Source organism: Cherax quadricarinatus, chromosome 79 (assembly GCF_038502225.1).
Source record: "Cherax quadricarinatus isolate ZL_2023a chromosome 79, ASM3850222v1, whole genome shotgun sequence".
Classification (NCBI taxonomy): domain Eukaryota; kingdom Metazoa; phylum Arthropoda; class Malacostraca; order Decapoda; family Parastacidae; genus Cherax; species Cherax quadricarinatus.
Window position 1 is genome coordinate 742,706 of NC_091370.1, and position 220,000 is coordinate 962,705.

The 220,000-nt window shown below is 40.5% G+C and overlaps 3 protein-coding genes across 9 annotated transcripts in view; 2 read left to right on the plus strand and 1 right to left on the minus strand.

Moving 5' to 3' along the window:
• Positions 1–9,682: 9,682 nt before the first annotated feature.
• On the plus strand, positions 9,683–22,163 carry LOC128702728 (decapping and exoribonuclease protein; the record flags this gene model as incomplete). The annotated part of the gene is given in 2 exon segments (XM_053797155.2): positions 9,683–9,809; positions 18,580–22,163. Coding segments are annotated over 2 exon segments (361 nt in total), but the record flags the coding sequence as incomplete, so codon positions are not given.
• A 38,547-nt stretch (positions 22,164–60,710) lies between these two features.
• Positions 60,711–187,911, plus strand: LOC128702733 (ras-related protein Rab-27A-like). 5 transcript variants are annotated; one of them, XM_070101820.1, is made up of 7 exons: positions 60,714–60,941; positions 80,187–80,342; positions 90,623–90,696; positions 116,359–116,473; positions 159,107–159,219; positions 182,839–183,598; positions 183,779–187,911. In XM_070101820.1, the coding sequence occupies exons 2-6, from the start codon at positions 80,187–80,189 to the stop codon at positions 183,035–183,037; spliced, it is 657 nt and encodes a 218-aa protein (XP_069957921.1). In that variant the 5' UTR covers positions 60,714–60,941; the 3' UTR covers positions 183,038–183,598; positions 183,779–187,911. The 5 variants fall into 5 exon arrangements, with proteins under 5 accessions (XP_069957925.1, XP_069957921.1, XP_069957922.1 ...); XM_070101823.1 differs by lacking the exon at positions 60,714–60,941 and adding an exon at positions 61,007–61,200; XM_070101822.1 differs by lacking the exon at positions 60,714–60,941 and adding an exon at positions 61,128–61,225.
• A 7,574-nt stretch (positions 187,912–195,485) lies between these two features.
• Positions 195,486–220,000, minus strand: part of Usp30 (ubiquitin specific protease 30) — a 301,098-nt gene continuing 276,583 nt past the window's right edge. For all 3 annotated transcript variants that reach the window (XM_070101827.1, XM_070101828.1, XM_070101825.1), the window contains one exon: positions 195,486–197,047. In XM_070101827.1, the coding sequence (XP_069957928.1) occupies positions 196,951–197,047 (97 nt within the window). In that variant the 3' untranslated portion in view covers positions 195,486–196,950. The remainder of the gene's footprint in view (positions 197,048–220,000) is intronic.

Consider the following 220,000-nt stretch of genomic DNA (forward strand, 5'->3'; position numbering starts at 1 on the left):
ATATCTTAGGTGACACAAAATTGATGAGCAGACTTAGTTTATCTAGATCTTCTTTAGGAAGGGCTCCCAAGAAGTTTTCGAAAGTCTTAAACCAGTGCTTCCATTCCTGAGCAGCCGTTGATAAGCTGGGGTCACAGTCTAGCCTCTCAGGTTTCAGTAAACGCTCCATGTTGTGATGTAGTCTAGCGCAGGATCACCACCAGGTAGCCCAGGATTCTATGTTCAATAAATTGTTGTGATAGAAACACAGGCCTTATCTCTAGGCTTTATTGAACATAGAATCTTCATAGTACTTCTGCAACAACAAAATATAATGACTAGTACATCTAATAATGGCTTCTACAGGGATGGTGATGTCTTGCATATGTCAAGAGAAAAGTTATAACTACAGGCCACATATTTAAACTCACCATGTAATCTGCATCGCTGATAAATGGATAAAGTAGGAGAGAATCACACACCATGTGTTGGTGCCCATGACACACACCAAACTGTTGTTGTTGTTAAGGGCCCCTAGAGGTGGTGCAGTATTATCCTGCTGCTGCTCCCCACAGGACCAGTATCACTACAATTCCCTAGAACGCAGGAGGGAGAGATACATGATTATATACACCTGGAAAATCCTAGAGGGACTAGTACCGAACTTGCACACGAAAATCACTCACTACGAAAGCAAAAGACTTGGCAGACGATGCACCATCCCCCCAATGAAAAGCAGGGGTGTCACTAGCAGGTTAAGAGATCATACAATAAGTGTCAGGGGCCCGAGACTGTTCAACTGCCTCCCAGCACACATAAGGGGGATTACCAACAGACCCCTGGCAGTCTTCAAGCTGGCACTGGACAAGCACCTAAAGTCAGTTCCTGATCAGCCGGGCTGTGGCTCGTACGTTGGTTTGCGTGCAGCCAGCAGCAACAGCCTGGTTGATCAGGCTCTGATCCACCAGGAGGCCTGGTCACAGACCGGGCCGCGGGGGCGTTGACCCCCGGAACTCTCTCCAGGTAAACTCCAGGTAAACACAGTCTTTAAACCACAATTTGTACCAATCAAATCTACTCTCTAAAGCATCTAAATATAACTTTAATTCATTAGGGTTCACGGTTCTTTGATTTATTAAATCAAATGCCTTCGTTACATGGCCTTTAATAGCCTGTAATTAACTCCATCAGATCCAGTCATGGTTAGAGAATTATTAATCACTGATTATACAACTTAAGTAGGCGCCTTATAAGAGTAATTCTTGCACTTTACTCTTGTATAAATCCTATCCACACATGTGCTAGCAATTAATTGGGCTAATTATCATCCACCACACGATCGATTAAATTTGTGTACTCTATACCCACTTTCTTCAATCAGTCACTTAATTATTAAGAAATTAATTCAATTAATTTTTTCACTGTTTGTATCCGGTTCAGGAAGGACCAGCGGGCAGATATGGAAAATTTTGTAGGGGTGATTACCTGTACGTACCTCAACATTACATGCATACAAGTAATCTCATTGGGAGACAACCATCTTGTTTACCGTAGTCACCCCGTGTAGACATGTGAGAAAACTTAACCACCCCTGGTCACGGCTGGTGGCCCCCTCACAATCTTATCCATATCTATCCGAGACCAGTATAAAGTGATGTCCTGGTAGTCAGTAAATGTAGGGCTGATAGTGCTGTCCTGGGAGACAGTAATGGTGAAGCTGGAGGTGCTGTCCTGGGAGACAGTAATGGTGAAGCTGGAGATACTGTCCTGGGAGACAGTAATGGTGAAGCTGGAGGTGCTGTCCTGGGAGACAGAAATGGTGAAGCTGGAGATACTGTCCTGGTAGACAGTAATGGTGAAGCTAGAGATTTTGTCCAGGTAGTCGGGAATTATACGCAGGAAGGAATACATATAAATGACCTCATAGAGGACAGGAGCCATAGTAGGGAAACAAGTGTAGTCAAAGATAAGATAAAACCAATATTGCAAACCAGAAATACCGCAGGAAATAGCAAACAAGAGGACTCCAATAGCAATAGTGAGGATAAATTACCAAAAACAACTGGTGGGAGCTCCATTGTTGGTGCTAAGGAGGATAGGAATAAGACAGGGAAACATGCACCAACAGGGAATACAGTCACAGAAACCCAAGGCAAACGGAAACCAAGCCTGTGCACATACTATGCACTTGGTATCTGCTGGCATGGGAAATCTGGAAAAACAGATGGGACATGCAACTATGACCACCCTAGAAAATGTCATGCCCATATGACAACAGGAAAATGCAAACTCCCTTCCTGTAAGCTTTTTCACCCTGAAATGTTTACCTCTTCAGTACAGGAAAGACTGTGCTATAACTTAAATTGCCAGGCATACCATCTAAAGGGGACAAAAAGATACAAAACATCCAGGCCATGGGAAAACCTGGGTAGCCACAGCCACTCAAGAGGGAGAGGTTTTTTAGTGCCAGGAAGGAAAAAAAACTGGCAGGAAATGGCAGAAATCGTACACCAAATCCAGTCATTCCTGGAGTGGAACCACAGTCGATGGCCTCCACTCCAAACCAACAGATACAGATACTAATGCCGGAAAAAAAATCCCCCCCCAGTACCAACAATACCACCAGTCCGATAACATTCTTCTTTGCAAATATACAGGGTCTAAAGCCAGCAATAAACAACAAAATACCTTTCATCCGTGGACTGCTTGCAGAGGCAAAGGCAATGTTCGCGGCTTTCACTGAGACCCACATAAAGGATCACTTGGACAACGAAATATGGATCCCAGGTTACAACCTATACAGATGTGACAGAGTGAACAGGCAAAAGGGGGGGGTTGGCCTGTACATTGCAGAGTCACTTGTTTGCACAGAACTGCTTAATGCCTCAAATGACGTAGTGGAAGTTTTAGCAGTAAAGGTCGAGAACCAAAACCTAGTCATTGTGGTAGTCTACAAGCCTCCGGATGCAACATCCCAGCAATTCCAGGAACAGCTGTTAAAAATTGACCACTGTCTGGAAAATCTTCCAGCTCCTGCACCCAACATCTTGCTCCTGGGGGATTTCAACTTAAGGCACCTAAAATGGAGGAATATAGCAAATAATATTGTTGCAGTAATAACACCAGGAGGCAGCTCTGATGAAAACTCACACTCACACGAGCTTTTAAATCTCTGCACAAAATTCAATTTAAACCAGCAAATAATAGAGCCTACTAGACTGGAGAATACACTAGACCTCATCTTCACTAACAATGATGATCTGATAAGAAATGTCACCATATCAAAAACAATATACTCAGATCACAACATAATTGAGGTTCAGACATGTATGCGTGGAGCCTCAGACCGACAAAATGAGACTAGTCACGAGGGAGCATTCACCAAATACAACTTCAATAACAAAAACATAAAGTGGGACCAAGTAAACCAAGTCCTAACCGATATAAGCTGGGAAGATATACTAAGCAACACAGACCCAAACTTATGCCTAGAACAGATTAACTCGGTGGCACTCGATGTATGCACAAGGCTTATTCCTCTAAGAAAAAGGAGGAGTAGATGTAAAATAGAAAGAGACAGGCGCTCCCTTTACAGGCGACGGAAAAGAATAACAGAGCGGCTAAAAGAGGTCAATATATCAGAAATGCGCAGGGAGACACTGGTCAGAGAAATAGCAAGCATCGAACTTAAGCTAAAAGAATCCTTTAGGAGTCAGGAATCGCGGGAAGAACTAAAAGCCATAAATGAAATCGAAAGAAACCCAAAGTATTTCTTCTCCTATGCCAAATCAAAATCGAGAACAACGTCCAGTATTGGGCCCCTACTTAAACAAGATGGGTCCTACACAGATGACAGCAAGGAAATGAGTGAGCTACTCAAGTCCCAATATGACTCAGTTTTTAGCAAGCCGCTAACCAGACTGAGAGTCGAAGATCAAAATGAATTTTTTATGAGAGAGCCACAAAATTTGATTAACACAAGCCTATCCGATGTTATCCTGACGCCAAATGACTTCGAACAGGCGATAAATGACATGCCCATGCACTCTGCCCCAGGGCCAGACTCATGGAACTCTGTGTTCATCAAGAACTGCAAGAAGCCCCTATCACGAGCCTTTTCCATCCTATGGAGAGGGAGCATGGACACGGGGGTCGTCCCTCAGTTACTAAAAACAACAGACATAGCCCCACTCCACAAAGGGGGCAGTAAAGCAACAGCAAAGAACTACAGACCAATAGCACTAACATCCCATATCATAAAAATCTTTGAAAGGGTCCTAAGAAGCAAGATCACCACCCATCTAGAAACCCATCAGTTACACAACCCAGGGCAACATGGGTTTAGAACAGGTCGCTCCTGTCTGTCTCAACTACTGGATCACTACGACAAGGTCCTAAATGCACTAGAAGACAAAAAGAATGCAGATGTAATATATACAGACTTTGCAAAAGCCTTCGACAAGTGTGACCATGGCGTAATGGCGCACAAAATGCGCGCTAAAGGAATAACAGGAAAAGTTGGTCGATGGATCTATAATTTCCTCACTAACAGAACACAGAGAGTAGTCGTCAACAGAGTAAAGTCCGAGGCAGCTACGGTGAAAAGCTCTGTTCCACAAGGCACAGTACTAGCTCCCATCTTGTTCCTCATCCTCATATCCGACATAGACAAGGATGTCAGCCACAGCACCGTGTCTTCCTTTGCAGATGACACCCGAATCTGCATGACAGTGTCTTCCATTGCAGACACTGCAAGGCTCCAGGCGGACATCAACCAAATCTTTCAGTGGGCTGCAGAAAACAATATGAAGTTCAACGATGAGAAATTTCAATTACTCAGATATGGTAAACATGAGGAAATTAAATCTTCATCAGAGTACAAAACAAATTCTGGCCACAAAATAGAGCGAAACACCAACGTCAAAGACCTGGGAGTGATTATGTCGGAGGATCTCACCTTCAAGGACCATAACATTGTATCAATCGCATCTGCTAGAAAAATGACAGGATGGATAATGAGAACCTTCAAAACTAGGGAGGCCAAGCCCATGATGACACTCTTCAGGTCACTTGTTCTATCTAGGCTGGAATATTGCTGCACTCTAACAGCACCTTTCAAGGCAGGTGAAATTGCCGACCTAGAAAATGTACAGAGAACTTTCACGGCGCGCATAACGGAGATAAAACACCTCAATTACTGGGAGCGCTTGAGGTTTCTAAACCTGTATTCCCTGGAACGCAGGAGGGAGAGATACATGATTATATACACCTGGAAAATCCTAGAGGGACTAGTACCGAACTTGCACACGAAAATCACTCACTACGAAAGCAAAAGACTTGGCAGACGATGCACCATCCCCCCAATGAAAAGCAGGGGTGTCACTAGCACGTTAAGAGACCATACAATAAGTGTCAGGGGACCGAGACTGTTCAACTGCCTCCCAGCACACATAAGGGGGATTACCAACAGACCCCTGGCAGTCTTCAAGCTGGCACTGGACAAGCACCTAAAGGCAGTTCCTGATCAGCCGGGCTGTGGCTCGTACGTTGGTTTGCGTGCAGCCAGCAGCAACAGCCTGGTTGATCAGGCGCTGATCCACCAGGAGGCCTGGTCACAGACCGGGCCGCGGGGGCGTTGACCCCCGAAACTCTCTCCAGGTAAACTCCAGGTAAACCCACAAGTACGGCGCTACTAATTAATTGTGGACTGTATAGATTATATTAGTTTAACTGAATGATGGGGGGGGGTAGGTTACACTTGGATATATCCATCAAGGAAAAACACTTGTACATAATCCCACCACTTACCAGATATTCTCTGGTGGTCACTTGATGTAGCTGGATCACCCATAACCTATCCAATTACAACATACCTAACTGGCCAGTATCAGTCTGCTATAACTAGAAAGGTTACTTAGCTGTGGGTGATTGATGCTCCTTATTTCCTCCATTCACCATCTCATTTCGATGTCCTGCTACACCGCCACGGTTCTTATTCCAGCAGGACAAGGTATCCGTTGGTTTGTCTCGGTTTAGAAGTCATGACTCCATAAAAACCTCACTATCCTCGAGACAGGAACAACGAGGTAAACATGTGCACACACACTCTGGGAATGGCAGCTCATATCGCTTCAACGATTCCTTTACTTTCTGTTATTATCACTGATTACATTACGATTCACAAGACGATTTAATGTCTCATAATTATTATACACATTAGAGGTCACTCCATTAAGATCTGAGACCGATGAGTGAGGATTAACTCACGGGTATTTCCCCTGGACACACACAATGGCCGCACACCAGTCAACCCCGGTCGAACCATTATTCACTAATTTTACCATCCTTTTACGGTGGTCCCGTAAATCACATTTACGTTCCCTCACTCTTCACCAGGAACAGTTACGACACTTCCTATTATGAAGTGAGGCCTATATTAATCCTTAGGCTGCTGTGAATGCCAATTTCCTGGTCCCATGTTTTCACAGCCTCCTCACTCCATTCAAAACACTCCCGCCTCTCTCATGCCCTACCTCGACCTCTCCCCCCACACATCCGCGCAGGTGCAGGGTGAACCCGGTTGGTTCTATTTAAAATACAATTTAGAACAACAGTAATGCATTAATCATGTATATTTACATTATAAAAATATATACAGTATAATTATGGGAATTTATTTTCCACAATACTTAACCCCTGACAATTTCGATTTAGGCAGAAAAAGACCCCCACTAATGATGCATTAATACAAATGCAAGCACTCGAAAAAAAATGAATAGCTACTAATGCTCTTCATTGACCTACGGAAACTATTTGATGCAGTGGAACACAATCTCTTGCACCTAAAACGTGGGTCAGAGGACATTCCCTCGATTACCTAAAATCCTATCTTGATATTAGACACCAGTATGTACACATAAATGGAGTTCAACAGGGTAGTGTCCTTGGCCCACTACTATTTCTCATTTACATCAGTGACCTTCGCAACGCATCTAAACTCCTTAAACCAGTTATATTCGCAAATGACACTACTTATGTCTTCTCGTACTCAACCCAGCTATGCTTGGAGACACTTGGATGACGACTAACAAACTCACTCTCAATATAGACAAAGCCTACTTCATGCTGCTTGAAAAACAGAGCTTCAAATATTCGGCTAAACATATCAATAAATGGCTCCCCCATTACAAGACATACTGAGGGCAAAGCTCTAAGTCTTCATCTTGACTGCAATCTTAAATTTCATGCTCACATCCAGCATATATCCAAGAAAGTCTCCAAAACAGTAGGCATCCTTTCCAAGATACGGTACTATGTACCCCAAATAACACTCCTTGCACTATACCACGTTCTAATCTACCCTTACTTCACCTATGGTATTTGTACTTGGAGTTCAACCATGGCCAATCATCTTAAACCTTTAATAACCTAACAAAAAGCTGCTGTGCGGATGATCAAACTCAGGCGCCAGACAGCACACCCCACTACTCTTCAAAAGGTTGAACTTACTTATTATACAAAATATCACTCATATTATTGTGCCTACTACATATACAGAACATTATACTCCAACATAAACCTTTCTCTCAAACTCCTTGACAAGTACAACAGAACGCACAGGCATCCCACAAGACACAAAACACTCTTCGACATCCCTCGTGTCTGTCTCATCCTATGCAAAAATGTAATGCAGATAAAGGGCCTGAGGATTTGGAATTATTTACCTGAACCAGCAAAAGGTCCTCTGCCTGCAAATCTATTTAGGGCCATACTTAAAAATCATATCATCTTTCAATATTAACCATACCAGCACCATGCTAAATGATATAGCCAGTCTGAAGCAACTCAAGAAAAAAAAAATTACGATCACTTGATTAACCAAACATTAATACATACTTACTATTGTAAGTACTACTATTGTTGTGGAAATTATTTAATTTCCGAAGCTATAGTGCCTAATAAGTGTTTAATGTGTTGATTTGGGTCAAAATGTATTTGTATTTTCAATAGAACCAACCGGGTTCGCCCTGTGCCTGCGTGGATGTGCGGGGGGGACAGGTCGACTCAGGGCAGGGGCTGGCGGCAGTGTTTTGAATGTAGTGAGGAGGCTGTGAAAACATGGGATCGGGAAATTGGTGTTCACGGCGGCCTAAGGATTAATATAGGCCTCACTTCCTAATAGGAAGTGTCGTAACTGTTCCTGGTGAAAAGTGAGGGAACGTGATTTACGTGACCACCGTAATAAAGTGGTAAAATGAGTGGATAATAGTTTGACCGGGGGTGACTGGTGCGCGGCCATGATGTGTGTCCAGGGGAAATACCCGTGAGTTAATCCTCACTCATCAGTCTCAGATCTTAATGGAGTGACCTCTAATGTGTATAATAATTATGAGACATTAAATCGTCTTGTGGATTGTAATGTAATCAGTGATAATAACACTAAGTTAAGAGAATATGTGAAGTGAAATGAGTCGCCGTTCTCAGAGTGAGCATCGGTTTATCTCGTGTTCCTTGTCTCGAGGATAGTGAAGGTTTTATGGAGTTACGACTTCTAAACCGGGATAAACCAACGAATACCTCGTCCTGTTGGAATAAGAACTGTGTCGGTGTAGCAGGACATCGAAATGAGATGGTGAATGGAGGAAATAGGAGTATCAATCGCCCACAGTTAAGTAACCCTTCTAGTTATAGCAGACTGATACTGGCCAGTTAGGTATGTTGTAATTGGATAGGTTATGGGTGATCCAGCTACATCAAGTGACCACCAGAGAATATCTGGTAAGTGGTGGGATTATGTACAAGTGTTTTTCCTTGATGGATATATCCATGTGTAACCTACCCCCCCCCCCTTCATTCAGTTACACTAATATAATCTATACAGTCCACAATTAATTAGTAGCGCCGTAGTTGAGGGTGCTATCCAATTTATACTGGTCTCGGAGAGATATGGATAAGATTGTGAGGGTCGAGGGGGCCACCTGCAGTGACCAGAGGTGGTTAAGTTTTCTCACATGTCTACTCGGGGTGACTGCGGTAAACAATATAGTTGTTGTCTCCCAATGAGATTACTCGTTTGTATGTAATGTTGAGGTACGTACAGGTAATCACCCCTATAAAATTTTCCATAATTGTAATTGTAATACTATAATTGTATAATAGTAATTGTAATACTGTTTTTAATGCTACTTCTCAAATATAAATTTTATTACTGAAAAACATTATCCACCTCACTGTTGTAATAAAGAAAACAATGTATAATTAAAATTTACTACTCTTTACTTGTCTAGTCTTAAGGGGCACGTCAGTTCCCCTGTCTTCTAATATGTTATTTTTTCCCTGTAATCTACCTTATCCATAATTACTGTTGCATTTGCTCAGTCCTCTGCAACACAATTGTCATCAAAAATTTGTTAAGTTATACCAAGAATTAAGTAAAGATCCTGGACTTCACCTTACGAAGCAGACAAAGCAAATGCTATAGTAATTATGGACAAGGTAGATTATAGTGGAAAAATAAACATGATATTAGGAGACAGGGAAACTCAAGCGCCTCTTAAGCAGCCAGTAAACATTAGTATTAGTCTGCCCGAAATGCCCCGGCATGTTAGTGGTTTTCTTTGTACCAAACAACACCTATAACATGTAAACACACACTGTAACCTTTGCAAAGAAATAAATTTTGTCTTTTGTTTATATTCCATAGAGACAACCTTCGTCAGTGGTGGATAGAAAACACCTTGAATGGAATTCCTCGAACTATTATTGGCTTGAGGACTAATGATGGAATAGTGCACACATTGAAATATTATGAAGCTCGTGAACTATTGGAGGTATGTTGCTTAAAATATTGAAATGTTTATATCCTTATCCTGAGTTCCATTTTATTTCTCATCTCGTTGCTTGTTCAGAACATATTTTATTGTTCGTTTTATGTTTCTTTGTTCGTTTCTCACTCGTATGTCATTTCTTGTTTGCCTCACTCTTTTTTATTTCTCAGCTAGATCAGCATATGTAAATCTTTCGATGTTTGAAATACACATTCAGGTTGTGTATGGCATGTGAAAAGTTGTGTAGAGCATGTGAAAAGCTGTGTAAGCATATGAAAAGTTGTGTACAGCATGTGAAAAGCTGTGTAAGCATGTGAAAAGTTGTGTACAGCATGTGAAAAGTTGTGTACAGCATGTGGAAAGTTGTGTACAGCATGTGAAATGTTGTGTACAGTATGTGAAAAGTTGTGTATGGCATGTGAAAAGTTGTGTACGGCATGTGAAAAGTTGTGTACAGCATGTGAAAAGTGTATGGCATGTGAAAAGTTGTGTAGAGCATGTGAAAAGTTGTGTACAGCATGTGAAAAGTTGTGTACAGCATGTGAAAAGTTGTGTATGGCATGTGAAAAGTTGTGTACAGCATGTGAAAAGTTGTGTACGGCATGTGAAAAGTTGTGTACGGCATGTAAAAAGTTGTGTACGGCATGTGAAAAGTTGTGTACAGCATGTGAAAAGTTGTGTACGGCATGTAAAAAGTTGTGTACAGCATGTGAAAAGTTGTGTACAGCATGTGAAAAGTTGTGTACGGCATGTAAAAAGTTGTGTACGGCATGTGAAAAGTTGTGTACGGCATGTGAAAAGTTGTGTACGGCATGTGAAAAGTTGTGTACGGCATGTAAAAAGTTGTGTACAGCATGTGAAAAGTTGTGTACAGCATGTGAAAAGTTGTGTACGGCATGTAAAAAGTTGTGTAGAACATGTGAAAATTTGTGTACAGCATGTGAAAAGTTGTGTACAGCATGTGAGAAGTTGTGTATGGCATGTGAAAATTTGTGTACAGCATGTGAAAAGTGTACAGCATGTGAAAAGTTGTGTACAGCATGTGAAAAGTTGTGTACAGCATGTGAAAAGTTGTGTACAGCATGTGAAAAGTTGTGTAGAGCATGTGAAAACTTGTGTATAGCATGTGAAAAGTGTACAGCATGTGAAAACTTGTGTACAGCATGTGAGAAGTTGTGTATGGCATGTGAAAAGTTGTGTAGAGCATGTGAAAAGTTGTGTACAGCATGTGAAAAGTGTACAGCATGTGAAAAGTTGTGTACAGCATATGAAAAGTTGTGTAGAGCATGTGAAAAGTTGTGTACAGCATGTGAAAAGTGTACAGCATGTGAAAAGTTGTGTAGATCATGTGAAAATTTGTGTAGAGCATGTGAAAAGTTGTGTACAGCATGTGAAAAGTTGTGTACAGCATGTGAAAAGTTGTGTACAGCATGTGAAAAGTTGTGTACGGCATGTGAAAAGTTGTGTACGGCATGTGAAAAGTTGTGTACGGCATGTGAAAAGTTGTGTACAGCATGTGAAAAGTTGTGTAGAGCATGTGAAAAGTTGTGTAGAGCATGTGAAAAGTTGTGTAGAGCATGTGAAAAGTTGTGTACAGCATGTGAAAAGTTGTGTACGGCATGTGAAAAGTTGTGTACGGCATGTGAAAAGTTGTGTACGGCATGTGAAAAGTTGTGTAGAGCATGTGAAAAGTTCAAGATGTCTGAGGAAGAATGTACGTTCCTTAAAAGAGCGAAACATGTTGCTGGTCAGTGATCAAAACATTTGCCTTATAAATTAAAGGTCCTGGTCAGAATCCTAGGTAGAGCGAAACTTAGTCTCATTATACCCGATGTTTTTATTTCACAATGTTACATGAATGAACTTCAGGTTAATGATCCCCTGGGACTGATTATAATTTATCTTGTAGATTACCATCAAAATGGAAGGATTTAATACCCAAAGTGGCAAAACGAATTAATTCACTTGCAAAAGAAAGATTTATACACTCGTTGTTTCTACCCATACACCGTCCGGTGTATGTTTGAAATAAACAAACTTTGGCATACATATAAATGAATATAAATAATGTATATTTCTGGGATTTCTCCACTGCAGGAAAACTAATTTGAAAAAAATAAAAGATAACTAGATGTACGTATTTAGATCACCGTGTGATCCAGGGAAGGTATCCCAGCATACATAAGGGGGATTACCAATAGACCCCTGGCTGTCTTCAATCAGGCACTGGACAGGCACCTAAAGTTAGTACATGACCAGCTGGGATGTGGTTTGTACGTTGGACTACGTTCGGCCAGCAATAACAGCCTGGTTGATCAGGCCCTGATTCCACCATGAGGCCTGGTCACAGACCGGGCCGTGGGGGCGTTGGCCCCCGGAACTCTCTCCAGGTATACTCCAGGTATTACTTAACCCCAGCTCCCTCTACCTCAGTGCACGTGACTAGAATAATGCAGTGCTCTATATAAGTCTGTTATGCAGTTAAATATTAGTTTTGAAGATTTGAAAGAAATCAGAGAAGGCATTCACACGTCTGTCACGTGGAAATTAACATCCAAATATTTTCAGTAAAAAAATATGTGAAATTAAGATATACACAGCCCAATTCTAATTCAAAACTTCCAATAGGAGACACCAATACTGAGGTCAGTATAAAATACAATAGTACATTAAATGCCTAAGCTGAAAGGGGCCAGTATATCTGAAATATGAAGGGAGGCAGTGGTCAGAGATATAGCAAATATCGAACTTAAGCTTAAGGAATCATACAGGAAACAAGAAACTCAGGAAGAACTAAAAACCATAAATGAAATTGAAAGAAACCTAAAATATTTCTTTTCTTATGCCAAATCTATGGCATAAACAACATCCAGCATTGGAGCCCTGCTTAGACGAGATGGGTCTTACATTGATGACACCAAGGAAACGAGTAAGATACTAAAGGCCCAGTATGACTCGGTGCTTAGTGAGCCGCTAACCAGCCTGAGTCAACAACCTAAATCAATTTTTTATGACCGATACTCAGAATTTGGCCAATTCAGATATCTCTGATATTATCCTAACACCACATGACTTCGAGAAGCAATAAACGACATGCCCATGCACCCTGCCCCAGGCCAAGACTCGTGGAACTCTGTGTTCATCAAAAACTGCAAGAAGCCCCTGTCACGTGCCTTTAGCAATCTGTGGAGAGAGAGCGTGGACACAGGGGTCATCCCACAGTCACTTAAAACGACAGACATAACCCCACTACACAAAGGTGACAGTAAAGCAACAGCAATTACAGACCAATAATATTAACGTCCCATATCATAAAAATCTTTGAAAGGGTTCTAAGAAGCAAGATCACCACCCATCTAGATACCCATCAGTTATACAACCCAGGGCAACACGGGTTTAGAGCAGCTTGTCCCGACTACTGGATCACTATGACAAGCTCTTGTTTGCTCTAGAGGGCAAACAAAATGCAGATGTAGTATACACAGACTTTGCGAAAGCTTCGACAAGTGTGACCACGGTGTAATAGCGCACAAAGTGCATGAAAGAGGAATAACAGGAAAAGTTACATAGATCTATAGCTTCCTAACAACTAGAACACAAAATGTAATAATAAACAGAGTAAAGTCTGAGACAGCCAGAGTGAAAAGTTTTGTTCCACAAGGCACAGTACTTGTTCCCATTCTGTTCCTTATCCTCATATCTGACATAAACAGAGATGTAAGCCATAGCTACGTGTCTTCCTTTGCGGATGACACCCGGGTTTGCAAGACAATCTCCTCCATTGCAAGACTCCAAGCGGACATCAACCAAATCTTTAACTGGGCCACAGAGCACGCTAACACAATTAGTGTTAAGGGCCTAAGACTGTTCAACTGCTTCTCAGCATACATAAGGGGGATTACCAATAGACCCCTGGCTGTATTCAAGGAGGCGCTGGACATGCACCTGAAATCAGAACCTGACCAGCAGGGCTGTGGTTTGTATGTCAGTCCAAGTGCGGCCAGCAGTAACAGCCTGGTTGATCAGGCCCTGTTCACTGACCGGGCAGCATGGATGTTGACCCCCGAAACCGTCTTCAAGTATACTCCAGGTTATTCTGGGTTAATCAGCAAAATACGCTCTTAGTGTCTATAACATTTGTGTACCCCAAATACCATTGTCAAAAATTTGTATGCACACAAACCATAAGTAAAACTTAATTATTTACCTTGAGTATACCTGAGTCAACGCTCCCACGGCTTCGTGACCAGGCCTCATGATGGATCAGGGCCTGATCAACCAGGCTGTTCCTGCTGGCCATACGCAATCCAATGTATGAACCACAGCCCAGCTAGTCAGGTACTGATTTTAGGTGTCTGTCCAGCTACCTCTTGAAGAGAACTAGAGGTCTATTGGTAATCCCCCTTATGTATGCTGGGAGGCAGTTGAACAATTTTGTGCCCCTGACACTTACTGTGTTAACTCTCAGTACACTCATGGCGCCCCTGCTTTTCACTGGGGGATGTTGCACCGCCTGCTGAATCTTTTGCTTCCGCAGGGAGTGATTTATTTATGTGTTCAGATTTGGGACTAGTCCTTCTATGATTTTCCAGGTGTAAATTTTGATGTATTTTTTTTTTTTTTTGCTAGCATTCCAAGGAATACAGATCAAGGGAATTCAACCTTTTCCAGTAACTGAGATGCTTTATTGTACTTATATACCTGCAGTGAAAGTTCTCTGTATATTCTCGATATCTGCAGTTTCACTAGTGTACAGCAATACTCCAGCCTAGAGAGAACAAGTGATTTGAAAAAACTAATCAATGGTTTGGCATCACTAATTTTGAAGGTTCTCATTATCCATCCTATAATTTTCCTAACAGATGTGGTAGAAACATTTTCGTGGTCTTTGAAAGTGAAATTCTCTGACAGTGTCACTCCCAGGTCTTTCACAAGAGTTTTTCGCTGCATTGTGTAGTTAGAATTTGCTTTATACTCCGATCCAGTTTTCATTTCCTCGAGTTTTCCATAGTCGAGTAATTGAAATTTCTCTTCATTGAACTCCATATTGTTTTCTGCGGCCCATTTGAAGGCTTGGCTAATGTGCACTTGGAGATTTGCAGTGTTCTCAGTGGATGAATAACACTCATGGTACTGTCTGCAAAGGACATGTTGCTGTGGCTTACATCTCTGTCTGTCAGATATGAGGATGAGAAACAGGATGGGGGAGAGTACTGTGCCTTGTGGAACAGTTTCTCACTGTAGCCGCCTCAGACTTTACTCTGAGGCGTTCTATTAGGAAATTCAGGATCCATCTACCTACTTTTTCTCTTATTCCTTTACCACACATTTTGTGTGCTATTACACCATGATCTTACTTGTTGAAGGCTTCAGCAAAGTTTGTATATACATGTACTACATTCTGTCTGTGTAGGTCACAGTTTGCTTCCATGAAAGAAATTGGGTAACTTGAAATACTGCTTATCATGCAATAATTTCCTAGTGTTGCATCTACTTAATTTCACCCCTTCCATGCTGATAACCTCATGATATAATTTTTTAGCAACGTCAGCCTTAAGCATACCTCAAGTGCCACAGAGATTCAGATCCATGTTGTTTAGGATATTTTCCCAGCTTGTTTAATTTAGGACATGGTTAACTTGATTCCACTATATGCTTTTGTTATTGAAGTTGAATTTAGTGACGGCACCCTCATAACCGATCACATTTTGTTGGTCAGGAGCCTTGCGCCTACATGTCTGTACCTCTATTATGTTGTGATCTGAGTGTATTGTCTTTGATATGGTTATATTTCGTATCATATCATCATTGTTAGTGAAGTGAGGTCCAGTGTATTCTCTAGTCTTGTTGGCTCTGTTATTTGCTGGTTTAAGGTGAATTTGGTGCAGAGATTTAATAGCTCATGTGTGCATGAATTTTCATCTGAGCTGCCTCCTGGGGTTATCTCTGCTAAAACATTATTTGCTACGTTCTTCCATTTTAGGTGTCTTAAGTTGGGGCAGGAGTTAGAAGATTTTCCAGACAGTGGTCATTTTTCAAAAGTCGTTCCTGAAATTGTTGATATGTTGCATCCGGAGGTTTGTATACAACGACAATGACAAGGTTTTCATTTGCGATCTTTACTGCCAAAACTTCAACTCATCATTTGAGGTGCTTAGTAGTTCTGAGCATATGAGTGATTCTGTGCCATACAGTCCAACCCTCCCTTATAGCTTTAACCTGGGATCCATATTTGGTTGTCAAAGTGATCCTTTATGTGGGTCTCTGTGAAAGCCGCAAACATTGCGTTCAACTCTGTGAGGAGTCCACTGATGAAGGGTATTTTTTTGTTCATTGCTGGCTTTACACCCTGTATATTTGTAAGGATAAATGTCGTCGTGTTGATGGTATGTGGGGGGGGGGTAGCTTTGTTTGCTGGCACTAATATTGTATTGGAGTGGAGGCCACTTACTGTGATTCTGCTCCTGAAATGATATGAGTTGGTGTACGATTTCTGTCATTTCTTGCCAGCTTTTTTTTTTCTTAGCACTAAAAAACCTCTGTCTCTGGAGCGGTTGTGGCTACCCTGTTTTGTTGCCCATGGTCTGAGTGATTTGTATCTTCTTGTCCCCTTTAGGTAGTGTGCCTAGCAATTTATGTTGTGTCATCGTCTTTCCTGGACTGAAGAGTGACACATTTCAGGGTGGGAAAAAATTGCAGGAAACAGAGTTACATTCTCCTGGTGTCATGTGGGCACATAATTTTCTGGGATGATCAGAACTGCACGTACCACAAGTTTTTCCAGATATTTCATGCCTGCAGGTATCCAAGGCATAGAATTTGCATGGGTTTGATTTCTGTTTGCTATGGTTTTCCGTGACTGCATTCTCTACTGGTGTGTTTGTTTCAGACTCCCCACTATCAACAGTATCTGTGACCAATTACTATTATTATAATCAAGGGGAAGCGCTAAACCCGTAGGATTATACAGCACCTGTGACCAAGCCTGGTCACAGACTGGGTCACGGGGACGTTGATCACCGAAACCCTCTCCAGGTATTCCTCGCATCAGCCCCTTGCTTGCCATCTCCAGTGGTACTGCTATTTTGTAACTCGAGTTCACATATCTTTGTCTATACCTGTTTCCTTAGCACCAGGACCCCTGTCCCTCTCTGGTGCAATGGTTTTCATTTCTTTATTCTTACAGGTACTGTCCTCCAAGACAGCATCAGCACCAGGGGTGACAGTACCATCTGGTCCACCCTTATTTTCTCAGCTGTTAAACAAGACTGTCAAGTTTTTTAAGAAAACTTGTTTCAATGTTTCTGTCTTTTATTACAGATGTAATTTTTTCCAACATGTGCCTATTGTTAGGGCAGACCCAAAAACATTTTCTTGATTTAATGTCCTTGAACGATTGTTGAATATCTACACACAATGCATGAGACCATTTTCCACAGAAGTTGCATGCAATCCAGGCAGAAGATCACTTGCTGCTGAGTGTGCAGACTACACAGTGTTTCATGAATTAGTTTTGTGTTGGCTATACTGTAGTTCTGTCTATTATTCCAGTGTTTGGTACATATACTTTTATTGCTTATTTATATACTAGTTTTATTGCTTTTTTATATACTAGTTTTATTGCTTATTTATATACTAGTTTTATTGCTTATTTATATACTAGTTTTATTGCTTATTTATATACTAATTTAATTATTTATAGTTTCAGTGTCTCATACATCAAACTTTACTCGTACACTTGACTGATCTCCTAGGCAAGCTAGTATATATATACATATATATCTATATATATAATTTTTTGATTTATGTAGTTTCAGTGCCCCCCCCCCCTCACTAAACTGATAAACGTGACCGATCTCCTGGTAGGCTTGTCAAACACTGCGACTGTTTCTGACCAAAAGAGACATTCTCTAATTATTTCACAGAAACCATTCTTCTCTGTATTGGACTGAAGAAGTCACTGACTGATGAAATGTTTCTGTAATAAACATTTTTAAATGTTGCCCAAGTGTCTCATTCTTCACATTACTGTACATTACCTGGAGTTTACCTGGAGAGAGTTCCGGGGGTCAACGCCCCCGCGGCCCGGTCTGTGACCAGGCCTCCTGGTGGATCAGAGCCTGATCAACCAGGCTGTTGCTGCTGGCTGCACGCAAACCAACGTACGAGCCACAGCCCGGCTGATCAGGAACTGACTTTAGGTGCTTGTCCAGTGCCAGCTTGAAGACTGCCAGGGGTCTGTTGGTAATCCCCCTTATGTATGCTGGGAGGCAGTTGAACAGTCTCGGGCCCCTGACACTTACTGTATGGTCTCTTAACGTGCTAGTGACATCCCTGCTTTTCATTGGGGGGATGGTGCATCGTCTGCCAAGTCTTTTGCTTTCGTAGTGAGTGATTTTCGTGTGCAAGTTCGGTACTAGTCCCTCTAGGATTTTCCAGGTGTATATAATCATGTATCTCTCCCTCCTGCGTTCCAGGGAATACAGGTTCAGGAACTTCAAGCGCTCCCAGTAATTGAGGTGTTTTATCTCCGTTATGCGCGCCATGAAAGTTCTCTGTACATTTTCTAGACAATCATTGTGTTTTCTTGAATTTTACGTCAAAGACTGAATTAAAACTTAACAAATATATTACAAATTTCCACTGAAATTTGCTAACTTTTGTTAAATGTTGTATATTTCACTTAGATCGGATATTTACAATGTTAAATTTAAATCTCCAGTTTGCTCCAACAATATAGTGAAATACTAATTAATTCATTTTGTCCTGGCAGGATGAAAGTGAAGCTGACGTGTGTGTTAACTTCTTGGTCCAATTTTTGACTTTTGTGAAAACCAAGATGGCTGCCGATACCAAAGCCGAGTACAGATTCGTCTGTGAGAGAAATGGAAACATTTACTGTACTAAGTTGCCAGATTCTGCTCGTGCAAGCCTCCTGCCAAGCTGGTACACGGAGAAAATATTCTCCAAAGATACAGGAAGTAAATGTGAAAGCAAGAGAAAATAAGAGTGAAATTAAAGTTCGCAAAAGGGTGACAGAGGTTGGATATGAATAGAACTACTCAAAGAATTAGCTGTCTAAGGAAGTTCTTTGGGTAGCCATGATACTAGGTTGGACACTACTTCTGTTTGAGAGGTTCAAGTTAAGAAAAACTTGCATAGTATAGGCCGGTAGGCCTGCTGCAATGTTTCTCCATTCTTATGTTATTATAATACATTAGATGCTTGGTAAATGTGGGTGCTCCATTATTCATCTAAATGAGGCCGGGGAGGGGAGGGTGTGTTTACATAAAAGAAAAATGCTAATTTGATGTTTTTTGTATAAATAGTTTTTAATTTGTAATGGTAATAATAATAATAATAGTAATAATAATAATAATAATAATAATAATAATAATAATAATAATAATAATCGTAATCTTTATTTCTACAAGTACATGATACAACTTACACAGAACTTGCTGGTGGACGGCCCTTGATTATGCAGAACATTTCGGGCAACTTGGGTTAATTTTGTCCCCAGGATGCGACCCACACCATTCGACTAACACCCAGGTACCTACTTACTGCTAGGTGAACAGGGACAACAGGTGTAAGGTGATTAACAACTAGGTACCTACTTACTACTAGGTGAACAGGGACAGCAAGTGTCTTTAAAGGAAACACGCCCAATAAAGGACCCCAATGGAAATAGGTCACTCTGACGTTTTGGGTTATCCTAGATACTTTACACATATGCTGCTATATATGATACTCTATGTAGCTGTATTTGTGTATATCTGAATAAACTTACGACTTCCGCGTGTACCGGGGATCGAAACACGGACCTCAGTGTGTAAGCTACGGGCACCAAGAGTCACAATACACATAATTATGCTTTTTTATACCATATCTGCCATGTTAAACAAAGATCATATGAGAATAATGAAAATCAATATGGTGCACTCGGACGAAAACTAAAACTTGTAAATATTGATTAATTTTATAAAAATGGTTAGAACATATGTGGACCCCCGGTTAACGATATTTTTTCACTCCAGAAGTATGTTCAGGTGCCAGTACTGACCGAATTTGTTCCCATAAGGAATATTGTGAAGTAGATTAGTCCATTTCAGACCCCCAAACATACACGTACAAACGCACTTACATAAATACACTTACATAATTGGTCGCATTCGGAGGTAATCGTTATGCGGGGGTCCACTGTACTTTTATTATTATTAAAGATTCGCCGGTATTCTTCCGGCCCGGGCTTTTTCCAAGTGGTGGCCCGGCCTTGGCTCCCTCTCTTGGGAGTGTCTGAGACCTAAGTCTCCCATGGGAGGAAGCACAAGTACCTCCTCATCTTTGGGACCAACTGTCCCCAGGCCTAGCCACAAGCTAGGCCTCTCTGGGCATGGTGTCGATGAGAGAACATATACATACACCAAGCAGTCTTATACAAAGACGAACAATACTAGCGATTACAAATAAAATAAAATATACCATTTTAATTTTCAGCTCCTAAAATGAATAAGCAAGTAAGTTTATTTAGGCACAGGTATACATAACCACAATTATCATACATGGTGTAAGTTACCAAGAATATCTCGAAAAAGTCAAAGTAATTTATTTCTAGGTTAGGTTAGGTAAAGATTAGCCGGTATTCTCCCGGCCCGGGCCTTTTCCAAGTGGTGGCCCGGCCTTGACTCCCTCTTTAGGGAGTGTCTGAGACCGAAGTCTCCCATGGGAGGAGGCACAAGTACCTCCTCATCTTTGGGACCAACTGTCCCCAGGCCTAGCCACAAGCTAGGCCTCTCTGGTCTGCCATCCCCGCCCCAAAGGAGCAAATGGGAATGACAGTCTTATGAGCTAAAAGCTCGGACTCAGGCACCTACCCTACCCTAGAAGGGTTAGGCATGGTGTCGATGATTTATTTCTAGAAGGATCCTTGTAATATCTTACTTAAACTTTAAAAGTTAAAACAGTTAAGTAACTCTATGTGAATATCAGTTACAATTAAAAAAATATAATAGGAATAAGGTAAACTGAGTTATTTATATTAAAGAGGGGATCAGCTTACAATAATTGATACATAAATGTTAGCAATACAGGAATGTATTAAATATTTCTTAATTGGTATTTAGCCTATTAGGTGTCGTAGAGCTCGATTGGTAGCGCACTCAACTTACACGCTGAGGTCCGGGGATCGAATCCCCAGTACGGCCGGAAAACATTAAGACGTGTTTCCTTAAGACACCTGCTGTCCCTGTTCACCCATTATTACATGTACTTGTAGTAAATAAGGATTATTATTATTATTATTATTATTATTATTATATTATGAGAATTCTGTACATGTGCATAATGACCGTATATAAAAATTCAGTTAATTTATAATAATAATAATAATAATAATAATAATAATAATAATAATAATAATAATAGTAATAATAATAATAATAATAATAAAAGTCTCATAACCAGGTTAGGTCGGGAAACAGGACAAGTGTTTCCTGACGCAGGTCTTAGTCATATGATGACCCGCCACTGGAGCTTTTGGTCATCTGACCGAGGCCTTCCGCTGGCTTACCCTTCCACCTTTAAAAATTATGGTCATAGTTACAAACATTCAGACCAACTTCTAGAAAAACTTACTGATATTTATCAAAAACCTATATATAAAAAAAAATTGCACATTAGATAAGTTGAGAAAAAAAATCATTCCCAGAATAAAAATTAACATACACCTTTCTTGACAGATTATTTTTAATATAAAAACATCAAATACCATACTAATAAAAAAAAAATTGATCGACACCATGCCTAACCCTTCTAGGGTAGGGTAGGTGCATGACCCCGAGCCTTTAGCTCATAAGACTGTCATTCCCATTTGCCCCCTTGGGGTGAGGATGGCAGACCAGAGAGGCCTAGCTTGTGGCTAGGCCTGGGGAGTTGGTCCCAAAGATGAGGAGGTACTTGTGCCTCCTCCCATGGGAGACTTAGGTCTCAGACACTCCCTAAAGAGGGAGCCAAGGCCGGGCCACCACTTGGAAAAGGCCCGGACCGGGAGAATACCGGCGAATCTTTAATAATAATAATAATAAAATCAAATTTAAACAAGAAATAATACATATACTGATTTTTCTATATCACTCCAGGTATACTCCAGGTATACTCAAGTATACTCAAGTATACTCATCGGCGGATAATTCAAGGATTATTATACAAATATGTAATTCAAATTGGAATATAGACATAAGCTGATAAAGACAGTCTTCTCTGACAATATTGTTGTCCCACACGTTGACACTGACAGCATTGTTGTCCCACACGTTGACACTGAGAGCATTGTTGTCCCACACGTTGACACTGACAGCATTGTTGTCCCACACGTTGACACTGACAGCATTGTTGTCCCACACGTTGACACTGACAGCATTGTTGTCCCACACGTTGACACTGACAGCATTGTTGTCCCACTCGTTGACACTGACAGCATTGTTGTCCCACACGTTGACACTGACAGCATTGTTGTCCCACACGTTGACACTGACAGCATTGTTGTCCCACACGTTGACACTGACAGCATTGTTATCCCACACGTTGACACTGACAGCATTGTTGTCCCACACGTTACACTGACAGCGTTGTTGTCCCGCTCGTTGACACTGACAGCATTGTTGTCCCACACGTTGGCACTGACAGCATTGTTGTCCCACACGTTGACACTGACAGCATTGTTGTCCCACACGTTGACACTGACAGCATTGTTGTCCCACACGTTGACACTGACAGCATTATTGTCACACACGTTGACACTGACAGCATTGTTGTCCCACACGTTGACACTGACAGCATTGTTATCCCACACGTTGACACTGACAGCATTGTTGTCCCACACGTTGACACTGACAGCGTTGTTGTCCCGCTCGTTGACACTGACAGCATTGTTGTCCCACACGTTGGCACTGACATCATTGTTGTCCCACACGTTGACGCTGACAGCATTGTTGTCCCACACGTTGACGCTGACAGCATTGTTGTCCCGCTCGTTGACATTGACAGCATTGTTATCCCACACGTTGGCACTGACAGCATTGTTGTCCCACACGTTGACACTGGCAGCATTGTTGTCCCTCACGTTGACACTGACAGCATTGTTGTCCCACACGTTGACACTGGCAGCATTGTTGTCCCTCACGTTGACACTGACAGCATTGCTGTCCCACACGTTGACACTGACAGCATTGCTGTCCCACACGTTGACACTGACAGCATTGTTGTCCCACTCGTTGACACTGACAGCATTGTTGTCCCACACGTTGACACTGACAGCATTGTTGTCCCACACGTTGACACTGACAGCATTGTTGTCCCACACGTTGACACTGACAGCATTGTTGTCCCACACGTTGACACTGACAGCATTGTTGTCCCACTCGTTGACACTGACAGCATTGTTGTCCCACACGTTGACACTGACAGCATTGTTGTCCCACACGTTGACACTGACAGCATTGTTGTCCCACACGTTGACACTGACAGCATTGTTGTCCCACACATTGACACTGACAGCATTGTTGTCCCACACGTTGACACTGACAGCATTGTTGTCCCACTCGTCGACACTGACAGCATTGTTGTCCCACACGTTGACACTGACAGCATTGTTGTCCCACACGTTGACACTGACAGCATTGTTGTCCCACTCGTTGACACTGACAGCATTGTTGTCCCACACGTTGACACGGACAGCATTGTTGTCCCACTCGTTGACACTGACAGCATTGTTGTCCCACACGTTGACACTGACAGCATTGTTGTCCCACACGTTGACACTGACAGCATTGTTGTCCCACACGTTGACACTGACAGCATTGTTGTCCCACTCGTTCACACTGACAGCATTGTTGTCCCACACGTTGACACTGACAGCATTGTTGTCCCACACGTTGACACTGACAGCATTGTTGTCCCACACGTTGGCACTGACAGCATTGTTGTCCCACACGTTGACACTGGCAGCATTGTTGTCCCTCACGTTGACACTGACAGCATTGTTGTCCCACACGTTGACACTGGCAGCATTGTTGTCCCTCACGTTGACACTGACAGCATTGCTGTCCCACACGTTGACACTGACAGCATTGTTGTCCCACTCGTTGACACTGACAGCATTGTTGTCCCACACGTTGACACTGACAGCATTGTTGTCCCACACGTTGACACTGACAGCATTGTTGTCCCACACGTTGACACTGACAGCATTGTTGTCCCACACGTTGACACTGACAGCATTGTTGTCCCACTCGTTGACACTGACAGCATTGTTGTCCCACACGTTGACACTGACAGCATTGTTGTCCCACACGTTGACACTGACAGCATTGTTGTCCCACACGTTGACACTGACAGCATTGTTGTCCCACACATTGACACTGACAGCATTGTTGTCCCACACGTTGACACTGACAGCATTGTTGTCACACTCGTCGACACTGACGGCATTGTTGTCCCACACGTTGACACTGACAGCATTGTTGTCCCACACGTTGACACTGACAGCATTGTTGTCCCACTCGTTGACACTGACAGCATTGTTGTCCCACACGTTGACACGGACAGCATTGTTGTCCCACTCGTTGACACTGACAGCATTGTTGTCCCACACGTTGACACTGACAGCATTGTTGTCCCACACGTTGACACTGACAGCATTGTTGTCCCACACGTTGACACTGACAGCATTGTTGTCCCACTCGTTCACACTGACAGCATTGTTGTCCCACACGTTGACACTGACAGCATTGTTGTCCCACACGTTGACACTGACAGCATTGTTGTCCCACACGTTGGCACTGACAGCATTGTTGTCCCACACGTTGACACTGACAGCATTGTTGTCACACACGTTGACACTGACAGCATTGTTGTCCCACACGTTGACACTGACAGCATTGTTGTCCCACTCGTTGACACTGACAGCATTGTTGTCCCACACGTTCACACTGACAGCATTGTTGTCACACACGTTGACACTGACAGCATTGTTGTCCCACACGTTGACACTGGCAGCATTGTTGTCCCACACGTTGACACTGACAGCACTGTTGTCCCACACGTTGACACTGACAGCACTGTTGTCCCTCACGTTGACACTGACAGCATTGTTGTCCCACACGTTGACACTGACAGCACTGTTGTCCCACACGTTGACACTGACAGCGCTGTTGTCCCACACGTTGACACTGACAGCACTGTTGTCCCACACGTTGACACTGACAGCATTGTTGTCCCACTCGTTGACACTGACAGCATTGTTGTCCCACTCGTTGACACTGACTGCATTGTTGTCCCACTCGTTGACACTGACAGCATTGTTGTCCCACACATTGACACTGACAGCATTGTTGTCCCACACGTTGACACTGACAGCATTGTTGTCCCACACGTTGACACTGACAGCATTGTTGTCCCACACGTTGACACTGACAGCATTGTTGTCCCACTCGTTCACACTGACAGCATTGTTGTCCCACACGTTGACACTGACAGCATTGTTGTCCCACACGTTGACACTGACAGCATTGTTGTCCCACACGTTGACACTGACAGCATTGTTGTCCCACACGTTGGCACTGACAGCATTGTTGTCCCACACGTTGACACTGACAGCATTGTTGTCACACACGTTGACACTGACAGCATTGTTGTCCCACACGTTGACACTGACAGCATTGTTGTCCCACTCGTTGACACTGACAGCATTGTTGTCCCACACGTTCACACTGACAGCATTGTTGTCACACACGTTGACACTGACAGCATTGTTGTCCCACACGTTGACACTGGCAGCATTGTTGTCCCACACGTTGACACTGACAGCATTGTTGTCCCACACGTTGACACTGACAGCATTGTTGTCCCACACGTTGACACTGACAGCATTGTTGTCCCACACGTTGACACTGACAGCATTGTTGTCCCACTCGTTGACACTGACAGCATTGTTGTCCCACACGTTGACACTGACAGCATTGTTGTCACACACGTTGACACTGACAGCACTGTTGTCCCACACGTTGACACTGACAGCATTGTTGTCCCACACGTTGACACTGACAGCACTGTTGTCCCACACGTTGACACTGACAGCACTGTTGTCCCTCACGTTGACACTGACAGCATTGTTGTCCCACACGTTGACACTGACAGCACTGTTGTCCCACACGTTGACACTGACAGCACTGTTGTCCCACACGTTGACACTGACAGCACTGTTGTCCCACACGTTGACACTGACAGCATTGTTGTCCCACTCGTTGACACTGACAGCATTGTTGTCCCACTCGTTGACACTGACTGCATTGTTGTCCCACTCGTTGACACTGACAGCATTGTTGTCCCACACGTTGACACTGACAGCATTGTTGTCCCACTCGTGACACTGACAGCATTGTTGTCCCACTCGTTGACACTGACAGCATTGTTGTCCCACTCGTTGACACTCTCTAATAAGCAACGAACATTATTTTCAACATTGTCATTATTATTTTATTATTATTATTATTATTATTATTATTATTATTATTATTATTATTGTTGTTATTATTATTATTATTATTATTATTATTATTATTATTATTATTATTATTATTATTATTATTACTACTATTATTATTATTGTTGTTATTATTATTATTATTATTATTATTATTATTATTATTATTATTATTATTATTATTATTATTATTATTATTATTATTATTATTATTCGCTTTAATGTGTTATCAAGTTTATTATATCATATTTAGCATGAGTTTTGTAGTTAATTCGTATTACTAATAACTTTATGTACCTTTGTTCCTTGCCTTTTAAAAGGAGCACAGTAACCTTGACTTTTAAAAGGAGCACAGTAACCTTGCCTTTTAAAAGGAGCACAGTAACCTTGACTTTTAAAAGGAGCACAGTAACCTTGACTTTTAAAAGGAGCACAGTAACCTTGACTTTTAAAAGGAGCACAGTAACCTTGCCTTTTAAAAGGAGCACAGTAACCTTGACTTTTAAAAGGAGCACAGTAACCTTGCCTTTTAAAAGGAGCACAGTAACCTTGACTTTTAAAAGGAGCACAGTAACCTTGCCTTTTAAAAGGAGCACAGTAACCTTGACTTTTAAAAGGAGCACAGTAACCTTGCCTTTTAAAAGGAGCACAGTAACCTTGACTTTTAAAAGGAGCACAGTAACCTTGACTTTTAAAAGGAGCACAGTAACCTTGACTTTTAAAAGGAGCACAGTAACCTTGCCTTTTAAAAGGAGCACAGTAACCTTGACTTTTAAAAGGAGCACAGTAACCTTGACTTTTAAAAGGAGCACAGTAACCTTGCCTTTTAAAAGGAGCACAGTAACCTTGACTTTTAAAAGGAGCACAGTAACCTTGCCTTTTAAAAGGAGCACAGTAACCTTGACTTTTAAAAGGAGCACAGTAACCTTGACTTTTAAAAGGAGCACAGTAACCTTGCCTTTTAAAAGGAGCACAGTAACCTTGTCTTTTAAAAGGAGCACAGTAACCTTGCCTTTTAAAAGGAGCACAGTAACCTTGACTTTTAAAAGGAGCACAGTAACCTTGCCTTTTAAAAGGAGCACAGTAACCTTGACTTTTAAAAGGAGCACAGTAACCTTGACTTTTAAAAGGAGCACAGTAACCTTGCCTTTTAAAAGGAGCACAGTAACCTTGACTTTTAAAAGGAGCACAGTAACCTTGACTTTTAAAAGGAGCACAGTAACCTTGCCTTTTAAAAGGAGCACAGTAACCTTGTCTTTTAAAAGGAGCACAGTAACCTTGCCTTTTAAAAGGAGCACAGTAACCTTGACTTTTAAAAGGAGCACAGTAACCTTGACTTTTAAAAGGAGCACAGTAACCTTGCCTTTTAAAAGGAGCACAGTAACCTTGACTTTTAAAAGGAGCACAGTAACCTTGCCTTTTAAAAGGAGCACAGTAACCTTGACTTTTAAAAGGAGCACAGTAACCTTGCCTTTTAAAAGGAGCACAGTAACCTTGCCTTTTAAAAGGAGCACAGTAACCTTGCCTTTTAAAAGGAGCACAGTAACCTTGACTTTTAAAAGGAGCACAGTAACCTTGACTTTTAAAAGGAGCACAGTAACCTTGCCTTTTAAAAGGAGCACAGTAACCTTGTCTTTTAAAAGGAGCACAGTAACCTTGTCTTTTAAAAGGAGCACAGTAACCTTGACTTTTAAAAGGAGCACAGTAACCTTGCCTTTTAAAAGGAGCACAGTAACCTTGCCTTTTAAAAGGAGCACAGTAACCTTGCCTTTTAAAAGGAGCACAGTAACCTTGCCTTTTAAAAGGAGCACAGTAACCTTGCCTTTTAAAAGGAGCACAGTAACCTTGCCTTTTAAGAAGAATACTATGTTAATTTTTCATTTGTTACCAGCACAAAAATTACTTGCTTGTCAATAATGAAAGTCTATTGTTTATGCAAATATTAGATATCACTATTACTGGCATGTATTATTGGTAGGTAATAACAATCACTGAGGCACACAGTACATACTAAACTAAAAAAAAAAGCATAGAGGGCCCCAACACTTTGATTCCGAATGAAGTTACAGTAGTGATACACTAGTGAAAATTGCTGATAGGTATTAATAGCAATGTTAGTTATATAGTTCATATAATCAGTCACATAAAAATAACATTGAGGTATCTTCAGTGATACAGAGACACTAGTCTAAGCATACGGAAAATGTTCTTTGTTGATTAAACAAGTTACAAAGGCTGTGGGTTGTTTATGTTAGGCAAACAATGAATTATTTATGAGGTGTTTTAATATTCTAGGATTTTTTCACATTAAAGTTTACATCCAGTTAGGGCTAAAATAGTTGGTGGATATTTCCAAGGTATCTGTAATGTAGCCGAAGTTCAGCAGTAGTAGCATCGAAGAGTCTACTGATTTTACTGGATGTGTCTTAGATGGACTGACTAGTGTCAATAACACTGTCTCAAGTCTATGAGCAACACTGTATGACCCTTGTAGGTTTAGCACTTAGTTAGGATTTTAATAACAGTAATAAAGTCTATAAAGGTTATTTGGACAGTCCAGTCTGAAGTCCTTCCTTGAGGGTGTACATCAATGCCAGCTTCCGAGATCTATCATACGTTTGAAAACCGTTGTGTGAGGGATCCCACAGAACATAAAGTTTACCTGGAGATTGTTCTGGGTCAGCAGCCTCATTCACAGCCGGGTCCCAGACCAGGCAACACAGGCTGACTGGTCGGGAACTGACTTGAGGACCTTATCAGATTCACTTCTGATGACAACTTGGAGTCTCTTGTTAATCCCCTTATACTATAAGAAGGGTGTTGGATAGACTTGGCCCCCTTACACTAAAGAGTTTTCTCTTTGTAAATTCAGTGCTCCCTTGCTTTTCAGTAGAGGTATTTTCAACCATCTGCTAGACTTCTTACTTTAGCTGAGTTGGATTTCGGTTCGCAGCTGTGGGAACACTCTCTCTAGAACTTTCCAGGTGTAAATTAGGCTGTATATTTCTTATGTACGTTTCAAGGAGCACAGTTCAAGGGACCTCAAACATGCCCATTAATTTAGGTTCTTGACAAAGTTTATACAGGTATTAATAATTCTCTGTACATTCTTAAGGTTTGCAATTTTCCCTGCCTTAAAAGGGGCTGTTAGTATACAGCAATATTCCTACCTAGAGAGAGCAAGTGACTTGAAAATAATCAACATTGGCTTGACGTTTCATATTTTGATGATTCTAGTTATCCACCCTTTCATTTTCCTTGCATCTGTGATAATAACACTGTCGTGATTCTTATATCTGAGATCGTTTGACATCATCACTCCTAAATCTCTCACATTAAACATCCACTCTTATTAATAATTCGAGTTTTTGTGTTCTCCTCTCCTATTTTTATTTCATCAAATTATCCTTAGTTTAGTAACTGAAAATTGTTTTCATTGAATTTCATATTGTTATCAGTGGCCCACTGGAAGATTTCGCTTCTGTCAGCTTGAAGGGTTGCTGTATACTCTGTGAATGTCACTAGTATCATCTGCAAAGGACGATGCATTTCTATGCTTTATGTCTCTGTCTATGTCAAACAACAGAACAAGAAAGAGAATTGGGGCAAGTACAGTGCCTTGGGGGACAGCTTTCATCTTGCGCACTTGTTACATTTGCATTCTATTTGTTACCACTTTTGCACTCGTCAGTCCATGAAAGAAAATGCTACAACGTATACTGTCAGGCACATCATCTAAAGGGGACAAGAAGAGACAGATCACCTACACCATGGGAAACAAAAGACGGGAGCCAAAACCTCTCAGAGAAGGAGATCTTTTAGCACTTGGAAGGAAAAAGGACTGACAAGAAATGACATAAATCCTACACCTGTGGTTCGTACGTCGGTTTACGTGCGGCCAGCAGTAACAGCTTGGTTGATCAGATCCTGATCCATCACGAGCCCTGGTCTCAGACCGAGCCGCGGGGGCGTTGACCCCCGAACCCCCCTCCAAGTATACACACAGTTATTCTTTTTCCACACATTTTGTTCGTTATTGCCCCACGGTCATACTGAAGGTTTTACCAAGTCATTGTACACTACATCATTTTGCTCGTCTTCCAGTACATCCAAACCCAAATCTCAGCGGTTCAGCAATTGCGAGAGACAGGAGCAACCAGCTCTAAACCCAGGTCTCCCTGAGACAGGAGCAACCAGCTCTAAACCCAGGTCTCCCTGAGACAGGAGCAACCAGCTCTAAACCCAGGTCTCCCTGAGACAGGAGCAACCAGCTCTAAACCCAGGTCTCCCTGAGACAGGAGCAACCAGCTCTAAACCCAGGTCTCCCTGAGACAGGAGCAACCAGCTCTAAACCCAGGTCTCCCTGAGACAGGAGCAACCAGCTCTAAACCCAGGTCTCCCTGAGACAGGAGCAACCAGCTCTAAACCCAGGTCTCCCTGAGACAGGAGCAACCAGCTCTAAACCCAGGTCTCCCTGAGACAGGAGCAACCAGCTCTAAACCCAGGTCTTCCTGAGACAGGAGCAACCAGCTCTAAACCCAGGTCTCCCTGAGACAGGAGCAACCAGCTCTAAACCCAGGTCTCCCTGAGACAGGAGCAACCAGCTCTAAACCCAAGTCTCCCTGAGACAGGAGCAACCAGCTCTAAACCCAGGTCTCCCTGAGACAGGAGCAACCAGCTCTAAACCCAGGTCTCCCTGAGACAGGAGCAACCAGCTCTAAACCCAGGTCACCCTGAGACAGGAACAACCAGCTCTAAACCCAGGTCTCCCTGAGACAGGAGCAACCAGCTCTAAACCCAGGTCTCCCTGAGACAGGAGCAACCAGCTCTAAACCCAGGTCTCCCTGAGACAGGAGCAACCAGCTCTAAACCCAGGTCTCCCTGAGACAGGAGCAACCAGCTCTAAACCCAGGTCTCCCTGAGACAGGAGCAACCAGCTCTAAACCCAGGTCTCCCTGAGACAGGAGCAACCAGCTCTAAACCCAGGTCTCCCTGAGACAGGAGCAACCAGCTCAAAACCCAAGTCTCCCTGAGACAGGAGCAACCAGCTCTAAACCCAGGTCTCCCTGAGACAGGAGCAACCAGCTCTAAACCCAGGTCTCCCTGAGACAGGAGCAACCAGCTCTAAACCCAGGTATCCCTGAGACAGGAGCAACCAGCTCTAAACCCAGGTCTCCCTGAGACAGGAGCAACCAGCTCTAAACCCAGGTCTCCCTGAGACAGGAACAACCAGCTCTAAACCCAGGTCTCCCTGAGACAGGAGCAACCAGCTCTAAACCCAGGTCTCCCTGAGACAGGAGCAACCAGCTCTAAACCCAGGTCTCCCTGAGACAGGAGCAACCAGCTCTAAACCCAGGTCTCCCTGAGACAGGAGCAACCAGCTCTAAACCCAGGTCTCCCTGAGACAGGAGCAACCAGCTCTAAACCCAGGTCTCCCTGAGACAGGAACAACCAGCTCTAAACCCAGGTCTTCCTGAGACAGGAGCAACCAGCTCTAAACCCAGGTCTCCCTGAGACAGGAACAACCATCTCTAAACCCAGGTCTCCCTGAGACAGGAGCAACCAGCTCTAAACCCAGGTCTCCCTGAGACAGGAGCAACCAGCTCTAAACCCAGGTCTCCCTGAGACAGGAGCAACCAGCTCTAAACCCAGGTCTCCCTGAGACAGGAGCAACCAGCTCTAAACCCAGGTCTCCCTGAGACAGGAGCAACCAGCTCTAAACCCAGGTCTCCCTGAGACAGGAGCAACCAGCTCTAAACCCAGGTCTCCCTGAGACAGGAGCAACCAGCTCTAAACCCAGGTCTCCCTGAGACAGGAGCAACCAGCTCTAAACCCAGGTCTCCCTGAGACAGGAGCAACCAGCTCTAAACCCAGGTCTCCCTGAGACAGGAGCAACCAGCTCTAAACCCAGGTCTCCCTGAGACAGGAGCAACCAGCTCTAAACCCAGGTCTCCCTGAGACAGGAACAACCAGCTCTAAACCCAGGTCTCCCTGAGACAGGAGCAACCAGCTCTAAACCCAGGTCTCCCTGAGACAGGAGCAACCAGCTCTAAACCCAGGTCTCCCTGAGACAGGAGCAACCAGCTCTAAATCCAGGTCTCCCTGGATTGAGTAACATTTGTGAAACCATATGATTAGCAATCTCGCTCTTTACTAGTCTTTGATATTACACCGATTTTAGGGTAATTTGTGGTGCTGATTCCGAATATGTCACTGGTTTTGCTTGATTGGCTCTAGTTTTTGATAAATTTGGGATCCAAATGAAAAATACAAAAGATGTGAAAAATACATATATTGATCAGTTAGTTAGTTTAGTTTAATATGTTTATTATGCACCCCATACCCATCCTGTGGGCGGTAGTCAAAAGATTACAGAGGTACATAATTGGTCCAGGGACTGGACTCCAAAGTTTTGATAGCTGAGCAAGTTACAGAGGTAATGAACTCACAATTTACAAAGGTAATGAACTCACAATTTACAAAGGTAATGAACTCACAATTTACAAAGGTAATGAACTCACAATTTACAAAGGTAATGAACTCCAGGTAAGTCTGGTCACAATCATGACAAGTTACAAAGGTATTTACAGATTACAGAGGTACGTAATGGGTCCTGATCAGGCGGGGCTAACTTGCAAATCGCATTGAAATTCGTTTTAGATCATGTAAAAGTTAAATCATGTTATATATACTAGCAGTTAATTCTATAAAATAACAGATTAACATAGTAAGATAATTCAGATACCAATAATTACTGTATATGAAAACGTTTGTACGATTTTCTTGTACGGTAGTCTTGAACACAGTCCCATTGGAGGCTCCAGCATATTGGTTACCATACCCCCGGCCGGGATTGAACCCGCGGTCATAGAGTCTCAAAACTCCAGCCCGTCGCGCTAGCCACTAGACCAGCTAGCCACAATAAGATTCATCCAACTAGGTATATTTCTACACCATAGGAAAATATACCTAGTTGGATGAATCTTATTGTGGCTAGCTGGTCTAGTGGCTAGCGCGACGGGCTGGAGTTTTGAGACTCTATGACCGCGGGTTCAATCCCGGCCGGGGGTATGGTTTATTTGCAATCGTGTCATTACGATTTCTTAAGTCATATTGGTTACCATTGTGCAATAAGACACATTTGAAGCTTCTAATGGAGTTGTCTGTAAACAGTCGCCAGTCTCCTGGTAGATATTCAGGTACCATTTGAAGAAGTCTAGTGATGTTATTGCAGTATACAAGTTCTTCATCTTGGCTGAAGGAAGGAGTTCAACCTCTCTTGTCCGATAAGCTGTTATTTTAACTTCTTGTTGTAGACAGTTCTTTTCTTTTAGTCTGGATGTAGTTGCTGTGACAGACTGAGGTCACGTATCAGATCACTGAGTTCTTGGAGAACTACTGGGCTGTTGAAATGTTTACTTCATAGTCACTTCCACTGCTATCACCTGTGTTATATCTTTAACCCTGAGTTTCTTCATCTAACAGTGGAAGGTCAGGCAGTTGTAAACACTGGTATGGGAACGTCTTCACTGTGTGGCACAGGTCTCCATGCTGACTCCAAATCAGGATATTCCCACTTGACTTTCTTGTATTGACTGAAACCTTTCACATTCACAATAAAGAAATAATAATCGCCCTGGTGGTTGTTCGGCTCCACACCATAAGCACACTGAATGCCTTGGTCAGGTCAGATGACCAAAAGCTCCAGTTTTGGGTCATAATCTGACTAAGACCCAAGTCAGGAAACACTTATCCTGTTTCCTGACGAACCTACCTAACCTAGCAGTTGCCCTGCAAGAATTGTAACTTGCACAATAAAAACTGGGTATATAAAGAGATCACATTGACAGAAAAGTATTGTGATAACACCTAATACTCACAAATTCTCAGTTACTTTTATATTTGGATAAAGTGCTGGTGAAGCCTTTCAATTTATCCATATATTCACAGCAAACGTAGTCTAGATATGGTAATGGCTTCTCTTTTGATTTAGCTTTTGGAAAATGATATAAAAAGATGCAAAATAAACTTGGATCTAATTCAAACAGACTGAGAAGTAAGCAAATGAACTGATTCAGAAGCCAACACAGTTGCTTCATACTCATTCTGTTTGATCAGTTCCTGATTAGCCCGGCTGTGGCTCGTATGTTGGTTTGCGTGCAGCCAGCAGCAACAGCCTGGTTGATCAGGCTCTGATCCACCAGGAGGCCTGGTCACAGACCGGGCCGCGGGGGCGTTGACCCCCGGAACTCTCTCCAGGTAAACTCCAGGTAATATAATAAGCGGCACCAAATACGTATACGTAAAAGATTATGTGAGAAAATTGCAGGGATGAAGGAATATTTGATGCCTGGAAGAAATTAATTGTTGATCCTTCTTTGTGTCCTTAGATTCTCTTATAAATAGTACAAGTAAAAGACTGGAACATTTTAGAAATGTAGCTTCCAGATTTAGTGGTCTAGATCCGAAGAATTTTGCCAGTTCATATTAGAATTTTAGGCAGACATGTATTCAGACCAAAATCATGCATGAGTTTTTTAGTTGTCATTTTAAGACATGTATAACCAGATAAAGACATGTGCAACCAGATAAAGACAAGTACAACCAGACAAAGACATGTACAACCAGATAAAGACAAGTACAACTAGACAAAGACATGTACAACCAGATAAAGTCAAGTACAACCAGACAAAGACATGTACAACCAGATAAAGACAAGTACAACCAGACAAAGACATGTACAACCAGATAAAGTCAAGTACAACCAGACAAAGACATGTACAACCAGATAAAGTCAAGTACAACCAGACAAAGACATGTACAACCAGATAAAGACAAGTACAACCAGATAAAGACATGTACAACCAGATAAAGACAAGTACAACCAGACAAAGACATGTACAACCAGATAAAGACAAGTACAACCAGACAAAGACATGTACAACCAGATAAAGACAAGTACAACCAGACAAAGACATGTACAACCAGATAAAGACAAGTACAACTAGACAAAGACATGTACAACCAGATAAAGACAAGTACAACCAGATAAAGAACATAAACAGTAAGAGAAATTTAAGTCTCGAGAAACCGGTCATCAACAATGTACTAAAATCTACGTTTATCCTAACCTGACAACACTGTACAACATTTATACTAACCTGACAACACTGTACAACATTTATACTAACCTGACAACACTGTACAACATTTATACTAACCTGACAACACTGTACAACATTTATACTAACCTGACAACACTGTACAACATTTATACTAACCTGACAACACTGTACAACATTTATACTAACCTGACAACACTGTACAACATTTATACTAACCTGACAACACTGTACAACATTTATACTAACCTGACAACACTGTACAACATTTATACTAACCTGACAACACTGTACAACATTTATACTAACCTGACAACACTGTACAACATTTATACTAACCTGACAACACTGTACAACATTTATACTAACCTGACAACACTGTACAACATTTATACTAACCTGACAACACTGTACAACATTTATACTAACCTGACAACACTGTACAACATTTATACTAACCTGACAACACTGTACAACATTTATACTAACCTGACAACACTGTACAACATTTATACTAACCTGACAACACTGTACAACATTTATACTAACCTGACAACACTGTACAACATTTATACTAACCTGACAACACTGTACAACATTTATACTAACCTGACAACACTGTACAACATTTATACTAACCTGACAACACTGTACAACATTTATACTAACCTGACAACACTGTACAACATTTATACTAACCTGACAACACTGTACAACATTTATACTAACCTGACAACACTGTACAGCAACACTGTACAACATTTATACTAACCTGACAACACTGTACAACATTTATACTAACCTGACAACACTGTACAGCATTTATACTAACCTGACAACACTGTACAACATTTATACTAACCTGACAACACTGTACAGCATTTATACTAACCTGACAACACTGTACAACATTTATACTAACCTGACAACACTGTACAACATTTATACTAACCTGACAACACTGTACAACATTTATACTAACCTGACAACACTGTACAACATTTATACTAACCTGACAACACTGTACAACATTGGGACGATCTCTTAGTTTAGTCAACCTCAGTTAGTTTAATATGTTTATTATGCACCACATACCCATCCTCCGGGCGGTAGTCAAAAGATTACAGAGGTACATAATTGGTCCAGGGACTGGACTCCAAAGTTTTGATAGCTGAGCAAGTTACAGAGGTAATGAACTCACAATTTACAAAGGTAATGAACTCACAATTTACAAAGGTAATGAACTCCAGGTAGGTCTGGTCACAATCATGACAAGTTACAAAGGTATTTACAGATTACAGAGGTACGTAATGGGTCCAGGGACTGGGCCCCAAAGTTTTGATAGCTGAACTAGGTACAAAGGTAATGAACTCACAAGTTACAAAGGTAATGAATCCTGTAAGAATGGTTACTTACGTTTATACATGGCTACAATCATGAACAAATTCCAGAGTAATGAGCAATTCACACTTCCACACCCGGTCACAACTGTAATGAGTTATTGGTGCAAATATTGATTGTTGAGTCACAAACACACACACACACACACACACACACACACACACACACACACACACACACACACACACACACACACACACACACACATGCACACATGTGGTAATGCTTTATTTACAGCTAGCAAAGTCAGGGTATTTCTCCAGAATGGTCTGTAATATACCACTGTGGATAAAATACTTTGCCATTTCTTGAACACTTCTGAGTGAGTTGTTTCTAAATTCATTAATTTTATCGCAAAAGGTGAATTTGGATTCTACAGTAGATAAGAACAGATTTTTGAGGCATAACTTTGCTCTCCACTGAAAGACAATTGGTTGCTGAAGCAGATTAAGATGAAGCAATAAATAACTTTATTAGAGTCAAGCCTTGACGAAACTTTGTCCTTCTGGCAACCTCAACCAGTGTATCATGCTCTTGTCTTGGCCTCCTGCTATTCAGTGGTGGGTTGTACGTCACTGCAATCACCACCTTGGGATCACCAGTCTGAAGTATTCTTGTTGTAGTTGCTTTACACAATATTCACATTGTTTGATTTTTAGTTTTGTATTATACACATGATGTATAATGCTTTGCTTTTATATAATTAGTACCAAACTTACACACGAAAATCACTCCCTATGAAAACAAAAGACTGGGCAGTCGATGCAACATCCCCCCAATGAAAACCAGGGGTGTCACTAGCACGTTAAGAGACAACACAGTAAGTGTCAGGGGTCCAAGACTGTTCAACTGCCTCCCAGCATACATAAGGGGGATTACCAAATAGACCCCTGACTGTCTCCAGCCAGGCACTGGACAGGCACCTAAAGTCAGTACCTGACCAGCCGGGCTGTGGTTCGTACGTTGGATTGCATGCGGCCAGCAGTAACAGCCTGGTTGATCAGGCCCTGATCTACCATAAGGCCTGGTCACAGACCGGATCACGGGGGCGTTGACCCCCGGAAGTCTCTCCAGGTAAGCTCCAGCTATATAAAATAACATGTGTACTAATTCTACAACAATGTTTTCATTACATTTTAATATCAATTACAATGTAACCTTTGTACTTAATATAAAAAATGTATATTTTGTGTGTTTTAATATTAAATATAAAATAACAGTTATAATGAATCTAAATTTATTTTATTTGGTATGCTGTACCACAATCACCTAAATTACTGGAAACGGTTTAAGTCCCTTGATTTGTATTCCCTGGAACACAGGCGAGAGAGATACATGATAATATACACTTGGAAAATCTTAGAGGGATTAGTACCAAACTTGCACACGAAAATCACTCCCTATGAAAGCAAAAGACTCGACAGGAGATGCAACATTCCCTCAATGAAAAGCAGTGGTGCCACGAGTACACTGAGAGACAACGCAAGTGTCAGGGCCCAAGACTGTTCAGCTGCCTTCCAGCATACGTAAGGGGCATTACAAATAGACCCCTGACTGTCTTCAAAAAGGCACTGGACACGCACCTAAAGTCAGTACCTGATCAGCCGGGCTGTGGTTCGTATGTCAGTTTGTGTGAGGCCAGCAATAATAGCCTGGTTGATCAGACTCTGATCCACCACGAGGCCTGGTCTCAGACCAAGCCGCGGGGGCGTTGACCCCTGTTACAAAAAACGCGATTCTAAAAGCTTAGAGATCTCCAGTGAATACTAGAAAGGACTGCCCTTCTAGCATCCAGCCTGTTACTGGGTTTTCGTAACAATTAGTCAGTATCCTTGTCCAATTATCCATTAGAATTCAGTATGATTCAATAGTGCTTCAGGATTACAACTGGTAGGCTACTAACTAGAGAAATTAAAATTTAATAAATTTATTAAGTCTAGAGGTCTAGAGTCCAGGTAAACTCCAGAGGTATATTATCAAATTCAATTAATCAATTCAAACAAATTAATAATAATAATAATAATCACTTCTCTCGAGTACAATATTATTGTGCTAAAAGCACATATCACATTTATAATTCTTAAGTACCGCCTGGTACTTTAACATTTAATAAGATATTACAAATATGTACAAGTAAGTTTGTGTGTATGTGTGTAAGTGCTCTAAGTAGTTCGCTATGTCTCAAGACTCGACTAGACTTAAACAAGTGACTGACAAAGTCCTCAAATAAACTAAGTTCTTGACCAACTGGCAATTAGAACAGTCTGTTTGAACAATAAAAAGAATGCTAAGCCCAATAGCAATATAACAAGCAACTGCAACAGAGAATCAGGAACAAGGAGATAATATAACAACACTAAGTAGGGACCATCTGCAGATCCTCCACAAGTCACAAAACTCCCATACTACTGAATCTAAGTTCAGCATAAGAAAATCCCCGACTGTGATAATACACAGATACCAGTACAAGTTAGGTCAGAAGCTACAGCTCAGGACCTGAGTTGCTCAGAGTGTCTATGCGACACACAACCTCAGTACAACGTCGAAAATCACTAAGTCTGTACAATGTTCTGTGAACAGAGTTCTACAGAACTAACAAGAATAATGAGAGAGACAATCTGTCCAACCACCAAGAGAGTCTAGACCAGACTGAATACTTCAGGCGAGGTGAGGACACCCCCCTCGATCACGTGATAGCTTCGTGGACAGTTACTGCCTAGCAACAACGAGAAGCCAGCAGGGAAACGAGCCACAAGCGATAATTACAGTAGTTAGACAATCAAGACTTGAACTGAGCACATATGTTACATCCTACCTAACAAAAGGAAGCTAAGTCAAATAATAATATAAAGCAATACACTTACGATTTAGCTATTATCGCAAATATAAGAAATATAAAATTATATGAAAAGGTAATAATTATATATATACATATTAATCATTGCAACCCATTCAGGGGTTGCAACAACCCCCGAAACCCTCTCCAGGTATACCCCTTCAGGGAATCGAACCTGGACCCCTCAGCGTGTGAAGCGAGAACTTGCCAGCCATGCCAGGAATTTAATGTTATCTCTCTCTCTCTCTCTCTCTCTCTCTCTCTCTCTCTATCTCTCTCTCTCTCTCTCTCTCTCTCTCTCTATCTCTTTCTCTCTCTCTCTCTCTCTCTCTCTCTATATATATATATATATATATATATATATATATATATATATATATATATATATATATATATATATATATATATATATATATATATATATAGGGAAGTACCACCTCTATAACTGGACTGGATACCCTCATCCTCAGAGAAGACAATAAATGTACCTCAGGAAAAACTCAAGGTTCTCCCCGGAGCTGTTTGAATATTTTCTTCTCCCACCCCCTATATTTTATATTCTATAGGAAAATTTATTAATAGACAGAATACATTTACAGAAAACACAAACATGAATACAATGGTACAATATGTTAAAGATTATGGATTTCCTCCAGCTCCTCCGAAGCCTGACGCAAACCAAGTATACAGCAAGCATTTCCCCTCTGGATGGCCATGCTGAGGCACTGGAACATGAAAGTGGCTGCCCTTGGGTCACTGGTGGTGTCGATGAGTCTGGAACCCAATTCTTTAAGGAAACGTGTGGCATTTTTTCCCCATGATCCCAAGGTCTCTGATCCCACTGGGACAAATTGATACTGTTGGCTTATGTCCCTGTACTTGCTGATCTTTTACTCCTCCCTGTGGTCGGCAGCTCCTCCCTGTCACCCGACACTGTGGCGGATATAGGTGTCAGCCAGTGTGGACACACACGTATAGTCCCATGCTAAGAGCTTGCCATTCTTCCATGGATAGATGGTGATCCCATCGGGGCGGTTTGCTGGGTTGTGGGTATTGTTGGCTGCTAGTGATCGGGGCTCCCTCTCGGCTGGGCATCCAGCTGTAGCAAGAGTTCTCTTTATGATGTCATTGACCTCATTGTGTCTTGCATGCCAGCCCTTAGTTTTGGAACAGTTAAGACCATGTAGACCATATTGGTTGGCTTGCGCTTCACCGCAAATACACGTATATTCTGTGTGAATTGGGGCAGCAAGGCACAGAGCCACTGCAATATGGAGGGTCTTAGGGTCGAGGCGTGTTCCCATTGCCGATATGGGAACTGTTTGGAGGAAGTCCTCGGAGTGAGGTGCGCTCACAGCCTGGAGACGAGCAGTCTCCCTGTCTGATGTTATAGCCCTGAGCATGTTGGCAAGCACCTTTTCAGTGATCGGGCCATCCCAGCTTGACTGTTGGCAGTGGCATAGGGTCCTGTATTCCTGCTGAGTCACTGGGGTTATAAGGAAGAATTTGTCTTATTAACTCGTTTGATGCTATGAAAGAGGATAGGAAAGCTGGTAGAGCAATCTGGGAGGATCTGCGTACTCCCAGCCCCCCAAGCCTGACCGGAAGTGAGGCTTGCAACCACTGTCCATCTTGAGAGTAAGACACATGTGCAACATCTGGGTATCTTTATTGTAGACGTTTCGCCATCCAGTGGCTTTATCAATACAAATTCCAGGACATAACTTGAAGACAGTAGAACTATGTACAGAAGATGAGGTAATCAGTCCCTCAACCTAGGAGTAGGTGCGAACAGCACCATAGTCGTGGAGATTCTGAAGCAGAAGAAAGAATCCTGGCGCTTATATAGTAACGTCAGATGTTGCACATGTGTCTTACTCTCATCTTGTCGGTATTATATACCATTCGTACACAACTTGTCAGACACTGCAACATCATGGAATCTTAATTCTGAGGACATGTACATAACCTTCACAACTGCGACAACTACTACTACAACTAACCCATCTCTTTGGGAAGGACCTACTTCCACTGGGGAATCCCGCCCACCAGTGAATTTGCCCTCGTCTGCTTCACCTGACGTTACTATATAAGCGCCAGGATTCTTTCTTCTGCTTCAGAATCTCCACGACTATGGTGCTGTTCGCACCTACTCCTAGGTTGAGGGACTGATTACCTCATCTTCTGTACATAGTTCTACTGTCTTCAAGTTATGTCCTGGAATTTGTATTGATAAAGCCACTGGATGGCGAAACGTCTACAATAAAGATACCCAGATGTTGCACATGTGTCTTACTCTCATCTTGTCGGTATTATATACCATTCGTACACAACTGTCCATCTTCCTGGGAAAGATTCAATATACTCTCTAGCATGGTTTCAAGAAGAGAGTCATGTTCCTTGAGTTTTGGACTGCTGAAGGCTGGGGAACATCTCAGAAAGTAGGTAAGTTTTGGGATTGACAGGCACCTGTTGAGTAGAAGGCATCATGTGTATAAGTGTCTTTCATCCTGCCTTCCATCGTCCGGAGGTCTGAGATTTTTTTTCTAGGATCAGATCGGTTGCATTGGACCCAAGAGGAGCACCAAGGAGAGTGCTATTGGCTGGATCAATGGCTCGTGCTCCTGGTAAAACAGCACTAATATTCTGTATCATCTATCGATTTGTAGAAACTATTTCACATTTGGTGGGGTTTAAAGATTGGCCCAGGCTTTCCCCAATGTCTTTAATTTTTCTGATGTCCTCTAAGGAGAGATTCTGTTGTACCAGCTAGGGTACGATCATCCAAGAACCAGATAATGAGTTCACTGGAGAGTGCTTCTGTGACTTCCTTGATGACTCACACGAGTCAATTTCATGGTCCCCAAACAATAGTTTAGAAGTCACACTATAACACGATTCTATGAAGGGATAGAGGGAAGGGAAGTTTCTATAAACTGCTTGGACTGAGTTGAAACGTTGGCAAAGTCCAATTTGATCAAGGCTTTTTCATTGGACATGTTGTTGATATGTACTCGTGCTGCATGGGCAGCTGCTTCACGGCCCTGTTGAACGCCAAAACCGAGCTGAGTTGGTTTCAACATTGCAGCAGCCTCTTGACTCACCCTTCTTACTGCAGCCTTGGCGACTAGGCGCCGAAGGGTGTTACCCACTGCAATGGGCCTGATTCCTCCATCCTTTTTCCGGAGGGCACACAATGAGGCACCAAAGAAAAGGGGTCTAATGGCCTCTGGGATGCTGCCAGCCAGGCACAGGTTGGAAAATTTGGTGAGTTCAGACAGCAGCCTCTCTGAAACATCACCAAGTGCTGGATTGAATATTTGTTTTAAGTGATGAGGCCTTAAACCGGTGAAACCTCCTGCTGAGCCCTGTGGAAATGACATAGCAGCTTTATACACATCAGCATCCTGTAAAGTTAGATGTTCTTCGCCTGCTGCAATGTCAGGGAGGTCAATGTTGGTACTGGGAGCCATACTGACGTCCTTAGGAGCGATGGTATCCTCGCTGGTTATAAGCCTCAGTGCTCCAGTAGTATTACCCTCTTCTATTTTTTTGCTAATTTGGGCTCTGATTTTTGAGGCGTCGGGTGTTATGTTGTCGGCATTTGCCCGGCGGGTGTTTGTCGCCCTAGGGGGGAGATGGACGAAGTTGTCATCCCTCGGGAATGCATTTATTGCTCTAATAACATGTGTTGCTAGTGACTTGCCCCTCCTTGTTGGGACAGCTAAACAGACATTGTCAAAAAGCAGCAGGTTGTGCCAGGATCTGTTGTTTGAAGGAGCAGTTTAGTTTAATATCTTTATTATGCACCCCATACCCATCCTGTGGGCGGTAGTCAAAAGATTACAGAGGTACATAATGGGTCCAGGGACTGGACCCCAAAGTTATGATAGCTGAACTAGTTACAAAGGTAATGAACTCCAGGTAGATCTGGTCACAATCATGGCAAGTTACAAAGGAGCATCGTTGACTTTCTACAGAAGGTCAGTGAATTTGCTAGCGGCTTGAGAGCGAGCTGCTTTGGGGATGTGTGTCAGCGTCTTGGTGGATGTTAATTTGATTGCAGATTTGAGGTCCCCTGTAGAGGTGAAGTCACGGTAGCTGTCAATGCTGACTGCTGGGAGGGGCTGTTGGGTGTTCTCATTTGGAGCTCTCCTGGAGCCTAGACATCCATTGTGAGCACGAATGTTGCCAGATAAGGGATTGAGTGCACATTCCCTGTAGTGCACCCGGTAGATGCCTCGTGAACGACGGCTTTGGCTCTGTCGTGAAGATTCTTGGGAACCCAGGACTTCTTGTGACATTGCTGACATCGTGGGGGTGGGAGGGCGCCAACTGTGGGGTAACGGGTGAAAGACAGCATGGATGCATGGAGGATGAGGGTGGGGAAGTAGCAAGCGGCAGAGCTAGTAATTGGTGGGCACTAAGTCCCTGGAGCCATTACGTACCTCTGTAATCTGTAAATACCTCTGTAACTTGTCATGATTGTGACCAGACGTACCTGGAGTTCATTACCTTTGTAAATTGTGAGTTCATTACCTTTGTAAATTGTGAGTTCATTACATTTGTAAATTGTGAGTTCATTACCTTTGTGAGTTCATTACCTCTGTAACTTGCTCAGCTATCAAAACTTTGGAGTCCAGTCCCTAGACCAATTATGTACCTCTGTAAACTTTTGACTACCGCCCACAGGATGGGTGTGGGGTGCATAATAAACATATTAAACTAACTAACTAAACTAAACTGCAACACCCTTGGTCAGGAAGTCAGTGGTCCTAGGCTGGGATGAGGGGAGGGGACCTGTGATAGGGGGGGGCGGTGGGGGGCCCTGTGTATTCGCTCGAGATGCACATCACTGATTAACTTTTCCTAATTGTTATACACTTATTGTTCCATTTAGTAGAGTATCCTCTGTCCTTTACCAAGGCTTCAGAAGTGATTCTAAAGAAATGTCTTTAGGTACACCGCAGGGAGGAGTTCTTAGTCCCATGCTATTTAATATTCTGATTAATGCTCTCCTAAATGCTCTACCTGCCTCACCTAAACATATAGCTATAAGCTATGCTGATGATATGATCCATACAACAGGGCATAAGAAGATGAATACCATTCTTAATGAAGTTCAAGCAATTTGTAATCGACTAGGCCTCATAATATCTTCCTCTAAAACAAAGATATTAACAAGCAAACGACATCCCCCACCCATCTATTTGCAGGGTGAAATCATTAGCTACGTTAAAACTTACAGATATCTTGGTGTAGATGTACCCTTTAACAAATCCACTATACCACAACTAAACAAGAAATGCAAAGCTAGGCTAAATGCTCTCAAAGCTGTTGCTGGCTACAATCCCAACTATGGTGCTAATGTGAGAATCGTGAGAATGATGTACATAGCCTATGTTAGGTCCTTAATTGATTATGCTGCTCCCATGTTGATATTAGCTAGAGAAAGTTCTCTCCGACCCTTGGAGTTAATGCAAAATGAAGCTCTCAGGATTATTCTTGGCTGTCCCAGATCTACAAAAGTTCTTAACATGAGGAAGGAGCTTGGTATTTCTAGTATCAGTGATAGGATTGTTGAAATTAACACTGTACTCGGTATTAGAATGTTGAGAAACGAACCAGACACTGTCACAGTGAATCTTACCAAGTGTCTAGAGGTAAATACACACAGATCTAAATGGATTGTGAAAACGTGCAATTGCATTAAGTTTTATAACCTGCATGAACTGTATCACTGTAGGCAACAAGAGCATTTCACCCCTCCATGGAAGATGTGTTCATTCAATATCACATACCTACAAGTCCCTCCCAAGAAGCTCATTGCTAGTAATCCCTTCCTTAAATCTCTTGTTAGAGCAACTGCTCAAGAAGAAATTTCTCACCTAGCTGGTAGTAATAAGTTATCACAAGTTATATACACTGATGGATCTAAACAGGAGTCTTCTGGCAGGGCTGCATCTGCTCTTGTTGCCACCTCCCTAGTTAAGAACAATAATAAATTTGTTGAGTTAGGCATAAGAATTAACAACTGGGCGTCTACACTGCAAACTGAATTGTTTGCAATCCTAATGGCGCTAAAGCTAACCTATGACACTGAGCTTGACTCTATCATCATTACTGATTCTATGTCATCATTGAAGGCTCTTGACTCATATAATGACTCCAACAACATGCTCATTGGAGAAGCCAGGTATAGATACTCAAAAATTAGGGACAAAGGAATTAATGTACAATTGCTATGGATCCCATCACACATTGGATTACTCCTTCATGATAAAGTTGATATGTTAGCCAAGAAGAGTACCCAGACCTGGAGTATACCTGGAGAGAGTTCCGGGGGTCAACGCCCCCGCCGCCCGGTCTGTGACCAGGCCTCCTGGTGGATCAGAGCCTGATCAACCAGGCTGTTGCTGCTGGCTGCACGCAAACCAACGTACGAGCCACAGCCCGGCTGATCAGGAACTGACTTTAGGTGCTTGTCCAGTGCCAGCTTGAAGACTGCCAGGGGTCTGTTGGTAATCCCCCTTATGTGTGCTGGGAGGCAGTTGAACAGTCTCGGGCCCCTGACACTTATTGTATGGTCTCTTAACGTGCTAGTGACACCCCTGCTTTTCATTGGGGGGATGGTGCATCGTCTGCCAAGTCTTTTGCTTTCGTAGTGAGTGATTTTCGTGTGCAAGTTCGGTACTAGTCCCTGTAGAATTTTCCAGGTGTATATAATCATGTATCTCTCCCTCCTGCATTCCAGGGAATACAGGTTTAGGAACCTCAAGCGCTCCTAGTAATTGAGGTGTTTTATCTCCGTTATGCGCGCCGTGAAAGTTCTCTGTACATTCTCTAGGTCGGCAATTTCACCTGCCTTGAAAGGTGCCGTTAGTGTGCAGCAATATTCCAGCCTAGATAGAACAAGTGACCTGAAGAGTGTCATCATGGGCTTGGCCTCCCTAGTTTTGAAGGTTCTCATTATCCATCCTGTCATTTTTCTAGCAGATGCGATTGATACAATGTTATGGTCCTTGAAGGTGAGATCCTCCGACATGATCACTCCCAGGTCTTTGACGTTGGTGTTTCGCTCTATTTTGTGGCCAGAATTTGTTTTGTACTCTGATGAAGATATAATTTCCTCATGTTTACCATATCTGAGTAATTGAAATTTCTCATCGTTGAACTTCATATTGTTTTCTGCAGCCCACTAAAAGATTTGGTTGATGTCCGCTTGGAGCCTTGCAGTGTCTGCAATGGAAGACACTGTCATGCAGATTCGGGTGTCATCTGCAAAGGAAGACACGGTGCTGTGGCTGACATCCTTGTCTATGTCGGATATGAGGATGAGGAACAAGATGGGAGCGTGTACTGTGCCTTGTGGAACAGAGCTTTTCACCGTAGTTGCCTCGGACTTTACTCTGTTGACGACTACTCTCTGTGTTCTGTTAGTGAGGAAATTATAGATCCATCGACCGACTTTTCCTGTTATTCCTTTAGCACGCATTTTGTGCGCTATTACGCCATGGTCACACTTGTCGAAGGCTTTTGCAAAGTCTGTATATATTACATCTGCATTCTTTTTGTCTTCTAGTGCATTTAGGACCTTGTCGTAGTGATCCAATAGTTGAGACAGACAGGAGCGACCTGTTCTAAACCCATGTTGCCCTGGGTTGTGTAACTGATGGGTTTCTAGATGGGTGGTGATCTTGCTTCTTAGGACCCTTTCAAAGATTTTTATGATATGGGATGTTAGTGCTATTGGTCTGTAGTTCTTTGCTGTTGCTTTACTGCCCCCTTTGTGGAGTGGGGCTATGTCTGTTGTTTTTAGTAACTGAGGGACGACCCCCGTGTCCATGCTCCCTCTCCATAGGATGGAAAAGGCTCGTGATAGGGGCTTCTTGCAGTTCTTGATGAACACAGAGTTCCATGAGTCTGGCCCTGGGGCAGAGTGCATGGGCATGTCATTTATCGCCTGTTCGAAGTCATTTGGCGTCAGGATAACATCGGATAGGCTTGTGTTAATCAAATTTTGTGGCTCTCTCATAAAAAAATAATTTTGATCTTCGACTCTCAGTCTGGTTAGCGGCTTGCTAAAAACTGAGTCATATTGGGACTTGAGTAGCTCACTCATTTCCTTGCTGTCATCTGTGTAGGACCCATCTTGTTTAAGTAGGGGCCCAATACTGGACGTTGTTCTCGATTTTGATTTGGCATAGGAGAAGAAATACTTTGGGTTTCTTTCGATTTCATTTATGGCTTTTAGTCCCGCGATTCCTGACTCCTAAAGGATTCTTTTAGCTTAAGTTCGATGCTTGCTATTTCTCTGACCAGTGTCTCCCTACGCATTTCAGATATATTGACCTCTTTTAGCCGCTCTGTTATTCTTTTCCGTCGCCTGTAAAGGGAGCGCCTGTCTCTTTCTATTTTACATCTACTCCTTTTTCTTAGAGGAATAAGCCTTGTGCATACATCGAGTGCCACCGAGTTAATCTGTTCTAGGGAGGCCAAGCCCATGATGACACTCTTCAGGTCACTTGTTCTATCTAGGCTGGAATATTGCTGCACTCTAACAGCACCTTTCAAGGCAGGTGAAATTGCCGACCTAGAAAATGTACAGAGAACTTTCACGGCGCGCATAACGGAGATAAAACACCTCAATTACTGGGAGCGCTTGAGGTTTCTAAACCTGTATTCCCTGGAACGCAGGAGGGAGAGATACATGATTATATACACCTGGAAAATCCTAGAGGGACTAGTACCGAACTTGCACACGAAAATCACTCACTACGAAAGCAAAAGACTTGGCAGACGATGCACCATCCCCCCAATGAAAAGCAGGGGTGTCACTAGCACGTTAAGAGACCATACAATAAGTGTCAGGGGACCGAGACTGTTCAACTGCCTCCCAGCACACATAAGGGGGATTACCAACAGACCCCTGGCAGTCTTCAAGCTGGCACTGGACAAGCACCTAAAGGCAGTTCCTGATCAGCCGGGCTGTGGCTCGTACGTTGGTTTGCGTGCAGCCAGCAGCAACAGCCTGGTTGATCAGGCGCTGATCCACCAGGAGGCCTGGTCACAGACCGGGCCGCGGGGGCGTTGACCCCCGAAACTCTCTCCAGGTAAACTCCAGGTCTCCAGGTATAAGTTGGGGTCTGTGTTGCTTAGTATATCTTCCCAGCTTATATCGGTTAGGACTTGGTTTACTTGGTCCCACTTTATGTTTTTGTTATTGAAGTTGAATTTGGTGAATGCTCCCTCGTGACTAGTCTCATTATGTCGGTCTGGGGCTCCATGCATACATGTCTGAACCTCAATTATGTTGTGATCTGAGTATATTGTTTTTGATATGGTGACATTTCTTATCAGATCATCATTGTTAGTGAAGATGAGGTCTAGTGTATTCTCCAGTCTAGTAGGCTCTATTATTTGCTGGTTTAAATCGAATTTTGTGCAGAGATTTAAAAGCTCGTGTGAGTGTGAGTTTTCATCAGAGCTGCCTCCTGGTGTTATTACTGCAGCAATATTATTTGCTATATTCCTCCATTTTAGGTGCCTTAAGTTGAAATCCCCCAGGAGCAAGATGTTGGGTGCAGGAGCTGGAAGATTTTCCAGACAGTGGTCAATTTTTAACAGCTGTTCCTGGAATTGCTGGGATGCTGCATCCGGAGGCTTGTAGACTACCACAATGACTAGGTTTTGGTTCTCGACCTTTACTGCTAAAACTTCCACTACATCATTTGAGGCATTAAGCAGTTCTGTGCAAACAAGTGACTCTGCAATGTACAGGCCAACCCCCCCCTTTTGCCTGTTCACTCTGTCACATCTGTATAGGTTGAAGGAGAATGTAGAATATAACTTTGGTATAACTGTGTCTAGCATTAGGAATAATATTAGGAGAGAAGTAAATAATGAAAATGATTGTTATAGGAATGCAGTTAGAAGCCTGAGTAGATCTATAACCCACTATGATAGCATGAACGTAGATAAGTATGTTTATGGAGCAACTTGCAATGTGAACAGACTGACTGATGTTGTAGTGGCCAGGCTTAGGCTTGGTTACAAGTACTTCTGGTAGTTTGGGAGACACACAGATGATAAGATAAGATTTCGTTCGGATTTTTAACCCCAGAGGATTAGCCACCCAGGATAACCCAAGAAAGTCAGTGCGTCATCGAGGACTGTCTAACTTATTTCCATTGGGGTCCTTAATCTTGTTCCCCAGGATGCGACCCACACCAGTCGACTAACACCCAGGTACCTATTTGCTGCTAGGCGAACAGGACAACAGGTGTAAGGAAACGTGTCGAAATGTTTCCACCCGTCGGGAATCGAACCCGGGCCCTCCGTGTGTGAAGCGGGAGCTTTAGCCACCAGGCCACCGGGCCATACAAACTAAATGTAAATTATATGATCAGGCATATGGTCACTCACTTGAACACTATGTGCTTAATTGTCCACTTATTGAGGAATACAGAGACAGACAGTATAATAACCTATGTGACATGTCAAGATATCTTATTAATGAAAATAAGATACCAGATATACTAAGCAAATTTCCTAAATTTGCTTGTAACAGATAAGCGAACTATAGATATGTAGATATAAATCCATATGTATTCCTGTTAACCCTTTGGGGCCTAGTTCCTAGGCCTTTTGTGTATCCATATGCTCTCGCGCTACCGTCCACAGGATGGATATGGGGAGCACAATAAACTAGCCACTTCGGTGGCAAAATCTCTAAAAATCTAAATCTCTTATTGTTCCATTTAGAAAAAACCCTCGCCATTAATATATATATATATATATATATATATATATATATATATATATATATATATATATATATATATATATATATATATATATATATATATAGTAATAGCAGCAGAGCTAGTGGAGGAGGGGACCACGGGGGCGTTGACCCCCGGTATGGAAAATTTTCTAGGGTGCTTACCTGTATGTACCTCAACATTATATACATACCAGTAAACTCATTGGGAGACAACCATATTGTTTACCGTAGTCACCCCGTGTAGACATGTGAGAAAACTTAACCACCCCTGGTCGCGGCAAGTGGTTCCTTCGACCTCGCAATCTTATCCATATCTATCCGAGACCAGTATGGATTGGATAGCACCCACAAGTACGGTGCTACTAATTAATTGTGGACTGTATAGATTATATTAGTGTAACTGAATGAAGAGGGGGGGGGGTAGGTTACACATGGATATATCCATCAAGGAAAACCACTTGTACATAATCTCTCCACTTACCAGATATTCTCTGGTGGTCACTTGATGTAGCTGGATCACTCATAACCTATCTAATCACAACATACCTAACTGGCCAGCATCAGTCTGCTATAACTAGAAAGGTTACTTAACTGTGGGTGATTGATACTCCTTATTTCCTCCATTCCCCATCTCATTTCGAAGTCCTGCTACACTGACACGGTTCTTATTCCGGCAGGACGAGGTATCTGTCGGTTTATCCCGGTTTAGAAGTCATGATTCCATAAATCTTCATTATCCCCGGTACGAGAGTCACACGTTCACTCGGAGCAGGGCGCTCTATTTCACATCCCGCATTCTCTTAACTCAATGTTATTATCACTGATTACATTACCATTCACAAGACGATTTAACGTCTCATAACTATTATACAAATTAGAGGTCACTCCATTAAGATCTGAGGCCGATGAGCGAGGATTAACACACGGGTATTTCCCCTGGACACACACCATGGCCGTGCACCTGCCACCCGGTCAAACATTATTCACTAATTTTACCACCCCTTTACGGTGGTCCCGTAAATCACGTTCCCTCACTCTTCACTAGGGACAGTCACGACACTTCCTATTATGAATTGAGGCCTATATTGATCCTTAGGCCACCGTGAACGCCAGTTTCCTCATTCCCGGTTTTCTCAGCCTCCTCACCCATTCAAAACACTCCCGCCACCTGCCCCCCCAGCTCGACCCCCCACCCCCCTGCACATCTGCGCAGGCGCAGCGGGAACCCAGCTGATTTCATTAAAAATGCAAATACATTTTGACCCAAATCAGCACATTAAACACTTATTAGACACTATAGCTTCGGAAATTAAATAATTTCCACACTGCGGCCGGGCGGAAGTCGTTGTTAGACGACTTAAATTGCGTCTTCCTCCAGGAGACGATTCCAGCCCTCTCTAGATTGCGCTGCTGTTTTCCTAGTGGGTCTTACTACAGTTTCTTCTTGCATTACCCGGTCAGTGTCTTCAATATCACTCGTGTCACTTTCCCTTAGATTTCCATCTGCACTGGATTGAACACCATTTAATTCTAAGGGAATTAATTTATTAATGGTACGCAAACTTTCCTGACCACGACACAACACTTTGACGTTTCTGACAACACCTTGTGCATCTGGGTATAATGTAACTACCTTGCCCAGAGGCCACAATGTTCGATGTTGTTCAGTATCAATTAACACAATGTCACCTGGTTGAATGTTCTGTCGGTTTACTGCCTCTGGCGCACCATAAAAGTGTTCACGTAGTGTAAGAAGATATTCTTTACGCCACACATCAGACCAATGAATAATTACCTTATTTAACATCTTGAACTTGTCACTCAACACAGTCACGTTATTGTAATCCTCATCACTTCCCTCGGGATTATCTCTATAGATAGGTGCAGCTTCTAACCTTTGTCCACATATTAGGTGAGAGGGAGTCAGTATCTCCGCGTCAGGAGTGTCGCTCATGTATGACAGAGGGCGATTGTTCACCCGATTCTCTGCCTCCACCAACACTGCCCGGAATTCCTCCAAATCAATTCTCTTCCTGTGTAGCACCTTACGAAGACATCTTTTCACTGTACCTATCATTCTTTCGTACAGTCCTCCCTGCCAAGGGGCTCTGGGAGTAATAAATTTCCAGACACACCCTCGCTGGGTCAACAAAGACTGTACATCATCACTCTTATTTAATTTCATCAAGTGTTGAGCACCCGCTACAAAATTGGTGGCATTATCTGAGATCATCAATCTTGGACAGGATCGTCTAGCTGCAAATTTCCGGAACAGCTGTATGAACTGTTCTGCAGACAAGTCCTGAGCCACTTCTAGATGAACAGCCCTAGTAGCTGTACAAGTAAATAGACATACATACACCTTCAAGGGGACACCATCTGAAGTACCTGTTAAAATGATTGGCCCACTATAGTCCACTCCGGTCACATCAAATGGTTTTACCAACTGCACGCGTTCCTTGGGCAATGGTGGAGGACCTGGGTACATGTAGGTTCTGGCATCCACCCGGCGACATATTACACACGACTTGATAACCCTTTTTACACTTTGCCGTCCTTGTGGAATCCAGAAGGTTTCCCGAATACAGTTTAAGGTATCCTGTACCCCACCGTGCATCACGTTATTATGGGCATTAAAGACAATCAAGGTTGTCAGGTGATGAGTTTTGGGCAGCAAGATAGGGTGCTTAGCATATTCCCCCAATTCAGCATTTTGTAACCTGCCTCTGCACCTAATTACATCATCCTCTAAATACAGCCCCAGCTTTTCTATTATTGAGCCTTTCACAATTTTTCCGTCCATCATGAATTTAATCTCATCCCTGTAGGTTTCTTCTTGTACCCTCTGTAGCCAGTATTTCAGGGGATGGGGAAAATTATGTGAGATATTCATCTTACTTATAAATTTAAACACTAACCTTGTCACACTAATCAGCTTAGGTAAGGAAGAATACCTATTCATATCAATGGCTAAGGAGGGACTACTGACCGGAGCGGTGCTCACCGTAATTTCGACAGGAGCAATATGTGCCTTTTGCACCGGCCAGTTAATTTTGTCCACCAGCCAACTTGGCCCTTTAAACCACGATAAAGCACTCACAAATTTTTCATAAGTCAAGCCTCGAGACAAGAAGTCAGCTGGATTCTCGTCACCAGGAATGTGATTAAAGGTTAACATATGCTGACCCAAACTGTTATATTTCTCCTGCATTTGATTGATTTCAGCGACTCTGTTTTGTACATACACAATCTTACTGTTACCATTACGAATCCATTGTAAGGATACCTCGTTATCAGACCAAATTACGGTGTCGCTGATATTTATCTCTCGCAATTTATTTCTTATATAATTGGCTAATTTGACACCTACATAAATGGCCGTTAATTCCAACTGAGGTAAGGTGCGTGATTTGATTGGAGCCACCTTAGCCTTAGACATAACAAGAGAAATGGCACTATTACATTGAAGGTAAGCGACTGCTCCATATGCTAATTTCGAAGCATCGCAAAAAATGTGGAGTACATTTTCTCCATCTTGACTGGCCACATTACGTGGGAACTCCAACATTGGTAATTTTACATATTCCCCTATTAGTTCTTCCCACCTTTCAACAAATTCCTCAGGTAGGGTTTCATCCCAAGCACACTTAAGCTTCCATGCTTCTTGTATCAACAATTTTCCTCTTATGGTAAGTGGGGACACTAAGCCTAGTGGATCGAAGCATTTTGAAACTTCTGCAAGTAAGACTCTCTTGGTTAATTTATTGGGCATGCTGTAGTTATTAGACTTTAACGATAACAAGTCTCCCTCTGTGTCCCAAGTCAGTCCCAGCACATTACTATATTTGGACACTTCAACTCCAGGGTTGTCTTTATTTATTTGAACCCTTAAACTGGACGAATTACTGTTCCATTCCCTCAGGGGCATATTTGCACCTTGCATTATTTCATTAGCCCCTGCGTATATGCTCATTAGTTCCTCTTCAGTAGACGTCACCCCCAGGAAATTGTCCACATAAAATTGTTTACCCATTACTCCACTCAGTGGACCACCCGTACGCTTAAGGTGTGCATTTATCGTTGCCTGGAGTAGGAACGGACTGGAGGTAGCACCAAACAATACACTCCTGAAGCGAAAAGTCTTCAGGGGACTAAGTGGGTCACTAGGATTCTCGGGCCATAAGAACCTAGTGCAATCCCGGTCAGCCTCCTGCAGACCCACTCTCAGGAAAGCTTTACTTATGTCCGCCGTAAAGGCATAATTCTTAACCCTGAAGTTTAATAGTATGTCTCCCAGTTTTTCCGTCAACGACGGACCTGTCATCAAACAGTCATTCAAACTAGGTACACTTTTATTACTCCTGGCACTACAATTAAACACAATCCTCAGAGGAGTGGTCTTAGAATCCTTCTTCACTCCGTGGTGTGGCAAATAGTGACCATAAATCTGGGCTTGCTCGGGAGGTACCTCCTCTATGAATTTATTATTTAACTGCTCATTAATTATATCATCGTAAGCAGTCAACAGTTCTGGTGTCTTGCTCAATTCGTGGAGCTGAGCCTTTAATTGTCCATACGCCATCCGGTAATTAGTTGGTAGGTCTGGATGGTTCAGCTTCCACGGAAGTCTCACCCAGTATTGTCCAGATTCAAATTTAACATCCTTCTGGTATTGTTCTTGAGTAAAGGAATCATCTGGACTTTCTTCATTTACATTGATCCCTATGCTGTCCAATTCCCATAATTTATACACAGGTTCAACTTCATCCTCTATTGAAGTATATTTATACTGGGGTGATGTGGAAATGAAAGTTAAGACACATGTGTCTTCCTATTATGTCCTAGAATCTGTATTGATAAAGCCACTGGATGGCGAAACGTCTACAATAAAGATATCCAGATGTTGCACATGTGTCTTAACTTTCATACTGGGGTGATACTTCATGAGTAAGACACACCGTAACTGTATTTATGGCTTCCTCCAGTCATTCATTATCAGTACGAGGAAGCCTGCCATACATCACGTGACCTCCTGCGGTCCTTAGAAGGGTGACTCCGCATTTCTTTGTCATACCCTTTACAAAGGTGGCATAATGGTCACTACCTATCAAAATATCTACTGGCCCCACAGAATCATTATTTATACCAGAAGGTGCCAAATTTACCTTACTTGAAAGCCTTTCAGTAGCGTTACCAAGCCCTATTGTAGATATTTTCTCTGGGAGTCTATCCACAATTACGGCATTAATACGTTTTCTCTCATTGCCCAGCCTGACAGTTACATAAACAGTGTCGTATGACTGGACCTTCTTATTCGAGAGAAAGCCAGATAGCTTGAGTATAGCAGGATCTCCCATTTGTACCTTCATCCCATTAAGGCAGTTACGTTTTATGAAGGTACGTTGTTTACCTGGAGAGAGTTTCGGGGGTCAACGCCCCCGCGGCCCGGTCTGTGACCAGGCCTCCTGGTGGATCAGCGCCTGATCAACCAGGCTGTTGCTGCTGGCTGTACGCAAACCAACGTACGAGCCACAGCCCGGCTGATCAGGAACTGACTTTAGGTGCTTGTCCAGTGCCAGCTTGAAGACTGCCAGGGGTCTGTTGGTAATCCCCCTTATGTGTGCTGGGAGGCAGTTGAACAGTCTCGGGCCCCTGACACTTATTGTATGGTCTCTTAACGTGCTAGTAACACCCCTGCTTTTCATTGGGGGGATGGTGCATCGTCTGCCAAGTCTTTTGCTTTCGTAGTGAGTGATTTTCGTGTGCAAGTTCGGTACTAGTCCCTCTAGGATTTTCCAGGTGTATATAATCATGTATCTCTCCCTCCTGCGTTCCAGGGAATACAGGTTTAGAAACCTCAAGCGCTCCCAGTAATTGAGGTGTTTTATCTCCGTTATGCGCGCCGTGAAAGTTCTCTGTACATTTTCTAGGTCGGCAATTTCACCTGCCTTGAAAGGTGCTGTTAGAGTGCAGCAATATTCCAGCCTAGATAGAACAAGTGACCTGAAGAGTGTCATCATGGGCTTGGCCTCCCTAGTTTTGAAGGTTCTCATTATCCATCCTGTCATTTTTCTAGCAGATGCGATTGATACAATGTTATGGTCCTTGAAGTTGAGATCCTCCGACATAATCACTCCCAGGTCTTTGACATTGGTGTTTCGCTCTATTTTGTGGCCAGAATTTGTTTTGTACTCTGATGAAGATTTAATTTCCTCATGTTTACCATATCTGAGTAATTGAAATTTCTCATCGTTGAACTTCATATTGTTTTCTGCAGCCCACTGAAAGATTTGGTTGATGTCCGCCTGGAGCCTTGCAGTGTCTGCAATGGAAGACACTGTCATGCAGATTCGGGTGTCATCTGCAAAGGAAGACACGGTGCTGTGGCTGACATCCTTGTCTATGTCGGATATGAGGATGAGGAACAAGATGGGAGCTAGTACTGTGCCTTGTGGAACAGAGCTTTTCACCGTAGCTGCCTCGGACTTTACTCTGTTGACGACTACTCTCTGTGTTCTGTTAGTGAGGAAATTATAGATCCATCGACCGACTTTTCCTGTTATTCCTTTAGCGCGCATTTTGTGCGCTATTACGCCATGGTCACACTTGTCGAAGGCTTTTGCAAAGTCTGTATATATTACATCTGCATTCTTTTTGTCTTTAGTGCATTTAGGACCTTGTCGTAGTGATCCAGTAGTTGAGACAGACAGGAGCGACCTGTTCTAAACCCATGTTGCCCTGGGTTGTGTAACTGATGGGTTTCTAGATGGGTGGTGATCTTGCTTCTTAGGACCCTTTCAAAGATTTTTATGATATGGGATGTTAGTGCTATTGGTCTGTAGTTCTTTGCTGTTGCTTTACTGCCCCCTTTGTGGAGTGGGGCTATGTCTGTTGTTCCAGTAATGCTGTTACAGTTTTGGATTTACGCCGTTTATCATTAATCACCACATCCAACACAGGCAAAGCTACCTCAGCTAGGCCATCATTACCGACGTTAGCTGCAATCTTTACGTTGGCTACTGTTGTGTCCGGGTTATTATCACTATCAGTACTATTGTTACCATCATTACGATTAGATCTGCCCTTACACATAGCTATGTGGTGTCTTCCCTTGTTACACTGATAACAATAGTGCAAGTTAGCACGGCAATCCCTTACATTATGATTTCCTAGACACCTGATACATCTAGCAAGCTCTTCCAATCTTTCCACTTTAACATCCCATGAATTATAGGCATTACAGTTCTTAGAGAAATGAGTACCGTTGCAGAAGATACAATCTCTCCTTTCTTTGCCTGACCTCTTATCAACTGGGCTACCCTTATTGTGGTACTTCCTCCTCTTGCTTGGATGTGGAGAACCACTATAACTGGCCCCTGTCACTTGATACGTGCCTACGTAACCCCGTGTAGTAGGTGGCTTAGGATTATTGATATTAGGATAAGGTTTCCCTTTGTGGAACTTGGCAGGTGCACTGGGGTCTGTAGACATGGTATTCCTAGAGGTAATGGGTTGGCTGGTCTGCAGTTGGACAATTAGCTCTTGCAGTCCCACTCTTATTTCTTCCAACCTGAAGTAACCCTTGTGATATCTGTTAGATAACCACTCTATGGTCTTGTGGTTCAATTTATTCTGAATCAAGGCACTCAACAACCACTCTGCTCCCTCCAGATCATATTTATTACTCAAGGTCTTAAGAGTGCTTTCTAGTTTGATCCTAAATTGCTGTAAGCTGTTGCGGTTGTGATCTGGAGTCTTCAAACTAGCCAAATTAGCTACTAGGTCCAGCCTACTTTGCTCCAAGTTACCGTAAGTGACCTCCAACAAGTCAACTGCCTCACTATAGGAGCCATCTACATTTGGGAATGCTTGTATGAGAACATGCGCATCTCCCCTTACTTGTCCCTTTAAATAGCATAATTTGGTAACACTTGCAAGATCACTCCTATCATGTACGACTGCTTTAAAGATAGACCAAAACTCCTCCCAGTGTTCTCCCGGATTAAACACAGGCATACATAATTCTGGGAGTTTTGGTAGACGCCTCTGACTTTCCTTACTAGGTTGACCAACAACATTGTTTACACCCTTTACCTTCTCCAAAGCCTTAGTTTTGCAGGACACAATGTTGTCCTCCACTTCATAATGTTGATCCAGCAGCCGCTCCCTTTCAGCATCATCTGCACAATTCTCTAGCAGCTCTTTTTCATAGTCTTTAAACCACAATCTATATGACTCATGTCTATTTCCTAAGGCATCTAGGTGTAGCTTTAATTCATCAGGGTTTACCATTTCTTGTCTCATTAACTCCATACACTTCTTGTATGATTTAGTAACATGACCCTTCCGAGCTTGTAGTGACGCTTTCTTTGCTTTGGCATCCATGGACTTGCCAGCCGCACTAACTTCCTCAGACCCAGCCATGGTTAGGGAATTAATAATCACCCATTATACAACTTAAGTAGACACCTTGTGAGAGTAATTCTTGCACTTTACTCTTGTATAAATCCTAGCCACCCATGTGCTGGTAATTAATTGGGCTAATTATCCTCCACCACACGACCGATTAAATTTGTGTACCCTATATCCACTTCCTTCAATCAGTCACTTAATTATTAAGTAATTAATTCAATTAATTTTTTACTGATTGCATCCGGTTCAGGAAGGACCAACGGGCAGATATGGAAAAATTTCTAGGGTGCTTACCTGTATGTACCTCAACATTATATACATACCAGTAAACTCATTGGGAGACAACCATATTGTTTACCGTAGTCACCCCGTGTAGACATGTGAGAAAACTTAACCACCCCTGGTCGCGGCAAGTGGTTCCTTCGACCTCACAATCTTATCCATATCTATCCAAGACCAGTATGGATTGGATAGCACCCACAAGTACGGTGCTACTAATTAATTGTGGACTGTATAGATTATATTAGTGTAACTGAATGAAGAGGGGGGGTAGGTTACACATGGATATATCCATCAAGGAAAACCACTTGTACATAATCTCTCCACTTACCAGATATTCTCTGGTGGTCACTTGATGTAGCTGGATCACTCATAACCTATCTAATCACAACATACCTAACTGGCCAGCATCAGTCTGCTATAACTAGAAAGGTTACTTAACTGTGGGTGATTGATACTCCTTATTTCCTCCATTCCCCATCTCATTTCGAAGTCCTGCTACACCGACACGGTTCTTATTCCGGCAGGACGAGGTATCCGTCGGTTTGTCCCGGTTTAGAAGTTGTGATTCCATAAATCTTCATTATCCCCGGTACGAGAGTCACACGTTCACTCGGAGCAGGGCGCTCTATTTCACATCCCGCATTCTCTTAACTCAATGTTATTATCACTGATTACATTACCATTCACAAGACGATTTAACGTCTCATAACTATTATACAAATTAGAGGTCACTCCATTAAGATCTGAGGCCGATGAGCGAGGATTAACACACGGGTATTTCCCCTGGACACACACCATGGCCGTGCACCTGCCACCCGGTCGAACATTATTCACTAATTTTACCACCCCTTTACGGTGGTCCCGTAAATCACGTTCCCTCACTCTTCACTAGGGACAGTCACGACACTTCCTATTATGAATTGAGGCCTATATTGATCCTTAGGCCACCGTGAACGCCAGTTTCCTCATTCCCGGTTTTCTCAGCCTCCTCACCCATTCAAAACACTCCCGCCACCTGCCCCCCCAGCTCGACCCCCCACCCCCCTGCACATCTGCGCAGGCGCAGCGGGAACCCAGCTGATTTCATTAAAAATGCAAATACATTTTGACCCAAATCAGCACATTAAACACTTATTAGACACTATAGCTTCGGAAATTAAATAATTACCACACCCGGAACGACCTGCAGGTAGACAATTATGGGAATTTAAAGAAGTTAAAATGTAAAAAAAAAGGACCCCATTGGAAATAAATCACTTTGACTCTACTGGATTATCCTAGGTAATTTACAGTATATATGATAATTGTACTTATGCCTAAATAAACTTATTTAGAAAGAGAGGGAGAGGCGATCAATACAGGTGATGGAGGAGGGAGTGATGGAGGAGGGAGTGATGGAGGAGGGAGTGATGGAGGAGGGAGTGATGGAGGAGAGAGTGATGGAGGAGGGAGTGATGGAGGAGGGAGTGATGGAGGAGGGAGTGATGGAGGAGGGAGTGATGGAGGAGAGAGTGATGGAGGAGGGAGTGATGGAGGAGGGAGTGATGGAGGAGGGAGTGATGGAGGAGAGAGTGATGGAGGAGAGTGATGGAGGAGGGAGTGATGGAGGGATCAGCTGGGGTGGTGATGGAGTACCAGCATCAGTGTTGTTCTCACTCCTCCAACAACATCAATCTCGCTTCTTCCATTTTTTTTTATCTCTGATTCCGGGTTTTTTGTGCTAAATAAGGAAGAACAAAGTCGTTCCACAGCCGTACGTATGTGTGTGTGTTACTGTAATGTGTGTGAGGTGCTGTGTGAGTAATATTACTGATAGATATTACCAGGACACGTAACAACATAAGAAAGAAGGAACACTGCAACAGGCCTACTGGCCCATGCGGAGCAGGTCCATGTCCCCCCCCCGATTAGACCAATGACCCCCCCCGGATTAGCCCAATGACCCACCCAGTCTGGTCACCTCCACTCAAGGATGGAGCACTGCACCAGAGCCAGCAGCACAAGCTAGTCAGGTCCAACTCACACACACCCACTCATGTATTTATCTAATCTATTTTTAAAACTAAACAACGTTTTAGTCTGAATAACTGTACTCGAGAGTTTGTTCCACTCATCTGATAGACATTACCAGGACTCGTAACTGATAGATATTACCAGGACTCGTAACTGATAGATATTACCAGGACTCGTAACTGATAGATAATACCAGGCCCTTATCTCTGAACCGTAACTGATAGATATTACCAGGACCTGTAACTGATAATATTACCAGGACCTTATCTCTGAGTCAGATAAACCAGTTCAAGAAGAGAGCCAAAAGGTACCTAATGAATGTAGCGATAGATAGGGATGAGAATTATTTTTTATTTTTTTAGGTAACACACATGTAAATATAAATAACTAATTTTACCTTATTCTTAGTATATCTCCTTTATGGTATAATAATAAGATATTATCTCATGTATAGTATAATAATCTGTATAGTCCATGTGGCTTAGCGCTTCTTTTTTGATTATAATAATTAATAATAATAGTATAATAATAAGGTATTATCTCCTTTATAGTATAATAATAAGGTATTAAAAGGACCCCAATGGAAATAAGTCACTTTTACTTTTTTTTTTTTTTGGTTATCCAGGGTAATTTTTACCATCACCAATTTATACATATGTTACTATATATGTATACTTGTAATCACCTAAATTTGAGTAACTGTATTTATGTACAATTTTACCTAAATATTCTTACTCATTTGCCTCTTACATCAGCCTCTTAAAAGTTTTGCACTCTGGTAGGCTGGTAGGTATATGGGTGTTAGCTACTGGTGTGGGTCGCATCCTGGGGGACAAGATTGAGGATCACAATGGAAATAAGACAAACAGTCCTTGATGACGCACTCACTTTCTTGGGTTATCCTGGGTGACTAACCCTCCGGAGTTAAAAATTCAAACAAAATTTGATCATTTCTTAGCTTACGACATCCTATATATAATTTACTATGTGTATTTATCCCTACCCCAGGATGCGACTCATAACAGTTGACTTAAGAAAATATTTTGTGGTATTTAGATTATTAATCAGAGGTGTTAGTAACCAAGGATAACACAAGGTTGGGAACCAAAGCAATCATTGTACTAGGGGTCGAGAGCACAACTTTGTAGTACCCACAGTCACTGGCCAGGCTTCAAACACCTTTTATTGTACAGCAATAAAGAAATGGAACAGACTGCCCGCGCATGTCAAAGCCAGTCATAGCATGAACCAGTTCAAGAAGAGTGCCAAAAGGTGTCTGATGAATGTAGCTACAGAAAGGGAGCAGAAAGATTTTCTATTTTTTAGCTAACATACGTGTAAATTTTACCTTATTCCTAGTAATGACCCTCGTATTGTAGATAATCTTAATGATCCTCGTGTAGTAGATAGTCTTTTTAGTATGATAATAGATGATCTCCATTATAGAATAATAATAAGATATTATCAACTTTATATTATAATAATAATAAGGTAAAAGGACCCCAATGGAAATAAGTCACTCTGTCTGACTTTTTTGGGTTATCCCAGGTACTTTATGCATATGCTGCCATGTATGATAATCTATGTAACTGTATTTGTGTATACCTAAATAAACTTACTTACTTAAGAAACTTAGTTTATAGCATCCTCAGCTCACACACTGAGGTACCTGGGTTTGCCCTAGCTTGGTTGAAATGTTGGGTATGTTTCCTTACATATGCTGTCACTGTTCACCTAGCAGTAAGTAGGTACCTAGGTGTTAGTCGACAGGTGTGGGTCACATCCTGGCCATGATACTGGCCATGTAGCCAGAAACTGTAAGGCTGGAGGTGATGTCCTGGTAGTCAGTAAATGTGGGGCTGATAGGGCTGTCCTGGGAGACAGTAATGGTGAAGCCGGAGGTGCTGTCCTGGGAGACAGTAATGGTGAAGCTGGAGGTGCTGTCCTGGGAGGCAGTAATGGTGAAGCTGGAGGTGCTGTCCTGGGAGACAGTAATGGTGAAGCTGGAGGTGCTGTCCTGGGAGACAGTAATGGTGAAGCTGGAGATTTTGTCCAGGTAGTCGGGAATTATACGCAGGAAGGAATACATATAAATGACCTCATAGGGGACAGGAACCGTAGTGGGGAAACAAGTGTAGTCAAAGATAAGGTAAAACCAATATTGCAAACTAGAAATACCACAGGAAATAGCAAACAAGAGGACTCCACTAGCTATAGTGAGGATATATTACCAAAAACAACTGGTGGGAGCTCAATTGTTGGTACTAGGGAGGATAGGAATAAGACAGGGAAACATGCACCAACAGGGAATACAGTCACAGAAACCCAAGGCAAACGGAAACCAAGCCTGTGCACATACTATGCACTTGGTATCTGCAGACATGGGAAATCTGGAAAAACAGACGGGACGTGCAACTATGACCACCCTAGAAAATGCCATGCCCATATGACAACAGGAAAATGCAAACTCCCTTCCTGTAAGCTTTTTCACCCTGAAATGTGTACCTCTTCAGTACAGGAAAGACTGTGCTATAACTTAAATTGCCAGGCACACCATCTAAAGGGGACAAAAAGATACAAAACATCCAGGCCATGGGAAAACCTGGGTAGCCACAGCCACTCAAGAGGGAGAGGTTTTTTAGTGCCAGGAAGGAAAAAAAAACTGGCAGGAAATGGCAGAAATCGTACACCAAATCCAGTCATTCCTGGAGTGGAACCACAGTCGATGGCCTCCACTCCAAACCAACAGATACAGATACTAATGCCGGAAAAAAAATCCCCCCCCAGTACCAACAATACCACCAGTCCGATGACATTCTTCTTTGTAAATATACAGGGTCTAAAGCCAGCAACAAACAACAAAATACCTTTCATCCGTGGACTGCTTGCAGAGGCAAAGGCAATGTTTGCTGCTTTCACTGAGACCCACATAAAGGATCACTTGGACAACGAAATATGGATCCCAGGTTACAACCTATACAGATGTGACAGAGTGAACAGGAAAAAGGGGGGGGGGGTTGGCCTGTACATTGCAGAGTCACTTGTTTGCACAGAACTGCTAAATGCCTCAAATGATGTAGTGGAAGTTTTAGCAGTAAAGGTTGAGAACCAAAACCTAGTCATTGTGGTAGTCTACAAGCCTCCGGATGCAACATCCCAGCAATTCCAGGAACAGCTGTTAAAAATTGACCACTGTCTGGAAAATCTTCCAGCTCCTGCACCCAACATAAGAACATAAGAAAAGGAGGAACACTGCAGGAGGCCTGCTGGCCCATACTAGGCAGGTCCTTTACAATTCATCCCACTAACAAAACATTTGCCCAACCCAATTTTCAATGCCACCCAAGAAATAAGCTCTGATGTGAAAGTCCCACTCAAATCCAACCCCTCCCACTCATGTACTTATCCAACCTAGATTTGAAACTACCCAAAGTCCCAGCCTCAATAACCCAACTAGGTAGACTGTTCCACTCATCAACTACCCTATTTCCAAACCAATACTTTCCTATGTCCTTTCTAAATCTAAACTTACCTAATTTAAATCCATTACTGCGCGTTCTCTCTTGGAGAGACATCCTCAAGACCTTATTAATATCCCCTTTATTTATACCTATCTTCCACTTATACACTTCGATCAGGTCTCCCCTCATTCTTCGTCTAACAAGTGAATGTAACTTAAGAGTCTTCAATCTTTCTTCATAAGGAAGATTTCTGATGCTATGTATTAATTTAGTCATCCTACGCTGAATGTTTTCTAACGAATTTATGTCCATTTTGTAATACGGAGACCAGAACTGAGCTGCATAATCTAGGTGAGGCCTTACTAATGATGTATAAAGCTGCAGTATGACCTCTGGACTTCTGTTGCTTACACTTCTTGATATAAATCCCAGTAATCTATTTGCCTTATTACGTACGCTTAGGCATTGCTGTCTTGGTTTAAGGTTGCTGCTCACCATAACCCCCAAGTCCTTTTCGCAATCTGTATGGCTAAGTTCTACATCATTTAATTTATAAGTACTAGTGTTATGGGCACTCCCAAGCCTCAGAACCTTGCATTTATCTACATTGAACTGCATCTGCCACTTTTCTGACCAAGAATAGAGTTTGTTTAAATCCTCCTGAAGTTCCCTAACATCTACGTTTGAATCAATTATCCTACCTATCTTTGTGTCATCGGCGAATTTGCTCATATCACTAGTAATTCCCTCATCAAGATCATTGATATATATTATAAACAACAACGGGCCCAAGACTGATCCCTGTGGAACGCCACTTGTTACAGATCCCCACTCGGATTTAACCCCATTTATGGACACTCTCTGCTTCCTGTCAGTGAGCCATGACTCGATCCACGAGAGCACTTTTCCCCCAATGCCATGAGCTGCCACTTTCTTTAACAGTCTATGGTGCGGAACTCTATCAAAAGCCTTACTAAAATCTAAGTAAATAATATCAAATTCTTTATTGTGGTCAACAGCCTCAAAAGCTTTACTGAAGAAAGTTAATAAATTAGTTAGACAAGACCGGCCTCTTGTGAATCCATGCTGAGTATCATTAATCAAGCTATGCTTATCGAGATGGCTTCTTATAATCTCAGCTATAATTGACTCTAGTAATTTGCCTACAATTGAGGTCAGGCTTATTGGGCGGTAATTTGACGGTAACGACTTGTCCCCTGTTTTAAAAATAGGAGTTACATTAGCCATCTTCCACATATCAGACACTACACCTGTTTGAAGAGATAAATTAAAAATATTAGTTAATGGTTCACAGAGTTCCATTTTGCATTCCTTAAGAACCCTTGAAAAAACCTCATCAGGACCTGGCGACTTATTTTGCTTCAGTCTGTCTATCTGCCTCACAACCATCTCACTAGTGACTGTGATGTTACATAATTTATCTTCTTCTAGCCCACTGTAAAAATTAATTACTGGAATATTGTTAGTGTCTTCCTGTGTAAAAACTGAGAGAAAATAATTATTTAAAATCAAGCACATTTCATTCTCTTTGTCAGTAAGGTGCCCATAGTTATTTTTAAGGGGACCTATCTTATCTCTAACTTTTGTTCTATAGACCTGGAAAAAACTTTTTGGGTTAGTTTTAGAATCCCTAGCAACTTTAATTTCATAGTCCCTTTTAGCTTTTCTTATCCCCTTTTTAATGTCCCTCTTAATGTCAATATACTGATTCATAAGATGACCCTCACCTCTTTTGATACGCCTATAAATTCCTTTCTTTTGCCCTAGTAGATATTTGAGCCTATTATTCATCCATTTTGGGTCATTTCTATTTGATCTAATTTCTTTATATGGGATAAACGCTCTTTGAGCAGCATGTATAGTGTTCAGAAAACTGTCATATTGATAGCTCTCTTCGTTACCCCAGTCAACAGATGATAAGTGTTCTCTAAGCCCATCGTAATCTGCTAAGCGAAAATCTGGGACTGTTACTGAGTTATCGCTACTAACGTACTTCCATTCAATGCTAAATGTAATTGATTTGTGGTCGCTAGCACCCAGTTCCTCTGAAATTTCTAAATTATTAACAAGGGATTCATTGTTTGCCATAACTAAGTCAAGCAGGTTATTTCCCCTTGTAGGTTCTGTCACAAACTGCTTCAAAAAACAATCCTGAAATACTTCTAAGAAGTCGTATGATTCTAAATTCCCAGTCAAGAAATTCCAATCAACATGACTAAAGTTAAAGTCTCCTAGAATTACTACATTATCGTGCCTTGTGGCCTTAACAATTTCCTCCCATAGTAGTTTCCCTTGGTCCCTATCTAAGTTTGGGGGACGGTATATCACTCCTAAAATCAGTTTTTCATGCCCCTCTGAAAATTCTATCCAAACAGACTCTGTATGTGTTACTTCAGACTTAATACCCGTTTTTATGCAACAGTTCAAGCGATCTCGGACATACAATGCCACCCCACCCCCCCTCCCAATACTTCTATCTTCTTGGAACAATTTAAAACCCTGAATATGACATTCCGCAGGCATGTCCCGACTTTTTGAATTAAACCACGTCTCAGTTAAGGCAAATACATCAATGTTACCTACACTAGCAACTAATCTCAACTCGTCCATCTTATTCCTAGCACTACGGCAATTAGCATAATAAACATTGAAAGACTCTCCTTTCTCTTTACCCTTCCTGCTCATTTCTATTTTTCTACTAAACCTATTACTGTCCTTATCACCCAAGGTCCCTGGCTTTTCAATATCTATCTCGTTCTTATTATTACTAGTTCCCCTAGAACTCGTAATATTACTACACTGGGACTTCACTGCTTTCCTGCCAAAACCCATACCACTAACTATTCCTAGTTTAAAGTCCTAACTGCTCCCTCCACTGCAGTTGCCAGTGCTCCCACCCCACACCTAGATAAGTGAACCCCATCCCTAGCAAACATGTCATTTCTGCCATAGAAGAGGTCCCAGTTGTCAATGAATGTTACTGCATTTTCCTTACAGTATTTGTCCAGCCAGCAATTGACACCAATTGCCCTGGACAACCATTCATTTCCAACTCCCCTCCTTGGCAAAATACCACATATGAGAGGGTTCCCACCCTTACTTCTAATTATTTCTATTGCTGACCTATACCTGCTAATCAGGTCCTCACTCCTACGTCTGCCAACATCGTTGCCTCCAGCACTGAGACAGATAATAGGATTGCTCCCATTACCTTTCATGATGTCATCCAGACGGCTAACAATATCCTCCATCCCAGCCCCAGGAAAGCAAACTCTCTGTCTCCTACTCCTGTCCTTCAAGCAGAACGCCCTATCCATATACCTAACTTGGCTATCCCCAACAACAACAATATTCTTACCTTCCTTAATGTCTTTCGTCGTCTCGTTCCCAGTAGTCGACTCACATTCGTCGGGTAGCACTGAGAATGTATTGGATGTTTCCACAACAGTTTCCACGGCAGTCTCTTTCTTCTTCATCGTTTCTACCTTTCCATTCATCTTCTTGATCGTCAACTTCTTTCCCTGCTGTCCAGCCACTGACCAGTTTCCCTTCTTGACCTGAGGACTCAAAACAGGAGGACTGCTACGAATCTTCTTGTTTTCCTCGGTCAGTCGCCGAATTTCCATATTCGCCAACCTCAATTCTTCCTTAAGCTGTTGGTAAAGTTGCTCGATGGAGGGCATCTTGCTTCAATTCTAGAGAGCGCGCAAACAGGTCTTCACAGAGCCAAGTACACGTCAACACTGCGCAAAAGCCAACTCAATCAGGAGCTACTGCGCAGCACGTCCGCACGGCCCAATAGCGATGCTCCTGGGGGATTTCAACTTAAGGCACCTAAAATGGAGGAATATAGCAAATAATATTGTTGCAGTAACAACACCAGGAGGCAGCTCTGATGAAAACTCACACTCACACGAGCTTTTAAATCTCTGCACAAAATTCAATTTAAACCAGCAAATAATAGAGCCTACTAGACTGGAGAATACACTAGACCTCATCTTCACTAACAATGATGATCTGATAAGAAATGTCACCATATCAAAAACAATATACTCAGATCACAACATAATTGAGGTTCAGACATGTATGCGTGGAGCCCCAGACCGACATAATGAGACTAGTCACGAGGGAGCATTCACCAAATTCAACTTCAATAACAAAAACATAAAGTGGGACCAAGTAAACCAAGTCCTAACCGATATAAGCTGGGAAGATATACTAAGCAACACAGACCCCAACATATGCCTAGAACAGATTAACTTGGTGGCACTCGATGTATGCACAAGGCTTATTCCTCTAAGAAAAAGGAGGAGTAGATGTAAAATAAAAAGAGACAGGCGCTCCCTTTACAGGCGACGGAAAAGAATAACAGAGCGGCTAAAAGAGGTCAATATATCTGAAATGCGTAGGGAGACACTGGTCAGAGAAATAGCAAGCATCGAACTCAAGCAAAAGGAATCTTATAGGAGTCAGGAATCGTGGGAAGAACTAAAAGCCATAAATGAAATCGAAAGAAACCCAAAGTATTTCTTCTCCTATGCCAAATCAAAGTCGAGAACAACATCCAGCATTGGGCCCCTACTTAAACAAGATGGGTCCTACACAGATGACAGCAAGGAAATGAGTGAGCTACTCAAGTCCCAATATGACTCAGTTTTTAGCAAGCCGCTAACTAGACTGAGAGTCAAAGATCAAAATGAATTTTTTATGAGAGAGCCACAAAATTTGGTTAACACAAGCCTATCCGATGTTATCCTGACGCCAAATGACTTCGAACAAGCGATAAATAACATGCCCATGCACTCTGCCCCAGGGCCAGACTCATGGAACTCCGTGTTCATCAAGAACTGCAAGAAGCCCCTGTCACAAGCCTTTTCCATCCTATGGAGAGGGAGCATGGACATGGGGGTCGTCCCACAGTTACTAAAAACAGCAGACATAGCCCCACTCCACAAAGGGGGCAGTAAAGCAACAGCAAAGAACTACAGACCGATAGCACTAACATCCCATATCATAAAAATCTTTGAAAGGGTCCTAAGAAGCAACATCACCACCCATCTAGAAACCCATCAGTTACACAACCCAGGGCAACATGGGTTTAGAACAGGTCGCTCCTGTCTGTCTCAACTATTGGATCACTACGACAAGGTCCTAAATGCACTAGAAGATAAAAAGAATGCAGATGTAATATATACAGACTTTGCAAAAGCCTTCGACAAGTGTGACCATGGCGTAATAGCACACAAAATGCGTGCTAAAGGAATAACAGGAAAAGTCGGTCGATGGATCTATAATTTCCTCACTAACAGAACACAGAGAGTAGTCGTCAACAGAGTAAAGTCCGAGGCAGCTACGGTGAAAAGCTGTTCCATAAGGCACAGTACTCGCTCCCATCTTGTTCCTCATCCTCATATCTGACATAGACAAGGATGTCAGCCACAGCACCGTGTCTTCCTTTGCAGATGACACCCGAATCTGCATGACAGTGTCTTCCATTGCAGACACTGCAAGGCTCCAGGCGGACATCAACCGAATCTTTCAGTGGGCTGCAGAAAACAATATGAAGTTCAATGATGAGAAATTTCAATTACTCAGATATGGTAAACATGAGGAAATTAAATCTTCATGAGAGTACAAAACAAATTCTGGCCACAAAATAGAGTGAAACACCAACGTCAAAGACCTGGGAGTGATCATGTCGGAGGATCTCACCTTCAAGGACCATAACATTGTATCAATCGCATCTGCTAGAAAAATGACAGGATGGATAATGAGAACCTTCAAAACTAGGGAGGCCAAGCCCATGATGACACTCTTCAGGTCACTTGTTCTATCTAGGCTGGAATATTGCTGCACACTAACAGCACCTTTCAAGGCAGGTGAAATTGCTGACCTAGAAAATGTACAGAGAACCTTCATGGCGCGCATAACGGAGATAAAACACCTCAATTACTGGGAGCGCTGAGGTTCCTGAACCTGTAGTCCCTGGAACGCAGGCGGGAGAGATACATGATTATATACACCTGGAAAATCCTAGAGGGACTAGTACCGAACTTGCACACGAAAATCACTCACTACGAAAGCAAAAGACTTGGCAGACGATGCAACATCCCCCCAATGAAAAGCAGGGGTGTCACTAGCACGTTAAGAGACCATACAATAAGTGTCAGGGGCCCGAGACTGTTCAACTGCCTCCCAGCATACATAAGGGGGATTACCAACAGACCCCTGGCAGTCTTCAAGCTGGCACTGGACAACCACCTAAAGTCGGTTCCTGACCAGCCGGGCTGTGGCTCGTACGTTGGTTTGCGTGCAGCCAGCAGCAACAGCCTGGTTGATCAGGCTCTGATCCACCAGGAGGCCTGGTCACAGACCGGGCCGCGGGGGCGTTGATCCCCGGAACTCTCTCCAGGTAAACTCCAGGACATGCTTGAAGAACCCCCAGTGGAAATAGGACAGACATTCCTTGATGACACACTGTCTTTATTTGATTATCCTGGTTGACTAACCCTGCAGGTTAAAAATGCAAATAAAATTGTGTATTATCTCTGGACTGTCATCCATAACAGTCTACTAGTTCTCTGGTACCTACTTATTGTTATGTGAATGAGCAACAGGTGTGATGAAATATGCTCAATTTTTCCACTTCAGCTGGGGTTCAACCCACAGATAGCACTTCAGATGTGAGCAGAAGGCACAGCCACTTGAGCCTCAACTAATAAGTTACTACTAGTTACAAGAAACAACAGGTGTGAGGATACTTAATATCAAAGAATATAATGACTGGAGCACTGCAGTAGGCTTGCTTATCAATGATATGCAGGTCTAATTTGTACCTAATCACAGCTACTCTTATAACTATCCAACCTACATACTATATGTAAAGCTACTCAGTAAGTAAGTTCATTTAGGTACAAGTACACACAAGTACAATTGTTTAGTTTAGCATATGTGTAAATTACCTAGGATAACTCGGCATTCTTGCTTCAGTGATGCTGCTAGAGAGTTTGTTCCACTCATAAACAACTTTGTTACCAAACTACTACTATGCTATATCTTTTCTTATCTAAATTTGTCGAATTTCAATCCATTGCTGAGAGTCCTGTCTTGGTAAGATGCTCTCGGCACATTATTTATTTCCCCTTTATTCCTCTTTTCTATTTGTGCACTTCAGTCATATCCCTCCTAATTCTACAGTGTTTTCAGACTGCAAATTCAGTTCCTTCATTTATCTTTTTATGAAAGGCTGTTGATAAATGGGATTAACTTTGTCATCCTTCTGTATATTTTCCAGCATATTTATGTTTATTCTGTAATATGGAGACCAACACTGATCATTACAGTATAAGAGGCCATGCACTTGCATATATGAAGTCAAACCTCACTAATAGACAGCAATACGTCTCTTCTAATAGCACAACTTACACAGCAAGACCTTTGGACACTGGTGTATTGCAGGGAAGTGTTCTTGGCCCCCTACTTTTCCTGTTATACATCAATGACCTCCCAAATGTATCTCAACAACTCAGACCCATTCTCTTATTCTTTGTGCTGATGATACAACTTCGTCATCTCCCACCCTAATCTTTCTTCACTTAACACTATTGTTAATAAAAAACTCGTAAAAATATTGACCTAGATGACTGCTAATAAACTTACACTTAATATTTACTAAACCTTCTTCTGTATATGAGGCCTGGTCACAGACCGGGCCACGAGGGCGTTGACCCCTGGAACTCTCTCCAGGTAAACTCTCTCCGGGTATTATGTTTGGAAGTAGAGCAAGTAAGGTCCATTATGGTTAACAATACCCTTATTGCTAAGCATAATAAGGGAAAATTCCTGGGTCTACATCTTGACAGCAACTTGAATTTCAACATCTATATTCAACATACATGTATAACAAAAAAAGTATCCAAAACAGTTGGCATCCTCTCTAAGAGACTATTTTGTGCCACAAACAGCTCTATTTACACTATAATATTCTCTGATCTATCCCTACCTCACCTATACTATTTATGCCTGGGGATCCACAACAGCAACTCGCCTTAAGCCAATACAGTGGTACTTTGACTTATGAGTGCCCCAACTTACTAGTTTTCTAGGTTACAAGCCGTCTCTCGGTCGGTACTTCGTCCCATCCCACATGCTCTTCCAAGACATAACTGGAAGGATAATATTATTATTATCACACCGGCCGATTCCCACCAAGGCAGGGTGGCCCGAAAAAGAAAAACTTTCACCATCATTCACTCCATCACTGTCTTGCCAGAAGGGTGCTTTACACTACAGTTTTTAAACTGCAACATTAACACCCCTCCTTCAGAGTGCAGGCACTGTACTTCCCATCTCCAGGACTCAAGTCCGGCCTGCCGGTTTCCCTGAATCCCTTCATAAATGTTACTTTGCTCACACTCCAACAGCACGTCAGGTAGTAGGTTGGTAGACAGCAACCACCCAGGGAAGTACTACCGTCCTGCCAGATGACTGTGAAACAAAAACCTGTAACTGTTTTGCATGATGGTAGGATTGCTGGTTTCTTTTTCTGTCTCATAAACACGCTAAGATAACAGGGATATCTTGCTACTCCTACTTACACTTTGGTCACACTTCATAGACACGCACATGCATATATATATATATACATACATCTAGGTTTTTCTCCTTTTTCTAAATAGCTCTTGTTCTTTTTATTTCTTCTATTGTCCATGGGGAAGTGGAAAAGAATCTTTCCTCCGTAAGCCATGCGTGTCGTATGAGGCGACTAAAATGCCGGGAGCAATGGGCTAGTAACCCCTTCTCCTGTATACAATTACTAAAAAAGAGAAGAAGAAAAACTTTATAAAACTGGGTTGCTTAAATGTGCGTGGATGTAGTGCGGATGACAAGAAACAGATGATTGCTGATGTTATGAATGAAAAGAAGTTGGATGTCCTGGCCCTAAGCGAAACAAAGCTGAAGGGGGTAGGAGAGTTTCAGTGGGGGGAAATAAATGGGATTAAATCTGGAGTATCTGAGAGAGTTAGAGCAAAGGAAGGGGTAGCAGTAATGTTAAATGATCAGTTATGGAAGGAGAAAAGAGAATATGAATGTGTAAATTCAAGAATTATGTGGATTAAAGTAAAGGTTGGATGCGAGAAGTGGGTCATAATAAGCGTGTATGCACCTGGAGAAGAGAGGAATGCAGAGGAGAGAGAGAGATTTTGGGAGATGTTAAGTGAATGTATAGGAGCCTTTGAACCAAGTGAGAGAGTAATTGTGGTAGGGGACTTGAATGCTAAAGTAGGAGAAACTTTTAGAGAGGGTGTGGTAGGTAAGTTTGGGGTGCCAGGTGTAAATGATAATGGGAGCCCTTTGATTGAACTTTGTATAGAAAGGGGTTTAGTTATAGGTAATACATATTTTAAGAAAAAGAGGATAAATAAGTATACACGATATGATGTAGGGCGAAATGACAGTAGTTTGTTGGATTATGTATTGGTAGATAAAAGACTGTTGAGTAGACTTCAGGATGTACATGTTTATAGAGGGGCCACAGATATATCAGATCACTTTCTAGTTGTAGCTACACTGAGAGTAAAAGGTAGATGGGATACAAGGAGAATAGAAGCATCAGGGAAGAGAGAGGTAAAGGTTTATAAACTAAAAGAGGAGGCAGTTAGGGTAAGATATAAACAGCTATTGGAGGATAGATGGGCTAATGAGAGCATAGGCAATGGGGTCGAAGAGGTATGGGGTAGGTTTAAAAATGTAGTGTTAGAGTGTTCAGCAGAAGTTTGTGGTTACAGGAAAGTGGGTGCAGGAGGGAAGAGGAGCGATTGGTGGAATGATGATGTAAAGAGAGTAGTAAGGGAGAAAAAGTTAGCATATGAGAAGTTTTTACAAAGTAGAAGTGATGCAAGGAGGGAAGAGTATATGGAGAAAAAGAGAGAAGTTAAGAGAGTGGTGAAGCAATGTAAAAAGAGAGCAAATGAGAGAGTGGGTGAGATGTTATCAACAAATTTTGTTGAAAATAAGAAAAAGTTTTGGAGTGAGATTAACAAGTTAAGAAAGCCTAGAGAACAAATGGATTTGTCAGTTAAAAATAGGAGAGGAGAGTTATTAAATGGAGAGTTAGAGGTATTGGGAAGATGGAAGGAATATTTTGAGGAATTGTTAAATGTTGATGAAGATAGGGAAGCTGTGATTTCGTGTATAGGGCAAGGAGGAATAACATCTTGTAGGAGTGAGGAAGAGTCAGTTGTGAGTGTGGGGGAAGTTCGTGAGGCAGTAGGTAAAATGAAAGGGGGTAAGGCAGCCGGGATTGATGGGATAAAGATAGAAATGTTAAAAGCAGGTGGGGATATAGTTCTGGAGTGGTTGGTGCAATTATTTAATAAATGTATGGAAGAGGGTAAGGTACCTAGGGATTGGCAGAGAGCATGCATAGTTCCTTTGTATAAAGGCAAAGGGGATAAAAGAGAGTGCAAAAATTATAGGGGGATAAGTCTGTTGAGTGTACCTGGTAAAGTGTATGGTAGAGTTATAATTGAAAGAATTAAGAGTAAGACGGAGAATAGGATAGCAGATGAACAAGGAGGCTTTAGGAAAGGTAGGGGGTGTGTGGACCAGGTGTTTACAGTGAAACATATAAGTGAACAGTATTTAGATAAGGCTAAAGAGGTCTTTGTGGCATTTATGGATTTGGAAAAGGCGTATGACAGGGTGGATAGGGGGGCAATGTGGCAGATGTTGCAAGTGTATGGTGTAGGAGGTAGGTTACTGAAAGCAGTGAAGAGTTTTTACGAGGATAGTGAGGCTCAAGTTAGAGTATGTAGGAAAGAGGGGAATTTTTTCCCAGTAAAAGTAGGCCTTAGACAAGGATGTGTGATGTCACCGTGGTTGTTTAATATATTTATAGATGGGGTTGTAAGAGAAGTAAATGCGAGGGTCTTGGCAAGAGGCGTGGAGTTAAAAGATAAAGAATCACACACAAAGTGGGAGTTGTCACAGCTGCTCTTTGCTGATGACACTGTGCTCTTGGGAGATTCTGAAGAGAAGTTGCAGAGATTGGTGGATGAATTTGGTAGGGTGTGCAAAAGAAGAAAATTAAAGGTGAATACAGGAAAGAGTAAGGTTATGAGGATAACAAAAAGATTAGGTGATGAAAGATTGAATATCAGATTGGAGGGAGAGAGTATGGAGGAGGTGAACGTATTCAGATATTTGGGAGTGGACGTGTCAGCGGATGGGTCTATGAAAGATGAGGTGAATCATAGAATTGATGAGGGAAAAAGAGTGAGTGGTGCACTTAGGAGTCTGTGGAGACAAAGAACTTTGTCCTTGGAGGCAAAGAGGGGAATGTATGAGAGTATAGTTTTACCAACGCTCTTATATGGGTGTGAAGCGTGGGTGATGAATGTTGCAGCGAGGAGAAGGCTGGAGGCAGTGGAGATGTCATGTCTGAGGGCAATGTGTGGTGTGAATATAATGCAGAGAATTCGTAGTTTGGAAGTTAGGAGGCGGTGCGGGATTACCAAAACTGTTGTCCAGAGGGCTGAGGAAGGGTTGTTGAGGTGGTTCGGACATGTAGAGAGAATGGAGCGAAACAGAATGACTTCAAGAGTGTATCAGTCTGTAGTGGAAGGAAGGCGGGGTAGGGGTCGGCCTAGGAAGGGTTGGAGGGAGGGGGTAAAGGAGGTTTTGTGTGCGAGGGGCTTGGACTTCCAGCAGGCATGCGTGAGCGTGTTTGATAGGAGTGAATGGAGACAAATGGTTTTTAATACTTGACGGAAGGATAATACTCCCACACTAATCCCAGATTGTAGTGAGGCACCTTGTCTCTTGTTTGGTTCTTATATAAATCCAGGGAAGAGGTAACCTCCATTTCAACACTCAGAGGCTGGGTGGAATACTGATAGTGGTGGGTGGAGTAGTGATGGTGGTGGGTGGAGTAGTGATGGTGGTGGGTGGAGTAGTGATGGTGGTGGGTGGAGTAGTGATGGTGGTGGGTGGAATACTGATGGTGGTGGGTGCAGTAGTGATGGTGGTGGGTGGAGTAGTGATGGTGGTGGGTGGAGTAGTGAAGGTGGTGGGTGGAGTAGTGAGGGTGGTGGGTGGAGTAGTGATGGTGGTGGGTGGAGTAGTGATGGTGGTGGGTGGAGTAGTGATGGTGGTGGGTGGAGTAGTGATGGTGGTGGGTGGAGTAGTGATGGTGGTGGGTGGAGTAGTGATGGTGGTGGGTGGAGTAGTGATGGTGGTGGGTGGAGTAGTGAAGGTGGTGGGTGGAGTAGTGAGGGTGGTGGGTGGAGAAGTGAGGGTGGTGGGTGGAGTAGTGAGGGTGGTGGGTTGAGTAGTGAGGGTGGTGGGTGGAGTAGTGAAGGTGGTGGGTGGAGTAGTGAGGGTGGTGGGTGGAGTAGTGAGGGTGGTGGGTGGAGTAGTGAAGGTGGTGGGTGGAGTAGTGAGGGTGGTGGGTGGAGAAGTGAGGGTGGTGGGTGGAGTAGTGAGGGTGGTGGGTTGAGTAGTGAGGGTGGTGGGTGGAGTAGTGAGGGTGGTGGGTGGAGTAGTGAAGGTGGTGGGTGGAGTAGTGAGGGTGGTGGGTGGAGTAGTGAGGGTGGTGGGTGGAGTAGTGAAGGTGGTGGGTGGAGTAGTGAGGGTGGGTGGAGTAGTGAAGGTGGGTGGAGTAGTGAAGGTGGGTGGAGTAGTGAAGGTGGTGGGTGTAGTAGAGATGGTGGTGGGCAGAGTAGTGAAAGTGGTGAGTGGGGTAGAGATGGTGGTGGGTGGAGTAGTGAGGGTGGTGGGTATAGTAGAGATGGTGGTGGGTGGAGTAGTGATGGTGGTGGATGGAGTAGTGATGGTGGTGGGTGGAGTAGTGATGGTGGTGGGTGGAGTAGTGATGGTGGTGGGTGGAGTAGTGATGGTGGTGGGTGGAGTAGTGATGGTGGTGGGTGGAATACTGATGGTGGTGGGTGCAGTAGTGATGGTGGTGGGTGGAGTAGTGATGGTGGTGGGTGGAGTAGTGATGGTGGTGGGTGGAGTAGTGATGGTGGTGGGTGGAGTAGTGATGGTGGTGGGTGGAGTAGTGATGGTGGTGGGTGGAGTAGTGATGGTGGTGGGTGGAGTAGTGATGGTGGTGGGTGGAATACTGATGGTGGTGGGTGGAGTAGTGATGGTGGTGGGTGGAGTAGTGATGGTGGTGGGTGGAGTAGTGATGGTGGTGGGTGGAGTAGTGATGGTGGTGGGTGGAGTAGTGAAGGTGGTGGGTGGAGTAGTGATGGTGGTGGGTGGAGTAGTGATGGTGGTGGGTGTAGTGATGGTGGTGGGTGGAGTAGTGAGGGTGGTGGGTGGAGTAGTGAGGGTGGTGGGTTGAGTAGTGAGGGTGGTGGGTGGAGTAGTGAAGGTGGTGGGTGGAGTAGTGAGGGTGGTGGGTGGACTAGTGAGGGTGGTGGGTGGAGTAGTGAAGGTGGTGGGTGGAGTAGTGAGGGTGGTGGGTGGAGTAGTGAGGGTGGTGGGTGGAGTAGTGAAGGTGGTGGGTGGAGTAGTGAGGGTGGGTGGAGTAGTGAAGGTGGGTGGAGTAGTGAAGGTGGGTGGAGTAGTGAAGGTGGTGGGTGTAGTAGAGATGGTGGTGGGTGTAGTAGAGATGGTGGTGGGCAGAGTAGTGAAAGTGGTGAGTGGGGTAGAGATGGTGGTGGGTGGAGTAGTGAGGGTGGTGGGTATAGTAGAGATGGTGGTGGGCAGAGTAGTGAAGGTGGTGGGTGGAGTAGTGAGGGTGGTGGGTGGAGTAGTGAAGGTGGTGGGTGGAGTAGTGAGGGTGGTGGGTGGAGTAGTGAGGGTGGGTGGAGTAGTGAAGGTGGGTGGAGTAGTGAAGGTGGGTGGAGTAATGAAGGTGGGTGGAGTATACAATATTTCTTATTTTAAAACTCGTAACAAAAAAATTGGGGTGTTTTTTTGGGGGCTGGAACGGATTAATGGTATTTCAGTTACAGTGGAACCCCGAGTTTTGTATGCCCTGAGTATTGTACGCTTCGAGTTTAGACTGCTTTTTCGGCTTAATTTTGTACTGAGTTTCGTACTATGCCCTGTGTTTAGTACCACGTACCAGACCTGTCCGCCTGCCCGTGCCAGCCTGCATCCCCCACGCAGGCGTTGTGATCCAGTCTGGCTTTGTTGTGGCTTGAGTGAACACTAACCTGCATCCTCATTCAAAAATTTCACTATTATTCATTGTGTTTGGTGCTTGTTTATTAAGTGCGACTGTGAAATAAGCTACTATTGGCCCAAAGAAACTTGCTAGTGACACCCCTGTGGTAAGAAAGTGAGAAACACCATAGAAGTGCCTTCTTGAAGACAGCCAGGGGTCTATTGGTAATCCCCCTTATGTATGGTGGGAGGCAATTGAACAGTCTTGGGCCCCGGATACTTATTGTAAAATAAGTGAATGTGGAGGGAAACCTGTAAGTTTATCCAGGTATACACAAATACAGTTACAGTTTATTATACATAGCAACATATCTGTAGAGAACTTCGGATAACCCAAAAAAGTCAAAGTGACTTATTTCCACTGGGGCCCTTAACCCTTAAACTATCCAAACGTAGATCTACATCCATGTGCGGGGGGGCTCCGAATGTAGATCTAAGTTTTTTTTACATGCTTTCAAATGGGGAAAATCAAGGTCGGAGCGCTACGCATGTGAACGTAGATTTATGTTTGGATAGTTTAAGGGTTAAAGACTATTGCATAGCCGATGGGTTTTAACACATAATAAACCACCTAGCCATTTTGTATAACAATCCAGAAACAAGAACAGATCTTGCAAGAACCCTTGCAAGATTTGTTCTTGCAAGAGTAAAATTGTTGATGCGTAAATATCGCCCCTGGGTATTCTAACCTAACCACTCTGTAATCCAGCAAAGTCACTAATCTGGCACCCTACAGCTCCCGATGATGCTGGATTAGTGATGGCCAATCTGTACTTTGGTTGTCTGTTTCTGTTGAATACTTAATTAAATACAAGAGGGCCACGTTTTTGTGGCTGCTAGGTTCCCCCACCCCTGGTGATAAGTGAAAATTGCTGATGGGTGGAAAAGAGTGTTTTTTCAATATTGAATGCATCAAAAATGGCTGTTAATGTGTTCATTGTATATTAAGTGCTCAAAATAGCTAGGCATGAAAAAAAAAGATACAGAAGTACAGTAAATACACAGTACATATAATACTTACCTTGAAATGTGGTTCCAGTTGCTCATCCCTTATGTAGCTGTTGTGCAAAAAGAGTGGAAAAGTGGAAAAAGCTCCAAACATAATGAACAATGGCTCTGTTGAAAATTACTGAAAAGAGGAACACCGAAAAGAGGGTGCCAAATATGTGGGGCCTCCTAGTACTCACATGCACCATGTATATTCTTTGTTTAAGACAGTGTATACAGTACTTTTGAATGCCATTTTAGCAGATTGGAATTTGCACTATCTTATCCTCATGACACGCAAGTTAATATTTTTTCACTGTTTTTTTTTTTTATTTCAGATGAGTAGTGGCAAGGACTATGATTACTTAATTAAGTTTCTGGCACTAGGAGACTCTGGTGTGGGTAAAACAAGCTTCTTGTACCAATACACAGAAGGTTTCTTTCAGCAGCAGTTTATCTCAACTGTTGGCATTGACTTCCGGGAAAAGCGCCTGGTCAGTAATTTTTTTAATGCTGTGCTTGTTTACTTGTTAATTTTTTTTTTTTTGCTCTTTTTGAATAAAATGCTCTAATATCTGGGAGCACATATACAGTGCCTGCAAAAATTGTCCAGACCTCCCCTGTATTATTATGAAAATTGCTAATAAGTAAGAATATAAACCTTATAGAACAAAAACTGTAATACAGTGGACCCCCGCCTAACGCTCAGCTCCCAACTCGACCAATTATGTAAGTGTATTTTTGTAAGTGCTTTTGTAGGTGTATTTTTGGGGGTCTGAAACGGACTATAATCTAATTCACAATATTTCTTATGGGAACAAATTCGGTCTATAATGGCACCCAAACAGACTTCTGGATTGAAATAATATCGTTAGGCGGGGGTCCACTGTATTTGGTACTTACGCTAATATTTTGTTGTCTTCCTCTTGACCTTGATGACCATTTGAAGCTGTTTGGGTATGCTTTCATTCAGATTCCTGAAGTAATTATTGGATAACTGCTTTACCCAAGTATCCTTGATCTCCTGCAGGCACAACATGGATGAAATGTGGAAAGATTCCATCTTTTTCATGGTATTCCAGGCATTCTCAATAGGATTGAGGTCTGGACTGTTTCCCTGGCCACTGTAAAACCTCAATATTTTTCCTCAACAAGCCACTTGGTTACATTTTTGGACTTGGGGTCAAGGGACGTTATCAAGCATAAAGGTGGTATAGCTGTGAATTTTGAAGATATTCAACAGGTTGTCTTGAGAATAGTGAAGTAGTGGTTGGCATTCATTGTAATGTTTTGAGAAAGGATGTACAACCTCCCAGCACCAAGTAAACCACTGAAGCAACTCCAAACCATGACAGATTGTGGATGCTTACTGTGTATGCAAGTTGTACCTCCTGATGGAGGGGCACCTCACCCTGTTTTGACCACCTTGAATGCACTGGTCACAGACTGGGCTGTGGGGGCATTGACCCCCGGAACTCTCTCCAGGTAAACTCCAGGTAAACTGAAATGTGGATTCATCTGACCACATTGCATTTTTCCAGTCATCAGTGCTCCAGTGAACAAATTTCTTGGCAAACTGCAGGCACTCCTTCTTCATACGAGATATGAATAGAAGCTTTCTTGCATCAATTTTGATTATATTTTGCCTTTATTGCTCTCCATTACCCCAGTAAGCCTACCTCTTGCACACTCCTACCCTACAGTAGTCTCTGATTTCTGCATATTCCTTCTTTAGCACACCAACCGTGCAGCAAAGTATGACTGTTTCTGGGTTTAGTGTTTAGTTTGATTATATTATTTTTATTCAAACCCATTTAAGAGTGTTGGTACCACTATACTCGGGTACATTTTTCTTTTTGCCTCATGGATAACATTCTTTGTCTCTACAGATTTCTCAGTACACCACCCATCTTTTTTTTTTTTTTTCCTCCCTTGTCAGTTTTATGGTTTTCCTCATTTTTCATAGACCTGACTGCTAACAAATTCACTCCCAGATAACTGAATACATTTACTTCCTCAATATTCCTTTCTTCCAATCTGATATCCAGTCTTTCATTACCTGTATTTTTGTTACCCTCATCACCCTGCTCTTTCCCATGTTCACTTTCAGATTTCCACCTTTTACATACTCTTGCAAATTCATCCACCAACTTTTGTAACTTTTCTTCAGAATCTCTCAAAAAGACAGTGTTATTTACAGAAAGCAACTGTAACAACTCTCATTTTGTATTAGAACCATTACCTTTTAATCTCACACCTCTCTCCAACACCCTAGTGTTCACTTCTTTTTCAACCCCATCTATAAATATGATAAAAAAGCATACTAACATCTCACATCCCTATCTAAGATCTACTTTTATTGAACAAAATCTCCCTTTCTCCTACATACCCTAACCTGAGCCTCATTATCCAGTTTTTTTTTTTTAACTGCTTCCCTATCCACCCTATCTTATGCTTTTTCTGATCCATAAATGCAAATGAAGAGTTTCTTACTTTTATCTAGGTCTTGTTCACTAATGTGCTTCAGTGTAAACACTTGGTCTGCACATTCCCTGTTTTGATCCCATCTTACCCAGCTCCCTTACACCTTTCATTCAACCTACTGCCTCACATACTCCCTACACTCAATATCTGGCTCTTTCTCACTTCTAAAAGATGTTATATGTCCCTGCCCAATGTATAAAATCACTGCCTCTCTCTCTTCATCAACTTTTAACTGTTCTTCAAAATATTTCCTCTATCTTCCCAATACTTCTACCTCCCTATCTAATAACTGTTAAAGCCATTTGTTCCTAGGCTTTCTAAGCTTATTGCTCTTGCTGTAGAATTCATTCTCAGTAAAATAAAAAACCCAAACCTAACTCTCATTTTTTCTTCATAAACACTCCCTCACCACTCTCTCAACCTCTTTTATTCTCCATATACTCCACCATATTTGCTTCTACTTCATAAAAACCTCTTATATACTAACTTATTTTTGTCCCTTACCACTCTCTTTACCTTGTCATTCTGCTAATTGCTCCTCTTCCTCTTGCACCCACCCTCATATATCCACTAATTTTTGCTCCACACACTAACACTGCCTTCATAAATCTACCCCACACCTTTTTGACCTGCTCCTCCTCATTACTTGTACTCTCAAGTTCCCCTTTCTCCCAATAGCTGCTTATATCTCATCCTAACTGTCTCCTCCTTTAATTTATAAACTTTCACTTCTTTCTTATTCACTTGTACATCATTTATCTCTTTCTCTAACTGTAGCTATCACTAAATAATAATATATGTCACCCCTCTAAAAACATGTACATTTAGGAGTCGACCTTTTATCTGCTAGTGTATGGTCTAACAAACTGCTAGCATTACTCCTAATATTGTATCGTGTGTACTTTCTTTTCCTCCTTTTCTTTAATTTCATATTACTTATTACCAAACCTTGTTCTTTGTATAGTTCATTTAGATGTTATACATTTTCATTTATGCATGGCACTCCAAGCTTGCCTACTACACCCTCTACAACAGTTTCTCCCATAACTTATGAAATTGTAATAACACGATTACAAGCCTAGTTGGATGAATTCTATTAAACCAGCTGGCCCAGTGGTTAGTGCACTGACCTGGGAGTTTCAGGACTCACCTGTCATGGGTTCAAGCCTTACCCAATCTGCAATTAGATTCTTCCATTTTATCATTTAGGTCCCCCACAACAATTACTTTCTCAGTTGGTTCAAAACTCCCTGAACACTCGCTTAACACCTGCAGGTGTTAAGCAAATGTTTAAATACTTAGCATAATCCACTTTTTGCCTCTCATCCGTATCGTTAAATTTATCCTTAACCCTTTCAGGGTCCGTCCCGTAGATCTACGGCTTTACGTTCAGGGTCCAAACCGTAGATCTACGCCATGAGCTCAGCTCACTCTGATAAACTGTGAGTGGTACATTTGGGTCTAGATATGAGAGAATACATCTATGTGGTATGTGTGCACCACATAAAACAGATCCTGCAGCACACTGTGTATAATGAGAGAAAAAAAATTAAATCATGATTTTTCGATTAAAACAGCAACTTTGCAGTGTTTTTTCGTATGTTTTTTATAGTTGTATTTGCGATTTCTTGGTCTGATTTGATAGAATGGAAGACATATTACAGAAATAGAGATGATTTTGATTGGTTTTAGCACTGGAAATGGCTTGAAACTGAGCTCAAAGTAGCAGAAATGTTAAATTTTTGCCGATATTCAAGAGTAAACAAACGACCTCACACATCTAATACACGTCAGCTGGTGGGTCTAATATACATTCATAAATATGGTGATTATATTTATACAATTATTACAATATTGCATAACAGTAAATCTTCTATTTTTTGGTGGGAATAAAAATTCATTATGTGAATAAAAAATCAAAATGGAATTTATTTGTAAAGCCTCAAAACATAACTAATGAACAGAGGAAATGTTAGTTTAGTGCCAGGAATGCCTACATTGTTCATTCTGGACCCTATTTTGAAATTGGAATATTTTGAACTTTGTGTTAAATTGGCCAAATTAACAATTTCCGATCACTTTATTTTGTAGTTGAAACAGTTGACTTGGCGATTTCTTGTGCTCAATCGATAGAATAGAAGTAATACTAGTGAAATAGCTAAGAATTTGGTTGATTGGAATAATGTAATTGGCCTAAAATGGAAGTCAAAGTCGGCAAAATCGCCGATTCGTAAATATCGCTGAGACATCAAAATTCGCGAGAGCATAATTTCGTCAATTTTCCACCAAATTTCGTACTTTTTGTTTTATTACCTTCACAAAAAGATTCTCTACGATTTCATAAGAAAAAATAAAATTTTTTTTTTTTTAAATTCTTGGACACTGGTGCGTGACTCCAGATTTGGGCCTTGGACCCTGAAAGGGTTAAATTATCCTTAAATTTATACATTTATATGCCCTCCTTTCTTTCCATAAATATATTATCATTGCTACTCCTTCCTTTGTTCTAATTCTCTCAGATACACCTGACCTCCCACTGAAATTTTCCTACTCCCATTAGGGAGTTCAGAGCTAGGACATCTTGTTTCTTTTCTTTCATAACTTTTGCACTTAATTCTCTCTTCATATCCATACTACACCCATGAACCTTCATATGTCCTAACTTTAAATTTGTTCTTCAATTTAGTAATTGCTACAGGAGAAGGGGTTACTAGCCCTTTGCTCCCAGCATTTTGGTTGCCTTTTATGCCACACATGGCTTACTGAGAAAGGATTCTTCTCCACTTTCCCATGGAGATGAAAGGACATAATATAAGAACAAGAACTATTAAGAAATTAGAAAACTCAGATGAGTGTATATACACATACATGTCCACTCATAGGTGTATGTTTAGTATAAACTGAGTGTGAGCAGGGTAATATTTAGTGAAGGGATTCAGGGAAACCGGTTATTTTCATATAGTCGGACTTGAGTCCTGGAAATGGGAAGTACAATGCCTGCACTTTAAAGGAGGGGTTTGGGATATTGGCAGTTTGGAGGGATATGTTGTGTATCTTTATACGTATATGCTTCTAAACTGTTGTATTCTGAGCACCTCTGCAAAAACAGTGATAATGTGTGTGGTGAAAGTGTTGAATGATGATGAAAGTATTTTCTTTTTGGGGATTTTCTTTTTTTTTTTGGGTCACCCTGCCTCGGTAGGAAACGGCCGACTTGTTGAAAAAAAAGAAAAAAGTGTAAGTAGTAATAGCAAGATGACACCATCTTGTTTGAGACAGAAAGAAGACATCAGCGATCCTACCATTGTGTAAAACAATTACAGGTTTCCATTTCACACTCATTTGGTAGGATGGTAGTATACCTCCCTGCGTGGTTGCTGTCTCGCAAATTGCTACATGAATAAAATCTTTAATGTTCCTCTGTATTCATCACCTTTCAGTAAGGTGAGGGAGTGAGGACGATGCCATGATCCTGGTGCAAAGTTCTTCATCAAAGAAATTAAAGCTGTCCTCCTTTTCCTTGGATTAAGTCTTACTACCTCCCACTACCCAGGTGCTATAATAAGACTCATGGGTTTAATACTTATGAATACAGGTGCTCCTCTACTTACGATGGTTTGACTTGTGATATTTTGACCTGATGATAATACAAAAGCAATTATTATGGAGATGAAACTTAAGATAATTATCCAGCATGAAGGCAGCAAGTCTCTGACTTGTGTTATTTTATTTACCTAATTTTGGTATTTAGTTACAGTAATTATTTGTTTATTTACATATTCAGTGACAGTAGTTATTTGTTTATTTATTTATTTAGCATATTCAACTTATGATGAGTTTTTTGGAACACAACCCCGTCATAAATAGAGAAGCACCTGTATAATAATAATTTTTTAACACAGTGGCCATCTCCCAATGAGGCAGAGTGAACCCCCCCCAAAATTACTAAATTGCCAGGAGCATTTATACTAAATGCTCCTGGCCTTTTAGTCACCTCTTATGACATGCATGGCTTAATGAGGGAAAATTCCTCTCCACTTCCTCATGGAGTATTATATTATTTACGATATACAGCAGGGCCCCGCTTTACGGCGTTTCACTTTACGGCGTTCCGCTAATATGGTCATTTCAAATTATGACCAAAACTCGCTATACGGCTCCCCCCACCTGACTTTCTAATACGGTCACCGCGCCCCACCTTGTTTGTTTACATTCTTCGTGAGCTCAGTAAGCACTAAGTCTCTCCATTTTGTCTGGAAACTCCAAAATTTCAAATGTTTTTAAAAGTTATTTCATATTTTATATATACTCTGATAATTATACTTATGTATACCTGTACTTAAATAAACTTACATACTGTGCTGGCGTGCAGGTACACATTAAAATCAGTAAGAGTGTCTTATGTCTCCAGACATCATATTAGTAATGATAATAATAATCATCGAGTCTCATTTAAATGTCGTATATTACGTTAAATGCACATTTTCATTAATCCATCTATGATATTTTTTCAAAATTATATATTAAACACGATACATAACATAAAAAGATGATAAATACACCCCACAATAGAATAAATAAACATAAATATGAGATGTGGTAGCAGACGACTTGCACAAGTGACGCCATATTAGAAATGATAATAATAATAATCACCGAGTCTCATTAAATGTTGTATATTACGTTAATATACACATTTTCATTAATTCATCCATGATATTTTTTTCAAAATTATATAATAAACACGATACATAACATAAAAAGATGATAAATACACCCTACAATAGAATAAATAAACATAAATATGAGATGTGGGAGCCACATAACTTGTACAAATGATGCCAAGAATAAAATTTTCTCTAATCTAACATAAGAGAAAATGTGTTACTGGGGGTAACTAGAAAATTATTCCTTTTGTATGTATGTAAGTAAGTTTATTCAGGTATACACAAATACAGTTACATAGATTATCATACATAACAACATATGTGTAGAGAACCTAGGATAACCCAAAAAAGTCAGAGTGACTTATTTCCATTGCCTTCACTCAGAGCTTCATTTCTTCTCAAAATGATGTTACATGAGAATGGGAGTGTTCTTCTTTATTTATTCTACCGTATCAATGTAGAGACAACCTGTACACAATGTAACTTGTACACAAACCAGACGTGTACACTGTTTACAAAACTTACCTTCGCCTGGTTTGTTTACATAACTCTGCGCCTGTCCTCTCTCATGCACTCATTCTTTCTCTCTCTCATTTATTCGTTTTATCTCATTTACTTACTCCTGACCCTACATTAAGACTACAAATATTTTAAGGTAAGTAATGAGTGAACTGTATATACATTTTATCGCTCTGGGATGCTTAAATGTAATAGAATATTATGTGTAGGTGGGTTGGCCTGGTATGGTAGCCCAGCTGACTACCATACACACCACACTTGATTTTTTACAATAAATACTACTCATCTCACCCTATATTTTAAGGTAAGTAATGAGTGAACTGTATATACATTTTATAGCTCTGGGATGCTTAAATATCATAGAATTGTATGTGTGGGTGGGGTGGCCTGGTATGGTAGCCTGGCTGACTACCATACATACCACACTTGATTTCTTACAATAAATACAGTGGACCCCCGGTTAACGATTTTAATCCGTGCAAGAGGGGTAATTGTTATGCGAAATAATCGTTATGTGAATGAATTTTCCCCATAAGAAATAATGGAAATAAAATTAATCCGTGCAAGACACCCAAAAGTATGAAAAAAAAAATTTTTTACCACATGAAATGTTAATTTTAATACACACAAACTGAAAAAGGCATGCACACTTACATGACACTTACTTTTATTGAAGATCTGGTGATGATTGATGGGATGGGAGGAGGGGAGAGCATTATCTTCTTACTGTTTAGAAGGGGAATCCCCTTCCATTAGGACTTGAGGTAGCAAGTCCTTTTCCGGGGTTACTTCCCTTCTTCTTTTAATGCCACTAGGACCAGCTTGAGAGTCACTGGACCTCTGTCGCACAACAAATCTGTCCATAGAGCTCTGTACCTCCCGTTCCTTTACGATTTGTCTAAAATGGGCCACAACATTGTCATTGAAATAGTCACCAGCACGGCTTGCAACAGCTGTGTCAGGGTGATTTTCATCCATAAAGGTTTGCAGTTCAACCCACTGTGCACACATTTCCTTAATCTTTGAAGTAGGCACAATGGATTCCACAACTGGCATAGGCTTCTCAGGGTTAGCCCCAAACCCTTCAAAATCTTTCTTAATTTCCATACTAATTCTCACCCTTTTTACCACAGGGTTGGCACTAGAAGCTTTCTTGGGGCCCATGGTCACTTATTTTCCAGAAACATCACCGAAAACACTGTAATAATACGAAATATTCCGAGTGTATGCTTGGATGTTAGCGCGGAGGCTGCCTGGTAAACAATGGCACGGGCGGCACATGTGAGGCTGGGTGAGGGCGCACATTGGACGCGTCTCGGACGAAAATCGGTGAGCGGGTTTTTAATCGGTATGCGCGGCAAAAATTTTGCGATTAAAGTAAGCGGTATGTGAAATAATCGCTATGTGATGCCATCGTTATGCGGGGGTCCACTGTACTACTTGTCTCACCTTAGATTAAGACTATAAATATTTTAAGGTAAGTAATGAGTGCACTGTGTGTGTATTGTACTTTTTTATTGTTTTTTTGATGCCTGGTTCTATTGCTAACTTAATATATGTTAGTGTAAACTTGTTATCTAGTGTTTGTATGCATTTGTAAATGGAAAAAATGGGTGTTCCACTTTACGGCGGTTTCCGCTTTACGGCGGTAGCCTGGAACCTAACCAGCCGTATAAGTGGGGCCTTCCTGTACAATAAGACACATGTGCACGAGACATACATGCAACACTTTGTTGTCCTTTTCAACTGAAGAAGCCTGTTGTACAGGTGAAACATTTCGGCAGTGAAGATACCCAAGAGTTGCACATGTCTCATGTTTCAGTAATTTGCATCCATGAAGTACATCTTTTAACTCCACGCCTCTTGCCAAGACCCTCGCATTTACTTCTCTTACAACCCCATCTATAAATATATTAAGCAACCACGGTGTGATGTCACCGTGGTTGTTTAATATATTTATAGATGGGGTTGTAAGAGAAGTAAATGCGAGAGTCTTGGCAAGAGGCTTGGAGTTAAAAGATAAAGAATCACATATAAAGTGGGAATTGTCACAGTTGCTGTTTGCTGATGACACTGTGCTCTTGGGAGATTCTGAAGAGAAGTTGCAGAGGTTGGTGGATGAATTTGGTAGGGTATGTAAAAGAAGAAAATTAAAAGTGAATACAGGAAAGAGTAAGGTTATGAGGATAACAAAAAGATTAGGTGATGAAAGATTGAATATCAGATTGGAGGGAGAGAGTATGGAGGAGGTGAATGTATTCAGATATTTGGGAGTGGACGTGTCAGTGGATGGATCTATGAAGGATGAGGTGAATCATAGAATTGATGAGGGGAAAAGAGTGAGTGGTGCACTTAGGAGTCTGTGGAGACAAAGAACTTTGTCCTTGGAGGCAAAGAGGGGAATGTATGAGAGTATAGTTTTACCAACGCTCTGATATGGGTGTGAAGCATGGGTGATGAATGTTGCAGCGAGGAGAAGGCTGGAGGCAGTGGAGATGTCATGTCTGAGGGCAATGTGTGGTGTGAAAATAATGCAGAGAATTCGTAGTTTGGAAGTTAGGAGGAGGTGCGGGATTGCCAAAACTGTTGTCCAGAGGGCTGAGGAAGGGTTGTTGAGGTGGTTCGGACATGTAGAGAGAATGGAGTGAAACAGAATGACTTCAAGAGTGTATCAGTCTGTAGCGGAAGGAAGGTGGGGTAGGGGTCGGCCTAGGAAAGGTTGGAGGGAGGGGGTAAAGGAGGTTTTGTGTGCAAGGAGCTTGGACTTCCAGCGGGCATGAGTGAGCGTGTTTGATAGGAGTGAATGGAGACAAATGGTTTTTAATACTTGACGTGCTGTTGGAGTGTGAGCAAAGTAACATTTATGAAGGGATTCAGGGAAACCGGCAGGCCGGACTTGAGTCCTGGAGATGGGAAGTACAGTGCCTGCACTCTGAAGGAGGGGTGTTAATGTTGCAGCTTAAAAACTGTAGTGTAAAGCAACCTTCTGGCAAGACAGTGATGGAGTGATTGATGGTGAAAGTTTTTCTTTTTCGGGCCACCCTGTTTTGGTGGGAATCGGCCAGTGTGTTAATAATAAAAAATAATAAGTACATCTTTTGCAGATCTACCGTGGAGATGGTGCTGGTCGTTCCCAGGGCGTCCACCTGCAGCTGTGGGACACTGCTGGACAAGAAAAGTACAAGACCATTTTTCCGTCACAATCTGTGTGCACCTCTAAAATTACATTTCATCATAAGTAGTTTGATATACAGTATATTTATATAAATTTAGATACTTTGTCAATTTAGTTTTTTATTTTGTTTCAAAGTGTATTGCAGAAGTTTTAAGATATTTGCATTGCAGTACAGTGCATGTTTTGTTTTTGTTGTTTAGAAAATAGTGTGTTGATTTTCAATATTTGTGTGTGCTACTTTCTAATATAATGGTAGAGCATTTGGCTCTTGATTGACAGGATCCAGGTTTAATTCTGAATGAGTTGAGACATATGAGTTAGTTTCTTAACACCCGTTGCTCCTGTTCACCAGCAGCAGATGCCTAGGAGTTAGTATTGTTTTGCATCCAAGAGTAGAACCTAAGGACTTCAGTGGGTTAGCCAGGGTTAATATATCTTCTGGGTAATAACACAAATACATATAGCCTTTTACATCTATCATCAGTGTACAGCATGACTGCACTTGCAGTTTACTCGACAGTGCTCTCATATTTCTACAAATTGAATCAAGAAATCATAATAATATGATTACAGACAAATCACAGAACAGGTGGGGGCTTGATCCAAGGAAAGTGAGTCTTAAAACTCAGAGTCCAGTGTGTTAACCACTTGGCCAGTTGGCCTTGGAGCTAACTGGCCAAGTGGTTTATAAATTGTCATTTATAAATGATGATGATTATGTTAGCTTGGTGATTATTACACTAAGTTAATATAATCATTGTCATTTATAAATCAAAATAAGATATTAATCTAAGAGCAAGCTAGTCCAGTGGTTAACACACTGGCTGTGAGTTGTAGGACTCACCTGACGTAGGCTGAAGCCCCCACCCATTTGTGATTTCTACAGATTCTTCAATAATTGCTGTCCATCTTAGTACAGGTACCATCCGACTTACGACCAAGCTTGGTTCCAACCAACTGGTCATAAGTCAAAATGGACGTAAGTCGAACCTTACTACTGAATATCAACATCACATTTTTGTAATGATTTTATTTTATTGTTTTATTTTGGTACGTATTTCATTTTTTACTTACCTTTTATGCTGTTAGTACTGTATTTTGTACTGTAAGGTTTAGGATAAACACTGTGTACAACACAAACAGTTGTTTATTTTCCAGAAATTTGGCATACAAAACATGGTCGTAAGTCGAGTGGTCATGTGTCGAGCAGGTCGTAAGTCGGATGGTAGGTGTATTTATGTGGTAATCTGTCCTTCATTTAGAAGAGGTATGGAGATATGTTGCAGTGATGGAGTGAGTAATGATGAAAGTGTTTTCTTCTTTTTTGGGGTCACCCTTCCTTAGTGAGGATTGTTTATTTTCTTGTCACTCAGCCTCCCTCTCTTATCCTTTGCCCTGTTACTCTGTTTTTTACTACATTGGCCATATTCCACCAAGATAGGATAACCTAAAACTGGAAACTTGTTAATTGTCATTCATTCAGTAGCTAGGTTGCCAGACATACATGGACATTGCAGTCCACATGTCCCTCTATACCACAACCTTCCCACTCATCCATCCTGTACTGTACTGTACTGCATTGTACTGCACTGTACTGCACTGTATTGTGCTTCACTGCACTGTACTGTACTGTGCTGCACTGTACTGTGCTGCACTGTACTGTGCTGTACTATACTGTGCTCTGCTGTACTGCACTGTGCTGCATTACACTATACTGTACTACACTGTACTCTCTAGAATGCAGGAGGGAGAGATGATTATATATACTTTGAGAATCCTAGAGGAATTCGTACCGAACTTGCACATGAAAATCACTCCTATGAAAGCAAAAGACTCAGCAGACGATGCAACATCCCCCAATGAAAAGCAGGGGTGTCACTAGCACAATAAGAGACAACACAGTAAGTGTCAGGGGCCCAAGACTGTTCAACTGCCTCCCAGCATACATAAAGGGGATTACCAATAGACCCCCTGGCTGTCTTCAGGAAGGCACTGGACAGGCACCTAAAGTCAGTACCTGACCATCCGGACTGTGGTTCGTACGTTGAGATGCGTACAGCCAACAGTAACAGCCTGGTTGATCAGGATGTGATTTACCAGGAGGCCTGGTCACAGACCAGGCCGTGTGGACGTTGACCCCCGAAACTTTCTCCCGGTATACTCCAGGTATGCAAGATAGAGGTGGTAGTGCAGCAGCACTTGGAAGAGGAAAATGGAAATACAAAAGAAGTTCATTGTAAAGGGATTAGCTGGTGTGTTCTTCCATGTGTTTACATTCTTGGCATATCTTGTGGCATCTAAGGGTAGGTGTTAGAAATGATTAAACTTAGTGAATAAGGTATGACAATGGTGGTAATAAAATAATAATAATAATCATTCTGGAGCGCTTTAAATGTCCAATACATATTTCGTGTAGGTTTGGTAGCTGACTTTTAAAGCACTCCAGAGTGATTGTTTTTATTTTTACTGATTATTATTGTTAATTATTATTAATTATTATTGTTAATTATTATTAATTATTATTGTAATTATTATTATTATTCTTTCTTTCTTTCAATGTACCAGCCGTATCCCACCGAGGTGGGGTGGCCCAAAAGGTAAAACGAAAGTTTCTCCTTTCAAATTTAGTAATATATACAGGAGAAGGGGTTACTAGCCCCTTGCTCCCGGCATTTTAGTTGCCTCTTACTACACGCATGGCTTATGGAGGAAGAATTCTATTCCACTTCCCCATAGAGATAAGAGGAAATAAACAAGAACAAGAACTAGAAAGAAAATAGAAGAAAAGCCAGAGGGGTGTGTACATATATGCTTGTACATGTATGTGCAGTGTGACCTAAGTGTAAGTAGAAGTAGCAAGATGTACCTGAAATCTTGCATGTTTATGAGACAGAAAAAAGACACCAGCAATCCTACCATCATGTAAAACAATTACAGGCTTTCGTTTTACAATCACTTGACAGGACGGTAGTACCTCCCTGGGCGGTTGCTGTCTACCAGCCTACTACCTATATATTATTATTATTATTATTGTTAATTACAAGGGAACCTCTACTTACGAGTTCAATCTGTTCCGTGACCTTGCTCACATCTGGATTTGTTCATTTACAGGGTCAATTTTCCTCATTTAAATTAACTGAAATGCAATTATGGTAATTCGTTCTGGCTCTCAGGAGGCATGACAAAATCCCTCAATAATTTCCCTAATATCAACTCTGTGGCTTATTTATCTATCAGAATTCATCCAATATGACATATAAACAATATTAATGACATAGAAACATGATATATACACTAGAATGAATGAAATATTGCGTATGTGAACCCATGCACTCTGCCCCAGGCCCAGACTCATGGAACTCCATGTTCATCAAAAACTGCAAGGAGCCCCTATCATGTGCTTTTAACATCCTGTGAAGAGGGAGCATGGAGACTGGGATCATCCCACAGTTACTAAAAACAATAAACATAGCCTCGCTCCACAAAGGGGGCAGTAAAGCAATAGCAAAGAATTACAGACCGATAGTGCTAACGTCCCATATTATAAAAATCTTTGAAAGGGTTCTAAAAAGCAAGATCGCCACCCATCTAGATACCCATCAATTACACAGCCCAGGGCAGCATAGGTTTAGAGCAGGTCGCTCCTGTCTGTCCCAACAACTGGACTACTACGACAAGGTCCTAGATGGTCTAGAAGATGAACAGACTGCAGATGCAATATACACAGACTTTGCAAAAGCCTTTGACAAGTGTGACCATGGTGTAATAGCACACAAAATGCATGATAAAGGAATAACAGGAAAAGTCGGTAGATGAATCTATAATTTCCTAACAAATAGGACACAGAGTAAAGTCTGAGGTGGCTACGGTGTAAAGCTCTGTTCCACAAGGCACAGTACTCTTCCCTATCTTGTTCCTCATCCTCATATTGGACATAGACAGGAATATAAACCACAGCGCCATGTCTTCCTTTGCAGATGACACCCGAATTTATATGACAGTGTCCTCCATTGAAGACACTGTAAAACTCCAGGTGGACATCAACCAAATCTTTAAATGGGCTGAAGAAAACAATTTGAAGTTCAGTGATGAGAAATTTCAATTACTCCGATATGGAAAACGTGAAGAAATTAAAACTTCATCGGAGTATAAAACAAATTCCAACCACACAATAGAGTGAGAAACTAATGTCAAAGATCTGGGGTTGATCGTGTCAGAGGATCTCACCTTCAAGGACCATAACATTGTATCAATCGCATCTGCTAGAAAAATGACAGGATGGATAATGAGAACCTTCAAAACCAGGGATGCCAAGCCCATGATGACATTCTTCAGGTCACTTGTTCTATCTAGGCTGGAATATTGCTGCACACTAACAGCACCTTTCAAGACAGGTGAAATTGCTGACCTAGAAATTGTACAGAGAACCTTCACTGCTTGCATAACTGATAAACCACCTAAATTACTGGTAACACTTGAAGTTCCTAAATCTGTACTCTCTAGAATGCAGGAGGGATAGATACATGATTATATACACCTGGAATATCCTAGAGAGACTAGTACCAAACTTGCACACAAAAGTCATTCTCTACGAAAGCAAAAGACTTGGCAGATGGTGCAACATCCCCCCAATGAAAAGCAGGGGTGCCACTAGCATGATAAACAACACAGTAAGTGTCAGGGAGCCCAAGAGTGTTCAGCTGCCTCCCAGCATATATTAGGGGGATTACCCCTGGCTGTCTTCAAGCAGGCCCTGGACAGGCACCTAAAGTCAGTACTTGACCAGCCGGGCTGTGGTTTGTATGTAGGATTACGTGCGGCCAGCAGTAACATCCTAGTTGATCAGGCCCTGATCCACCATGAGGCCTGGTCACAGACTGGGCTGTGGGGGCATTGACCCCTCGGAACTCTCTCCAAGTATACTCCAGGTAGTGGTAGTGGATGCAGCGGCACCACAGCTGGCTTTGTCTCTGGGCGAGTGAGGAAGCTTCTGCTCATTCATCCAAACATTTCACTATAATTCATTGATTTTCATGGTCATTGATTGAGTGCAACTGGGAAATAAGTAACCATGGCCCCAAAGAAAGTTCCTAGTAAAGTTCCTTTGGTAAAGAAAGTGAGAAACACGATGGAATTTAAGAAAAGTTGTTGAAAAGCATGAGAATGGTGTACAGGTCCTAGAACTTGCCAGGATGTATGGGAAAAACAAATCAACAATCACTTCCATCCTGGCAAAGAAAGAGCTAATCAAGAAAGATGATGGGGTGAAAGGAGTAAATGTGCTAACCAAACAAAGGTCACCAATAATGGAAGATATGGAGAAGTTGGTTTTGTGGATCACTGAAAAACAATTAGCGGGAGATAGTGTTGTGGAGTCGATGATTTGTGAGAAGGCAAAGCAGTTGCATGCGGATCTTGTAAAAAAATGCCTGGAACATGTGCTGCTGGTGTATCACTCTGAAAATCCCAGTGTTCAAGAAAAACAATGTCGTCAAGGATAGATTGTGTGTGATGTGGAAAGTTAATAAGGCATGGGTCACAAGGCACTTTTTGAAAGAGTGGGTCAGTGATGTGTTTGGCCCCAGTGTGAAAAAATACCTCCTGGAAAAGAAATTGCCACTTAAGTGCCTCCTGGTACTGGACAATGCTCCTGCTCATCCTCCAGACTTGGAAGACCAATTGTTTAGGGACTCACCTTTTATAACAATGAAGTTCTTACTTCCTAACACCACTCCTCTTATCCAGCCCATGGACCAGCAGGTCATTTCTAACTTCACAAAACTCTACACAAAAGCAGTGTTTCAAAGGTGCTTTGAAGTGACCTCGGACACTCATTTCACCCTAAGAGAGTTCTGGAGCAATCACTTCAGTACCCTTCATTGCATAAACCTTATAGGTAAGGCTTGGCAGGAAGTGACTTCCAGGACTTTGAACTCTGCTTGGAGAAAATTGTGGTCAGATTGTGTCCAAGAGAGGAATTTTGAAGGGTTTGGGGCTGACCCTGAGGACCCTATGCCTGTTGTGCAATCTATTGTGGCACTGGGGAAGTCCATGGGGTTGGATGTGGAAGAGGTGGTGGAGGACCACAGGGAAGAGCTAACCACTGAAGAGCTGCAAGACCTTCAACTGGAATAGCAACAGACTGCAGCTGAGGAAATTGCTTCAGAGGAGGAGGAAGAGAGAGGGGAGAAGGTGCCTTCTTCAGTGATTAAAGACATGTGTGCAAAGTGGAATAAGTTGCAAAGTTTTGTTGATAAGTATCACCCTGACCAAGCTGAAACAAGCCATATCTGCAACATGTTCAGTGACAAAACCTTGTCCCACTTCAGGAAAATCTTCAACTGGACAGTTATTTTGAGCGACGGGTCCAGTGACTCTCAAGCTGGTCCTAGTAGTATTAAAAGACAAAGAAGGGAAGTAACCCCAGAGAGGGACTTGTTACCTGAAGTCCTTATGGAGGGGGGATTCCCCTTCCAAACAATAACCCTAACTCTCCCTCTCCTCCTCCCTATCTTCCATAAGCCAAAGAGTCTTCAATAAAGGCATGTAATAGTGATTTAATTGTTCATGTATTTATTTTATTTAGTTCTCATTGTTTTGTGTATGTAAAGCCATAATTAATCTTCAAAAATGTATTTTCGTTAATATTTTTGGGTGTCTGGAACGGATTAATTTTTTTTTTTAACAAGTTGGCCGTCTCCCACCGAGGCAGGGTGACCCAAAAAGAAAGAAAATCCCCAAAAAGAAAATACTTTCATCATCATTCAACACCTTCACCTCACTCAGGCATAATCACTGTTTTTGCAGAGGTGCTCAGAACACAACAGTTTAGAAGCATATACATATAAAGATACACAACATATCCCTCCAAACTGCTAATATCCCGAATCCCTCCTTTAGAGTGCAGGCATTGTACTTCCCATTTCCAGGACTCAAGTCCGGCTATATGAAAATAACTCGGTTTCCCTGAATCCCTTCACTAAATATTACCCTGCTCACACTCCAACAGATGGTCAGGTCCCAAATACCATTCATCTCATTCACTCCTATCGAACACGCTCATGCACGCCTGCTGGAAGTCTAAGCCCCTCGCCCACAAAACCTCCCTTACTCCTTCCAACCTTTTTGAGGACGACCCCTACCCCGCCTTCCTTCCCCTACAGATTTAAACGCTCTCCATGCCATTCTACTTTGATCCATTCTCTCTAAATGACCAAACCACCTCAACAACCCCTCTTCAGCCCTCTCACTAATACTTTTATTAGCTCCACACCTTCTCCTAATTTCCACACTCCGAATTTTCTGCATAATATTTACACCACATATTGCCCTTAGACAGGACATCTCCACTGCCTCCAACCGCCTCCTTGCTGCTGCATTCACAACCCAAGCTTCACACCCATATAAGAATGTTGGTACTACTCTACTTTCATACATCCCCTTCTTTGCCTCCATAGATAACGTTTTTTGTCTCCACATATACCTCAACGCACCACTCACCTTTTTTCCCTCATCAATTCTATGATTAACCTCATCCTTCATAAATCCATCAGCCGCCACGTCAACTCCCAAGTATCTGAAAACATTCGCTTCTTCCATACTCCTCCTCCCCAATTTGATTTCCAATTTTTCTTTATCTAAATCATTTGATACCCTCATCACCTTACTCTTTTCTATGTTCACTTTCAACTTTCTACCTTTACACACACTCCCAAACTCATCCACTAACCTTTGCAATTTTTCTTTAGAATCTCCCATAAGCACAGTATCATCAGCAAAAAGCAACTGTGTCAATTCCCATTTTGCATTTGATTCCCCATAATTTAATCCCACCCCTCTCCTGAACACCCTAGTATTTACGTACTTCTTTTACAACCCCATCTATAAATATATTAAAAAACCATGGTGACATTACACATCCTTGTCTAAGACCTGGGAAGTAGTCTCCCTCTCTTCTACACACCCTAACCTGAGCCTCACTATCCTCATAAAAATTCTTTACAGCATTTAGTAACTTACCACCTATTTCATACACTTGCAACATCTGCCACATTGCTCCCCTATCCACTCTATCATATGCCTTTTCTAAATCCATAAATGTAATAAAAACTTCCCTACCTTTATCTAAATACTGTTCACATATATGCTTCAATGTAAACACTTGATCTACACATCCCCTACCCACTCTGAAACCTCCTTGCTCATCCGCAATCCTATATTCTGTCTTACCTCTAATTCTTTCAATTATAACCCTACCGTACACTTTTCCTGGTATACTCAGTAAACTTATTCCTCTATAATTTTTACAATCTCTTTTGTCCCCCTTCCCTTTATATAAACGGACTCTACATGCTCTCCGCCAATCCCTAGGTACCTTCCCCTCTTTCATACATTTATTAAACAAAAATACCAACCACCCCAACACTATATCCCCTCTGCTTTTAACATTTCTGTCATGATCCCGTCAGTTCCAGCTGCTTTACCCCCTTTCATTCTATGTAATGCCTCACGCACCTCCCCCACACTCACGTCCTGTTCCGTTTCACTCCTAAAAGATGGTATACCTCCCTGGCCAGTGCATGAAATTACCACCTCCCTTTCTTCGTCGACATTTAAAAGTTCCTCAAAATATTCTCTCCATCTACCCAAAACCTCCATCTCCCCATCTACTAACTCCCCTACTCTGTTTTTAACTGACAAATCCATTCGTTCCCTAGGCTTTCTTAACTTGTTTAACTCACTCCAAATTTTTTTCTTATTTTCATTAAAATTTCTTAACAGTGCCACTCCCACTCTTATCATCTGCTCTCCTTTTGCACTCTCTCACCACTCTCTTCACCTTTCTTTTATTCTCTATATACTCTACTCTTCTTATAACACTTCTGCTTTGTAAAAACCTCTCATAAGCTAACTTTTTCTCTTTTATCACACCCTTTCATCATTCCACCAATCACTCCTCTTTCCTCCTGCACCCACCCTCCTATAACCACAAACTTCTGCCCCACATTCTAATACTGCATTTTTAAAACTATTCCAACCCTCTTCAACCCCCCCCCCATTACTCATACTTGCACCAGCCTACCTTTCTGCCAATAGTTGCTTATATCTCACCCGAACTTCCTCCTCCCTTAGTTTATACACTTTCACCTCCCTCTTACTTGTTGTTGCCATTTTCCTCTTTTCCCATCTACCTCTTACTCTAACTGTAGCTACAACTAAATTATGATCCGATATATCAGTTGCCCCTCTATAAACGTGTACATTCTGGAGCCTACCCATCAACCTTTTATCCACCAATACATAATCTAACAAACTACTTTCATTATGTGCTATATCATACCTTGTATATTTATTTATCCTCTTCTTCATAAAATATGTATTACATGTACTTATTACCAAACCTCTTTCTACACATAGCTCAATTAAAGGCTCCCCATTTTCATTTACCCCTGGCACCCCAAATTTACCTTCTACTCCCTCCACAACATTTTTGCCCACTTTAGCATTGAAATTCCCAACCACCATTACTCTCACACTTGGTTCAAAACTCCCCACGCATTCACTCAACATTTCCCAAAATCTCTCTCTCTCTCCTCTACTCTTCTCTCTTCTCTATAACCCACTTTTCACATCCAACCTTTATTTTACTCCACATAATCCTTCAATACATTTATAGTCCCTCTTTTCCTGCCATAACTTATCCTTCAACATTATTGCTACTCCTTTAGCTCTAACTCTATTTGAAACCCCTGACCTAATCCCATTTATTCCTCTCCACTGAAACTCTCCCACCCCCTTCAGCTTTGTTTCACTTAATTTTATTTACATTAATTCTTATGGGAAATATTATTTCGGTTTTCGGTCATTTTGGTTTTAGGGTGACCTGGAACGGATTACGGCCGATAACTGGGGGTCCACTGTATGACTTTATAGGACCCCTGAGTGACAAACTCTATAGTCATGGTGTCTTCAGCACTACTGCCCTTTCTCTCAGCTCTCCCTTGCATAACAACTCAACTCTTGTTTATCTCAATTATCCTGTGGTCAGATTGGTTTTGTAATACATCATTTTGCTTAGTCACAGTTTCCAAGAACCTGTTGATGATATTAAGTGAGGACTTTGTGTACTGTGCTCCACCAGAGATCTAAGGTCTTCTCTAAAGGCAGACTTCTTTTCATGGTAGGGAATTATGATGCATTATTGCTCTGGGTTGCACTGGGCGAGGCTTTCCTAATACAGCAATACCCCGGTTTTCATCCTTAATCCACTCCAGAAGGTCAGCCAAAATCCGAAATGGACAAAAACTGAAGTAATATTTCTCATAAGAAATAATATAAATCCAATTAATCTGTTCCAGACACCCAAAAATATTAACAAAAAATGCATTTTATAGAGAATAATTATAATTTTACTTAAAGAAAACAATGAGAAATAAATATATGTAAATGACTAATTTTAATGGATAAATGAACATTTAAATCACTTTTACCTTTATTGAAGAGAATTGTTGGCATATTTAAGAGGGCGAGGAGGGGAGAGGGAGGAGAGGTTAGTGTTTGGAAAGGCAATCCCCCTCCATAAGGACTTCAGGTATCAAAGCCCTATCTGGGGTTACTTCCCTTCTTTGTCTCTTACTGGCACTAGGACCAGCTTGAGAGTCACTGGACCATGCAGACACGGCTTGTAACAGCTTTGTTAGGGTGATATTTCTCCACCAACTCTTCCACATCCTAGCTACATGATATTTAATGCAGCCCAGAGCCATATTACCATTGACATACCATGTTCACTGAGTTTAATCATTTCTGACAACCACCTTTAAATGCCATCATAAACAAAGGAAGAAGTAATGAATAATTCATGCCGAGAATTGTAAGCAAAAGTGTTATGTATTGAGGGCGGTGACTGGGCCAGATGCAGATTCATACAGTTTTCTTTAATGCTGAACCAGAGGAAATGTAATGTTTTTCCTTCACCAACCACCACCCCTCGATAGCATATAAACATTGCATGTTTATATGCTATGTAACGTGTTTCTTGTATAATTTTGAAGAAAATATCATAGGTATATTAATGAAAATGTCTATATTAAAGTAAAATAAGACATTTAACCCTTTGACTGTTTTGGTCGTATATACAGTGGACCCTCGAGTTTCGGCAGCCTCGACTTTCGCGAAATTCGACCTTCGGCGAGTTTTTTGGGAAAAATTTGGCCTCGAGTTTCGTGAAAAAACTCGTGTTTCGGCGACCGTCCGGTACCCGTCCACCCGTCATCGCACACACAAAGCCAGCCTCCCACACCATTCACGCTCAGTGTGCCATTGTTTACCAACACGTGACCATCACCCCGCGGGTTCATACAATACATTTCATAATAATTGCTATTGTTTCATAATAATTGCTATTTTTTTGTGCTTGCAACTGCTAAATAAGTCATCATGGACCCAAGGAAAGCTAGTGCAAGCCCTTTGGTAAATAAAGTGAGTGACGGGGATGTGGAAGAGTTGGTGGAGGACCACAGGGAAGAGCTAACCACTGACGAACTGCAAGAGCTTCAACTGGAACAGCATCAGACCACAGCCGAGGAACTGGCTTCAGAGGAGGAGGAAGAGGGAGTGGATGAGGTGCCTTCTTCAGTGATTAAGGACATGTGTGGAATGTGGAATGAGTTGCAAAGTTTTGTTGAAAAGTATCACCCTGACCTAGCTGAAACAAGCCGTATCTGCAACATGTACAATGACAGTGTTGTGTCCCACTTCAGGGAAATCTTAAAGAAATGCCAGAAAAAGACCTCTCTGGATAGATATTTTGTGCACCAGGGGTCCAGTGACTCTCAAGTTGCTCCCAGTGGCATTAAAAGAAGAAGGGAAGTAACCCCAGATAAGGACTTGCTACCTAAAGTCCTAATGGAAGGAGATTCTCCTTCCAAACAATAGTGTACACCTTCCTCCTATCACCTCCTCCCATCTTCCATCCACCCAGAAGTCTTCAGTAAAGGTAAGTGTAATGTTATTATTATTTATTTTAAATGCATGTACTTGATTTCTGATTGTTTTCATTATGTAAATCTTTATTTAATTTGAAAAAAAAAAATTTATTTTAATATTTTTGGGTGTCTGGAACGGATTTATTTTATTTCCATTATTTCTTATGGGGAAAATGGTTTCGAGTTTTGTGAATTTCGACCTTCGGCGGGCTCTCTGGAACGAATTAATCATGAAACTCGGGGGTCTACTGTATACGTCTTACGAGGTACCGTGTTTGACGTATATACGTATACTCATAAATTCTAGCGGCTTCAAATCAAGCAGGAGAAAGCTGGTAGGCCCACATGTGAGAGAATGGGTCTGTGTGGTCAGTGTGCACCATATAAAAAAAAATCCTGGAGCACGCAGTGCATAATGAGAAAAAAAAAACTCCGACTTTTTTTTAAATAAAATGCCGACTTTGTGGTCTATTTTCTTATAGTATTCATGGTTGTATTCTCGTTTTCTTGGTCTCATTTGATAGAATGGAAAACATATTATAGAAATAGTGGTGATTTTGATTGGTTTTACTGTAAAAAGAACCTGGAAATGGAGCTCAAAGTAGGGGAAATGTTTGATTTTTGCCGATGTTCAAAAATAAACAAATGATGTCATTGTCCAATAAATGTCCAACTAGCCATTCTAATATGCAGTTATGAATGGGTTGACATTATTTGTACAATTATTACAATATTGCAGTAGTCTGCATAACAGTAAATCTTCTATTTTTTGTTTGAATAAAAATTCAAAATAGAAAGCAAGAGTAATATTGGAGGGGCCTGGAGATGTGACTGATGAACAAAGAAAATGTTATTTTAGAGCCAGGAATGTATGCATTGTTCATTCTGGACCCTATTTTGAAATTGTCATATTTTTTTTAATTTTCGTGAAATTGGACAAATTGCAAATTTCTGACCACGTTATTGGATAGTTGAAATCAGTAAATGGGCAGTTTCTTGTACTCAATTGATAGAAAAAATGGAGTTCTAAAGAAATAGCTATGATTCTCTATCATTTCATAAGAATTTTTTTTTTTTTTTGAAATTTTGCGACACCAGGAGACACCTCAGGATTAGGGGTTGCGACAGTCAAGGGGTTAATGTTCCCAAGAGTGATTATTATTATGTATTAGTATTATTACTATGGTGTTAAGACTAGAGGGATACTCTTAGTGAAGGAGTAACAAAGGCATGTTTATTTGCTATGCAACATGTTTCTTATATAATTTTGAAGAAAATATCATAGATGGATTAATGAAAGTGTCTATATTAACATAAAATAAGACATTTAATGTGCCCAAGCGTGAGCCACAAACTTATGAGCGGCCCAGGTGGACGCATCTGGTACGAAATCTGAATTGTATGATTTCTGCACTGGACAAAATGTGGTGGTCCAATGTATTGAGCAGCTTGGCCAATCTCTACAAGATATACCTAACTGTCATCAATAATGTGGGAGACAAAGTTACATCAGTGAAGAATACACAAATAACCCACACATAGGAGAAAAGTTTATTCTCTATAAGGATTACAATGCTGAGTTTACAGAATTTGGTTATTGTGTGGTTTACATGTAGTAAAATACTAATTACAGAGGGTGCCACTAGAACACCTAGCATGGCTAGGCATTTCGGGCAGCTTAGAATAATTCTTAACTTTAAAATATTACAAATTATGAGGTAAGTTGGTATTATGGCTAAGTGACTAAATACTAGTTTGTGAGTTTAGCAATGTGAATGCTTTTGTTTTGGCACAATACTTAGTTTCAGTATTGGAGTATCACAGGCCAACTTATGACTAGTTAGGATTCATTATTTTAAGATTGAGATTGATATTTCTGTTTATGGTCAAATGGGTGAGTGAGTGTAAGTATGAACCACCAGGTGGTATTCGTGTAATTAGTTGACGGGGTGTATCAGGGAGATAAGATGTTTTCTAATGGTAGTTTTGAAGGTGATGAATGTGTCTGCAGTTCTAGTGTTTTCAGGTAGGGTGTTCCAGATTTTAGGGCCTTTGACATACATTGAATTTTTGTAAAGGTTTAGTCGGACACGGGGAATGTCATAGAGATGTTTGTGTCTGGTGTTATGCCTGTGGGTTCTGTCACAACTATCAAGAAAGCATTTTAGGTCAAGGTTAATATTGGAATTTAAGGTCCTGTAGATGTAGATTGCACAGTAGTAAGTGTGGATGTACTGAACAGGGAGTAAGTTTAGATCTATGAAGAGTGGGGGGGGGGGGTGTTGCCAGGGATGGGATTTAGTGATTATTCTTTCTGCTGCTTTTTGTTGGGTTATTATTGGCTTTAGGTGTGTTGCTGCAGTTGATCCCCAAGCACAAATAGCATAGGTGAGGTATGGATAAATAAGTGAGTGGTATAGTGTGAGAAGGGCATTTTGCGACACGTAGTATCGTATCTTGGAGAGGATCCCAACTTTTGGATACTTTTTTGGTTATGTGTTGGATATGGGTGCTGAAATTCAGGTTGTTGTCGAGGTATAGGCCTAGGAATTTGCCCTCATTATGTCTGGCAATTAGAGTGTTGTCGATCTTAATGTTAATTTGCGCAACTCCTGCTCTGCTACCAAACATAATATAGTAGGTTTTGTCAGTGTTAAGCGTAAGTTTATTGGCTGTCATCCAAGTCGATATTATGATCAACTCCTCGCTAACAATGGTGTTGAGGGTGGCAAGATTAGGGTGAGAGATGACATAAGTCGTATCGTCAGCAAAGAGAATGGGGTTCAGGTGTTGGGATACATTTGGAAGATCGTTGATGTATATGAGGAAGAGCAGGGGACCAAGGACACTTCCCTGCGGAACTCCAGTATCAAGTGGCCGTGTTGTTGATGCTGTGTCTTTAAAGGTGACATACTGATACCTATTAGCAAGGTAAGATTTGAAATATGCAAGCGCATGGCCTCTTATACCATAATGGTCAAGTTTGTGGAGTAGGATGCCGTGGTCTTCTGTGTCAAAAGCTTTTCTTAGGTCAATAAAAATTCCTAGTGGATATTCCTTATTTTCCAATGCTGTGTAAAGCAGGTCTAGCATTTTTATAATTGCATCATTAGTGCTGTTTTGTGCCGTTATAAATGAATATAGTCTCCTGTGCACGAGTTTCTCAAAGATTTTGGATAGCAATGGTAAGTTTGATATTGGCCTATAGTTGTTTAAATCTGTAGGGTCACCACCTTTATGTATTGGTGTAACCCTTGCCGTCTTGAGTAGTTTCGGGAAGGTGCTAGTTTCTAGTGACTTGTTAAAAAGTAATGAAATAGCATGCGAAAGGACATGGGCTGCTCGCTTGTACAATAATGGTGGGACATGCGACAGATTCCCTGAGTTATTTTTAAGTGGCTTTATAATCTCGGTGACTTCCGTGGGCTCAGTTGGTACAAGATAGAAGGAATTTGGGAAATTCCTATCTAGGTAATCCCCGGCATGGGCATTGGTACGTGGGATTTTATTGGCGAGATTAGATCCTATGGTTGAGAAGAAGTCGTTTATCTTGTTAGCTGTGTCAGTGGGATGCAGTGGTGTTTCATTAGGTTTAGTTAGGACAATATTCGTGGTTTTTTCAGTTTGTGGGTCCCTAGAATCTGAGAGAGTGTTTTTCAGGTCTTTTTTATATCTCCTCTTGTGTCAGTGAATCTGCTGGAGTAGTATAGTTGTTTGGCTTTCTTTACTACTTTGGTGAGAACTGATGAATAGTGTTTAAGAATATCTTTGTGTATTAAGCCCTGTCTATATTGCTTTTCATATTGGTGTTTCTTATCATTGGATTTCAGAATGGTGCTGGTTAGCCATGGGCAACCAAGCCGTTTGTTTGTGATCTGTTTCGTTTTTATAGGACAATGTTTGTTGTATAGTCTAAGTAATTTGTTAAGAAAAATGTCTGTCCAGTCATCAATACCATTGGCCTTGGAGAAATCTGTAGACCAGTCAACAGTCTCTAGGTCAGCTGTGAAATTCCTTATTGAGGCCTCGTCATGGAGTCTAAATGAAACTTTGTTGTATTCAAGTGGTGGTTTACTAATGTTTGTCAAGAGGAAGGTAGGGTAGTGGTCTGTAGTGCTATCTGTGATTATCCCTGATTTAAGGGGGGCTAGTATATTGGTCCGTTTGTGGTTTATTATGGTTGCACTTGTCTCAGTGAGCCTGGTTGGTTTAGTTATTGTTGGTATGAGAAGTGTGTTGTTCATATTGTTGATGAAATCAGTTACAGGCTGATCATCTAGTAGGCCAAGGTTGATGTTGAAGTCTCCAGCTAAGAGAAGGTGGTGCTTATTCATTTGTCTGTTTGTTATTAGTGCCTTTAATTTCTCACTGAAATTTGGGATGTTTGTGTGGGGTATCCGGTAAATGGCACCGATTGTTATAGGCGTCTTAAGGTTTTTTACAGTAAAATTAGCAAAAATGTATCCCCCATATTCATCACTAAAGCAAGTGGTGCTAATACAAGATAATTGGTTAGAGTAATAGATTGCAATACCACCCCCAACTTGGTATGGTCTGCAGTTGTGGATTGCTGTGTATCCTGGTAGAGGGTAGATATCTATTGTGTCCTGCTTAAGCCAGGTCTCAGTAAGAATAATGCAGGAGAAGGGTGTCTTTAGTGATTCAAAGAGTGCCAGGAGGTCATCATAGTGTTTGCTTAAGGACCTGATGTTGTAGTTAAGTACTGATAGACTTTTAGCATTGTTTAGGATAGTGGTGGCTTTTGATGCTGTGTAATAAAGGCAGTTACTTTCCAATAGGTTTTGATTGGGTGTCAGATTATGGAGGTTTAGATCAGGGTCAACGTGATCAATCATCTTCTAGGTTTAAATTATGGTTATATATATCCTGAGTTGTGTGTCGAGTTCTAGTACTGATATCTGTAGTGGTGGGAAGTTTGGACAAGTATACGTATAGCTAAAGCATTTTGGTCATATATAGTCACTAATACACATAATGAAGTTGATGTTGTCTATGTGTTGTGCTGGAATGAGCTAAAGTACAGCTAGGTATAAACTAATAATATAAAAGTACAGATTAAAAATAGCACAAGACTCTCACTTGTAATTGCACTAAGGTCTAATATAATGACTTTGGTATAGTCTATGTATTGAGCTAGAATGAGCTATAGTACAACTAGGTTTAATCTAATAATATAAAAATACAAATTAAAAATAGCACCAGTCTCTCACTAGTATTTACACTATGGTCTAATACAGTGGACCCCCGCATAGCGACCTTAATCCGTGCAAGAGGGCTGGTTGTTATGCGAAATGTTCGGTATGCGAATGAATTTTCCCCATAAGAAATAATGGAAATCAAATTAATCCGTGCAAGACACCCAAAAGTATGAAAACAAAAATTTTACCACATGAAATAGACATTTTCCTACACACAAAGAGAAGGATACATGCACAAAAGTAGAGTAGTACATGCACAATATATATTGTGCATGTACTACTCTACTAAATGAAGAATAAATGACACTTACCTTTATTGAAGATGCAGCAATGACTGATGAGACACTGTGTCCTGGGAGTGCCTTTTCCTCCTGAGTACTGTAGGTCCTGTTTGGTATTTTCTTCCAGAACAGGCCTTATCACACTGTGTATGTCACTACGATTCTTAAATCTCTCAAACCAACCTTTGCTGGCTCTAAATTCACCAATATGAGCACTAGTTCCAGGCATTTTCCCTGTTCACCTGGGTGTTAGTCGACTGATGTGGGTTGCATCCTGGGAGACAAGATTAAGGACCCCAATGGAAATAAGTTAGACAGTCTTCGATGACACTGACTTTTTTGGGTTATCCTGGGTGGCAAATCCTCTGGGGTTAATTGTTTCTTGGTATTCTCAATAAGCCACACCAACAACGGTGGTACAGCAGCAGCAGCAGCAGCAGACGATGCTACAGCAGCAGCAGCAGCAGCAGACGATGCTACAGCAGCAACTGACAATGTTACAGCACCAGCAGACGATGCTACAGCAGCAGCAGCAGACGATGCTACAGCAGCAACTGACGATGTTACAGCACCAGCAGACGATGCTACAGCAGCAGCAGCAGCAGCAGACGATGCTACAGCAGCAGCAGCAGACGATGCTACAGCAGCAACTGACGATGTTACAGCACCAGCAGACGATGCTACAGCAGCAGCAGACGGTACTACAGCAGCAGCAGCAGCTGACGGTGGTACAGCAGCAGCAGCAGCTGTACCACCAATAGTAGCGATGGTTGATTGGGGTTTATTATACAACCTGGCCAGCTCGGAGACAAGCACTCCACTTTCATACTTATCAATGATCTTTTTCTTCATCTCCAAAGTAATTCTCACCCTTATTGCTGTAGGGTTGGCACTAGAAGCTATCTTGGGGCCCATGGTCACTTATTTTCCAGAAAAAAATCACCAAAAACACTGTAATAATACGAAATGTTCCGATTGTATGCTTGGATGTTACCGCGGAGGCTGGCTGGTAAACAATGCCACCGGCGGAACATGTGAGCGTGGCTCAGGCCGCACATTGGACGCGTCTCGGACGAAGGGCGCTGAGCGGGTTTTTGGGCGGTATGCGAGGCAAAATTTTTGCGATCAAAGCGTCCGGTATGCGGATTGTCCGTTATGCAAGGCGTCCGGTATGCGGGGGTCCACTGTATAATGAATTTGGTATTGACTATGTATTGAGCTAGAATGAGCTATAGTACAACTGAGTTTAATCTAATAATATAAAAAAGGCACAACTCTCAATTGTAATTGCACTAAGGTGTTATATAAGTTGTTTACAAGAACTAGAGTATAACTAGATTTAAATTGACAGGATAAAATACACAAGTTAAGGTAGAAAAAGAATAATAATAAAAAAATAATAAAAATAAAAATGGCAATGACTTGGTTATAATATGCTAGTAAGATGGTAGACAGGATAATGTAAAAGTTGTAGTTGAAAATACTAGTTTCAAAAAGTATAGAATAAAAATGGGCAATAAAAAAAAGTTTACAATAAGTTTGGTCAATATAGTTTAAAGTAAAATTGGGCAATAATACAGATTTTAGAATAAAATTGGGCAATAGAGTATTTCTTAAAGTGAGGTAGAGTAATTGAGGTCAAATTATGGTTAGTTTAAAATAAATTAAGATAGAACAGTGATGTGGTGAGATGTAGAAAAGGAGATAGATTCTGTAGATATTAAACACAATTAAGACTATGAGGTAGAATGGTCATTGAATACAACAATGACAATCAAAAGTGGTTGGGGTATTGGAAATTTAGGGGGGCACAAATTTATGACAATATAACACTAACGGTGGGCTGTAGGTATTATCTGCACTTTACTCTGATTCTGTTAGTCCAGCCTCACTTAGGAATGTTTCAAGGTCATGTTCTGTAGAGATGAAGTATCTCTTCCCAGTGGGCTGTTTCCTAACTGCGATTTTTCCGTCCCTCACAAAGCACTGGTGGATTTTTTGGCATAGCGTAATTTTCTTAGACGATAAAGGAGGTTTTGTCTTGTTTTGGTAAGGTACTCATTGACGTAAACATCAGTTTTCATAGAAATAGAAATAGAAGTACAGTGCCTGCACTCTGAAGGAGGGGTGTTAATGTTGCAGTTTAAAAACTGTAGTGTAAAGCACCCTTCTGGCAAGACAGTGATGGAGTGAATGATGGTGAAAGTTTTTCTTTTTCGGGCCACCCTGCCTTGGTGGGAATCGGCCAGTGTGATAATAAAAAAAGAAACTTATGATGATGTTTTGGTCTGACTTGGACCATTAACTAGTCACACACTAACATACTGTATAGAAATATAATATAATGTATATTAAGAGTAAACTTACATATACAGCATACAACTTACTCTATATACAAAGTCACACACCAACACACGTTTATTCACGTAGCTCACTAGCACACTGCTGCTAGCGAGTAAAACAAACTGTATAAACAGGGAGGCTTTATGACACCCTCCCCCTTTTTCTGCTGGCTACTTAGCCTACAGTTAAAATGTTATACAGCCTCTCCTCACTTAACAACAGAGTTCCGTTCCTAAGACCACATTGGTAAACGAATTCGTCGCTAAGTGAGGAGCATACTATAATGGTAGTGGCTTTGTGTCAACCATCTTTGATATTGTTTTAATGTCACCTTTGCACCATTTATAACATTTTTAATATATTCTTAACCCTTTCTCGTAATATTACGGCTTGCAAGCCAGTAAAAATTCTAGCAGCTTCAGATCTGGTGGGAGAAAGCTGATAGGCCTACATGTGAGAGAATGGGTTTGTGTGCTCAGTGTGTGCAGTATAAAAAAATCAGGGAGGCCACAGTGCATTGCGGGAATGCCGATTCAGTACACCTTGTTCACCATGCCTAGTGTTAAGGAATGCCTCACTCCCCAGTGAATTGGGACTCTTCTCTTCCCAAGTGATAGTTCTAACACAGATGAAAGTGTCAGTGAAGATGAATTTCATGGTTTTGAGGAGTTTGTGACCGAAAGCAATGCCCAGGATACCAGAAATAGTGCTGAAAACCCAGACAACCCTCAACCTTCCACCTCTGGTGATGGGCTGTCTCGTTCATGTTCAGTTGTACCATGGCGAAAGAGGAAACTCGTGTTTTCCCATGTCCATGACTCAGATGTGAGCAGTGGTCATGATAGTGGTATTGATTGTGATTTCCAAGCTCTTGACTTCCAAGCTTCAATTTATATGAGACTACATGCATTCTGGTAGTATGCCATATGCTATTCCTAGGAGAAGGAGTACATCTCGGAGTACATCCTGTGGTCCTACACCAGGAACAGATAGTGAAAAGGGAAGACAGCGTGGATGGTGGAGAAGACAGTGTGGGTGGTAGGAAAGGCAGTGTGAGTGGTGGGAAAGGCAGTGTTGGTGGTGAGAAAGGTAGTGTGAGTGGTGGGAAAGGCAGCATAGGTGGTTTGGAAGGCAGCGAGGGTGGTGGGGAAGACAGTGTGTAAGTTTATTCAGGTATACATAAATACAGTTACATAGATTATCATATACAGCAGCATATGTGTAGAGAACCTGGGATAACACTAAAAAGCCAGACAAAGTAACTTATTTCTGTGTAGGTGGTGGTGGTGGGGAAGACGGTATGGGTAATGGGTAATGTTACAATTGGGATGGATAATATATGTGCGGCAGCAGGTCGTGGTGGTGGTGTAATGTGTCATGTGGCACCAGCGGCACCCCAGGCTGGTAGCCATGCTGCTGACTCAGCACATCCATAACAAAGGCCACCTTCAACCACCCACACACCACAACAATCTGCATAACCACAACAACCTGCACAACCACAACAACCTGCACAACCACAACAACCTGCACAGCTACAACCACCTGTCAATATCCAGTATCCACCAGCAGACTGCATCTGGGATTGGCAGAACGGTACCAGTTTTGTTCCCAATCCCCATCACTTTGATGAAACTCAAAGTGGAATATGACCATCTTGTACACTTCGGAACAATGCCACCAAACTACAATGTTTTTAATTATTCTTTGACAAACCCCTGGTGGAAATTATTGTCAGGGAAAGTAGCACATACTTCGATTACACCATGGCAAATAATTATTTCACCAAGATCACGCCTACACCAGTGGAAGGAGACAACTGTGGCTGAGATGTTTCCATTCCTTGCCATAATAGTACAGTACTTATGTCACATGTGTATAAGCACACAGTCATATCATACTGGTTGACAGACCGCCTAATTTCAACCCCAGCTTTCAGTGAACCGATTTCTGCTACTGTTATGTATTCTACACTTCTCAGACAAAATAAGGCCTGACAGAACGACAGGTTAAATAAGATTAGGAATGTATTTATGTACCTGAAACAAAAGTTCTTCATGTATTTTTATCCCTTCAGGAAACTTGTTATTGATGAATCTTTGATTTTGTTTGAAGGTAGACTGTCCTTCAAGCAGTATCAACCAAGTTGTTTGTACTTTGTGATTGCTACAGTGGTCTTGTGTTGGATATAATTGTGCACACTGAAAGTAATACATTGTACATTGAAAGATACTAGGAAGTTATTGAGTATCTCTGCACACATAAAACAAAACACCCACAAAAATGCAGAGACACTCGTTTTATGTGTGAGGAGTGTAAAAGAGCACTGTGCATAATACCATGTTTCAAAGAGTCCCACAAACTGTGTCCAGTGACTATATGAGTGTATATATATTATAGAACAATAGTAATAAACAACTTTTTAATTGTTGGTTTGTGTAAACAAGTTTTGTAAACAATATACGTAATGATAATATTTGTCCGGTTATTGTGTTGCATACAGTTAGTGGATATACATGTATATACATTATGCATTATATTGGTCTCACAGGCCACAAAAGTTACTTGAAAAAAATAAAATGTTAGACAAGAAAAGAAAAATAGAATAAAAGTTAAAATAATATTACTATGTGAGCTGCAGTTGCTGATGTTGCCGTCAGCAGTTCACATTCTTTCAGCTTTTCGCCTCTATATCTCGGTAACTACTGATCGTAAAAAAAAAAAAAATCTTTTATGACGCACACTGAAGATTTTGGTAAGAATTTTTTTTTTTTTTTAACATTTTTCGACAATGAGAGCAAGGTTGTGAGCACAGGTCTCGACAGTGAAAGGGTTAAGGATATGGATGGTCCACACTTTCTGTAAAATAATAATTTGATGGCTTTCTGGCTCAAACTTGTAATTTCTGCCAAATGAGTGTATTTAGGCTCATACATAACAACTGTACGAGTGCAAAAATGCTGTATATGACATTGCATTGCGTTTCACCATGCCATGTTTTTTGGTGTTTGCATCCTCTGAAGTGTTCTAGTTTATGGTAGTGAATTTGCAACAGATATGTTATGCTGAGTTATTGCCTTCTAAACTGGAGCATAAAAATTTAATTTTTTCAAATGAATTTTTCCTTCCTCCACTACTTCCTCTGTGCTCTGGTTCCCTGAATTGAGCCTGAATACCTTCCATCCCCCCCCCACATGTGCTGTATAATCCTATGGGTTTAGTGCTCCCCCATGATTATAATAATAATCCACTAATTCCTCTACTACTTCCACCATCCAGGTTAGGTTTTTTTTTACTAATTATTAATACTACAATTACCACCACTACTCCCTCTACTACTACTGCTACTATCTTTGTTAGGTTTTTACCACTATTACTATCTCCACCATCACTGTCCTCTACTTCACCCACCACCACCACTACTGTCCTCTACTTCAGCTGCCACTACCACCACTACTGTCCTCTGCTTCAACCACCACCACCACTACTATCCTCTACTTCACCCACCACTACTGTCCTCTACTTCACCCACCACTACTGTCCTCTACTTCACCCACCACTACTATCCTCTACTTCACCCACCACTACTATCCTCTACTTCACCCACCACTACTATCCTCTACTTCACCCACCACTACTGTCCTCTACTTCACCCACCACTACTATCCTCCACTTCACCCACCACTACTATCCTCTACTTCACCCACCACTACTGTCCTCTACTTCACCCACCACTACTGTCCTCTACTTCACCCACCACTACTATCCTCTACTTCACCCACCACTACTGTCCTCTACTTCACCCACCACTACTATCCTCTACTTCACCCACCACTACTGTCCTCTACTTCACCCACCACTACTATCCTCTACTTCACCCACCACTACTGTCCTCTACTTCACCCACCACTACTGTCCTCTACTTCACCCACCACTACTGTCCTCTACTTCACCCACCACTACTATCCTCTACTTCACCCACCACTACTGTCCTCTACTTCACCCACCACTACTATCCTCTACTTCACCCACCACTACTGTCCTCTACTTCACCCACCACTACTATCCTCTACTTCACCCACCACTACTGTCCTCTACTTCACCCACCACTACTATCCTCTACTTCACCCACCACTACTGTCCTCTACTTCACCCACCACTACTATCCTCTACTTCACCCACCACTACTATCCTCTACTTCACCCACCACTACTGTCCTCTACTTCACCCACCACTACTATCCTCCACTTCACCCACCACTACTATCCTCTACTTCACCCACCACTACTGTCCTCTACTTCACCCACCACTACTGTCCTCTACTTCACCCACCACTACTATCCTCTACTTCACCCACCACTACTGTCCTCTACTTCACCCACCACTACTATCCTCCACTTCACCCACCACTACTGTCCTCTACTTCACCCACCACTACTATCCTCTACTTCACCCACCACTACTGTCCTCTACTTCACCCACCACTACTGTCCTCTACTTCACCCACCACTACTGTCCATGGTATCACTGGAGTTTCCAGTTCCCTACAAAGACAAGATGGTTGCTCCAGAGGGAGGTACTCATTTATAACATTTTACCATTGCTAGCAGCCATACATTCCATCCATTCTGAATATTCATGTCACTGATATGTAAAAGGAAATAGTACAGTGGAACCTCGGTCTTTGAACTCAGTTGGTTCCTAGGTGATGTTTCAACTGCGAAAAGTTCAATGTCTGAAACAGTATTTGCAAGGTTTTAATTATTATCCTCACACACTGGACGATGATCAACTGACACTTCCAAAAGTCTCTGAGAATTAGGTCAGTGTCAGAAGTCACTTCAAAGCACTTTTGGAACAGGGATTTCATATAAAATTTTTTACAACCGATTTGTAAACAAGGTGGCATATTTGAACTTCATAAAAATGTTCTAAGACTGGGTCAGTTTTTCTGAACAAAATTGTGTGTTGGAGGTCTGGTACGTTTGAGCTCTGAGGTTCCACTGTTTATATTGTAGTAGTCGATATTGATGATTTTTTACTTATAAAGGTAATCATTATTTTCTATTACAGGTTTTTGAATATATCATATGTTTATATTCTATAATTTTGATTCACATAAGTATATATTTTTTTTTTCAAAGCATGAATTTATTAGATTGTACACATAAGCATGGACATAGCAGACAAGAGGTATACTCTTTGTGAAGATCTGGTATATTGCTATGCTTTAGATTATACTAACTTATCGTTTACAAGGCATACCTTGAATATATTTACCTATATAAAGTTTGCTATAGTTTTTGCTCTCACAATTCCCTGTATATACAAAGAGATCTTTTTATTTCATCTTATGCTAGACGAACTGCATGTTTCCTGAAGTTAACATAGCACAAATAATTTATGCTTTTTGCAAGTTATGAGTAATACAGCACTTTACAGTATGAGGTGTATTTTTATTGCTTGGTTCTCTCATTAACCCACGTGATGCAGAAATATGTGATGCAAGATCAGCCAGTGAGAAATTTGTTTCATAAGCATGCTAAATGATGCAAAGAATTTGTAGCTCAAATCTTGAATATTGCATTCACTAAAGAAAATTTGTCTAACTATATCAGCCATGTCCAACCAAGGCAGTGTGACCTAAAGAAGGAATCTCCTTCACCATTGCTCAGTCAATAGCTGTCTTGCCAGAAGTGTACAGCTATCACATCTTTAGTGTGCATTTTCTGAGGCATCAGGTATTTCTGTGAAGCGCTCCTGCATTTTATAGTGCTACATCGAGCACAAGTATAGTAAAAGTTCTTGCTTACTAATGCACCATCATTTTTGTAGGTTTCGTAGCTTAACTACAGCATTTTATCGGGATGCCATGGGCTTCCTACTACTGTTTGATTTGACTAATGAACAGTCCTTCCTCGATATTAGAAGTTGGCTGGAACAGCTGAAGGTATGACTAGAAATATTAATTTTCACTGGATATTTTTTTTAGTTTAATAAATTATTGTTAATTTTTCTCTTTCGTAATTTCCTTGTATCTCTAGTAAAGCTGGAATAGTTTGTTAATAGTTACACTACTGGATTACTAATTGATTCTTCTTGAAAATGTATTTATACTTACATAGTTTTACTTAAGTATTTTTAATTTCAGGATATATTTTCACATCACTGGGAATCTTCCGAAATAGTATCTTACTCTTTTGTCTGTAATTTTTTGGCTACAAGATATATAGTCACAGTTATCCTAACTGCCTTCCTTCTAGTCCTTGTAATAATGCCAGCTGGATCTTTCCTTGTTATATACTTTATCTCTCACTTGTTGAATGTGACTGACCTGTCTCTATACTTGTCTTTGACAACTGTGCGATCAGGATTCTGTGTATGTGATGTTAGATGTCATATCTCTTGATATTTAGAAAAAATGTATTCTACATTTGAGTTCTTTAATGTTCTATTTTCAGTATTGCATGTGGTCCTTATTACACATAAAAGTGTTATCCCATGCTCAGTTTGTGATCTGTGTTCATGCACTGTATTGCTTACATGCATGTAATCCTTTGTGTATTTTTAAAAAAATTATACACCACATATGACCAATTTAATCAAGGGGGGTTGGGTAGCTTTATTACACTTAGACTGTATCAGTGCTACATTCATATTTTCCAATATCCGATCTCAGTCAGCATTTTATACCCCTTGTAAATATATGTTATTTAATACATCAGTTTCACTGTAAGAAGTGATTCAAAGAAGGAACTATCACCATTGTTCAAATCATAGCTGTCTTGTCCAGAAGTGCATTATCATCAACAGTCATACGATTCATGGAACTGCAGCATCCCCCATCCAGCCCTCAAGGCATTTTGAAATTTAGGTTACAGGAGGGCCCTGCTTATACAGCAGGTTGGGTTCCAGGCTACAGCTGTAAAGCGAAAATTGCTGTAAAATGAATCATAATAATTGTTCATTTTCAAATGCATATAAAAGCCTGAATACATGTTTACGTTATCATACACATGTATTAACCACTTCGGCGTCGGTGCTGTAATATTATAGCTTTGAAGCCAGTGTTGGTCCCATAATACTATGCCAAAATTCTAGCAGCTTCAAATCTTGTGCAGAAGAAAGCTATTAGGCCCACATAAGAGAGAATGGGTCTGCATGGTCAGTGTGTGTGGTATAAAAAAGAATTCTGCAGCAGGCAGTGCATAATGAGAAAAACTGCAACTGTGTTTTTGGTGTAAAACACCAACTTTGTGGTGTATTTTCTTATTGTATTTATGGTTCTATTCTCGTTTTCTTGGCATTATTTGGGTCTAATATGCATTCATGAATGTGCTGAGATTATTTATACAATTATTGCAATTATGCAGTAGTTTGAATAACAGTAAATCATCTATTTTTTGTGTAAAAATTCAAAATGAAAAGCAAGCATAATATAAGACGGGTCTGGAGACATGACTAATGAACAGAGAAAATGTTATTTTAGTTCCAGGAATGTCTGCATTATTTATTCTGGCCCCTATTTTGAAATTGGCCTTGAATTTTGTGTGAAATTGGCCAAATTAATGATTTCTGATCACTTTTTTGCATAGTTAAAATAGGTAAATGAGCTGTTTCTTGTACTCACCTGATAGAATAAAAGGAGTTCTAGCAAAATAGCTATTAGTTTGGTGAGAAGTCATTTCAGCACTACCTGCTGATAAAACATTGCTAATCCAAATTTATCACGGCCGTAATTACAGGAAGTGGGGAAAATTGGCATGTGCAAAAAAAATGGCACAGAATGTGAAAATTGGAACGGCTATGTTTGTTCGGCACCCGATTATGTGTTTGTGAGCAGATGCAAAAAATTGGCGAATTTTCTGGTTGTGAACTGATTTGTTCATTTTCAAAGCATTCATGACCAGAGGTTCCACTGTACCTTTACTTTTGCCTCTCTTCACTTCCTGTTTTTTTCTCTTTTTGTCACTAAACTACCCCCCTACTTTCTACTGCCACTATTTCTTCTACTTCCACTACCTACCTATCACTACCACTACTTCCTCTACTTCCTCACTCTTTTCTGTTAGTGTGACTTTGTAAATGGGCCAAGTCAGACTTGAAACATTGTTGTAAGTTTCTCTTGCCTGTTTGTGGGTTCTTTGTGTAATGGAATTGGCTTCAAATAGGACTCAAAGTTGGTGAAATTGCAGATGTGTGAAATGTGTCCAGACTGCTAACTTTGTGCTTGCATAATTCTATACATTTTCAATCATATTTCATATTTTTGGTGCCATTACCTCAATACAAAAATTCTATACCATTTCCAAAGATTTTTTTTTTTTAAATGTGGACACTGTGAGCACTTTTGATTTCAGGGGTCTGAATAGTGAAAGGGTTAAGTACGTAGTTTTAAACTGTTGAAGAATGAGTGAGTGTACTGTCTGACACTAAATTAGGCAGTAAGGTATCTATCTACCTGTGAAGTAATATTGGTACCAATGCTCTTATATGGGTGTGAAGCTTGGTTTGTAAATGCTGCAGTGAGGAGGCGGCTGGAGGTAGTGAAGATGTCCAGTCTAAGGGCAGTGTGTGGTGTAAATGTGTATTATGCAGAGAATTTGGGCACGATTGGCCTGAGATGCCTGGTCAGCATAGAATGCGTCTTAACACTCGTGCACCATTTAAAAAAAATCTGGGATCACTTAGTTCCTTATGGGAGTGCCAGTTAAAATGAGCACCAGCTAGAGCAAACAGTGTGGAAAACACCAAGGATTCACTGATGTAATGTCGTATTAACACTCCCCTTTTAAGAGGAAAGTGATGTTGACCCCAAGTTTAGGGTCTGTCTGTATCTATATGTCTCTGTCTCTGTCTGCCTGTCCCTGTCTACCTGTCTGTCTACCTGTCTCTGTCTCTGCCTATCTCTTCTTATCTCTGTCTCACAGGTACACATAAATACAATTATACATAGTGTAAATTACCTAGGATAACCTAAAAAAATCCGAAGTGCTATACTGTGCTTGTAGATATAACGCATAAGAATACCTGTTGGTTCATAGTGGCACTCTCTCTGAGACAGAGAGAGAGACAAGCAGAGAGAAAGAGAGACAAGCAGACAGGACAGAGAGACATTACAGAGAGACAGGACAGAGAGACAGGACAGAGAGACAGGATAGAGAGACAGGACAGAGAGACAAGACAGACAGAGAGAGAGAGAGAGACAAGACAGAGAGACAGATAAGCAGAGACAGAGATGCTGAGGCTCATCAAATGTCATCCCTTATCTCATCTCTGCAGCCTCGCAGGTGCCCATCAAATATCATCCCTTATCTCATCTTATCACGGCCCTCCGGGATGCTTGTCACTGACATCATGCTTCAAGGGAACTTCTTCTTTCTTCTTCTTTCTTCATCTTCCTTCTTCTTCTGTCATCTTCCTTCATCTTCCTTCTTCTTCCTTCTTCCTTCTCCTTCCTTCTTCCTCCTCCTTCTTCTTCCTTCTTTCTTCTTCTTGTAAAGTAAAAGGACACAAGTGCAACTAATGTGACATTTATTGTGGCAATGTTTCGCTCTCCAGGAGCTTTATCAAGCCATTACAAACAACACATGGACACAGAGGGTATATAAAGGCTCAGAGTGAGGTGCAATACTAGTGAGGTACCATTTCGATGTTCACTAGTGGTAGTAGTAGTAGTAGTGGTAGTGACAAAAGTAATACAATATAGTAGAGCAATTAATTCGTACATGAGTAAAAGGATATAAAAGCTATTACTTGGGTAACATAAAAATAGGTTGGACAAATGTAGACTGGAAAGAGGCAGCTGGTTTCAGTGTTCACTCTCTGTAATGTGCTTTGTGTAGTAAAACAAGAGAGACTATGTGATGGCAGGGTTTACTGTTTTCAGGAGGATTCTTGCTAAGACTTCAGAGATGGTGAAGCTGCCGTTGTTTTGTTCAATTGTATTTGAAACAGTGATCAGTGCTGATTCGAGGCACTTGCGTCTGCGGAAAATAATTGGGCGTCTTCTTCTTCCTTCTTTTTCCTTCTTCTTTTATACTCCAGTATATCCAAAACATTGCTGGGACCTATAAATACGTTGTACATATTCCTAGACAATAGTAAATGACCAAGACAGGTGTAAATGTCTACCTGTCAATGTGTTTGTGACAATTTGAGTACAATTTCAGTACCTAATACATGTATTAGTGTCAGAACAAAGATTGGTTAAGAAATGACAAGAACTACTATAAATTGTAATTATCAGAACATAAAAATTATATAAAATAATATAAAAATGAGAAAAAAAGGTATATCGGCAACACTTCTGCAAGTGGCAGGACTCGATGTTGTTGTCAGGTGAGCATTAAGTGCCAACTTTGCAGTCTCATATCTCAGTAAATACTGACCCTATTTTTTTTATTTTAATCCTGTAACACTTAGAAAAATTTTCTCTTTACAGTGGAACCTTGACTTACGAGTGCCCCAACATATGAGTTTTTTGAGATACGAGCCGTCAATTGGTCGATTTTTTGCTCTGAGTTACGAGCCAACATTTGAGTTACGAGCCAGCTCCCCCCCACTTTTCCCTCAACCCAAAACCTGGACACTTCTCTTGTTTATCTATGATTTCATGCTTTAATTCCATGGAAATCATTCTCTTTTTCTTACCAGCACTGTCCTTTACAATTACTTTCTTAGGACCCATGGTTAGAAAAGTGAAATTTGGCCAAATGACTGTCAAAAATGTAAGCAAATCAGGAGAGAACTGTTTACACTGTGAGGTAAACAGTGCACTGAGTTGACTTTGCTCTGAAGCTCTCGTTGTTATAATAATGTACTATTATTATTAATTTAGGGAACTGAGGCTCTATTGTTATTGTAATAATTATTATAACTATCATTATTGATAATAATTTAGGGAACTGAAGCCCCTCACCAGCGTCAAGGTTCCTTGATGCTGGTGAGGGGCTCTTGATCTAGGGAATTGGATGTGCTCTAGTTCCCTAAATTAATAATAATAATAATAATAATAATAAAAATGGAAATCATCATCATTTTCTTCTCAGCACTGTCCTTTACACTTACTTTCTTAGGACCCATGGTTAGAAAAGGGAAATTTGGCCAAATGACTGTCAAAAATGTAAGCAAATCAGGAGAGAACTGCTCCCACAGCTAGGTAAACAGTGCACTGAGTTGACTTCATTCTGAAGCTCTCGTTATAATAATGTATTATTATTATTAATTTAGGGAACTGAAGCTCTATCGTTATTGTAATAATTATTATAATAATTATTATTGATAATTTAGGGAACTGAAGCTCTATCATTATAATTATTATTATTATTTTTATTATTATTATTATTAATATTATTAATAATTTAGAGAACTTGAGCACATATCCAGTTCCCTACATTAACCCTTTGAGGGTCGACAGGCCCTCTCCGAAACTCGTTCTCAGGGTCGGCCAAATTTCAAAAAAAAAAAATTATTTTTTCTTATGAAAAAATAGAGTTTTTTTTCTAAATATTATAGGCTAAACAAAAAAAATTTACCGTCAATACTTACTGAGATATGGAGGCATGAAGTTTGCCAAAATTGAACAACATCTGATAACATCGCCGACTACCGTCACCCGGTATTTTTCTATTTACTTTTTTATGTACTATTTTCAATTATTTTTAAATTTTTCTTTTTCTGAGTAACTTTTATGGCCTCTGAGGCTAACATGATCAGTATTTTGTAAGTTATTTCTTTTTCAATACTACACAATAAGGGCGTAAACACTGTTGTCATTATTTTGTTTATAGAAAATATTTACACAAACAAACGATATGAAATGTTGCTTATTACTATTTTTTTACATTTTATATACACATATACAGTCACAGGGAATGTTTCTAGAAGTTCTGCAGCCTGTGGAACTCTTTGAAACATGGTGTCATGCACAGTGGTGTTTTACATTCCTCACACATAAAACGAATGTCTCTGCGTTGTTGTGGGCATTTTTTTGTATGTGAACAGACGTAACACCTCTTCTGAGCCTTTTTCTTGAAAGCAGTAGCAGGCACTTTTACCAGGAAGTGATCACCATGCTTCAGACGAGCAGGTAGTTGTTGATAATTTGGTGGGCGGTCAATTGCAGGTGCTGTTCCTTGGTACTTGAATACTATTTGTCTGATGACAGACAAACAGAATTTGCCATACTGTGGTTTGTTTCTGGTCCTCATCTTATACATATTATAAGCATTGAGCATGGAAATGTCCAGAAGATGGAAAAACAGTTTGATGTACCACTTATAACTCTTGCGAACACAATCAGCAAACCCAGTCTGCATGTCACATTTGTCCACTGAACGCATGTTGAAGGTGTAATCAATCACAGCTGCAGGTTTTAGAATGGGTTCATTGCTCTCTCTATGCTGCCTGCCACTGTCTGCCATTTCATTAGGGTGAACTGATGACAACAGTGTGACATCTCGTTTGTCATGCCACCGAAATGCCATGATGTCATTGGCAGCAAACGCCTGCACCTCACCTCTACGAGTGCCAGTGTCAAACCTGGGCATATGTTTCCGATTTGCACGCACTGTGCCACACACATCTGTCATGTTCACTCGCAAAAAATCACTGAGTGAGGGGCTTGTGTACCAGTTATCTGTATATAATATATGCCCCTTACCAAGGTATGGTTCTATCATTGTTCTAACCACATCACCTGAGATGCCCAATAACTTCCTGGTATTTTGCAATGTATAACTTCCAGTGTACACAATAATATCCAATACCAGACCACTGTAACAATCACAAAGCACAAACAACTTTATATCAAAGCGTTTCCTCTTGCTTGGTATGTACTGCTTGAAAGAGAGTCTTCCTTTGAACAGAATCAAAGACTCGTCAATTACAAGCTTCCTGAAGGGATAAAAATGCGTACTGAATTTCTCTTTCAGATACACAAACATATTCCTAATCTTATATAACCTGTCAGTTCTGTCAGGCCTGGTTTTGTCTGAGAAATGAAGCATACGTAACATTTGCACAAATCGATTCACTGGCATTATATCACTGAAACCTGGGGTTGCAATCAGGCGGTCTGTTGACCAGCATGATTTCACTTTGTGCTTATACACATGTGGCATAAGCATTATTGTGGCAAAGAAAAGATACATCTCAGCCACAGTTGCCTCCTTCCACTGGTGTAGACGTGATTTTGGTGAAAGTAATGTGTTTGCCATGGTGTACTCGTAGTATGTGTTGCTTTCCATGACAATACTTTCCATCAGTGGTTCATCAACAAATAACTCGAAACATTCCAGTTCAGTGGCATTGTTCCCAAGTGTACAAGATGGCCGTATTCCACTTTGGCTGTCATCAAACTGGTGGGCATTTGGAACAAAATTGACAGCTTCCTGCCAATCCCAGGTGCAGTCTGCTAGTGGGTACTGGACAATGACAGGTGGTTGTGGTTGTGGAGGCTGGTGTGGTGGGTGGGTGGGGGATGGTGGCCTTTGTTGTAGATCAGCTGAGGCAGCGGCGTGGGTGGCAGCGTGTGTGGCAGCGTGGGTGGCAGCATGGCCCACTGCTGGTGCCTCACCGCCGGCACCACTACCACCACGCACATTTTCCATCCCAATTGCAACAGTATCATCGTCATTTTCACTCTTTGTTCCTGTTGTACAGCCACGGGATGTACTCCGAGATGCACTCCTTCCCCTTGGAATAGCATATGGCACACTACCAGAGCGCATATATCGTCGTATATACTGACGCTTCACTGGGGAATATTGCACTTCACTATCACTACTGGAACTAGTTTGAAGAGCTTGTAGTTCATATTCACTATCACTATCATCACCCATGCTCTCATCTGAGTCTGGGATTTGGGAAAATAAAAGTTTCCTCTTGGATTCTGGTACAACTGAACGTGAACAAGACGGCCCAGCACCAGAGGTGGAAGGCTGAGGGTCGTCTGGGTTTTCCTCACTATTACCGACATTATGGTCATTAGTTTCGGTCAAAACTTCACCAAAACCTTGAAACTCATCTTCACTGGCACTTCCATCTGTATTAGAACTGTCACTGGGGAACAAAAGTGTCCCAATTCGCCGAGGAGTGAGGAGCTTCGTACAGCGAGGCATGGTGGACATTGTTTACTAAGATGGCGTTCCCACAATGCACCACTGGGTCCCAGATTTTTTTCTAGCACGCACACCGACCACACAGACCCATTCTCTCACATGTAGGCCTACCAGCCTTTTCCCGCGAGATTTGACGGCGCTAGAATTTGTGCATACTAGTACGTCAAAAACCCCTGCGCGTAAGACGTACTAGTACGTCCGAAACCCTCAAAGGGTTAAGAGCCCCTTACCAGCATCAAGGTTCCTTGACACTGGTGAGGGTCTCTTGATCTAGGGAATTGGATATATGCTCTTGTTCCCTAAATTAATAATAATAATAGTAATAATAATAATGACAGAGCTTGAGTTCTCTAAATTATCAATAATAATAATAAATAATAATATTATTTTTATTGCAATGATGATAGAGCTTGTTCCCTAAATTAATAGTAATAATAACAATAATTATTATAACAATAGAGCTTCAGTTCCCTAAATTATCAATGATAATAATAATTATTATTATTATTTTACAATAACGATAGAGCTTCAGTTCCCCAAAGTAATAATAATAATAATAATAATAATAATGTACATAATATGTACGTAATAATTCAGAATCTTGCCGCTAGTTTGCGCAGCTGATGTTTACATCACTGTCGAAGCAGTTCTCTCTTGATTTGCTTACAATTTTGACAGTCATTTCGCCAAATTTCGCTTTTCTAAGCGTGGGTCCTAAGGAAATAAGTATAAAGGACAGTGCTGAGAAGAAAAAGATGATGATTTCCATGGAATTAACTCATGAAATCATAGATAAACATATGCAAGGTGCATGAGTTGTGGATTTAGCCAGACAATACTAGTGCAGTACATCTACTATATGTACCCCTCAAGGAAGGTTCCTTGATGTTGGTGAGAGGCTCTTGATTTAAGGAATTGGGTCTGTGCTCCAGTTCCCTGAATTAAGCCTGAATGCCTTCCACATCCCCCCCCCAGGCTCTGTATAATCCTCCGGGTTTAGCGCTTCCCCCTTGATTATAATAATAATAATAATTTACTATATGTACGATACTAAAGCAGCAGGATTCGTTAAAAGCTATAGTGCCAGCCAAGGGCGTTACAATGACGTCTAAGCTGTGAACCTCTGTCCATGAAAAGATGGAGAAGTTGCTGCTGACGTGGTTGAGAGAGAAGCAGCTCGCAGGAGATACCGTATCAGTTATGTTCAGTGATTAAACAAAACAAATTGTATCAGTTATGTTCAATGTATAAGTACATACAGTAGACCCCCGGTATTCGATGGCATCGGTATTCGATAAATCCGGTATTCGATGCATTATTTCGCAAAAATTTTACCTCGGTATCCGATTGAAAACCCGGTATTCGATACGATTCGTATGAGACGTGTCCATGTGTGGCCTGAACTGCCCCTTGTGTGCAAGTGTTTACAAGCCAGCCAGTGTGTGCGCATCTAAGGATACATTCGGTACATTCCATATTATCCATATTATCACTGTTTTTGGTGCTTCTTTCTGCAAAATAAGTCACCATGGGCTCCAAGAAAGCTTCTAGTGCCAACCCTTCGAGAAAAAAGGTGCTAATGACTATTGAAATGAAGAAAGAGCTAATTGCAAAGTACGAGAGTGGAGTGCGTGTGTCGGAGCTGGTCAGGTTGTATAATAAACCCCAATCAACCATCTCTACTATAGTGACCAGGAAAACGGCAATCAAGGAAGCTGTTCTTGCAAAAGGTGCAACTGTGATTACGAAACAGCGACCGCAAGTGTTAGAAAATGTTGAGAGACTGTTATTGGTGTGGATAAATGAAAAACACATAGCAGGAGATAGCATCTCTCAAGCGATCATTTGTGAAAAGGCTAGGCAGTTGCATGACAATTTGGTAAAGAAATTGCCTGCAACTAGTGGTGATGTGAGTGAATTTAAGGCCAGCAAAGGTTGGTTTGAAAGATTTAAGAATTGTAGTGGCATACACAGTGTGGTAAGGCATGGTGAGGCTGGTCCTAGTGGCATTAAAAGAAGAAGGGAAGTAACCCCGGAAAAGGACTTGCTACCTCAAGTCCTAATGGAAGGGGATTCCCCTTTTAAACACTAACACTTCTCCCCTCCTCCCATCCCGTCAATCATCACCAGATCTTCATTAAAGGTAAGTGTCAATTATTTTATTGTTATTGTAATTATTCTATTGCATTAAACTTAATATTTCATGTAGTAAAATTTTTTTTTTCATACTTTTGGGTGTCTTGCACGGATTAATTTGATTTCCATTGTTTCTTATGAGGAAAATTGATTCGGTTTTCGATATTCGATGAGCTCTCAGGAGCGGATTAATATCGAATACCGGGGGTCCACTGTATACACTTTATATAAACAGTTTATTATTTCTTTACATTCTGTAGTATATTATGATTTATTATGTGTTTATATACGATATTTTCAGCATTTTCCTTAGAAAAATAGTGATCTATTGCAGTTAGCCTCAAAAATACTCTGTTTTCTCTTACAATAAGAGCACGGGAAGATACTCTCAGTATATACACACAGGAAATGGCGGACAGATTTGCCGCTGCCTCTGCCACTGTATTATGGCCTATTTTATTAATTCTAGAGTATATATCATGTTTCTGTGTTAATTATATTGTTTATTATGTCATATTAGATGAATTGTGATAGACAAAGTAGCCATATAGTTGATAATAGCGTCATATTCAAGTATTTTTTCTGGGCTCTCCAGAGTTCAGGAATGGATTAATGGCTTTTCATTTAATTTAAATGAGGAAAATTAATTTGATATACGAGTAAATTGAGTTATGAGCTAGCTCCTGGAACGGATTAAACTCGTAAGTCAAGGTTCCACTGTATTTCAATAAATTTTTTTTTTTATTTTTCAAAATATTCGAGGCACTAGGTGAGAGAATGTATATATATATATATATATATATATATATATATATATATATATATATATATCTTTCTTTCTTTCAACACACCGGCCGTATCCCACCGAGGCGGGGTGGCCCAAAAGGAAAAACGAAAGTTTCTCCTTTTACATTTAGTAATATATACAGGAGAAGAGGTTACTAGCCCCTTGCTCCCGGCATTTTAGTTGCCTCTTACAACACGCATGGCTTACGGAGGAAGAATTCTGTTCCACTTCCCCATGGAGATAAGAGGAAATAAACAAGAACAAGAACTAGAAAGAAAATAGAAGAAAACCCAGAGGGGTGTGTATATATGTGCTTGTACATGTATGTGTAGTGTGACCTAAGTGTAAGTAGAAGTAGCAAGACGTACCTGAAATCTTGCATGTTCATGAGACAGAAAAAAGGACACCAGCAATCCTACCATCATGTAAAACAATTACAGGCTTTCGTTTTACACTCACTTGGCAGGACGGTAGTACCTCCCTGGGCGGTTGCTGTCTACCAACCTACTACCTATAATATATATATATATATATATATATATATATATATATATATATATACACACACACCTACCATCCGACTTACGACCTGCTTGACATACGTCCACTCGACTTACGACTGTGTATCTGGCAGCTGGGCTGGGCCAGCTGATGCACACCGCTGTACAATAATTGACGATACTCGCGGCGGCGTTGCCCAGCGGTGAGAGTAGCCACTCTTATTTTGGCAAAGATGGGAATGTATGAAAGTATAGTAGTACCAACACTCTTATATGGGTGTGAAGCTTGGGTTGTGAATGCAGCAGCGAGGAGATGGTTGGAAGCAGTGGAGATGTCCTGTCTAAGGGCAATGTGTGGTGTAAATATTATGCAGAAAATTCAGAGTGTGGAAATTAGGAGAAGGTGTGGAGTTAATAAAAGTATTAGTGAGAGGGCTGAAGAGGGGTTGTTGAGGTGGTTTGGTCATTTAGAGAGAATGGATCAAAGTAGAATGACATGGAGAGCATTTAAATCGGTAGGAGAAGGAAGACGGGGTAGGGGTCGTCCTCGAAAAGGTTGGAAGGAAGGGGTAAGGGTGGTCTTATGGGCGAGGGGCTTGGACTTCCAGCAGGCGTGCATGAGCGTGTTCAATAGGAGTGAATGGAGATGAATGGTATTTGGGACCTGACAATCTGTTGGAGTGTGAGGAGGGTAATATTTAGTGAAGGGATTCAGGGAAACCGGTTATTTTTATATAGCCGAACTTGAGTCCTAGAAATGGGAAGTACAATGCCAACACTCTAAAGGAGGGGTTTCGGGATATTAGCAGTTTGGGGGGATATGTTGTGTATCTTTATACGTATATGCTTCTAAACTGTTGTGTTCTGAGCACCTCTGCAAAAACAGTGATTATGTGTGAGTGAGGTGAAAGTGTTGAATGATGATGAAAGTATTTTCTTTTTGGGGATTTTCTTTCTTTTTTGGGTCACCCTGCCTCTGTGGGAGACGGCCGACTTGTTGAAAAAAAAAAAAAAACTCGCGGCGGCAATGTGTCATGCAGGCAGCATCAGTTTGAGTAACCCTGCCCTATCAGCAGCATCATACTGTATTAACTGGACAGTAAATTTCACCATGGCCCTTAAGATGAAGTCTGAATCTTGCACTGGAGATTGTGGCAAGAAAGGCTCTTACTCTCGAACTCTCTATTTGTTTTCACTGTTGCACATGAACCTGTCTGTATCTGTCTACCTGTATATCTGTGTGTCTGTTTATCTGTCTTTCTGTCTACCTGTGTGTCTGTCTTTCTGTCTACCTGTGTCTGTCTTTCTGTCTACCTGTGTGTCTGTCTTTCTGTCTACCTGTGTGTCTGTCTTTCTATCTACCTGTGTGTCTTTCTGTCTACCTGTGTGTGTCTGTCTTTCTGTCTACCTGTATCTGTCTTTCTGTCTACCTGTGTCTGTCTTTCTGTCTTCTTGTCTGTCTCAGAGCCACTCATTAAGAGTGTAATTGAAGATGAGATATTTATAATGATAGTAACACAATAATAATCACTGAGGCGCATTAAATGTGTATAAAACGTTAATATAGACATTTTGCTTAATCCATCTATGATTTTTTTTTCAAAATTATATAATAAACATGCTACGTAACATATAAACATATAAATTAACAAATATGAGATGTTTTTCTGGTCGGCTTGACAGAGTGAACAAAAACCATTCGTGTCCGGGCTGGTAACAACAACAACAACAACAACGTTTGTTTACATAACTCGCGAACCTTCTACTTTCGTTCTCTCTCTCATTTATTCATTTAATCTTGTTTACTCACCTCTCACTGTACATTAAGACTACAGATATTTTAAAGGTAAGTAATGAGTGGACACGATTACTCACACTCACCCATCGACTTTAAACACAGAAATACGAATCTTAATCTTAAAATAATGAATCCTAACTAGTCATAAGCTTGCCTATGATACTCCAATATAGACACTATGTATTGTGCCAAAACAAAAGCATTCACATTGCTAAATTTACAAACTATAATGTAGTCACTTAGCCTTAATACCATAATCTGTAATAATTTAAAGTTTAGAATTAATCTAAATCTGCCCGAAATGCCTAGCTATGCTAGGTATCCTAGTGGCCCCCTCTGTAATTAGTATTTTAAAACATGTAAACCACACAATATCCAAAATCTGTAAACCCTACATTGTAATCCTTATAGAGAATAAACTTGATTGATTGAAAAAAAAATAATAATATTATTAATATTAGTTCATATGTATTATTGTAATAATAATAATTATTATTATTAATATTATTATTAATTTAGGGCACTGGAGCACAGATCCACTGTGTAGCACTTTGTCTGGATTTTTTGGGTTATCCTAGGTAATTTATACTACGTATGATAACATTACTTATGTGTACCTGTGTGTGTGTGTGTGTGTGTGTGTGTGTGTGTGTGTGTGTGTGTGTGTGTGAGAGAGAGAGAGAGAGAGAGAGAGAGAGAGAGAGACAAACAGACACACAGACAGACAGACAGACAGACACAGACACACAGACACACACACACACACACACACACACACACACACACACACACATACATACATACATACATACATACATACATACATACATACATACATACAGTCAGCCAACCACCCACCCAGCCAGATATACATATTACACATGTTCCAGAGTTGTTTTTCTTTACTTAGGGTATAGGTTATACTACATTCTGGCAGGATGACACTACCAGTGGTATTCTCCCATTCCACTGTGTCGACAAAACATAAAGATAACAGTAACATATGATACTGTATGCGATGTAAAATTTACAATACATATCACTACCATGTATACATTATATACAGTACATAAATAATTAAAATATAACAATAAAAGTAAATTATGGTAAAAAGAATGAAATAATGATTGTACATTACATTACAGTACTATGTAGGTAGTTTATATAGGTAAGGTTTGACATTATGCCCTATCCAGTATGTCGGCAATTTTCAAAGGTTTGACTTACATTCATTTTGACTTACGACTGGTTGGTCGGAACCTAGCTTGGTCGTAAGTCAGATGGTACCTGTATATATATATACAGTGGACCCTCGACATTCGATACTAATCCGTTCCTGAGAGCTATCGAATGTCGAAAATATCGAAAGTCAAATTAATTTTCCCCATAAGAAATAATGGAAATCAAATTAATCCGTGCAAGGCACCCAAAAGTATGAAAAAAAATTTTTACCACATGAAATATTAAGTTTAATACAATAGAATAATTACAATAACAATAATAACAATAGAATAATAACAATAGAATAATTGACACTTACCTTTAACCCTTTCAGGGTCCAAGGCCAAAATCTGAAGTGGTGCCCCAGTGTCCAAGAATTAAAAAAAAAAAAAATTGTTATTTTTCTTAGGAAATGGTAGAAGGAAATGGTAGAGAATCTTTTTGTGAATATAATAAAACAAAAAGTACGAAATTTGATGGAAAATTGACGAAATTATGCTCTCGTGAATTTTGATGTGTCAGCGATATTTACGAATCGGCGATTTTGCCGACTTTGACTCCCATTTTAGGCCAATTACATTATTCCAGTCGACCAAATTCTCATCTATTTCACTAGTATTACTTCTATTCTATCTCTTGAGCACAAGAAATCGCCAAGTCAACTGTTTCAACTACAAAATAAAGTGACCGGAAATTGGTAATTTGGCCAATTTAACACAAAGTTCAAAATATTCCAGTTTCAAAATAGGGTCCAGAATAAACAATGTAGGTATTCCTGGCACTAAACTAACATTTCCTCTGTTCATTAGTTATGTTTTGAGGCTTTACAAATAAATTCCATTTTGATTTTTTATTCTTATAATGAATTTTTATTCACACCAAAAAATAGAAGATTTACTGTTATGCAATATTGTAATAATTGTATAAATATCATCACCACATTTGTGAATGTATATTAGACCCACCAGCTGGTGTGTATTAGACGTGTGAGGTCGTTTGTTTACTCTTGAACATCGGCAAAAATTTAACATTTCCGCCACTTTGAGCTCAATTTCAAGCCATTTCCAGTGCTAACACCAATCAAAATTATCTCTATTTCTGTAATATGTCTTCCATTCTATCAAATGAGACCAAGAAATCACAAATACAACTATAAAAAAAACATACGAAAAAACATTGCAAAGTCACTGTTTTAATCGAAAATCATGGTCTCAATTTTTTCTCTCATTATACACAGTGTGCTGCAGGATTTGTTTTATGTGGTGCACACATACCACATAGATGTATTCTCTCATATCTAGGCCCAAATTTACCACTCACAGTTTATCAGAGTGAGCTGAGCTCATGACGTAGATCTACGGTTTGGACCCTGAACGTAAAGCCGTAGATCTACGGGACGGACCCTGAAAGGGTTAATGAAGATCTGGTGATGATTGATGGGATGGGAGGAGGGGAGAATGTAGAAGTTGTTACTGTTTAGAAAGGGAATCCCCTTCCATTAGGACTTGAGGTAGCAAGTCCTTTTCCGGGGTTACTTCCCTTCTTCTTTTAATGCCACTAGGACCAGCTTGAGAGTCACTGGACCTCTGTCATCGTTCCTTTAAGATTTGTCTAAAATGGGCCATAACATTGTCATTGTAATAGTCACCAGCATGGCTTGCAATAGCTGTGTTAGGGTGATTTTCATCCATAAAGGTTTGCAGTTCAACCCACTTTGCACACATTTCCTTAATTTTTGAAGTAGGCACAATGGAGTCCACAACTGGCATAGGCTTCTCAGGGTTAGCCCCAAACCCTTCAAAATCTTTCTTAATTTCCATACTAATTCTCACCCTTTTTACCACAGGGTTGGCACTAGAAGCTTTTTTGGGGCCCATGGTGACTTATTTTGCAGAAACAAGCACCAAAAACAGTGATAATATGGATAATGTGGAATGTACCGAATGTATCCTTAGATGCGCGCACACTGGCTGGCTTGTAAACACTGGCACACACGTGGCAGTTCAGGCCACACGTGGACACGTCTCGTACGAATCGTATTGAATGTCGAGGCAAAATTTTTGCGTTAAAATGCATCAAATGTCAGATTTATCGAATGTCGATGCCATCGAATGTCGGGGGTCCACTGTATATATATATATACGTTTGGACCGTTTACGGGTTAAAGGAGTCGTTTGGGATATTGACAGTTTGGAGGGACTTCTAAACTGTCGTATCTGAGCTCCTCTGCAAAGACAGTTATTATGTGTGAGTGATGGTGAAAGCATTGAATGATGATGAAAGTGTTTTTCTTTTCTTTTTGGGTTTTTCTTTCTTTTTGGGTCACCCTGCCTCGGTGGGAAACGGGTGATGTGTTAAAAAAAAAAATGTTTGTCTCATCTATATGTGGATTATTTGTGTATTGAACTCCACTATTGGCTAGATTCTTAGAGGGTCATGTGATTTCAGAATTTGCAAATACCTCTTAATTACTTGTTAGATAAGAATCATGTCCCTATTATGCACACTGCTATAAAGAAGTTAATGGAGTGTAGGAGATGAGGGAACTTATTAGGCAGATCTAGTGAAAAGCAAGAGAGTCATAGCCACAGTTAGAGAACAATGTGCCAGCATTTATGTTTTGTGACTATTTAACCTGTTATCAATAGATATCCTAGGTAGTAGGTTGGTAGACAGCAACCGCCCAGGGAGGTACTACCGTCCTGCCAAGTGAGTGTAACACGAAAGCCTGTAATTGTTTTACATGATGGTAGGATTGCTGGTGTCCTTTTTTCTGTCTCATGAACATGCAAAATTTCAGGTACATCTTGCTACTTCTACTTACACTCAGGTCACACTACACATACATGTACAAGCGTATATATACATACCCCTCTGGGTTTTCTTCGATTTTCTTTCTAGTTCTTGTTCTTGTTTATTTCCTCTTATCTCCATGGGGAAGTGGAACAGAATTCTTCCTCCGTAAGCCATGCGTGTTGTAAGAGGCGACTAAAATGCCGGGAGCAAGGGGCTAGTAACCCCTTCTCCTGTATATATTACTAAATTTGAAAGGAGAAACTTTGGTTTTTTCTTTTGGGCCACCCTGCCTCGGTGGGATACGGCCAGTGTGTTGAAAGAAAGATCAATAGATATAGGTATTATTGCCAGAAGATAAGTAGTTTTTATGATGAAAATGGATCATTACCTGCTGTACCTAGATGCCTGATCAGCCAGATAGTGATGGCTATGTGGCCCTGCTGGCTGCTATCAGTATCGGCCTGGACGAGGCTGTGAGGGTACAACACTTGAAACCAGTCACAGGTATTCACCATTTGTATATACAGTGGAACCCCGGTTTTTGTCCGGTCCGGTTATCATACAATTCAGTTTTCGACCACTATTTTTTGGCGAAATTTTCTCCCTGTTTTCATACATCTGCTCAGAAATCGTTCGTACCAGACGCGTCCGCCTGGCCCTGGGACGCGGCTCATACTTTCCTGAGGTGGGTGGCTGGGATGTGGAAGAGTTGGTGGATGACAACAGGGAAGAGCTAACCACTGAAGAGCTGCAAAACCTTCATCTGGAACAGCAGCAGACCTTAGATGAGGAAATTGCTTCAGAGGAGGAGGAAGAGAGAGGGGAGAATGTGCCTTCTTCAGCAATTAAGGACATTTGTGCAAAGTGGAGTGAGGTGCAAAGTTTTGTGGGGAAATATCACCCTAACAGAGCTGTTGCAAGCCGTGTCAGGAACATGTTCAATGACAATGCTGTGTCCCATTTTAGGCAAATATTAAAGAGACGCCAGAAACAGGCCTCTCTGGACAGATTTTTTGTGCGACAGGGGTCTAGTGACTCAAGCTGGTTCTAGTGCCAGTAAAAGACAAAGAAGGGAAGTAACCCTGGATAAGGCTTTGATACCTGAAGTCTTTATGGAGGGGGGATTCCCCTTCCAAACAATAACCTCTCCTCCCTCTCCCCTCCTTGCCGTCTTCCATGTGCCAACAAGAGTCTTCAATAAAGGTAAAAGTGATGTTAAATGTTCATTTATCCTTTTTATTAGTGCTTCATATTTATCTCTCATTGTTTTCTGTATGTAAAACTATAGATATTCTCTATAAAATTTATTTTTTTTTAATATTTTTGGGTGTCTGGAATGGATTAATTGGATTTACATTATTTCTTATGGGAAATATTACTTCAGTTTTCGTACAAATCGGTTTTCGGCCGACCTTCTGGAATGGATTAAAGATGAAAACCGAGGTTCCACTGTACATTTGTTTCAGATTTGGGCTCATTTTGTGTCAGGAGTCATATCTAAATACGTATTGCTCTAACCTGTTAATGTTCATATTTATATGACAGAATTTTCAAAAAGAAGAGATTTAAGTGTGAGAGATCTACTGAACACTTTTGATTGAAATCTTAGTGTGCGATTTATAAGTCATGTACCAAATAAAAGGAGGGGCACCAAAAAACAGAGTAATCAAGGCTGTTTGCTGGAGGCTTACATTAAAAATATAAAATAACTGAAGCACATTTATTAGGAAACCTTTTAACTCTTTCACTGTCTAGACCCTCAAGTGTCCAGTGTTTTAAAAAAAAAAAAGATATTTTTCTTTTGAAATACTTGAGAATCTTTTTCTGAAGGTAATGACACCAAAGGCATGAAATTTGATGGAGAACTTATGGAATTACACTGGCACAAATTTAGCAGTCTTGGTGCAATTTACACATTGGCAGTTTTGCTGACTTTGAGTCCTATTTTAAGCCAGTTCTATTGCTCTATTTGACCAAATTCTTAATTATTTCACTAGTATGCCGCCTTTTTCTGTTGAATTAGCACAAGAAATCGCACATTCAGCTATTTTAAATACAGTAGACCATCACTTAGCACGAGCTTATTTGGCATGATTTGGGTATAGCACGATTGCCATTCCCCCCCCCCCCCCCGACATCACCCCACTATCTCAGCATTCGTACTTCATACGTGTCCAGTCCAACTTCTCTGCTACAAGCTTGTGATTGTGAATTGTGTTTTGATCTTTTAATTGCTATATCTTGTATCTGCCAAGCAATCATGACACCCACTAGGCATATCAGTGTTGCTCAAAGTGGCAAGAAAAGGTGTAAGCATTTAAGTCTTAGAATTAACGAAGGAAACAAAGATATTAGACAAGACATCCTGTGGCCATAATGAAGTGTTACTCTGTACACATAAAAAGAGGTAAACATAAGTTTGTGTGACTGACTGACTTACTGAATGACTGACTTACTGTATGACTGACTTACTGAATAACTTGACTGACTTACTGAATCACTAGACTGACTTATTGAATGACGACTGACTTACTGAATCACTTGACTGACTTACTGAATCACTTGACTGACTTACTGAATGACTTGACTGACTTATTGAATCACTTGACTGCTCAGTTTTTAGCAAGCCTCTAACCAGACTGAGAGTCGAAGATCAAAATGAATTTTTTATGAGAGAGCCACAAAATTTAATTAACACAAGCCTATCCGATGTTATCCTGACGCCAAATGACTTCGAACAGGCGATAAATGACATGCCCATGCACTCTGCCCCAGGGCCAGACTCATGGAACTCTGTGTTCATCAAGAACTGCAAGAAGCCCCTATCACGAGCCTTTTCCATCCTATGGAGAGGGAGCATGGACACGGGGGTCGTCCCACAGTTACTAAAAACAACAGACATAGCCCCACTCCACAAAGGGGGCAGTAAAGCAACAGCAAAGAACTACAGACCAATAGCACTAACATCCCATATCATAAAAATCTTTGAAAGGGTCCTAAGAAGCAAGATCACCACCCATCTAGAAACCCATCAGTTACACAACCCAGGGCAACATGGGTTTAGAACAGGTCGCTCCTGTCTGTCTCAACTATTGGATCACTACGACAAGGTCCTAAATGCACTAGAAGACAAAAAGAATGCAGATGTAATATATACAGACTTTGCAAAAGCCTTCGACAAGTGTGACCATGGCATAATAGCGCACAAAATGCGTGCTAAAGGAATAACACGAAAAGTCGGTCGATGGATCTATAATTTCCTCACTAACAGAACACAGAGAGTAGTCGTCAACAGAGTAAAGTCCGAGGCAGCTACGGTGAAAAGCTCTGTTCCACAAGGCACAGTACTCGCTCCCATCTTGTTCCTCAACCTCATATCCGACATAGACAAGGATGTCAGCCACAGCACCGTGTCTTCCTTTGCAGATGACACCCGAATCTGCATGACAGTGTCTTCCATTGCAGACACTGCAAGGCTCCAGGCGGACATCAACCAAATCTTTCAGTGGGCTGCAGAAAACAATATGAAGTTCAACGATGAGAAATTTCAATTACTCAGATATGGTAAACATGAGGAAATTAAATCTTCATCAGAGTACAAAACAAATTCTGGCCACAAAATAGAGCGAAACACCAACGTCAAAGACCTGGGAGTGATCATGTCGGAGGATCTCACCTTCAAGGACCATAACATTGTATCAATCGCATCTGCTAGAAAAATGACAGGATGGATAATGAGAACCTTCAAAACTAGGGAGGCCAAGCCCATGATGACACTCTTCAGGTCACTTGTTCTATCTAGGCTGGAATATTGCTGCACACTAACAGCACCTTTCAAGGCAGGTGAAATTGCCGACCTAGAAAATGCACAGAGAACTTTCACGGCGCGCATAACGGAGATAAAACACCTCAATTACTGGGAGCGCTTGAGGTTCCTAAACCTGTATTCCCTGGAACGCAGGAGGGAGAGATACATGATTATATACACCTGGAAAATCCTAGAGGGACTAGTACGGAACTTGCACACGAAAATCACTCACTACGAAAGCAAAAGACTTGGCAGACGATGCACCATCCCCCCAATGAAAAGCAGGGGTGTCACTAGCACATTAAGAGACCATACAATAAGTGTCAGGGGCCCGAGACTGTTCAACTGCCTCCCAGCACACATAAGGGGGATTACCAACAGACCCCTGGCAGTCTTCAAGCTGGCGCTCGACAAGCACCTAAAGTCAGTTCCTGATCAGCCGGGCTGTGGCTCGTACGTTGGTTTGCGTGCAGCCAGCAGCAACAGCCTGGTTGATCAGGCTCTGATCCACCAGGAGGCCTGGTCACAGACCGGGCCGCGGGGGCGTTGACCCCCGGAACTCTCTCCAGGTAAACTTACTGAATCACTTGACTGACTTTCTGAATCACTTGACTGACTTACTGAATGACTTGACTGACTTACTGAATGACTTGACTGACTTACTGAATCACTTGACTGACTTACTGAATGACTTGACTGACTTACTGAATGACTTGACTGACTTACTGAATGACTTGAGGCTTACTGAATTACTTGACTGACTTACTGAATCACTTGACTGACTTACTGAATCACTTGACTGACTTACTGAATCAATTGACTGACTGAATGACTTGACTGACTTATTGAATCGTTTGACTGCCTTACTGAATCACTTGACTGACTTACTGAATGACTTGACTGACTTACTGACTTGACTGAATGACTTGACTGACTTACTGAATGACTTGACTGACTTACTGACTCACTGAATGACTTGACTGACTTACTGAATGACTTGACTGACTTACTGAATGACTTGACTTACTGAATGACTTGACTGACTGAATCACTTGACTGACTGAATCACTTGACTGACTTACTGAATGACTTGACTGACTTACTGAATGACTTGACTGACATACTGAATGACTTGACTGACTTACTGAATCACTTGACTGACTGAATCACTTGACTTACTGAATGACTTGACTGACTTACTGAATGACTTGAGACTTACTGAATCACTTGACTTACGGAATCACTTGATTGAATGACTTAAAGTTAGACACTCCAGTACAACCATCAACTTCAACATCAGAGCCTGTACCATCCACCTCAGCCCAGTAGAGCCACAGGGTAACTCTCCACTCTCTTCACAAACACCAACACCCTCAATTTAAGGTAAAAAATACTATTATTTCTGTTACATTTGTAGTCTTAAGCAGTAAAAACAACATAATACATCATAACAATGAACTACAATTACATTTTCACTTTTATTTTTGTAAGATGTGGAGGCCTAAAAAAAGTTTTGGCTTTTTTGGGGCTCTCAGGAACGTAACCATATTTTTCCCATAAGTTCTTCAGTTCATGTAACACGGTTTTACCTAACAAGGTGTTTTCAGGAACGTAACTACCGTGTTAAATGATGGTTTACTGTATCCAGTGAAATACATAGAATTTGGTAATTTGGCCATTTTTACACAAAATTAAAAAATACCAATTTAAAAATTGTTCAAAATAAACACTGTAGACATTCCTAGTATTAAAACCTTTTCTCTGTTCATTAGTCATGTCCCCAGGCCTCTCCTATATTACACTTGCCTTCCATTTTGATTTCTTAATCACACAGAAATAGATTTACTCTATTTCTCAGATAATAAAATATAATCAGGGATGATTGGTTATGGTTTATGGTGTTCCAGTAATTGAATCAGACCTATTAAAAACTTACAAAACATATTGGTGGATGTAGAGGGCCTTACCCTCCCTCAGGAATATCAGCAAAAATCAAATATTTCTGCTATTATGAGCTCTATTTCAGCCTAATTCTAGTCCTGAAGCCATTCAATATCATTTCTGTTTCAGTAGTATGTCTTCCATTCTATAAAATGATAGCAAGAAACAGCCAATAAAACCATAAAAGCTATCAGAGAAAATACCTCAAGATTGCTATTTTAAATCATCCACATGCTCAGAGTTTTGTTTTTCCCATCATACACCGTATGACAAATAACAAAAAAAGGCGCAATACCATGAGTGGAACGATACACAAATAACCTGCACATAGAAGAGAGGAGCTTACGACGATGTTTCGGTGTGACTTGGACCATTTACATTTGTAAATGGTCCAAGTCCGACCGAAACGTCGTCGTAAGCTCCTCTCTTCTATGTGCGGGTTATTTGTGTATGCACTGTGTGAGGCAGGATTTTTTTTTATACTGTGAACACTCACTGCACAAACTTGTTCTCTCATATCTAGGTCAAAATTTACCACTCATAGTTTATGTGAGCGAGCTGAACTCATTATGTAGAGCTACATGAGGAACCCTGGCCTCATTGACTTTCTAATTGACAGCCACTGAAAACATTAAATTTGGGAATTCACTTTAGTCATGATCCTCATTTTTCTGCACTCACTTTTATGAAATAATCTAATTTGGAAATGTCAGTAAAGAATGAGTATGGTCCTTCTTGCCCATACTTGGCAAATTCAACAATTCTCACTCACACACACACACACACATATAAACAACCTAATTTCTAAGCTTACCAGTGAATTAGCTTCAATATTATTATTATTATAATCAAAACCAAGTTCTAAACCATTAGCTTTAATAACATAATCTAGGCAGAGTTCCTACTCACATCCAACTGATTTCGTAGCATCAGTGGTATATAATATGAACAAGTTAAAGAATTAATCACATGCAACAACTGAGTTACTTTATTATGTAGACATTTCACCAACCATTGGTTTTATCAATACAAGACAGGGACAAAAACAGAAGACTGAAGAAATAGAAGATGGGGTAATTATCAGTCCTTCAGCCTAGCAGCATGTGTACAGTACTGTAGTTATCAAGCCTGCAGTACTGTACACCTGCTGCTAAGGGACTGATTACCCCATCTTCTTCTGTAATCTTCTGTTTTTGTCCTTGTACTGTACTGATAAAGCCACTGGTTGGTGAAACATCTATAGAATAAAGATACCTAGTTGTTTCACACATGCCTAATTTTCCAGCTCATTTCAGTTCAATATTTGTCTAACCTATTTTTATATTATCCATGGTTTTACCTTCAGTGACCCTATTTTGCAGTGTTCCACTCATCAGTACCTCCCACCTGTCCCCTTGAGGGTAATGCCTTGATGCTAGTGAGGCACTCTTGATTCAAGGAACTGGACTTAATCTCCCCTTTGTTTCAAAGTGGAATGCCTCCCATTTCCCAAACACTGTATGATCCCTACAGGTTTAGCAGTTTCCTGAGCATAAAATTAAAAGACACCACTAAACAGCTATAACTGAATTCATGTCTACATAAATAACTCATTACTGTTGTAACTAGATATGAGCATGTGAATACTGTAGTTCATTATTACTGTCACTTGCTTAGCTATCAAAACTTTGAGGTCGAGTCCCTGGTCCCATTATGTACCTCTGTAATGTTTTGACTACCACCCACACCATGGGTATGGGGTGCATAATAAAGATATTAAGCTAACTAGAAGCACCTTGGTAGCCAAACCAATACTTTCATATATCCTTTCTAAATCTAAATTTTTCCAATGTAAATCCATTATTTAGAGTTCTCTCTCTACTCCATAGCCTATATATGTAGCATTTATATGTGCCTGTCTTCACAAAATATACATCACTGACTGTTTTTCAGAGTGTGTAGGTTCAGGACTCCATATCTTAGTTTAAAAAATTACTTTTACAGTTGATTTATTTTATCATCCTTCTCTATATTATCTCCATTTAATTTATATCTATTCTGTAATCTTAATTTTTTTTTTCAACAAATTGGCCATATCCAAACTGAGATAGGGTGACTTAAAAAGAAAAATGAAAGTTTCTCTTTTTAAATTTAGTAATGTATACAGGAGAAGGATTAAGGATTTTATTTCTTTGCATAGTTCACAATGTGTAATTACAATTTTGATTTGCTAAGTACAAAAAAATCCACTATCATGCCAGGGCATTTTGGGCAGACTAAACCTAATGCTTAACAGACTACTTAATACTAGGCATATATATCATAGTTGGTTCGAATTGAACATCGTTTTTATACATCAATGGAGGTAGTGGTTTAGCAGTAATTGAATTAATAAATAATTGATTAACAAGTTACAGTATTATATTTTGACAGTCAAAATAAGTTTTCTAGTGCATAAAAAGGGTGAGAATTAGTATGGAAATTAAGAAAGATTTTGACCAAGTTGTGAAATCCCCTACTGCAGAGTGGTTTGAACTGCAAACAGATGAAAATCACCCTTTTAGCCGTGCTTGTGACTCGTACCCAACACGCATAGCTTACGAAGGAAGAATTTAACCCCAGAAAAGGACTGTTTCACTTCTACCATCCCATCAATCATCACCAGATCTTCAATAAAAGAGATAAGAGCCTTTTTCAGATTAATAAACAAGAAGAAAATTAATTCGCATAACGTGCATAACCTGTGTTAACCGCCTGTATTATATTTTGTGAGCAAAGCAGCTCTACAACACACATGCTTCACATTCACCATGGTAAGAGGGTCATATGCTATAATGTGATTTGATTCTCAAGCAAGGGGGTGGAAACATTTTATAGTCATGGAATGTTTCAGGTGGAGAATGCTTATGATCACTGGTTGTCCTTGTTCAAGTTGTGAGTAGACCCTGCAGTGTTCTATGTTCTTATGTGGGATAGCAATGAAGAAGTTTCTTGGCGAGTGGTTCAGCTATGTTATAGAAGCCGTTGTTCTGGTTGAAATTGTTGGTTATAGAGATAAGCGATGATTCCAGGATTCTTTGGTATTGAGTGTTGTCTTCTGTGGCGATAAGTCTTGAGTTTCTGTAGTTAATTAAATGGTTGTGTGAATTGCGATGTTGTACACAGGCATTCCTTGTATCGTCAGTCCTGCTTGCATATTGGTGTTCTGAAATACGTGTTTGGAGGTCTCTTGATGTTTCGCCCACATATAATTTGTTGCAGTCATTACAAGGGATTATGTATAACCCTGCAGAGGATGGAGGCTTGTCCTGTCTACTACTGGTGATGTCCTTGATGGTCATGGTTGTGGAGGTGGATACTTGGAATGATGTATTGGAAAAGATGTTGGAAACATGTTTGGCAATGGAGTTGGTGGGGAGGGCTATGTATCTCTTCTCGGCAGTGTCTTCTCTGGGTGTGTTGAAGATGTTTAATGCCCGCCGTCTGCAGTCTCTGATGAAGTGACGAGGATAGTGGAGTTTAGAAAATACTTGTTCAATTATAGTGCATTCTTCCTCAAGGAACTCATTGCTGCAGATTCTGAGTGCACGCAGGAAGAAGCCTATAATTACACCACGTTTGGTTTTGGTGTCGTGGTGAGAGTAGAAGTGGAGAAGATCGTTTTGGTTGGTGGGTTTTCGATAGACTTTAAAACGAAGTTCGTGGTCAGCTTTGCAGAGCAGGACATCAAGGAAAGGAAGAGTGTTGTCGACTTCTTCTTCAAGTGTGAACTGGATTGAAGGCTCGACCTGGTTGAGCATTAAACGGCGGGCATTAAACATCTTCAACACACCCAGAGAAGACACTGCCGAGAAGAGATACATAGCCCTCCCCACCAACTCCATTGCCAAACATGTTTCCAACATCTTTTCCAATACATCATTCCTCCACAACCATGACCATCAAGGACATCACCAGTAGTAGACAGGACAAGCCTCCATCCTCTGCAGGGGTATACATAATCCCTTGTAATGACTGCAACAAATTATATGTGGGCGAAACATCAAAACACGTATTTCAGAACACCAATATGCAAGCAGGACTGATGATACAAGGAATGCCTGTGTACAACATCGCAATTCACACAACCATTTAATTAACTACAGAAACTCAAGACTTATCGCCACAGAAGACAACACTCAATACCGAAGAATCCTGGAATCATCGCTTATCTCTATAACCAACAATTTCAGCCAGAACAACGGCTTCTATGACATAGCTGAACCACTCGCCAAGAAACTTCTTCATCGCTATCCCACATAAGAACATAGAACACTGCAGAAGGTCTACTCACAACTTGTCCAATACCCCTGCCAAGCTACCCAAGACTCTATAACTCCACCCGGTAGATCATCAGATGCAGCATTCTCCACCTGACCTCAACATTCTGAACATGACTATAAATACTCCCGTACCTTCCACCCCAGATAGATCTGTGTGTGACTTGAAAAAGCCCACTGTGTGGGTGAAAGATTGTCAATAAAGGATCACATTATACTGTGGGTACCTGGGTGTTAGTTGACTGGTGTGGGTCGCATCCTGGGACAAAATTGACCTAATTTGACTGAAATACTCTGCATAACAAGGGGCTTTCTATGTAGCAGTATGTCATTGATGTCAGCTAGGCCTGTATACTTTGTACAAGTACTTGTAGAAATAAAGATTTTTTTTTTTTCAACACATCGGTTGTCTCCCACCGAGGCAGGGTGACCCAAAACGAAAGAAAATCCCCAAAAAGAAAATACAGTGGACCCTCGACATCCGATGGCATCGACATTCGATAAATCCGACATTCGATGCATTTTAACACAAAAATTTCGCCTCGACATTCGATGGAAAACCCGACATTCGATACGATTCGTACGAGACGTGTCCACGTGTGGCCTGAACTGCACCATGTGTGCCAATGTTTACAAGCCAGCCAGTGTGTGCGCATCTAAGGATACATTCGGTACATTCCATATTATCCATATTATCACTGTTTTTGGTGCTTGTTTCTGCAAAATAAGTAACCATGGGCTAATGACTATTGAAATGAAGAAAGAGATAGTTGCAAAGTACGAAAGTGGAGTGCGTGTGTCGGAGTGCATGATGATTTGGTAAAGAAATTGCCTGCAACTAGTGGTGATGTGAGTGAATTTAAGGCCAGCAAAGGTTGGTTTGGAAGATTTAAGAATCGTAGTGGCATACACAGTGTGGTAAGGCATGGTGAGGCTGCCAGTTCAAGTCCTAATGGAAGGGGGATTCCCCTTCTAAACACTAACACCATCCACACTCTCCCCTCCTCCCATCCCATCAATCATCATCAGATCTTCATTAACCCTTTGAGGGTCGACAGGCCCTCTCTGAAACTTGTTCTCAGGGTCGGGCAAATTTAAAAAAAAAAAAATATTTTTTCTTATGAAAAGATAGAGAATCTTTTCCCGATCATAATGACACCAAAAGTATGAAATTTGATGGAAAACTTATGGAATTATGCTCTTGCGAAGTTAGCGGTCTCGACGATGTTTATGCATCGGTGATTTTGCCCACTTTGAGCCCTATTTTCAGCCAATTCCAATGTACTAGTTGACAAAAATCATAACTATTTCGCTAGAACTCCATTTTTTTTTCTATCGCATGAGTACAAGAAACCATCCATTTACAAATTTCAACTATCCAATAAAGTGGCCAGAATTTAGCAATTTTGCCAATTTCACACAAATTTCAAAAGATGCCAATTTCCAAATAGGGTCCAGAATAAACAAAAAAGGCATCCCTGGCACTAAAATAACAAGTTCTCTGTTCGTTAGTCACATCCCCAGGCCCCTCTTATATTTCTTTGGCTTTCCACTTTGAATTTTTATTCTTACAAAAAATAGAAGATTTACTGTTATGCAGACTAGTGCATTAGTGTAGAAATAGTATAAATAATATCAGCACACTTGTGAAAGAATATTAGACTCACCAGTTGACATGTATTGGACGCTTGGCATGATTTGTTTACTTTTGAACTTTGATCAAAATCAAACATTTCTGCTACTTTGAGCTCAATTTCAAGGTACTTTTCATTGTAAAACCAGTCAAAATCATCTCAATTTCTGTAATATGTCTTCCATTCTATAAAATGAGACCAAGAAAACTAGAATACAACAATAAATACCATATGAAAATACAGTGCAAAGTCGTTGTTTTATTCCAAAAACACGGTCAAAGTTTTTTTTTTTTCCTCATTACACACTGTGTGCTGCAGGATTTTTTTTATACTGCGCACACTGACCACATAGACCCATTCTTTCATATGTAGGCCTACCAGCTTTCTCTCACTAGATTTGAGGGCGCTAGAATTTAGGCGTACTAGTACGTCAAAAACCCTGGGTCGTAAGCCATTCTAGTACGGCCAAAACCTTCAAAGGGTTAAAGGTAAGTGTCAATTATTCTATTGTTATTAATCTATTGTTATTGTTGTTATTGTAATTATTCTATTGCATTAAACTTAATATTTCATGTGGTAAAATTTTTTTTTTCATGCTTTTGGGTGTCTTGCACGGATTAATTTGATTTTCATTATTTCTTATGGGGAAAATTAATTCGACTTTCGATATTTTTGACATTCAATGGCTCTCAGGAACTGATTAATATCAAATGTCAGGGGTCCACTGTACTTTCATTATCATTCAACACTTTCACCTCACTCATACATAATCACTTTCTTTGCAGAGGCACTCGGATACGACAGTTTAAAAGACCACTGCCAATATCCCAACCCCCTCCTTTAACCCTTTGACTGTTTCCGACGTATAAATACGTCTTACGAGCCAATGTTTCTGACGTATTTATACGCACAAATTCTAGCGGCTTCAAATCGAGCGCCAAAGGCCTGGTAGGCCTACACGGGAGAGAATGGGTCTCAGTGGTCGGTGTGCACCCTGTGAAAAAAATCTGGGACCTAGCGGTGCATTGTGGGAACGCCATGTTGTCAGTCCATTTTCACCATGCCTCTCGGTAAGAAGTTCCTCACTCCTTGGCGGATTGGAGGTCTTTTGTTCCCAAGTGATAGCTCTAACAGCGATGAAAGTGTCAGTGACAGTGAATTCAAGGGTTTTCAAGTGAGTGTTACCGAAAAAAGTGCCCAGGATAACGTAAATAGTGACGAAAACCCAGATGACCCACAACCTTCGACCTCTGGTGCTGTGCCGGCTTGTTCACGTTCACGTTCGCCTGTACCAGGACGAAAGAGGAAACTATTTGGTCGTGTACAACACCCTGATGATAGCAGTGATAGTGATAGTGATTTCAAGGTCATTGAAAGCAGTTATAGTGACAGTGAGAGTGAATATTCCCCAGTGAAGCGCCAGTATGTACGACGTAGCATGAGGTCTGGTAGTGTTTCATATGTTGTTCCAAGGGGAAGGAGAAACTCTGGGAGCACATCCCGTGGCCCAACACCACGACCTGATAGTGAAGATGACGATATTGTAACGATGGGTATGAATGGTGACAGTGAGGGAGGAGGCAGTGGTGGTGATAGTGAGGGTGGCACGGCCCATGTGGCACCATCACCGGGCCACGCTACTAGCCACGCGGCTGACTCAGCAGAACAACCAGCCTCACCCTACCCCACACTGCCACAACCTGCACCACCACAACCTGCACAGCCACAACCACGGTACAATATCCAGACCCCACCAGCAGACCGCATCTGGGATTGGCAGGACGGTGACGAGTTTGTTCCCAGTCCCCATGACTTTGATGAAACACAAAGTGGAATAAAGCCATCTTGTCCACTTGGGAACAATGCCAGTGAACTGGACTGCTTTGAGTTATTTTTCGATGAACCCCTGATGGACATCATTGTCAGGGAAACAAATACATACTGTGATTACACCATGGCAAATACAATTCTCTCACCAAAATCACGGCTACACAAGTGGAAGGAGACAACTGTGGCAGAGATGTACCTGTTTTTTGCCACAATAATGCTTATGCCACATGTGTATAAGCACACTGTCACCACATACTGGACAACAGATCGCCTGATTTCAACTCCAGGTTTTAGTGACATTATAGGTGTCAATCGTTTCCTGATACTGTTGCGTATGTTACACTTTTCAGACAAAACCAGGCCTGACAGAAGCGACAGGTTATATAAGATAAGAAATGTGTTTATGTACCTGAAACAAAAGTGCTGCATGTATTTTTATCCCTTCAGGAAGCTTGTTATTGATGAGTCCTTGATTTTATTCAAAGGAAGACTCTCATTCAAGCAATATATACCAAGCAAGAGGAAACGCTTTGGTATAAAGCTATTTGTACTGTGTGATTGCAGAAGTGGTCTTGTTTTAGATATTATTGTGTACACTGGCAGTAATACTTTGAGAGATACCATGAAGTTATTGGGTATCTCTGGTGATGTGGTTCGAACAATGATGGAACCATATCTTGGTAAGGGGCATATGTTATTTACTGATAACTGGTACACAAGCCCCTTACTCAGTGATTTCTTGCGAGTGAACTTGACAGACGTGTGTGGCACAGTGCGTGGTAATCGCAAACATATGCCAAGGTTCGACGCTGGCACTCGCAGAAGTGAGGTGCAAGCCTTTGCTGCCAATGACATCATGGCATTTCGGTGGCATGACAAACGTGATGTCACATTGTTGACATCAGTTCACACAAACGAAATGGTACCCAGTGGCAGGGACAACAGAGAGACCAATGAACCCATTCTAAAGCCTGCAGCTGTCATGGACTACAACCTCAATATGCGCTTAGTGGACAAATGTGACATGCAGATTGGGTTTGCAGACTGTGTACGCAAGAGTTATAAGTGGTATATCAAACTTTTTTTCCATCTTGTTGATATCTCTATGCTAAATGCTTATAACATATACAAGTTGAAGACCAACAAAACACCAAAATATGGTGAATTTTGCCTGTCAGTAATCAGACAAATAATTGCAAAGTACAAAGGAGCAACTCCTGCAATAGACCAGCGCCCACAGACGTCATCTCGTATGAGGCCTGGTGATCACTACCCCATACAACTGCCTCCTACTACTGCCAAGAAAAATGCTCAGAAGAGGTGTTATGTATGTATGCATACCACAAAACGCCCACAAACACGCAGAGACATTCGTTTTATGTGTGAGGAGTGTGAAGTGCCCCTCTGCATATACCCATGTTTCAAAGAGTTCCACAAGCTGCAGCAGTTCTAGGAACGTGATTAGTGACTGTACATATGTATATATATTATGGAACAATAGTAATAAACATTGTTTTGTATAGTTTGTTTGTGTAAACAAAGTGTATACACAAACTAATAGTGATAAAGTTTGTTCTGTTATTGTGTTGTAAACAATGAGTGTATATTTGAAGAATGCACCTTACATTGGTCTCACAGGCCACATAAGTTACCTGGGACAGAAAAATATTGAAAAATGCAAGAAACCTTTGAATTAGAGTAAATAAAAGAATACCGGGTGGGCGGCAGTCGCCGCTGTTGCCGTACGCACGTCAATTTCTGCAAACTTTGCGGCTCTATATCTCGGTAAGTACTGATGGCAAAAATTTTTTTTTAGGCTTAAAACACTAGTAAAAATATTCCTAACATTTTCATAAGAAAAAATAATTTTTTTTTTTTCGAATATTTGGCGACATAGAATGACAGTTTCAGAGAGGGCCCTGAAACAGTCAAAGGGTTAAAGTGCAGGCATTGTACTTCCCATTTCCAGGACTCAAGTCCGTCTAACTGGTTTCCCTGAATCCCTTCACAAAATACCCTGCTCACACTCCAACAGCTCGTCAGGTCCCAAAAACCATTCGTCTCCATTCATTCCTATCTAACACGCTTACATATCCTCATACAGCCTCTCCTCACTTAGCGATGTACTTGTTTACCTTACGCCGAAGGCGAAGAGTCACAGAGCTGCTGAGTGGGGTCAATATATCTAATATACAGTGGACCCCCGGTTAACGATTTTAGTCCGTGCAAGAGGGGTAATTGTTATGCGAAATAATCGTTATGTGAATGAATTTTCCCCATAAGAAATAATGGAAATAAAATTAATCCGTGCAAGACACCCAAAAGTATGAAAAAAAAATTTTTTTTACCACATGAAATATTAATTTTAATACACACAAACTGAAAAAGGCATGCACACTTACATGACACTTACTTTTATTGAAGATCTGGTGATGATTGATGGGATGGGAGGAGGGGAGAGCATTATCTTCTTACTGTTTAGAAGGGGAATCCCCTTCCATTAGGACTTGAGGTAGTAAGTCCTTTTCTGGGGTTACTTCCCTTCTTTTTTTAATGCCACTAGGGCCAGCTTCAGAGTCACTGGACTTCTTTCGCACAAGATATCTGTCCATAGTGGCCTGTACCTCTCGTTCCTTTATGACTTGCCTAAAGTGTTTCACAACATTGTCAGTGTAATAATCACCAGCACGGCTTGCAATAGCTGTGTGAGGGTGATTTTCATCCATGAAGGTTTGCACTTCAAGCCACTTTGCACAGATTTCCTTTATCTTTGTAGTAGGCAACTTCTTCAATTTCTCTCTCCCCTCCTCTGAACCAGTTTCCCCAGGTCTGGCCTCTTGCTCTTGAAGTTGATCTATCAGCTCATCAGTGGTTAGTTCTTCATTGTCCTCCTCCACCAACTCTTCCACATCCTCCCCACTAACCTCCAACCCCAAGGACTTTCCCAATGCCACAATGGATTCCTCAACTGGCACAGGATTCTCAGGGTTAGCCTCAAACCCTTCAAAATCCCTTTTGTCTACACATTCTGGCCACAGTTTCTTCCAAGCAGAGTTCAAGGTCCTCTTAGTCACTTCCTCCCAAGCCTTACCTATAAGGTTTACACAATTGAGGATATTAAAGTGATCTCTCCAAAACTCTCTTAGAGTCAGTTGAGTTTCTGAGGTCATTACAAAGCACCTTTCAAACAGAGCTTTTGTGTACAGTTTCTTGAAGTTGGAAATAACCTGCTGGTCCATGGGCTGCAGGAGAGGAGTGGTATTAGGAGGCAAAAACTTCACCTTAATGAATTTCATGTCCCCATAAAGTCGCTCTGCCACGTCTGTAGGATGACCAGGGGCATTGTCTAACACCAGGAGGCACTTAAGTTCTAATTTCTTTTCAGTTAGGTAATCTTTCACATTGGGGGCAAATGCATGGTGTAACCAGTTATAGAAAAAGTCCCTAGTGACCCATGCCTTACTGTTTGATCTCCACAGCACACACAAATTATCCTTGAGGACATTCTTTTGCCTGAACGCTCTGGGAGTTTCAGAGTGATACACTAATAAAGGCTTAACTTTGCAATCACCACTAGCATTGGCACACATCAACAAAGTAAGCCTGTCTTTCATAGGCTTATGTCCTGGGAGTGCCTTTTCCTCCTGAGTAATGTAGGTCCTGCTTGGCATTTTCTTCCAGAACAGGCCTGTTTCATCACAATTAAACACTTGTTCAGGTTTCAGTCCTTCAGTTTCTATATACTCCTTGAATTCCTGCACATATTTTTCAGCTGCTTTGTGGTCCGAACTGGCAGCCTCACCATGCCTTATCACACTATGGATGCCACTACGCTTCTTAAATCTCTCAAACCAACCTTTGCGGGCCTTAAATTCACTCACATCATCACTAGTTGCAGGCATTTTTTTAATTAAATCGTCATGCAACTTCCTAGCCTTTTCACATATGATCGCTTGAGAGACGCTATCTCCTGCTAGCTGTTTTTCATTTATCCACACCAATAAGAGTCTCTCAACATCTTCCATCACTTGCGATCTTTGTTTCGAAAACACAGTTAAACCTTTGGCAACAACAGCTTCCTTGATTGTCTTTTTGGTGCCCACAATAGTAGCGATGGTTGATTGGGGTTTCTTGTACAACTTGACTAGGTCGGCAATACGCACTCCACTTTCATACTTATCAATGATCTCTTTCTTCATTTCAATGGGTATCCTTACCCTTATTGGTGTACGGTTGGCACTAGAAGCTTTCTTGGGGCCCATGGTCACTTATTTTCCAGAAACACCACCGAAAACACTGTAATATTACGAAATATTCCGAGTGTATGCTTGGATGTTAGCGCGGAGGCTGCCTGGTAAACAATGGCACGGGCGGCACATGTGAGGCTGGGTGAGGGCGCACATTGGACGCGTCTCGGACGAAAATCGGTGAGCGGGTTTTTAATCGGTATGCGCGGCAAAAATTTTGCGATTAAAGTAAGCGGTATGCGAAATAATTGCTATGTGATGCCATCGTTATGCGGGGGTCCACTGTACTAAGGGAGGCGCTAGTCAATGAAATTGCAAACATCGACCTTAAGCTGAAGGAATCTTATAGGAGACAAGAATCACAGGAAGAACTAAAAGCCATAAAGGAAATTGAAAAAAACCCAAAATACTTCTTCTCTTATGCCAAATCTATGGAAAAAACAACATCCAGTATTGGGCCCCTGCTTAGGCGGGATGGGACATACACAGATGATATCCAGGAAATGAGTGAGTTACTAAAGTCCCAATATGACTCAGTATTCAGTGAGCCACTGCCCACTCTAAGGGTCGACAATCCAAATGAATTCTTTATGAACGAAACTCAAAATCTGGTCGTCCCAAAAATCTCGGATATTATTCTAGCTCTACAAGACTTTGAAGAGGCAATTAATGACATGCTCATGCACTCTGCCCCAGGCCCAGACTCGTGGAACTCTGTGTTCATCAAGAATTGCAAGAAGCCCCTACCACGTTCCTTCAGCATTTTATGGAGAGAGAGCATGGACACAGGGGTCATCCCACACACACACTAAAAACAGCAGACATAGCCCCACTCCACAGAGGTAGCAGTAAAGCAATTGCAAAGAACTACAGACTGATAGCACTAACATCCCATATCATAAAAATCTTTGAGAGGGTTCTAAGAAGCAAGATAGCCAACCACCTAGATACCCATCAGTTACACAACCCAGGGCAACATGGGTTTAGAGCAGGTCTCTCCTGCCTGTTCCAGCTACTGGACCACTATGACAAGGTCCTGGATGCTGTAGAGGATAAACAAAACACAGATGTATACACAGACTTTGCAAAAGCTTTTGACAAGTATGACCATGGTGTAATAGCACACAAAATGAGGGATAAAGGAATAACAGGAAAAGTTGGTAGATGGATCTACAACTTCCTGACAAATAGAACACAAAGAGTAATAGTAAACAGAGTAAAGTCCCAGGCAGCCATGGTAAAAACCTCTGTTCCACAAGGCACAGCACTCCCATTCTATTCCTCATTCTCATTTCTGACATAGACAGAGATGTAAGCCATAGCTCCGTGTCTTCCTTTGCAGATGACACCCGGATCACCATGGCAGTGATCTCCATTGAAGACACTGCGAGACTCCAAGTGGACATCAACCAAATCTTCGAATGGGCCACTCAAAACAATCTGAAGTCCAGCGAGGAGAAATTTCAACTACTCAGATATGGAAAACTTGAAGATGAGAACCTTCAAAACTAGGGATGCCAAGCCCATAATGATTCTCTTCAAATCACTTGTGCTCTCTAGGCTGGAATACTGCTGTACACTAACGGCCCCCTTCAAGGCTGGCGACATTGCAAACCTGGAGAGTGTACAAAGGACTTTCATGGCACATATAAGTGCGATAAGGGACCTAAACTACTGGGAATGGTTGAAGGTCCTTGATCTGTATTCCTTTGAATGCAGGTGAGAGAGATACATGATAATATACACTTGGAAGGTCCTGGAGGGATTGGTACCAAACCTGCACACGAAAATCACTCCATATAAAAGCAAAAGACTCGGCAGGAGATGCAACATTCCCCCGATGAAAAGCAGGGGCGCCATGAGTACACTGAGAGACAACACAATAAGTGACCGGGGCCCAAGACTGTTCAATTGCCTCCCAGCATACATAAGGGGGATTACCAATAGACCCCTGGCTGTCTTCATGAAGGCACTGGACAGGCACCTAAAGTCAGTACCTTACTAACCGGGCTGTGGTTCATATGTCAGCTTGTGTGCGGCCAGCAGTAACAGCCTGGTTGATCAGACCCTGATCCACCATGAGGCCTGGTCTCAGACTGAGCCGTGGGGTTGTTGACCCCCAAAACCCTCTCCAGGTAAACTCCAGGTAAACGCCTTGGACTTATGATGGGCTCTCTGACCAGTATTCATTCCTAACTAATATATATTAGAGCTGGTTTCCTTTATTTGTTTATTTCAGTATACAGTACACTACTGTATAAACATTTAAAAATATACCAGAAATGTTATAAATGATGCAAAGGTGACATTAAAACAATATCAAAAAATGGTTGACACAAACTCACTACCATTATAGTATGCTCCTCACTTAGCGATGAATTCGTTTACCAACGCTGTCTTAGGAACGGAACTTCGTTGTTAAGTGAGGAAAGGCTGTAGTAAGAAAAATAGAAGAAAACCCAGATGGGTGTATATATACATGTATATATATGCTTGTACAAGCATGTGTAGTGTGACCTAAGTGTAAGTAGCGGTAGCAAGACATACCTGAAATGTTGTTTGCTTATGAGACAAAAAAAAAGACATCATGTAAAACAATTACAGGTTTCCATTTCACAGTCTCTTAGCAGGACAGTAGTACCTCCCTGGGTGGTTGCTGCCTACCAGCCTACTACTTAGGGTAATCTTTAATATGGGGACCAAAACTGAGCAGCATAATCTAAATAAGTCCTTACTAAAGATGTATAGTGCTTAGATCTGTAACTTAACCTGTTGATTCTTAATATACTTCCATGTAATCTGTTAGCCTTCTTGCATATGCTTAGACACTGCTGCCGTGGCTTCAGATTTCTGCTTACCGTTATTCCCGAGTCCTTTTCACATGCTAAAATGTTCAAAATTATATATAGATGAAGCTTCCCAGACATATTTGTTAAGGGAGACACTAAGGGTCCCTAACCTGTAAACACCTGAGTTATGAACATCTGTGAATGAGGTCCATGAAAAATATTTAATACAGTAGGGCCTCACTTATACAACAGGTTAGCTTCCAGGCTATTGCCGGAAAGTAGACATCGCCGGAAAGCAGAACACCATTTTTTTCTATTTATAAATTCATATAAATGCCAGATAACAAGTTTACACTAACTTATATTAGAAAACACAATAAAAAGTTAAATACATACACAGTACATTCATTACTTTCCTTTTTGTTTTTATTTATTTAATTTATTTATTTATTTATGTCTTTGCAAATAGTATATTGAGCTTTTGTATTTACAATAATGGGTTGCAGTGCAAAGAGACCCTCTATTATGCCTAGGCATAATAGGCATAATATTTGTAGTCTTAATGTAGGGCAAGAGGCGAGTAGTACAGTGGAACCTCCACTTACAAGTTTAACCCTTAAACGGTCCAAACATATACGTATATACACGTTCACCTGCGCAGTGCCCCGAATATTTTGAGGAAAAATTTTTTTTTTATAGAAAAAAAGAGCATGTGATATCCAGGCGTCCCCAATTTTTTCATATGGCACACACTTAGTGCGCACACCCATTCTCTCATGTCTAGGCGACTCGGGCCTATTGCACCTATGTTCAAAATGAATAAAAAATGAAACATATATATACGTTTGGGGCGCTACGCGAGAGAATGTATATATAAGCTTGGACCGTTTAAGGGTTAATCCATTCCATGACCTGGCTCGCATCTGGATTTGCTCATTTGCAGAGTCAATTTTCCTCATTTAAATTAATTGAAATGTAATAAATCCGTTCTGGCTCTCAGGAGGCACGACAAGATACTTCACTATTTCGCTAATATCATCTATATGGCTAATTTATCTATCAAAATTCATCTAATATGACATAATAAACCATATAAATAACATAGAAACCTGATATATACTCTAGAATAAATAAAACGTGTCATTATGTGACAGGTGGAGGCGGCCACAACTATTCCCGCATTGTTGTGGTAATCACTGCCATCTAGTGACAGCCTTTTGAAGCCATCTATTATTATATAGTACATTATTATTATACATGTATTATTATTTTACATATTAATAATAATAATAATATTATTATTATTATTATTATTGTATACAGTTGTACCTCGGGATACAAATTTATTTTGTTACAGAAGGCTGTTCGAGTGCCGATACTAAACGAATTTGTATCCATAAGGAATAATATAAGTTAGATTAATCTGTTTCAGACCCCCAAAAATACACTTACAAAAGCACTTACATAAATACACTTACATAATTGTTTGAGTTTAGAGCTGTTCGTATTATTATACTATTATTATTATACATATTATTATTACAGTATACTTTCTTTCTTTCAACACATCGGCCGTATCCCACCGAGGCGGGATATATTACATTTAGTAATATATACAGGAGAAGGGGTTACTAGCCCCTTGCTCCCAGCATTTTAGTCGCCTCTTACAACACGCATGGCGTACGGAGGAAGAATTCTGTTCCACTTGCCCATGGAGATAAGAGGAAATAAACAAGAACAAGAACTGTAAAGAAAATAGAAGAAAACCCAGAGGGGTGTGTATATACATGCATATGCTTGTACATGTATGTGTAGTGTGACCTAAGTGTAAGTAGAAGTAGCAAGACATACCTGAAATCTTGCATATTTATGAGACAGACAAAAGACACCAGCAATCCTACCATCATGTAAAACAATTACATGCTTTCGTTTTACACACACTTGGCAGGACGGTAGTACCTCCCTGGGTGGTTGCTGTCTACCAACCTACTACCTGATATTACAATATACATAATTTGTAATTTTTATTCACACAAAAAATAGAAGATTTACCGTTATGCAGACTACTGCATTATTGTAATAATTGTATAAATAATGTCAACCCATTCGTGACTGCATATTGGAATGAACAGTGATGTCATTTGTTTACTCTTGAACATCGCCAAAGAATCGAACATTTTTGGTAATTTGAGCTCAATTTCAAGGTACTTTTCATCATGAAAGCAATCAAAATCATACCTATTTCTGTAATATATCTTCCATTCTATCAAATGAGATAAAAAAAAAATGAGAATACAACCATAAAAACCATACGAAAATACCGCTGAGGGGCGGCTAATAGCTAAGAAGTGAACTCCGTTATTTATGGTCTGATTTCTTTCATTTTTGGTGTACATTAAGAAGCATCTTTCCATCATACACTGCCCAAGTTTCAATAAGATAGTCCAACAAACAACTGAGATCCATTTCTCTCGATCAAGAGCAAGAGCCCCTCACCAGCATCAAGGAACCTCCCTTGAGGCCTGTTTGCATCTGGAAATTTAGCTCATGTCTGGAAGCAAAAAATCAACCAAGTGACTGCTTGTATCTGGAAAAACTCGCATGTGGATGCACCTGTAAGTAGAGGTTCCACTGTACTTATTTGTAGGAAATCGGGTGTAGGTAGCCCTGGCTTCCTGTCTCATACTTAATATATGATATTTAAAGCAACTCAGAGAGAGAGAGAAAATACACATACCATACACTCATTATTAACCTTAAAATATGTGTAGTCTTAATGTAGGATGAGAGGTGAGTAGTATTTGTAGGAAGTCAGTGTAGGTAGCCGGTAGGTGTAGCCCTCCTTGGTTACTCCTTCTGGCTACCTACACTGCAGCCCAGAGCCATATTATTGCCAGTGATATATCTTGTTCACTGAATTTAAGCGTTTCTAACAACTACCTTTAGATGCCATCGTAAATGAAGGGAGAATTAATAGATAATGCCGAGAATTGTAAACAAAAGCGGAGTGGGAGAGTGACTAGGCCAAATGCAAATTCATTCACGTTTTCTCTGGTGCTGGATCAGAGAAAACATAATGTTTTCCTTCTGCCTGGTTACCACACAGGTACACAATAACAACACTGTGACTAGCTGAGGATTCGAACCCATGTAGTTTTGGCCCTGCCTCGTGGTGAGTGAAAATCAAATGACACCTTAATCCACTGAACCACACAATCCTACAAAAACCAAGCACCCAGGCAAGCTAGATGTGTTACTCTTGGTTCGAGGACATACGGTGATGTGGGTACCTCTAAGCTAATTTCATTCTTATGCCCTTTTGGTGTACTAGCCTCCACAAGCAGTACATATATATACATGTATTATTGTGACCACGAACGAGTGGTATTGAATCAGTAACAACACTGCGACTAGCCAAGGATTCAAACCCATGTAGTTTTGGCCCTGCCTCATGGTGAGCGAAAATCACATAACGCCTTAACCCACTGAACCACACAATCCTACAAGAACCGAGCACCCAGTCAAGCTAGGTGTGTTACTCTTGGTCCGAGGACATGTGATGGTTTTCGGCCATTTTGGTCTTAGGCTGACCATCTGGAACGGATTACGGTTGATAACCGAGGGTCCATTGTATATGTATTTTATTGCACTTGGGCACTTTAATTATATGTTGTAGTATATTACACATTGGTGGGGTGGAGTGGGCTGACCTGGCTGGCTACCATGCCTCCCAGATCTGACTTCCTACAAATATATATGACTCACCTCTCACCCTACATTAAGACTACAAATATTTTAAGGTAAATAATGGGTGTACTGTGTGTGTATTATACTTTTTATTGTTTCTAATGCCTAGTTCTATTGCTAACTTAATATATATTAGTGTAAACTTGTTATCTGGCATTTATATGGATTTATAAGTGGAAAAAAATGGCATTCTACTTTCCGGCGATGTCTGCTTTCTGACAGTAGCCTGGAACCTAACCTGCCATATAAGTGGGACCCTACTGTATTACTGTGGCATCATGAGTGGAGAGACTCTTAGTGATTTTAATGTGTACCTGCACACCAGCACAGTGTGTAAGCATATTTAGGTACAGCTGCACATAAGTATAATTATCAGAGTATGTACATATAAAATATGAAATAACTTTAAAACACTTGAAATTTTGGAAAGTTTCCAGACATAATAGAGTTGTGCTCATGGAGAATGTAAACAAACCGGGTGGGGCGCACCATATTTGAAAGACTTCGTTGTATAGCAAATTTTGGTCATAATTTGAAATTGCCATATTAGCGGAACACTGTAGGGCAAAACGCCGTACAGCGGGGCCCTACCGTATGTGGTTTTACATAAGTGGCAATTATGTAAGATTATACAGCACTGTATGACCCTTTCGGGATTACTGCTCAACTTGATAATAATAATTATTATTATTATTATTATTATTATTAGGTTTTGAGTTACAAAAACACTCGTTAATAAGTTAGACTGCTAGGAAGCACAACTGGTTCATTAGTTTCTGTTCTTCACACAGCTCCCAGCATGACAGTAATACACACACACTCATGTTAACTGAAACCCCAAAAAATTTTAAAGCTTGGTAAGCCCTTAATACCTTGATCTTATGAATATGGTTTTGAGCATATGCATAATATGGATGTGTTTTTGCAGACTCATGCCTACTGTGAAAACCCCGACATAATCTTGTGTGGAAATAAGGTGGACCTTGTTGAGGAGCGTGTTGTGTCGGAGCAGCGGGCCAAAGATGTTGCCGAGAAGTTGGGGTAAGTTGTTATATGCAGATCCTTTTCTTAACCCTTTAAGGGTCCATGCTGTAGTTTTACAGCTTTGAAGCCAGGGTCAGTGCTGTAGTTCTACATCATGAGCTCAGCTCACTCAGATAAGCTGTGAGCAGTAAATTTGGGCCTAGATATGAGAGAATGTATCTTTGTGGTAAGTGTACATCATATTAAAAAATCCTGCAGCACGCAGTGCTGTTTTAGGATTAAAACTGACTTTGCGGTGTACAGTGGAACTTCTACTTGCAAGTTTAATCTGTTCCATGACCTTGCTCGCAACTGGATTTGCTCGTTTGCAGAGTCAATTTTCCTCATTTAAATTAATTGAAATGCAATTAATCCGTTCCAGTGGAATTCTGTACTTCAATAATCCCGCTAATATCAACTCTACGGCTTATTTATCTATCTCAATTCATCTAATATGACATAATAAACAATATAAATAACATAGAAACATGATATATACTCTAGAATGAATAAAATATGCCATTCATGTAGTGGTATGGGCGGTGTCGGCGGTGGACGAGAGTTTGTCTGGAGACCGGCAAAATACTTCATGAATAATTTCACTAATATCATCTATATGGCTTATTTATATATCACAGTTCATCTAATATGACACAACAAACAATATAAATAACATAGAAACACGATATATACTCTAGAATGAATAAAATATGTCATTATGTAACAGGTGGAGGTGGCCACAACCGCTCCTCTTTGTTGTGGTAAACACTGCCATCTAGTGACGGCCTTTTGAAGCCATCTATTATTATAATTATTATATGTAGTACATTATTATTATATATGTATTATTATTTTTTTTTTTCTTCAACAAGTCGGCCATCTCCCACCGAGGCAGGGTGACCCAAAAAAGAAAGAAAATCCCCAAAAAGAAAATACTTTCATCATCATTCAACACTTTCACCTCACTCACACATTATCACTGTTTTTGTAGAGGTGCTCAGAACACAACAGTTTACAAGCATACACATATAAAGATACACAACATATCCCTCCAAACTGCCATATTATATTATTATTATTGTTATTATTTGTATTGTTATTCATATTATTATTATACATATTATTATTATTATTGTTATTATTATTATTATATAAATTATTTGTAATTTTTATTCACACAAAAAATATAAGATTTACTGTTATTCCTTATTGCAATAATTGTATAAATATGTCAACCCATTCAAGACTGCATATTGGAATGGACAGTGACATCATTTGTTTACTCTGAAACAGCCAAGCAATGGACCATTTCTCCTAGGTTGAGCTCAATTTCAAGGCACTTTTCATCATGAAAGCAATCAAAATCATATCTATTTCTGTAATATATCTTCCATTCTATCAAATGAGACAAAAAAAACGAGAATACAACCATAAAAACCATTTGAAATTACCACTAAGGGGTGGCTAATTGCTGAGAAGTGAACTCCATTATATATGCTTAGATTTTTTTCATTTTTGGTGTACGTTAAGAAGCATCTTTCCATCATACATTGCCCAAGTTTCAATAACATAGTCCAACAAACAAATGAGATACAATTCCCAAGATCAAGAGCAAGAGCCCCTCACCAGTGTCAAGGAACCTGCCTTGAGGTCTGCTTGCTTGTGGAAATTTTGCTTGTGTATGGAAGCAAAAAATCGACCCATCGACTGCTCGTATTTGGAAAAACTCGCACGTGGACACGCTCGCAAGTAGAGGTTCCACTGTAGTTCCATGTGGTTTTTATGGTTGTATTCATGGTTTCTTGGTCTCATTTGATAGAATGTAAGATATGTTAAAGAAGTAGAGATGATTTTCATTGGCTTTTAGTAATGAAAATAGCTTGAAATTAAGCTCAAAGTAGTGAAAATTTTCGATTTTTGCTGATGTTCAAAAGTAAACAATTTACATCATGCTTCCAATACACGTCAGCTGGTTGGTCTAATATATGTTCACGAATGTGCTGATATTATCTATACAATTATTACGAAATTGCATAACCATAAATCTTCTATTTTTTGGTTTGAATAAAAATTCTTTGTGAAAAAAAATCAAAATGGAATTCGTGTGTATAACCTGGAAACATAATAAACAGAGGAAATGTTATTTTATTGCCAGGAATGCCTGCATTGTTTATTCTGGACCCTATTTTGAAATTGGAATATTTTGATCTTTGAAATTTGCCCAATTACCAATTTCTGATCACTTTATTGGGTAGTTAAAATAGTTGATTGGGCAGTTTCTTGTGCTCATTTGATAAAATAGAAGGGATGCTAGCAAAATAGTTAAGTATTTGGTGGACTCGAACAATGTAATTGGCCTAAAATAGGAGCCAGTGGGCAGAATCGCTGATACATAAATATTTCCAACACAGCAAAATTCATGATGGTGTAATTTTGTCAATTTTCCATCAAATTTCATAATTTTTGTTTTATTGCATTCAGAAAAATTTTTATACCATATCATGAGAATTTTTTTTTTTTTTTTTTTTTTAAATTCTTGGACCCTGTGGACAATTTTCAGATCAGGGGGCCTGGACCCTAAAAGGGTTAAACCCGTAGCTTTATTACTGGCACACTCAGCTCACACATTGAGGTCCATGGTACGGCTGGAAACAGGATGTGTTTCCTTAAGACACCTGCTGTACATACTCACCTAGTAAAATAGATACAGTAGGGTCCCACTTACATGGAAGATTAGGTTCCAGGCTACTACCGGAAAGTGGACATTGCCAGAAAGTAGAATGCCATTTTCCCCCACTTACAAGCGCATACAAATGCCAGATAACAAGTTTAAGCTAACATATATTTAGCTAACAGTAGAACTAGGCATTAAAAAACAATAAAAAGTAAAATGCATACACACAGTACATTCATTACCTACCTTAAAATATTTGTAGTTTTAATGTAGGGCGAGAGGCAGCAGCAGTGACAGCAGCAGTCTAGCTCCTTTATTTCTTCAACCACCTTGGTCAATCAAAGCTCCTGTTATGGCCTAATTGCAAGAACAACTGCACTAACACAGGTAGAACCCAACATGACCCAAGAAAACTAAAAGTGGATACCTGCAACCTGATAAAATAGACGAATAAAGGTAGACTGCCTTGTAATTCCCCGCTGCCAGAAGAACAACTAACCCAAGCTCCATGTAAATGAAGCTCTCTCCTACTTCACCTCACCAGGACTACTGGTATGAGAGCAAATCACAGAAGAAACAGTACCAAGAACTTCAATAATACACCTAGGAATCTACTGTTCAACTTGTCAACCCAGCAGGATGCTGGTGCATCATCCACCCCCTTCCTCACCACCCAGGGCTACTCAACAATAGCAACAAACATGGCTGACTCCCTTTCTGACATCCCTTCCTTCCCAGGCTTCTGTGCTCCTGCTAATCTCATAAGTATGACCAATGATCCTGAGGCACTTATATCATGCATCTTTGCAGTAACTTCTGAAATTACAAGTCTTCATACATCACTGGTTCACCACGAATCCAACGTAGCCAACCTCAAGAACAAGATCCTCAACAGAAAATTACAACACCTGGAATGACTGACTTCAGCAAGACTACAAACAGCCACAGCCAGTCATGCTGAACAAATAGCTTCATTAAGCACTACGGTTGAAGAAGGTGTCAAGGACTGGAAGAACAACACAAATGCCCAGTTAAATGATTACCTTGAAAACCATGATGATAAAACTGACCAAGAAAAGTTATCCGATGCAGTTATTATTAACAGCACTCTGTTTACCAAAGACATAAATTAAACAAACTGCAAGGATACCACTATTAACCCCTTCGGTGTCAGTCCCATAAAGTTATGGCTTTGAAGCAAGTGTCAGTCCTGTAAAACAACTCCAAAATTCTAGCAGCTTAAAATCTTGTGGGAAAAAGCTGATAGGCCTACATATGAAAGAATGGGTCTGCATGGTTAGTGTGTGCAGTATAAAAAAAAAAAATTCTGCAGCAAACAGTGCAGCGCTCCGAACATAGCGCTCTGAATGTAGATCTGTGTTCGATTTTACCTGTTTTCTTGTGTAAAATAACGTAGATCTACTTTCGGGGCGCTATGCGAGTGAACATAGAACTACGTTTGGACAGTTTAAGGGTTAAAACAACTACTTCGCAGTGTATTTTTGTATTGTATTTATGGTTGTATTCTCGTTTTCTTGGTCTCATTTGATAGAATGGACGATATACAGGTCCTCCATCACAAATCCGGCATCATTGGGACCTGTAGTGTGCCGGATTACTGAGTTTGCCGAATTACAGAGTGGTTAGGTTAGAATACACTTAATAAAATTAACCAACTTGAATTACACAGTTCATTAAACATCGGCAAAAATCCAACATTTCCGCTACTTTGAGCTCAATTTCAAGGTACTTTTCGTTATGAAAGCCATCACAATCATGTCTATTTCTGTAATATATCTTCCATTCTATCAAATGAGTCCAAAAAATGAGAATACAACCATAAAAACCATACGAAAATATACTGCAAAGAGGCGGCTAATGGCTGAGAAGTGAACTCCCTTATTTATCGTCCGTCTTTTTTATTTTTCTTGTACGTTAAGAAGCATCTTTCCATCATACATTGCCCAAGTTTCAATGAGATAGCCCAACTAACAACCGAGAAAAAAAAATATTTACCAAAAATCATATATGGCAAGCCCAAGACAGGTAATGGAAATAAGTCACTTTGTCTGACTTTTCTGGGTTATCCCAGGTTCTCTATACATACATTGCTATGTATGATAATCTATGTAACTGTATTTGTGTATAGCTGAATAAACTTATTTACTTCTAGTCTGTCAACTGAGTACAAGAAACTGCCCATTCACTTATTTCAACTACCCAATAAAGTGGTCAGAAATTGGCAATTTGGCCGATTTCACACAAATTTCAACAGATGCCAATTTCAAAATATGGTCCAGAATAAACAATGTAGACATTCCTGGCACTAAAATAACATTTTCTCTGTTCATTAGTCATGGCTACAGGCCCCTCTTATATTACTCTTGCTTACCATTTGGAATTTTTATTCACAAAAAAACATAGAAGATTTACTGTTATGCAGACTACTGCATTATTGTAATAATTGTATAAATAATGTCAATCCATTCTTGACTCCGTACTGGAATTTGGACTGGCAGGCGGACAGGTATTGGACAGGTATTGAGCTTCGCTAAAGAAAAGAACATTTTCGCTACTGTGAGCGCAATTTCAAGGTACTTTTCGTCCTACTTACACTTTGGTCACACTTCACAGACACGCACATGCATATATATATATACATACATCTAGGTTTTTCTCTTTTTTCTAAATAGCTCTTGTTCTTTTTTATTTCTTCTATTGTCCATGGGGAAGTGGAAAAGAATCTTTCCTCCGTAAGCCATGCGTGTCGTATGAGGCGACTAAAATGCCGGGAGCAATGGGCTAGTAACCCCTTCTCCTGTATACAATTACTAAAAAAGAGAAGAAGAAAAACTTTATAAAACTGGGTTGCTTAAATGTGCGTGGATGTAGTGCGGATGACAAGAAACAGATGATTGCTGATGTTATGAATGAAAAGAAGTTGGATGCCCTAAGCGAAACAAAGCTGAAGGGGGTAGGAGAGTTTCAGTGGGGGGAAATAAATGGGATTAAATCTGGAGTATCTGAGAGAGTTAGAGCAAAGGAAGGGGTAGCAGTAATGTTAAATGATCAGTTATGGAAGGAGAAAAGAGAATATGAATGTGTAAATTCAAGAATTATGTGGATTAAAGTAAAGGTTGGATGCGAGAAGTGGGTCATAATAAGCGTGTATGCACCTGGAGAAGAGAGGAATGCAGAGGAGAGAGAGAGATTTTGGGAGATGTTAAGTGAATGTATAGGAGCCTTTGAACCAAGTGAGAGAGTAATTGTGGTAGGGGACTTGAATGCTAAAGTAGGAGAAACTTTTAGAGAGGGTGTGGTAGGTAAGTTTGGGGTGCCAGGTGTAAATGATAATGGGAGCCCTTTGATTGAACTTTGTATAGAAAGGGGTTTAGTTATAGGTAATACATATTTTAAGAAAAAGAGGATAAATAAGTATACACGATATGATGTAGGGCGAAATGACAGTAGTTTGTTGGATTATGTATTGGTAGATAAAAGACTGTTGAGTAGACTTCAGGATGTACATGTTTATAGAGGGGCCACAGATATATCAGATCACTTTCTAGTTGTAGCTATACTGAGAGTAAAAGGTAGATGGGATACAAGGAGAATAGAAGCATCAGGGAAGAGAGAGGTGAAGGTTTATAAACTAAAAGAGGAGGCAGTTAGGGTAAGATATAAACAGCTATTGGAGGATAGATGGGCTAATGAGAGCATAGGTAATGGGGTCGAAGAGGTATGGGGTAGGTTTAAAAATGTAGTGTTAGAGTGTTCAGCAGAAGTTTGTGGTTACAGGAAAGTGGGTGCAGGAGGGAAGAGGAGCGATTGGTGGAATGATGATGTAAAGAGAGTAGTAAGGGAGAAAAAGTTAGCATATGAGAAGTTTTTACAAAGTAGAAGTGATGCAAGGAGGGAAGAGTATATGGAGAAAAAGAGAGAAGTTAAGAGAGTGGTGAAGCAATGTAAAAAGAGAGCAAATGAGAGAGTGGGTGAGATGTTATCAACAAATTTTGTTGAAAATAAGAAAAAGTTTTGGAGTGAGATTAACAAGTTAAGAAAGCCTAGAGAACAAATGGATTTGTCAGTTAAAAATAGGAGAGGAGAGTTATTAAATGGAGAGTTAGAGGTATTGGGAAGATGGAAGGAATATTTTGAGGAATTGTTAAATGTTGATGAAGATAGGGAAGCTGTGATTTCGTGTATAGGGCAAGGAGGAATAACATCTTGTAGGAGTGAGGAAGAGCCAGTTGTGAGTGTGGGGGAAGTTCGTGAGGCAGTAGGTAAAATGAAAGGGGGTAAGGCAGCCGGGATTGATGGGATAAAGATAGAAATGTTAAAAGCAGGTGGGGATATAGTTTTGGAGTGGTTGGTGCAATTATTTAATAAATGTATGGAAGAGGGTAAGGTACCTAGGGATTGGCAGAGAGCATGCATAGTTCCTTTGTATAAAGGCAAAGGGGATAAAAGAGAGTGCAAAAATTATAGGGGGATAAGTCTGTTGAGTGTACCTGGTAAAGTGTATGGTAGAGTTATAATTGAAAGAATTAAGAGTAAGACGGAGAATAGGATAGCAGATGAACAAGGAGGCTTTAGGAAAGGTAGGGGGTGTGTGGACCAGGTGTTTACAGTGAAACATATAAGTGAACAGTATTTAGATAAGGCTAAAGAGGTCTTTGTGGCATTTATGGATTTGGAAAAGGCGTATGACAGGGTGGATAGGGGGGCAATGTGGCAGATGTTGCAAGTGTATGGTGTAGGAGGTAGGTTACTGAAAGCAGTGAAGAGTTTTTACGAGGATAGTGAGGCTCAAGTTAGAGTATGTAGGAAAGAGGGAAATTTTTTCCCAGTAAAAGTAGGCCTTAGACAAGGATGTGTGATGTCACCGTGGTTGTTTAATATATTTATAGATGGGGTTGTAAGAGAAGTAAATGCGAGGGTTTTGGCAAGAGGCGTGGAGTTAAAAGATAAAGAATCACACACAAAGTGGGAGTTGTCACAGCTGCTCTTTGCTGATGACACTGTGCTCTTGGGAGATTCTGAAGAGAAGTTGCAGAGATTGGTGGATGAATTTGGTAGGGTGTGCAAAAGAAGAAAATTAAAGGTGAATACAGGAAAGAGTAAGGTTATGAGGATAACAAAAAGATTAGGTGATGAAAGATTGAATATCAGATTGGAGGGAGAGAGTATGGAGGAGGTGAACGTATTCAGATATTTGGGAGTGGACGTGTCAGCGGATGGGTCTATGAAAGATGAGGTGAATCATAGAATTGATGAGGGAAAAAGAGTGAGTGGTGCACTTAGGAGTCTGTGGAAACAAAGAACTTTGTCCTTGGAGGCAAAGAGGGGAATGTATGAGAGTATAGTTTTACCAACGCTCTTATATGGGTGTGAAGCGTGGGTGATGAATGTTGCAGCGAGGAGAAGGCTGGAGGCAGTGGAGATGTCATGTCTGAGGGCAATGTGTGGTGTGAATATAATGCAGAGAATTCGTAGTTTGGAAGTTAGGAGGAGGTGCGGGATTACCAAAACTGTTGTCCAGAGGGCTGAGGAAGGGTTGTTGAGGTGGTTCGGACATGTAGAGAGAATGGAGCGAAACAGAATGACTTCAAGAGTGTATCAGTCTGTAGTGGAAGGAAGGCGGGGTAGGGGTCGGCCTAGGAAGGGTTGGAGGGAGGGGGTAAAGGAGGTTTTGTGTGCGAGGGGCTTGGACTTCCAGCAGGCATGCGTGAGCGTGTTTGATAGGAGTGAATGGAGACAAATGGTTTTTAATACTTGACGTGCTGTTGGAGTGTGAGCAAAGTAACATTTATGAAGGGATTCAGGGAAACCGGCAGGCCGGACTTGAGTCCTGGAGATGGGAAGTACAGTGCCTGCACTCTGAAGGAGGGGTGTTAATGTTGCAGTTTAAAAACTGTAGTGTAAAGCACCCTTCTGGCAAGACAGTGATGGAGTGAATGATGGTGAAAGTTTTTCTTTTTCGGGCCACCCTGCCTTGGTGGGAATCGGCCGGTGTGATAATAAAAAAAAAAAAAAAATTTTCGTCATGAAAGCAATCAAAATCATATCTATTTCTGTAATATATCTTTCATTCTATCAAATAAGACCGAAAAAATGAGAATATAACCATAACAACCATACAAAAATATACCGTTAAACGGCCGCTAATGGCTGAGAAGTGAACTCCGCTATTTATGGTCTGATTTCTTTCATTTTTGGTGTACATGAAGAAGTATCTTTCCATCATACATTGCCCAAGTTTGAATAAGATAACCCAACAAACAACTGAGAAAATAATAATAATAATATAATAATATAATAATAATAATAATAATAATAATATAATAATAATAATAATAATAATAATAATAATAATAATAATAATAATAATAATAATATCTTTATTTACTACACGTACATGTACAAGGTATACAGGCCTAGCTGACATCAGTGACATACTACTGTATAGAAAGGCACTTGTTATGCTGAGTATTTCAAGAAAATTAGGTCAGTGTCCCAGGATAGCACCCACACTACGAACGAACGAAAGTTCAGGTAAGATCCCAAATGGGATGAGCGGGGAAGACGGGACAGACGAAGAATAGTGCTGGAGAGGAGTGTTCTTAGTTGTAGAAATAGAGCCAGGGCTTAACCCAGCAGCTAAGTCGATCGTGGGACAGACATTGAGAACACACATAGCAGGCTCTTCTGTTGCGACTCCGGTGGGTGAGTGGGGAAGTGTGGACAGACGATGAACAGTCGTGAGAAGAAGGTCTTGAGTTGTAGATGAAAGAGCCAGGGCTAAACCCAGCTGCGTGGCACTGCGAGGCAGTGTAGAGAGGGCATGTTGAGGAACAGAGGAGAGAGCAGACTGCAGTCAGTGCTCGCCGACTGATATGCTTCAGGCTGAGGTGAAGAGCTGGTTTGGACGTCAGGTGTTGGGAAGGGTGTTGTGTGTTTGGCTACACTTCGCTGGTGATGGAGCCACTCTTGAGTCTTTTGAAGTCTCTCTTGGACATGTGGAATAGTTGCATTCTGAGGTTGGAGCAGTTCAGATTCGCCACGAGGTAAGATAATGCGTTTTCAAAAGGAATTTGGTGAGGTTTGGTGCAGGTGTACTTAACAGCTCCTTCTTTCATTAAGTGGAGCATATCAGCTGCGCTCATTTCGGTTGGGAGGTTGGGGGTGGTGTAGAAGGTTAGAGACCCATTAAAGGCTTGGCTTAGGTAACGGTTGCCTGTGGTTTCTTCTTCGACTATTACTTCGTCGTTGTCCGAGGGTTCATAATGTTCTGGTACTATTTCGTCTTCTGTGACTGTGTTGAGAGGAGGCAGGGAGTGTTGGTCGGTCGTGATTTGTTGGGCTGGTGGTGGGTGGTGAGAGGTGGCAGTAGACAGTGGTGTTGGTTCTGGAGTAGAGTCTTGGTCAGATATACGAGTAGGACCAGGGGTTGAGGTGAAGTTAACAATGTCTGGAATTAGCTTGAGGAGGTCTTGTGATGGTGGCGAGTCTGGAAAGTTGAAGTTTGGCATGTTGTTTAGGCGAAACAGTTCATTGATTGTTGTGTTGAATGAGCCAGGGTTTGCAGCATTAGTAAGGTGTGCATACATCATACAGTATAGCACCTTGGATGGAGCAGCGTCAGGAAGAGCAGAGAGGGACTGGCTGGGTGGAGACGATTGTTGTGTAGCTTGAAGGAGTTCGGTGGTATCTGATTGAATTTTTGCAATGTTGGCGATTTAGGGTTGCTCTTCTTGGTTTCTTCAATGATTTTCTTAGACAGGACTTCTTTACGTAGAGGGCATTTTGCTGCAAGGGTGTGGTGAGTACCCTTGCAGTTGAGGCAGGTAGGAGAGGTAGTGGTAGTAGAACATTCCTTGAAGTCATGGTCGTCTTTACCGCAGTTTGTGCAGTACTTCTTCCCTTTCAGAGGACAGTCAGGCGTTGAGTGGTGATAGGAGTAGCAGGTCCAGCATGGCGAGATGTGGGCGAAACGTTCGGGTTCTATGTGACTTGGATGGATATGATAGTAGGAGATAGCTAGGCTGTCAGACAGTGCTCTAGTAGCCATCTCGATGTTGGAGAAGGTTAGCTTGATCATTGTAGAGGCGTTGGGGATTTTGGTGATAAGTTCAATCGACGCCCAGGTATTTTGTTCCTTGATAGAGGTCTTGAGATCCTCAGTCGATAAAGAAGTGACGAGTTTGTCCAGCCGTTTGACGAAAACGGAACGTTTCGCCAGCAAAAAAGGTGAAGGGGAGATGGTGAACTGTCGGACTCTGAGGGTTTTCATAAAAGTGTCGGCGATCAGCTTTGTGGCTTCATAATCGTCAGTACAGACGGCAATGAATGAGTCTTTCGTCGAGTGGATGGCTGTAAATTTAACTTGTAGGCAAGTCTTTACAGCGGCAGCAAGGGCAAGTTTAGTAGAGTCATTTATTACTCCACTGTTGGGTTTGATCCTTACACGGTTTGCAAGCATCATGAAGGAGTAAGTCAGGCGCTGGTACGATGACTATAGGTTCCCCTCCCCGACGGGGATCGAAGGAACACTTCTTGAGGTGAGAAGCGACTGTGTCTTACGATGATGTGTTTGGAGTGTCGACTAACACCCAGGTACCCATTTACTGATGGGTAAACATAGACAACAGGTGTAAAGAAACACACCTAATGTTTCTACCCTGGCTGGGAATCAAATATTTACCAAAAATCATATATGGCTAACCCAAGCCAGGTACTAAAAATAAGCCACGTTGACTTTTTTGGGGTTATCCTAGGTTCTCTACACATATGCTGCTATGTGTGATAATCTATAGAGAGAAAATAACTTTTTTGTTTCATGTTTATGGTGGAGTACGAGTGTATATCAGAGTTAGCCCTGTGCTATACTCCGTTTTCTCTAATATAAGCCCCCAAGACAGGGATAGGAGAATGGTATTTGTTTACCATATCCTCTTCATAACTTTGTCGAACTGCTCGGTGTTATGCGAAATATTATTCATTCTGGAGTATTTAACATGTTTTATGTTATTTATATTGTTTCTTATGTCATAGATCAATTGTGATAGGCAAATAAGCTGTAGTGTTGATATTAGCGTAATAATAAAGCATATTCTCCTGCTTCATGAGACTGAGCTCATGACAACCAACAGTGGCTTCAAAGCCACCTTATCTTTAATGGATAATGTACTGTGTAGGTGCTTTACATAATGAGAAGCATTTCTTTTATTCATTGGAACAATGGCTAGGGCTAAAAGTAAGCAGGTTAAAACAATAAATGGAGAAAAAGAAATTGGAATGACTCATGCAGCAAGTAGCGCCACCAAACAGTACCAGCAGGTTGGTGTGGCGACCCTGGAAATTTGAAATTATGGTAGCCAAAATTAGTGCCGAATAACTGAAGGAACTGAATAACTGATTGCTGGATTTGTGATGGTGGATCTGTATTACAGAAATAGAGGTGATTTTGAATGGTTTACTGAGTAAAAGTAGCTTGAAATTGAGCTCAAAGAAGCAGAAGTATTAGATTTTTGATGATGTTCAAGAGTAAACAAAACACATCATGCATCCAATACACATCAACTGGTGGCTCTAATATGCATTCATGAATGTTCTGATATTATTTATACAATTATTACAACTTTGCAGTAGTATGAATAACAGCTAATCATCTATTTTTTTGTGTGAATAAAAATTCAAAATGAAAAGCAAGTGTAATATAAGAGGGGTCTGGAGATGTGACCAATGAACAGAGAAAATGTTATTTTAGTGCCAGGAATGTCTACATTGCTTTTTCTGGCCCCTCTTTTGAAATTGGCCTTTCTTGAATTTTGTGTGAAATTGGCCAAATTAGTAATTTCTGATCACTGTTTTGTGTTAGTTGAAATAGATAAATTGGCAGTTTCTTGTACTCAGTAGAATAAAAGGAATTCTAGCGAAATAGCTATGAGTTTGGTCGAGTGGAACAAAGAAGTGGCCCAAAATAGGGCTCAAAGTGGGCAAAATCTCTGATGCATAAACATTGCCGGGCCCGTTAACTTCATGCGAATGTAATTCCTCGAGTTTTCCATCAAATTTTGAACTTTTGGTTTCATTACCTTCAGAAAAAGATAATCATTTCATAAGAAAAAAATAATTTTTTTTTTAAATTCTTCAACACTGTGAGCAAATTTGTGAGCAGGGGTCTCAACACTCAAAGGGTTAACTTAACTAAACCAGAGGAACCTCTCATCCAGCCGACAGACACTGCCATTAAATTTAATGTCTTTTTCTTTACTGTAGGAACATAGCTAGCAAGCAAAATCCCAAACTTGAATAGAGCCTCTCCTCACTTACCAGCGTACAGTGGTCCCTCAATAATCGTCTGGCTTGATAGTCGTCCTTTTCGGAAATCGTTGCGTTATTTCGTCCAAACATTGGCTCGCAAATTGTCCGTTGACTCGCTAATCGTCTTTCGTCCTGGACGCATACTCACGCTCTGAGCCGCCTCGGCCTCCCTTCCCAGCCGGTGTGCCATTGTTTACCAATGAGCAACGGCCCCCTCACATGTTCATACGAAATATTTCATAATATTCCATTCATTTTAGTGCTTGCAAGTGCTAAATAAGCTACCATGGCTCCAAAGAAAGCTTCTAGTGCCAAGCCTTTGGTAAAGAAGGTGAGAAATACGATTGAATTTAAGAAAAACATCATTGAACAATATGAAAGTGGCGTACGTGTGGTGAACTGGCCAGGATGTATAACAAATCCCGTACAGCCATATCTTCCATCGTGGCCAAGAAAAAGGAAATCAAGGAAGCTGTTGTTGCAGAGGGGGTAAATATGCTGACAAAAATGAGATCACCAGTACTCGAAGATGTTGAGAAGTTATTATTGGTGTGGATAAACAAGAAACAATTAGTAGGAGATATTCTTATGACATCGATTATTTGTGAAAAGGCTAGGCAGTTGCATGGCGATTTGGTAAAGAAGTTGCCTGCAACTAGTGGTGATGTGAGTGAGTTTAAGGCCAGCAAAGGCTGGTTTGAGAGATTTAAGAAGTGTACTGGCATACACAGTGTGATAAGGCATGGTGAGGCTGCCAGTTCGGACCAAAAAGTGGCTGAAAAATATGTGCATGAATTCAAGGAGTACATAGGGAAGAGGAGCTATTGGTGGAATGATGATGTAAAGAGAGTAGTAAGGGAGAAAATGTTAGCATATGAGAAGTTTTTACAAAGTAGAAGTGATGCAAGGAGGGAAGAGTATATGGAGAAAAAGAGAGAGGTTAAGAGAGTGGTGAAGCAATGTAAAAAGAGAGCAAATGAGAGAGTGGGTGAGATGTTATCAACAAATTTTGTTGAAAATAAGAAAAAGTTTTGGAGTGAGATTAACAAGTTAAGGAAGCCTAGAGAGCAAATGGATTTGTCAGTTAAAAATAGGAGAGGAGAGTTATTAAATGGAGAGTTAGAGGAAGATGGAGGGAATATTTTGAGGAATTGTTAAATGTTGATGAAGATTGGGAAGCTGTGATTTCGTGTATAGGGCAAGGAGGAATAACATCTTGTAGGAGTGAGGAAGAGCCAGTTGTTCGTGAGACAGTAGGCAAAATGAAAGGGGGTAAGGCAGCCGGGATTGATGGGATAAAGATAGAAATGTTAAAAGCAGGTGGGGATATAGTTTTGGAGTGGTTGGTGCAATTATTTAATAAATGTATGGAAGAGGGTAAGGTACCTAGGGATTGGCAGAGAGCATGCATAGTTCCTTTGTATAAAGGCAAAGGGGGCAAAAGAGAGTGCAAAAATTATAGGGGGAGTATACCTGGTAAAGTGTATGGTAGAGTTATTATTGAAAGAATTAAGAGTAAGACGGAGAATAGGATAGCAGATGAACAAGGAGACTTTAGGAAAGGTAGGGGGTGTGTGGACCAGGTGTTTACAGTGAAACATATAAGTGAACAGTATTTAGATAAGGCTAAAGAGGTTTTTGTGGCATTTATGGATTTGGAAAAGGTGTATGACAGGGTGGATAGGGGGGCAATGTGGCAGATGTTGCAGGTGTATAGTGTAGGAGGTAGGTTACTGAAAGCAGTGAAGAGTTTTTACGAGGATAGTGAGGCCCAAGTTAGAGTATGTAGGAAAGAGGGAGATTATTTCCCAGTAAAAGTAGGCCTTAGACAAGGATGTGTGATGTCACCGTGGTTGTTTAATATATTTATAGATGGGGTTGTAAGAGAAGTAAATGCGAGGGTCTTGGCAAGAGGCGTGGAGTTAAAAGATAAAGAATCACACATAAAGTGGGAGTTGTCACAGTTGCTCTTTGCTGATGACACTGTGCTCTTGGGAGATTCTGAAGAGAAGTTGCAGAGGTTGGTGGATGAATTTGGTAAGGTATGCAAAAGAAGAAAATTAAAAGTGAATACAGGAAAGAGTAAGGTTATGAGGATAACAAAAAGATTAGGTGATGAAAGATTGGATATCAGATTGGAGGGAGAGAGTATGGAGGAGGTGAATGTATTCAGATATTTGGGAGTGGACGTGTCAGCGGATGGGTCTATGAAAGATGAGGTGAATCATAGAATTGATGAGGGGAAAAGGGTGAGCGGTGCACTTAGGAGTCTGTGGAGACAAAGAACTTTGTCCTTGGAGGCAAAGAGGGGAATGTATGAGAGTATAGTTTTACCAACGCTCTTATATGGGTGTGAAGCATGGGTGATGAATGTTGCAGCGAGGAGAAGGCTGGAGGCAGTGGAGATGTCATGTCTGAGGGCAACGTGTGGTGTGAATATAATGCAGAGAATTCGTAGTTTGGAAGTTAGGAGGAGGTGCGGGATTACCAAAACTGTTGTCCAGAGGGCTGAGGAAGGGTTGTTGAGGTGGTTCGGACATGTAGAGAGAATGGAGCGAAACAGAATGACTTCAAGAGTGTATCAGTCTGTAGTGGAAGGAAGGCGGGGTAGGGGTCGGCCTAGGAAAGGTTGGAGGGAGGGGGTAAAGTAGGTTTTATGTGCGAGGGGCTTGGACTTCCAGCGGGCATGCGTGAGCGTGTTTGATGAGTGAATGGAGACAAATGGTTTTTAATACTTGACGTGCTGTTGGAGTGTGAGCAAAGTAACATTTATGAAGGGATTCAGGGAAACCGGCAGGCCGGACTTGAGTCCTGGAGATGGGAAGTACAGTGCCTGCACTCTGAAGGAGGGGTGTTAATGTTGCAGTTTAAAAACTGCAGTGTATAGCACCCTTCTGGCAAGACAGTGATGGAGTGAATGATGGTGAAAGTTTTTCTTTTTCGGGCCATCCTGCCTTGTTGGGAATCGGCCAGTGTGTTAATAAATAGTAAAAAAATATTGAACTAATCCCTGTATTATCACCACCTAGACAGCATTTACTACCTCATTATCCCAGATGTCCCACACAGTTCTTTGTGTGACCCAATTTGTGTTACCTTCCTTGATTCCCAATTCACAAATTATTATTTGTTAAAAGGATACTTACTCTTAAATAATATCTGTATTACCTTTTTCTTTCCTACTTAAGCAGTGTTAAAATTCTCTTATAATCATACCTAATTTTCCCTTTTCTCCTAAACTACAAATAACAAACTAGTGTATGTTCCCACTACACTACTGTGCAATACCTTGAACCATCCCTCACTAGCTAGTATCAACTATCTCAAATAATATTCCTATAGTGATATTAATTGCTCAAACTTGATGCTATAAGGCAAATCCTACTCTCAGATTATTTTCATATCTTAGTGACTATATTGTGTGTGCAATTAGTGTATATTTCAATTACATTATTGTTCAAGGCTCAAAATTATATTTTGTTAGCTACTACCAACTACCTCATTATTTTTACTTTTTATAGTACAATAAATTGCTCAACTTATTATATATAACAAATCAGATCTTACTCCTAAATCAATATTATATCATAGTGACTATCTGTCAATTTAACTTTGTTTACCATTATTTAATTTAGTCCCTTACATATTTTCTCCTTTATTTTAGCTTTATATAACAACATTAGTTCATATATTCACAATTGTTAAAATAATCAAGGTGCTATTCTCAGGTGATAAAATGTAATAAGTTCACCATTTTGCCATTATATTCCCAAGCTCATTTATTTGATTACCTTAGTTCATATACAGGAAGGCCCCACTTATACGGCTGGTTAGGTTCCAGGCTACCGCCGTAAAGCGGAAACCGCCGTAAAGTGGAACACCCTTTTTTTCCACTTACAAATGCATACAAACACTAGATAACAAGTTTACACTAACATATATTAAGTTAGCAATAGAACCAGGCATCAAAAAAACAATAAAAAGTACAATACACACATAGTGCACTCATTACTTACCTTAAAATATTTATAGTCTTAATCTAGGGTGAGACAAGTAGTATTTATTGTAAGAAATCAAGTGTGGTATGTATGGTAGTCAGCCAGGCTACCATACCAGGCCACCCCACCCACACATACAATTCTATGATATTTAAGCATCCCAGAGCAATAAAATGTATATACAGTTCACTCATTACTTACCTTAAAATATAGGGTGAGATGAGTAGTATTTATTGTAAAAAATCAAGTGTGGTATGTATGGTAGTCAGCTGGGCTACCATACCAGGCCAACCCACCCACACATATATTCCATGATATTTAAGCATCCCAGAGCGATAAAATGTATATACAGTTCACTCATTACTTACCTTAAAATATTTGTAGTCTTAATGTAGGGTCAGGAGTAAGTAAATGAGATAAAACGAATAAATGAGAGAGAGAAAGAATGAGTGCATGAGAGAGGACAGGCGCAGAGTTATGTAAACAAACCAGGCGAAGGTAAGTTTTGTAAACGAAGTGTACACGTCTGGTTTGTGTACAAGTTACATTGTGTACAGGTTGTCTCTACATTGATACGGTAGAATAAATAAAGAAGAACACTCCCATTCTCATGTAACATCATTTTGAGAAGAAATGATGCTCTGAGTGAAGGCAATGGAAATAAGTCACTCTGACTTTTTTGGGTTATCCTAGGTTCTCTACACATATGTTGTTATGTATGATAATCTATGTAACTGTATTTGTGTATACCTGAATAAACTAACTTACATACATACGAAAGGAATAATTTTCTACAGTTACCCCCAGTAACACATTTTCTCTTATGTTAGATTAGAGAAAATGTTATTCTTGGCATCACTTGTACAAGTTATCTGGCTACCACATCTCATATTTATGTTTATTTATTCTATTGTAGGGTGTATTTATCATCTTTTTATGTTATGTATCGTGTTTATTATATAATTTTGAAAAAAATATCATGGATGGATTAATGAAAATGTGTATATTAACGTAATATACAACATTTAATGAGACTCGGTGATTATTATTATTATTATTATTATTAGCATTTCTAATACGGCGTCACTTGTGCAAGACGTCTGCTACCACATCTCATATTTATGTTATGTATCGTGTTTATTATATAATTTTGAAAAAATATCATAGATGGATTAATGAAAATGTGTATTTAACGTAATATACGACATTTAAATGAGACGATGATTATTATTATCATTACTAATATGACGTCTGGAGACATAAGACACTCTTACTGATTTTAATGTGTACCTGCATGCCAGCACAGTATGTAAGTTTATTTAATTACAGGTATACATAAGTATAATTATCAGAGTATATATAAAATATGAAATAACTTTTAAAAACATTTGAAATTTTGGAGTTTCCAGACAAAATGGAGAGACTTAGTGCTTACTGAGCTCACGAAGAATGTAAACAAACAAGGTGGGGCGCGGTGACCGTATTAGAAAGTCAGGTGGGGGGAGCCATATAGTGAGTTTTGGTCATAATTTGAAATGACCGTATTAGCGGAACGCCGTAAAGTGAAACGCCGTAAAGCGGGGCCTTCCTGTATTCACAATTGTTAAAATAATCAAGGTGCTATTCTCAGGTGCTAAAGTGTAATAAGTTCACTATTTTGCCATTATATTCCCTAGCTCATTTATTTGATTACCACTTTATTTGTTCACCACAAATTTTTTTAGTCCCTTTATATTGTCTCCTTTATTTTAGCTTTAAAGAACTACCTTAGCTCAAATTTTTACATTTGTTAAAATAATTCAGGTGCTATTTTATAGCTTTAGAATATTTACTTTGTCTTATACTTAATTCTAACTATACATATGATAACAAGCATTGATCCTGATACCAACCTCTTATTGAATGACTTAAATGAATCAAACAGTAACTGTAATTACTACACAGCAGAACAATCAAAGGCACTTCTCAGAGCCAACAACAACATAACTGTCGTTAACTACAATATCAGATCTTTAAGCAAACATTACGATGACCTCATAGCATTACTAAATTCCCTGTACTAAAAAACAAGACAGGAGATTTAAATACTTTACCACCCTTTATATACAAAAAAGCGTCGCAAGTGCTATCACCAATCATTGCAACACTCTTTAACAAATCCATTGAATCCTCTACCTTCCCTACAGTTCTCAAAATAGCAAGGGTCACCCCGATCCATGAAGGAGGAGACCAAACAGACTTGAATAACTATAGGCCAATATCCAACTTACACCCTCTCTCTAAAATCTTCGAAAAATTAATTCATAAGCGAATCTATTCCTACCTCATCTCCCACAACATAATCAACCCCTATCAGTTTGGGTTCAGGCCTAATAAAAATACTAATGATGCTATTATACACATGCTAGAACATATATACACTGCAATAGAGAAAAAAGAAGTCCCACTGGGGATCTTCATTGACTTACGTAAAGGTTTTGATACAGTTGACCATGACTTGCTCCACATAAAATTGTCGCACTATGGTATAAGAGGGCACTCCCTCAACTACCTCAAGTCATACCTCAGCAACAGAAGCCAATATGTGTACACAAATGGGGCAAACTCTTCTGCACAGCCAAGTACAGTTGGTGTCCCACAGGGAAGTGTCTTAGGCCCTCTTCTCTTTCTCATATACATAAATGACCTACCAAATGCATCGCAACTACTCAAACCCACACTATTTGCAGATGACACTACATACGTCTTTTCTCACCCGAGCCCAGTCACGCTAGCCAATACTGTAAATACCGAATTGCAGAAAATATCTACCTGGATGAGGACTAACAAACTCACTCTAAACATTGACAAAACCTACTTCATTCAGTTTGGTAACAGAGCTACAGATGTCCCTCTTAACATAATGATAAATGGATCACCTATCACAAAACTCACAGAGGGAAAATTCTTAGGAATCCACCTTGATAATAGACTCAAATTTCAAACACACATACAACAAATTTCCAAAGAAATTTCCAAGTCTGTAGGCATACTATCAAAGATACGGTACTATGTTCCACAGTCAGCCCTCCTGGCTCTATATCACTCCCTTATTTACCCCTATCTCACCTATGGAATTTGTGCATGGGGCTCAATAACAATAAACCATCTCAGACCACTAATTACCCAACAAAAGGCTGCAGTCAGAATGATAACAAATTCCTACTGCAGGCAGCACACTCCACCAATATTCAAAACTCTAAACCTACTCACCATACAAAACATCCATACTTATTACTGCACCTACTACATACATAGAACACTTAACTCGGATATAAACCCTCCCCTCAAACGTCTCCTTACCAACCTCAACAGAACACATGACCATAACACAAGGCACAGATCACTCTTTGATGTTCCTTGTGTCCATCTCACGCTATGCAAAAACTCAATGCACATAAAAGGCCGTAAAATCTGGAATTCATTACCTGTGAATATAAAAGAAACACTGTTTATAAATTCAAGTTTCTTCTCAAAAATCACTTACTCACCCACAACTAAATAAATAAGTACTGAATAATTGTATCTCATAAATATTTCTCATTATTGTATCTCATAAATGTCTAACCTGTGACCCAATCAAACTTTGTTATTTTTTAATTACATTACCTAACAGATTACTCCATTCTACTGAATGCTCAGCAACACAGTAAATGACCATATGACCTGTCTTTGTAATACTCATTTGTGCTAAATTGTTATCTGTTTACAATAATATTTTTACCACTGAATATATCATTGCTTAATTAATCTTAAGTTAATTTTAAGCCTGCCCATAATGCTCTGCATACAAGGGGCTTTGGCATGTTGCACTTTAATAACTGTATTCCTTTGTACTTTTCTGTATCATGTTCAAATTAATAATAAATAAATTGTACTACCTACTTTAAACCTAATTATGTATGTACAGTAGACATTCATTTAGCACGATTCAGGTATTGCATGATTGAAGAATTGCGGCACAATTTTACGTAACACATCATAAAATTAATTTAACACTGTTCAGTTTGTGGGAAAGAAAAAAAAAATTCTCTTTTGCTCAAGTGGCCGCCTTGTTGTGGAGCAGCGGGGGAGCCCTCCCACCATCCCCTACACCACCCCACCATCCCAGCATTCGTATTTCATGTGTGTTCAGTCTGTCTCTGTTACAAGCTAGTTGTGTTTGTGAATTGTGTTATATTTTAATTACTATATCTTGTATCTGCCAGGGAATCATGACACCCAGTAGCCATACCAGTGTTGCTGAAAGTGACAAGAAAAAGTATAAGCATTTAAGTCTTAGAATTAACAAAGAAACAAAGATATTAGACAAGAGATGACCTGTAGCCGTAATGAAGTGTTACTTTGTACACAGGAAAAGAGGTAAAGATGAGTCTGTGTGGCTGACTGACTTGACTGACTTACTGAATGACTTCGCTGACTTACTCAGTGATTTGACTCGACTGACTTAGACACTCCAGTACAACCATCGACTTGAGTACCAGAACCTCTACCATCCACCTCAGCCCAGTAGGACCACAGCATAACTCTCCACTCTCTTCACAATCATCCACAAACACCGCCACCCACAATTTATGGTAAGAAATACTATTATTTCTGTTACATTTGTAGTCTTAAGCAGTAAAAACAACATAATACATCACAACAATTACATATTCACTTTTATTTTTGTAAGATGTAGAGGCCTAAAAAAAGTTGTTTGGGTTTTTGGGGGCTCCCAGGAATGTAACCCTATTTTTCCCATAAGTTCTTCTGTTCATCTAACACGATTTTACCTAACACGGCATTTTCAGGAACATAACTACCGTGCTAAATAACGGTCTACTGTACCTAACTGGGAATGTATCTGATATGTTCAAATGTACTGCTCAAATATAACTTATATCAATATAGCGTAAAAATTAGTGTTAGTCTGCCTTAAGTGCCTAGGCATGAGTGGCCATCTTTGTATTTAAAATCTTATAACATGTAAACCACACACATTGTAAGCTTTACAGGGAAATAAATATTTGAATTGAATTATAGTATGCGATGAATTAGTTTACCGATGTGGTCTTAGGAACGAAACTCCGTCGTTAAGTGAGGAGAGGCTGTATTAAAAAAATCTGGGACCACCAGTTCAATTGACCGCCAGCTAGAGCAAACAGCGTGGCAAAAACTAGGGATTCATTGATGTTATGTCATATTAACACTTCCCTTTTAAGAGGAAAGTGATGTTAACCCTGAGTTTAGTGACTTTGAGATGGATATGGCCACAAGTGGTTGAGGATATATATAAAAAAATTGATAATAACCCATGTGCAACATCTTCTCAATTCTGATACCACTGGTAGTGTCATCCTCCCAGAATATCCTATAACCTAGGCCCTAAGTAGAGAGAGAAATTTTGGAACATGTGTAATATGTGTTCAGCAGGCAAGCCAGCTGGCTGATTGACATTGGCTGTCTCTGTCTCACAGGTACACATAAATACATAGTGTAAATTACCTAGGATAGCCAAAAAATATTCAGACAAAGTGGTGTACTGTGTTTGTAGATCTAAGGCATAATAAGCATGACTGACAAGTAATACGCATTTTCACTTGTTCAAGAATCGGATGGGACGACTCTGCATCATGATTATGTGTAACAGTGAAAGCAAATAAAGCCAAGGCAGTGCACGATCATCAAATGTCACCCCACTGCTGCACTGTCAGCAGTGGAGTGACACTTGTCTTGCATCATGCCTCAAGGAGTTTCATATATAGTTCAGCATGTGTAAAACATTGCTTGGACCTATAAATACTTTGTATATATTTCTAGACAATAGTATGTGACCAGGGCAGGTGAAAATGTTCACATGTCAGTGTGTTTGTGACTGAGTACAGTTTCAGAGCCTAATATTAGTGTTGAAATAAACATTGGCGATGAAATCACAAGAACTACTACAATTCTTAATTATGAGAACATAAAAATTATATACTAAATTAAAAAAAAAACAAGAAAAAAGGTATATTGACAACATTTCTGCAAACAGCAGTACTCCATGTTGCGTTCAGGTGAGCATCCAGCACCAACTTCACGGTCTTGTATCTCGGTGAACACTGACCCTAACTTTTTTTTTTTATCTTATTACACACAGAAAATTGACCTCTACATTTGGACAGTTGACGGGTTAATAGTCGTGAGCATAGAGTTCATCTGAAAACACACAACTCGAGATCATTTAGAGCTAAGCTGTTATCTAACATTTCTTGTTTCCTCAGATATTATTAGCAGTTTTGAATCATTGTTACTTTAGCTGCAGGGTAGAAGAGAATTATACAGGTTCGTAGTAAGAAAATCTTTAATAAAAGGGTAGAAGAGAATTATACAGGTTCGTAGTAAGAAAATCTTTAATAAAAGTAAAGTGATTATTAGACTTTATGATCATATCACAAGTTTTCCTTACAAAGCTTTATTGACTCTAGACATCTTATCCTTAATATCTGTTTATTATTATTTTAACATCATCCATTTCACAGAAAAATGTGACCCAAACATTCACCATCATTCATTGTTAAGCTGTCTTTCCAGAATGTATGGACTTTACATTTAGAGAAAGTCTTTGCCATCACACAGATTTGCCTACATAGAGACTTCTGCTGCAACGGGGCAAAATGTTGAAACTGCTGTCAACCAACTGCTTGATGCTGTTATGAAACGCATGGAAGTGGCTGTTGATTCCAGTCGCTTGCCAGGTAGGCGGGGACGTTCAAAGAGGCTCCTAATGAACGAGGATGATGAGGCTGAAGATGTGAACTCTCAGTGCTCATGTTAATTCTCTGGTGTGTGGTTCCAAGCCAGAAAGATATATAACTAGTCACTTCAGAACTCGGCTCAATCTCATAATGTTTGTAGGTCAATAAATTCTAAAGCTCTGCAGTTGGGTGTTTTTATGATTATGTAATTTTGTGATAATAGCAAAAATTTGTTTTTCTTTTTTTCAAATTCCCTATTATTTTCAATTTGGCAAATATATTTTTCACATTGTTAAGGATTAAATATTCATCTGATCCTACATTATAGATGAGGATGTATCTTTATTTTAACATACAAGGATGTTTAGTTATTCATTTAGGCATTTCATAATGCACAAATTAGTACTTCTCGGAATTACTCTAAAGTACTGGGCAGAAAAATATATGCCAAACCTGAGTAAATATTTATAAAAAATATATTAGCAACAGCATTGCAGCAATCAACAGCATACATTAAACAAATCTGAGATGAAACTAGATGACATTTTAGCTTGTCTTTGACAGTTATCAAGTCAAGAGGGTTACAGTAGTTGTGAATGGCTCCAACCAAGGCATTGTGGCTTGGTCAACATACTGTATATGTGCATTAATCACATTATTATTATTATAATCAAGGGGGAAGCGCTAAACCCATAGGATTATACAGCGCCCAGGGGAGGGGGGGATGTGGAAGGCATTCAGGCTTAATTCGGGGAACTGGAGCACAGATCCAATTCCCTAAATCAAGAGCCCCTCACCAACATCAAGGAACCTTCCATGAGGGGCATTAATCACAAACAAGCACTGCAAGATGCAAAACAGCCATAGGGAGAGTTGAATTATAGCTCTAGGCCTTTCATGTTGCAATTGACATCTTTAAGAGTATTCAGTGTTGCAGAAATGAGTAGGAAGTCCAGGTATATTTGTTTAGAGAAAGGGCTCTGGCTAGAGCCTTTCCCCTGAATAAATGAACCTGGACTTCCTACTCATTTTTGCAACATTGTAAGGTCCTGAAGATGTGTTGAGCTATCATTCAACTCCCCCTGTGGTTGTTTTGCATACTGTGTATGTATGGAGAACAGACTACGTACAACCATCTTCCTAAGAGAAGAAAGTTGCCAATAGAGATAGGTCAGTAAAGATAAAGAAGATGCATGAAAATAGCATAAATGAGCTCACATTGAGTAAGAGAAATTTAAATGACTACTGTATATTTCAATATCTGTTCTATTTTCTCCAGATGAGTGAGCTCATTGTGCCATTGACCAGCTTGTTTACACTTTTGTGTATCAATATGTCAGCATGTGAATACAGGATAGTCATTGAATTTCTCTTGCCAGAAAGTCATCGTAACTCACATATAATACAGGGTGTTTGTGGTTTATGAGGACACAGGTTACAAACAAGGTCTTAAGGACATACAGTAACACTAAGAAAAAGTCTGCGTGAATGCCAGTTTGCAGTTATTTTGAACACTACTATCTTTGGTACTGTACTAAAATTTTCTCTAGTACACTAGGTTTGTGATTTTAAATGACTTGTTAGTACCTAAGTTATAATGCCAGAAATGCAAGTCATTCATAAGTTGGAAACTGAAGTTTTTGGGTTGGCTGCTTCCTGATAAGGTAGCTTTTGTTTGGATTGCAATCAAAATAATTTTGAATTTACTTTTTCAAAGCAAGGAAAAGTGGGGACTACAATTTGACATACCTAGGTGGCCAAGATAATGTGAACACAAAATTTTATGTAAATGTGGAAAATGAACATATGAGGAGACACTTATGCTATTGTATCTTTACAAAAGTTAGCTGTCATTTTCTTTTTGTACAGTTGTCTCATTTGTCTAAATTATAGCAGTTCCATGTGTTTACCATTATTGCATCTCTGTTACTTCTTCCTCCATTGGTGTACTATTAATCATTGCCATTGTTCATCTATTAACACTTCCCATAGTGGTTATTAATTAGATTTTCAAAAATGTGTTGCAGAAGTCTTTGTTTTTTAAACCATTGAACATGTGGTGGTATGAACATTATTGATGTTTATATTTAAAGTGAAGATTTGTGACAGAAAAATTTCTTAAATACAAATAAATGTATAGCATCTTGCTTTAGTAACACAGATGATTCCCAACTTAAGAACTGCTGAGCTACTAACCTCTACTTACAAAAAAGTCCATTAGTAATTGATTGTTTTGCAAATGCTGATCCTTAATCTGTATACACGACCATCCTTTTGTAGTGTTTTCTTTGAACAAATAAGTTCCATGAAACTCACCAAATTGTGTAATGAAGAGTAAAAAGGCACAATACCATGATTGAAACAATAAGTTGTAGGGACAGGCCTGCCATTTTTTGTTCCATGTTATAAATAACTTGTTTGCAGGTTGAAGCACAGGCAGTGCAACTTATTGGTTATTTATCCTTGCACTCACAACATTAACAGGCTGCTATTTTTTTATTATTTCATTTATGAAGCAGCTGCAAAGTATATACAGTGGAACCTTGGTTTTTGTCATTAATTTGTTCCAGAAAGTCTGAAGCAATATTTCCCATAAATAATGAAAATCCAATTAATCTGTTCCAGACACCCAAAAGTATTAACAAAAAGATACATTTTATAGAGAATATAGTTTTACATACAGAAAACAATGAGAAATAAATATAAAGGACTAATGAACATTTAACATCACTTTTACCTTTATTGAAGACTCTTGTTGGTGTATGGAAGATGGCAAGGAGGGTAGAAGTTATCTCTACCACCCTGAAACAAAGCCAGACTGACTCAGAATGCGTGGGATGCCACATTTGGTATGGCGGACCATTGTCAACTCAATGAAAACCGAGGTGATGAACAAAAACTGGGACAAAATTTTGACGAAAAAAGTCGTTGAAAACCGAGGTTCCACTGTACTGTACACTATGCAAAGAATCCTCAGCCTTTAAACGGATTGCATTGCAGGTGTTCCTACTTTTAAGTTTTCAAAATGAAATGAATTTTTCTGTAGAAAATGGCAGTACTGGATGGTTCTTTTACACGTACAGTGGACCCCCGCATAGCGAACGCCTTGCATAGCGAACATTCCGCATAGCGAACGCTTTGATCGCTAAAATTTTGCCCCGCATAGTAGACAAAAACCCGCTCAGCGAACTTCGTCCGAGACGCGTCCAATGTGCGGCCTCAGCCAGCCTCACATGTGCCGCCTGTCCCATTGTTTACCAGCTAGCCTCCGCGGTAACATTCAAGCATACACTCGGAATATTTCGTATTATTACAGTGTTTTCGGTTCTGTTTGTTGAAAATAAGTGACCATGGGCCCCAAGAAAGCTTCTAGTGCCAACCCTGTGGTAAAAAGGGTGAGAATTAGTATGGAAATTAAGAAAGATTTTGAAGGGTTTGGGGCTAACCCTGAGAAGCCTATGCCAGTTGTGGAATCCATTGTGCCTACTTCAAAAATTAAGGAAATGTGTGCACAGTGGGTTGAACTGCAAACCTTTATGGATGAAAATCACCCTGACACAGCTGTTGCAAGGCGTGCTGGTGACTATTTCAATGACAATGTTATGGCCCATTTTAGACAAATCGTAAAGGAACGGGAGGTACAGAGCTCTATGGACAGAAAGAAGTCCAGTGACTCTGAAGCTGGTCCTAGTGGCATTAAAAGAAGAAGGGAAGTAACCCCGGAAAAGGACTTGCCTCCTCAAGTGTTAATGGAAGGGGATTCCCCTTCTAAACACTAACACTCTCTCTCCCCTCCTCCCATCCCATCAATCATCACCAGATCTTCAATAAACGTAAGTGTCATGTAATTGTGCATGCCTTTTTCAGTTTGTGTGTACTAAAATTAACATTTTTTTGTGGTAAAAAATTTTTTTTTTCATACTTTTGGGTGTCTTGCACGGATTAATTTTATTTCCATTATTTCTTATGGGGAAAATTAATTCGCATAGCGAACATTTCGCATAACGACCAGCCCTCTTGCACGGATTAAGTTCGCTATGCGGGGGTCCACTGTACTGCGCTGTATAGCCCTTGTGGTTTAGCGCTTCTTTTTGATTATAATAATAATTTTACATGTACTCATAATTGTAAATTAGCATTCACAAAGCAATTTTTTGTAAGGTAGATATTGGTAACTGATGTTCATAAGTTAGGCTCCTCTGAATAAACTATGATTTCTCAATGTAATATCTGTTTTATTTCTTAATGGAAGTACTGTAATTATGCACTAAATTTAGCAAGTTGTTTATTAATAGGTGCATATATAGATGTATGAATACTTTAAAATTCCTAGACAGTAACAGTAAAGTTTAATGGCAATAGTTTCCTGAAAGTTTTATTACATGCATCTAGGCCTCAGAGATTTTCATGAGGAAGCATTAAACAGACAGGAGTCATTCAGTGTTTGGAGAATTGGATTATTATTATTACAATCAAGGGGGAAGCGCTAAACCCGGAGGATTATACAGCGCCTGGGGGGGGATGTGGAAGGCATTCAGGCTTAATTTGGGGAACTGGAGCACAGATCCAATTCCCTAAATCAAGAGCCCCTCACCAACATCAAGGAACCTTCCTTGAGGGGTTGGAGAATTGGAACAATCATATTTCATACAAGAAAGTGCTGGAGTGGGTTTAATTCCAGGAATCAAAAGTCTTGAATGATGTAAAAAGAGATACTTCAGTTTGTGTTTGCTGTGAGGTGGTAGAGAGGTATTTAAATTATCTTCTCATGTTGCACAATTTTGTTTAAAATTGGCTTCAGACAATAATCTCAAGTGTGCTATGTTAAGAAGGGTAAAATGATATTAGCAAACATTTTATATATATAATCTACTTCATTATTTTATTTATTGTAGACCTATAAATTTTTTTATCAAGTAAACAACACTTCAATAAATTATTTTTTACATCTACCTCCCCCTTGTTTTATTAATGCTAATACAGTACCTGAATTGATGTGATTGGAAAATAAGAGTACTAGTTGAATAAATGTATCCAGTACTTTTTGCACAATACATTTCTATTGCCATAAAATAAAAGGTATAAATACAGACAAGTGGATGAGTAAGACACACGTTATATTTTTTTAACAGGTGCCATCTCCCACACCCTCAAGGGTGATCTAGGGAATTGGATCTGTGCTCGTTCCTTGAATTGAGTCTGAATACCTTCCACCAAGGCAAGATGACCCCCTCTCCCAAGAGGAAATAGATTCACTGCTGTTCACTCAATTGCTGTCATGCCAGTAGTATGCTGATGTTACAGCTCATATGACCCTTTAAACTGCACATCCTCACCTCTCCTTCAGAGTGTAGACACTGTACTTCTAATCTCCAGGACAAGTCTGGCTATCCAGTTTTCCTGAACTTTATACAGTGGACCCCCGCATAGCGATATTAATCCGTGCAAGAGAGCTCATTGTTATGCGAAATTATCGTTATGCGAATGAATTTTCCCCATAAGAAATAATGGAAATCAAATTAATCCGTGCAAGACACCCAAAAGTATGAAAAAAAAATTTTACCACATGAAATATACATTTTCCTACACACAAAGAGAAGGATACATGCACAACAGTAGAGTAGTACATGCACAATATATATTGTGCATGTACTACTCTACTAAATGAAGAATAAATGACACTTACCTTTATTGAAGATGTAGCAATGACTGATGAGACACTGTGTCCTGGGAGTGCCTTTTCCTCCTGAGTACTGTAGGTCCTGTTTGGCATTTTCTTCCAGAACAAGCCTTATCACACTGTGTATGCCACTACGATTCTTAACCCTTTCAGGGTCCGTCCCATAGATCTACGGCTGGTCGGTGAGTGTCCAAACCATAGATCTACGCCAAAATTCTAGCGCCGTCAAATTTAGCGCGAAAGCGCTCATAGGCCTACATGTGAGAGAATGGGTCTGCGCCATGGGTGTGCGCCATAAACAAAAAATCTAGGCGCCTGCATAGCATTGTGGGAACGCCGGCTCAGTCACCCTTGTTCACCATGCCTCGTCGCAAGTCAGCTCTCACTCCCCGGAAAATTGGGACTCTCCTCTTCCTGTCTGATAGTTCTGACACTGATGGAAGTGGAAATGAAGACGAATTCTACGGCTTTGATAAGTTAGTGACCGAAAATAATGACCAGGATATCGATAATGGTGCAGAAAACCCCGACGATCCTCGACCTTCTACCTCTGGTGTGGGCACTCGTGACTCACGGTCGGGTGTTCCTAAACGTAAGAGAAAACTAATATTTTCCCGTGGCCTGGCCTCTGACTTCAGTAATGACGATGATTCTGACGTGGATTGTGATTTTATTGCGCTCGACGATCATTCGAGTAGTGATAGTGAGGAAACATATTCACCAGTGAAGCGTCGGTATGTTCGCCGCCGCATGTGCTCGGGTAGTGTACCCTATGCTGTGCCCAGGGGACGGAGTACATCCCGTGGCCCTACACCCGTTTTAGGTAGTGATAGTGAGGATGATGTGGCTACACTTGGCATGGATGGGCCACAAGCATCAGTGGATGGTGTTAGTGGGGCTGGTGGTGGTAGTGGCACCGCCATGCGTGACTCACTGTGCCACGCGGGGACCCATGCTGCTGACTCGTCAGTTCAAGGACAAAGCGGAGCGTCACCCACCAGCCCGCCACAACCACCCGTACAACCAGCCTATGATGTCCAGTATCCACCAGCAAACCGTATCTGGGATTGGCAGCAAAATCCCAATTTTGTTCCCAGCCCTCACCACTTTGATGACTCTCAAAAGTGGAATTCTATCTACCTGTCCCCTTGGAACCACGGCCAATGAACTGGAATTCTTTGAATTATTCTTTGACCAGCCATTGATGGAAATTATTGTCAGGGAAAGTAATAAGTATTTTCAGTACACCATGGCAAATACGATCTTATCACCACAGTCAAGACTACACAGGTGGAAAGAGACGACTGTTGCAGAAATGTATTTGCTTTTTGCAACAATAATGCTTATGCCTCACGTCTATAAGCATAATATAAAAGCATACTGGTCCACAGATCGGCTAATTTGTACCCCATCCTTCAGTGAAATAATACCAGTGAACAGGTTTATCTTACTGTTACGTATGTTGCACTTCTCTGACAAAACCAGGCCTGACAGAAGTGACAGGTTATACAAGATTAGAAATGTTTTCATGTATCTCAAACAAAAGTTCAGGATATACTTTTATCCATTCAAGAATCTTGTAATTGACGAGTCTTTGATTTTGTTCAAAGGTAGACTGTCATTCAAGCAGTATATACCGAGCAAGAGGAACCGCTTTGGTATAAAATTGTTTGTACTCTGTGATTGTGACAGTGGCCTGGTGTTGGATATTGTTGTATACACGGGTAGTAAAACATTGAAAGATACCAAGATGTTATTGGGTATATCAGGTGACGTAGTGAGAAACATGATGGCACCTTATCTTGGTAAGGGCCATACATTATATACCGATAACTGGTACACAAGCCCATTACTCAGTGATTTCATGCGAGTGAACAAGACAGATGTGTGTGGCACAGTGCGTTCTAATCGTAAACATATGCCCAGGCTCAACGCAGGTGTTCGTGGTGATGACGTGCAGGTGTTTACTGTCAATGACATCATGGCATTACGGTGGCATGACAAACGAGATGTCACATTGTTGACAACCATTCACCATAATGAAATGCAAGACAGTGGCAAAGTTGATCGAGTGACTAATGAACGTATTCGAAAACCAGTGACAGTGATTGATTATACACAAAACATGCGCTTGGTTGACAAGTGTGACATGCAGATTGGTTTTGTTGACTGTGTTCGTAAGAGTTACAAGTGGTACATGAAACTTTTCTTCCATCTCATGGACATTTCAATGCTGAATGCATATAATATGTACCAAATAAAGACTGGTAACAGACCACCGTATGGTGAATTTTGTTTGTCTATTGTCAGACAACTCATAATGAAGTACCAGGTACCTAACAACACCTGCAATACAACATGGTCCTCAAATTCATCACAATATACCCAAGCGTTTGAGGAGAGAAGGTGATCATTTCATAATACAGCTTCCTTCAACTCAAAAGAAATTTGCTCAGAAGAGATGCATTGTCTGTGCACAAACAAAACGACGGCAACAAAGACGCAAAGACACTCGGTTTATGTGTGAGAAATGTAAGGTGCCTCTGTGCATGGTGCCTTGTTTCAAGGAGTTCCACAAGCTCCAGCAGTTCTAAAACCATGTCCAGTGATTGTAAATATGTAAATATATGATAGAACATTAGTATTATACAATATTTGTGCATGTTTATTGTAATAAACAACAGTGGTAAACAATAATATGATAATAACTTTAGTGCGGTTATTGTGTTCAATACAGTGAGTATATATATATCAATTATATACAGTATTGGTCTCTCAGGCCCCAAATGTTAGTAGGAATAGAAAAAAAATTGGAAAAGAAAAGAAAAAACAACTAAAACAACAAAATAATATAATACGCGTATGTGGAATTCGTCGATGTTGCCGCCACCACATCATTTTCTACAAACTTCTCGGCACTGTATCTCGGTAAGTACTGATCAGATTCTAATTTTTTTTGTTTTATTACCTTCACAAAAATATGCTCTTTAATTCTGTAAGAAAAATAATTTTTTTTTTTTTCAAAATTTCTTGGACACTGGTGCGTGACTTCAGATTTTGGCCTTGGACCCTGAAAGGGTTAAATCTCTCAAACCAACCTTTGCTGGCTTTAAATTCACCAATATGAGCACTAGTTCCAGGCATTTTTCCCTGTTCACCTGGGTGTTAGTCGACTGGTGTGGGTTGCATCCTGGGAGACAAAATTAAGGACCCCAATGGAAATAAGTTAGACAGTCTTCGATGACACTGACTTTTTTTGGTTATCCTGGGTGGCAAATCCTCTGGGGTTAATTGTTTTTTTGGTATTCTCAATAAGCCACACCAACAACGGTGCTACAGCAGCAGCAGCAGCTGACAGTGCTACAGCAGCAGCAGATGGTACTACAGCAGCAGCAGACGGTACTACAGCAGCAGCAGCAGCAGCTGACGGTGGTACAACAGCAGCAGCAGCTGACAGTGCTACAGCAGCAGCAGACGATGCTACAGCAGCAGCAGACGGTACTACAGCAGCAGCAGCAGCTGATGGTGGTACAGCAGCAGCAGCAGCTGACAGTGCTACAGCAGCAGCAGCAGCTGACAGTGCTACAGCAGCAGCAGACGATGCTACAGCAGCAGCAGACGGTACTACAGCAGCAGCAGCAGCTGACGGTGGTACAGCAGCAGCAGCAGCTGTACCACCAATAGTAGCGATGGTTGATTGGGGTTTATTATACAACCTGGCCAGCTCGGAGACACGCACTCCACTTTCATACTTATCAATGATCTTTTTCTTCATCTCTATAGTAATTCTCACCCTTATTGCTGTAGGGTTGGCACTACAAGCTTTCTTGGGGCCCATGGTCACTTATTTTGCAGATAAAATCACCAAAAACACTGTAATAATACGAAATGTTCTGATTGTATGCTTGGATGTTACCGCGGAGGCTGGCTGGTAAACAATGCCATCGGCGGAACATGTGAGCGTGGCTCAGGCCGCACATAGACGTGTCTCAGACGAACAGCGTTGAGCGGGTTTTTTAGCGGTATGCGAGGCAAAATCTTGGCGATAAAATGTAGCGGTATGCGGATTTAACGTTATGTAAGGCCAACGGTATGCGGGGGTCCACTGTAAATGCTACCTTCCTGACAACATTTTTTTTTTCAACAAACTGGCTGTATCCCACCAAGGCAGATTTAAAATGAGAAACTTTCATTTTTCTTTTAAAGTTTAGTAATGTATACAGAAGAGGTTACTAGCCCCTTGCTCCTGGCATTTTAGTCACCTCTTATGACACATAGTGTTACGACTGGAGTTTACCTGGAGAGAGTTCCGGGGGGTCAACGCCCCCGCGGCCCGGTCTGTGACCAGGCCTCCTGGTGGATCAGAGCCTGATCAACCAGGCTGTTGCTGCTGGCTGCACGCAAACCAACGTATGAGCCACAGCCCGGCTGATCAGGAACTGACTTTAGGTGCTTGTCCAGTGCCAGCTTGAAGACTGCGTAACATAAATAAAAATCCTGGCTCCTAAGGGTAATTATAAAAAAAGAAGCACTAAACCTTTACAAGGGTCATACAGCACTGTCAGGCAGGGAAGGATGCAGGCGTATTGGGAAGCAAGATGGAGAGGGATGATTATTAGGTCATGGAGTGCAGTGGATAGTGCAGGGGTAGAGGGTAGCAAGAGATTGAGGTAGAAAGGGCTGTGAGGAATACTAGAGGCATCATCATCATCATCAAAGTTTGTGCAGTCAATCATTTGCTATCAAAAAGTCATTGAGAGAGTTTGGGTTCAAAGAGGGTCCATCAGCAAGAAGGGAAGGTAAGTAAGGGCAGTGACAACGTTAGAGGTAAATTCTATGTGCCCGTTGATAGAGTGGGCAGTCCAACAGAATGTGGCTAACAGAAACTGGAACCTGACAATTCTCACAGAGTGGAACAGGGCACCTCTCCATCAGATACCCGTGAGGCCGATGCGAAGACAGGAGAGAGTAGTCTCCCAGCCTCAACACTGATAAGATGATGGCCAAAAACCTATGCAGTAGGGCCCCGCTTTACAGCCATTTCAAGTTATGACCAAAACTCTCTATACGGCTCCCCCACCTGACTTTCTAATGTGGTCACTGCACCCCACCCGGTTTGTTTACATTCTCTGTGAGCACTATGTCTCTACATTGTGTCTGGAAACTCCAAAATTTCAAGTGTTTTTAAAGTTATTTCACATACAGGGGTCCCTCGTTTTTCGTAATTAATCCGTTCCTGGAGGTGCTACTATTATCGAAATCTACGATTTTCGAATCAATTTTCCCCATAAGAAATAATGTAAATACAATTAATCCGTTCCTGACACCCAGAAGTATCAACAACAATTTTTTTTACCTTAAAGATAGATTTACATGCACAAAAGAATGAACATTCAACATGACAGTTACCTTTATTGAAGGCTGTTGTTGATGAATGGAAGACAGGGAGGAGGAGAGAGGGAAGAGAGGTTATTGTTTTGGAAGGGGAATCCCCCTCCATAAGGAGGATAGGTTGGATAAATACATGAGTGAGAGGGGTTGGATTTGAGTGGGACTTGCATATCAGAGCTTATTTCTTGGGTAGCATTGAAAATTGGGTTGGGCAAATGTTTTGTTAGTGGGATGAATTGTGTGAACTCCAGGAGCCAGTTTCTGGACCAGGCCTGCAGCCTGTCCAGATCCCTTTTTAGGTCTGCCTGGTCCTTGTCTGATTGAATTCTTCTCATCGTCTTCACATCATCTGCAAACAGGGGCACTTCTGAATCTATTCCTTCTGTCATGTCGGTCACATATACCAGAAACAGCACCGGTCCTAGGACTGACCCCTGTGGAACCCTGTTTGTCACAGGTGCCCACTCTGACACCTCGTCACATACCATGGCTTCTTGTTGTCTTCCCGACAGATATTCCCTGATTCACTGCAGTGCCTCCCCTGTTATCCCTGCCTGGACCTTCAGCTTTTGCACTAATCTCGTGTGGAACTGTGTCAAATGCCTTCTTACAGTCCAAGAAAACTCAATCTATCCATCTCTCTCTCTCTCTTGTCTTGCTGTCACCATCATAGAACTCCAGTAGGTTTGTGACACAGGATTTCCCATCCCTGAAACCGTGCTGGTTGTCGTAGATAAGCTCATTCCTTTCTCGGTGCTCCACCACTCTTCTCTTAAAAACTCATATCTCAGGTAGTTGCCCTGTTTCAAGCTACTTTTAGTCAGTAAATCATCCAAAATCACCTCTATTTCTATCAAATGAGACCAAGAAAACAAAAATACAACCATTAATACTATACAAAAATACACTGCAAAGTTTCTGTTTTAAATAACAAAAAAAGGCACAATACCGTGACTGGAACAACACACAAATAACCCGCACATAGGAGAGAGAAGCTTACGACGATGTTTCGGTCTGTCTTAGACCATTCACACTAACAAAAAAGTGACTTTGCAAATGGTCCAAGTCAGACCGAAATGTCATCGTAAGCTCCTCTCTCCTATGTGTGGGTTATTTGTGTATTGCTGTTTTAAACCAAAAACACAGTCACTGGCCTTAAAGCCGTAATATTACGGAACCGACACTGAAGGGGTTCAGTCTATGTGAGGACTACCAATACTTACATATCCTTTGCTGCCCTCTATTTAAATGATTAGTTAAAACAAGAGGAAACTAGACATAATGTCAGTACAGTATTACTATATTTTGAGCATCAATTTGGGTGCTAAACTCATATTTTATAAGAAATAAATTCATATGTGAGGCTGAACTGGGCTGCCATTGTCAGCAATATTTACACTTGCTCCTCCTTCCCTTTCTCTTATTATTTCTATTATTATTGAAAATGAGGACAATGATATTTAAGATTTTTTATTTAAATAAAATTATTAACATGATATAGTTTATATTTACAAAACACACTGGTGGTCAATCTTACAGCAGTAAGATCGACTCCAAGTCCCCTGGGACTCTCACGACCCTTCAACTCAGCATTAACATGGCGGTTACGTTAGCATAAATACTATATTTTGCTTTGATATTTTTTCCATATTCCGTTGGGTGGGTTACACTCATAAAACAAGGGGCATTATTTTGGGCATGTTTATTTAGTAAAAAAAAATTTGCCTTATGACCAATAACATATGGATTTTGTTGTCCTGCAAGTACTGTATATACCTCAAGTGGGACAGTAACAAGCATGTCAGTGTCTAGTTATGGCATAATATATGCAACTATGGTTCCTTTTCAGATGACTAATCTCTGCATTATTGTGTAGTTTGCATGTTATGTTCTTGTGACACACTGGTCACATTTCTTGGCTTAACATTAATTTCCTCACTCACATTATTTTCGGCCTTAACAAGCACTTGTTGCTTGAGTCAACAATTATATGGTGTGACAATGTTATTATTCTCTCACATTATTATGCACCTCACCAAGCACCAGAATGTAGAGTTATAATATTATAGGCATTAATGTTGATATTATTTCATACACAAATAATAATATCACTAGGTAGAGGTGGAAAAGTAGACATTAATGAAGTATAATGCAGATCACATTATACTATATCTGTGTCTAGTTTTCCATTATGTTGGTATTTTATACCATTTATCTCCACTGGGTAGAGATGCCATTGTATTCTTGTATCCATATAAACATATATATACTAGCTCACTTCTGCTGGCTTAAGGGCATGCCATCCTGAAGCTGTGGTGAACCTGACATCTGGATCTGTAGCTCCAATAGATTCAATGACTAAATCCACAGCTCCTGTAGGGCTGATGGCTGGATCCACAGCTCAATTAGGGTTAATGGCTGAACTCTGGATGGAGGTTTTACAGTCACGATAAAAAGTAGGTAAAATAAATACTGAAAATAAAAAATGAAAATGTAAACTGAATCTTCCTGAATCTCAAGTCAGTACATGAGAATCTCCAAAATATGACAGCTTGTAAATAAACTGTTGCAGTGTAAGTAAATGTTTGGTTTCAAAATTGAACTTGTTACTCTCTTAAAAATTTTACATGCAGTAAGTACACTTAGATTAATAAGCTAAACAGAAAATGACAGACCTCATCTTTCATATACAAAATGGATTCCTTTCTGAAATTCTTTTTAAAGCAAGCACAAAGATAAAATTACAATATGTAACAACAACACCTAAAGTGGAAGCCTATCCTGGACAACAGATAATATGCACTTTGAGAGGTATATAGAGTAAAAATAAAATTTAACCCTTATCCCCTCCAAAATAATAATAATGCTCAATACCTAAAAAATACAGATCAAAGTTGTATATTGATGTCTTGCCAGACATCACTAGGTCACTTTTTCGTACAAGATCATGTAGGCGTTAGCCTTCCGCACCTCTTCTAAGCTAGCTTCTCGTACTAGCAAATCAGAGGTGTAAAACCATCTGCAAGAAAAACAAAACAATATTAGATCAAATTAATAAATGGTATGAGATTTACTATTATAGTCGTCTCTACAAATTTTGTGGTTAATAAACAGCATAGTTGTATTTGCAGTTCCTAAGTTTTCTGAGACTGAAGAACCAAGCCTTCCCTCCCTTCTTACGTTAAACCTGATCACCTCTAATTCTGCAAGTGCTATGTGACACTTAAGGGTTTAGCTCTTCTTTAGGAATATAATTACAGTGGACCCTCGTTTTTCGTAATTAATCTGTTCCAGGAAGTGTGACTATTTTCGAAATTGACGATTTTCGAAACCATTTTCCCCATAAGAAATAATGTAAATGCAATTAATTTGTTTCATACACCCAGAAGTATTAACCCTATGACTGTTTGTAAATTATGAACAGGAGAGGGCCTAAAACTGATCCTTGTCCACTAGTGACTAATCCCCATTCAGATTTCACTCCATTAATTGTAACTCTCTGCTTTCTATTGGTAAGCCATGCCTCAATCCATGCTAGAACTTTACCTTCGCCTTTTTTACTACTCTTTTAAGCTGAACATATTGGTCAGTAAGGTTAACCTCTCCTCTTCTGATGCGCCTATAAATTCCCCTTTTCTCCCCTAATGTACAGAGAACTTTCACGGCGCGCATAACGGAGATAAAACACCTCAATTACTGGGAGCGCTTGAGGTTCCTAAACCTGTATTCCCTGGAACGCAGGTGGGAGAGATACATGATTATATACACCTGGAAAATCCTAGAGGGACTAGTACCGAACTTGCACACGAAAATCACTCACTACGAAAGCAAAAGACTTGGCAGACGATGCACCATCCCCCCAATGAAAAGCAGGGGTGTCACTAGCACGTTAAGAGACCATACAATAAGTGTCAGGGGCCCGAGACTGTTCAACTGCCTCCCAGCACACATAAGGGGGATTACCAACAGACCCCTGGCAGTCTTCAAGCTGGCACTGGACAAGCACCTAAAGTCAGTTCCTGATCAGCCGGGCTGTGGCTCGTACGTTGGTTTGCGTGCAGCCAGCAGCAACAGCCTGGTTGATCAGGCGCTGATCCACCAGGAGGCCTGGTCACAGACCGGGCCGCGGGGGCGTTGACCCCCGAAACTCTCTCCAGGTAAACTCCAGGTAATAGAGGTATATATACTCATAAATTCTAGCGGCTTCAAATCAAGCAGGAGAAAGCTGGTAGGCCCACATTTGAGAGAATGGGTCTGTGTGGTCAGTGTGCACCATATAAAAAAAATCCTGGAGCACGCAGTGTATAATGAGAAAAAAAAACTCTGACCGTTTTTTTTAATTAAAATGCAGACTTTGTGGTCTATTTTCGTATAGTATTTATAGTTGTATTATCGTTTTCTTGGTCTCATTTGATAGAATGGAAAACATATTATAGAAATAATGGTGATTTTGATTAGTTTTACTATAAAAAGAACCTGGAAATGGTGCTCAAAGTAGGGGAAATGTTTGATTTTTGCCGATGTTTAAGTCACCAAATGATGTCATTGTCAAATAAATATCCAACTAGCCATTCTAATATGCAGTCATGAATGAGTTGATGTTATTTATACAATTATTACAGTACTGCAGTAGTCTGCATAATAGTAAATCTTCTATTTTTTGTTTGAATAAAAATTCAAAATAGAAAGCAAGAGTAATATCAGAGGGCCCTGAAGATGTGACTGATGAACAAAAAAATGTTATTTTAGAGCCAGGAATGTCTGCATTGTTCATTCTGGACCTTATTTTGAAATTGTCATATTTTTTAATTTTCATGAAACTGGCCAAATTGCAAATTTCTGACCACGCTATTGGGTAGTTGATATCGGTAAACAGGCAGTTTCTTGTACTCAATCGATAGAAAAAACAGAGTTCTAAAGAAATAGCTATGAGTTCGGTTAACTGGAACAATGGAATTAGCCAAAAATAGGTCTCAAAGTGGGCAAAATTGCCGATTTTTAAATACATACCTACATTATAACTGATAATTATACATATGTGTACCTGTACCTAAGTATGCCTTCACTCAGGGCATTATTTCTTCTACAAAATGGTGTTACATGAGAATGGGAGTTTCTCTCTCTATTTATTCTACTGAATCAACGTGGAGACAACTTGTACACAATGTAAAGTGACGAAAACTAGACGAATTCGCCTGGTTTGTACACATTACGTGTGGGTGGGGTGGGGTGGGCTTCCCTGGCTGGACACCATAATTCCCAAATCTGACTTCCTACAAATAAAATTCACCTCTCACCCTACATTAAGACTATAAATATTTTAAGGTAAGTAATGGGTGTACTGTGTGTATATTTTACTTTTTATTGTTTTTAATGCCTAGTTCTATTGCTAACATAATATATGTTAGTGTAAACTTTTTAACTGGCATTTATATGCATTTATAAGTGGGAAAAAATTGGCATTCTGCTTTCTGGCAGTAGCCTGGAACCTAACCTGCAGTATAAGTGGGGCCCTACTGTATACAGTGGACCCTCGACCAACGATATTAATCCGTTCCTGAGAGCTCATCGTTAATCGAAATTATCGTTAGACGAGTTAATTTTCCCCATAAGAAATAATAGAAATCAAATTAATCCATGCAAGACACCCAAAAGTATTGAAAAAAAAAAATTTTTACCACATGAAATATTAATTTTAATACACACAAACTGAAGAAGACATGTATAATTACATGACACTTACCTTTATTGAAGATCTGGTGATGATTGATAGGATGGGAGGAGGGGAGACCATGGATGGTGTTAGTGTTTAGAAGGGGAATCCCCTTCCATTAGGACTTGAGGTGTCAAGTCCTTTTCTGGGGTTGTTGGAGGAGGACAATGAAGAACTAACAACTGATGAGCTGCTAGATCATCTTCAACAGTAAGAGGCCACACCTGAGGAAACTGCTCCGGAGGAGGGGATAGAGAAATTGAAGAAGTTGCCTACTTCAAAGATTAAGGAAATGTGTGCAGTGTGGCTTAAAGTGCAAACCATTTTTGATGAAAATCACCCTCACACAGCTATTGCAAGCCGTGCTGGTGACTATTACACTGACAGTGTTGTGAACCACTTTAGGAAAGTCATAAAGGAACGAGAGGTACAGGCCTCTATGAACAGATATGTTGTGTGACAGAGGTCCAGTGACTCTCAACCTGGTCCTAGTGGCATTAAAAGAAGAAGGGAAATAACCCTGGAAAAGGACTTGACACCTCAAGTCCTAATGGAAGGGGATTCCCCTGCTAAACACTAAGACCATCAACACACTCCCCTCCTCCCATCCCATCAATCATCACCAGATCTTCAATAAAGGTAAGTGTCATGTAACTGTGCATGTCTTCTTCAGTTTGTGTGTATTAAAATTAATATTTCATGTGGTAAAATTTTTTTTTTTCATACTTTTGGGTGTCTTGCACGGATTAATTTGATTTCCGTTATTTCTTATGGGGAAAATTAATTCGCATAACGATAATTTCGCATAACATTGAGCTCTCAGGAACGGATTAATAGCACTATGCGAGGGTCCACTCTATAGACATTTTGCTTAATCCATCTATGATTTTTTTTTCAAAATTATATAATAAACATGCTGCATAACATATAAATTAACAAATATGAGATGTTTTTCTGGTCGGCTTGACAGTGAACAGGAATCATTCGTGTCAGGGCTGGTAACAACAACAACAACAACGTTTGTTTACATAACTCGTCAACATTCTACATTCTCAATCTCTCTCTCATTTATTCATTTAATCTTGTTTACTCACCTCTCACTCTACATTAACCCTTTCAGGGTCCGTCCCGTAGATCTACGGCTTTACGTTCAGGGTCCAAACCGTAGATCTACGCCATGAGCTCAGCTCACTCTGATAAACTGTGAGTGGTACATTTGGGCCTAGATATGAGAGAATACATCTATGTGGTATGTGTGCACCACATAAAACAGATCCTGCAGCACACTGTGTATAATGAGAGAAAAAAAATGAAATCATGATTTTTCGATTAAAACAGCAACTTTGCAGTGTTTTTTCGTATGTTTTTTATAGTTGTATTTGCGATTTCTTGGTCTCATTTGATAGAATGGAAGACATATTACAGAAATAGAGATGATTTTGATTGGTTTTAGCACTGGAAATGGCTTGAAACTGAGCTCAAAGTAGCAGAAATGTTAAATTTTTGCCGATATTCAAGAGTAAACAAACGACCTCACACGTCTAATACACATCAGCTGGTGGGTCTAATATACATTCACAAATATGGTGATGATATTTATACAATTATTACAGTATTGCATAACAGTAAATCTTCTATTTTTTGGTGTGAATAAAAATTCATTATGTGAATAAAAAATCAAAATGGAATTTATTTGTAAAGCCTCAAAACATAACTAATGAACAGAGGAAATGTTAGTTTAGTGCCAGGAATGCCTACATTGTTCATTCTGGACCCTATTTTGAAATTGGAATATTTTGAACTTTGTGTTAAATTGGCCAAATTAACAATTTCCGATCACTTTATTTTGTAGTTGAAACAGTTGACTTGGCGATTTCTTGTGCTCAATCGATAGAATAGAAGTAATACTAGTGAAATAGCTAAGAATTTGGTTGACTGGAATAATGTAATTGGCCTAAAATGGGAGTCAAAGTCGGCAAAATCGCCGATTCGTAAATATCGCTGACACATCAAAATTCGTGAGAGCATAATTTCGTCAATTTTCCACCAAATTTTGTACTTTTTGTTTTATTACCTTCACAAAAAGATTCTCTACGATTTCATAAGAAAAAATAACAAATTTTTTTTTTGAAAATTCTTGGACACTGGTGCGTGACTCCAGATTTGGGCCTTGGACCCTGAAAGGGTTAAAATTACAGATATTTTAAGGTAAGTAATGAGTTTACACGATTATTATATTGTAGCTTAATAATAATAATAATATTAGTACATATGTATTATTGTAATAATAATGATTGTTAATATTATTATTAATTTAGGGCACTGGAGCACAGATCCACGGTATAGCACTTTGTCTGGATTTTTTGGGTTATCCTAGGTAATTTATAATATGTATGATAACTTGACTTACGTCTACAAGTGAGAGAGAGAGAGAGAGAGAGACAGCCACATTCAGTCAGCCAGTCAGCCAACTACCCACCCACCCAGCCACCCACCCATCATCCAGCCAGCCACCCACCCACCCATCAAGCCACCCACCCATCCATCCAGCCACCCATCCAGCCACCCACCCATCCAGCCACCCACCCGGCCAACCACAGACCCGGCCACCCAGCCAGCCAGCCGGATACGTATTACACACGTTCCAGAGTTGTTTCTCTTTACTTAGGGTATAGGTTACACAACATTCTGGCAGGATGACACTACCAGTGGTATTCACCCACTCCACAGGTAACATATGATACTGTATGCGATGTAAAATTTACAATACATATCACTACCATGTATACATTATATACAGTACATAAATAATTAAAATACAACAATAGAAGTAAATTATGGTAAAAAAAATGAAATAATGATTGTACATTACATTACAGTATTATGTAGGCAGTTTATATAGGAAAGTTTTGACATTATGCCCTACCCAATATGTCGGCAATTTTCAAAGGTTCGACTTGCGTCCATTTCGACTTACGACCGGTTGGTCGGAACCAAGCTTGGTCATAAGTCGGATGGTAGGTGTATTCCTTTAGCACGTATTTTGTGCGCTAATACGCCATGATCGCACTTGTCAAATGCTTTTGCAAAGCCTGTGTATATTACATTTGCATTCTGATTTTCTTCCAGTTCATCCAAGGCCATATCATAGTGATCCAGTAGTTGTGAGAGGCAGGAGTGACCTGCCCTGAACCCATGTTGCCCTGGATTATGCAATTTTTGAGAATCCAGGTGGTTTCCAATCCTGCTTCTTAGTACTCTTTCAAAGATTTTTATGATGTGGGACGTTAGAGCTATTGGTCTATAGTTCTTAGCTAATGCTTTGGTGCCACCTTTATGGAGTAGGGCTATATCCATTGTTTTAAGTGACTGTGGAATTTCACCCATGTCCAAGCTCCTTCTCCATAGTGTATTTAGGGCACGTGAGAAGGGTTTCTTGCAGTTCTTAATGAACACAGAGTTCCACGAGTCTGGGCCTGGGGCTGAGTGCATGGGCATGTTGTCAAAGTCTATCAGAGTTAGGGTAATGTCAGAAATCTGGCATATATTTACAGAGTCTTGAGGCTCATTCATGAAGAAATCATTTGGGTCGTCGATCCTCAGACTGATTAGTGGCTCACTAAACACAGAGTCGTACTGGGATTTCAGTATTTCACTCATTTCCCTGTTGTCATCTGTGTAAGTCCCATCCTGTCTGAGTAAGGGCCCGATACTAGATGTGGTATTTGCCTTGTTTTTGGCATATGAAAAGGAATATTTCGAATTTCTTTCAATTTCACTAATAGCTTTAACCCTTTCAGGGTTTCGGACGTACTAGTACGGCTTATGCACCAGTGTCCATGACGTACTAGTACACACAAATTCTAGCGCCTTCAAAGCTAGTGAGAGAAAGCTGGTAGGCCTACATATGAAAGAATGGGTCTATGTTGTCAGTGTGCGCAGTATAAAAAAAATCCTGCAGCACACAGTGCGTAATGAGAAAAAAAAAAAAAACTTGGACCGTGTTTTTGGATTAACCCTTTGACTGTCGCAACCCCCAATCCTGAGGTGTCTCCTGGTGTCGCAAAATTTAAAAAATAAAAAATTTTTTTTTTTCTTATGAAATGATAGAGAATCTTTTCCCGATTGTAATGACACAAAAAAACGAAAATTGATGGAAAACTGACGGAATTATGCTCTTGCAAAGTTAGCGACCTTGGCGATATTTACAAATCGGCGATTTCGCCCACTTTGAGCCCTATTTTCGGCTAATTCCATTGTTCCAGTTGACCAAACGCATAGCTATTTCTTTAGAACTCCATTTTTTCTATCGATTGAGTACAAGAAACTGCCCATTTACAGATTTCAACTACCCAATAATGTGGTCAGAAATTTGCAATTTGGCCAATTTCACGAAAATTAAAAAATATGACAATTTCAAAATAAGGTCCAGAATGAATACAGACATTCCTGACTCTAAAATAACATTTTCTTTGTTCATCAGTCATGTCTCCAGGCCCCTCTGATATTACTCTTGCTTTCTATTTTGAATTTTTATTCAAACAAAAAATAGAAGACTTACTATTATGCAGACTACTGCAATTCTGTAATAATTGTATAAATAACATCAACCCATTCATGACTGCATATTAGAATGGCTAGTTGGACATTTATTGGACAATGACATCATTTGTTTACTTTTGAACATTGGCAAAAATCAAACATTTTCCCTACTTTGAGCTCCATTTCCAGGTTCTTTTTATAGTAAAATCAATCAAAATCACCTCTATTTCTATAAAATGTTTTCCATTCTATCAAATGAGACCAAGAAAATGAGAATGCAACCATAAATACTATACGAAAATAGACCACAAAGTCGCCTTTTTAATTAAAAAAAAAATAGTCGGAGTTTTTTTTTTCTCATTATGCACTGCGTGCTCCAGGATTTTTTTTGTATGGTGCACACTGACCACACAGACCCATTCTCTCACATGTGGGCCTACCAGCTTTCTCCTGCTTGATTTGAAGCCACTAGAATTTATGAGTATATATACGTCAAACACGGTACCTCGTAAGACGTATATATACGGCCGCGACAGTCAAAGGGTTAAAACAGAGACTTTGCACTATATTTTCATATAGTATTTATTGTTGTATTCTAGTTTTCCTGGTCTCATTGTATAGAATGGAAGACATGTTATGGAAATTGAGATGGTTTTGACTGGTTTTACAATGAAAAGTACCTTGAAATTGAGCTCAAAGTAGCAGAAATGTTCGATTTTTACCAAAGTTCAAAAGTAAACAAATCATGCCAAGTGTCCAATACACATCAACTGGTGAGTCTAACATTCTTTCACAAGTGCGCTGATATTATTTATACCAATTCTACACTAATGCAGTAGTCTGCATAACAGTAAATCTTATTTTTTTTTGTGAGAATAAAAATTCAAAGTGGAAAGCAACAAAAATGTAAGAGGGGCCTGGGGACGTGACTAATGAACAGAGGAAATGTTATTTTAGTGCCAGGAATGTCTTTCTTGTTTATTCTGGACCCTATTTGGAAATTGGCATCTTTTGAAATTTGTGTGAGAGTGGCAAAATTGCTAAATTCTGACCACTGTATTGGATAGTTGAAATCGGTAAATTGGTGGTTTGTTTTCTCTAGCACTCTACGGTCCTATCCAGTGTCACACGACTAATTGTCTACTACTCTACGGTCCTATTCAGTGTCACACGACTACCATCTCTAGTACTCTATGGTCCTATTCAGTGTCACACAACTACCTTCTCTAGTACTCTACGGTTCTATTCAGTGTCGTGTGACACTGAATAGGACCGATAGAAAAAATGGAGTTCTAGCGAAATAATTACGATTTTTGTCAACTAGTACATTGGAATTGGCTGAAAATAGGGCTCAAAGTAGGCAAAATCGCCGATGCATAAACATCGTCGAGACCTCTAACTTCGCGAGAGCATAATTCCGTAAGTTTTCCATCAAATTTCATACTTTTGGTGTCATTATGATCGAGAAAAGATTATCTTTTCAATAGAAAAAATCTTTTTTTTTTTATAAATTTGGGGGACCCTGAGAACAAATCTCTGAGAGGGCCTGTGGACCCTGAAAGGGTTAAGCTCCTCCTGTCTCTCCTGGTTCCTGTAAGAGTCTTTTAGCCCTTTGACTGTCGAAAGGCCCAATCCTGAAGTGTCTCATGGTGTCACAAATATTCGAAAAAAAAAAAACAACTATTTTTTCCTATGAAAATGTTAAGATTATTTTTCTGATTGTTTTAGTCCAAAAAATTTTTTTCCCATCAGTACTTACCGAGATATAGTGGTGTGAAGTTTGCAGAAAATGAGCGGCATATGGCAACAGCTGCGACTGCCGCTCACCCGGTAAACTTTGGTTTACTTTTATTCGACGATTTCTTGTTTTTTTCACTATTTTATTTTTTCACATAACTTTTGAGGCCTGTGAGACCAAAGTATGGTGCAATGTTCATATATACACTCGTTGAATGTAACACAATTATAGCAAAAACACTAGTATCATCATAATGTTCATAAAACTTGTTTACACAAACAAACAATATAAAAAATTGTTTATTACTATTGTTCTATAATATATATGCATACGTACAATCACTGGACACTTTTCTAGAACTGCTGCAGCTTGTGGAATTCTTTGAAACATGGGTATAAGCACAATGGTGTTTTACACTCCTCACATAAAACAAGTGTGTCTGCGTCTTTGTACCTCAATTTTATTAGAGTCCATCAGGGTTTCACACTTCACTTCATTTCCTTCTTGACCTTCTATCATCACTAGTATTCCTTTTGGGTGCCAGAGACTAAATGGATTGCTGGAAAGATTGAAAGTCCATTGAACACCACCTGACTGAATAGTACTGGACACACACACACACACACACACACACACACACACACAGCAGGTGCCTCCATTGGTTGTTTACATCAACCGCTAGTTAAGATTTCCACAGTAAATATAATACATGCGCTCATAGATGAACTGAGACACAGAGGGCAGGGAAAATACTATATCGTATTGAGAGGATTTAGTGAGAACTGGCATGTAAGGTGGCCGGAGATGTAACCACTGTAAGGTCTTATATATCGTGCCATGTCACATACGCATCGTGCTGCCATCTGGGCGGGCCTAGTTCTACCTAGAACTCAATACATGAGACCCTACCTAGCTCTCACTCATGCACCAGACAAGGTACCAGCAAGATCTTCTTCCTCTTACCCTCTCTCATCAGGCCTCAGGCCTGGCAACCCAAGCATACAACACACTGCATGTACCTTATTACTCATTAATAAACCTTAGACTCACCTCTGAAGAAATATTATTACTGCCACTAGAAAGAAATCATTTATATAGAAGCTTATTTTCCCAAAATTTATAACATGCTACAGTCTTACCCGGACTCTTACCATGTGAAGCTCTCGCTTCACATGGTAAGAGCCCGGGTTCAGTTCCTGGTGAAGGGGTGGAAACATTGGGCATGTTTCTTTACACAAGTTGTCTATGTTCCCCATCAGTAAAATAGGTACCTGGGTGTTAGTCGACTGGTGTGGGTCACATCCTGGGACAAAACTGACCTAATTTTTCCGAAATGCTCTGCATAACAAGCGGCGTTCTATGCAGTATGTCACTGATGTCAGCTAGGCCTGTATACCTTATACATGTACTTGTAGAAATAAAGATATATTACTATTATTATTATTATTACTACTGTTATACAGCAGTAATAATATGTAACCTGAACCTAAGCTATGTGAGAGTCTATATCATATTTATCATTCAAATAATCTAAACTTGAATTATATAATGTCAAGTAGTTTTATGTTCCAGTTTTAGTCTGCCCAAAAATGCTCTTCATATGCAGGGTTTTCCCACAATGTTTGTAATACATGTCAATTAAGTTTTCAACAACTGTGTACTTTATGAAAAAATTAATTTAATTTAACCCTTTCAGGGTTGGCAGGGCCTCTCCTAAACTTGTTTTCAGGGTTGGAAATTTTTTTAAAAGAAAAGAAAAGAAAAGAAAAAAAAAAATCTTATGAAATGATAGAGAATCTTTTCCCAATCATAATGACACCAAAAGCATGAAATTTGATGGAAAACTTATGGAGTTATGCTCTCGTGAAGTTAGCGGTCTCGACGATGTTCACGCATCGGCGATTTCGCCCACTTTGAGCCCTATTTTCGGCCAATTCCAATGTATCAGTCGACACAAATCATACCTATTTTGCTAGAACTCCATTTTTTCTATCGAATGTGTACAAGAAACCACCCATTTACTGATTTCCACTATCCAATAACGTGGTCAGAAATTGGCAATTTTGCCAATTTCACACAAATTTCAAAAGATGCCAATTTCCAAATAGGGTCTAGAATAAACAAGAAAGACATTCCTGGCAGTAAAATAACATTTCCTCTGTTCATTACTCATGTCTCCAGGCCTCTGTTACATTTCTTTTGCTTTCCACTTTGAATTTTTATTCTCACAAAAAATAATTTGTTATGAAGACTACTGCATTCGTGTAGAAATGGCAGAGAAATGGCATAAATAATATCAGGGCACTTGTGAAAGAATATTACACTCACCAGTTGACGTGTACTGGACGTGTGGCATGATCTGTTTACCTTTGAACTTTGGCAAAAATCGAACATTTCTGCTACTTTGAGCTCAATTTCAAGGTACTTTTCATTGTGAAACCAATCAAAATCATCTCAATTTCCATAATATGTCTTCAGTTCTATAAAATGAGACCAGGAAAACTAGAATACAACCATAAATAGCATACGAAAATACACTGCAAAGTTGCTATTTTAACGTACTGGAAAAAAAAATTTAATTTACAGTGAGTTGTCTTGCCTTTTGTAATTGACCTAATCCATGAATCTTTATTTACACAAACAATACGTTGGGTTTGTAGTTGCAGCAAGGTAATCTTAAGAACAAATTTGCATTGATGCTTGTCCATTTGGTACAGTCAATCCTTTTAAAATGCTAATGTTTTACAAATTAATCATTACATTAATGCTTGTACTGCCAAAAAATAGAATAAAAGCAAATGTAGTTTCTGAATACAGTACATGCATATCAAAGTCAAAGTTTAATTTTGCAATTTATGCATGCTTAAGGGGGTCAATCACTAATAATTTAAAAAAATGTGCAAGAGGCGTGGAGTTAAAAGATAAAGAATCACACACAAAGTGGGAGTTGTCACAGCTGCTCTTTGCTGATGACACTGTGCTCTTGGGAGATTCTGAAGAGAAGTTGCAGAGATTGGTGGATGAATTTGGTAGGGTGTGCAAAAGAAGAAAATTAAAGGTGAATACAGGAAAGAGTAAGGTTATGAGGATAACAAAAAGATTAGGTGATGAAAGATTGAATATCAGATTGGAGGGAGAGAGTATGGAGGAGGTGAACGTATTCAGATATTTGGGAGTGGACGTGTCAGCGGATGGGTCTATGAAAGATGAGGTGAATCATAGAATTGATGAGGGAAAAAGAGTGAGGGGTGCACTTAGGAGTCTGTGGAGACAAAGAACTTTGTCCTTGGAGGCAAAGAGGGGAATGTATGAGAGTATAGTTTTACCAACGCTCTTATATGGGTGTGAAGCGTGGGTGATGAATGTTGCAGCGAGGAGAAGGCTGGAGGCAGTGGAGATGTCGTGTCTGAGGGCAATGTGTGGTGTGAATATAATGCAGAGAATTCGTAGTTTGGAAGTTAGGAGGAGGTGCGGGATTACCAAAACTGTTGTCCAGACGGCTGAGGAAGGGTTGTTGAGGTGGTTCGGACATGTAGAGAGAATGGAGCGAAACAGAATGACTTCAAGAGTGTATCAGTCTGTAGTGGAAGGAAGGCGGGGTAGGGGTCGGCCTAGGAAGGGTTGGAGGGAGGGGGTAAAGGAGGTTTTGCGTGCGAGGGGCTTGGACTTCCAGCAGGCATGCGTGAGCGTGTTTGATAGGAGTGAATGGAGACAAATGGTTTTTAATACTTGACGTGCTGTTGGAGTGTGAGCAAAGTAACATTTATGAAGGGATTCAGGGAAACCGGCAGGCCGGACTTGAGTCCTGGAGATGGGAAGTACAGTGCCTGCACTCTGAAGGAGGGGTGTTAATGTTGCAGTTTAAAAACTGTAGTGTAAAGCACCCTTCTGGCAAGACAGTGATGGAGTGAATGATGGTGAAAGTTTTTCTTTTTCGGGCCACCCTGCCTTGGTGGGAATCGGCCAGTGTGATAATAAAAAAAAAAATAAAAATAAAAAATATAAGGTCATGGTGATATAATATTTATCAAACATTGATGAACACATGACAACACAATATTACTAAATATGAACTGGGAAGCAGACATATTATAGAGATGGAGATGATGAAGGAGGAAGAGGTGATTTCATACATGAGGCAGAAAGAAATAGGTGCTAGGAGAAGGGAAGAGGCAGAGATGAGTGTGAAGGATGGGGGTAAGGCAGTGGGAAGAATGAAAGGAAGCCAGTCAGCTGGGACTGAGCTGTTCAGCTGAAAAGAGGGAGAGACAGTTCTGATATGATTGGTGTATGTATTTATACAAAACTATGGGCTTTAGGCATGCACAACCAAGTGTCTCCCATCTCTGCACAAACATTGTATCATGCTGAAACAACTCTTTGTCTAACATCTCTCAGTTTATGCAGTGTTGCTTTATACAGCCTCTCCTCACTTAGCGACATAATCGTTTACCAACAACTCGGACTTAGAACGGGCTCTCTGGCCAGTATGCATACTTAATGTATATTAGAGTTAATTTCCTCTATTCTGTTTAATACAATATACAGTACACTACTGCATAAACATTTAAAAATATACTAAAAATATTATAAATGGTGCAAAGATGACATTAAAATAATATCAAAGATAGTTGACACAAACCCACTACCATTATAGTATGCTCCAAGTTTGCCTGTGATACTCCAATATAGAAACTATGTATTGTGCCATAACAAAAGCATTCACATTGCTAAACTCACAAACTAGTATTTAGTCACTTAGTATTTAGTCAACTTACTCCACAATTTGTAATAATTTAGAGTTAAGAATTAATCTAAGTTTGCCCGAAATGCCTAGCCATGCTAGGTGTTCTAGTGGCCCCCTCTGTAATTAGTATTTTATTACATGTAAACCACACAATAACCAAAATCTGTAAACCCCGCATTGTAATCCTTATAGAGAATAAACTTTGATTTGATTTGATTTGCTTAGTGACGAATTCATTTACAGATATGGCCTTAGGACTGGAACTCCGCCATTAAGTGAGGAGAGGCTGTGCTAGTTCTAGTGGAGTCGCTAGGGTTGGTGTCACCCGGGGGGGGAATCTTTGCTGTCACCTGGAGCAGCATCTTTGGTGTCACCTCCATGAAATCCAAGGGCAGGGGGATGGGGGGAGTAAACTCCAGTTACATCACTACTGCATGCTCAGTGACTAATGTTTAGCAATGAGAATGTTTAAGGGCCATAAACTGAACAGGAGAATACATGCACTTCTCAACTTTAAGGATAAAATAAATAATCGTAGTAATATTGAGGAAATAAACTCAAATACCACTTTGAGTACAGGCAACAGATTCTACATTTATTCACCTTCAAAAAAAAAAAAAAAAAAAAAAAAAACATTGCAATGTTTTTCTTTATTTTTCAAGTTTCAATTTGACCTTGAGTACAGGTAACATATCAGTGAATCTGATCTTACATTTCCTTGCCTTCAATCCTCCAAAATCATCTATCACATCATCAAAATCAATGATTTTCCCTATACAGGCCTATTTGTACTCTGTAATCATATACAGTGGACCCCTGACCAACGAAGGCATCATCTAACGATAAAATCAACTAACGACACGTTTTAGCGTAAAAATTTTGGCCCGATCAACGATGAAAAACTCGACTAATAACATTCGTCCCGAATGCGGCCTTGTGGCCTGAGCCCACTTTAGCCGCCCTGCCTTCAGTTAGTGTGCCAATGTTTACAAGCCAGGGCGGTCGCTTCCATGCATACATTCGGTACATTTTGTATTATTCCAGTGTTTTTAGGGCTTGCAACTATTAACCCTTTGGGGGTTCGACAGGTCCTCTTAGAGACTTGTTCTCAGGGTCGGCCAAATTAAAAAAAAAAAAAAAAAAAAAAAAAAAAAATATTATGAAAAGATCTTTTCCCGATCATAATGACACCAAAAGTATGAAATTTGATGGAAAACTTACGGAATTATGCTCTTGCAAAGTTAGCGGTCTCAACAATGATTACGCATCGGCGATTTTGCCAACTTTGAGCCCTATTTTCGGCCAATTCCAGTGTACTAGTCGACAAAAATCATAACTATTTCGCTAAAACTCCATTTTTTCTATCAAATGAGTACAAGAGACCACCCATTTACCGATTTCAACTATCCAATAAAGTGGTCAGAATTTAGCAATTTTGCCAATTTCACACAAATTTCGAAAGATGCCAATTTCCGAATAGGGTCCAGAATAAACAAGACAGACATTCCTGGTGCTAAAATAACATTTCCTCTGTTCGTTAGTCACATCCCCAGTCCCCTCTTATATTTCTTTGGCTTTCCACTTTGAATTTTTATTCTTACAAAAGAAATAAGATTTACTGTTATGCAGACTACTGCATTAGTGTAGAAATGGTATAAATAATATCAGTGCACTTGTGAAAAAATATTAGACTCACCAGCTGATGTGTATTGGATGCTTGGCATGATTTGTTTACTTTTGAACTTTGGTAAAAATCGAACATTTCTGCTAATTTGAGCTCAATTTCAAGGTACTTTTCATTGTAAAACCAGTCAAAATCATCTCAATTTCTGTAATATGTCTTCCATTCTATAAAATGAGACCAAGAAAACTAGAATACAACAATAAATACCATACAAAAATACAGTGCAAAGTCGCTGTTTTAATCCAAAAACACAAAGTTTTTTTTTCTCATTACGCACTGTGTGCAGCAGGATTTTTTTTTATACTGCGCACACTGACCATGCTTATCCATTCTTACATATGTAGGCCTATCAGCTTTCTCTCACTGGATTTGAGGGGGCTAGAATTTAAGCATACTAGTACATCAAAAACCCTGGGTCGTAAGACGTACTAGTACGTCCGAAACCCCCAAAGGGTTAAATAAGCCACCATGGGCCCAAAGAAAGCTTCTAGTGCCAACCCTGTGGTAAAAAGGGTGAGGATTACAACTGAAATGAAGATCGCCACAAAGTATGAAACTGGAGTGCATGTCTCCAAGCTGGCCAGGTTGTATAACAAACCCCAACCAACCATCACTGCTATCTTGGCCAACAGAAAGGTAACCAAGGAAGATGTTGTTGCGAAAGGTGCAAGTATGTTTTTGAAACACAGATCGCAAGTACTCGAAGATGCTGAGAAACTGTTATTGGTGTGGATAAATGAAAAACATATCAGGAGATAGCATCTCTCAAGCAATCATATGTGAAAAGGCAAGGCAGTTGCATGTTGATTTAATTAAGAAAAAGGCCTGCAACTAGTGGTGATGTGAGTGAATTTAAGGCCAGCAAAGGTTGGTTTGAGAGATTTAACCCTTTGACTGTTTCAGGCCCCTCTCTGAAACTGTCATTCTATGTCGCCAAATATTCGAAAAAAAAAAATTATTTTTTTCTTATGAAAATGTTAGGAATATTTTTCTGAGTGTTTTAAGCCTAAAAAAATTTTTTGCCATCAGTACTTACCGAGATATAGAGCCGCAAAGTTTGTAGAAAGTGACGTGCGTACGGCAACAGCGGCGACTGCCGCCCACCTGGTATTCTTTTATTTACTCTAATTCAAAGGTTTCTTGCATTTTTCAATATTTTTCTGTTCCAGGTAACTTATGTGGCCAGTGAGACCAATGTAAGGTGCATTCTTCAAATATACACTCATTGTTTACAACACAATAACAGAACAAACTTTATCACTATTAGTTTGTGTATACACTTTGTTTACACAAACAAACAATACAAAACAATGTTTATTACTATTGTTCCATAATATATATACATATGTACAGTCACTAAACACGTTCCTAGAACTGCTGCAGCTTGTGGAACTCTTTGAAACATGGGTATATGTAGAGGGGCACTTGACACTCCTCACACATAAAACGAGTGTCTCTACGTGTTTGTGGGCGTTTTGTGGTATGCATACATACATAACACCTCTTCTGAGCATTTTTCTTGGCAGTAGTAGGAGGCAGTTGTATGGGGTAGTGATCACCAGGCCTGAAACGAGATGACGTGTGTTGGTAATTTCGTGGGCGCTGGTCTATTGCAGGTGTTGCTCCTTGGTACTTTGCAATTATTTGTCTGATTACTGACAAGCAAAATTCACCATATTTTGATGTTTTGTTGGTCTTCAACTTGTATATGCTATAAGCATTCAGCATAGAGATATCAACAAGATGGAAAAAAAGTTTTATATACCACTTATAACTCTTGCATATACAGTCTGCAAACCCAATCTGCATGTCAAATTTGTCCACTAAGCGCATATTGAGGTTGTAGTCCATGACAGCTGCAGGCTTTAGAATGGGTTCATTGGTCTCTGTTGTGCCTGTCACTGTGTACCATTTCGTTTCGGTGAACTGATGTCAATAATGTGACATCACGTTTGTCATGCCACCGAAATGCCATGATGTCACTGGCAGCAAAGGCTTGCACCTCACCTCTGCGAGTGCCAGCGTCGAACCTTGGCATATGTTTACAATTACGACGCACTGTGCCACACACGTCTGTCAGGTTCACTCGCAAGAAATCACTGAGTAAGGGGCTTGTGTACCAGTTATCAGTAAATAACATATGCCCCTTACCAAGATATGGTTCCATCATTGTTCGAACCACATCACCAGAGATACCCAATAACTTCATGGTATCTCTCAAAGTATTACTGCCAGAGTACACAATGATATCCAAAACTAGACCACTTCTGCAATCACACAGTACAAATAGCTTTATACTAAAGCGTTTCCTCTTGCTTGGTATATATTGCTTGAATGAGAATCTTCCTTTGAATAAAATCAAGGACTCATCAATAACAAGCTTCCTGAAGGGATAAAAATACATGCAGCACTTTTGTTTCAGGTACATAAATACATTTCTTATCTTACATAACCTGTCGCTTCTGTCAGGCCTGGTTTTGTCTGAAAAGTGTAACATACGTAACAGTATCAGGAAACGATTGACACCTATAATGTCACTAAAACCTGGAGTTGAAATCAGGCGTTCTGTTGCCCAGTATGTGGTGACAGTGTGCTTATACACATGTGGCATAAGCATTATTGTGGCAAAAAACAGGTACATCTCTGCCACAGTTGTCTCCTTCCACTTGTGTAGCCGTGATTTTGGTGAGAGAATTGTATTTGCCATGGTGTAATCACAGTATGTGTTTGTTTCCCTGACAATGATGTCCATCAGGGGTTCATCGAAGAATAACTCAAAGCAGTCCAGTTCACTGGCATTGTTCCCAAGTGGACATGATGGCTTTATTCCACTTTGTGTTTCATCAAAGTCATGGGGACTGGGAACAAACTCGTCACCGTCCTGCCAATCCCAGATGCGGTCTGCTGGTGGGGTCTGGATATTGTACCGTGGTTGTGGTTGTGCAGGTTGTGGGAGTGTGGGGTAGGGTGAGGCTGGTTGTTGTGCAGAGTCAGCAGCGTGGGTAGTAGCGTGGCCCGCTGATGGTGCCACATGGGCTGTGCCACCCTCACTATCACCACCACTGCCTGCTCCCTCACTCACATCATTCATATCCATCGTTACAATATCGTCATCTTCACTATCAGGTCATGGTGTAGGGCCACGGGATGTAATCCCAGAGTTTCTCCTTCCTCTTGGAACAACATATGAAACACTACCAGACCACATGCTACGTCGTACATGCTGCCGCTTCACTGGGGAATATTCACCCTCACTGTCACTAGAACTGCTTTCAATGACCTTGAAATCACTATCACTATCACATTCACTGCTATCATCTGGGTGTTGTACACGACCAAATAGTTTCCTCTTTCGTCCTGGTACAGGCGAACGTGAATGTGAACAAGCCGGCCCAGCACCAGAGGTGGAAGGTTGTGGGTCATCTCGGTTTTCATCACTAATTACGTTATCCTGGGCACTTTTTCCGGTAACACTCACTTCAAAACCCTGGAATTCACTGTCACTGACATTTTCATCGCTGTTAGAGCTATCACTTGGGAACAAAAGACCTCTAATCCGCCGAGGTGTGAGGAATTTCTTGCCGAGAGGCATGGTGAAAATGGACTAACAAGATGGTGTTCCCACAATGCACCGCTGGGTCCCAGATTTTTTTCACAGGGTGCACACCAACCACTGAGACCCATTCTCTCTCATGTAGGCCTACCAGGCCTTTCCCACTTGATTTGAAGCCGCTAGAATTTGTGCGTATAAATACGTCAGAAACATTGGCTCGTAAGACGTATTTATACGTCGTAAACAGTCAAAGGGTTAAGAATCGTAGTGGCATACACAGTGTGGTAAGGCATGGTGAGGCTGCCAGTTGGGACCAAAAAGTGGTAGAAAAATATGTGCAGGAATTCAAGGAGTACACAGAGGCTTAAGGATTAAAACCCCAACAAGTGTTTAACTGTGAAGAAACAGGCCTGTTTTGGAAGAAAATGCCAAACAAGATGTACATTACACATGAGGAAAAAGCACTCCCAGGACAAGCCTATGAAGGACAGGGTTACTTTAATGTTGTGTAGTAATGCTAGTGGGGATTGAAAAGTGAAGCCTCTACTCGCGTATCACTGAGACTCCCAGAGTGCTCAAGAAAAACAATGTCGTCAAGGCTAATTTGTGTGATGTGGAGAGTAAACAGTAAGGCATGAGTCACTAGGGACATTTTTTATGACTGGTTTTATCATGTGTTTGGCCCCACTGTGAGAAATTACCTCCTGGAAAATAAATTGGACCTTAAGTGCCTCCTGGTATTAAACAATGCTCCTGCTCATCCTTCAGACTTGCCAGAGCAAATTTCGGGGGAGATGAGTTTCATAAAAGTTAAGTTTTTGCCTCCTAATGCCACTCCTCTCCTCCAGCCCATGGACCAGCAGGTCATATCAAATTTCAAAAAACTGTACACCAATGTTTCAAAAGTGCTTTGAAGTGACCTCAGACACTCAACTGACCCTAAGAGACTTTTGGAAAGATCACTTTAGCATCCTCAATTGAATAAACCTTATAGGTAAGGCTTGGAAGGGAGTGACTAACAGGACCTTGAACTCTGCTTGGAGGAAATTATGGCCAAAATGTGTAGAAGAGAGGGATTTTGAAGGGTTTGGGGCTAACCCTGAGAAGCCTATGCCAGTTGTGGAATCTATTATGCCATTGGGGAAGTCCATGGGATTGGAGGTTAGTGGGGAGGGTGTGGAAGAGTTGGTGGAGGACGACGATGAAGAACTAACCAGTGATGAGCTGCAAGAGCATCTGCAACAGCAATAGGACACAACTGAGGAAACTGCTTCAGAGGAGAGGAGAGAGAAATTGAGGAAGTTGCCTTCTTCAAAGATTAAGGAAATTGGTGCAAAGTGGGTTGACATGCAAACGTTTATGGATGAAAATCGCCCTGACACAGCTATTGCAAGTCATGCTGGTGACTTTTACAATGACAATGCTGTGGTCCATTTTAGGAAAATCTTAAAGGAACGCGAGGTACAGAGCTCTACGGAAAGATTTTCGGTGCGACAGAGGTCCAGTGACTCTCAAGTTGTTCCCAGTGGCATTAACCCTTACGAGCCACCGTGTTTGATGTTTATATACAGTAGGGCCCCGTTTTATGGTGTTTCGCTTTACGACATTCTGCTAATATGGTCATTTCAAATTATGACCAAAACTCGCTATACGGCTCCCCCCACCTGACTTTCTAATACGGTCACCGCGCCCCACCCGGTTTGTTTACATTCTCTGTGAGATCCAAGCACTAAGTCTCTCCATTATGTCTGGAAACAACAAAATTTCAAGTGTTTTTAATAGTTATTTCATATTTTATATATACTACTCTGACAATTATACTCATGTATACCTGTACCTAAGTAAACTTACATACTGTGCTGGCATACAGGTACACATTAAAATCAATAAGAGTGTCTTATGTCTCGAGACGTCATATTAGTAATAATAATACAGTGGACCTGCGACCAGCGATGGTATCGATTAATGATAAATCAGACTAGCGATACATTTTAATGCAAAAATTTTGCCTCAACTAGCGCTTAAAAACCCAACCAGCGCTATTCGTTCTGTACCATACGCGTCCACTTTGGCCTGAGCGCGCCTCACTTGTCCCTTGGGTGCCAGTGTTTACAAGCCAGCCAGCCACCGCGGTCGCTTCCAAACATACAACAATTGGAACATTTCATATTATCACAGCCTTTGTAGTGATTGCACCTGCAAAATAAGTCACCATGGGCCCCAAGAAAGCTTCTAGTGCCAACCCTACAGCAAAAAGGGTGAGAATTACTATGGAGATGAAGAAAGAGATCATTGCTAAGTATGAAAGTGGAGTGCGTGTCTCTGAGCTGGTCAGGTTGTATAATAAACCCCAATCAACCATCGCTACTATTGTGGGCAAGAAAACGGCAATCGAGGAAGCTGTTCTTGCCAAAGGTGCAACTATGTTTTCGAAACTGAGATCGCAAGTGATAGAAGATGTTGAGAGAATGTTACTGGTGTGGATAAACGAGAAACAGATAGCATGAGACAGCATCTCTCAAGAGATCATGTGTGAAAAGGCTAGGAAGTTGCATGACGATTTAATTAAAAAAATGCCAGCAACTAGTGATGTGAGTGAATTTAAGGCCAGCAAAGGTTGGTTTGAGAGATTTAAGAAGCGTAGTGGCATTCATAGTGTGATAAGGCATGGTGAGGCTGCCAGTTCGGACCACAAAGCGGCTGAAAAATATGTGCAGGAATTCAAGGAGTACATAGACAGTGAAGGACTGAAACCTGAACAAGTGTTTAATTGTGACGAAACAGGCCTGTTTTGGAAGAAAATGCCAAGCAGGACGTACATTACTCAGGAGGAAAAGGCACTCCCAGGACATAAGCCTATGAAAGACAGGCTTACTATGTTGATGTGTGCCAATGCTAGTGGTGATTGCAAAGTGAAGCCTTTATTGGTGTATCACTCTGAAACTCCCAGAGTGTTCAGGAAAAACAATGTCCTCAAGGCTAATTTGTGTGTGCTGTGGAGGGCAAACAGTAAGGCATGGGTCACTAGGGACTTTTTCTATGACTGGTTACACCATGCATTTGCCCCCAATGTGAAAAATTACCTAATTGAAAAGAAATTAGACCTTAAGTGCCTCCTGGTATTAGACAATGCTCCTGGTCATCCTTCAGATTTGGTAGAGCGACTTTCTAGGGACATGAGCTTCATTAAGGTGAAGTTTTTGCCTCCTAATACCACTCCTCTCCTGCAGCCCATGGACCAGCAGGTTATTTCCTACTTCAAGAAACTGAACACAAAAGCTATGTTTGAAAGGTGCTTTGTAGTGACCTCAGAAACTCAACTGACTCTAAGAGAGTTTTGGAAAGATTATTTTACCATACACAAATAACCCGCACATAAAAGAGAGAAGCTTACGACGACGTTTCGGTCCGACTTGGACCATTGACAAAGTCACACTAACAGAGGTGGAGCAGGACGGCTATATATAGGCAGGAAGAGGTGGACTACTACTACTACTACCTCCACCTCTTCCTGCCTATATATAGCCGTCCTGCTCCACCTCTGTTAGTGTGACTTTGTCAATGGTCCAAGTCGGACCGAAATGTCGTCGTAAGCTTCTCTCTTTTATGTGTGGGTTATTTGTGTATCGTTCCAGTCACGGTATTGTGCCTTTTTGTTATTTATTTATTTTATCATCCTCAATTGTGTAAACATTATAGGTAAGGCTTGGGAGGAAGTGACTAAGAGGACATTGAACTCTGCTTGGAAAAAACTGTGGCCAGAATGTGTAGACAAAAAGGGATTTTAAAGGGTTTGAGGCTAACCCTGAGAATCCTATGCCAGTTGAGGAATCCATCGTGGCATTGGGGAAGTCCTTGGGGTTGGAGGTTAGTGGGGAGGATGTGGAAGAGTTGGTGGTGGAGGACAGTGAAGAACTAACCACTGATGAGCTGCTAGATCATCTTGAACAGCAAGAGGGCAGACCTGAGGAAACTGCTTCGGAGGAGGGGAGAGA

Excerpts from the sequence above, each read along its gene's own strand:
- LOC128702733 (XM_070101821.1), top strand. The coding sequence starts at position 80,187 with ATGAGTAGTGGCAAGGACTATGATTACTTAATTAAGTTTCTGGCACTA. Across the intron at positions 80,343-90,622 it reads ACTTCCGGGAAAAGCGCCTG|ATCTACCGTGGAGATGGTGC; the intron begins GTCAGTAATTTT and ends CATCTTTTGCAG. Across the intron at positions 116,474-159,106 it reads GTTGGCTGGAACAGCTGAAG|ACTCATGCCTACTGTGAAAA; the intron begins GTATGACTAGAA and ends GTGTTTTTGCAG.